Source organism: Magnolia sinica, chromosome 10 (genome assembly GCF_029962835.1).
Source record: "Magnolia sinica isolate HGM2019 chromosome 10, MsV1, whole genome shotgun sequence".
Classification (NCBI taxonomy): Eukaryota; Viridiplantae; Streptophyta; class Magnoliopsida; order Magnoliales; family Magnoliaceae; genus Magnolia; species Magnolia sinica.
Window position 1 is genome coordinate 71477684 of NC_080582.1, and position 288358 is coordinate 71766041.

Here is a 288358-nt window from a genome sequence, read left to right on the forward strand (position 1 = left end):
ACAACAATTTGATGAATAAGACTGAAATCACAATCTAGAACTACAGAGGATGTAAGTCAACATCGTTCAATTCAAACACAATAAACACACTAGTGTATGAAGAGATTGGTAGATAAAACTACACACCTCGTGCTAAATTCCAAAACACCATCCAAATAACTCACACCATTATCCATGATAGCATATGAAAACCATAAAAAGGAAATGAACTTTCAAGCCAACAGTCTCTACATCAACATGTTGTTTGGTGGTGTTGCCTCGCATGCGCCTTAAGACTCTATCCTACCAAAGCATGAGTCCTATAAATCAAAACAAGGATTAAAATTTGATAATGGCGTACTGCAATTTGCTTTTTCAAATCTACACAAGTGGTTGAAGCATATTTACATTAAACTTATTCCATAAAAATAAATACCAAATTCAGTTGATGAATCAAAATAGAAAAGGAAAATGAAAAAGATTGATTCCATGAGTTATTAATGCAAAATAAATAGTTTGAGCTGCATTACATTAATGTCTCTTGCATTTTGTCTTACCTGATCCATGGGTACTCCCTACATCTAGACGTAATTGGCGGAGCCTGGGGAATTTCAGGTATAGATATTATGTAACTCAATTTGAGTAGGATTAGGATAAGGCATACATAAAACTTCATTTAGCAGTGGCTATTTATTGTACAACAGAACTTGCACAAATACACTACATTAATTGTAGAAATAAAAGAGAGATTTATTTAAAACTAAGAAATCCTTTCATAAGCTATAAAATTTGTATTGATAAAATCTCATAAGCAGCTCCAATGCATGCATTTGGGCTGCCTGCCTATTGGTCCATTCTAATTCATGGGTCAGGGCAAATTCACAATGGCTCCACCTGATGGATGGATTTTCTCTTTTTCTTTTTCTTTTTTTGCTACTGAAATCACAATCTACAACTACAGAGGATGTAAGTCATCATTAGTGGATTCAACCACCATAAAACAAATCAGTGTATGAAGAGATTGGTAGATAAAACTACAGATCTCATGCTAATGTTTGAAAACATCATCCAAATAACTCGCACCATTGTCCATGACAGAGTATGAAAACCATAAAAAGAAATGAACTTTCAAGCCAACAGTCCCTACATCAACCAGTTGCTTGGTCATGTCGCCTCGCATACGCCATAAGACTCTCCTGCTTTTGTCAAGATGCTGAATTTGACCTTCCATGTGTTTTCACACAAAACAAGCAACTAAACTCACCCCTTTTATTTCGATGGAGGGTATATGTTGAATCTTATGCCAATCCTCTCCACCGTTTTCCTGCATTCTGGCTTTTAATTAACTGGGCAGGTATAGCACCTCTAATTTCTTGAGGGTAGTCACATGTTGCAGTCCTTCTGGAAGCATCTTTAATTGAGAGCATTCCCAAATCAGCAAATGTAAAAGATTCAGCATTGCTCCTTCCTCCACTTTCCACTCTTCTAATTTAGGTAACCCTAAAACCTGTAAGGATTCAAGTTGAGGACACCCTTGTGCAGATCAGACCATTTCCGCTTTCCACCTGATGGATGGCTTGATCTTGCACATGAGTACCATATTGCACATGAGTACCATATAGGCATGTAGAATCAACCAACCTCCACCGTGACGTCTATCATGATCAAAAGTTAGAATGGATCGCTTGGGCAATACAGTATTTGGTGTGCCAAACTGTTAAAACTATTTGACAGATTTGTATGTTGGGGGGACTGTGGAAGCACACAAAGATGAATCTAGGATAGTAATCCAATTGCACCAATCAAACACAAAAAGAACACAAAGATTTTAACATGGAAAAACCCTTGTGGGAAAAAATCACAGCAAAAAGCGACAAATATCACAAATCTGCGCGAAACAGTTCAATATCATCGAACACCCTTCAATAACTCATAAATATGGGTGTACACGGGATTAGGAGGTATTCCAAGGGTTTTAAATTCATCCAAGGGTTTCAAAGGGTGTAGCAAGGGTGAGATTCGAGGTTGTTCGAATCGGGTAATCACTTTCTCTTTGTAATTTCTGCTTTCATAGTGATATTTGTTGCTTTGTGCCGTGGTTTTTTCCCGCAAGGGTTTTTCCACGTTAAAATCGTTGTGTTCTTTTCGTGTTTGCTTGGTGCAATTAGATTATTATCCTAGATTCATCTCTGTGTGCTTCCGCAGTCCCCCCAATATTGTAGAGGAGTTTTTTTTTTTCCTAGGTACCATTTTCGAGGAGGGTTAAGAGAAAAGGCAGGTTTAGTTCTAAACATTTCTTTCCAGCCCACTTATCTAATGATCGGTCCCAATAGATGAAATATTAGGACATTCGGACTACTGTGTCATTAATACGCATAAACAGTGATAAATGACACAATCGTGTCATTAAAAATAACATGCCTGAAAAAAGCTAACTGTAACATAAAAGGACTTGCAACAAATTTATATGGTATCAAGTAAGCCTGAGAAAACATTAACAACATAACCATCCACAAAATCAAGAAAACTTACAGCAGTTCGTACAACGGCTAAATAACATTCAGAATTCAATAAGCCATTCAAGATATATGAATCTGGAAAAAAAAAATGTTAAACTTCGCTTACTCATGCAACTAGAGTGGCACTTAGATTTTCAAATTAACAGTTTCAATCCATCTATCAAGTAAGATAGTTTTTTTCTTCTTTGAGAAATGACAGTGAAGCCGCCTGACAGAAGTTCTATAAGTGAACTCGGGGTTGCATTTAGTCCATTTGTAGCCATTGATCAGATGGCTAACATAGTCAATTCCCCTGATTTTTGGGCTATAGTGCATCTGTTTGATTATTCAATGAATCAATGGTCTAGATCACCAAACACATGTCCGTCTGAAGTATAGGTTTTATGGCATGCACTCTACGGATTTCATGAAACATGCATCATAGTAGCATTTCTCTTTTTCTTATTAAAAGGTAAAGAGAATTTCCTACACAACAAGGAAAGTAACACGAGTGGGAAATGAAGGATGTGTTTTAGCCAATGAAAATTGGTTTCCTAATGCATCCTACTGTTTCCTGATCCCACCTGTGCATCCACTCATTGGGTGGGCCACTGCACATGGGACAAATTGATGACTGTATACGCTTGTTTTAGCCATTCATTTGTTTTGTACACTGTGCCCCACCTGATAGATCTACTGCTAGACCTGACTGATCACTGAGCTACTCCATTGATAGAGCAGGGTCCGCCTGATGGACAGCTTGCATCTTGCACATGTTTTCTATCTAGGCACATGTGACGGCATGCAAAGTGGTTGGATTGTAAATGATTGAGATTTTCAAATCTCAATACTGTTGGACATAGGCCAGGGACCACTGGTGGGCAATCACTAGTGGGTGGGTCCCATGATGTTTGGCTTCTTTTTTATTAATCATTTTTTCTTCTTCTGTTTGAAGTTGAATTTCAACTTTAAATGAAGATTTAGATGAGGAGATAAGGATAAGATCGGATGTTAAGAGCATTGGAGTCCAATTAGGTGGCTCCTGCTGATGCTATAGATGAATTGAAGTCCATGTGGCTCTATGCTTAGATGATCAAAACCATCGCTCTAGTGGACACAGTCCAAAAATAGCACAGGCAAGCGCATCCTTGCTATTTAAATGATGGCCCCCAAGCGGGGAGCAAAAATGGTAAGACAGTGCTGCCTAGCTAATTGGACATGAGTGGATTGGTTAAGTAGATGGATGGCGATAGAGGTCATCGAATCACACATTCACATGGGCTGATTCATTGATAGTTTAAGTAATGACCTCACAAGATATTCTTGGTTGAGGCATTTCCACCAACAATTAACATGCATGACATACAGGAAATGGTATTACATAGAGCCAAAAGCCAACTGGCCAAGAGATTGTACGGTACAAATTTGGATGGGGAGTTATATGAAACCAGGGGTGCAACTTGGGCAGATCCAAATTCCAGCTCAAGGTGCCCAACCCTAAGTCCTTTATACTCAACCCAACCCAACCTAAATACAAGTGATTATTCCCAACCTGACCTGACCTAACTTGAATTTGCTCAAGCAAAACCAAACTCGAATTCAAATAAGTTTGGCAATTTCCAACCCTAAGCCAACCCAAGGACCTTGACAACCCAACCCAAACTTGGGTTGGGCTCCATTAGTGAAACTGAAAAAATTATCATTTTTTATTATTATTATTTTTTTAAATTTTTTATTACACACGCACTCACACCCCCACACACTCACGCCATAGTGGGATTTCACCACCTATGGATACTCAAACCCTTGACTAGGTGTTAAAACTGCTGAGAGTCTACCACCCAAGCAAGAGTAAGGATCTTTTCAATTGATACTAGTAAAAGCTAGAATGTGTGTGATTCATGTTGTCAATCAAAGCAAGGGAAATCAACCAAAGAAGAAGAAAAGCTCGCCTGCCTTTGTAGAATGTCCTTCCATGCGTTTTCCGTTGGTGGAAGAAACTATCAAGAAAAATCACTTGCCTTTGATAGCCCACCATAGCAGCAACATTATTGTATTTTGAGGGAGGGTATATGTTGAATCTTATGCCAATCGTCTCCTCTGTTTTCCAGCATTCTGGCATTGAATTCACCAGGCATGCGCTGCACCTCCAACTTCTCGAGAGTAGTCACATGTTGCAGTCCTTCTGGAAGCCTCTTCAAAGTCGAGCATTCACAAATCAGCAAATGTAAGAGCCTCAGCATTGCTCCTTCCTCCACTCTCCACTCTACTAATTCAGGTAACCGCTCAACTTGTAAGGATTTGAGTTGAGGAAACCCTTGTGCAGAGCAGATCATTTCCTTTCCCATATATGAATTATAACACAATCTGAGAATCCGAAGGTTCGGTAGTTTCTCCAATGTTGCCATTGGATCTTTCATTAACTGGGAGGATGCCAAGGTAAGCTTGGTGAGGTTAGGTGAGAATTCATACGACTCGGGTAGCTTCTTTAATGTTCCACTCAAAAACATCTTCTTCAGATGCAGGTGATGTGAAAAAGGCATAAACACCGGAATAGTGCGCCACCAATGCAACCTCAAAGACTGGAGGAGGTCCAACTTGGGAAGAGAGTTGGACAATCCCTTTGTCTGCCAACTATTATGCATCTCATATACTCCTAGTTTCTTAAGAGTAGTTAGCTTCCCCAAGCAATCTTCTATCCAATCACCAGCCTCGACACGTTTTAGGGTCTGAAGATTAACTAAACAATCAAGTCCGAGTGATGGACGCCCCACCATTTTAGACCAAACACCTTTATTTATTATCCTTCCATAGGACACATCCACATGCCTTAATTGTTTCATCTTCCAAATAGAATTGGGTATGTAGATTATGGATATACCTTCTTCTACATGGAGTGTTTCTAAATTGTGAAGATTGCTTATGGATGATGGGAGGCTTGTTAAACCACCCACCTTGAAGCCAAGGTATCTCAAGTGGATTAGTGTACCTATTTCATTCGGAAGCTTTCGATTAGATACATCCAAATATAACACCCTAAGCAAATTGAATCCTCTGTAAAGAAAATCCTCTTGCTTTTTTCCAAGCCATCCACTATCTAAAGTGATGCACAACACGGAACGAAGGTGTGGGTTGGCGCGATTTAAAGAAGTGTACTTGCTAGTGGCATGATGAATAGCAAGTCGGCGTGCTTTTGATGGAGAGAGAGGATTTGTATTTCCATGATGAACGTCGAGGAATTTATCTTCCCTGGCTTTTGAAATTGAGAGTTCATGTAAGAGATCATGGATACGGCAGCTTTTGACTCTGCCAATGGAATTTCTTTTCACTACTTGAATCAAACTTCTATGTATTAGCTCCTCCAGGCAATCTTCTGCAGCTTCCTCCATCGTTTCGTCCCCTGTTGGCTCTACAAATCCTTCCGCAACCCACAGCTGAATCAATTTCTTAGCACGGATCTCATGGTCTTCTGGAAAAACACCGAAGTAGAGAAAGTATGGCTTGAGACGGTAGGGTAGATCTTCATAGCTTAAAGCTAATATTCTTGCAATTCGGGATTCATCATCAACGGATTGTGAGCTAATTTTCTGGAGTACTTTCTCCCACTCGTTCGGATCTGTTGATTTTCTTGATAGTAGGCCACCTATGGCTACAATAGCAAGAGGGAGACCACAGCATTTTGCCACAATCTCTTTTCCCAGCTTCTCTAAATTTTGCTGGTAATGAATACCTTGTTCTAAGAATGCTTTCTTACAAAACAACTTCCATACCTCTTCATCTCCTAAAAGCTGCAGCTCGTGGGGAGAACTTCGTGCATCTGCATATGAAGCTACTTCTCTGTTGCGGGTGGTGAGTAGGACTCAACTTCCATTATTCATATCTGGAAAAGCAGCCACCAAAGAATCCCATGCTTCAGTCTTCCATATATCGTCCAACACCACAAGATATCTCATGTCTTTCAAATAATTGAAAAGCTTCTCCCTCAATTAAACTGAGTTCATTTTCTCCGCCATCTCAAGCTCTTCTTTAGTAAGAGTCATGAAGCATTTTATAATGCTTTGCAGAAGATCTCTCTCAACATATTCTTGAGATACAAAAATCCAAGCACAACAATCAAAATGTTTCTTAACAGCGTCGTTGTTATAAACTTTAATGGCAAGCGTGGTCTTACCAAGACCGCCCATTCCAACTACAGAAACGACACAACGTCGTGAATCACCCTTGATCAACCGTCCCACCAATGTCTTTATGTCTTCTTCAAAACCAATGACTTCTGTCTCTCCAAATAGAGGAGAAGTTTGCCTTTGCCGTCGTAAACTTTCACCCTTGAAACTGCTTCCTTCTCCAACATCTATAATTCCAAATGTCAGCCTACTGGCCGAAATCTCCTGAATTTTATTCTTTATCCGTTCGATCTCATTGCCGACCTGACGTCGAGACAATAATTCAATATGAATGCGCATGAACCTTTTGAAGAAACCTGCATACCCACTTCTCCTTTGTTCTATTTTGAGGATAAAGGTGTCAATGACATCTTCTGCATCGTAAGCGACGTCCCTCACATCTGCCACCCAATTCTTCACTCTCTCATCGCCGCTTTGTTTTGCGTCTGCGTCTTTCAAGAGGCACTGCATCCGCTTCAATTCTCTCTCAACCCACTCGACCTGATCACGCACTTCATAGAGATAAACTGCCTCTTGAATCAGGAAATTACTGAGTTTTCGCAAGACCAAGGAAACAGCAGCCTCGACAGCCATCTTCTTTAGCCTCTCCTCTTCTTCTCACAAGACACTTCCATCCCTAGTTCAAAACTCACAGATGCAGAATGATACTTCTAGTAAAGTCCTCTCTGTGTTTAAAAACATTGAAACGGGTCAATCACATCTCTTTCAGAAAATAATAATAATAATAATAATAGAAGAAGAAAAAAATATCCCAACCTTTGTTTCGCACACTGAGGACCACGTGAAGAGTGGACTGACCCAGTTTGTTCCATACAAGTGCGCACCATGGTTAAACAATTGAAACCGTTCATCTGCTGGTTGACATTACAGATGAGGATTCCACATTGAAAAATCATAGCCCATTGAACCTTATCAACGTTTTGGTTGATACTCAAAGTGTTGGTCATAGGCCTGTGGGGCCCACTGGTGGGCAATCACTAGTGGTGGGTCCCATGAGTTTAGGCCTCTTTCGTTAGAAGATGATTTCAAATATAAATTTGAATGATGATAGGAGATAGGGATAAGACCAGATAATCTGGTCTCGACGTGACTTTCTTTCGTGCAAAAATTTAATAAGGAATAACGAGAGTAAAAAGAGGAATAGTGATACATATTAATTTATCCATTTATCTTGTCCTTGGGACAATCTAAGTCATATATTATAATCTGGGGCCATTTATAGCGTAGAATCAGATGGGTGAATAGACCCATCTGCTCCAGTAGTGAATAGGCGGGCCGCTGGATCTGTAGCGTTAATTTTTGACTTCGTAAAGGTTTCATATCGTGTAGACCCTTAGATCTTGAGGGCTTACACTTCCGCACTTCCCAACACAAATGATCAAAAGTTGTAATCGAATTCTAACTAAATTTTACCATCTATAGTAAAAATGAAATTAAACGGGACTTTTAACCATCCATATGATGGAATCTGCCAAATCCACTGTGGGCAACCTAGCGCAGTGGGTTGGTTGGCTTAAGTTCTCCTATCCAAAATCATATATAATATGTCGAAAAACTCATCTCAATTTCCAAGATACGACTAATTTAAAGTTCTGATGATCCAGATCGTTTTGGCCGCCTCCTATCAATCTTTTCTGATATATCTTTGCCATAAATGTGTCCGTGACCCATTCTTCATAAAAAAAAAAAGATAGACCTATCTTTCTTTCAGCCATTCGGGAATGCAAAGAGAAAGAGAGATAAGGGTTGTTTTGAAATGTTTATATTTTCAAAGCCATTGCTTATGCGGCTTCAAAGCCTATCAGTAAAGAATGCGAATCCTTTGTTTGCGTTAAGCAGGAAAATCGTGTTTGTTACAGTCTAATTGGGCGGTATCATTACACACCGTCATTGCTGACTGGCATGGACCAACAACAATACAGGGAAGCAGAAAAGTCATGCTTTTGGCAAACAGAGGATCCAGACTCGTTAATAAAATGCATTAGCACGTTGCTGGCTGCTCATTTTTAAACTAACGACCTGAAAGTATCCCAAGCCCTTTTATTTATATTATTTATACAGCTTTTAAAGACTTTTCTTCTTTCGTACTCTACAGAGTATGATGGATGATACACGGGTGCTTAGAAATTACTTGGAAATGTGGACAAGTAACTCAAACTTAAACAAGCATATATGCTCGTAAGATTTGGGGTAGATAACTATTAAAACCCTAGATTACAAGTGTAATTCAACACTTATTGCCAATCATTGCCGAGAAGACCCCGATGAAGGATTCAGTTGCGACTATATCGTCAATCGGAGGGGAGAAGAATAAGTTCTTCCGATCTCTTCCTCTCTCTCTCTCTCTCTCACTCTCACTCTCTCTCTCACTCTTTTTCCCTTCTCCTTTCTCCTCCCTCTATACCTTATAAATCTAGGGCACAAATTCGTATAGGAAGAGAGGATGTGAAATAAAATGGTTTTTATAGTGTCAGAAGGTGCATAAATGGCCTCAATGGCCCTTTATTTATTATAATAACCCTGGGGCTTATTTCCAACCAACAGGACCCACCACGAGGTGTACGGGTCAATCTAAGCCATGGGATAAGTGTCCCACTAGGAGGTCTATGTTCAGACATAATCCTCCGATGATCCGACGTGTCGATCAGCTGGGAAGGCCCTAACTCAAATCGAAGGTCACCGAGTGTCGATTAGGTCTGCAACTATATGGATGTGAGTAGGGTAATTATCTCGATTAGTGTCTTAAATTTGGTCTTCATCCAACGACCTAAAATCTACAACTTCAACAAAGAGCGAATGATGCTAATTTCACTTAAATTCAAGTTATCACCTAAAGCACTCATGCAATTCATGTATTGGGCTTGCGGGCCAAAGTTGAGGGATCTTAGGCACTATCTCGGTCCAATATCCGTGATGGACATCAAGCCCATCAAGACAAACATTATTTTATAGTTTCGAGTTTAGCAGACCACCAATGTGTGGTCTAGAACCAATCCAACTAATCGAGGCATTTTTGGGATAAGTCAACCCTTGGATTTTTTGTGGGTCCCAATTAGTGTTAGGGCTACCTAAGTTCGTGATGCTACTCATTCATGATTAGCGAAGATGGGCGTCCAACTCTAATTATCCTAAATTTGTCAATTTCGACCAAATTAGGGCATTTAGTTAGACTAGTATGGCTCCCTAACGGTCTCGCTCGTGGACATAACCATGTTTTATTATGGAAATATACCTGACGCTACAGATACTTAGACGCAGATTATGCTAGTTGCGTTAATGCAAAGAAATGCACCTCAGGATACATCTTCACGATGGTTGGTGGGGATATGTCTTGGAAAAGTATGAACAGTCGATGATGGCCTTATCCACCATAGAAGTTGAGTTCATTACTTGTCATGAAACATCAAATAAGGCATTATGATAGCATCGTTTATTTTCAAATTTGTGGGTATTGGAGCATATCCCAAAACCATTAAGAATCTTTTGTGATAACTTAACCGCAGTTTCCTTCTCTAGCAACAAGAACCATTCATCAAGGTCGAAGCATATCGACATCAAGTATCTTGTTGTGAAGAAAAGAGTTTAGAATCATGTAGTGTTTATGGAGTTCATCGGTACTAAGCAGATGATTGCGAATCCGCTCACTAAAGGGCTTCCTATCACGCCATTTCAGGAGCATGTAACATCCATGAAGTCATTGACCCCATAAATGTATTCAGTTAGTGGGGAGTTGAATGTGTTTTATTTTTATTGATATTGAAGAGATCTCATTTATAAAGTTTTAATAATTTTGATATAAAGTTAATTTCTATTTTTAAGTAAGCTAAACAAAAGTCTTATCTCATTGAAGACATTCGAAAGCTCTTAAACCTCTCAAGGATAGGCACATGTGATCACACTGCGTGTATCATCCTTATACCATACTTCTTAGTCCTTGATTTATGTCGTTAAGGCTAATGGTATTCGTAATCATGCTTAGTCTCACTTCATTAAGATTAAATATTGTGATGGCCATCGTGATCCAATACTTATAGCCTTAATGGACCAGATTGTATAAGCGTTGTTTGTGTTATCCAACAAATGCATTGGTTAATCATTCGAATGTTTTCTTCAAAATTAAAACATGTTTCAAAATGTTTTTAAATTAAACCTTGACATTGATTAATGTGCCCCAAGTGGGAGAATGTAAGAAATTTATAAGGTAAGCCTTATTGATTAATGGTCTGAATTTTCCTAAGGATTGGATAATGTGATCCGGGCATACCGGTAGATATCATAAAGTTGTAATTCATCGAAAATCATGTAAGGGGTGGTGTGCTACAACCGTGTCACATACACAATTTTCTAGTTGGATTAGAATTGAAAAACTCATATGGAGCCTAAGGGAAAGGAGTTTCAATGGGTTTCAAACTCTTCAACCATTTAAACTATATATATAGGGTTGAGTCCCAAGCCTACATGTGTTGAAGCCTTCTATTCCCATCTCGATGCTTCTCTAAAGGGCGTAAGGTGCGGAAGATTGCGGCATCAAGCCTAAAATGATAGTATCCCAATAAGGTATATAATTTCACTTTAGATTTTTGGATCCCCATTACAATCCTTTCAATTCTGCAATATACATTTTATACTAAATACGTAAAGCCTGTATCATAGTTCGTAAAGTTCTTAGGATCCCGCGGTCCTCTCAGTTGAATTTCGGTGACCCACGACGCATAGATAACATTTGCATAAGACCCTGAGTCGCACCCTGTCAACTCGAATCAGCTTGACTTGAAACTTGTACCCTAGCGACCGCACCGTTGCCGTGGTTCCAACGTCGTGTCTCGTGCGCCGATGCGATACTTAGGCCAGGAGTTGTGAGCTCGTATTTATTTTAAGAAAAATGTCACGCGTTGCGAATTCCAAGAGAAATTCTACAACCCATCACATCAATCAATCACCTCAAGTCAAGTACACATCTCATCACTCCCCTTACAACACTCATATCTCTCCCATTCCCCAAAGTCAACTCTCTCTCTTCACCCATCCCTTCCTTACACCCATCACCCATCACTCACCCATCCCTTTTTATACCATCACCTCTCTCTCTCTCTCTCTCTCTCTCTCTCTCTCTCTCTCAAATCCATTTCCCAAGCAACCCAAGAGAGCCAACGTCCAAGAGAGCCAAGTATGACCCACTTCCCTACCCCTAAAAAAACTCTCATCTCCACCATCCAAGCCTCATCATCCACCATCAAAGGTTGAGCATAGGAGCTAAGGAAGCCAAGGGACCAAGAAGGAGTGATATAGGTGGGTGATTTTAGGATATCCATCATTGATTTCCATTTAAGGGCCCACTTATGATGGGACCCACTTTGATGTATGTGTTGTGATCTAAGAGGGGCCCATAGTGTCGGGATCCCTCCACTACGCCGATCTCTTTCTCACTCTTTCTCTCTCTGTTCCTTTTTGTATGGTAATGATGATGATGAGGTGTGTCCCACCATGATATGTTATATCCATGCCATCTACCTGTGGGGCCCACCTTGCTGGACTGTCCAGCGGACGGGCTTGCTGCCTGTCCGCCTGAACAGGCCTAGATGAAGGTGAAAATACAAATATCAGCTTGATCTTACAAGACTGGTGGGTCCCACACGTGTGGACCCACCTTACTGTATGTGGTATACCCACACCGTCCATCCATACGGTGAGTCCCTGCAGACGTCAGCAAGTTTTGTGGGGGATCACGAGGTCTGTGTTGTACCAATCGTCCATCCATCAGGCGTGGGACCCACCTTGATGCGTGTATTCTCTATCCACTCCGTCCACTTGTCTTGGACGATGGTGTGGACCCCACTGTACTGTATTTGTTTATACACACTATTCATCCATTTCAACTCGTGTGGAGCCCACCCCACACGTGTTGCACGTTTGGGATGGGACCCACCTTAAGGCATGTATTGTATATCCACACCGTCCATTGCTTGGACGGTGGGCCACTTTAATGTATGTATTTTATCTAGCCGTCCATTTATCTGGATGCTGGATGCTGGTATTCTCAAAATAATAATAATAATAATAATAGTAATAATATTATATTATATTATATATATATATATATATATATAACATGTATATGGTGAGCCCCACATGGGACCCACCTTTTTGGAAGCGGATTGGTTGGATCACCTCACACCAACATGTAGCTGGTACATTGACGCCAGCAAGTTCTATGGGCCCTAGCAGCATGTAGCTGTTGTGATGACACTAGCAAGTTCTGGGGCCCCTGCATGATGTAAGTGTTGTATCCACCGTCCATTGCTTGGATAGTGGGCCACCTTGATGTATGTGTTACATCCAAACCATCCATCCAAACGGTGAGCTCGTCTTAAGGCTTGAGACTAAAAATGAGGCAGATCCGTATATCAGGTGGACCGCACTACAGAAAACAGTGGAGAATTGAACAGGCTACCATTGAAAGCCTTTTGGGACCACAACAGTTTTGAATTATTATGATATTTGTTTTTCCCTCTTAATTCAGGTCTTTGTGACCTTGTGAATAGATTGTATGGAAAATAAATGTCGTGGTGGCCCCAAGAAATTTTAACGACGGAAATCATTATCTCCACTGTTATTTATGGTATGGTCCAAATGATCTTCCAATCATCATCTCCCCCGCTATTTGGAGTATGGTCCAGATGATCCATCGATATGATTCATTTTTATTTTTATTTTTGGGAAATGCTCTAAAATGATCTTTAAAATAGATGAATGGTGTAGTTGGTGCGGCCCATGTGATGTAGCTCACTTGATTTATATGAGGCCCATTGGTGTGGCCCATTGATGCGGCCCACTTGATGTATATGTGGCCCATTGGTGCGGCCCATTGATGTATATGATACCCATTGGTACGGTCCATGTGATGTGGCCCACTTGATGTATATGAGGCTCATTGGTGCGGTTCACGTGATATGGCCCACTTGATGTATATGAGGCCTATTGTGATGTATTTGAGGCCCATGGGTTGAGGCCCAATGTGATGTATATAAGGACCTTAAGTGAGGCTCGATATGGTATATATGTGGCCCATGTGTGAGGCCCGATGTGACATATATGAGGCCCATATGGTGAGACCCAATGTGATGTATATGTGGCCATTGAGTGAGGCCCATTGTGATGTATATTAGGCCCATGGGTTGAGGCCCAATGTGATGTATATAAGGACCTTGAGTGAGACCTGATAAGGTATATATGTGGCCCATGTGTGAGACTCAACGTGATATATATGAGGTCCATATGGTGAGGCCTGATGTGATATATATGTGGCCCTTGAGTGAGGCCCATTGTGATGTATATTAGGCCCTTGTGTGAGGCCGTGGGCCCATTATACGTTTGGCTTTATGTGGGGCTACTCCTTGGGAGCAATGTTGGTTAAATGTCCACATTGATGGGCAATGATGGTTAAATGTCCACATTATGACATTTCTTTAGGCCCTTTGTTAGGCCGATTATCGATGTCAATTATCAAGGCCGATTATCGATGCCGATTATCGATGTAGATTATCGATGCCGATTATCGATACCGATTATGAGTATGTGACAGCATAACATCATATATGCTCATACGCATCATCTTCATGCTTGTGATGAGATGAGGTTGACCATTGCATATGCCTTTTGACAAGTTGTTTATGGGAATCCCTGATAGGTGGTGTTGTCCCTCATGAGCGCACGGTACGCGCAGGATTAATGCATGACTGGATTGTATGACTTATGCCTCTTGTATTGTGTGATATGATTACTATATGCCTTAGCGACATCAGGGCCGAGGCCTCCACAGGCACATCATGGAGAGCCAGATTGGATACCAAAAATACTATTACTAGCATCGGGGCGCCATATATGTCCTTGTGTGAAAATTCCTAAACCCGATGGTACCAGAGGATAACTCCAGCGTCGAGACTGAGTGGATATATGAGCGCACGAGGGCCGTATACCAGTAGGCCGCGTCTCCCACTGTGTCAAGGTTGGTTGGAAAGGGGTGTGACCTTACCCGCCTGAGTGATGAGGTGTCACGCCCCAGACTCGGTAACCGGATTCACAAGGAACCCGATGGCCGGTTCTGGCCGCAACAGCCTCCGTAGTACCCCATTCTCGGCTCCTGAAGCAGGTTCCGATCCTGGGATCCTACAAGGAGGATTTTCATAACAATTTAACCATTTCCAATACGAGCATACCCAAGATCATAACAAGTAAATCTGAGAATAAAAAAGGCACATATCACAAAATCCACTAAGAATTTAAACTTTTACAAGTTTACATAAGGTCCAAAAGGACATACATAAGATAATAGAAGAAAGAAATGAAGGATGCAATACTGGGTCCTCAAGCTCAGCTCTAATCCAAACTCTGCCACTGCGACACCTGCCTAGGATCTCCTGCACGCATCAATCGTGCATAAGCTTATAGAAGCTTAGAGGGTGGTGTAGGTGTGTGATAATAGTGCACAGAAGAATAATAGAAGATACAGGAAGGAGACATGCTCAATGAGAATATCACTAGCCTTACCAAGGCTTATCATAAATATGATGCAATGAGTACTGGACGCCATACCAAGGCAATGCATGAAGGGGCTTACATAACCAATACTAATGCGATGCAAGTAATGCCAGTGCTCATAACCAAACCGTATGTCAAGTATATTTCCAATCATAAGGAAATCACCGGGGTCCATTACACTACTAGATGACTGCCGCTCTACAGACCCCGCACAGTCAAACGAGCATAAGAGACCTCACTACCCGCCCGTGGACAACCAATCACCATCAAGGCCTGACGGTAGCGGACCCATTCACGAGCTGGTCAGACTCAGCCTAACAATGCCCTCTTACATCAGGCGAGTAAGGCCACACCCCTATCCAACCGACTACACGACAGTGGGAGTTGCGGCCTAATGGTATAAGGCCCTCGTGCGCTCATATATTCCACCCGGTCACGGCGTTGGAGCAGATCCTTGATACCATGGAAGTTTTGGAAATTTCACCCATGGGCATCCTATGCACCCAGTATGCTCAAGTAACATTTCTGGTGTCCAAACATGGGCATCCACGATGTATCTGTGGAGGCTACAACCCTGATGAAGCAAGGATGATAATGCTCATATTATGCAATGCCAAATGCATGAATCACACAATCAACTATGCATCAATTCCAAGCATCCAACATGCTCAAGAGGGAATATTACGTCCCTCGGGAAGATAGCATGAAATGCCCAATGGCACAATCATAACCACACACACAGTGTCATCCAAGCATACAATTATGCACATGGGCCATGAAGATGGGTCTAGGCGCATTATGCGGCGATATACAAAGTAAATTACATTCCTCCTATCCAAGAAGAAACCAAGACTAGGTACTTAGACAATATCCATAAGGAATCCCACCTCTCGTGGGGGCCCATTTACCTGGGGTAGCCCACGAGACTAAGCATACAACTACGGGTCTAAGTAATACAGAAATGAGCCTAGCAACTGTCTAAGATAAGTATCCAATCACTCTTAAATACAACCGGACCTAGAGGGGTCCATAATGGGGACATTTAACCACCATTCCCTAAAAAGGCATATCAACCATGAACTATATTGATAAAAGGCCCAAGGCCTACATTCAAGATAAAAATAAAAGTAACCACATACATATATTCCTCATAATAGGCCATAAAAAGATATAATACCACTTTTAACGACATGGGCTCTAAGAGGGGAATTAAGGCCCAAGGCCCAATTCCCAATGACCACAGAATCCATGCATTAAGTTGGACTTGGTGGGCAGCCCGCGTACACAATATACGGCCCAAAAAAATAGGTTTAAGTTTGGATGAAATGGGCCCTACTACATCAGCCCAATAACTAGAAATTTAAGTAGGCAACCGAGGGCCCAATATTATCCTTACATCAGCCCACAAGTCCATCAAAATGGTGGAAGTCGGCCCAATGTATGGTTGGGCCAAGCTGGGATGTCCCTGCCCAATCTGGGCTCACTGGATGTCCCAAAATTCTGACCTTAAGATGGGGTCCTCATAAGATCACTAAAAGTGACCCAAAAGAATGCACTGATTAAGCTCAAAGATTATAAGAAAGCATAAGCATGTAACACGTACACAAGTTCTCAATATGGTGAGCCCCACAGCCAAATAAAGTTGTAACCATAAAATTGTACATCGAAGGCCCTTTGATAAACTTTTGGCCCGTTTGACTTCCTAGGCCTGCTAAGGTCCAGAAATTAGTTGAGTATGTGGAAATAATCTCATAAAGGCCAACTATACTCACTGGGGGACCCCACCAGATGGAGAGTGTGTATATATCATGAAGAGATCAAGTGGGCCCGCTACTGGATTGTGAGTCCAGCAGCAACCCAAGGCGGAGAGTGCTTCCACAATCGGGCGATCCAAGGCTTGGACGGCCTGGACCAAACATGCATTAAGGTAGGTTCCACATACATGCACATTGAGCCTTAAATAAATGACCTAAGGTCTATGGTGGGCCTTTAACCACCCATAGAGAAGCCTATGAGCTTACCTTAGGATCACCCAGGAGGACATCCAACCTCAACTGGTTTCCAAGAGGTAGCTCGCCACTACCCCTATAATGAAAGATCTAAGGCCTAAGCAATGTGTGGACTAGTAGGCCATACACCAAGCCCAACTCATAGGCCATATAGTAGGCCCTCAAGTAAGGTTTGGGCCCAACCATAAAGGTCATAATTCCACATATTGTGGTAGGCTTCATGGGCAGCCCAGTAATTCATTTACATGGGCAAGTTTCACATTTAACACAAGTGAGTTGGGCCTCACTTTTGGCCTAAGTACAAGGTCAGTTTAGTGGGTAGCCAAGGGCCCGACTTCTTGTGTATCATTGCCCCTAAGCCCATCACAATAGATAGGAGAGTATAGGCCCAAAATCAATGGGCCTATCCAAAAGAACTGAGTCCACAAGGCCTACTTGCTAACACAAACATGCATATACTATATCACATAATGGGCCCTAAAGAAATGGCCCAAAACAAAAGTCATCCAATTCATACATTATGGTGGGCTTGAGGGCAGCCCGTAAGCCCAAGAATACACATAGGCAAGGCCTATACTGATAGTGTGGGCCTTGCCACATCAGCCCAAAGACTTAACAAGGCCCTCCACAATATACATTTATATGGGCCCCACAAGTCAGCCCATAATTAAGCATTTCATGAGGGCATCACGGCTAATAAATACACACGGTCAGCCTGTAGACGGCCCGTTGGGCCCGTGAAACAATAAGGTCAGGCCCTGCACGATCTTGGGCTTAAGAAATAGGTTTCCAGCCCATTGGGCCTATAAACTACCAAAAATCTGGTTAAGGCTAACCCCCAACATCACCATAAAGGTGGGCCTTAAGAGGAACTAATTATGCCCAAAAATGTCTAAGAAAAATAAGGCAAGGAGTGTGTGCAATACTCCCTTAAATCTGGTGGGCCACAACAGCTCCAAAACAATCAACTATGGAGCAAATTTGGGCCCCTTACTGGAATTTCAGCCCACCCACTTCCTGGGCCTGCTGGAATCCAGAAATTTATGTAATTCAGATGGGTTACTAGCCCATGGTGACCCACACATATCACAGTGGGTCCCACCGAATGAGAGAGGAATGCACAACACACATTAGAAGTGGGCCATGCCGCTAGAATACAGGCCCAGCAACAGCCCAAGGTAGGGGTGTCCCGTGGTGGGTAGTCCTACGGGCCTGAGTATCTGGCCCAAATCTGACCCAAGTTTGTAGGCCACACCACGGTCAGTACAGGGGCCCGATGGCCATGAAAATTTACAAGATGGTCCTACCATAGGTGGACCACGAATCCTCAAAATTTTGTGATTTTTGGACAGTCAGAAGTATTTTAATTAATTTAAATAAAACAGACCATCAAAAAAATCTGGTGAATCAGGACACCTGAACGTGGAGATCCAGTCCAGCACTTGCCACGGTGTGCACGGGGCTCCATTGGCCCCAAAAATTTGTAGGTGAGTCCCACAATGTGTGGACCACCTCCCTGTAAATTTTCATGATTTTAGGATACTCATAAGTATTTAAATTAATTTAAAGAATACAATCTATCCAGGGTGAAATATTGCTGGAATATAACTGTCCTGAATTTGGGCCATCAAATGGGTGGGTTCTGGGCCTCCAAAATTCCTGAAATTTGGACCCAAGGTCCCTCATCAAGCCTAAAACAAGGTGGGATCCAGAAATATGACCCACCTTCTTAAAAATTATTTTTATGGGACTATGCTGCTGGACTGCACAGCAGAAATTTCTGGCAGTCCAGTATGTTGGCCCACCCTTTTGGATGCCCAAATAGGATTCCTTGGCCCTAAAATTGTGTGGATAGGTCCTACCACGTGTGGGACACCTCCCTACAAAAATTTAGGATTTTTGGGATAGTAAAAATATTTTATTTAACTCATGCAATTTATGGACAGCAAGGTCCAGATTTTTATTTTCCTGCTGCAGCAATGCTGCTATCCCTGACTTTAGCACCCCATTTGAGTGGGCCCAGGTCTATGTAAATTTGGAAAAATGCAAGGCCAACCTTCCTATACAAGTATACAGTAAGGTGGGGTCCATAAAGGTGGCCTACCATTTCAAAATCAGGCTGATATTTATGATTTTCCAGCAAACAGTGTGGCTGGACAGTACCCTCCTTGGCCCACCCTTTTGGGTGATCAAATAGAGACATTTGAAGGTGAGGTTTAGCATACTTTTAGGTGGGGTCCACACCTCAAAGAGAAGTCTAAGAAATCAAGAAAAAGGACACCACAAACAAGGCCTACAATCCGTACATTACAGCATAAAAAAAAATTCTAGCAATCTGGACAGCAACATGTTGCTGTCTAGATCAGCTCAAAAAATTTAATAAATGGGAAATAAATCATAGATTCCACAAGGTGGGGTCCACCCTGATGTGTCACACAACTCCCAAGCCTAGCCCCTCCCCAAGAAAATTCATAAAATCAGGCCCAAAAGCTTTCCAAATCAAGCAGCAAAACTAGGCAGCACAGTTGGGCCTGGGTGTCCAACAACTTGGGCCTGGATGTCCCAAAATTTAAAAATTCTGGTTGCATGGCACATCAGGTGGGCCACATAATCATTACATCAAAACCATAGAAAGTGGAGAAGAGAAGAATAAAGGAAATCTCATCAAGATGGGGTCCATGGAGAATGGCCCCATCAAGATCACATGCATGCAAGTGATGGCTAAAAAAAACTTATCCAAGGAGTGGTGGACCTTCACCATTGATGTGGTGAGTCCTACACTCTCCATATGAAGCAACAAAAGATCTATGAAAATAAGAACCATGCAATCTATCCTACATGCTCACCCACTTGTTGGATCTTCAAGATTCTTCAACCACCATGCTCCTTAAGCTTCAAGGAAGGAGGTTCAATAGTGATGATGGATCTTTGATGGTTAAATCTAGGGGGAAAGAAGAGGAAAGAGGGCTGGAAAAGTTCAGCAATGGAGGACATTGGAGGGCATTTGCAAAGAGGAGAAGAGAGAAATGAAGAAAGAGAGAGGGAGATGAGAGAGTTTCTAAAGTTGAAATGATTACTTTCTTAGAAAAAGATGAGTTTTGAAAAGAGAAAATAATCATTGCTCATGGGATAGGGTGGCTCATCATTGCCTAGAGAAGCTAATCTCATCATGGTTTTCTTGAGAAAAGAAGCCATCATTGCTAGGCTAAAGGTGGCTTACATGGGGAATAGTGCACATGGAGAAATGTGCAATCAGGTGGGTCCCACCAAAAATGCAATCAACGGTCCAAATAATGAGCGGCCCATAACTTTTGATGGACACGCCAGATTTACGCATGAGACGCGACGCTGGAACCGTGGCGACGATGCGGTCGCAATGGCATAGGTCTTGGGTCAATCCGAGTCGGGTCTACGTGACCAAACTCAAGGGTGACCGCAATCACTATCCGAAGGTCGTGGGTTGTCGAAATTTGACCGGTAGGACCGCGAGACCAAAATACACGAGATGCATACTCATACACACACATGCATACATGTGAACTCGGGTCAGGTCTCACATGAGGCATTATCTAGGTTGAGTTTGACTAGCTTGAGGAATGGGTTCGCTATCGACGAGTCGGGCCCAATATTGATAGGCAGATAGTGAAGTCTTTTTCACTTACCCAGTTGTGCCCTCGGATAGGGGCGACAAATTGGCGTAAAGTGTACTAGACCCTGGTGATTATCAAGAGTGAGAACTGTACTGATATTTGATGCTCTAGTGATGAGTTGCATTGATATGTGGATTTAGATGAGGATTGGTATGCTTGAATTGCACCTCGCATCGCATGACCTTGATGTGGCCAATAGCATTCATGTCTTACATTACATAGCCTTGGTACGACTGATAGCATTCATGAACTTACTAGTATATTCTGCATTATCTGATATTGCATTCTGAGCACGCTTATATTGCGCACATACTCTCACCACCTTCTAAGCTTTCTATAAGCTTATGCACGATTGATGCATGCAAGTGACTCTAGGACACCGCAATAGCATTGAGATTGGAGTGTGCAGCGGACTTCTTGAGCTTCCAATTTTGTTATTGTATTTCCCTTTATGCGCATTGTACCTTAAAGTTTTTTATTATAGTGGATTTTGTGATGGTGTTCTTATGATTATTGTTCGTGGGTTATGGTATGATTATGCTTATTACGAAACAAATTCATGTTGTAAATCTTCCTTGTAGGATTCCAAGATTGGAACCTAGCGTATGGGTGTCGGGAGCCGAGAATGGGGTACTACGGAAGCTGTCGGTGCTAGATTCGGCGATTGAGAATTTTATGAGCTCGATTTTCGAGTTTGGAGCATGACAAAATATAACACCCTAAGCAAATTGAATTATTGTAAAGAAACCCATCTTGCTTTTTGACAAGCTGTCCACTTTCTAAAGTGATGTAAGTTGGCGAGATTTAAAGAAGTGTACTTGCTAGTGGCATGATGAATGGCAAACCAGCAATGCTTCCAATGATGAAGTCGAGGAATTTATCTTCCTTGGCTTTGGAAATCAATAGTTCTTATAAGAGGTCATGGATGCAACAACTTTTAACTCTACTACCAGAATGTCCTTCTCACTACTTGAATTAGACTTCAATATATCAACTCCTCCATGCAATCTTCTGCATCTTCCTCCCTTTCATCCTCTATTGGCTCCACAAATCTTTCCACGACTCACAACTTAAACAATTTCTTCCCATGGAACTCATGGTCTTCTAGATAAACATGAAAAGTAGTGAAAGCATATGCTTTGGGACAATAGGGTAGATCTCCAATAGCTTAAACTTAATATTTTTATGATTCAAGATTCATCATCAACTAAGTGCGACCTAATTCTTTGGAGTACTTTCTCAAACTCATTTGAATTCGTTGCTTTCCTTGATCGTAGCCCCCTACGGCAACAATAGCAGGAGGTAGACCATGGCATTGGTTAGGCCGAACTGCTTGGCCCAAAACTTCATCAAATCCCTATTTTCCGTGGTTTTACCTAATTTATCGACCAACCAAGTGCAGTCTAAAACCTCGAAAGCTCATCTCGAATCGATATCTAGCCAACTTAGGTTGACTCAAAGACTTGATATAATTAAATTAAGATTTAATTACACTAATGATAGATACTTAAAATAATATAAATATAAAAGTTCACTGTTGTTTTTCACAACCAATTACTTGGTCATGGTTGAGGTTGTTATTTCAAGTCATTTGTCACTTTCATTTTTTTAGTTAAAAGTTTTTTTAACTCAACTGAGTGGTTCGAATTGAGTCATGTTGAGTTGTCCATTTTTAGAACTATGATCAAGTAGCCCAATAGGCGACATTTAAGATGCATGTGGGGCTGACCTTATGATTGAAACATGACATTTGTAAAATAAAACGTGTGCATATGAAGTCGAGCCAGGTTGGTTTGGGCTAAAATGAATCGAGCCCAAGACCAGTCTAAAAATTGATTGAGCCACACATGGCAGGCCGAAGCCCAGCTAATGGACCGGGCTAATAGTTCCAAGCTCATCCAAAGCTGGGCATGCTATCTGGCCCATTGCCACCGCTACTCACATGGTGCAGCTGAGCCTAGCCCAGGTCCCTACCATTTCGAGCAGAGCTGAATCATGGTGTGGATGGCTCTGAGCCGGGCCTTGGTTTTAATGCTGAATAGTTAGACAGACTGGATTAGTGATGTAGAGTGGGTCGCAGACACTTTCATGGCCAAGATGGATCAGAAAAGGCTCGGTTGACGACAAAAGTGATCTGGACTGTCAGAACTTAAAATGGGCGTATCTAGTAATCTGGAATGAGCTATCGGACGTACCATGTATGATTTTGGGGTAGGACGATTACTTTAGCCACCCAACCCTGCTATGCTGAGTTTCGCATTCCGAATTTGTGAAATACCATCAGATCAATGGTCGAAATCCTGTTGTAATTTCGTTTTTACTATTTATAGTAAGTTTTAGTTTGAGTATAACTCTTCATCCGTTGGGATTTATGAGTTGTGCCCAACATGAAAAGTGTTTAGAATAATTAGGAGAACATCATGGTTCAACCAAATAGGACACTAACTATTTTTGGCCGAAAACCATGTGCACTAGCAGACATCATGACTGTCAAGTAAGTCGTGATTTCTAAGAGTTTTAGTTATAGTTTGATTCCGAAACTTTTTCCATGGCTTGGTATCCCTATTTAAAGGAGTGTAAACTCGTTTATTCATATATCAATCAAATTACGAATTTTTATAGAATTTATTTCTATTTTGCTTGTTTTTTTTTTTTCTCAAGGATTCGAGAAGTCTCTGTGAGGAGTCTGGAAAAGTTCCGTGGATTCGGAACAGTTATCCCCCTGAGGAAGACAGTGCTTGACCTCACATCCTTCCCTGTGTCAGTTTGGTATCACTTTAAAAAGGCCCATAAGGTAAACCCACCTGACCCAACCCAACCCAATGATCATGGGGGAGCTGAATACTTAGCTTTCGTGGGTCCATCCCAGCTTATGGTCAGGTTTTTCCCATACCGTTTTGGTCCATTTTCCATGCTACAAGAAATCTTTCCACCTCACGAGCTAACTCACTAGGGTGCTATACCAACGTTCACTGTACATTTGGATATATGCTTGCCAGTTTGGAAAACCCAAGAATTGTTGGCTGACGTGTATGAAGCTTAACCCAAGGATTTGGGGGGCTACCAGATGGATGGGCCACAATGAAGGAGCAAAGCAATTAGATTGTCCCACTATGGTATCCATCAATTCAGCGGTTGATCAACTACAAAAATAAGGAATAGCCAGCATTCAAAGAGAAAAACTCACAATCAGATGGACAACAGTGTATGAATCCAAAATAAACTGATGGATACTATTGAAATCACAGCCTACAAGTGGATGCAAGTACTCATCATCGTTCGATTCAACCACCATAAAACACACCAGTGTATGAAGAGATTAGTAGATAAAACTACAGATCTTATGCTAAATTCAGAAAACATCATCCAAATAACTCACACTATTATACATGACAGAGTATGAAAACCATAAAAAGGAAATAAACTTTCAAGCTAGCAGTCTCTACATCAACATGTTGTCTGGTCGCCTCGCCTCGCATGCAAGCTCCGCAAAACTCTCCTACCAAAGCAAGAGATACAAATCAAAACTGTGATTAAAATTGATAATGACATACTGATTCGTTTTTCCAAATCTAAACAAGTGGTTGAAGCAAATTTACACAAAACTCATTGCATAAAAATAAATACCAAATTCAGTTGATGAAGCAAAACAGAAATAAAAAAAATGAAAAAGATTAATTCGATTAAAGCAAAATAAATACTTGAATTGCATTGCATTAATGTGTCTTGTATTCTGTTTTATCTGATCCACTGTTGCACGCTACATCTGTATGTGATTGGTGGAGTCTGGGGAATTTCTGGTATAGATAGTAGGATTAGAGTAAAGCATATAAGTGGCTCTTTATTGGACTACAAAACTTGTACTAATAAGCTGTTATTTGTTGAAATAAAAGAGAGATTTTATCTAAACTAAGAAAGAATCCTTTCATAATCTATACAAATTGTGTTAATAAAATCTCATAACCAGCTTCTATCTTCTGGTTCATGGGTAAGGGCTTATTCACAATATCTCCACCTGATGGGTGACTTGATCTTGCACGTGAGTACCACATATGTGTAGCAGTGTTATAGGGACTGGAATCTTTATGCAGGTAAACATGCCTGAGTAAAAGCAAACCATAACATAAAAGGATTTGAAACAAATTAACCTAAGAAAAAATTAACAACATAGCCATTCACAAAATCAAATGAAATTACGACACTGTAACATATAACAGTTAACACTATTATCTTTTATCTTTACATAATGGTCTATACAGCCTTATAACGGCCATTACAACACACCATAACTAATATGCGTAATATATGGGGGGACGGTATTACTTAGCCAAAAGCTAACTGACCAAGGAATTGTATAATGCAAATTTGTATGGGGAGTGAAATGATACTATAGGTGCAACTGGGGCAGATCAACCCAAGCTCTAGAGGACCCAACCCACAGCCAACCTAACCCAAATTTTAACCTGAACATAACCCAAAATCTGATCCAACCCGACCCAAATACATGTGATAATTCCTAACCGGACCTAATCTGACTTGAATTTGCTTAACCAGAACCCAACCCAAATTCAAATCAGGTTTGATAATTTCTAACCTGAACCTAACCCAACCCGAGGACCTTGAGAACCAAATCCAAACTCGTATTGGGCCAGAAAAAATTATAGATTAATATAAAAGTAAAGAATCCGGATCCTCTGCTTGCCATAGGCAGGAAAATCCTACTTCCCTGCATTGTGATTGGTCCATGTCATCACCGACATTGTCAGCACTGATGCATTAACTGCAGTGTGATGATGTTGTCCGATTATATTTCAACAAGCAGGATTTCGCTGCTTGCCACAAGCAGAGGATCCGGATTCAAAAGTAAAAGATAGAATGCTTGTGAGTGGACAATCACGATGTAGGAAAACAGAAATTCCCTGCTTGTGGCAAGTAGATGTCTGGATTGGTGTGGAATCCACTGCTTGCCACAAGCAGGAAAATCCTGCTTATTGCAATATAATTGGGCCACATCATCACACACTTCATTTAATGCAGCAGTGCTGAGTGATGACATGGATTAATCACAATATAGGAAAACAGGATTTTCCTACTTGTGGCAAGCAGAGGATCTGGATTCATTCGTGTGAGTGTAGTTTACGGTGTCAATCAAAAGGACATAAATAAAGCAAAGAAGAAGAAAAACTCAACTCACCTGCCTTTGTAAAGATGCTGAATTTGTCTTTCCAAGCATTTCCCCGTCTTTTATTTCGATGAAGGGTAGATGTCGAATCTTGTGCCAATCCTCTCCACCGGTTTCCCACATTCTGTCTTTGAATTCATTGGGCATGTCCCACACCTCCAATTTCTCGAGAGCAGTCATGTATTGCAATCCTTCTGGAAGCATCTTTAAATTAGAGCATCCAAGAATCAGTAAATGTAAAAGCCTCGGCATCGCTCCTTCCTCCACTCTCCACTCTTCTAATTCAGGTAACCCTACAACATGTAAGGATTCAAGTAGAGGAAACCCTTGTGCAGAGCAGACCATTTCCTTTCCCACATATGAATGATTATCCAATCTGAGTATCCGAAGGTTGGGTAGTTTCTCCAATGTCGCCATCGGATCTTCGATTAAGTGAGACCATTCCAAGGCAAGCTTAGTGAGGTTAGGAGAGAATTCATACGACTCTAGTAGCTTCTCTAACGTTCCCCTCAAACACATCTTCTTCATATGCAGGTGATCTGAAAAAGGCATAAACACTGGAATAGTATCCTCCCATTCCAAACTCAAAGACTGAAGGCTGTTCAATTTGGGAATAGCATTGGACAATCCCTTTCCATGCTTACTCCAAAGGATCTCACATATTGCTAGTTCCTTGAGATTTGTTAGCTTCCCCAAGCAATCTTCTATCCAATCGCCAGCCTCAACATCTTTTAGAGTCTGGAGATTAAGTAAACAATCATGCGATGGACGCCTTACTATTTTAGACCTTACACCTTTGCTTATCATGATTCCATTCGGCACATCCACATGCCTTAATTGTTTCATCTTCCAAATAGAACTGGGTATTTTGATTATGCAAAGATCTTTTTCTACATGCAGTGTTTCTAAATTGCAAAGATTGCTTATGGATGATGGGAGGCTTGTTGTTTTGAATTCAGGCACCTTGAAGCCAAGATATCTCAAGTGGAATAGTGTACCTATTTTATTTGGAAGCTTTTGCATTGATGTATTAGATAAATCTAAATGTAGCACCGTAAGTAAATTGAATCCTCTGTAAATACGCTCTTCTTGCTTCTTTCCAAGCTGTGCACTGCGAATGCACAACACAGAACGAAGGTTTGGGTTGGCATGATTTAAAGAAATGTACTTGCTGGTGGCATGATAAATAGCAAGCCGGCGTGCTTTCGATGGAGAGAGAGGATTGGTATCTCCATGATGAACGTCGAGGAATTTATCTTCCTTCGCTTTTGAAATCGAGAGTTGTCGTAGGATATCATGGATGTGGCAGCTTCTAACTCTGCCACTGGAATATCTTTTCGCTACTTGAATCAGACTTCTATGAATCAGCTCTTCGAGGCAATCTTCTGCAGTTTCTTCTGCCGTTATGTCCCCTGTTGGCTCTGTAAATCCTTCTGCGACCCACAGCTGAATCAATTTCTTAGCAGGGATCTCATGGTCTTCTGGAAAAACACCGAAGTAGAGAAAGTATGGTTTCAGACGGAAGGGTAGATCTTCGTAGCTTAAAGCTAATATTCTTGTGATTTGAGATTCATCGTTGAAGAATTGCGAGCTGATTCTCCTGAGCACTTTCTCCCACTCATTTGAATCTTTTGCTCTTCTTGATAGTAGCCCACCTATAACAACAATAGCAAGAGGCAGACCACAACATCTTGCCAAAATCTCTTTTCCCAGCTTCTCTAAATTTTGCTGGTAATGGAGACCCTGTTCTAAGAACGCTTTCTTGCAAAACAACTTCCATCCCTCTTCATCTCCTAAAAGCTGCAGCATATGGGGAGAGCTCCGTGCATCTGCATATGAAGCTACGTCTCTGTTGCGAGTCGTGAGTAAGACTCGACTTCCGTTATTCATATCTGGAAAGGCCACCACTAAAGAAACCCATGCTTCAATCTTCCATATATCGTCCAAGACCACAAGATATCTCCTATGCTTCAAATAATTGAACAGCTTCTCCTTCAATTGAAGGACGTCTGCCGTCTTAAGTTCTTCTTTAGTAAGAGTCATAAAACATTTTATAATGCTTAGCAAAAGATCTCTCTCAACATATTGTTGAGATACAAAAACCCAAGCACAGCAATCAAAATGTTTCTTAACAGCCTTATTGTTATACACTTTAATTGCAAGAGTAGTCTTACCGAGACCGCCCATTCCGACTACAGAAACCACACAACGACGTGAATCGCCGTCGATCAGCTGTGACACCAATGTCTTTATATCTTCTTCAAAACCAACAACTTCTGTTTCTCCAAATAAAGGAGAAGTTTGCCTTTGCCTTTGTAAACTTTCGCCTCTGAAACTGCTTCCTCCTCCAACATTTTCAATTCCATATGTCTGCGTACTCGAAGAAATCTCCTGGATTTTATTCTTTATCCGTTTGATTTCATCGGCGATTTCATGTCGAGCCAATAAATGGATGGATGTGCGTCTCTTGAAGCATCCAACGATCCTCCTTTTCCTATTTTGTTGTATTTTGAGGTTGAAGGTGTCGATGACGTCTTCCGCATCATAAGCAACATCTCTGACTTCCGCCACCCAATTCTTCACTCTCTCATCACTGCTTTGTTTTGCGTCCGCGTCTTTCAAGAAACACCGCATCCGCTTCAATTCTCTCTCGACCCATTCGACCTGATCACGCACTTCGAAGAGTAAAACTGCCTCTTGAATCAGGAGATCGCTGAGTTTCCCTAAAACCAAGGAAACAACAACCTCAACAGCCATCTTCTTCGTCTCTCTTTTATTCTCACAACGAACTCCAATCACTTGTTCGAAACTCTCTTAAAAATAAAATGTAACTTTGGTAGGAGGGAATCACTGTAACGGGTGATAAACACACCATCGATCGTGACTTAATAGGGTGTTTGAAAGAGATTACCACCATGTTCTCAGAAAGTTTTCAAGACTGTCCACTGCTTGACCGGTCGAGCCGAGGGTCCACTCGACCGGTCGAGGCCTGCTCGACTCAAAGTCCAGCGAGCTCACCTTTTGGTGTCCGAGCCGCTCGACCTCAAAGTCTAGCAAGCTCACCTTTTGGTGTCCGGGCCGCTCGACCGATCGTGAGGATAGCTCGACCGGTTGTAGGGGTCCCTCGACCAGTCGAGGTATTGGCTCAACCAATCGTCGTTAGGCAGATTTGAAGCAGTTTCCAGATTTTTCGGGACTAGGTGCGTAAGTGGAGTTTCCTAAACTATAAATAGGGGTTCCTAGGGCTATTCTAAGTGATTCTAAAGCTTTCTAAAAGTTTTCTAAGGGTTCCTAAAAGGTTCTAAGGTTATCAAAGGGTGTAACAAGGGTGAGATTTGAGGTTGTTCGAATCGGGTAAGTCCTCTCTTTTGTAATTTCTATTTCATAATGGATTTCTATCGCTTAGTGCCGTGGTTTTTTCCCGTAAGGGTTTTCCACGTTAAAACTTTGTGTTCTTCTGTGATTGTTTGTTACTACTAAATTACTATCTTAAATCTAGATATGTGTGATTCCGCAACACAAATCCCTAACAAGTGGTATTAGAGCAATCGTTGGGGCACAGATCTGAATCTGCAGGATTAGTAATAATGGGAAACGACAAGTTTGATATTGAAAAGCACTCGGGCAAAAATAATTTTGAGTTATGGAAGGTTAAGATGATTAGCTTGTTAACTAACCAAGGCGAGATTAAGGTTCTTGAAGAGCGAAAATCTATCATGAAAGATGATGAATTGGAAAACCTTGATAGTAATGCTTTAGCCTCTATCCGTTTATGTCTCATGGATGAGGTTCTCTATAATGTTTTGAGGGAGAAAACTGCGGCTAGTTTGTGGGTGAAGTTAGAGAACATCTATGCAAAGAAGTCCTCTGAAAATCGCATACACTTGAAACTAAAGTGTTATACCTTCAAGATGGCAGAGGGTGGAGATCTAGAAGCCCATATCAATAACTTTAATAAACTGATGAGCAAATTGCTGGATATGGAGGAGGTGGTCAAAGATGAGGAACAAGCATTTATATTGTTGAATTCTCTTTCTTCATCATATGAGTCTTTCAGGGACACGATATGCACCGCAAATAAAACTCTAAGTGTTGACACCATTATCTCAGCTCTTCAAGGGAAGGCTATGAGAAAGTTAAACGACAACATGGGAGCATCTTCTGATGCACTGATTACGAGGGGCAGAGATTCTGAGAAAGGTACAAGATCCTCAAGACCTAAATCTAAATCGAAAGGCAAGGGCAAAGGAAAATTAAAGTATTAGAATTGTGGGTTGTCTAGACACATGAAGAAGGATTGTAGAAATCCTAAAGCGAAGGAAAAAAATTCAGCAGATTCTTCCAAGGATGTCAATGTTGTTACATCTAATGAAGAGACAATTAGTGGTGAAGTTCTATCTGTGTTCATGATCGGACATGTTCACGAAAATCATGCAGATGAGTGGATCCTAGACACAGGAGCGTCATATCACATGACCCCTCATCAGAGTTGGTTCATCAGTTATAAGGAATGCGATGGTGAACAAGTTTTTATGGGCAATGACAATGTCTGTAATATTTTGGCTATTGTCACGGTGAACATCAAGATGTTTAATGGGATGGAGCGTACCTTGATTGACTTCAGGCACGTTCCTGATATGAAGAAAAGTCTGATTTCTCTTGGTGCACTCGAGGCTATAGGATGCAAGTTCACCGATATTGATGGTGTCCTTAAAGTTTCAAAAGGGGCACTCGTGGTTATGAGAGCGCAGAGGCATAGAAACCTTTACAGGTTGATTGAGAGTAATTCAGCAGGTGGAGTGGCAGCAGCTATTGCAAACTCCACGTCTCTACGTATGTGGCATGCTCGTCTAGGCCACATGAGCGAGCGAGGCATGAAAGTACTTTCTGATCGATGTTTGATTCCAACTTTTAAAAATTCTGATTTAAATATATGCGAGCATTGTATATATGGTAAACAATGTAGAATGTCTTTTAAATTTGGAAAACATGTTTGTAAGGGAGTGTTTGATTATGTGCACTTTGACGTATGGGGGCCATCGCTAGAAGTTTCCATTGGGGGTTGTCATGGTTTGTTTCATTCATTGACGACTACTCACGGAAAGTTTGGGTTTACTTCATGAAACGTAAATCTGAAGTTTTTATCATGTTCAAGCAATGGAAGACAATAGTGGAAAAACAGTAAGGGCGAAAAATAAAGGTTTTAAGGACTGACAATGGTGGAGAATTTACTTCCACTGAGTTTAATGACTATTGCAAGGATGAAGGGATCATCAAGCACAACATAGTGCGCCACACGCCCGAGCAAAGTGGTGTGACTAAGCGAATGAATCAGACTCTTCTGAAAAGGCCAAATGCATGTTAAGTAATGTTGTGTTGGGCAAGGACCCATGGACTGAGGCTTTTAACACGGCTTATTATTTGGTGAACCGGTATCCTTCAATGACAATTGAATGTAAAATCTCAGAGGAAGTATGGAGTGGTCAGAAAATCGACTACTCAGATATACGCATATTTGGTTGTGAGGCTTACTCTCATGTACCGTCAGTTGAGAGAGATAAGCTAAACCATATAGCCAAAAAGTATATCTTTGTTGGTTATGGCATTACTGTGAAAGGTTACAGGTTATTCAACAAGGTCACACGTAAGATCATTAGCCGTGACGTCAGATTCGATGAAAGCTCCTTATTTCGTAAGAATGATCAAAAGGAGCAAGAGGAACCAGAAAGGGTGATTGTAGACGTCTAGCTTGACAAAGATGATACTCAGGCAGAGACAAATGCGAATATAGAGGTACATGATCAAGTGGAGCAGCCACCTGTGAGAAGGAACCCACCGCGTGATGCAGGTTACCGGTAAGATACAGAGACGATTTTAATATTGCATATGCCCTTATTACAGATGAGGGGGATCCATCTACTATTCAGGAGGCTCTTGATGAGGTTGATGCAGAAAAGTGGAAGGCGAATTTGGACGATGAAATGGACTCGTTGCACAAAAATCACATATGAGAGTTGGTGAAGCTTCCTGTGGGCCGAAAAGCAATCAGATGCAAGTGGTTATTCAAAAGGAAACAGGATAGATACAAAGCAAGGCTGGTAGCGAAGGGTTATGGTCAGAGAGAAGGAATCGACTTCATAGAGATATTCGTGCCGATGGTAAAGCAGGTATCTATCAGATTCGTGTTGGTGTTGGTTGCCCAATACGATCTTGAGTTGGAATAGATGAATGTGAAGACTGCATTTCTACACGGGGAATTAGAAGAACAGATCTACATGAAGCAACCAGAGGCTTATGAAGTTAAAGGGGCAGAAAAAAAAGTTTGCAGGTTAATGAGGTCGTTGTACGGCCTGAAACAGTCGTATAGGCAGTGGTATAAAAAATTTGATTCGTATGTGGATTCCGACTACGTAAGCAGTATAGATTCCAGAAAGTCTACTTCAAGATACTCATTTGTACTAGTTGGTGGAGCAATCAGTAGGTGTCGAAGCTTTAGTCCGTGGTGGCTCTTTTCACGATGGAAGCTGAATATATAGCAGTGACAGAAGTGTTTAAAGAAGGTATTTGGCTCAGAGGCATGATAAATCAGTTGGGACTTCAACAGGAAGCCGTGCCGGTTAACTATGATAACGAGAGCGCTATCAATTTGGCTAAAAATTCTGTTTATCACTCACTTACTAAACACATTGATGTTCGTCACTACTTTATCTGATAGGTGCTTGAGGAAGGAGGCATAACATTAGAGAAAATTCATACCAGCGTGAATCCAGCAGACATGCTCACCAAGGTTGTTCTTATAGAGAAGTTCAAGTTCTATGTAACTTCTTTAGGCTTGGCGATGGCGTAAAAGAAGGACGGAGTGTGCACGAGAAGCGTTGATTGAAGTTATGATGCGATGAAGAGATAAGAGAAGAGGTCAAGGAGCTACACGGTTGAAGATTGAAGACTTGGTGGAGATTATTGTCAAAAAGTCTTCAAGACTGTCTGCTGCTCGACCAGTTGAGGGTCCACTCGACCGGTCGAGGCCCGCTCGACTCAAAGTCCAGCGAGCTCACCTTTTGGTGTCCGGGCCGCTCGACCGGTCGTGGGGATAGCTCGACCGGTCGTAGGGGTCCCTCGACTAGTCGAGGCCACGGCTCGACCAGTCATGGTTACGCAAATTTGAGGCGGTTTCCGGATTTTTCCGGACTAGGTGCGTAAGTGGAGTTTCCTAAACCATAAATAGGGGTCTCTAGGGCTATTCTAAGTGATTCTAAAGCTTTCTAAAAGTTTTCCAAGGTTTCCTAAAGGGTTTTAGGGTTATCAAATGGTGTAGCAAGGGTGAGATTTGAGGTTGTTCCAATCGGGTAAGTTCTCTCTCTTGTAATTTCTATTTCGTAGTGGATTTCTGTCGCTTTGTGCCGTGGTTTTTTCCCGTAAGGGTTTTCCACGTTAAAACTTTGTGTTCTTCTGTGATTACTTGTTACTATTGAATTGTTATCCTAGATTTAGATCTGTGTGATTCCGCAGCACAAATCCTCAACACGCCATATGTGTACTGATGTCATCATTGATGACATGGCCAGTGAAAATGCAGGTAATGGGAAATTATATTTCGCAGTAACAGAGAGGATCAGGATTCCATCTAAACTAAGTCATGCACATCGGGGTGGCCCCCCATTGCGTGTGGACGCAGTTTGGCTAATAACCTTGCCACTGGCCAAGTGACTTTTGGTCGGCCTCGGTCGGTTCACCGTGATGTATGTGTTTTTATTGGAAACAGATTCGCTACTCCCCCTGCCACCAGCCAATGGCTGATGGTCGGTGCTCTGTGGGCCCCACCATGATGTATGTGTTTCATCCGTTCCATCCATCTATTTTTTTAGATCATTTTATATCACAACACCAAAAATTAGTAATATCCTAATCTCAAGGACCACATTACAAGAAACAGTGTTGAATGAATGTCGACCATTAAAAACTTTTTGGGGGCCATAAAAGTTTTGGATCAAGCTGATCTTTGGTTTTTCCCTTCATCTGGGTATGTATGACCTAATCAAAAGATTGGATGTCAAATAAACAGTACAGTGGGCCTTAGGAGGATTTTAATGGTGGATATCCAATTACTATTGTTTTCGTGTGGTGTGGTCCACTTGATATTTATATCCCTCATATTTTTGGCATCAAGCCCTAAAATGATCTGTAAAAATGGATGAACGGAATGGATGAAACACATATATCATGCTGGGGTCCACAGAGCACCGACCATCAGCCACTCAGCTAGTGGCAGGGGGAGTAGCCAATCCCATTCTCATTTTTATTCATGTCGTCTGTCTATTTTTATATATGGCTTACAGTAGGGCAACCATATCACACAAAAACAATCGTGATCAAATTTCTACATTAAAAACCTTCTAGAGCTTACTATAATGTTTATTTGACATCCAACATGTTGATTAAGTCATATTGGCCATGATTAAGGGCAAAAACAACTTGATCCAAAACTTTTGTAATGTGATGAACTTGAGATTTGGATCTACTTTATTTTTTGAGCTCATGACATAAAATAATATGAAAAATATAGATGAATAGCGTGGATGAAAGGAATACATCATGGTGGGGCCTACATAGCACCAACGCAAGGTCACTAGCCAATCTAAGTTTGATTGCACACCATGAGTGTGTTGACGTCACCAAATTCCTTGGCCCAAGTGTTATATTCAGACATCTATCTATTTGGCAAGACTATATTCAGACATCCATTTATTTGGCGAGACAATTTTAGGTCATGAGCCAAAAATACGGCTAATCCAAAGCTTAAGTAGACCACGATACAAAAAGTAACCGGGACAGTGATTCCCTTGGTTGAAAACTTTTTAAGGCTGTCGTGATGTTTATTTGTGATGTAGAGAGGGTCGTAGACAGTTACATGGCCAAGATGGATCAGAAAAGGCTCGGTCGATGACAGAAGTGATCTGAATCATTGGACCTTAGATCAGGCGTATCTCGCAATCCAGAATAAGTTATCGGACGTAAAATATATGTTTTTGGGGTAGAACGAGCTACTTTAGCCACCTAATTCCGCTACACTGGGTTGCCCAAGCCACATTTGTGAAATACCGCCAGATCAACCTTCTTTTTCCTATTTTAATTTCGTTTTTACGATAAATAGTAAGTTTTAGTTTAATTGTAACTCTTCATCCGTTGGGCTTTAGGAGTTGCGCCCAACATGAAAAGAGCTTAGAAAAATTAAGAGAATAACTTGGTGAAGCCAAATATGACACTTACTAATTTTTTACTAAAAACCTTGCGCATTAGTAGACATCACGACTGTTAGTAAGTCGCGATTTTTAGGAGTTTTAGTCATAGATTGATTCTAATTTCTTTCCCATTGCTTGGTATCCCTATTTAAAGGGTTATGAACGCATTTTTTTTCAGTCATCAATCAATTTCGAATTTATTAGAATTTATTTATATTTTCTTGCTTTCTTTTCTTGTGGATTCAAGAAGTTTCTGTAAGGAGTCTACAGAAGTTCCGTGGATTCATAATAGTTATCCTCTCGAGGAAGATGGTGCTCGACCTCACGTCCTTCCTACGTCAATTTGTTATCCAACTTGTTCATGAGGTCACACATATATGGGTAAAAAGCAAATACCGATCCAAAACTTTGGTGCCCAAGTAGTTTTCAATGGCATACAGTCAATCTTTAATACTTTCTGTGGTGTGTTCCACTTGAGCTTAGGACCCCATTATTTTTGGGGCCATGTCTAAAATGATGTCACAAAATAGATGGATTAGATGGGTTTAAGTGGGATGGAATTACCAAAATATAATAATTACATGGTACCAAGGATGTCGTGTAAGCCATCCCACTTCATGTTTGGAAGAAGCACACCAAATGAATGTGTTTCAACCCTGCCACCACCTATCGGTGCTCTGTGGGCCCCACCATGATGTATGTGTTTCATCCATGCCGTCCACCCATTCTTCTATGTCATTTTATGGTATGAGACAAAAAATGAGTTTGATCCAAATCTCAAGTGGACCGCATGGTGTTGATTGAATGCCCACCATTAAAAACTTCTAAGGGCCCACACTTCTTAGGGGCCACAGAAGTTTTGGATCAAGCTGATATATATTTTTACCCTTCATCCAAGTCTTTATGACCTAATCAACAGGTTAGATGTCAAATAACCATTATAGTTGGCCCCAGGAGGTTCTTAATGGTGGAATTTAATCACTGCTGTTTTCCCATAGTATGATCCACCTAAGATTTACATCTACCTCGTTTTTGGGATCAAGCCCTAGAATTATATTTCAAAATGGATGGAAGGCGTGGATAAAGTACATACAACATGGTGGGGTCCACATGGCACCCCAAAAACCACCTGACACTGGCCAAACCTCGTCCGTTTGCAATTGCCACAAACTAGCGCGACCCTGTAGTGCGTTTATGTCGCCCAGTTATGCGGACCCATTACGATATATGCACCCAGTTATGTGGACCCATTATGATATATGTGTTATATCCACACCATCCATTCGTTTTACAACATCATTTTATGGGGTGGGCCCAAAAATGAGATGAATCCAGAGTTTATACAGACCACACAACAGAAATCAATGGAAATAGTAATGCCACAATCTCAAAACTGGATTGCGGCAATCCCTTGCCCAGGCGCCTATTCCAAGAAAGTGCTTCAAAACCCAACGTGAGTTCCAAACAAAACGTTACAATGATCAATGATCAATGGGATCTTAAAACCCATTTCGACCTAATTCCCTTTAAACCCATGCACCAAAGGCCACTGAGAGTCGGCTTCCCACCTACTTTAGGTGGATCCACCTGGGCTTCGAACATTTTTTCCTTTTATTTCACTCCAGTCAAACAAGCCCTTTTCAGTCAAGTCCAATCTTGTTTCCAAAGAGAACGCGGATTGCGCCTGAGGCTTCCGTCACACGACTGGAAAAAGGGAGTCTTTGGAATGTTCTGATGTGTATGTTTTCCTTTTGTACAAGTTTATACGTAATTAGGAGGTTTGGATGGTAAATCAACATTATAGTGAGCCTTATTAAGTTTTTAACGGTGGGCGTTCAATCACAGCTTTTTTTGTGTGATGTAGTCCACTTGAAATTTAGATCTACGTCATTTTTTGGGATCATATCTAAAATGGAACGATGGCATGGATAAAACACATGATATTGCATTGGATCATATCTAAGAATGTCTCAATATTCCAAACCCTCTGTTTCGCAGACTGAGGACCACTTATAATTGTACTTGTCAGTTTGTTCTGCACAAGTACGGAGCATATTTAAGCAATCGAAACCGTTCATCTGATGGCTGACATTACAGATGGAGATTCCAGCTTCGAAAAGCTTAGCCCCTTCAACCTTAACAAGGTTTCGGATCAACAAACCTTAGCCTCACTTGCATCGAGTTGAAATTTCGCATGAAACATACGTGACAATCACACCCACTATTAAAGCCTTATTAGGCTCACTATTATGTTTGTTTGTCATCCAACCCGTTCATAAGGCCACATAGATGTGGATGAAAGGAAAACTTAAATATCAGCTTTATCAAAAACTTCTATGGCACCTCGCCCAATAAAATTTCAACGGTAAGTGTTTAATCCCCACTATTTCCTGTGGTGAGGTCCATTTGAGCCTTCCATCAGCCTACTTTTTGGGCTTAATTGCTGAAATGATCTGTCAAAATAGACAGACGGCATGGATAAAACACATACATCACATTGGGGCCGACAGAGCCCCTAGACGGGACCGTCCATTTCTAGCCTCGCGGCTATAGAACCGAATCCGCGTCTCTGGAGAAATTTACGACTGTGGACCCCACCTTTTATCCAGCGGTTTTTTTGAAGCAATACAAACTTAGAATACGCAGTTGGACCTCCTCGTACGGAGTCGGAATTTCAGGACGAAAATACCCCTCCTCCTGACGGAAACGGATTCGGTACTCCCCCTGCCACCAGCTAATGGCGGATTGTCGGCGTTCTGTGAGCCCCACCATGATGTATGCTTTTCATCCATGCCGTCCATACATTTTTCCACATCATTTTATGGTATGAGACCAAAAATGAGGTACATCCAAATCTCAAGTGTACCACGTTACAAGAAACAGTGTTGAATGAGCGTCAACCACTAGAAACCATTAGAGGGCCATAAAAATATAGGATGAACTTGATTTTTGTTTTTTCCCTTCATCTATGCCTGTATGAACTAATCAACAGATTAGATGTCAATTAAACAGTTCATTGGGCCTTAGGAGAAATTTAATTGTCAATATCCAATCAATATTATCTTCTTGTTGTGTGGTCCACCTGAGATTTATATCCCTCTCATTTTTTGGACGAAGGATTAAAATGAACTGAAAAAATGGATGAACGGAATGGATGAAACACATACATCATGGTGGGGCTCACAGACCACCGACCACAGCCATTGGGTGGTGGCAGGGTGAGTAGCCAATCCGTTTCCTTTCCTTTAAACCCCTGTTGCTTTCACTCCCTTCTCAAAATAACAATCTTTCACTCCTTTTCAACGATAAACCGACGCACAGAGGTTATTCTTCTCATTTTCCTCGTCGAATCTTAGTGAATCATGTAGATATCATCATTCTACATTTGCCATTTTCTTTCTTGGCTAGGGAAATCCCATGAAGTGGCTGCATTTGCAATCCTTGAGAAGGTTGAAAATATTCCCTCACTCCAAAGCACCTCTCTTCAACCTACATTTGACTTGTACTACGGTAGTCGGTGGTATAAATATTTTTAAAAAATGATCGGCTCGTACAATTGCATTGCATGCGAAGTTCGGTCAATTCCATGTATTAGGCTTACTCAATTTCATGTGTTAGGCTTAGTTAATTTTATGTGTTGATCGGTCCAATCCATGTGGAACTCGCTCAATTCCATTTGAAGCTCACTCAATTCCATGTTAGAGGTCACTTGATCTCATGCTATGCTCGCTGAATTTCATGTTTATCCTGCTCAATTTCATGCTAGCATCGCTCAATTTAATGTTAGCCCAACATAATTTCATGGTAGGTAAGATAAGGTCAATTTAATGTTTGCTTCGATAAATTTCATGCCAGGATCAGTCAATTTAGGGCCCGTTTGGCCGGGCGGATTGGAAGGGATTGAATGGTACTAAGGTGGATGACATGGATTTCTAGGTAATGATGGTGTTGTCAGTGGATTGTCTTGAGATCCATGGGATTCCTCTATCCTTGGATTGCTATATCCAGTTTGTTTGGCACGCCCGACCAATCCCGGGATTAAACCTTCCCATCCCTTCCAATCCCTCCAACCAAACACGTCCCAGGCAAATTTGAACGGACTAGGGTGGATTGGATGGGATTTAAAGGTAATGATGGTGTAGTCAGTGGATTGTCTTAAGATCCATGGGATTGGGATCAGATTACCGACCCTGTTTGGCACGCCCGGCCAATCCCGGGATTTAACTTCCAATCCCTTCCAATCCGACCGGTCAAACAGGCCCTTAATGTTTGCCCAGCTTAATTTCATGCCTAGATAAGATAAGTTCAATTTAATGTTTGCCTCGATAAATTTCATGCTAGTATCGCTCAATTTAATATTTGCCCAGCTCAATTTCATGATAGATAAGGTCAATTTAATGTTTGCCTCGATAAATTTCATGCTGGGATTGCTCAATTTAATGTTTGTCTAGCTCAATATCATGCTATGCTCGCTCGATTTAATTTTTGCCCCGCTCAATATCATGCTATACCAGCTCGATTTAATGTTTGCCCCGCTGAATATGATGTTAAGCTCGCTCGATTCAATCTTTGCCCCACTGAATATCATACTATGCTCACTCGATTCAATGTTTGCCCAGCTCAATATCATGCTATGCTCGCTCGAAATATCATTTGCCCAGCTCAATATCATGCGACGCTCGCTCGATTTAATGTTTGCTTGCATAGCTGAATTTATAGTTTGTCCCGCTCAATTTTCTGTTTGCCCTGATCAATATCTAGTTTGCCCGGCTGATTTTTTGGATTTTCCTGTTGAATTTTGTAGTTTGCCCCCCTCCATTTCTAGTTTGTCCCGCTCAATTTTCATGTTTGCTTTGCTCAATTTTAGTTTGCCCCGCTGATTATCTAGTTTACCCTGCTGAGTTTCATGTTGGCCCCGCTCAATTCCATGTTTCCCCAGCTCAATTTCTAGTTTGCCCCGCTCATATATCCAATGTATGAGCTTTGGTTGTATATTTGATGCTAGCTCAATGAATTTATTGATGATGCTAGCTATGGTCAATTTAATGCAAGTTGATGCGCATGTGTTAGACTTAATCAAATTTATGCGTTAGGCTTATTGAATTTGATGCGTTGATGGGGATTACATACACTCGATTTAATGTTTGCTTGCATAGCTTAATTAATAGTTTGCCCCACATAATTCTATGCTATGCTCGTTGAATTCCATTTCGCTCAATTTCATATTTGCCCTGTTGAATCTCATGCTTACCCCCCCGCTGAATTTCATATTTGCCCTGCTCAATTTGTACGTTGTCTTGCCCATTTTTCCAGTTTACCCCGCTCAATGTCATGTTAGATTGCCTTACTCAATTTAATAAAATACGATACGAAATCATTCGTAGAAGGCCTAATCCATATAAGCTCTGGTTGTTTACATGAAAATTTAACGCGTTGCTTATTCTTTATTTCCTTAAGCTTTGTATCATTCTCATCTATAAGGGAAAGCGAGTTTTCGCTCTTTTATTATTTTATTAAGTTTTGTCTTATGGGAAGCTTCCGTTGTTTAACGATTTATTGATAATTTGTCATTGTATTGAATCTTGCAGATAATAGCTACGAGAATCATCTGTTGCTATGGCGGGGAGTTAGAATATGAAAACAAGCAATGGACGTACACGAGTGGAAGTACGAAAACTATTTCGCTAGATGTTGATACTACGTACGAGGAACTTCTATCCAGAATGTACAGGATTATTAAGAGAACACCAACAGATTGTGATATTCAGATGAAAGTTTTGTATCCCTGCTCCAATAAATCAATCCCTCCAACCGTACTTGAGGACGACGATGATGTCAAAGTGTTCCTGGCAACACAGTTGGAGCATTCGAAAAAGTTCATCCCTTTAGTCATCGAGACAATCGAACACATTAATATGACATCACACGTTGACAGTGTGGCAGAAGAGCATGGCGTGGAATTTGAATATAAGCCAAATCCATTACAAGTAGTAGGAACAAATGATCAACTGTCCGAGCCGCCCCAAACATCAAAATTTGTGAGTACCCAAGCCTGCGGTGCACATGACATTGACCTCATTTGTGATTGCATGACACCGCCTCTAGCAACAACAGCAGATCTGCCGTCATCATCCACAGCCCGAAGATACATCAGTCCTGAAAGCAACATCCCACCTCCAAACCTTCCCGAAACAACAAACTTCAACACCCGTCAAGTTCCTGTGCCGTTTGATGATGCTGCATTCACTAATGCAGCAATGCTGGAATATACGGATTCGTTGAGTGAATCGATCGAGATAGCCGTTGGGCAAACATTTAAGGACAAGAGTCGGTGTCAGCATGTTTTGAGCCAATTTGCCCTTCAAAATAAATTTCAGTACAGGGTACTGTACTCAAATTCTAGGAGATTTACGGTTGTATGCTTCGAAGAAAGATGCGAATGGAGGGTTCATGCATCACGCGTGGGTGATTCAGGAATTTTCAAGATACGGACTTATACGCCAAATCACACATGTGGCATGTCATGGATGAGGAGTGATCACCAGCAAGTAAGCACTAAGTTAGCATGTGATTTGGTTGTTAGCCGCATAGAGCAACGCTTAGGGTTGAGGCCACGTGATATTATCTTCGCCATGCAAGAGAAGTATAATATTGTTATCAGTTATAGGAAGGCATGGGCAGCCAAGGAGCTTGCAATCAATCAGGTGATGGGGTCTTATGAAGACTCCTACAATCAACTCCCCTTGTATTTACATGAATTGAGGACGGTTAACCCAGGGACAGTGACTGCCCTACATGTTAACAAAGAGACTTTCAGGTTCGAAAGATGTTTTGTTGCGCTCGGACAATGCGTTAGAAGTTTTCAGAAATCATTGCGGAGGGTATTAGCCATTGGCGGGACACACTTAAAGGGAAAATACAGGGGTATTTTATTCATCGCCACAGCCTTAGATGGGGACAATCATATATTTCCAATTGCGTTTGGCATCGGGGAATCGGAGAACGGTAGCAGTTGGAATTGGTTCCTTACTTACCTTGGCGATGCGATAGGGTCTCTGGAGGATCTTGTGATTATATCCGATAGACATAAAGGTTTACTGAAAGAGGTACCCCATGTCTTCCCACGTGCAATTCATGGCTACTGCGCATATCATATCTACAGAAACTTGGTGGACACCTTTAAAGACAAGTCATTGGAGATGTACTACTGGCGGGCAGTGAAGACATGTAGGGTGGCTGAATTCGAAAAATTAATGCATGATATCGAAATGGCCAACCCCGCAGTACATGCATGGCTGACAGAAATCGGATACGAGAGATGGGCATCTTCACACTTTTCAGGAAAAAGATTCAACTTGGTTACTACAAACATTTTCGAGTGTGTCAATGCCCTCTTCAAAGAAGCATGCGAATACCCCGTTACGAAATTGATAGAAGGGGTTAGATTGAAGATACAGGAATTGTTTTATAAGAGAAGAGAATCTGCGGCATCGTTTATAGGGCCATTGACACCATGGGCGAAGCAGCAGTTAAAGGATCTTGTGCAGAAAGCGCGAGATGTTCACTGTCATCCTATTTCTCAAGACGAGTACTATGCTGTGGGAGATTATAATGATACAGTCAATCTCAGTAAGTTTTCGTGTACATATCGCGAGTTTAGCGTGAAGGGGTATCCCTGTATGCATGTCTTGTCAGCATGTATAAACTACAATCTCTCTCATTACTCATACTGTTCCCCATTCTACACGGTGCAAAATTACAAAGCCACGTATAGCGAATCGGTGTACCCATACGTGACAAGAGTGAGTGGGAAGAAATTTCGGTGGGCTTCAAGGAGTATTGTGCGCAAATTAAACCCCCAGGGCAAAGGAGGTCAGCTGGCAGACCCAAAAAGCTTAGAATTCCATCGCGTGGAGAAGAATCGAAAACAACAAAGTGTGGGCGATGCAAACAAACTGGGCATAATCGTCGGAGGTGCAAGTTTTCCATATCTGAAAAATAGCAAACTTTGTAAATTCTTTAGTGTTTTGATGTATAACATACTTTGTAAACCTGGTGGATGATGAATGAACTTTCTACTTTGTCCCACTGTATTTTCAATTTGTCCCGCTAAGCTCGTCGAAAAGGAAAATGCACATGAATAGTATATGCAAGGCAATTGCCAAGATACTAGAATGAGCAAAACCAAAAACTGATGGCTGATAGACAAGAACTTCACATGCATAGAAGGGAAACCCCTTGGCCCGCTCATTTTCATGAGAAATTCACTGAATTCCTAGTTTGCCCCCCTCAATTTCATGTTTCCCCCACTGCGTTTCTATTTTGGCCCGCTCAAGTTTAAATGGCTACAAAGTAGGGCTGGACCACAGTTCCAAAGCACGATCGGAGGTGGAAGTGGCACCGGGAATAGAAGGATTATGCAACTAAGGATTGGAGCACATGCAAATAGTCACACCAATGAGGTGAATTACATCCACCTGAGATCTGCTGCAGAATTTGGACTGCAAACCAGCCTCTAGTGGCCACCAACTAGATGGTTAAGATAATCCAATGAGGAGTGACTTTTGATTCTCCATCCAAAATGGGCCACATGACTGCATATGCCTAAATTGACTTAAATTACATGCACGGTGGATGAGTTGCAAACATTTAATAGACGATGGGAGAACACACGTGAGTCCTTGGAAATGACGTGGACAAATGAGACCCGACATCATTAGTGTACCTTCTACATAAACAATCCACACTCAATTATAATTTATAAGTAACTAATATAACAATCGGGTTTGTGTTGGGTCGAGCAACCTGGGACCTCAACCTAAGCCCAGCCTAAGTTTTCTCGGGTTGGTGTTTGTATAGCCCAACCCGAAAATCACCTGGGCAAACTAGGAGATCGGCGGTGCAAACATGAAATTCAGCGGGGCAAACTTAACAGATAATTTTATGGCTTAAGCCGATAAATCTAAACGTATCCAATGTTCAAATGGACCACACTCATTTTCATGTTTGCCCCGCTCATATTTCAGTTTGCCCCGCTGTTTTTTAAGTTTGCCTCGCTCATAATTCAGTTTGCCCCGCTGGTTTTATAGTTTGCCCCGCTCATATTTCAGTTTGCCCCGCTGCTTTTTAAGTTTGCATCGCTCATATTTCAGTTTGCCTCGCTCATATGACAGTTTGCCCCGCTGCTTTTCTAATTTGCCCCGCTCATATTTCAGTTTGCCCCCCTCGGGTGGTAGACTCTTAGGAGTTTCAACACCCAGTCAAGCGTTCGAGTATCCATAGGTGATGAAATTCCACTAGTGTGAGTGTGTGGGGGTATGTGTTCATGTTTCCCCTACTAAATTTCATGTTTCCCCCGATCAAATTTCTAATTTGCCCCACTCAATGTTTTCTCAAAGTGATCATTTTATATATATCGCAATAGAGAATTCCATCGTTTATAGTTGAAAAGAGGAGTCATAAGAGATATTATGGGGTGAATTCCATCGTATATATATCACTGATCAAAAGTGTCCATGTGGGGTGAAGATATTATCACGTGCACTCCACAGATTCCATGAAACATGCATCAAAGCAGCATTCCTCTTCTGCTTATAGTAAGGAGAAGATGATTTCCTAGTAAATAAGGAAACAAAGGAGAAATTTATGACTGTGGACCCCACCTTTTATCCAGCGGTTTTTTTGAAGCAATACAAACTTAGAATACGCAGTTGGACCTCCTCTTACGGAGTTAGAATTTCAGGACGAAAATACCCCTCCTCCTGACGGTAACGGCTCTTCCTCTCCGTTTCCTCTCTTTGCTTTTCCTCTCCCTTTCTGCTGCCACTTTCCCTGCCGTTGCTGTCACCCCCATTTCCCCACTGCATTTCCCGTAGAAAGACCCAAAAAAACACCCTTTTTGTCGGCCCCTTATCAGCATTTCATCTTTTCTTCTTGAAATGGTGGGTCCAGCGAAGAAAGCACACAAGACAGGTATATATATATATTATTTTATTATTATTACACACGGACAGACACACACCGCACACACTCACGCTGCACACACACCGCGCACACTCACGCTGGTGGAATTTCACCACCTATGGCACTCGAACTCCTGACCGGGAGTTGAAACTACTGAGAGGTTACCACCCAAGCAAGAGTAAGGACCCCACCTTTTATATGGAAACGGATTGGCTACTCCCCCTGCCACCAGCCAATTATGATCGGTGCTCTTGGGCCCCATAATAATGTATGTTTTTCATCCATTCCGCCCATCTATTTTTTCAAGATCAATTTATAGTAATGAACAAAAAATGAGATCCCACTCTCAAGGGGACCACATTACAGAAACAATGTTAAATGAACTTAGACCATAAACATTTTCGGGCCATAAAAGTATTGGATCAAGTTGACCTTTGTTTTTTTCCCTTCATCCGGATATTTATGACCTAATCAACATATTGGATGTCAAACAAACGGTGTGGGCCTTAGGAGGACTTAAATGATGGATTTCCAATCACTATTGTTTTCTTGTGGTGTGGTCCACCTGAGATTTATATCCCTCTCATTTTTGGGATTAAAACCTACAATGATATTTAAAAATGGATGAACGGAATGGATGAAATACATACATCATGGTGGGGCCCATAAAGCACCGACCACCAGCTCCGGGGCTGGTGTCAGGGGGAGTAGCCAATCCATTTCCCTTTTATATTTTAAACTCAGTTGGGCCCACATTGAATTTACTATTCATGCTGTCCATCCATTAACAGAAAATTTTAAGGGGTTGAGCCCCATATTGAAGCAGATCAAAAGATCAAATGCATCATACCACGAGAAACAGTGGGCATAATGATTTCCACCGCCGAAACCATAGTCAGCCCAACAGTGATGTTTGTTTGTTATCAAACCTATTCATAAGATCATACATATATGGATTAATAGAAAACACAATTATAAGCTTGATCCAAAACTTCTGTGGCCCCTAAGAAACGATCACCATTAGAAGTTCAATTCAAAATTTCATGTGGTGTGGTCAATTTCAACATTCCATTTCAACATTGGATATGTTTAAAATTATCAGCTCCAACCACGAAATTATTTGTTAAGTTTGCCCCACATTTTCATGTTTGCCGTTGATTTTCAAAAATCTCCCGTTGATTTTTCTCTCCCCCCGATTTTCTAGTTTGCCCCGCTAATTTTTCAATTTGCCCTGCTGATCTTTACCCCGCCGATCTTCTAGTTTGCCCCACTCTCTAGTATCCCCCGCCGATCTTCTAGTTTGCCCCTGATCTTCTAGTTTCCCTCGATCTTCTAGTTTGCCGTGATCTTCTAGTCTCCCCCCGATCTTCTAGTTTGCCGTTCAATTTCATGTTTGTCCCCGCTCAGGTGTCCTCCCTCAATGTCTAGGTTCCCTTCCACATATGGGGCTTTGGTGTATACATATTGCGATGAAAACGGATGGACATTACATAATCTGATGAACATGATGTATTACAAATGAAACACCATCATAGGGCGTAGCAAGCGTAATCGGATTGCGTACTGAGTTAGTAGTACGTTCCCATTGTACTATGTAAACTCAGTTGGGCCCACAATGAATATATGTAATATATCCACACCGTCCATCCATTTTTTCATTTATTTTGAGGGGTCTAGCCCCCAAATCGAAGCATATCAAAAGATCAAGTGGATCATACCATGGGAAACAGTGGGCATAATGATTTCTACCACCGAAACCATAGCCGGCCCAACAGTGATGTTTGTTTGTTATCAAACCTATTCACAAGATCATACATATATGGATTAACAGAAAACACAACTGTAAGCTTGAATGGCCTGGCTGTGGCCCCTAAGAAATGATCAACTTCATGTGGTGTGATCCATTTGAACATTGGATATGTTTAGATTTTTCGGCGCAAGCTACGAAATTATTTGTTAAGTTTGCCCCGCTGATCTTCTAGTTTGCCCCGCTGATCTTCTAGTCTCCCCCGCTGATCTTCTAGTTTGCCCCGCTGATCTTCTAGTCTCCCCCGCCGATCTTCTAGTCTCCCCCGCTGATCTTCTAGTTTGCCCCGCTGATCTTCTAGTTTGCCCCGCTGATTTTCTAAGTTTGCCTCGCTCATATGACAGTTTGCCCCGCTGCTTTTCTAATTTGCCCCCCTCGGGTGGTAGACTCTTAGGAGTTTCAACACCCAGTCAAGCGTTCGAGTATCCATAGGTGATGAAATTCATATTGTGATTCCTTTTTCAAAATTACTTCTTAACCTAAGACATCATTTCATATTGTGATTCCTTTTTACACATCAAACATAACCGATGGCGCTTTCGAATGATATCAATTGTAAAAGTCTTGTTCAATGTACTAGACCACAAAAAAGCCTCGTAAGAGAAATAACAAAGGATCAACCAATGCATAGTTATCCTAAAGGGCATGTTTGGATTTGTTGTAAAAGGGGCATTTGATGCATAAACACCCTTTTGAGCAACCCCCCTTTAGAGCCACCAAGGCATTGATAGCTTTATTCACTTTTCTTGCATATCTGATCTAAACAACTGATGGCATTTTTCCTTCACATACATGGACGGTGCTATGAAGGGTAACATAGATGAGTTGCCACAATGACAATTTCACATCAAAATCTAGCCCATCAAAATGTTAGGGTGCTTTGCCTGGGAAGGGTGGCTACGAATTGTGAGCAAACCTTTTGTTGGGGAGATTTTCAGATATTGCTAGCATACATATTAGCAGAGAACATTAAAAACAAACCATAGATTCAAGAATTCCCAGTAAATATCACCCGAAACATAACTACATCCATACATTCTTCCCCTATATACCTAACCAGTAGAAAAACATAAGGTACCCAACTACAAACTATTAAACTATTAGGTGAAAATTCTCCATTTCTTACAACCCACAAAACACAAAACACATAACCACAACCATGGCTTCACCCGAGACCTAATGGTCCTGTGAATCAGTCGGATGTGGCTCTGCTCCATCCTTTTGGACGCAGCATAACACTTCCTTCAAGGTGCGTAAGATCTTCTTGTTCCATTGCTCTTGTTCAGTCACTTTGGCCTTCATTTCAGTCCTGAAATCAGTTAATTCAGACCGAACCGATGTCAACTCCTCTTCCACCCGATTGAAGCGCTCATGTATAAGCGGGGGGGCCACAAAATCTTCGTCGATGTCTTCATCATCGTCTTCCTCTTCTGCCTCTTCGTCTTCCTCCTCCTCTCCTTCTCCTTCTTCATATCGTTCTCCTCTTTCAACCTCTTGTTCCCTGTTCAATTTCATCCTTTTAATAGAATTAGCGTCAATAAAATTCTGCGGCTCAAGCCTCGTATTGCAGTTGAAACTAAACCCACAGTCCTTCGCCATCTTACAAACCAACCGTCCAAAGGGTAAGGACAGATTGGAATTTGTGGCCGCCATCAATATATGCCGCATTACAATAGATGGGTAGCAAATTTTTTTGCGGGTACCTACTAAGTACAGAACCTCCAACATATACTGTGTTAGTTGTGTATGATTACCCGATCTAGGATACACATTGTACGTGAAAACAAGATGGAGGAACCTGTAAACTGGAAGCATCTTTGTTACCTTCAAACAATTATCATCCTGTATCCAAGGCTTATTTTCACCACAAACATGAACAGTCCTCTCCTCTTTGTACCTGGACCTCTTCGAATCCTTATATGGAACAACCACTGTCCCACGTGGCACCCCAGAAATCCTCTCAATGTCAGTAATACTAAAAGTTCTCAAGGAATTACCGATTAACACGTCGAAGGTCATTGACTGTAGACTTGGATTTTTAATTGAAGCGTAAAAATGTCGCACAGTATCGGCGTCGGCATTGTTGTAGGGTGTGAAGATGGGATTCCACCCAAGTGAGGCAAGCCACTTGCGCTCTTGGGTATCGGCGAACAAGTCCTTATGCACGTACCGCTCAAAGCATATCTTGCGTTTGGCGAATCTTCCAAAATCCACTGCTTGTTCTGCCTCGACTCCCCGGCCGCGAGACGTTGACGGACCCGCCCGAGACATGGATGGACCCTTTTGAGGTCCCGAGGTAACTCTCTTCTCCCCGGTAGCTGCAACCGTTGAGGTTGGCGCTCCAGTGTCCTCCCTTCGCTTGGAGCGACGATTGTATTGTTCTTCTTCTGTTTCCTGTGCACCACGCTTCTTAGCCATAAGGCTCACCATTAATGGGAACAGTAGCCATGAAGAAACGAGTAGAAGGAAAGCCCCCATTGGAAATTATCAATGGGTTTTGTTTGGAATTTTGTAGATTTCGGTGGAATAAGATAGAAAAATGAAGAAAATGAAGGAAATGAAAGTGGGTTATGGGATTTGTATGGGAGTAAAGAAGGGAGCAAAGAAGGATTTGAGAAAATAAGAAGGATTGTGGAAGAAGATTTTAGAGAATGGAATGAAGATGATGATGGGTTTAGGATTGTGGAAGAAGGGAACGTGACTAGAAGATGAGAAGGTGTGTGGAAGAAGAGGAAGTGGGTTTTAGGCAATGGGTTTAGGAGATATAAGTTACATTTCGACCAGGCTTCGGGCCTGTTGTTAGGCATTTTAATGGTCGAAACCGTCGACTGGCTAAAAGAACAGGACAGCGAGATGGGGTCGACCGGGTAACCATATATACAGCAAGATGGGGTCGACCGGTCGACCGGTTCAAAATGTCTACAGGAAGATGGGGTCGATCGGGTCAACCCGGTCGACCGGGTAAAAGTGAATTAGAGCCAGATGGGGTCGACTGGGTCAACCCGGTCGACCGGGTCAAAATATGTACAGCAAGATGGGGTCGACCGGGTAAAAGTGAATTAGAGCCAGATGGGGTCAACCGGGTTAATATAACAGAAATACCCGGTCGACCCGGTAAAGGGCATATTCCGGAAAAAAAAATAAAATAAAATAGATCCAAAACCAAGTTTCTTTTTCTTTTTTCCTTTATTTTAGGGCCTGGCTGATAATCCTTTATTCATTTTTCTTTTTTGTCAACCTCACTCAGCAAAACCAAGATTCAACTCAAATATAACATATGTATAGTATTTTTACGGATATTTGGAAAGAGAAAACCCGATTAAATGCTTCAACCTGGGGTTTGGGTCAAGGGTCGTCAGAACCTATCCAACACACGAAGTTTATAAGGATAGTTGGAAAGAGAAAATCCAATTAACCTATGATTTAGGTCAAGGGTCGGATCTCACCTCTTAGTTGATTCCCCGATTGTATTGTCTTCCGGTTCTCTTTGTGTTAGTTGTGTCAGGACACATGCATGCGGCCATAGCTATGAAAATTGGAAGAGAGCTCGAATTTGTTACCTTTTATCAGCCACACTTCGCATCCACTACGGTAGGACCGAGGTCTCCGGCGAATACACCCACACACACTTCGTCCATGTTGCTGGAATTGTTGTAGGAGTGAGTGAAAGAGAGGGGTTAAAGGGTTTTATACCCTGGTTTTGGGTCAGTTGGCCCCGGCTTTCGCTAATTCACCCAAATGGCCTTGTTGGACTTTATTCCGGTCACCATTTCTCAATCAAGGGTCAGATTTGACTGCCCCACTGCAAGGACATATCTTCAATATTCAGAGCGGAAATTGAGGTGAAATCTGAAGGCCGAAATGCCCCAGTTGACTGTCCTAATTGGCAGGGCCATTTGTTTAAAAAACACAATATTTTATTTCATGGCTATAGCGATATGCACTTTACAAGTGCCCACTGGTCGATGCGATTCCTTCATTTACGGGTGCGGTCCGGATCTATCGTCCGTGATGTACCACAAGCCCAGTGAGCCCAAAGACCTCCCACGCAGTCAGATTTCGTAGGGGCCACAGAAGTTTTGGATCAAGCTTATAATTGTGTTTTCTATTAATCCATATATGTATGATCTTATGAATAGGTTTGATAACAAACAAACATCACTGTTGGGCTGACTATGGTTTCGGCGGTGGAAATCATTATGCCCACTGTTTCCCGTGGTATGATGCATTTGATCTTTTGATCTGCTTCAATATGAGGCTCAACCCCTTAAAATTTTCCGTTAACGGATGGATAGAATGAATAGTAAATTCAATGTGGGCCCAACTGAGTTTAAAATATAAAAGGGAAACGGATTGGCTACTCCCCCCGACACCAGCCCCGGAGTTGGTGGTCGGTGCTCTATGGGCCCCACCATGATGTATGTATTTCATCCATTCCGTTCATCCATTTTTAAATATCATTTTAGGTTTTAATCCCAAAAATGAGAGGGATATAAATCTCAGGTGGACCACACCACAAGAAAACAATAGTGATTGGAAATCCATCATTTAAGTCCTCCTAAGGCCCACTGTACTGTTTGTTTGACATCCAATATGTTGATTAGGTCATAAATATCCAGATGAAGGGAAAAAAACAAAGGTCAACTTGATCCAATACTTTTATGGCCCCAAAAAGTTTTTAATGGTCGAAGTTCATTTAACATTGTTTCCTGTAATGTGGTCCCCTTGAGACTGATATATATCTCATTTTTTGTTTATTACTATAAATTGATCTAGAAAAATAGATGGACAGAATGGATGAAAAACATACATTATTATGGGGCCCACAGAGCACCGACCACCAGCCATTGGCTGGTGGCAGGGGGAGTAGCCAATCCGTTTCCATATAAAAGGTGGGGTCCTTACTCTTGCTTGGGTGGTAACCTCTCAGTAGTTTCAACTCCCGGTCAGGAGTTCGAGTGCCATAGGTGGTGAAATTCCACCAGCGTGAGTGTGCGCGGTGTGTGTGCAGCGTTAGTGTGTGCAGTGTGTGTCTGTCCGTGTGTAATAATAATAAAATGATATATATATATATACCTGTCTTGTGTGCTTTCTTCGCTGGACCCACCATTTCAAGAAGAAAAGATGAAATGCTGATAAGGGGCCGACAAAAAGGGTGTTTTTTTGGGTCTTTCTACGGGAAATGCAGTGGGGAAACGGGGGTGACAGCAACGGCAGGGAAAGTGGCAGCAGAAAGGGAAAGGAAAAGCAAAGAGAGGAAACGGAGAGAAAGAGCCGTTTCCGCAGGAGGAGGGGTATTTTCGTCCTGAAATTCCGACTCCGTACGAAGAGGTCCAACTGCGTATTCTAAGTTTGTATTGCTTCAAAAAAACCGCTGGATAAAAGGTGGGGTCCACAGTCGTAAATTTCTCGCGTCTCTGTTTTAATACGTTTAGGACGCGGTTCAGCTAGTATTGTTGCCACCTGACTACTGGTAAGTGCTCCATGGGCCCACAATGATGTATGTGTTTTATCCACACTATCCATACCTTTTTCCCATTCATTTTAATTCTTAGACCAAAAAATAAGGTAGATCTAAATCTCTGGTAGCCCACGTCATGAGAAAATAATTGTAATTGAATGCTCACCATTAAAAACCTCCTAAGGCTACTACAATGTTTATTTCACATCCAACTTAAGAAGAAAAAAAAAAAATCAGTTTGATTCAAAAGTTTTGTAGCCCTAAAAATTTAAAAGTGGGTGTTCAATCAACACTATTTTCTATGATGTGGTCCACTTGAGATTTGTACCTATTTCATTTTTGGGCTTATGTCATCGAACAATCGGAAGAAAATAAACAAAAAACTAGAAATATATATATATATATATATATATAGAAAGGAAGAGAGATAGAGAGCATGGTCCTTGTTGCGCGCGGGCCGGCGCCTTAACCGGAGCTGGCTAGCTATTGTCAAAAACTCCTTGGGCCCCACTAAGGTGTATGTGTTTTATCCATACCATCCATCCATTTTATTACATCAATTTAGGGTGCAAGCCTAAAAATGACGGAAGTCTAAATTTCAGATGGACCACACCATAAGTAACAGTGATGACTGAACTCTTATTGCCCAAAACTTCATAGGGTCACAGGAGTGTTGGATCAAGCTAATATATATATATATACACACACACACACACACATACATACATACGTACGGAAACACTCACCTGTGAACCAGTTTGTAAGAACTTTTTTGAGAACCCATCATACGTGATGTGGATCCAAAATCTGAACCGTTCATGTGAAGCAGCACCTCCTGAAACCCCCCGAGCCCAAGTTTTACTTTGATCTAAAACTTTGATAGGCCATGAAAAATGAAAACAGTTTCCTCCCTTGATTTGCATTTCTCTTTGCTATGGCCCACCAGAATATTAGATCGGGGTGAAAATTTGTCACACGGGTTTTATGGGATTCCGCATCACATGGACCGTTCAGATTAGACACCATGGCACGTGTGCAAAGGTGCGCAGGGAGCATGACTCTCTCTCTCTCTCTCTCTCTCTCTCTATATATATATATATATATATATATATATATATCACTTCATCCAAGATTCTATTATTTATTTATTTTATTTCTTTTTTTTTTTTTAACACACGACAAACACACCCCGCCCACTCACGCTAGTGGAATTTCACCACCTATGGATACTCGAACCCTTAACTGGGTGTTAAAACTCCTAGGGGTCTACCACCCAAGCAAGAGTAAGGATCCTCATCCAAGGTTCCATGACCTAATTAACAGGTTGGATGGCAAACAAACATTATAATCGGCTCTAGGAAGTTTTTAATGGAGTTCAATCACCACTGTTACTTATGGTGTGGTCCATCTGAAATTTAGACTTCTCTCATTTTTCCCATGTTGAGTCCACCCGAGATTTATATCTGCCACTGTTTTTAGTTCATGCACTAAAATGAGTAGAATGGACGAACTGCTGGATAAAACATATACATCATGGTGGGGCCCACAAAAGCTTTGACACCAACTAGTTGGCAGGTGCTGGGGTGACCTGCCCAAACCTGTCCCATCCTGAGCTGTGCATAGGTTGGGACTCTAAGGGGCCCAACTTGATGTATGGATTCCTCCACACTGTCCATCTATTTTGACATATTATTTTAGAGTATAAACCCAAAAATTAGGTTTATCCTAGGCTAAGGGATCCACACCAAAGTAAGCAATGGTGGTAATGATGCTTATGATTGAAATCTTTTTAAGGCCTAATATAATGTTTATTTTCCATCAAATCTGTTTATAAGGTCACATAAACCTAGATGAGAGGAAAAGACAAACATCAGCTTGATCCAAAGGATCCGTCGCACTAAAAAAGTTTTCAATCATAAGCATTCAGTCTCTACGGAGAGGTCCACTTGAGCGTTAGATTTGCCTTATTTTCAGGCATAATCTCTAAAATAATATTAATAAAGATGGACGGTGTGGATAAACTTGTACATTGGCGTGGGCCATTAGACTCAAGCTTGTGCGGATACTTGCTCTCGCTTGGGTGGTAGACTCTCGGGAGTTTCAACACCTGGTCAAGGGTTCAAGTATCCATAGGTGGTGAAAGCCCTTTACTGCATGAGTGTGTGGGGGTGTGTGTGCGTGTGTAAAAAAAGAAGACTCAAGCTTGTGCTGAGTACGGGGAATCTGCGCCCATCTTTTTTCTCCTTGGGTTCCAACATGATCTACGGGTTTTATCCAGGTCATTTATAATTTTTCAGATCATTAATTTAGTGCACTAGACAAAAAATGAAGCAGATCAAATGTTCATGTAGACCATACCATAGGAAACAACTGTGATAATGATGCCTACAATTGAAACATCCATAAGACCCAACTATAATGATGTTTATCTATTGTACAACCTGATGCTAACTCCATAGAATTGGATGAGGGGAAAACACAAATATCAGCTTGATCAACTTGCTTGACACCTTGGATTTTAAATCCTCTAATTATGTTTAGCACCCTGCATTTAGAATCCCTTATAATTCAAAAGTAGCTATGCACAATATATTTACATGGGTTTGAATTTAATAACCAAATCAACTTTAATATCTCTAATTCATGTATGTATGTAATGTTTGACACAATGGTTATAATAAGTCTGTTGAAATATATACTTTGTTCGAAAATGATGAAATTCCAAGTCTCGACTGAGCCACAAGCACAAGATCACATCCCAGTAGCTAACCAACTATTTTTAATTGTTGATTTACATGGACAATGTTTGGAGCACGCAAATCATCTTATTAGACTAATTTTAGTGATGTAGTTGTTAATCTAATTGTTTTGGAACATCATCAATGAGCCATGTGCCCAGTAGATTAGTATAGTGATACACATATTGCACTTGACTCATGGGAGGATTTTAAATGTATTCCTAGCTTTGACCTTGGATTTCAAACCCTCTCATGGAAGAGATTTAAGATCCCCTGTATTTAAAATGCCCTGTTACTTTAAGGTGCCAAATAATCCCTAAAATTCCTTACATCCATGGTGCCAAATGATTTCCAGGACTCTCGGGAAGTTTTAATGATAAGCATTCAATACCTACTCCTTGGTCCACTTGAGCCCTTTGGGACGTGGATTTAAGCCTTCCATAGGAAGTTCATAAATTGGAGACTTAGGTGGGGCCACCGTGATGTTTGTGAGAAATCCATCCTGTTCATCTGTTTTGTGAGCTCCTTCTAGAATATGAGACCAAAAGTGAGCAGGATCCAAGACTCAAGTCAGCCGTGCTAAAGGAAAAGATGGTTAGGGAAATTCCTAATATCGAAACCTCCTAGGGTCGACAGTGATGTTTACATGCCATCCATACCATTCATATAGTCATTCCTATTGAGATGAGCTGAAAACATAAATATTAGCATGATTCAAAACTTCTATAGCCCACGAACGTTTCAACTGTGTACATTAAATCCTCACATTTTCAGCCTATTGAGTATTGGATTTGACTAATATTTGGCTTCATATCCTAAAATGAACTCACAAAACGGATAAATGAGATAAATTTCTCACAAACATCACGGTGGACCCCACTTATGTTCCCAGCACAGGAACTTCCTTTCATCGCAAGAAATCGATGTCCCATTTTTTTTTTTTGGGTACATGTCTAAAATGATCTTTCAAAATGGACGATGACATGGATAAAACACATATTTTAGGACGAGAGCAGATTGGCCGGTGTACCACACACCACCGACATGGCCAGCGTGTTGAGGCCACTTGTTCCGTGGGTCCCATTATGAGGTATTTGTGATATCCTTTTAGTGAGCCTCGTGATAGGGCTTGAAATACTTCCTGAGGCCACAGAAGTTATATATACATTTTTTTTTTCTCCATCCATGTCCGCGAACAAATTGGATGAAAACTAAACATTATGATGGGTCCTACAAATGTTTTAAAGGTGAGAATAATTATCCGGGTCCACTTGAGCTGTGGATAATACTTATTTTTGGGTTCAGGCTCTAGAATGAAGTTGTGGATATAATAAGTACATCAATAGATAATACTTATTTTTGGGTTCAGGCTCTAGAATGAAGTTGTGGATATAATAAGTACATCAATGGACATGTGCTAAAAAAATGAGCTGAATCTAATACTCAAATGCACCGGAATCCTCGGGAACACAAGGATTGAACGTCCACGGGTGAAACATACACTACAGAAGTTTTGAATCAGCCTAATATTTTGTATTTTCAGTTTATCCCGTAGAAATGACGTTATGGTTTTGAATCAGCCTAAAATTTGTATTTTCAGTTTATTCCGTAAAAATGACGTTATCAACCATACGAATGGCACGTAAGCATCACTGTCGACCCCAGATAGAATTAAACGGTAGAAATTTTCCTACCCACCCTTTCCTTTAGTGCGGCCCACTTGCATCTTAGATCTGCTCACTTTTAGTCTCTATGTCCTAAACTGTGATAATAAAAAATAGATGGACGGTATAGATTTCTTACAAACATCACAGTAACCCCACTTAGGTTCGGGGGGACGCGGATGTCCTGCTAAAGTTCCTGCGCAAGGATGGTGGGTGGGGCCTACTTCCACGTATGTGAGAAATCCATTCCGTCCATCCGTTTTTAGAGATCAATTTAGATCGTGTGATCGAAAATTAGGTGGACACGAAACTCAAGTTAGTCACACGAGAGGGAAAATTGGAGAAAGAAATTCCTACCGTTGAAACCTTCCTAGGTTCCACTTGATGTTTATATGCAATCCAAACCATTTATAAAGTCATTCCTTATGGGATGAAGTGAAAACACAAAAAATATAGCCTGATACAGAAGTTTTATGGCCATGAGAATGCTTCAACGGTTCTTACTGAATGTCCACTGTTTCCTCTCGTGTGGCCTATTAAAGTGTTGGATATACTTAATTTTCGGTCTTAAATCCTAAATTGAGCTCTAAATTAGGATGGACGGGGTGGATTTCTCAAAACCATCTAGGTGGGCCCCACCCGGCATCCTTGCGCAGGAAATCCGCGTCCGGTTCCGGGGGTCAGTAACCTCATGTTAAAGGCTTTGCTGGAAATCGACGTCGGTCAAGCGGACGCAATACGCAATCCGCTTCCGTGTATTAAGATCTATCTTTATTCTCCCTTAGCTTGAATTAATCATTGACTTTCAATAAAAACAATAAAAATCAATGACGGAAAGCTGTCCGGTAAGGAAGTCGACGCAGAAAACAGAGATTGCATGCACACAAACGCGTCACCGGCGTTGGCAAATGGGCGACGATTGCAGGACGGTGAACTCTAGCATGTATTTTATCCACGCCGTCCATCCAATTTCTTGACAAGAACCTAAAAGGGGGAAACGGATTGGGTACTCCCCCTGCCGTGCCACCAGCCCGGTGGCTGGTGGTCGGTGCTCTGTGGGCCCCACCATGATGTATGTGTTTCATCCATTCTGTTCATCCATTTTTACAGATCATTTTAGGCCTTGATCTAAAAAATGAGAGGGATATAAATAACAATTGGACCGCACCCTAGGAAAACAATATTGATTGGATATCCACCATTAAAATCCTCCTAAGGCCTACTGTACTGCTTATTTGACATCCAATATGTTGATTAGGTCATACAGACCCATATGAAGTTAAAAAACAAAGATCGGCTTGATCGAAAACTTTTATGGCCCAAAAGGTTTTTAATGGTCAAAATTCGTTCAACACTGTTTCCTGTAATGTGGTCTGCTTGAGATTGGGATATACTTCATTTTTGGTCTCATACCATAAAATGATCTAGAAAAATAGATGGACGGCATGGATGAAACACATACATCATGGTGGGTCCCACAGAGCACCTACCACCGGCCATTGGCTGGTGGTGGGATAGAATTGTATTTGGTCGTACAATTCCATCAGCATCTGGAAGGGATGGAAAATGTTGGGATTGGGTGGAGCCCGTGGAATTGTATTTGTTCACGTGCAGGATTTCCGTATATTTTGAAAAACACTACACTTGGGCTGATGCATGCGTTTATCCATGCTCTCCATCCATATACACCGTTGTGAATGACTCTAATATTTGTGTTTTCTTCTTGCTTGCTGTGTGACCTGTGTGACCTAATTAACAAGTTAAATTGCAAATAAACATTATACTGAGCCTTTAGAAGTTTTTAACAGTGAACGCTCAATCCTTGCTGTTTTCTAATGGCGTGGTCCACTTGAGATTTGAATGTCTGATATTTTTTTTAGTTCATGCCATAAAATAAAATGACTGGGAGATTTGAATCTGCATCATTTTTTAATTTTGGCCATAAAATGATTTAGGAAATAGATAAATGGAATAAAATGATATAGAAAAATAGATGAATGGTTTGGATAAAACACATATCATAATGAGGCCCACTGAGCACTTTCCAATAGCCAGCCAGTAGGCAATCCACGTTGGCGACCGTTCATCCATTTTTTCAGCTCATTTTAGGGGGTTGAGCCCAAAATTGAAGCATATCTAAAGCTAAGTGGAGCCCAAGGAAACGGGGATGGTGATGTCCGCATCAAAACCTTCGTAAGGCCCACGGTGATGTTTATTTATCATCCAACCTGTTCGTAAGGTCACACAAACATGGATAAAGGTAGAACCCAAATATCAACTTGATTCAAAACCATTGTTGCTTCTGTTAATATTTCAATGGTAGGTGTTCATTTCACACCTCCTGTGGTGTGGTCCACTTGAGCTTTCGTGCTTTGATTTTAGGGTATGACCCTAAAATAAGCTGGTAAAATGGATGGCATCTACCTAAAGGTGCTTTATGAGATTTTTATCCTTCATCCATTTAGTCATCTCATTTTAAGGCATAGCCACTAACCAAGGCATGGGCACAAAATGAGCAGCTCAAAATCTCAAGTGGACCACACCACAGGAAACATGATGTAATTGAAAGCCCACCATTAAAACTCATCCGAGGGTTACAAAAGTTTTGGATCAAGCTGATATTTCCCTTCATCCAGGGGCATTTGGCGCAGAATATAAGATAGGATTAGGTTGGATGGAATTGCATTTGGTCCTATGCAATTCCATCCAGCATTTGGAGAGGATGAAAAAGGTGGGGATTAGGGGGGATGGAATTGCATTTGGTCCCATGCTGGATTTTCATGGACTTTGAAATCCACTACACATGTGGGCCCCACATTGATACATGTGTTTATCCATGCTGTCCATCCATATACGCCCGTTTACACTAACATTCTGGTATATATGTGTACAAGTGAATGATATCTGTTGTGAACTTGGTCCATTGATTACAATTCCATGGTCTACCAAACATGATTTTGCTTAATCCGGTGTTTTCCTGCAGCAAAAATTTTATGCCAAACATAAGATTGGATGGCTACAATACCATGGTATTTCCAAGCCACGCACGCATTGTGCAATAATGATGTTAATCCCATCTAATACAATTCAATACCATTCAATTCCACGGACCAAACATGTGCTTCATCATGCCCTAGGACTTATTCATCCACTTGAAATTTGGATCCACTTTATTTCTGGGCTCATGCCCTAAAATGAGCCAGCAAAATTTATGGACATCATGGATAAAACACATACATCATGGTGGGGCCCATAGAGTTTGTGTTTTAACCACACCATCCATCCATTTTACCAGCTCATGAGGTCCATCCAAATCTCAGGGGTACCACATCATAAGAAACAATGGTGATTGAACATCTAGCATTAAAAAAATTCTTGGGCTACAAAAGTTTTGGATCAAGCTGATACTTGTGCCTTCCCTTGTCTAGGTTTACCAGATTATCAGTAAGTAAGATGGAAAGTATACATTACAGTGGGTAAGTGTATCAAGGTCCAAGCTCTATCTAAACCCCGTACATACTTTTAGGGCCCGTTTGGCCAGTCGGATTGGAAGGGATTGGATGGTATTGGAAGGGATTGGAAGTTAAATCCCAGGATTGGCCGGGCGTGCCAAACAGAGTCAGTGATCTGATTCCAATCCCATGGGTCTTAAGACAATCCACTGACAACACCATCATTACCTTTAAATCCCATCCAATCCACCCTAATCTGTTCAAATTTGCCTGGGACGTGTTTGGTTCGAGGGATTGGAAGGGATGGGAAGGTTTAATCCCAGGATTGCGGGCGTGCCAAACAGACTTGATATGGCAATCCGGTATATAGCAATCCCATGGATTTCAAGACAATCAGCTGGCAAGACCATCATTACCTAGAAATCCATGCCATCCACCCTAATACCATTCAATCCCTTCCAATCCACCCGGCCAAACGGGCCCTTAAGGTAAGTCCAAACCAGGCCCGAACCATGACAGACCAAAATAATCTTATGGTCCGAGCCCCACCTGGGCCCCATACAGGATGGTGCCACCTGAGTTGGCAGGGTTGAGGAAACAATTAGAGTGGATAAACTCATACATCATGATGGGGCCCTCAAAGTTTGTGTATTATCTATACCGGCCATCCATTTTGTTAGCTTATTTTCCGGCATGAGCCCAAAAATGAGGTGGAAACAGTGGTGATTGAACACCTACCATTAAAAGTTTCTTGGAGGCCACAAAAAGTCTTGGAGAAAGCTGATATTTATGTTTTCCCTTCATCCACATCTGTCCGTGAGCATATCAATAAGTTGAAAATAAACATTATAGTGGGTAGGGGTATCAACGGGTCGCGTTAACGCTGGGCCAAGCTCTGTCCAAGCCCTGCCCGCACTAAGAACAAAGCAAGCCTGGGCTATAACGGGCCAAAATAGTCTAGCCAGAGCCGGATTGAATTATACAGGGCGGGCAAGCCTAAGCCCAACGTGAGAGAGAGAGAGAGAGAGAGAGAGAGCTGTAGACTCTCTAAAACTTAGTTAAATTCCCGAAAAATCTTAAAAAAAACCCTGTAAAATTAAGAGTGCATGTTGAGTGGGGGAAAAAAAAAGGTGACTAACTCATTTCTTTTCCGTCACTAGAACTCTTACTCGAAATCTCTTACTACATATCAACCACAGGAGTCGATTTCTCAGCTCACAAGCGATTCTACAATGTTTAATCAATCATAGATTTTGAATTTCATTGGCTAGTGGCGACTCCAACTCATACGCATAATCATACACCCCTTCTCTTTGCAACATGGGAAAATTGCACAATAAAGAGGTGAGCGCACAACAAGCATTCACAGGGACAAAGGCCACCTTACTGATCATTAATGCATGACATGTACATCATGTCCTTTGCTTCTAAGGAACCAATGAACATCATTAGTCATGTCCCTATAATGATCATAGTATGCCTAGTAAAAATTAAGGTGGATATCTCTCTTCCAACTATTTCCTTTTGTGTGGGTAACTTAAATCACGGGTCAGCCTAATTTTTTGGCTTGGACCTAACGAAGGATTACACATCTAATGTTTGGAGTGGATTTTACATGCCCATCACTGTGGGCCCCGTAAAATATCAAGGGCAGGCGTCGTCTTGCCAACTATTCTTTAAAAAAAAAAGAAAAACAACAGAGACATTTTCGCTGAAGGGATTTTTATGGGATACCCACCCTTTATTTTGTACGAGGCCCACCATGATGTGTATGTGAGATCCATTTTGATCATTAGATGTCTTAACCCACATTAGGCCTAATGCCAAAAAATCAACCTTACCTGTTATTCAAGTGGGCCACACTAAAGGAAATAGTTGAGATAGAGATGTCCAAAGTTGATTCTTACATAGCCCACCATGATGATTATATGAAGTCCACTCTAACCATTAGACATACTCCAACATTTTGGCTTGGAACCCAAAAAATAAGGCACATCCATGATTCTTCTGGGCCACAAAAGGGAAACAATTTGAAGGCTGATTTTTGCCCTATAAAATATTTCCGATCATTTGGTCCACTTGAATCATTGATCAGGCTGATTTTTTGGCATGGGCATGCATTGACACCCCAACCAGGTAAGCCAAGCCTAGCCATCACCTTAGCCTTAGTCAAGCCTAGCCATCATCGTAACCTGAGCCAAGCTTGAGACATTACCCAAGCCCGAGCCATCTTTTAAAGCCAAACTCAGCCTAAAGCCAAAACCCTAAAATTTGGCTAAATTTAAGACAAATTCAAACCAAATGTAAGCCAAATGTGGAAAACCTCGAGTAGTAGAAATAAAATCCCATCACTCATCATAAATAACTTCAAACCGAAACCATAGCCCTACAGGGGATAGGAAGACAGGCCGCACCAACTAAATAAATTCAAGGGAAAGCCTGGGGGTGGCAGCACTCGAAGTGCCTCTCCAGTACGTATCAAGGTCAAGCCAACCAACTATTTCACCTCTTAATGAGACAGCTGCATTAGGACATCCAAACGCCTCGAAACTTCCCACTAATTACCTTTTTACAACCCCTTCCAACCAATGAGTGTCATGTGGCACTTCCTCTTCTCTCCACCAATCACAAGCTTTTACATCACTATTTACCCTCCAAGGCCCTAACAATAGCTAAAATGTCATCCAATGAGCTATAAATTCCCCCCCCCCCCCCTTTCTGATCTGATTACATTAGAAACTCGTGGTAGCCTAATCCTTTTGCATATCATCTTAGCACCATCACATTACCACTCAACTCGCTTTTCTAGGCACTCTGGACATATGCTCTGTAGCTCGCCGAAAGTTTCAAAAATGTCGGATCCTACTACATTAGAAATCCGAATTCACCTAGTCTTGTTTTCAATGCCTCTGCATTTTAGTGAAGAACCATCATATCTCGTAAGATTGATTAACCACACAAAGTAGGGACAACATACTCGTGCAAGCAAAGAGGGTGCCTAACACCTTCCCTCTCTATAACTGAAGTCACTAACTCAGAATCTTAAGTCGCAGATCAAGAGTAATTTCAAAGCAAGAGTTTTTGAATTCGCTAGCTTTCATAAATTCTGCATCAACTAGCCGACCGCGGAATTGTTAGCTAATTAGTTAGGGGCAACTCCAAGTTAATCACATTATCTATATAAGTCAACCCACACGCACGAAAGAAAGATTTAAAAAAGAAAAAAAAAACGTGTGGGCACTATCACCAATGTTCATAGCCTAACATGGGGTGACTCACCCAATAGTTGGGGTGAATTTCACAAAAACATAATACTGGAGCCCATCTGTCGTTAATAAATCTAACATAAGGTATTGTAATGATAATTACTTGGATTACTTAGGTAGCTTATGAAAACCCTTTTTAAAATAGGTATTGGAATGTAATTTCAATAATACACACACACATACACACCATTACATTGCGTGCCTACATATATCTAGACCATCTAAACCATGGGCCTCATTGTGGATGGAGCATCAACTGATACTCGTGTTGATCGGATAGATGTTAGCATCTGCTTTCTTCCTTAGCAATTGAGAACTGTCGGTTTGAAGGACACCATCTATACAGTTAAGATTTTAGAAAAACTAAGCATTCGCATTGGAGCCCTTGGGATGAATGTCCATTGATTGGACAATTAAGATCATCTTATTAGTATGAATGTGATTTTCATCATTGGTATAAGGTTTATACACACACACACACACACACACACACACACACACAAGATATCGTGAAAGCATGTAAATAACCTCTTTTTAAATCTTTACATTTCTACAACTCTGATACCTTTCTTAAATTTCTTAAGATGAAAACGCACTCCTCAGTCTTTGTATTTGTATATGTCATTGGACTTTCTTTTATACACCTATACATTCTTTTATCACTACTCTCTAGTTAACTATTCTTTTACCATTATACTTAAACAATCCTTCGTGCTTTTAGACTATTCTTTAGCAATCTTTCGTGCTTTTTTACTACTCTCTCTAGTAAAAACAACTATCCCAAAAAAATGGGTTTAAACCGGTTTGAGAATAAAATGGGAAGAATAAAATATTGTAAAATTTTCACTTTTAAAACATGGGATCTTTCTTCAAAAAAAAAAAAAACAAAAAAAAAAAAAAAAAAAACTGTTCACAAACTAGACTTTAAGTTCAATTTTAATAGATTAAAAGGTATCCAAATGAAATAATCCTAGTCCCATTTAAAAGCTCATCGAATTATCTTTCCAACGAGCCTAATATTGCCCCGATCTGACAAGTAATTGACCATTTTTGTAGGATCATGTGATGCTGAAAACAAGACCGAACAGTTTGCAAACGCTACCATGGACTTTAACACACTTTTCAAAGGTCAAATGGTGTCCAAATGAGATGATTAGTCCCATTTGAATGGTCATCGAATTATCTTTCTAACGAACCAAAGATCACCCCGAAGACATGAAACAAAGGAATTATGGTCGTTTTCATGGGATCACGCGATGCAGGAAATGTGAACGTGAACTGCTACATTCGCTTTCATTACACTACCGCATTCGTTCTAATTTCTACCATCGCGAGATTCCATGAAAACATTTATAACTCCCTCGTTACAGGTTGGATCAAGGCAAACTTGAGCTCATTAGAAAGATAATTTGACAAACTTCAAATTAGATAAGAATCATCTGATTAAGACACCATTTGAAATTTCAAGGTTGGACCCAAAGTCCATGATAACATTTATGATTGCTTCTAGTACCATGCAATCGTATGAAAATGGTCATTACTTCCTCGTTACAGGTCAAATTAGGACAATCTTAAAATCATTGAAAAGATAATTTGATAAGTTTTCAATTGGACCGACATTGTTTGACCTTTCAAAATTGGGCCTAAACCCACCTAACAAATAGTTTGTGTTAACTCTCTGATTTGATCCCAGTTGGAAATGTCGAACAGTGTCTAAATGAAATGATTTCAGTTCTATTTGAAAGTTTGTCGAATTATCTTCCCAATGAGCCCAAGACTGCCCCAATCTAACTTGTAACGAGGGAGTCATGATCGTTTTATGGGATCGTGTGATGCTAGAAACGAATGCAAATGCTATCATGGACTTGTGGTTCAATCTTGAAATTCAAACGGTGTCTAAATGAAATGATTCTTATCCAATTTGAAAGCTCATCAAATTATCTTTCCAATAAGCCCAAGATTGCCCTAAATTGAATTATAATGGGAGAGTTAATGATTGTTTTTATGGGATCACTTTGTGTTGAAACCTAACATGAGTGTGTATTGAATGCAAACATGAGCATGTACTTACATTGTGTACATGCTCGCATTTGCGTTCATTTTCAACATTACGCAATCTCAAGAAAACGTTTATAACTCCCTCGTTACATATCGGATCGGGGTGATCTTGAGTTCGTTGGAAAGATAATTTGACGGCATTTCAAATGAGACTAAAAGAATCTCATTTGAACAACATTTGATCATTTAAAAGTGGGCCCAAAGTTTATGATAATGTTTGCAAACAACTCTGTCTCATTTTCAACATCAGTAGATCCCACAAAAACGATCATAACTCTCTCATCACGGGTCGGATCGAAGCAATCTTAGCCTCGTTGGAAAGATAATTCGACAAGCTTTCGAATTAGACCCGAATCATCTCATTTAGTCATCATTTGACATATCAAAACTGGACCCAAAGACCATGATGACATTTGTACTCGTTTCCAACATCACACAATCACATGAATACGTTCATATCTCCTTTGTTATAAGTCGAATCGAGGCAATCTTGAGCTCATTAGAAAGATAATTTGATGAAAAATTTAAAATGAAACTAGAATCATCTCATTTGGACACCATTTTTATATTTCAAAACTGGACTTAAAGTTTAACTCACAAATATTTTTTTGAAAAAAGAACAACCCATCTTCTAAAAGTGGTTTTTCTATAATATTTTTATCCTCTCATTTTCTTTCCAAACAAACTTGGACTCATTTTTCTGAGGTGGAAATTTCTGTAGAAGAGAGTAGTCAAAAAGCACGAAAGATTGCTAGAAAATACTTGGAAAGCACGAAAGATCATCAGAAAGTAAAGGTAAAAGAAGAGATAGTTGGAAAGTAGTGATAAAAGGTCTTAAGTGTAGAAAAGAAAGTCCAATGACTTTTATAAACACAAGGTTCGATGAAGAGCATTTCCATTGCAATAAATTTGAAAAAGGTAATAGTGTAGAAAAATAAAAATTTAAAAAGGAAGGCTATTTAGATCCTTCCACGATACATGTGACACTTTTCCCAACTATAATAGAATATTAGATCCTTCTAAGGAAGACGACATTGAATTTCACCACTTCAAAATTTAAGCTGATGTAAGAAAACCAAAAATTATCTAACACCCCTAAGAAAATACTCTCACCTTTCTTCATTCCTACTCCGGGCTGGACCCTGCATTAATACACCAACCATCTCTCCACTCAATACCTACATGACGCATAACATAAGGATATTGAAACAGTCAACATTTGAAGGAGGCAGAGCTCACATATATCTACAAAACGCAACCACCTTTGACAAAGTTTATAATCATTCCGACGAAATAAAAATAAATTATAATGTCAATTGCACATGTTGTACCTTCATCCCAAGTCCATGCTGACCCAAAAATAAATTGGTTGGGTTGAGCTCATGTGGGCATAATCATGCATACATAGTTGGGATGTAGGTATACGTATGGGCATAATCATGCATACATAGTTGGGATGTAGGTATATGTATGGGCATAATCATGCATACAAACACCTACAAAGTTAAAGAAGCCGGCGCCCATGTAACAATTCCACCCAAACAGATATTCACAATCATAATAAAAACTTGTAACCAAACCATACCATTCCACCCAAACATCAAATCATCGTATATAAGAACATTCCAACACGTGCTAATCACGAATGTGGTAACCATACACACCAAGCGTTGAATCAGTTTGCAAGACAAAGCATCTTGCATAGTAGGTGCATATTCCCAACCATTTTCTTCTTCACATCCACCAGATGTGGTAGACAGTAACAATTTCACATTGTCACCACCAGTCCATCCTATCAACAGGATATTTTGTGGCACCTACAGGTTACATCTTTCCACTTGGCACAACCAAACCTCGCAACTAAAAAATACCTTCAATATAGTAGAGAACCACGTACGTACACACCACATCATTTGAAAATCCAAAATAGCAACAACAGCAAAAAAAATAAAAAAGTATTTTCAACGGCGGATCACCGTGCCCTTCCACCAGATCATCCGGATCCATGATGCCCTCTTGTGAAGGGGCAATGTTATAAAGAAAGCCGATGAATCCTCATGGCTCGACAGTATATAGCAGATAGGTACTCATGTCAGACAAGCCGTTAATCTCTTCCAACATAGTTACAACATGACATTCGGGTAATGGTCAGACCTTCCGCCATCGATGCTGCTAGTTTCGTCATGTCTTCCACTACACTATCCATCCCTATTTGCATCGTATCACAAGGTCAACCAACCCTGCTCTTCTTCCAAAAGTTCACTGTACTACATGATGCATCTGACGCTTTGATACGAATCATGTACCTCTTTCCTGCTGTTAAATGACCAATGCACTTCTATCCTAGAGTCGGCGTGGTCCTCCATGTCCATCCGAACTGTCTCCACAAACTGTTGTTCCAAGTCAGCTCTCAAAGCACCGGCATCCCATCCACAGCGGTTGCCGACATAGGGTATAATGTATCCAGTGTGCGAACTTCAGCCTGTAGCTTGGTCATTACGTAGATTATCGCTAGGTTGTCATACCTAGGCTCAGGCTTTCCTCTCACTTTCTCCACTCCTAGAAGGAACTGATATGAGACATTACTAAAGTTAATCATCTTCCAACACATTTCATTACTTACCTCTCACCTTCTCCACTCCTAGAAGGAACTGATATGAGACATTACTACAGTTAATCATCTTCCAACACGTATTTCATTATTACTGACTATTTTGAAACTTTAACGCAGACGTATATTTTTGGAAACTAAATTTTACTTGCATATATGCTTCCCAAACTTCATCAGTAGCGAAAACAATCTTCAGATCCAGATCTCATCCGAATCAACTTGCTGCAAGCATGCCTTTCACGTGGTTGTATAACCTCTTCAGCATCCACATTCGATTCTGTATGTTTTCCTTTGTCAAGCTTATTCCTAATTGGCACAACATTTTGTTTATTACAGGGCCATATGTTTATTTACTGAAGTGATTCTGTATGTTTTCCTTCGTCAAGCTTATACCTAATTGGCACAACATTTTGTTTATTACAGGTCCATACACGTAATTACTGAAGCCATTATTGGTCCAGCGTCCCAGCCATACTTGCCCCACTAACCCATCAATCAATATATTATCCATTACTTTCGTCCATTGAATCTTCAAGCGTGACCCGGACCCTTCAGACATTGGTTTGCAGCTAATTAGGCATGGAGACTTCCGAGTCGGTCTCTCTGACTTCCCAATAAAATCATCGCATGTCATCTCCAGGTCAATCATATGAGAAGCCATTTCTAGAGAGAGAGAGAGAGAGAGAGAGAGAGAGAGAGAGAGAGAAAACCTGCCAGAAGCAGGATATATAACTATATAATAGGGAGACAGCGGAATGTAATGCTTGATGCTTCAGAGAAGTCATGCTAATCACATTAGACATAACATCTACCATGCAAATCATAGAAGCAGTAGCATGCATATTATGTCCCATAGTTAATGACATTATGACAAGAGAATAAAAAGTCAAATAAAATATCCATATAAAGTTCAAACACCTTACACAAGTATGAATGTCGTTAGTACCTTACCAATATTACAAACCAATAACTAAAAATCCTTCAGATCATGCCACTCTTCTCCTACATTCTCTCTACTATTTTATCTCTCTTCCTCGATTAAGAGTCCATTGCTGCTTGTGTAACTTCGAGGATCATGTGACCCTCGTCAACTTGATTTACCTCAACAAGTGAAGGATTACATCCTGCTTGACATCTCCGTGCTCCGAGGCGAGCTCATCGAAATCACCATCTTCGTCAAGCCATATGGAATTGTGGAGTACATAATATGCAATGACAATCTTCACTTGTGTCTCAAACTTAAATTGGGATACACTATGGCGTATAAGGAACCAAGCCTTTAGAACTCCAAAGCAGTGTTCTATCACATTTCTTAGCTAAGCATGACAGTAACTCGACAACTCCCTTGTTTTGTAGATTTCGATCTCATACGATATTCTTGGAGATGGTAATGCACTCCTCAGTATGGTGCCATGAAACCTGCTGAATGTGCATAACCATCTTCCGCAATATAATATTTTGCTGACAGTATTAACAAGAACAAAAAATGCAACGGCCTTTTAATAATATTAATTGTTGAAGCCAAATCCTTACACGAGTTATTACCATGAGGTACAAGGAAAGAATCAGTCAAGTCTACAGGTAAGGGCATCGCGAAGAACATGTGCATCCAAAACGGACCCTTCCCATCCAGCCAGCATATATATGAATCTCATGTTGAATGTACATACCGGAAGGACATTCTGTGATGTTACATCCTTCCTATTATGGAAGCTTGCACTCGAGAATTTAGGAAGGTGTGCGGGAATATGAGTCTCATCATTCATCAAGGGCTCCAGTATAATCCTATCAACAACTGTAACTTCTCCATTATGAAGAACTGAAAGCATAAGTGAATAGTAGAGCCTTTATAATCGCAGGCAAATAAAAATGATTACCTAGAAATAATTACTCCAATCTAGGTTGGTTGTGATATTTGTATGTGTATCTAGTCTTGGAAAGTTCATGAATTCCATGGACAGAGATAATATGGTGTTTAGGACTCTGGTGAAGTGACAACTAACAGTCTCACCAAAACAAATAAACCGGTGGCCGATCACCCAATTTTGCACGTTATAGCCCACTGTGTAAAGAAACATTACTACTTGTTCCTCCAAACTCACACTTTTTGTATCACTTGGGACATTCTTCTCCCTGAACAATGCAAACAATCGGAAGAATGTAGCTTTACTTATGCACAGTCGTGCAAGACATTCCGTATCAGTCTTGTTAATGATTTCATTAATGAAGCTGCTCCACCCAAGCTCTCCTTGACGTGATGGCTTTTTAGTCTGTACAGCTGGTAGTATTCCGCAACACTCATCACCATGTATGTATCTGCCATTGCAACACATGCCACAGTCTGTCTCCTCACTTCCTCCATATCATCATCCATCTTCACTTCAACACTATGTTAGATATATACTATCAATAATTAAGTTGAAGCTCATTAAATAGATATATTTAATTGATGCAGATAATTAATAGAAGTATAGGTAATTATCAATATAGGGATATGAGGCTTCAATAGGGAGATATTTTCAGACATTTAACTTGAACTATCACACGGAAATAAATCCCCTAATATCTGTAGTTGAAAATTTTTATCTACTAGAGATTTTCTTGTGAGTATAGGTTATACATTCACGATATTTAGTTGGCCAACAACCCATGGTAATTTTTAGATGATAAATTCACATCAAATTGGTATTTTACACATTTCAACAATGATCGTCTAGCCCATTAACCCGATCTTAGCCCACACACACATTGGCCACACAGTGAATTGAAAAGAAGACTATTGAAGTTATTTGTACATGTCATGCCTCCTGAATATAGTGTACTGTAGGTATAGAAACGAACAAAAATAATTCTCACATTGCATAATCCCTTTTGGGCATGCATGCTTGACATTAAGTAGCTACAATATTTTCTTAACCATGCTGATATGGTTGTGTTTACTTGTGAGATGGTACATAACACAATGTCTCTAACATGACAATCAAGTGGTTGTGTTTGCATGTCAGATAATACATAACACAATGTCTTTAACATGACAATCAACACTTAAATAGAATTGCCAGGTATTAGTGGCTAATCACTAGTTGCAACATATAATCATCACACATTATCAAAAGTTTCAGAAGATAATATAATTATCTTGTTATATCTAATATTTGTCGGCATGGACGGTGCTATTGGTGGAACTATTGACGTAAAAATCAATGTCAAAACAGACATTAGGCAACATTTTTGGAATTCAATTACCAGACATTCATTCAATATCAATCTATGTTGCAGGCATGAAAGGACGGTGGAAAAGCAAATTTTCATGCAAGTGGAGCATGCCGCAAAAGGCAATTGGAGACATAACAGTCTTATTTGAAGCCATGACTCACCTTGATTGTGACTGCTGGGTCAGATTGCCGCTTTGCAAGATAGTTAGAGAGTCCAGCTGGTAGATTTGGCACCTGAATGTCCTATGCAGGTAGGGTTTCCATTCAACCATACACCATGTGAGGAGAATGAACAGGGTAAACTTATTCAGATAAGGAGATAGAAAAACCCATACTTAGACATAATCCTATAGGAAAAAAAATGGCCTTCACAGCAACAGTCCTTCCCCCTAACCTGCATGCAGACCACTGAGAGGTGTGTCAGCTAACTGTAATGTTTGGAGGTCTATGCCATCTTTCCTGTCTTACTTCTTTAACTCCATTCGCTCAAGTATCATAAGACCATTGAGCAATCATAAGAAACAGGCCGAGGGATACTATACAAGTAGAAAGGAATGGATCCCCAGAAGAAGCTACAAATCATAGTTGAGAAAGAATGAAGTGCGAGGAGGGTATGTGCATCTCAAAGATGAACATGCCGCAAGGGATCCACTAAGGTAACAGTAAATGGCAAACGTTGGATCGGAATACTCTCCTATATCCGTCTTGCATGTAAATGGAGTACTCGTACAAGTATTCAAGGCAAAAAGCCTCATGGAACCAACATCAGCATTTTTTGCATGCCGGTGAGGGTGGACTATCGTAAATTGGTCTTTTAATCCTAATGCAAATGTGTAGAGATCGGAGATGAGGAAATGGCTCGGTTGTAGATTCCATGGAGGATGTACATACCTGCAATCATATGGTCAATGGCAGAAGGTTGTAGAGGAGAAGAGTGAGGGATGGCTTAGCAGGAATGTCTCCATCTGTGTGATAGCGAGGAAGAAGAAACAAGTTGGTTTCTTATAACTAGAGTTACTGAAGGTCAACAGCATTCATGTGCACCTTAGAATACCGACACATCAAACAGTCAATTTTCATTACTTCCAAATTCGGGAAGATATCCCCTCTGAAGCACTATGAAATCCAAGCCTTTACCATCATTTATTGGCTCGTTTATTGAGAAAAGAAATGAAGCAGAGGCCACTCATATCCTAGTAGATGTTTTGTGAACTAATACACCCTAATACATCACAAGGCACCGAATACCATTATCCAAACAAGCCCTAATAATAATAATAATAATAAACAATGCCCGTGATTGTAGGCCCACCTTGATGAAAGTTTTATATATCAACAACATTCATCAATTTTGCCAGCTCATTCTAGGGTATGCGCCCAAAAATGAAGAAGATCCAAATCTCAGGGGGGGTCACACCAGAAGAAACAACGGTGATTGAACGCCCGCCAATAAAAACTTCTTGCGGGCCACAAAAGTTTTGGATTAAGCTGATGTTTGTGTTTTCCATTCATCCAAGTCTATGCGAGCTTATCAATAGGTTGGATGGCAAATAAACATTATGGTGGGCTCTAAGAAGCTTTTAATGGTGTGCGTTCAATCAACACTTTCTTATAATATGGCCCACTAGAAATTTCGATCCGCTTCAATTTTTTGGCCTATGCCCTAGAATGAGATGGTAAATCTGATGGACATAATGGATATATAAAACATATGTTATGTGAGCCCCAACTGTCACAGCCTAGCCCAATTAGGGCCCAATTCAAATGCAACAAATGAAAAAAAAAATATTTTTAAAAATAATAAAATTAAAATTAAAAAAATAATAATAAAAATAAAAAATAAAAAATGGAGATGTATTTCCCCCTCTTCTCCACTTTTTCGAACATCAGACTGTTGGCTTGTCAACGAGTTACAAGTGAAACAAAACTTACTGACATGCAACTTTCCTATAAGATATGCGTGTAATTTACTTACAGGTTGAAAGTGACTCACAGATAAGTTTCCTCCCCAATGCACCATATGTAAGTGACGGGGTCGTTTGGATGCCTATAAAGTTTTTAGTTGTAAGCAATTTACACCTGAAAAGAGTTTCAAGTGTAAACGATTTACATGTTATTCTGTTTGGCTTTTAACTGGTAATCTGTTTACAGGTAAACAGATTATGTGTTTGGCTAACTCGTAAAATCTTTACAATAGATAAAGTAGGTATTCATGCCATAGAGCTTGGGCAGTAAAAACCTTCCAAAATCTGCAAATTGCATAGGAAGAACGATCTTTTGTGGAGCCCTCAGAGAGCATTGAAGTATGCACACACTAGACGGATTGGATGTCCTCCACCCCTCACAATGGGCCCCAAATGCAATCTAAAAGTTTTTAATGATGAATATCCCATCCTTCCCTCGTGTGGTCCAATTGATAACCAATGAGTTGCTTTTTTAGGGCTATAGGAGAAGCATCAAAGGAAGCACATGATGGACAGATTGGATATACCATACACATTACGATGGGCCCCACGTATCATGAGTGTGTATATCAACCATTGTATTCTACTATGTATAATGCCTTTTTAGTTGTTAAAACTTCACCTGTAATCTAGAACATGGTTTTTTACTAGTTTTCAGATTACAGGTAAAAGTTGTAATGGCTTTACAGCTTGTAAAGCCTTTACGGGCAAATACACGCAATGTTTTAAATATCAACGATATTAGCTGATATATCCCACAATACATCTTGTATCCCACCTGTGCGATACGAAATACGCATGTAGTGCCGATATATCCCACGATATATCTTGTATCTCACCTGTGCGATATGAAACACATGTAGGGCCGATATATCCAACCTATTCGATCAATGAGCATTTTCGATTTTCGATCCATGTTTTTGTTGTAAATCACATTAAACTAGTGTCAAATGGTTACAAATCTATGATTCTTCATATTTTCCTGAAAAATCATGGATTTGGAACTTTGATTTCGAGATTTAGAGGAGATTAGTCAAGTTACAAAAAATTGAGAAAAATTGACATTTCTCAATTTCTCGCATTCTTTGTATCCAAACACAAAATTAAACATGTATGTAACCTAATCTAATGATTCTTCTTTTGCTTTTGAATGTATTGCTTGTGTTTCCATACATGTCTTTTTACATTTATAAATTATATGAATAGACTTTGAATTGCATTAGTTCAGTTGGAAAGTACATATATTAGGACCCATAAAAAGGAAACTCCTATTATGTGCATTTTTTTTTTTAATGTTTTGATTTCCAAGTATGTATTGATGTATTTTTCAATAATCCCTGAAATTTCATTGAAACATTCGACCAATTTCCCAATGATCCCATGTTTCCCAACAATAGCGATACATTACGTGATACAACCGATATATCTCATGTGATAACCGAATCCGTATCTCAAGGGTGCAATACATTACACGATAACGATATTTAAAACATTGAATACAAGTAACCAAACAGTCCTTACAATCCGATTACCTGCAATCCCTTTGCGACCTAAGGATTTTACAGGCATCCAAACAACCCCTTAAATTTTCAGAAGTTTGGGGCATCCCAACGACCCAAAGTACAAAATAACTATAACTTAAAAGACTCCTTATTGAAAAGTAAATTATAGCTTAAAACTCTACCAGCATTCATTCATATAACCCCTGAAGTTTTCTCAATCACCAATCTTAAATTTATAAATTGCCCCTGAAAGTTTTATATATATATATAATCTGTTTTATTAAAAAGACGTATTTAATTCTATTCGTCCAAAGAAAATGATTTTTTTTTTTTTTGTCAGCTTCATTCAATCATTTATAGATTAAAAAAAGAAAAAAGGAAAATACCTGAGTTAGAAAGGAAGCTTTTGCTAACAGAGGCAACACCAATGAAAGCAAGAATCAAATCCTCTGTTGTACCATTTGTAAGATTTGGCCAAGTTTCTTTCAGCCGTTCCAATGTTTCGCATTGGCCCAATAGGGATCATGGTTTAAGCAATCGAAATCATTCATCTGATGGCTGACATTATGGATGGGGACTCCAGATTGGAAGATCCGATCCACTTTAACCTTCTCTCCAGACATGCGTTTGGATGCACCCTTTGCCATGGCTGCAGGCATTGCTTGCCTGAAATCACAAATAACAAGGCCACCCCTCGGAATATTCATTTCCCCAAATATCTGACCATCAAAAACAAACTGGAGCATCTTCCTGTATAAAAGATATGAGAGGGAGGCTGATTATTTGGGTTTTTTTTTTTTTTTTTTTTTTCATTGTGCTTTCATTGAAATCATCGGTTTGTGTGAAATAGGTATGGAGAGAGAAGGCACAACCCTTGGAAGCCTCTTACCTCTCTCTCAGATAGCCTCATCGTTAGGGCCGTTTGGTTTTTCCGAACAGTTCAGATAGCAACCCGCCTAATTAATTTAGGCTTGCTCAGTCCATCTTATTTCTGAGAAAACCCAGATTCCAAACCCTTCCTCTCTCTCTTCCAAAACTTGAAAAATCTCACTTCCATCCTGCAACAGCTGTAATCGCTTAAACCCCATGACATGTAAAAATAAAACTTAGAGAGAGAGAGAGAGAGATGAAAAGCGTACAAATAAATTTTATTTTATTTTATTTTTAAAAAAAAATGAGGCTCAGATTCGCCTTCTTTCAGACATGAGTTTGGATGCACACTCTGCCATGGCTGCATGTATTGGTTGCCTGAAATCACAAGAAGACAGACCCTCCAAACATGCCCCGCCATGAAATGCTGAGAAAATACATTTCCCCAAATTCCTGACTATCAAAGCCAAAATGGAGCATCATCACTGCCTCGTGTTATTATTATTATTATTATTATCAGAGAAAATTACCACTGTAGACGCCATATGTATGAGAAAAAGAAAGAAGAAAAAGAAAAGAAAGAAGGGCTGCTTTGTCATTTTGTCATGTTATTAGAACAAAAAAAAAAAAAAGGAATCAACGGCTGAGATTGGAGGGAGAGGGGGCACAACCCATGAAGCCATTCCCTCTCTCTCTGATCTCCCGAAGCCTCATGCCTTCAACCTAACGAGCAGGAAATGGCTCTCTTAGATGCCCCAACGCCTATTTATGTATGAAGGAGGAATTATCTGCTCCTCGGGCGATACTCGGGTCTTCAGTTTGTAGAAGGGATGCCGTGTACCTAGTGATCTAGACCATTGGTTTCTTTAGGCCTTCGGTGGATGGACCATGCCTTGCAAATATCCCTGATAAAACCAAACATTTTACTGCCTGCAAATAGACGGTCAAGAAGAGAAGTGCAGTTGTCCCCGCCATAGGCTGAAATCAGGCAAACAAAGGTAGCAAGGATCGTCCTATCTGGGAAATTGTCACAGAATGGTCCATCCAGTGTGGGTCCCACCAACTGAGCGGTGTTACTAAAACAAGCATCAACTGACTGGTGTTGGTAAAACCAGAGTATATTCTGCATATATCCTCAACCCCGTTAGACTGTCTAGATTAATTTCGTCCTTTGGAATTGGAATTTCCAACGGTTCTATTTCAACCGTCCATTTGGATGACATGAAATGTACGGTTGCGATCATCTAATAATTGAGATCTTTGGGCGACACAGCATTCACACTGGATCACTTATAGATGAGAGTCCATTGATTGGACCGTTAGGATCATGTTATTAGTATGATTGTGATTTTTTGCAATATTTAAGGTGTTTTGCCTCGAGCTAGAGGCTAAACCGTGGACCGGTCCCACACTTTTCCTATCTTTGGCTGTGCTTGGCCTTTCGTCGGGACCGGTCCCACACCTTTCCAATCTGTGGCCTGGTCCCACAGATTTCCAATCTTCGGCCTCAGCCTTTATTTAGGACTGATCCCATACCTTTCCCAACCTGTCTGGTAGGCAACCGAGCAAATAATTACGATCCTCTAACCTAGGAGATTTATGGACCATCCCCAACCTACGAGTCTGACAACCAGATCAACGGTCAGGATCAAATTAAAAGAGGCTTCGCTTACCCAGAGGTTTAGATTGCATATAAGGATGCACGTGCATGGCAATAATGCTTCAAAAGCCTTTCCTAGCCACCAAAGATTCTTAGTCGTAATGTCTGAGATATTTCAGCGTTTGGATGCACCATCAAATTGAATTTCTATTATCGATCCAATAAACTGGAAATGACAAATTGGATGCACAAGATGAGAATCTAGGTTCCAGATTGCAACAACTCTCAATCCGCACCCTAAGACTTAAGTAGATGTAATTTGAAGCTACTTCCTCGTTGCAACCGCACCGATCTTTGTCATTCCCTCTGATTAAAACTGGATCCTTGAAATTCGGTTCACTTGCCTGTCCAAACACAGCCCATATTCCAATGCAGACTAGGCCAAAATAAAAAATAAAAACATAAATCTATTGACCACTAACTCCTTATAATAAGCATGAACTGCTCCACAAATCAAAGCAGAGCATTCATTTCAATTACAGCATTTCAGATAACACTGATCCTAACTGAATTTAAGCATACACTGAATACTTATATAAAGAAAGAAGGAAAAAAGGAATTTAAAAAAAAAAAATCAGTGACTCGCCCAACGGAGTATCGGTAGATAGTCGTCCTCTTATTAGTGGTCAATCATCCAAAACAATGACATCAGCCGGATTTTGTACCACTTCAGCATCGCCCACTGCAGCCTCTGTCATTTCCACATCAGCTGGTTGCTCAACATCCATCATTTCCACATCTGCAGATCCCTTTGGTGAACAAGCAGATTCTCCTTGAACCTGACGTGGCTCTTTACTGTTTTCCTTATCGGATTGTATGGATGGAGCAGGCGGGGTTTCTGCATCCCGCATATCTGATACGGTTTTTGGATCCTTGGGTGCAGAATCTGCGTCCACCCCAGGTTTTGGATCACCTCCACCCCTGTAGCTCGATGGCACACTGGCTCCTGCAGCATCACTTGACACTTCAGGTGGTACGGATTGGCTTGCATTCGTGTTTAATTCTTCGACAGTGGAGAACGTCTGCTGTTGCACAGCGAGAATTTTGTGTATATCTCCATAGATACTTTCGAGGGGACGGAGGTTCTTTCTCAACCGGGAACCTGCCGACTTGCTGCCTACATATGCCTTCACGGAGTCTTGGATGTTACCATCTATTAATTTGCACATCTGAACATGGAATAAGGGAAGTTAGCACACGCAGTGTGGGCATGTTTATCTGCATAAACTGAACTGAATATTTATATTTACCTCATTATAAAGCCGGGCTATATCCAGCCTATCTGGTTTGTTATCGCAGGCAGCTGCCGATACTTCTTCTGGAGCTGCAGATGGGATTCCAGTCAGCTTCAAATTCTTATTGATGTGAAGATCTCAAGCTATAAAGATATGAAAATGGTCACCCATGCAACGAAGTATTCAATCTCACAGCATGAGGCTGGGTTGACAGGGTATACTGATCTTGATGATGGAAAAAACAATGTAGCAGTTAGACAGTACATCAGTAAAGATATAAGACTTGAGGGTGTCCATAAGCTTAGGTTAGGGTCCAGTCAGGGACCCAACCCAAGCCGACCCATGACGGACCATGTCCAGAGTTGGTCTGACTTCTTAACACCCTTCAATTAGACTAGATAAATTGTCAGAATTGAAACATTATAAGCCCTCCTTATTTGATTGTTAAGTCCATAAATTGATCCTATAGATGAACTAACATTATTTTCATCACAATCTTGGAGCAATTCTAAAATGTTTCAACAAGACAGTATTTTATGTTCTGTATGAAAGGTCAAAAGTCTCTATTAAACAGGCAGAAACGTCTCTATTAAACAGGCAGGAGGGAGAGAGAGAGAGAGAGAGAGAGAGAGAGAGAGAGAGAGAGAGAGTCGCTAATAGGGGAAAAAATACCATGCACTGGAAAGAATTAGGGGAAAAAATACCATGCACTGGAAAGAATTCAATGAACACAGCAGAAGAAAACATGAATACAATAATTCAAGACCTTTCACTTTTCCATGTAGATAGATGACTGAACACGGCTTCATCACCTGCACTTCATTTGGATGTGGTTTAAAAAAGCTTGTTTGGATTTGTGGAAACCAGAACGTGGATATTGAAAACCAAATGTTCCATCAGAAGAAAAGGAAATGTGTGGAAAGGAATCCACGTTAACCTACTTGTTTTAGCGCACGTGATTTCCATGGATATATTGAAAGGTCAACCAGTCAAAAAGTGAGAGTTCTCTTATAAACATGGAAATCTCCATGTAACAGTAACAATTTTATTTTTATTTTTTTTTCAGACATGGAAATTGCTGCTTTTCGAGGAGAAACATAGAAATGGAATCGATTCTTCCACAGCCAAATATGTTTCCACAAATATGGGAAAACATCACATCTGAGAAGGTTGATTTCATTTCCACAGTTGAAAATAGGATTCCACCAATCCAAACAACCCTAACAGCCCATGGTAGAAATAAAACCTGAGAGAGAGCTGAGAGAGTTGAAGAACGATCATACTTAAAAGGATTTCAGAAACCTTTACACTACATAAACAAGGCAATAGGCTAGCATACTATGACAAACTGGGTAGAGAGAAATGAATACAATTCCTCAATATAAAAACCAAGCCATAATGGAAGTTCGTACTCAAAATAAGGCTTCAGAATAACAATAAAGAATACAGTGGGAAAAATAAATTATTTTCATGTACGACATCTTGAAAATTAGATTTCTAAATCTACATTAGCGCAACTTTGAATCGAATAGCTAAAAGTTGAGATTTACTTACCAATTGCTTCCAGAGGAGGTAACGGATCATACATTTGGAAGTCAGCCTCTGAATTGGGACTTGGTACATCAAGGACCTTTGGCTCCGACGCTGGTTCTTTACGTGCAGGTTCACTTGCTTTCAAGTGACTCTGCAAGGTCAATAAAGCGATCAAAAAAAGTACACAAGTACAAAAACTGACAGGTATAGCCAAATTAATGACACATACAGTTGATGCAACACATATATGGCAAAAAAAATCCACAACACTTGGAACCATGTTCATACAACCATTAATTAGCAAGCAGTTTCAAGAAAATGGTCAATAGAAAACTAAGAAGCAAACATGATATACATGCAATTCATAAGAATAGTCACAGTAGTTATCAACAATACAAAATAATTCAGAATATGTTTGGATGTTTTACATGCCCAAATAATGGATATTAATATCTGAATGCCTATAATGTATCCATGGGATGAAAACCTACCTAGTCAATTCATGCTCATGGGCAGAATAAATCACAACCGTGCTTTGACTAGTGCAGCAAACTGCTTTAACTCAAGAATTCACACTCTATATGATGGGGACATCTCGTGCATATGCACGCCCCCCTTACGCACGTAGGCAAGGAGGGCCCCACTTTCTATCTAGATCGATGACGACATCCATGGAGGGCCTCCTAGTTAGAAGACTGTGTTTTGATTCCTTGGGGTGGATCCCATCATTGGATCTTATGATCGTGGCCCACTACCCTAGGTGACCTAGTACTTTGGGTTTTGCTTATTATTGTTATTAGGAATATCATGGACGGTTTAGATTGTTTTGATTAGTTGTTATTTTTTATTACTTCATCTCCAAGTAATAGGTTGCGCACATGGCGCGAGTTTTGGGGTATAAGGTTTTATTATAAATAGGCACCCCTTGTAGTCTTTTTTTAGAATGAAGATTAATAAAATTGCTGCGTTTTTCTACACCTCTAAATTTCTGAGTTGTGGGGATTCAATTGGGTGTGAAACCCTCCCTTCCTCAAAGGGCTGACTACCGTAGTGCAAAGCCACACCTATCCCGATTCGCCCCCCACCTTCTTCCATTAATATTTCTTTTCTCCTACAATCATCTACGCTTCAAATTCATCCTCTATTGCAGCCGTTTTTCTCTCTATAGCAGATTTTCAAAATATGGGCCTGCAGGAGGGCTGAAACTTCGGTGGAGCACCATGCACAAACCGTGCATCGGATCGAGCTGAGATTTGGGGGGTTTTAGAGTCCATCCCTGGCCGATCAGGGCCAAGGTGGCCTTTTTCTGAATAGTGGGCCCCACACACATGCGGTCGTGATCACACGCACGTGCGTTTGAGTCATTGCTGCTATCCACACGTGCGGTACTTCTCTGGTTCATCTCTCCTCTCTTTCACTCCTCTTTCACCCAAAATCCCTAAACTTAACCCTAAATTACTCGAATCCCCAATTTTGTGCCCTTTCTTCAACTTTAGGGTTCCCCGAATGGAAATTTCTGAATCCCTTGGATTGAGGGAATTATTTTGGTGCATGTGTGGATGAATTTACCCTCCTTTGATTCTTGTTTGGTTTATAATTTTGATTGATCCGGCCCTAGCATGTGTAAGCCTGAATCCGCATAAGATTCCCCTTGATTGAGTGTTTGAACTTTTGTGTGGGATGTGGAATTTTGTGTAATTATTTCTGAACTAGTGTAATCTAAAGCCTGAGAATCTTGCACATCATACTTGAAGTTCATGTCCTGCATCAAATTTGGTATTAGAGCTTAGGGTTCTTGTAGGGGAATGCATTGCATGTTTAGGGTTTAGTTTATTTGTATCCGTTATGCATTAAGTATCATCATATAGAGTTTTTTTGAGGTCCATAATTTCTGATATAGGCTGCTGAATTTTCTGCTATCAGAAAATCCGCATATTTCTTTGTTGGATTTTCTGTTGACAGATTTTTTTGACAGACATGTTGCTGGAAATTTAGTATTGTGTCATTTTCTACATATAGAGTCCTATAGGAGGATTTAGTCTTATCTAGGAGCATATAGTCGTAGTAGAAGGTCCTCAGATTGAGTTAGTAGTTGTATGCCCACATGTACGGGTTGTGGTTTTGGCTTGCACCCTACACTAAATATGGAGCAATTGCAAGAGTCAATGAACAAGCTGACCCGACATTTTGACTCTTTGGGTAGGCACTTGGAACAACGTATGGACCAACGCTTTGAATGGCTTGATGTGCGCATTACCCAACTAGAGACCTTTGCCAAGGCAAACCCCGCCATTGGGGAAGATGCCCAATCTCAGGCAGATGGTCAGGAGGATAGACTAAGGAATGGAGGTGGCCAAGGAATCGATTATGGGTGCGCACCTGTGCACCCACCCCGTGAGGTACATCAAGAGCACTATGACCCCGATATGCAACTTCTCAAAGAAGTTTAAAAGCCCCCACATTTGATGGCCACTTTGATCTAAAGCTTTTCAAGATTGGTTGGCAGACATGGACACCATTTTTGAGTGGTACGACATGTACAGCCTTGCGGCTAGATATAGTACACCAGATGCTAGTGTAGAGTTACCCACAGAGGCCATTCCAGTAGTGAATGAGTTTCTAAATACCTTTCGTAATGATCTACCGAATGAATTTCCCCCTATGAGGGATATACAGCACACCATGACATGGGACACTGTACTACCTATAGCCAAGTTTGCGTTTAATAATTCTGTCGATAGGTCCACAGGTCTAAGTCCTTGTGAAGTCGTTACTGGTTATAAACCTAGAAAATCTATTGATCTTGTCCCTATGTCACTGTCCCATTGGGCGTCAGAGTTTGCAGAGTCTTTTACGCATCACATTCATTCATGGCATCAAGAAATCAGGCAGAAGATCATTACTAGTAATGAACATTACACACTTTCTGCAGACAAACATAAACGTTTCGAGGAATTCAATGTAAGGGACTCTTTGATGATCCGCATCAGGCCAGAGCGGTATCCTCAGGGAGCCATTCGTAAATTACATGCGCGTAATGCTAGACTATTCAAAATTATAAAACGAAACGGTCTCAATGCGTATGTGGTAGATCTTCCACCTTCCATGGGAATTAGTTCCACATTCAATGTGGAAGATCTAGTTGCATTTCAGGGGGCCACTGATACATTGTCCAGCCTATCACCTAACTATCCTAATTCCCCAGACTTTTCCCTTAATCCATGCCCCCCTCCCGACCCATCTTCCCAGCCTCTACCTCACATACCTACCATTCCCATACCCAGAGAGGAGATAGAGGATATTCTAGACCATCAGATAATATCAACGTCAGACGGCGGATTTCAAAAGTTCCTGGTCAAGTGGAAGTCACGCTCAACTTTAGACAGTACGTGGCTCACTGAGGAGGAGCTTTAGAGACTTGATCCTGACATTTTGGGGCGGTTCAGGAGTTTTGTTTCACTAGTGGCGAAATCTTCGTAGCTGGGGAGAATTGATGGGGACATCTCGTGCACATGCACGCCCCCCTTACACACATACGCAAGGAGGGCCCCACCTATCTGGATCGATGACGACATCCATGGAGGACCTCCTAGTTAAAGGACTGTGTTTTGGTTCCTTGGGGTGGACCTGATCATCATGTGGATCCCATCATTGGATCTTATGATTGTGGCCCACTACCCTAGGTGACCTAGTACTTTGGGTTTTACTTATTATTGTTATTAGGAATATTATGAACGGTTTAGATTGCTTTGATTAGTTATTATTTTTTATTACTTCATCTCCAAGTAATAGGTTGCGCACATGGCGCGAGTTTTGGGGTATAAGGTTTTATTATAAATAGGCACCTCTTGTAGTCTTTTTTCTGAATGAAGATTAATAAAATTGATGCGTTTTTCAGCTCTTCTAAATTTCTGAGTTGTGAAGATTCAATTGGGTGTGAAACCCTCCCTTCCTCCAAGGGCTGACTAGCGTAGTGCGAAGCCACACCTATCCCGATTTGCCCCCACCTTCTTCTATCCATATTTCTCTCCTCCTACAATCATCTACGCTACAAATTCATCTTCTATCGCAGCCGTTTTTCTCTCTACAACAGATTTCCAAAATATGGCCCTGCAGGAGGGCTAAAACTTCAGCGGAGCACCACGCACAAACCGTGCATCGGATCAAGCTGAGATTTTGGGGTTTTAGGGTCCATCCTTGGCCGACCAGAACCAAGGTGGCATTTTCCTGAATAGTAGGCCCCACACACGTGCGGCCATGGTCACACGCACGTGCGTCTGGGCCATTGCTGCTGTCTACACATGCGATACTTCTCTGGTTCATCTCTCTCCTCTCTTTCATTCCTCTTTTACTCAAAATCACTAAACCTAACCCTCAATTACTCGAATCCCCAATTTTGTGCCCTTTCTTCAACCTTAGGGTTCCCCGAATTGAAATTTCTAAATCCCTTGGATTGGGGGAATTATTTCTGTGCATGTGTGGATGAATTTACCCTCCTCTGATTCTTGTTTGGTTTATAATTTTGATCGATCCGGCCCTAGCATGTGTAGGCCTGGATCCGCATAAGATTCCCCTTGGTTGAGTGTTTGAACTTTTGTGTGGGATGTGAAATTTTGTTTAATTATTTCTGAAAGCCTTAGAATCTTGCACATCATACCTGAAGTTCATGTCTCACATCACTATATGCAACGGGAACAGCAATAACAATCTTTGGTATGTACATAATGAAATATATAGATTGATTCAAGTACAAAGCAGGACTAACTTAGAAGAATCAATTATTCAGAACCACCACGACAATTGAAACAAGCTAGCAGTCATTTGTCACTAGAAGAAATTAAAAATAAGGGAAGTAGATATGCAGGTAAACATGATTAACTTATAAATGCATTTTCAACAAATCGAGTATCATTGAGAATGTTAACATAAACTTCTTTCTGGTATTCTGCGTTGATCGCTTTCTCCAAGAGGCTCTAGTTGTCTTACATAAACTTCTTTCTGGTATTCTGCGTTGATCGCTTTCTCCAAGAGGAGTACCCTTTTTTTAATATATTCAACTATCCTTCTCTGCACTTCTCTCATATGATACAACATAGAAGCATCTTGATACAACTGGTTTCCTTTCGCTGTATCTGTGGCTCCCTGTGCAGCAGCATCTGGAACAGAACCAGAATCATTTCCATCAGGCATTTGAGAACCACCAGTAACGGAACCATTTAAAGTGGGGAGGTTAAGTTTCTGTTCTTGACGAATGATATCCTGGAACCCAAGATCCTTATCTTCGACAATAGCTTGCCATCTTCCATAGCCATGCCTGATTCAAAGGCAACATTAGATCATTACATTCACAAAATATTGCAGGAAAGCAAACAGCATAAGCCTGAAGGTTAGTTGATGCATCCAAGCCATATATCATGTATGGAGGGTCCATATGGGCCATCCATGTGCAGATTCCACAATAAAATGGAATCTGCATAAGTTGTGTACAAGAAGCATACTGATCATGTATACCCAGCTAACAGCCTTCATATGGCAGCTGATTCATATTTCAGGGATTGTATATCAAACCACACAACTACAACAACATACTCTTACAGTTGCATACAGAGCCCATAAGGCAATGGTTCCAAACATCCATATTAATCCAATACAGGTATTTCGTACTGACTGGTAGGTACTCAATGTGGGGGTGAAACAGCCCACTTCAAACATCAGTAAGGCTTTTGGCCTGTATTGGTACCAATACAACCCTATAAGAGGCCATGTTCTTCTTCTTCTTTTTTTCACTTTTTTCTCACATTGTTTCTAATATTCTCTTCATTTCAGGGGTAAAGGCTAGAAACTCATTTTCAACAAGATCTAGGCCTATTTGGAGATAAAAATGAAAATTTTGAGTGTGATTCAATGACTCTAAGCAAAGAGAAACTAATTTAATAGTGGGATGCACTTCAGTAGTACTGGCACCACCATAAGCTACGGTGGGAACGGGCAGATGTAGGGCCCACATGATGTGTTCACAACATCCAACCCATCAAATGCTTCACCACGAAATAACCCCACGGCCCAAAAAACATGCCGATCCAAGACTCAGGTGGGCTACAACAGAGGGAACAAGCTGGGAGGGGACACCCACCCTTGATTTGCAAAGGGGCTCACAGTGCTGTGTTGTATGGAATCCAGGCAGTATGATCGAAGATAATTTTTTCCTTAGTATATGGGGAATCTTCCTAAATAGATGAAAGATTATTATAATCTTAATGTCAATTGAATTAATGTTACTACATGTGAATTAGAACTTTTTGGTATTTTCTGTTTATCTGTATGGTGGAAACCGTCTGGCCGACGGCAAGCAACAAGGGGTGGAGCATGTCTTATATTTTTTAGAAGAATAACCACAGGCCAAAGTATCACCCCAAGAGGGAGGCACAACCGACCACATAGGCATTGTTGCAAAAGAAAGGCTCGGGGAACCTTTTTTTATAACGTAATCAAACGACGCTAGCCTGAACGAGTTTGATGACTTTCTTTCTTCTTTCTTTCTTTCCTTTTTTTTTTTTCCTTCTTGTGGTTGTGCATGTTCCCATGTTTTCAGATGGTTTCACAACTAAGGTGAGCCCTGGTGAATATCAAGGATGCATACCCGTGTTACCAGGACATGTGGCACAGGCGCCAAGTGTCAAAGGGTATTGAAGTGTCTGACATGTTAAACTCCATGTCACGGGTACACTTCCATACACAGAAATAATATTTTATTTAATACGTAATATAAGTATAGAAGAAAGAAAATGAAAACATTAAAAACAACAGAAATTAGAAAATGATGTTCACGTAGTTCCAATAAAATCCAATACTTGCAAGATAAACTAATAAATAATTAACTAACAAAACATCAAAAATCATGAATAATTATCTCAAGCAAAGTTTTTTGTGTAAAAATCACTCTTAAAATTTTCAAAAACCCCAACAAAAGAGCAAGAACAAACAACAATCATGTGCTTTTTTGTTATGTACAAAGCTTTTGGTTTTTTGTTACACGTGACCCGCCACCTATAATGAAAACGAACTAAAATCTAGAGAGAGGAAGTACTTATGAGTAGTTTATTCAACAATTATATCTGTACATCTCACTTAAAGTATCCCACACAGCATTTTCAGATGACATCACAAGGACACTTCATCCGTACAGTTTTTTAAAATGTCATGTCGTGTCCAAGTGTCCCCGAGTGTTGGCACGGCAAAATCCTAGAAAGTGTCTAGGTAACACTGGTGTCCCTTCCCACCTCGTTCCCCATGCAGTGGGGTGTGTGTGTGGGTGTGTAGGTGGGTGGGTGTGTGTTTTAAATAGTGGTAGCATGTTGCGTCAGCCCTCTATAGCGTGGCGTGTAGTGTAAGCAACACGATACATTTGTTTTTTAGTTTAAAAATAAGAAAAATATGATAAATAGTAAGAAAAAACAAAAAATATCTTTTAAAAAATTATTCATTTTTTCAATTATAAGCATGTTCAAACAAGTTATTAATTATCACTCATCAAAGCCAGTCCACATATATAAAGTAAATCAAAATTATTTTTTTTATTTAATTATTATTATTTTTTTTTTTTACTTTTTTTTGGGTTAGCTTGTTAGTACACACCCATGTCAGTACACACACTCCATGTTAGCCACCCCTGCTAGGGATCGATACCAAGACCTCAAGTGTTGAAACGAGGTATCTCCACTCAGTCTCCCAGTTGAATATAAACTTTCTAAACTTTCTAAGCAGACCACTTTAATTAATAATGTCTAATTGAAATCACAAGTTACAAGTATGAAAAGAGAAAAATCCAATACGTTAAGAGTATAAGTACAAAATAAAAATGTCACATTCCTCAAAATCTCAATTAATAGGCTCTAGACTCAAGACTCTAAATCTCATCTTCGTCATCTACTAGATCGTTAAAAGTGGAAATATTCTACATCTAAAATGGGACCCACTATTTCGATGGTATGGATAGCTTAAAATCCATTGCCACGTGTGAAAAGAATGGGTCACCATCATTTTACATAAAAACTAAAAATTACAGTTTAAGAAAACTATAAAAAAAGAAAAAAGAAAAACGTAGTGTAGCGTACACTACATTCGCTACATGCCAATGTTGTCATGTGCGACCACACATTCGCATATGCGCACAGTAGAGTGGAAATCGCATATGCAACAGTGGTATATCTGATTTCTGCACATATGTGATCGCATATGCCACTCGTGCGACGATATGCGATCGCATATGCGATGTATGTTATTGCATATAGCATATGTGATTACATATTGGCCAACGGTCAGGAATCTGACCGTTTTCTGACCATTGGATTTTTTATTTTTTTTCAAAATTCAGCCTTTTTCCATATAAAAAGGCATTCATACCCTCCTATTTGCATACTACATGCACTCAAACTCTCTCTCTACTCTCATACACTTTCAAAGTCTCAAATCATTCATTTCCTCTTACATAATTATATTCTCCATCTTTCAACTCTAAAATTCGAAGCCTCCAAGGCCCAAGCTCCATATTTCTTTCAAGTTTCAGTCAAGATTCAAGAAAGTAAAGTAATCAAGAATAAATTGAAATTGAATTCCAAGTCAAGTCTAACATTTCATTTTCTACATCTATCTCTTTCTAGTTTCTAGATATCATTTCATTTTCTACATCTCATAATTCTCATTCATTTCATTTTCTACATTCTCTTATTTATTATATTCATTCTCTAGTTACATAATATTCATTCATAATCATATTCATACACACACTCTCTCTTTCTTTACATTCAAGAGTCGAGAGACTCAAAACATATTTATTTATTTATTTATTTATTTTTATTTTTTTAATAGTTTGTCTCAACTTGGAACTTACAAGAAGATTCATAAGAATCAACTATCCAAAATCAAGTAAGAGTTCAAATGTAAGAATTTATGTTCTACAAGAGCAACAAGAGTAGAAGTGAAGAATATATTTTCGAATTTTAGATTGTGTAATTTGTGTTTTTGTAATTGTGTAACTCTCGCTCTCTCTCTTTCTCCTTTTCTTTTCCCTCCCCCTTTCTACTACTACTAGTGTAAGTGTAACACACACTCTCTCTCTCTCTCTCTCTCTCTCTCTCTCTACTACTACTATTTTTAAATGTGATTGCAAGGGCTAGAAGAATCACGGTCTTTATGTACAAACACGCACTTCTTCTCAGTTGAATGAGAAAACACATTGGGGGTAACTTGCTACGTCCAGCAATCACGCGTTTCGCTACAACCTTCTTAACACTACAAAGATTACATGAAAAAAAAATCAGAACTTAGAAGTTTTGTAGTGTTGGCCAATTTTACAAGTGAGCCTTGGTCAAAGAAGGCTGAAGGGAAATAGGTTCAACAAACAATCCCTTCGCAAAGTTTTTGGACTCGATTGATAAAGGCACTAAAGGCATCCGAGCCCTTAGTCATTGTGTTATGATTGGTGGATGAGGATGAGAAGTCTCTAATGGGTTACATATATGATGCGATGTAGAGAGCAAGAAATAATATCATGGACCAATTTAACAATAAAGAGCGTGATTACAAGCCATATATATATATATATATATATATATATATATATATATATATATATATATATATATATATATATATTATAGAAAGAAGATGTCGCAGTCAAATGTCATCTCCATTGTATTTGGTTGTTTACATCCTTAACCCAGCCTGTTTATTCGCTTCTCCTAATCCAACAGAAGCACTTACTATACATATGGTTAGATTTATTGATGTGTTGGAAAGAATGATTTCAGATAGAGAAGAATAAGATAAGATCTAAGCTCTATTAAACTTCTACATAAAGAGTGAGGGCATATTCTCAAGGGATTTCGTTGTCAGGCATCAGACAATGAAATTGTCCAGTAAGTATTATGAATGTCTCAGCTCTCTTACAAATAGTTTTTTTTACAATGTAATCTACAAAGTCTAACCTACTTAAATTGTTTTTCGCAGCTGGTTGGTGGGCTGCCTATGAAGTAGACCCGAACAGGAAGAATCCAGCTCTAAAGAAGCTGGCCATAATGATTCTTGGACTCACGTGTTCTGCCAACGGTTGCGACGCAACTGGAGCACATTCAGAGCAGTAAGTTTAAAATAAAAATGTTAATATGTTAGTATGTAACAGACTAATAATTTAGTAATTATAACTTCAACTTATAAATTATAAGTGTAAATTTACTAAATAACTAATGCCAAATGCATTTTCTTTCATGTAGATTCACACCAAGAAAAGGAATCGCCTTGAGCAAACAAAGCTTAACAACTTAGTCTTCGACCAATACAATCAGAAATTGCAAGAATGATTCCAAACTAGGAAAGAAAAGCCTAATTTCTTTGACCCTATCTGCTTAGATGAGCTGGATGCAAATAACGAGTGACTCGTAGAGACAGAGGACCTGATATTTGTTGGGAAGGACCTGACATGGGCGTAAGTTGAAGATGTTGCATACGGATCAACACTTAGATAAAGTACTTCTACTTCCAATCGAAGGCGAAGGATGGGGGGTAGTAGCAGTCAACCCGTGGAAGAGATTGAGGAGATAGGAGAGATGATAATGATCAAGCTAAAAATCCACTGTTTGATGTTGATGAAGTATTAGTACATACAGATGATGAAAAAATAGAAGAAGCGTATGTGGAAGAAGGAGATGACTCAGATGATAACAGTGATGATGATGATGGTGGTGGTGATCAAATGCCACAATGGCAAATAGATCACTGTATATAGTAGCATTTACCGTTTAGTATTATTTTGTAATAAACTTATAATAGATCAATAATAAATAAATAGCTTATTCATTTTGTTTATTAAGTTTGTTAATTGTTGACTGTTGATTGATATTTGTTAACTATATTGTCAAATGTTGATGATTTAATGTTTAATTAATTTTATTTTACTAAATATATATTGTGAGGGCATATAAAATTATTTATCTATTAACTTAGGAAAATCCCCCCTACTTTCTTATATTTTTTTCATTTTTTTTCTTATTTTCCACCTAATTTTCTATTTTTTAAATTTATATATATGTGTGTGTGTGTGTGTGTGCGCGCACAGGCAAATGCAATCGCACACGATCGCAAATGTGATATGACAACATTGCTACATGCTATGTAGCTGCAACGAATGCCTCGTAGCATATGTTATTCAAAACACTGATATATATATATATATATATATAGAGAGAGAGAGAGAGAGAGAGAGAGAGAGGCCCCATGGCGGTACCGGTACCATTTGAGCATGCCTCTTTGATAGCCTAGTTTATAATGTCAATCTATCAATTGGAATTGTGCATACTAAACAGATAAATTGCAACTTTTACACAGAAAAATAACATATGTTCTATTCTTCTAGACAAACCAACGTTTTCCTACATTGTTTGGCAAAAAAAAAAAAGAAGAGAGAAACTATATGGTCCAATACGCCCCATATCATATCATTTTCAGATGGAGGTTGATATGCCCTTTGAAACCAATTTTCAGAACCTTCCCTACAGGTGATACATAAAGAATCCTAATCAAATATGAGGTCTTTATACAAATCGTAAAGATTAGAAAGGCTACGTACCCAATCATATGGCCCAAAACACTCGTATTAGCTGTATGTAGAGCTCATATGCATAACACATACAGGAAGAGAAGCTTTGGACCCTTTACTCGCTGTTTTAGACGTGTTCTTTAAATCCTATTTAGCAAGTAGAAAAGGTTTAGACCACTTATGTTGATAAACAGGATTAGTTTCTTGGTTTTTCCATTAATTATGTAACCAATAGAATTCTTTTATTCATTTTTTACATTAAATAAGCAATTTATGTTTCTATGACCATAGAAAGCCATGTGCAAGGACCAAAAGAGAATGGATTCTGATTATTTCCAATGAATGTATGTTGTTTATAGGTTCCTGCAAGGGGTTTTGATTTCTAGAGGTGTTATGTCCTAGAAACACCCATGGTGAGATGCCTCGGGCTAGTAAACTTTTTTTTTTAATAGGCAACTATCAGCTTGAACCCAAGACCTCCATGTTGAAAAGCACTCATCTACCACAATAATCATTTAATTGATGTTTTCTTTACCATTGCAGAATGTGGAGGAAATGGATATCATTGGATGTCAACTGTAGCATCTTGGAGAAGACTAGGCTCTAAATTTGTATGCATCTTCATGTTTAATTCAATTTGGTTCTAGTTGTTCAAGTTGTTGCATCCAAGGTATTCCCTAACCATAACGGTGGCCGTAACAGCTGTTACGAACTTTTTTTTTTTTAATTTTAAGAACACCTGTGTCAACCCCATTATGGATCATTTTTTCCGTAATGGCCGTTACAGGTCCCTTTTTTTTTAACGGCCATTGGCCCATTACAACCCCATAACACAACAGTTTAACAACCGTTACAACCCACCATGGTTGCATCATCATTATGTAACTTTGACACATGCATGTGTTGTTATCAGATAAGGACACAAGGGGGTTGGACACAATCTTTTTCAAGGGTCAAATTTGCATATTCATCCATCGAAAAATTAAATAATAAAATATTTTAGTTAAACAGTGTATTATAATTCATCGCCATCATCATCATTTTTGTCGTCATCATCTAGGCCGTATCCAACTAAATGGGGTTGACTACGTGAATCCTGTTCCATCATTCCACTCTATCAAGGATCACATCCTCGATTAAACAATAGGTCATCAAGTCTTTCCTTACTACCTCCACTTGTGTCCTTTTGGGCCTTCCCCTTGCCCTTTTAGAGCCTTCAAGTATAAATAACCAACTCCTAACCAGTGCAATTCTTTGTCTCTGTTTCACATGGCCAAACCATCCAAGTCTACTTCAAAAAAAAAAAAAAAAACCAAAATAGATAATTATAATAATCATTAAATATTAAATTTGATTTTTATATGATTCATGTCAAGAACTGTCAAACACGTGGATATGGATAAGTGTCAACATAGTATAATGGTACCACTTTAGAAAAGCAATTTGGAGAATCCCTGGTGACTACTAATCAATGTATCTGGTAAATACATGAACCTGCCAAATTCAGGGGAGCAAATCCCCCACCCAAAACGGCCACTAAGTGGCTTCCCTTGTTCTCTAATACCATTTCAGCAAAATCAGTAAACCCGTTTTGGTGTTGTTTACAATATCATTCTACATCAATATGGTACAAAAGCAAGTTCGATTCCTTGGTATAGATTTTGATGACAATAAATATTATGGATTCAACGGTTCATCTACTTGGAAACTTTTTCTAAAGGATTTGAAGGGTGATCTATTTAGAACTAGGTGTATGGTACATGAAAGGATTGTTAAGATGGTAATAAAACGGAATATTTGTAAAAAATTCATGTGCAAGGCAGTCTCAAAATTGTCAATTCTGGGTTATCTTCCAAAGTCAAAAGAAAATCCATCCTGATATTACCTTTGCCATATTACTTTGGAGAATACTAATTACAAGATTTGCGAAGTTTGTCAATTCCATGGCTCATCACCACATTCTTCTCAGAAGACCATGGGTATGAGATCAAAATGCCATCATGATGCAGAAAGCACAGAAGGTGGAAAGCAGTTTATCACGGAGTCAATATCTGAGAAGATCACAGCCCCATGAAGCCTCCAAAAGAGGAAACGAAAGAGAAATCAGCAGACTAACTGTAGGAAGCATCAATATATGGATCTGCAAATGAGTCAAGACGTGGATCAACATCCAGATGACGAAAGTAATGATTGATGGGTTGATGGTTCTTTGTTTTTCTTTTTTGAAAGATACTGATGACTTGATGAATGGATCAACAGTTGGATCCACATTCATCAACAGAAGGACAGAAAACAAAACTACTGAAAATTTGAGAAAGCAATTGATGGCTCGACCAGTGGAATCAATTAACATGTCCCGAGCCAAAATGTGGATATATCAAAAATGAGCCGAAGATTGGAGAGAATGTTTCAAGACTGAGGGAAGTAAGGATCCACAAAAGAGTAAGCATACTTGAAACTTCAAAGAGCAAGAAGAAGCAATGTGAACCTCAATAGAGCGCATGGAAATTTGTGCCTATCCGATAAGTAGACCTAATCATCAAACCCTGACGAAGCCTAAAAAGACATCATGCAAGATGGATTGTGAATGAAAGGCAAAGCTCGAGGGTGTTCTTCCCAATCAGGAGGGAATGATGAAGCTCATGGTGGGTCATGATCAAATAAAAATACCATGGTCCCATAAACGTGCTACAGTACCATACAATAGTATCGCACAAACAGTATTGTAATACAATAGCAGCTAATGCAACAAAATAGAGCTAGTTTAGTTCAACTTTTTATTACTTAGCTTCCCATGTTCTTGGAATTCCAATTTATAGAAGGATCTGGAATTACAGTTGTACAAGGCTATATATGTCGTGGGTGCGAACCAAAAGATTAGAATTGGTGAATAAAACAGTTTTTCTTTGAAAACGTGTAACAGGTTTGATATTGGGGGTGTGGCACTCCTTTCTTAGCGGTGCAATTCAACTGGCGGTGTTAGAATTTATGTGACTTCTATTCTAATATCTCATGCGTGTAAACCAAAAGTAATGCAGGACATGGAAATTAAATATGATATGCAAGATTTCAGACTTTAGATCATACTAATTTAGTAACAATCACAAAAATTCCGCATCCCACATAAAGTCAAGCATTCAACAAGGGAAATCTACAAGGGTCCAAGCCTACACATGCTAGGGCTAGATCAATTAAAATTATAGACCAAACAATGATCAAAGGAGAGTAGATTCATCCACACATGCAGAAGATTATTTCCCCAATCTAAGGAATTCACATGTTTCAATTCGGGAAACCCTAGGATTGTAAAAAGGGAATAAAACTTTAGGATAATCTATGGTTAGGGTTAGGGAAATAGGGTGAGAAAGGAGTGAAATAGAGGAAATCTAAGGTGATCCACATGTGTGGACAGTGGCTGGGCCTAGACGCACGTGCATGGGATCCTAGCCGCACGTGTGTGGGGCCCACGAATCTGAAAATCAGCCAACTTGGGTCAGGTTGGCCAGAGGAGGTCCACCTTCACGCCAAACTTCGGGACGATCGAATGTCCAGTTTATGCACGGTGCTCCACTGATGTTTCAGCCCTCCTGTAGAGCCTGATTTTGCAAATCTGCTGTAGATGAAAGATTAGCTGCAAAAAAGGGATGGATTTGGAGATGGGATGGTTGTGGGAGATGATGAATATTAAGGGTAGGAGGTGGAGGTGATTTGAGATGGATGTGAATTCGCACCATGATAGTTAGCCCTTCGAAGAAGGGAGGGTTTCGCACCCAATTGGATTTTCACAACTCACAGAATTAGAGAAGCAGGAAAACGCAGAATTTTATTCATAATCTTCAATGAGAAAAAACCTACAAGGGGTTGCCTATTTATAAGAAAAACCAATACCCCAAAAGTCGCACCATGTGCACACCCTATCACTTGGAGACGAAATAACAAAAATAACAACTAATTAAAGCAATCTAAATTGTCCATGATATTCCTAATAACAATAATAAGTAAAACTCAAAGTACTAGATCATCTAGAGTAGTGGGCCACGAACATGGAATCCAATGGTGGGATCCATATGACGATCGAGTCTACTCTAAGGAACCAAAACACAGTCTTCTAACTAGGAACCCTCCATGGATGTCGTCATCAATCCAGATCGATGGTGGGGCCCTCCTCTTTACGTACATGCATAGGGGGGGCGTACGTGTGCGCAAAATGTCCCCATCAACTCTCCCAAGCTGCAAAGATTTCGCCAATGGCGAAACAGAACTCCTGAACCGCTCCAAAATATCAGGATCAACTCGTTGAAGCTCCTCCTCAGCGAGTCATGTACTATCTGAAGGTGGGCGTGACTTCCACTTAACCAGGTACTTTTGAAACCCGCCGTACGACGTTGATACTATCTAATGGTCCAGAATATCCTCTATCTCCTCTCTGAGTGTGGAAAGGATATGTATGGGAGGTAGAGGCTAGGAAGAAGGGTCGGGAAGAGGCCATGAGTTAAGGGAAAGGTCTGCGGAATTAGGATGGTTCGGTGCGCGGCTGGACAATGTATAAGTGGTCTCTTGAAATGCAACTAGATCCTCCACATTGAATATATAACCAATTCCTATGGAAGGTGGAAGAGCTACCACATACGCATTGAGACCGTTTCGTTTTATAATTTTGAATAGTCCAGCGCTACGCGCTTGTAATTTACGAACGGCTCCCTAAGGGTACCGCTCTGGCCTGATGTAGACCATCACAGTCCCCTACATTGAATTCCTTGAATCGTTTATGTTGGTTTGCAGAAATTTTATAATGTTCATTACTAATATTGATCTTTCGCCTGATTTCTTGATACAATGAATGAATGTGATGTGCAAAGGACTTTGCAAACTCTGATGACCTATGGGACAGGGACATAGGGACAATCAATAGGCTTCCTAGGAACATCACACCAAAGTGTGGCTTTATATGATCCAAACTGAATAGGAATAAGACAACAGTGCGAGACTGGACTGGAAGTTTCATCAACCCAAGACACTCTATAGGGTTGAGGATGGGCTTCAAGCTTCAAGCCCAAACGGCTCACAGTGCCAATTGATGTCACATTGGTACAACTACCACTATCCATGATCATCTTGCAACTCTTATCACCAAATTTTGCGTGAGTATAGAGGGTCATGTTGTCGTGCCAATCGTCAATATTCTTTGCTTGTGCAAAGGCGCGATCCACAACTGCAAGGGTCGCAAACTCTTACGCTCCCTCTTCCTCATCACTAGGGGTTTCTACTGGCTCTTATTCTTCCTCCTCACCATCACTTTCTGGTTGCACTACTTCTACTTGCCCATCAATAATGAACACCTTGGTGCCCTCTCGTGCCACACTGGTGGACAAAGTGACCAAAACCCTGATATCTAAAACACCTAGTCGCGTCACTTTTACACAAGCTAGACTCAACAACTCCTTTACCCTTATCATCCTTGGGCCCAGATTGAACACTACTGGAAGGCTTGTATTGATATCCAGTTCTAGGTTTAGCCCCAGAAGGGTTGGCCTTTGCGCCAGAATCGCAAGGCTCAAACCACTTTTCCACAGGTGTTTTGAGGTATTGCTCGACCTCCAACACTACTTGATACATCTGTTCAAGAGTGTCTATGTCCTTGGCGAGCAACTCTCTCCTAATGTCAGAACGGAGGCCCGTCTTAAATCGAGCAAGAGTGAGTACGTGATCTTCATCAACTTCGCACCGGGTCAAGTACTCTTCGAACTTCTCAATGTATTCAGCAACACCCATGGAACCTTGTCGAAGAGACTGTCATTCCTCAACCAACCTCAAGTGATAAGAGAAAGGGAGGTATTTTTTCATCAAGAGTTTCTTTTATTTCCCCCCAATGGACTATTGGGGGCTCCCTCAACCTTTCTTTCTTTCGCTCTACGGTAGCTCAAAACCTCTTTGCTTGACCCAGAAAGTTTCATCTTGGCGAATCGGACTCGACCAGCATCCGACATGTTATACCACCCAAAATAGTGGTCCATATCCGCCAACCAATCTAGAAAAGCCTTAGGGTCCAAGTAGTCATCAAACGTAAGGGCCTCTACTCTTAACTCCCTTGAAGAGTTGTGCATCTGTGTCATAATGATCATGATGCCCCTTGCGGTGTGGGTGCATGGGTACGCACCCATGACCAATTCCTTGACCACCTCCATTCCTTGGTCTATCCTCCTGAGCACCTGCCTGAAATTGGGCATCTTCCCCAATGATGGGATTTGCCTAGGTGGAAGTCTCTAATTGGGTAACACGGACATTAAGCTGTTCAAAGCGTTGGTCAATACGTTGTTCCAAGTGCCTACCCAAAAACTCAAAACTATTGGGTTATATTGTTCATTGATTCTTGCAGTTGCTCCATGTTTAGTGTAGGGTGCAACCCAAAACCAAGACTAGTATGTGTGGGCATACAACTACTCACTCAACTCAACGACCCTCTAACACAACTATATGCACCTAAATGGGACTAAATGATCCTATTGGACTCCATATGAGGGAAACTACACAATGCTACTAAAATTCCAGCAACCTAACTGCCCAAAGAGTCTGTCAACAAAAAATTTAGCCAAGAAATTTGAGGATTTTCTAACAGCAGAAAATTCAGCAGCCCCTAATGTGAATGATGGGTCCTAAACAGCCCTATATGATAAGAGTTAATGCAAATTAAACGTGAGTAGACTAAACCCTAAACATGCAATACAATCCCCTATGAAAAACCTAAGCTTTGATACCAAATTTGATGTAGGACATGGAAATTAAATATGATATGCAAGATTTCAGACTTTAGATCATACTAATTTATAAACAATCACAAAAATTCCACATCCCACATGAAGTCAAGCATTCAACAAGGGCAATCTACAAGGGTCCAAGCCTACACATGCTAGGGCTAGATCAATTAAAATTATAGACCAAACAATGATCAAAGGAGAGAAGATTCATCCACACATGCAAAGGATTATTTTCCCAATCCAAGGGATTCACATGTTTCAATTCGGGAAACCCTAGGATTGTAAAAGGGGAATAGAACTTGGAATTTAGGATAATCTAGGGTTAGGGTTAGGGAAATAGGGTGAGAAATGAGTGAAATAGAGGAAATAGAGGAACCCGAGGTGATCCACACGTGTGGACAGCAGCTGGGCCCAGAGACACATGCGTGTGATCCTGGCCGCACGTGTGTGGGGCCCACGAATATGAAATCGGCCAACTTGGTTCTAGTCGGCCGGGGGAGGTCCACCTTCACACCAAATTTTGGAACAATCGGATGTCCGATTTGTGGACGGTGCTCCGCCGAAGTTCCAGCCCTCTTATAGGGCCTGATTCTACAAATTTGCTGTAAAGGAAGGATTAACTGCAAAAAGAGATGGATTTGGAGATGGGATGGCTGTGGGAGATGATGAATATTGAGGGTAGGAGGTGAGGACGATTTGAGATGGATGTGGCTTCCCACCATGGTAGTCAGCCCTTCGAAGAAGCGAGGGTTTCGCACCCAATTGGATTTCCACAACTCCGAGAATTAGAGAAGCAGGAAAACGCAGAATTTTATTCATAATCTTCAATGAAAAAAAACCTAAAAGGGGTTGCCTATTTATCAGAAAAACCTATACCTCAAAGCCGCGTCATGTGCGCACCCTATTACTTGGAGACGAAGTAATAAAAATAACAACTAATCAAAGCAATCTAAACCGTCCATGGTATTCCTAATAACAATAATAAGCAAAACTCAAAGTACTATATCATCTAGAATAGTGGGCCACGATCATGAGATCCAATGGTGGGATCCACATGATGATCGGGTCCACTCCAAGGAACCAAAGCACAGTCTTCTAACTAGGAGGCCCTCCATGAATGTCGCCATCGATCCAGATCGATGCTGGGGCCATCCTCCTTGCGTACGTGCGTAGGGGGGGCGTACATGTGGGCAAGATGTCCCCATCAAAAAGCGTAGAAATGTACATGCGACCAAGGTTTTAAATATCAATATCCAGGGGTGAGTCAATCCAGATATTTAAAACCTTGGATGCAACTACAGATTTTTTATACTCTAACTACGTTGCTACTTCCTTACTAATCAGTACTAATTCTTCCCCTATCATCTAATTCAATTTTGGCAAAATCTGTAAACAAGTTGTTTACAATCTCTTTCTACATCAGTTACAAGGTCAACTATCTATTAAAAAAAAATAAAGGAAAAGAACACTGAGGAAGCCACTATTAACACCTGCTGCTTCTGATTGATACACCCTTTGTTTACACTTTTTCTAATATATAGCATAAAGTTGCACCTTGCATTACCAGAAATATTAAAAGGGTATATCCATCAAACAGGGAATAACAATTTCCAAAAACAATTGAAGTTTGTTGTCAAAATTAAACAGCAATGATCCAACTAAAATTCAATGATTGCTTACTTCAATACGGCATTTAATAATGATATATCATGCGCTTCCTTCCAATGTCTCCCACTCCTCAACCCCGGAAAACGTGATAAAATATCTTCCGCAAAAGGGGTAGTTCCTGGCTTTGCAGACAGAAACTTCACCTGCCCATTTAAACAAAATTTGTATTCAACTGGATTGGAGATCAAGAGCATGGATCACCATAAAACATACAATGACAATAAATAACTAAAATAGCAACTGGAATGCTTCAAGGTTTATATCATTCTAAGAACAGGAGTGCTGCCAAAAGTAGCCATCCAAATTAAAAATTGAAATAAGAAACCTTTTCTTCTTCTGTTTTTTTTTTTTTTTTTTGGAAGGATAATGAACTTATTTTATTAAGAAGCTGCTTGACAACAGGCAAGGCAGCAAAGAATACGACAAAAAGAGAAAGAAATTACATGCCATTACAGAAAGAAAACACATTGTATATCCTTGAAAACCTTCAGTTATTGCCATCTGTAAGAAATTTCAAGCCATAAATTCTTGAGAAAACTATGTACATTGACAAGTTGCTTTCATTACCCAGCGGGAACCTGAACGTCAGAAGTTTTATACTTGAATACTTCAGTAAGGCTTTAGCTTCTCTATTTTGTTATTATACCCAAACAGTCCATGGTCATACAAGGTATGCCAATAATTGAAGCACCCGTAACAACCCAAAAGTTGTTCATCTTAAAAACCCAATACTGAACAAATCAAAAACACAAATGGGACAAACTAGTAGAAATCTATGATGAGATATGTGAAACCCTTTTTTCTGACACAAAAACTCAACCGACTTGGCTCGCTTCATCGAGAAAGGTCTGACATAGAAGAAATTTCCTCTGGCAAGGTGGCTTTAATTGTAGGAAGTTCCCCCTGCTCAATTGGAAAGAGGTTTGTACTCCCTATGAGGAAGGAGAAGCGAACATTCAAGATCTCCTTGTGGTTACTGAAGCGCTTTTAGGCAAATGGGTCTGGAGATTTGGGAATGAAGATGAAAGCTTGCGGCATCAAATTATAGCCGCAAAATATGGCACTACCCCTCACGGGTGGTGGACCAGAAATTCCTCCATGTACTGAGCTTTGTACTTGTGGAGAGGCATTGCCAGATCTACCCCTGCTATGTTTGAAAGAATATCTTTCAATCTCGGGAAAGGCTCGAGAATTAGATTTTGGCTGGATCTTTCAAATGGTGATCGTACCCTTGCTGAATCTTATCCTTCTTTGTTTGCCATTACCTCATATCTTGACATCATGGTCACGGACTGTTTCTGTTCTAATGGTGGGGAAGGAATTTGGATCCCTCCATTACGGAGAAGCTTTTCGGACTCAGAGATCAAGGAGTTTACTCCTCTTATCTCATTTGCAAGGGGTATCTCTATCTCTCTCTTCCCCATCAGATGATTCAATGCGTTGGTCATTGACGGGATCGGGGCAGTTTATGGTCTGATCGTTTTACAGATCTCTTTCGGCATCAACTGTTTCCTCATGCTGCCACACCGGATCAGTATGGTTCTATGGAGTGTCACCAAAGGTGGCTGTGTTTGGATGGATGGTGGGGCGGAATAGGGTTCTAATTGTAGATAACCTGAGGAAAAGAGGAATGCAGATCCCGAATGTGTGCCTTATGTATCTACAAGCGGAGGAATCTGTTGATCACCTATTCAATCATTACCTGTTCAACTCGGACATTTGGTGGTGTTCTTAGGCGTGCAGATATTTCATGGGTGGTGCCAAAATCGATGGATGAATTATTTTGTGGCTGGCATGCAAACTCAGGAGCAATGGGAAAAAAGAAATGGAGAATCATTCTTATGGCTGTCCTCTGGGTTGTTTGGACCGAAAGAAATAACTGATGCTTTCGGAATGTTAGTGTGTTAGCTGTAGGGCTTTTTTTCGAAAGTTTGTGTTGTTCAGGGACTGGGCTCCTAAGCCTCGATTCTAGAAGAGGGTTTGATGCTGTTGTGGGGTAGCAACTTGTAATTTTTACTTGTCTATTGTTTTTTTGTTGGTTTTTTGTGTTTTTTGCTTTTCTGTTTCTGTTTCCTTTGTTCTCTACTCCTATCAATAGAATTCTCGTCTTTAAAAAAATAATATCCAAATTAAGTGACAATTAGATAAACATAAATCTGGTCTTTTCCTCTTGAGGATCCCAGGTAGGAATTAGGTATATGAGAAAACTAGCAAGGTTTATAATTGTAGGCATACTCATTTGAATGTGCACCATACCAGATAGGATTTCTCTTAATTTTATTCTCATCTATGATCTATGTAAAGTTTATCTCTTGCAAACATCCTAATCTTTTTGTAATCATCTTTATATTATACATAAATGTGTGAGGAAGAAAGGGAAAGTATCTCATGACTCCCTCATCTCCATTCACTCTTTTTGTGCTCGATCCAAACTACATGGTAGAGCCTTGGAAACTGTTTTCCTTATCTTCTCTTCATCCCTTCTTCCTTCTTCCCCCAGTCTTCTCTTCTCCTTTTCTCCTTTTTGCTTTGGACGTCTATACATGTGTCCCTCCAGGAGTCGTGTGGTGATGAAAGATGAATAGCTCCCATCATCTGATCCTATTGGCCCAATAGGATCAGTTAGGAGTATGTTTTCCACCTATAGACATATCTTCACCAATTAAGTCATAAGGTTCCATTGGACGGGAGATTCTGATTTATAGCCCTCTACTACACCAGTGGAAAATCACAGAGGTTACTCTCACATCCAGTGGAGATTTCTGGTGCCAAAATCTTGATCAGCAGCAGCAGCCATGACTACCCATCCTAAATAATCTCTGTGAACCCACCTGCATCACCAGTACATCCAGAAGAGACCACTGGTCACAATAGTAAAGCTTGCAAGTCTCATTATTGCTGCCAGCAGCCACAAAAAGAACCATTGGCACCAACAGGAGGACCCGCAGACCGCACTGTCATTGTAAGCAGATCCTAAAAGGATCGTCAGCATCTACGATCAACACAGCAGGCTCCACAGTCATTGTCCGCACGCATGGGTAGGGCCATTATACATACCCACAACCCCATCAACAGATTGATATTCTAAGGTCAGATCTAACCATACTTCTTTATTCTTTCCTGTTGGGAAATGATGGAAACCCTGAATGCAGATTAAAAGACCCAGATCATGACTGGATATGATGACCATCCAAGTTATAACAATTACCACTACTAAACTAGATGATACAAATTTCTAGACCAGTCCGAATCAGTGAAAATGTTTACTGGTGCAAGGAAAGAGCTTGGATTCATAACTAGAAACAAGAATGAACCTACAGCAGATGATTCATCCCATAATGATTGGGAAGATGACAATCTGACCATCATTTAATGGCTATTACACTTCACGCAACCCCACAAAAGCAGCAGATTATTGTTTTTAAAAACCACGAAAGAGATTCGGGATACTATAGCAAAGACATTCTCCCAAAGACATGATCTGGCCATTCCTATAAACTCCACACAGAGATTGCCAGTCTTCATCATGGAGAGAATTTTTTTGAGTATTTTGCTGGATTGCGTCAAAAATGTGAGGAACTGGATTGTTGTCAAGCAAGTTCCATAAACTGAGAAGATGTCAAGAGTCAAGACACAAATGAAACAACTAAGGGCTTTCAAATTCTTGGCCAGCCTTCATCCTGATTTCGAATTAAAACAAGTCCTGGTTTTCAGGAGGGATTCTTTAGCGCACCTGTAAAGGGTGGAGGTCTAGAATTATATTCAGCGAAAGGTTTGTCACCGAGCATCAGATATTGGAATCAATCATGTTGTCTCAAAAAGATCTGCTCTGGAAACTGATTCCATGACATTTAAAGGGCAGAGACCTGGAAAAGGAGATACAGAGACAAGGACACAATAAGGTGCACCCGCGGTGGAAAAGAAAACATGTCAGGGAACAGTGTTGGATTTTGAATCCAGATCTTCACCCCAAAGAATTCCATTTAAAACCAACAGCTAATCTGGATTCGCCTGATAAAGTGTAGCACTTCAATCTTCCTCCTAGCAACATGGACCCATAGGACAAAGCCATCAGTGACCTTCAACAACTGTTGGTAACCCTTCAAGCCTCTCTTCTGACTACCACACCAGGGGATCAGCCAGGTATGTCTGCATCTGTCAATTGCACCTCACAATCTTCTTCCTAGATCATTGATTCAAGAGTACTTAATCACATGACCAGTACGAAACTTGGTTATATCTCCTTTTCTTCTATTTCTGATAATATTAAACTTACAGATGGTTCGCTTTTCAAAGCAATTCGAAGAGGGACTTGACACCTTTCATACCCGGTGTCCATAGCATTAGTCGTTCATGTTCACTCTTTTCCTCAAAATTTTTATCTGTTAGTGCCTTGACAAAACAACTAAACTCCTATGTTGTGTTTCACCCTTCCCATTAAGTTATCGAGGACATGGCAATGAAGAAGATAATTGGGGTTGGCCAAGAAGAGGGCAGTCTTTATCTTCTTAGTTCAAGGAGTGCTACCACTGCTTTATTTTTTGAGTTTGCAGTCAACCACAAAGATCAAGTAACTTTATGGCATACTCAATTAGATCTTCGTCATTGAAATCCTTGTGTTTGTTATTTGCAAATAAATTTGGCAGTATTCACAACTTCCAGTGTGTAACTTGTCAAATGGCCAAGCATTGTCTTACATCTTTTCCCATTAGCAGGAATAAAAGCATTCATCCATTTCAACTTATCCATTTTCATGTGGCGGGACCTGCCAATTTTGTCCAACTTTTGGTTTTTGATCATGGTATACAAACACGGTTACGTAACAGCCGTAACGGTAACAGCCATAACCGTTACACATTATAGGGCCGAAACAGCCGTTACAGAAAAAATTGCCCGTAATGGCCCCATAACGGAACAAGTTTTTTCAAAAAATAAAAATAAACAAGGCCGTAACGGCCGTATCATAACAATAACAGTGGTGGTCATTATGGCCACTGTTATCGTTAGGGAACACCTTGTTTCTTATATTTTACTTGGTCCATTGATGACCGTTTCAAATTCACATGGATCTACATTATGAAACATAGGCCCGATGACCACTAAGATGTTTCATAAGATGGTCATCATCATCATCATCCAAGCCTTATCCCAATTAATTAGGGTCAGCCACACAAATCATGTTCCAACATTCTACTCTAGCAAGGGCTATAACTTCAGTTAGACCATAGGTCATCAAATCTTTTCTTACTATCTCCACCCACATCCTTTTGGACCTTCCTCTAGCCCTTTTAGAGCCTTCCAACTTGTATGAAGTCACTCCTAACTGGTGCAGTTCTTGGTCTCCATTGCAGATGAGCAAACCATCTAAGCCTACTTCCCCTCATCTTATTACCTATTGATGTTATTCCTAAGTTACCTCGAATGCATTCATTTACAATTAAATCCTCCGTCGTCTTGCCACGCATCCATTTCAACATCCTCATTTCAGCTACATTCATCCTATGAAATATATTGTTCCTTAACTGCCCAACATTTTGTCGCATTAAGCATGGCTGGTCTTATAACTATCCTATAAAATTTGATGGTTTCAACTCAATTTGATGCCAAAATAAGATCTAGAGAATACCTACAATGTGATTTACAAATTATCTTGCAGAATATTGAATCGAATTTAAGTCATCTTGCCCTTGCACTCCACAAGAAAAGGGTGTTGCAGAGCAAAAAAATCGACATCTCTCAGAGGTGACTCAATCCTCGCTGATTGTCATGTCTGTTCCAAAGTCATGTTGGGATGAAGTAATCTTCATGGCAACTTACATGATCAATAGAACTCCTAATAAAGTTCTTGAGCATAATTATGCTCCGAAAGTTTTGAAACCAAATTACCCTCTCTTCACCCTACAATATTTGGATACATTTGTTTTCAACATATTATAGGATATTCTAATTCTTAGAAGGGTTGCAAGTGCTATTGTCTTGTGAGTAGGAAACAGTATATTTCCAAAGATGTTACATTTTTTTGAAAATGTAACATACCACGGGGCACTTCCATTTCAACCGTATTCTCTTGATGGTCTTACTCTTCCCACCATTGTTGATACTTTAATTGACCCAATTCAAGAAAATGCTCCTGTCTCTAGCAAAGAGTTAAAAGGTATCCACCCAAGGAAAAAAAAAATAACCGAAGACTCGTCCATTCACCACCAATCCTTAGATTCAAATCCAGATCACTTAGATTTACCTATTAATCGTTGCAAACGAACCCATTCATGCATGACTCATCCTATTGGTAATTGTGTCCTATTGATCCTTGTCTCCTCCTTATCCTGCATACCTGTCTTCTGTTTCCATTATTCCTATTCCATCTAACACGGCATATGCCCTGGCCAATCGTAACTGGAAAGCAGCTATGGTAAAGGAAATGCCTACCCCGAGAAGACAACAAACATGGGATAATTGATTTTCTGATGGGGGAGCATGTGAAGGCTGCAAATGGGTTTATACCCTAAAATACAAGTTTGATGGCTTCATTGAGAGATACAAGGCCCCTTAACCTACCAACGGATTCACACAGCAATTTGGAATAGATATTATGAAGACATTTTCATTGTGGCCAAACTAAATTTTGTTCATATTCTATTGTACATTATTGCTCATTTCAACTGCCTGTTACACCAACTAGATGTGAAAAATGAATTTCTTCACAAAGAGCTTTAGGAAGAGATATTTATGGATATGCCACCCGGTTTTCGACCCAAGGGAAAGAAGCGAAAGTCTGCAAAAGGCTATTTATAGTCTAAAGCAATCTCCTCAAGCCTAGTTTGAGAAGTTTGGTAACATAATATCTCAGACTAGGTTTATGAGAAGTTCCTCTGATAATTTTATCTTCATGAAGAGGAATGAAGGCCATACAACTATTCTTGTGGTTTATGTTGATGACATTGTTCTCACAAGAAACAACACTACCAAGATATCTAAAGCTGAAGAACTTTCCAGCGACAATATTCAATATGAAGATCTTGGACCACTAAAATACTTTCTTGGGCTAGAGATGGCTAGGTCAAAACAGCTGATATTCATATCCCAAAGGAAGTACGTTTTGGAATTGCTTTTAGACTCTGGGTTGCTTGGTTCTTGTTGAGCATACACTCCTATGGAGATCAATCATCGGCTATGGGATAGGCAATCCCCAATAGTTGAAAATCCAAGCATGTATTGATGACTTGTAGGCTATGGGATCCATCTCACGATCATATGTGCTGACATTTCTTATGTCGGTGACTTGATCTGTCAATTCACCCATGCTCCATGCAGTTACCATCTAGATGCAGTATATCAAATCTTAAGTTATCTAAAGCAATCTTTAAGAAAGTTCTAAAGCATTCTAGTCATGACCATTTACAGCTAAGTGGATATTTTGATGCTTACTGGGCTGGCTCCTTTACTAGTTGGTGTTCCACTTCTTGTTATTGCACATCTGTTGGTAGTAATCTTGTATTGTGGAAAAGCAAAAAGCAACTTGTAGTTGTCCGTTCATTTTCTTAAGCAAAAGATCATGTGATGGCAAATGCAGCTTGTGAGATTATTTGGATCAGGTTGTGCCTTCAAGAAATGAGATTCATTGCTCCATTATTGACAATCAAGCCACAATCCATATTGCCTCCAACCCAGTTTACATGCGGCAAAAGACATTGAAGTTGATTGTCACTATTTAAGATTAAAAGGTTGCTTGTTGCTACATACTCCATTGTTTACTCAAGACAGCAATACATTGATATTATCAACAACGTTTCTTCTACACCTCATTTGAAATATATTATAGTCAAGCTGGCATGAACGACATCTATGCTCCAGCTTGAGGGTGACTGTTGGGCATATTTGAATTTTCCTAAGGTGTACAATTAGATAGGATTTTTCTTGATTTTATTCTCATTTGGGTGAAGTTTTACCTGTTGTAAACATCCAAATCTCCACGTGCTCACTTTTTTTAAAGGCCTCCACTTATAGATTATAAATGAAGATTTGAGGTAGAGAGGGAGTATCTCACCATCTCACAGATCTCTCTCTTCTTGTGCTCGACCCGAACTCCAATAATAAAATGGTTCGATTACAAGAGAAAAAAACAATCCTTTTTCTTATGACCAGCACAGTTTCTGGTCGTGACAGGTGTATTGGAATCAACAATGAATTGAAAATATGTTGTGCAGGTTCTCTTCTTTCTTTCTTTTTTCCAAATTAAATGACAGTTGGATCTACACAACATGGGGGTTTAGGCATGAACCGACTTTTGTACTCTAACAACCTTTACGGCAGGGTAGGAGTTTGAAGAGCTTATACAGAACACGGAAACTACCGTTCCACATAAATTGTGGAAACAATACACAAATGATCAATACACACTTTATTATTTTACATATACAAACAAACAAAAAGAAAAGAGATTTCAATAATGATGCAAGGTCGAACTTTGTGGAGACGCAGAACTGATACAAAAATAAAGATAATAATAATTGTTTAGGTTCATATACCCAAAACAATTTAATCTGTGCCATTTCCACATAAAGGGTATTTAAGTCTACATTGCATTTGAAAAACTCTGGTATAGTTTTTGAGAAAGAAAATCATAATCCAAAATTGTATGCACATCATGCATATCAAAGCATACCTTGTCTCTCATCAAATGCAAAATCGCAACCCTAACAAGTACATCTTGGATCCTTAGTCCTTCTTTTGGCACACCATCTATAGGAAAAATCATGGAAAAAACAAAAAGAAGACGAAGCTTACAGACAAATCAAAGAAAGCCGATAAATAATACAATATTGCAATGTTCTAAGTAAAATCACCTGAAAAAGATGGTGAGTTTGTTATGTCTTCAGCAATATGAGACAAAAAAAGAATTCCATATCTACAAGGGCAAAGACGATTGTATATCAACAACCTCATATGATAATGATCTTACGAAAGTTACAAGTTTGCTTAATTTCCAAAGCGAGCAAAAATCAAATATTCAAAATCTGCCTACCAAAATAAATAAATAAATAAAAGGACTTCAATAACCTAGAAGGTTGTTTGCAAAACATCAACTAGAAGCCTGCAACCAATTTATATTAACCAATCTAACCATGAAATGAAAATCCATAATCCTAAGAAGCTCGAATGCAATCGTGGATAAACATAGAACCTTACCTTGAATTATTTATATATACATGGAAATTTACAAAAAGAAAGAGTTCAAGCCACACATTTGAATTTTAAATGTCTAACTAGCAAAAGCAAATTCTAATTCAATACTTGCAATTCTTTCTCATAAGAAAAAATCAGTGTCAATACAGTAATATAATAGCACCAATGTTGTCAAAATCCTACGATTTACGATTCACGATTTACAATTTGAGTCGAATCCTAAGCAAAACGATTTGAATCCCACATTTGAATCCCCTCTTATATAAATCCTACGATTTTATGATTTGAATCCCTACGATTTACGATTCAAATCCCGAATTACGATTCAAATTATACTTGTTTTCTTCTATTTTCAGCTTCACTCAGATTTTATTGTATGATTTTAAGTTGGTGGGAGCTTGAAGATTCATTTAGAAAAAAACCCTTTCAGGATTTAAAAAAAATGAATCGTTTAGAAAAAGCAAATAATGTTGTTTTGTTATTTATAAGAGATTAAGGGTTGTTGCTTACCACTTAATACGTCACCGAAATCTTAAAAACATATTTCAGCCACTTAATATGTTATTTTGGGTGTTTGTTTAACACACTTAAAAATAGTCCTTAATTAAAATTAATCACATTATTAATCAAGGGGTGGTGTATGCGCCGAAAGCAATAAGTGATGTAGCCAGAATGCGGTAAATGGCTTTGGAGTTAATTTTTTTCTAAAAATAACAAATTTGCCCCTTCGTACATGATCCGATTCTAGAACCTACTCCATTTTGATGTGGCAAAGTCTTGTGGGCCCCACTATGATGTATTTGTTCTATCCACACTGTCCATCCAATTTTCCAGATCATCGTAGGGCATGACCTGAACAATGAGGCAGATCCAAAACTTAAGTGGACCACACCACAAAAAGCAATGGGGATAATGACGTCCACCATTGAAACCTTCCTCCGGTCCACCATGATGTTTATTTCCCATCCGACATTTTCAAAATGTCACACATACCTGGATGAAGGGAAAACACAAATATCAACTTGATCCAAAATTTTTGTGACCCCAAGGAGTTTCCAATGGTGTTCAATCCCCATAATTTTTTGTCTTGTGGTCCACTTGAGCTTTGGATCTGTCTCATTTTTGGGCCCATGCCCTAAAATGATCTAGCAAAATGGATGGACGGTGTGGATTTAACACATATATCATGGTAAGGCCCACTTAACTTTGTCACATCAACACGGCAACAACCATGGTGTTGTGTTCTAAATTGTCCCATCCAAGTTTGCCAAATCCAGTGGTCGAGGGGTGTTACCCTATTAACACGTTAGTGGATGTTGCCCTGACTGTGGGGCCCAACATGATGTATGTGTTGTATATCTACGCCATCCATCAGTTTTGCAGCTCATTTTAGGCCATGATCCTAAAAATGAAGCAGATCCAAATCTCAAGTGGACCAAACAACAAAGATTGAATGGGGCCACAAAAGTTTTGGATCAAGTAGATATTCAATTTTTTTCCCTTCATCCTAGTCTTTGTGATTATCAACAAGTTTGATGGCAAATAAACATTACATTGGAACTGCACGGGATTCGGGTGAATGACGAGCGTCGTGGGTGTACAACACATACAACAAGGTGGGCCTTACGGTCAGGGCAACACCCACTAACATGTTACTAGTAACCATTAATTTGACACAGACTGACAGCGAAAGCCTTTGCCAGGAATTTCCTAGCACGGGAAGTCAGGCAGGGCCCACTGTGACATTTGTGAGAAATTCACTCGATCCATCTGTTTTTCCAAATCATGTTAGGACATGGGCCCATTGGGTAAATTTCCCAAGTTTCAAACATTTGTACCAAACAAAAAAAAAAATTTAGTACTAAATTTTAGTGTGCATGAATTTTTTCAAACAGTTTACCAAACAAGCATTCCAACATATATCCATCCGTACTTAAAATTTAGTACACAATGCCCGCATGGGGTTTGGGCGAATGGCTACTGTCGTGGGTTTGCTCCCCACAGACGTGAGTTCGATTCCCCTCCCCGTGCTTTACGCGATGCACGTGGTTTGCAGGTGATTGTGTGCATCCGCACGGATTAGTCTCACCTTAAAAAGGACCAGGGACACCTTGTCGTAATAAAAGGAAAAAAATTAAAAAAAAAAAAATCAACACAAAATGGATCCAGAACTCAAATTAATTTCATACTTTTTTCTATTCAGTTTATACCAAATGCACCCTAAATGATATATATTCTCTTTAACGTTAAATCGTAGAGCTTTTTCTTATGATTTCTTACTTCTTAAGTGGCCGAACACCAAATTGATGTATGACTTATTTGGAATGTTTTTATGGATGGTTACAATCATGTTGACTTATATGTATTGTGGAGTGATGGTTAAAAATCAAAATATCTTTTTTCATTGCTCCACGAAATCAAATGCCGCTATTCCTAGTCTGTTTTTAAGGAAATTTTCTTGGAAAAAAAAAAAAAGATAGATAAAGAATCAATTAATTTTTAAGTAATACCATGCGATGATAGTATTGTTTTCATTCTTTTATTTATTTATATTTTTCATTAAAAAATCATTAAAAAAAACTTAACGATTAGTGATTCGATACGATTAAACCCCTAATACGATTTGCAATACAGTAACGATTTTGACAACATTGATTAGCACTACTTCCTTAAGGGTACTTCCATCTACTCAAGCCATAGTTTTCTACATACACTATGGTTTACTAAATCACATACAAAAAAATGTAAAGAATTCAACGAGGATAAATTTATAAATGCAAATTACCTAGAACCTATAGGTAAACCGCCAAGTGCAATATATATATATATATATGGAGAGAGAGAGAGAGAGAGAGAGAGAGAGAGAGGAATGCTCACTTATGCACCTTCTTACGTGAGCACCCTTGCGCACCTTATCGTGGGAAGTTTCAATCCCACATAAGAAACTATCCCTTGGTAGTTAACTTCTTTCTAGGAGGGGGGGAAAAAAGGGAGTAATCCCATACCAGCTGGACCATTGAATGGAGTTTGTCAAAAGTGTTACATTTAATTCATGAATCAATATTCTAGGCAATGTTCGAAATATCAGTATCACGTTACGCATTGCACCATTGGGATATGGATATGTATCAGTTACATATCAGTTGTATCACGTAATGTATTGGTTGTTGTTGGAAACATGGGGAAACATTGGGAAATTGGTAGAATTTTGACAACCATTGGGATATGGATATGTATCAGTTACATATCGGTTGTATCACGTATTGCATGTGATATATCAGTTGTATCACGTAATGTATCGTTGTTGTTGGAAACATGGGGAAACATTGGGAAATTGGTAGAATTTTTCAATGAAACTTCAGTGATCGTTAAAAATTACATCAATACACACTAATAAATCAAAACATTACAAAAATAATAATAATAATAATAATAATAATAATAATAATAATAATAATAATAATAATAATAAAATGCACATAATAGGTTTTCTTTGTATGGGGTCCTAAAATATGCGTTGTCTAGCTAAATTGATGCAAGTATAATCCAAGTCTATTCATATAATTTATGAATGTAAGAAGATGGGTCGAAACACAAGCAATACATTCAAAAGAAAAAGAAGAATCACTAGATTAGGTTACATACATGTTTGGACACAAACATTGTAACCGATTTGCAAGAAATTGGGCAATTTTGATTTTTTTTCAATTTTCAGCAACTTGGCCATCTCCTCCAAATCTCGAAATCAATGCTCCCAATCCATGATTTTTCATGCAAAACATGACAAATCATCGATTTGTAACCAATGTTGTCAAACCACATATGTGGTTCTATACGATCACATATGCTTGTGCGCATATGCGATCACCCAATCGCATATGCGGTCACATTTTTTATTTTATTTTTTAAAAAAAAGGAGAAAATTTGGAAAAAAAAAAAAGTAGAAAAATATAAGAACTTACAAGAAGCTTCCCTAAGTCAATAGATAACTAATATAGTAATTTTACATATATAAAATTAGTTTGTGACTTGTTAGAAAAAATGAATGAAGTACATCAAATTCAACATTCAACAATATAGTTAAGTAATAAAACAATCAATAAGCTATTTATTGTACAAATTCAATTTTGAACTTACATCTTAATGTTTATTATTTATACATTATAACACTAACACTACTTACAAGTTACAATTTACAACTTAGTTACAATAACACTAAGTTACATTCAACAATATACTTACACAACTTATAGTTACAAGTTACACTACTTATGAAAGTTTGATTTTTTGCAAAAATAAAAAATAAACAAATAAAATAATGTGCCAACAATTCGCGGATATGCGATTGCATATGTTGTATGCGATTGCATACATCGCATATGCGATCGCATATCCTCACACATTTGGCATATGCAATCGCATATGCGATGATGGCATATGTGATATGCATATGGGAATTCGCATATGCGAATATGCGGTCGCATTTAACAATACTGTTTGTAACAATTTGACACTAATTTAACATGATTTACAGAAGAAAAAAAAATTGATCGAAAATAAAAAATGCTCATCGGATCCAACATGTGGGATATATCCCACTACTTGTGCGTTTCATATCGCACAAGTGGGATGCAAGATGTATCATGGGATATATCGGCCGATATCATCGATACTTCAAATGTTGATTATAGCGAGGAACTAACTTTTATCTTCATAGAGAAGTAAGCTTTCTCTACAAAAATTGGCATGAAATACACCTAAGAGTACCTTACCTTCTCTTTCAAGGTGCCTCGTGAAATCTGGAAGAAGTGTATAAAAAAGTGCGTGTAGATGATATGCATAAAAATCTATGATTTTTCATGCAAAGCATGACAAATAATGGATTTATAACAATTTGACACTAATTTAACATGATTTACAGAAGAAGAAAAAAGGATCGAAAATCGAAAATGCTCACCGGATCCAAATATCCCACTACTTGTGCATTTCATATCACATAGGTGGAATACAAGATACATCGTGGGATATATCAGCAGATATCGTCGATACTTCAAACATTGATTATAGGGGGGAACTAACTTTTATCTTCATTGAGAAGTAAGCTTTCTCTACTAAAATTGGCACGAAATACCCCCAAGAGAAGTGCCTTACCTTCTCTTTCAAGGTGCTTCATGAAATTTGGAAGATGTGTATAAAAAAGTGAATGTCAATGATATGTATAAAAATCTATGATTTTCATGTAAAACATGACAAATCACGGATTTATAAGAATTTAACACTAATTTACCATGATTTACAGAAGAAATTAAAAAAAGGATTGAAAATGCTCACCGGATCCAACATGTGGGATATATCCCACTACTTGTGCGTTTCGTATCGCACAGGTGGGATACAAGATATGTCATGGGATATATCGGCCGATATCATCAATACTTCAAACGCTGATTATAGGGGGGAACCAACTTTTATCTTCATAGAGAAGTAAGCTTTCTCTACTAAAATTCGCACGAAATACCCTCAAGAGAAGTGCATTACCTTCTCTTTCAAGGTGCTTCATGAAATTTGGAAGATGTGTATAAAAAAGTGCATGTCGATGATATGTATAAAAATCCATGATTTTTCAAGCAAAACATGACAAATCATGGATTTATAACTAATAGACACTAATTTAACATGATTTACAGAAGAAAATAAAAGGATCGGAAATAAAAAAATGCTCACCGAATCCAACATGTGGGATATATCCCACTACTTGTGCGTTTTGTATCGCATAGGTGGGATACAAAATATATTGTGGGATATACCAACAGATATCATCGATACTTCAAGCGTTGATTATAGGGGGGAACTAACTTTTATCTTCATTGAGAAGTAAGCTTTCTCTACTAAAATTAGCACAAAATACCCCCAAGAGAAGTGCATTACCTTCTCTTTCAAGGTGCTTCATGAAATTTGGAAGATGTGTATAAAAAAGTGCATGTCAGCTTTTGAACTCTCCTTGCTAGATGGAGGTTGCACCAAGTTGGCAAGCAGCATGAAACTTTTGCCAGATCTTTTATCATGGATCTTGACAATACGAAATTTCAATCTCATGCTAGGGTGCTCCTTGTAAGCAACTTATTGCATCAGCACCCGGGTGCAATGCAAAAAAGGCAAGGTGGCTAGAGCATTTCCTATAAGCGACACGATGTCAGAACCTGGCTGCAATAAGAAATGGGCAACAGTTGGTTAGGGCATCCCCTGGAAGCAACATGAAGCAACAACTCCCAGTTGCAGTGAGAAGTAGGCAAGGGTTAGTGCGCCATTTTGGGACAAATGCAGGTACGGAAGCTAGTCTAGGAGAATAAGGTTCATCTTGCCATGTGGAATGTAGGAACATTGACATGTAAAAATATGAAGTTAGTAGTTATAAAGAAACGAAGGAGAGTTAACATAGGTTGTTTATAGGAGACCACGTGGAAGGGGGCAAAAATTAGAGAAATTGATGAATATTAACTTTGCTATAAGAGAAAGGACAACAATAGAAAAGGGGTAGGGATAGTGGTAGACAAAGTTGTGGTCATTAAGAGTGCAAGTGATAGGATTTTACTAATAAAGTTTGTCTTGGGAGGAGATAATCAATGTTATTAGTATAAATGGGCCGCGAGTAGGATTACACGATAGAATCAAGAGAATTTTGGGAGAAGATGGACAAACTAATGCAAGAAATTCCAAACAAAGAGAGGGTATTTGTAGGAGTAGCCTTAAATGGTCATGTAGGAAAGAGAGCAGAGCATATGAGAGGATATCCCTTTGCTTAGTGCGTTACGATAGTTTTGAGCGAAGGTGAAAACGAGAGTATACACAATATGAGAGTTTTTAGCAAAGCGAAAAATGAGAGTACACTCGATACGAGAGTTTTGAGCAAAGCAAAAAACGAGAGTACACCTAGTGAATGTAGTGAGCTTATAAGGAGCATAGCGACTTATAAGCAAACAAAGTGAAGCTAAGCTACTTGATTTATTCAATTCATTCATAAATCTTATAAGCACAGGGAACACCCTATCGTTATTCCTTTCAGTGATACCTCCTTCAGTCAGTTCACCAATTGAGAACACATGCCTTGCCACTTGAGAGTACCCGAAAATAGGTTGTTTTAGGAGCAAGGTGTCCCATATTCGTTATGATACGGCCGTATCAGCGGATACGTAACGGTAACGGCCGACACCATTACGCGAAACGGGGTCGAAACGGGTACCCTTACGTCCCCGTAACGGCTGTTACGGGCTAAAGAAAATAAGGAAAAAAAATTTAGGAAAAAAAAAAAAACCATACCTTTTTTTTTCCTTTCTTTTCTTCTTCTCCTCCCTGCTCTCTCTCTCTCTCTCTCTCTCTCTCTCTCTCTCTCTCTCTCTCTCTCTCTCTCTCTCTCTCTTTTCGATTTCCCTCTCTCTCCCTTCTTTTTCATTTCACATCGGAAAAAGAAAATCGGAAGGGGATTTGGCTAGTGTACCACACACCAGCAGCTATATAGCCGTTGTAGATACGTGTCACGCTAAGACGAGCGCTGACACTCCTCGAGCTCCAAGTTGTACGAACGGCTCAAAGGAGATCAAAGTTACATGGGCTCCACAATGATGTATTTTATTATATCTACACCATTAATCTATTTTTAGATGTCATTTTAGAGCATTATCCAAAAAATGAATCATATCCTAAGATCGTCTGGACCACACCAAAAATAGCAGCGGAGATAATGATTTTCACCGTTAAACAATTCGTAGCCCCTCCATAACGTTAATTTTCCATCTGATCTGTTAATAAGGTCAAAAAGACCTGAATGAAGAGGAAAAACAAATTTCATGTTGATCCAAAACTTCTGTGATCCCAAAAAAGGTTTCAATGGTAGACGTTTAATCCCCAACTACTTTTAGCAGTGTGGTCCACTTGATAATTAGATCTGTATTATTTTTCATGTCAAGCCTTAAGGCGAGCTCGTCAAATGAATGAATGGTTTAGATATAACACATACCGCATGATTAGACCCACAGGACTTGCTGACGTCAAATAAATGGACTGCCTACGAGTTACGCAGCACGTCCCAAAAGTTAATAAAATGTACACGTGCCACGTGGGGCCCACCATGATGTATGTATTTTATCCATGTCGTCCATCCATTTTGCCACATCATTTTAGGTTATGATTCAAAAAATTAGTAAGATCCAAATCTCAGGTGGACCACAGCATAGGAAACAGTGGTTATAAAATGCTCACCATTAAAAATTTCTTAGTGTCCAGTTAAATGTTTATTTTCCATCTAACCTATTAATAGGGTCAAACTGACGTGGATGAAGGGAAAACACACATGTCAGCTTGATCTAAAACTTTTGTAGCCCCAATAAATTTTTAATGGTGGTCGTTTAATTATTGTTGTTTCTTATTGTGCGGACCACCTGAGCTTTGGATTTGCCTCATTTTTGGGCTCATGCCCTAAAATTATTTGGCAAAATGGATGGATGGTGTGGATATAACACTTTCATCACGAGTGGGGTCCAAAAAACTTTGACACTCGTGTGCAACACATCACAATCCGAGTCTACCTAATTCCGACCCTTAAAAAATTGTACATGAGACATGTATTAACTTAAAATTTACCAATTAAATTATGGACTGTAATTGCTTACTCAAAATGCCAAAATCAAATTGTTTGAATAGTTTTAATTGTTAATTTGTGGACGCTTATTTTTTAAAATAGGGCCTTTTGATTTTATTTTTTTCATCATTCACTATCCAATAAATGTCCACCAATTCACAAGTGGGATAATGCAAATAAATTGCATGAATTTGAGGCTAATTTGGGGCATGGATTGGTCCTCCAAGTCAGCCCCAAATTGGCAACGCGATCTACGTGAATTTAATTTCATTTTTTAAAAGAACTATTGGGAGAAATTATATCAAATTGTTAAGTATATAAATTAGATATTTAGAAAATTAAATATATGAATTTTGTAGTCAAATTTAGGTTATCTGGTTCATAAATTCATCACACAGTCCGATACAACTTCTCACCAAAGAGTGGACCGTTGCACTACCATAAACATGTTTCAATTTATAAATGAATGCATATTTGGAATGCTTAGAATATTCCGGATTTAATCCATATTTTTTCATATTTTTTTAGCCAAAAAAAAAAGAATTTTGCACCATTACGGGCCGTTACGCCCCCGTATCGCTGTTAGGCTCCCGTATCTGTATCGGTTTTGGAGGTCACCATTACGTCAACCGATACCGATACGGGACACCTTATTTAGGAGTGTCTAAAGAGAAAATCCAATCATATGAGGAAACTTGGTGGTGGAATGATGATGTACAAAAAGCTATCCACAAGAAACGTTCATGTTTCAAAGCTTAGCATGAGACTAGAAACGATGAAAATTTTGAACAATATAGAAATGCCAAAAAGTTTGGTAAGAAAGTAGCAAGTTAGGCTAAACTTAAGGAATAACGACCTTTAAAATAGACCGCGAAAAACAGAAGGTGCAAACGATGTCTTCAAACTCAATAAATAAATAAATAAATGAGAGAGAGGATGAGTAGGGACTTAATCACATTCAAGGTATCCCGTATCGGTATCGGTTGGCGTAATGATGCCCTCCGATAACGATACGAATACGGGGGTGTAATGGCGACACGGGGGCATAACGGCCCGTAACAGAGCAATTTTTGTTTTTACTTTGCTAAAAACATATGAAAAAATATGGATTAAATCCAAAATATTCTAAGCATTCCAAATATGCATTCATTTATAAATTGGAACATGTTTATGGTGGTGTGACGGTCCAATCTTTGGTGAGAAGTTGTATCGGACTATCCGATGAATTTATGAACCGGATTACCCGAATTTGACTACAAAAATCACATATTTAATTTTCTAAATATCTAATTTATATACTAAACAATTTGATATCATTTCTCCCAATAGTTCTTTAAAAAAATGAAATTAAATTCAGGTAGATGGCGTTGCCAATTTCAGGAAGACTTGGAGGACCAATCCATGCCCCAAATCAGCCTCAAATTCATCCAATTTATTGGCATTATCCCACTTATGAATTGGTGGACATTTATTGGATAGTGAATCATGAAAAAAATCAAAAGGCCCTATTTTAAAAAATAAGCGTCCACAAATTAACAATTAAAACTATTCAAACAAATAGATTTTGGCATTGTGAGTTAGCAATTACAGTCCATAATTTAATTGGTAAATTTTAAGTTAATACATGTCTCGTGTACAATTTTTTAAGGGCCCGAATTAGGCGGGACTCAGATTGTGAAGTGTTGCACACGAGTGTCAAAGTTTTTTGGGCCCCACCCGTGATGAATGTGTTATATCCACACCGTCCATCCATTTTGCCAAATAATTTTAGGGCACAGCCCAAAAATGAGGCCGATCCAAAGCTCAGGTGCACCGCACCATAAGAAACAACAATAATTAAACGTCCACCATTAAAAATTTATTGGGGGCTACAAAAGTTTTAGATCAAGCTGACATGTGTGTTTTCCCTTCATCCACGTCAGTGTGACCCAATTAACAGGTTAGATGGAAAATAAACATTACAATGGACCCTAAGAAATTTTTAATGGTGAGCATTCTATAGCCACTGTTTCCTATGGTGTGGTCCACCTGAGATTTGGATCTCACTAATTTTTTGGATCATGACCTAAAATGATATGGCAAAATGGATGGACGGAACGTGGACCTTTTATAACTCATGCGATAAAAGCGTGCTGTGTAACTCATACGCAGTCCGATTTCTTTGGAAGCGGATTGGCCGGTGTACCTCACACCAGCTATATAGCTGTTGTATTGACGTTAGCAAGTCTTGTGGGTCTGATCATGAGGTATGTATTATATCGAAATCATCCATTCATTTGACGAGCTCATCTTAAGGCTTGACACGAAAAATAATACAAGTCTAATTATCAAGTGGACCACACTGCAAAAAGCAATGGGGGATTGAACGTCTACCATTGAAACCCTTTTAGGGATCAGAGAAGTTTTGGATCAATATGAAATTTGTTTTTCCTCTTCATTTAGGTCTTTTTGACCTTATGAACAGATTGGATGGAAAATAATCGTTATGGTGGGCCCTACGAATTGTTTAACGGTAAAAATCATTATCTCCACTGCTATTTTTGGTGTGGTCCAGATGATCTTTGGATATGATTCATTTTTTGGGTAATGCTCTAAAATGACCACTAAAAATAGATGAACAGTATAGATATAATAAATACATCACTGTGGAGCCCATGTAACTTTGATCTCCTTTGAACCGTTCATACAACTCGGAGCTCGAGGAGTGTCGGCGCTCGTCTTAGCATGACGCATACCTACAGCAACTATATAGCTGGTGTGTGGTACACCAGCCAATCCACTTCCGATTTCTTTTTCCGATACCAAATGAAAAAGAAGAGAGAGAGAGAGAGAGAGAGAGAGAGAGAAGAAGAAGAAGAAGAAGAAGAAGAAGGCCCGCAGCAGGGCCGCAGCCGCAGTAGTCCGAGAAGAAGAAGAAGAGGAAGAAGAAGAAGAAGAAGGAGAAGAAGAAGAAGAAGAAGAAGAAGAAAGAAAGAAACAGGTATTTTTCCCCTTTTTTTTCCTATTTTCTTTAGCCTGTAATAGCCGTCACAGAATCGGGGGAGTGCCCGTTTAGACCCCGTATCGCTAACGGTGTCGGCTGTTACCGTTACGTATCGGCCGATACGGCCGTATTGTAACAGATACGGGACACCCTGATCACATTACGTACAGTAAGAGTGATGACCGGAGGGTATTAGATAAGGATGGTGAGATTAATAAGAAATGGAGAAGCTATTTTCGGAACCTATTAAATGACAACCACCCTGAGAACATAAGTATGGAAGGAATAATAAACTCAAATGACTCCGATGATGATAAATACTTCCGTAGCTTTAGGATATCTAAAGTGAAAGAAGCTTTGAGAAAGATGAAGACAAGAAAGGCCCAACAAACATACAATATGCCAGTTGGTAGAGGTTTTAAAGTGCATGGGAGATACTAGTTTAGTTGACAAAGTTATTTAACAATATTGTAAGGTCAAAGAAAATGCCAGACAAATGGAGGAAAAGCACTATGGTACCTATTTACAAGAATAAAGGAGACATATAGAGCAACGCTAACTATCATGGGATAAAACTTAGTAGGCATACTGAAACTTTTGTAGAGAGTGGTCAAGCAAAGGTTTAAGGGGTGAGCCGAATGCATCAAAAAAAATCAATTTGGATTTATGCCATGAAGGTCAACTATTGAGGCTATTTTCCTACTTAGATAACTAATGTAGAAACACGAGGAGAGAAGGGAAGGATTTCCACATGGTCTTTATTAACTTAAAGAAGCATATGATAGTGTCCCTGGAGAGTTGATCTGGTGGGCATTGGGAAAAAGAAGTTTCAAGAGGATATATTGACATATTGGAACCAATAACAAATGTGAGGACCACCAACCAAGAAGCAAGTAATTATAGTAGGGTTACACCAGGGGTTGGCATTGAGCATGTCAATTTATTGTTGGTATGGATGAATTAACGAGGCATCTATATGAAGAGGTCCCATGGTGTATGTTGTTTGTAGATGACAATTTTGATTGACAAGAGGGAGGACATAAACATAAAAGCTAGAATTACGGAAGGATGATTTAGAATCTAAAGCTTTGAAAATTAATCGAGCTACAATAGAGCATATGGAATGCAAGTTTAGCAGCGATAGACTGGAAATGATGAATTAGTTAAGACTGTTGACAAAAAAGTACTCCAAATGACCATGTTTGATATCTTGGTCTAATAATTCATGAGAGCAGAGAGATTGAGAATGATGTTGCTCATAGAATTCAAGCTGGGTGGAAGAAGTTGATATGTTTCTCTAGAGTTTGATGTGATCGCCGCATACCAAACAAACCAAGGGGGAAATTTTATAGGACTGCTATAAGACCAGTAATGCTTTATAGAGAAGAATGTTGGGTAGTTAAGGAGAAACATGCTCGTAGGATGAGCATAGCTAAAATGAGGACAATGAAATGGACATGTGGCAAGACAGGGAAGGACAGAATTAGAAATGAATGCATGAGAGAGATTTTAGGAGTAGCACCAATAGGAAATAAGATAAGGGAAAGTAAATTTAGATTGTTTGGCCATGTGGAACGGAGACCAGGAACTGCATCAGCTAGGAGTAAGCTGGTTCAACTTGAAGGCTCAAAAAAGGAAGGGGGGAGGCCCAAAAGGATGTGGGTGGACGTTGTATGAAAAGACTTGAGTACATATGGTTTAACTAAGGATATGGTCAGAGATAAGAGTGGTATGGCGGAACAGAATTCATATAGCTTGCCCCAGTTACATGGTATAAGGCTCACCTGATGATGATGATGATGATGATATGAAAAGCTGCAAATTTTATGGAACGAGGATGAGAAGAAATATTAGGAATAGAAATTTGGGATTTTTGCAACTTGCCCGCACTTGGGGTCAATGAAGGAATAGTTTTAATAGATGCAAGCACTCAAAGCTTTGTTGCATAAGGTCACGTTCATTAGTAGCCGTTGCTCAGAATTATGGCCGCGTCCTTGTTAAGCATTTTAGAAATGATATAGGGTACATGTAGATTTGGAAAACAAAGATATAAAAAATAAACATAAAAGAGAGACAATAGGAAAGAAACTTTCCAAAGTAAATCAAAATTCTAAGAACACAGCTTCCACAGATTCTTACTTCTTAGAGAAATATTTTGTTCACTCAATCAGAAGTGGCAGAAAATGTACAAGCATCAAAAGCATTGTAAAACACCACTAGCCTTCTACATTTCCTGCATCACATTGGTGCACCATGTGATTAATTATGAAGCTAGGCAACTGAACCACACTCCACAGTGAGTTCTTCCTATAGCTGCACGAAGCGTGAAGTGACAATAGATTCAGGTGTGGGAGAGGGGAAGTGTCTATTTCAAAATGCTACCAAGTATAAAAGGGATAGGAAGTGGGGGTGGGAGCGGGACACAGAACCTAGAAGGATCATACAACTAAGGTTCTCACTAACTCATATGATCATGCTTAATAGAATAAACATGTCTCCTCATTACAAACAAACCAATATCAGACTATAATGTTACTTTAACATCCTTATAACATAAAATTCAACGAAAAAAACATTAAGGTAACAGATGGATCATGTTTAGAATAAAGGTCATTCTACGTACTCCTTAATTTCCTCCAAGGATTTTTGCTTCATTCGAGGAACAAACTCACTCCAGTCAAAATCCCCCAATCCATACCTGTAAAAAGTAAACAAAAACAAATCTCAGAGATGCAAAAATTAAGCAAGAAAAAGAGGTCATCCACTTCCCTCAAAAGAAAGCGATAATACCCAGAATATGGTCCCAAGGGGTGCATGTGTGTGTGAGAGAGATTTCAATGGGATGGTCAGAAAATAGAAAGGACCAAAATACAACTAACAAACCTCATCAATATTTGGACAAATGCAGCCCTTTGATTTTGATTAAATCCAAGAACTTTAAATGACTTCCCTTCACCTTCCATCAGAGGATTTGCTTCTGAAGTATCCATTTGTGAAGTTTTAATTCAAACTAGTGACAATCAGAATATATATATATATACAAAATACTGGAAAATATAGGGTGAAGATATAAAAGGACATGGAAAGATACCGCCGCGAGATTTCTTCTTTGAAGCGTGGGCCTTCTTCTCAGTGTCAAACCAATCAGCTTCATTGCCATCTTCTTCATCATCTGAACTCACATCTTCCAAACCAGCTAGGTCATCGTCCTCGGCAGACGCAATCTGATTTAAAACCAAGACCACAGACAAGCTGAGCAAGGAGTCTAGGACGTATACATTGTAGGCAACCTATGTTTGGAAAAAGTAATTTATTAACAAGAATCTAGAAGAAAACAAACTAAACAAAACTAATCTTCTGTGAGTCCAGCCAGAGGATTTCTAACAAAATGAAATTGATAAAAGAACTAGAAGTAATGCTCTGACTTGATGAGCATACTATAAGAAAATATGGTTCTGCCTTCCATGTTCCACTCTTTGGAGGATCTGAGAACCAAGCCAATTTTGTTATTAGCCAAGGTGATATTGGCATTAAGTTCCACTATGAGGTGAGGTCTCATTTCATAGCAATCATTATCAAGGTGCAATTACAATAGCTCCAGTGTTCTCCCTCCCTCCCTCCCTCCCTCCCTCTCTGATAGGTACCAAAACTTTAATTAGAAAAGCCAACTAAGGACAAACCCAAAGTACAGAACCCAGCATCAAACAGAAACGAAGGGAAAAGATGATGGGGTATCATCTATCCATAAATAACAAGGAATCAACTCTGCTTCTGCTTGCAGAGAGATCCCTGCTACAGTCCCTACAGGGTCCTGCACCACCAGCCCACACAATAACTTTCACCTTTGCCACTTGGGACACATCTTCACCTTGAGTTGCTTTGTTACAGAACATCCTAGTATTCCACTCCTTCCAAATTGTCCAGACCCCAGCTAGCAAGGCCAACCCCCACAGTGATTTCCTTTCAGATCAGACATGTCAATTCCAAGCATCGAAGAAGGCACAAATCAAGCCTGGTATCACCCGGTCCACACCAAACAAATGGAAGAGACTTCTCTAGAAATAGAAGGTTGTAAATTTGCAGTGCATATCACAATTTCTTCATCCTGCAAACGGGGGAAGATAGGACCACCACATCAATGATGTCAGCGCCATCTCTCCCCTGCCTCCTAATACCAAAGGGTAGATCAATTTAACTGAAAACCTACCGAGCAATTGTTCTGTAACAATTGCTTTGTTACAGAACATCCTAGTATTCCACTCCTTCAAAATTGTCCAGACCCCAGCTAGCAAGGCCAACCCCCACAGTGCTTTCCTTTCAGATCAGACATGTCATTTCCAAGCATCGAAGAAGGCACAAATCAAGCCTGGTATCACCCGGTCCACACCAAACAAATGGAAGAGACATCTCTAGAAAATAAAAGGTTGTAAGTTTGCAGTGCATATCACAATTTCTTCATCCTGCAACGGGGGAAGATAGGACCACCACATCAATGATGTCAGGGCCATCTCTCCCCTGCCTCCTAATACCAAAGGGTAGATCAATTTAACTGAAAACCTACATAGGTTCTCCACAATCCACTTCCAAGTATCACCATCCTATAGAAGGATGATATCTATTAAAATGATCCATGGAGATAAAGAATTCCTCAAATTCATCTTTTCATTCAGATCTCTTCTAAAGGTCAGTCCCCACACCACTTGATCTCCTTTAACAGTATAAAGCTGAGAAACCAACCACTGCCTATTTTTCCCAAAAAAAAAATTACAGGCGAACAAAATGATGGCAAAGAATGCTTTCTATATCACTTGCCTTTTAGTTTAACAGATACATTTTATACATTGCAAAAGAGGAATAGGCACTGTTCGAAATATCAGTATTGCGTTACATATCACACCCTTGCGATACGGATACCTATCGGTTATCGCATGGGATATATCTGTTGTATCGTGTAATGTATCGTTGTTGTTGGAAACATGGGAAAACATTGGGAAATTGGTCAAATTTTTCAATGAAACTTTGATGATCGTTAAAAAAGACATCAATTCACACTTATAAATCAAAACATTACAAAAAACAAGTGCACATAATATGTTTTCTTTGTATGGGGTCCTAATCTATGCGTTGTTTAAGTGAATTGATGCAAGTATATTTATATAATTTATAAATGTAAGAAGATGTGTGGAAACACAAGCAACATATTCAAGAGCAAAAGAAGAATCACTAGATAAGTTACATACATGTTTGATTTTTATGTTTGGACACAGATTGCAACTGATTTGCGAGAAATTGGGAAATTTTGATTTTTTTCAATATTTCTGCAACTTGGCCCATCTCCTCCAAATCTCGAAATTGAAGCTCCCAATCCATGATTTTCCCGCAAAACATGAAAAATCATGGATTTGTAACAATTTGACACTGATTTAACATGATTTACAGCAAATAAAAACGATTGAAAATCGAAAATGCCCACTGGATCAGACATGTGGGATATATCCCATTACTTGTGTGTTTCATATCGCACTGGTGGGATACAAGATATATCGTGCGATATATCGGCCGATATTGTCGGTACTAAAACACTGGGAATAGGCATGTCCAACCAATACTGAACTTTCATGGCCCCTGATTTTTATTGCCCAGAAATAAATTGTCAAAATCTTATGAAAATTTCAGTCTATTTTCTACCTAACTATGAATTTATGGTTAAAATTTTCAGTCTCTTTTCTACCTAACTATAAATCTATGGTTAATTTCCTCACCAAGTAAGAATAATCCCATACTTTGCGCGCGCACACACACACACAAAAAAAACAAATATTTAATTTGTCTAGAATTAACTTTTATTCCCTTAGTTATCCATTTTTATCATTTCCCATCAGCTTGATGTCAAGCTTAACGAAATTAAAGACTTTCCGCACCTAGTTTCCGCATTAATTCAACCCAGGTACTTCCATTTATGTTCTCTTTCATAGTAGACTTATAAGCATCATGATTTCATAGTTGTAGCCCAAGTACTCCTAATTTAAGTGCATGGCCAGTTACTCTTTCTTTTTTTTTTTGTGAGGATGAAAATATTATTAAAGAGAACCAAAATAGATAGAAACAAAAGGAAAAAAAAAAAACATAGAAAGCATCTATACAACTCGAAACAAGAGACAGCAAAACGTGGCCAAACTAATTCAAGGTGGAGGTGATGATAGATCTGTCTAAGAGGTTTAGACTAATAGACCATTCCTTAATATCCCCTGAAGATTAGGAGCAAGACCGTGGAAGCAAGGGAGGTGGAGTTCTGAAAGCAGCGCTGATTTCTTTTGCGCCAAATAGCCCAGAAAGAAGCCATTCCAGCTAGACGCCACAGTCCCGAGAAGTGTCAGGCATGTAAGAAGCCACTGATTGTACTCGACATCACCCAAGATATAGAAAACCTCCTACAAATAATGGCCAAACTTCCACCGCAAAAGGACAACAGAGAAAAAGGTGAGAGATGGACTCTGCATCATGAGAGCATAGAAGGCAGATGTTTGGGAGGATGAGACCACGACGATGCAAATTGTCCACCATCAGAATTCTCTCTTTGGCCGGAATCCGAATGAACACAACAACCTTTGGTGGGGACCAGAAAAAAAAAAAAAAAAAAAGGAAGACTAGTCCCTGATTTGAGGAGGATCCTCTCATTGTGTTGTAGAAGGATTTGGATAGAGACTCAGCTTTTTTACTCTGAAAGGGCCCTCCCCGTCTCAGTGGAGGAGAAGTAATTAGAAACTGAAACAGAAAGATTAATGGAGAGTCTGGCAAGATTGGGGTAGACAGATGCGAGTGGCCTATTGGAGATCCATCTAACCAACCAGAATATGATCCTAGAGCCACCTTCGAGACTAAAAGAGATGCCTTCCGAGATGGAGTTCTTAAGACCAACAATGGCTTTCCAAATCAAGGATGCTCTGTACTGGGAGAAGGATTTAGTAAACCAACCACTCTCCTCAGTACCATATTTGGCAACAATGAATTCCCTCCACCAGCTCCCTCTCTCCGAACCGAAGTGCCAAAGCCACTTTCCCCAGGAAGGCAGAATTGACATCAATTAGAGCCCTAATACTAGGGCTCCCTTCCAAGTAAAGTTTACAGATTTCGGACCAGCTAAGCAAATGAAATGTATGATCGATGGAGCTACCCTGCCAAAGAAAATCTCTTCAGAGCTTTTTTATTTAAGAATTATGGATTTGGGGCAGTGGAACAGGGACAAGAAATAAGAGGGGAGATTTAAAAGAGCTTATTTGATTAATGTTAAACGGCACCCAAGGGAGAGGTAACAGCTTTTCCAAGGAGTGAGTTTTCTCTCCAGTCTTTCGAGAACATCATCCCAAAGGTGGTTCGCATATTTGTTGACGCAAAAGGGGAGCCCCAGGTATGTGGAAGGGAAAGAGCCTGCTTTGTATCCAAAGACTACTGCAAGAGAGGAAAGTAGGTCAGCAGAGATATTAAAACACAATAATTCAGTCTTGAACATATTAATTTTAAGACCAGAGATGGCCTTGAAGCATAGAATGACCTTCCTCAAGTTACTAACTGCAGCAGTAGTGGCCTCACAGAATAAGAGTGTATCATTTGCAAATTGGATATGGGATATGGATGGCTGGAAGGGGATATTCTGAAACCCACTGAAAAAGCCATTTGAAACCCCTTTAAACATTATTCCATTGAGGCCATCTATGGCAATGACAAACAGGAAGGGAGAGGGGGGGTTTCCTTGCCTAAGGCCCCTTGAGGAGGAGGAGAAGCCTTTGGGGGATCCATTTACCAGAATTGAAAAGAAGGAAAGAATAAACAAACTTGAATCGAGTTACGCCAATTCAACCCGAAGCCAAACCTAGCTAGACGAATGGACAATCGACTCAATCAGATTATTTCCCCAACCCCAATCGAAGAACATTCTCATAATCTTGGTGATGTGGCTACCGTTGGACTTTTCAAAAGAGAAACAAATAACATTAAAGTCACTGCCAAGGCACCAAGGGAAGCTCCGCTTCAATTTGATTGCATTAAGGTCATCCTAAAGGAGATGCCAAATGGAAGCAGAACAGGGACCATAAATGGAAGTAAATATCCATTTAAAACCCATGGGACACATTAGGACAACAGAGGGAAAGAAGGGCCCTATTAAGGATTCTTCAAGGACCCAAGAACGAGTATCCCAGGCCACCAGGATAACACCCCGACGGGCCTTCGGCGGCACGAAAAGTCCAATCTTTATGATGAATGCTCCAGATAGCATCCAGGTTAAAACGACTTAATGAAAGTAGCTTGGTTTCTCGGATGGAGATTATATTAGCTTTATACTTACAAACAGTGCTTGAAGTATCAGTATCGCTACAAGTTTCCCTGGCCAGGGATATGGAAACAATATCGATATCGCCGATAATATCGCTGATAACCGGAAATGCATGGAAACATAGGAAAATTTGTGGAATTTTCAGCAAAACTTCAAGAGATGTTAAAATGTAGATACTTGTATATTTAGAAATATAAATTTAAAAAAAAAAAAAAAAAAAAAAAAAAAAAAATCCAAAAAGAATGCATACATAACAGGTTTCCATTTAATGGGACCTTAAAAGCATGTGCTGGTGTAAGAAATCAATCCAACCATCCCCTCCGGCCAATTTAACCATCCAACCTTCCATCCAAACATACATCGATATTACAAAATATCAACTACATATGATATTTCACCAAAAAATCATCAACAATTGGAAATGAAACAAAAGATTGTGGTCTCAATATCTCGCATGTAGCGATATCAATAATATCGAGATATTATCAATATTATCAATGACAAATTAAACACTACATACAACCATGTGCCCATGAAAAAAAAATTGAAATAAAAAATTTTCCAATAAACAAATTTTTGATGATATCAATACGTTAGCAATATTATTGAAATATCATCAATACACTTATGATACAAGCATTACCTAGAATTTACATAGTTGAAAATATTGGCGATACATTGGCGATATTGAAGCATTGGCAATGCAAGACACACCTAGAATTTACATAGTTGAAAATATTGACAATTACATTAGTGATATTAATATGTTGGTGATACTTAGCGATACATTGCTAATACCTAGAATTTCTGATACTACCAGAGTTATCGGTATTGCTACTAGTGTTATCGGTATCGTTGAGCCAGAGGTAGAGATAATATCGGAGATATTTCAATAATATCGGAGATAATTCGAACACTGCTTACAAAGGACTTCTTAGACTATAGCTTTCTTCGAGTTACTGCCAAGGACCCCTCATTCCAAGAGATGATCTTTCATTGATCCACATGATAACCCCTACGACCTTTATTAGAGGAACAGGAGCTAGATCCTACCTTGTAGTTGACAAAGGATTCCAGGCTGATCGGCTCCCTCCATCCTCTGGAGGACTTCGCTAGCTTCCTAGCTTCCAGAGATGCATGGGCTCCTTACTCTTCTATGAACTGAAAAAGAGCAACAGTCTTCCTCCTTGCCCCAAATGTCATGCCTACAGACCTTCCGAAGTCCATGAGCCTTCCTTAACACATTGAGGATCCTTACATTTAGATAAGATCGAGTTTGGATCCTGAAGGTTAACAGGGCCCGAGGATGTTTGAATGGTGGTAGCTGGCAAGTTGTCTAAACAAGCTTGAATAGGAGGAATGTCCATGATGAAAGGGGTAGAAACCTTAGTAATAGAGGGTAAAGAGTGGGGTGAAGAGGTTGGTTTGCATGGACCAAGGCCCATTTAGAGGAGTCAAAGGAAAACGAAGCTAGGAGAATGCGGATAGGTTGACATTCTAAGGGATGTCCCTGAGACGAATAGGCTTCCAGGATTAAAGGGAACGGAGAGGCGTCCCAGGTGGAGGACTAGTTGGGGAAAGACACACAGGGGAAAGAATGGGGGAAGGGACGAGGCAGGAGAAGGGGCAAATCGAATGCATAGCTGGAAGCAGTGTTCGAAGTATCGGTATCGCTACAAGTTTCGCTGGCTAGGGATAGGGAAACAAAATCGATATCGCCGATAATATCGTTGATAACCGGAAATGCGAGGAAACATGGGAAAAACGGTGGAATTTTCAGCGAAACTTCAGGAGATATTAAAATGTACATATTTGCATATTTAGAAATTCAAAAAAAAAAAAAAAATGCAAAAAGAATGCATGCATAACAGGTTTCCATTTAATAGGGCCTTAAAAGCATTTGTTGTAAGAAATCAGTCCAACCATCCCATCCAGCCTATTTAACCGTCCAACCTATTTAACCAAACATCCATCGATATTGCAAAATATCAACACAAAATATTTCACCAAGAAATCATCAACAATTGGAAAGGAAACGAAAGATTGTGATCTCAATATCGCACATGTTGCGATATCGATAATATCGATATATTATCAGTATTATCAATGACAAATTGAACACTACATACAACCATGTGCCTATGAAAAAATTTTGAAATCATTTTTTTCTAATAAATAAAATTTTGATGATATCAATACGTTGGCGATATTATTGAAATATTGTCGATACACTTATGATACAAGCATTACCTAGGATTTACATAGTCAAAAATATTGGCAATACATTGGCGATATAGATGCATTGGGAATACAAGCGACACCTAGAATTTACATAGTTGAAAATATTAGCGATTACATTAGCGATATTGATACATTGGCGATACTTAGCAATACATTACTAATACCTAGAATTTCTTATACTATCAACATTATCGGTATCACTGCCATTGTTATCAGTATCACTGCTGAGCTGGAGATAAAGATAACATCAGCGATATTGTGATAATATCAAAGATAATTCGAGCATTGGCTAGAAGAGAGAAAAGGGAGAGGAAGGTGAAGGGATTGACATAGGCTTCTAAGGAGACAGGACACGCATCCGCTAAGCAGTGTGGGGCTCGATGGGGTGTGTTGGAAAAGGAAAAATCCCATCACAGATTCTCGAATGCAGGGTGGAGGAAGGAGAGGATGCAACATCATCCCTCTCATCATTTGAGTTTATGAAGTTGTTTATATCAAAGAGAGAGGTAGTAACAAAGGGCTCCGAGGACAGTAGGGGAGGGTGTGATGCAGGACATGAAATTCAAATATGATGTGCAAGATTTCAGGCTTAAGATCACGTTAGTTCAAAAACAATTACGCAAATTCTATATCCCACATGAAAGTCCAAACATTCAATTAAGGGGAATCTATGTGGGTCCAGGCCTACACATGTTAAGGCTGGATCAATAAAAATTATGAACCAAACGATACTCAAAAGGAAATAGAAATCATCCACACATGCATGACAATCAATCCCTAATCCAAGGAATTCACCAATTTCAAATCAAGGAACCCTATGGTGAGAAAAGGGGCAAATAAATTAAGGATTATGCAATCTAGGGTTAGGGTTTATGAAAAACAGGTATGAGAGGGAAAAATAAGAGAAAACCTGAACCGTAAGACAATTCCCATGTGCAGATAGCGGGCCAGGGCCTGGCGCACGTGCACACTAGCCTGGCCGCACGTGCGAACGGGTCCCACACTCGAAAACCGATTCCTTGGCCCTGGTCAGCTAGGGGTGGGCTCCAAACCCCCAAAGTTTCGGGGCGATCCAAGCTACGGGCTGTGCACGATGCTCCGGCAAAGTTTCAGCCCTCCTGCGAGGCCAGATTTTGGAAACTGGCTGTAGAGAGAAGATCCGCTGCAAAAAACTGATGGATTCGAGGCGAGGATGGTTGTAGAAGGTGAGAGATATGGATGGAAGAGGGTAGGGGCAGATGGGGATAAATGTGGCTTCGCACCACAGTAGTTAGCCCTTCGAAAAGGGAGGGCTTCGCACGCACTTGAATTTTTCCACAACTCAGAAACTCAGAGATTATAAAAAAAAAAAAAAAAACTTACAAAAATTTTTATTAAACTTAAATGAATCAAAAGAACTACAAGGGGTGCCTATTTATAAGAAAAACTTATACCCCAAAACTCGCGCTATGTGCGCAACCTAATACTTGGCAATGAAGTAAATCAAAATAGAAACTAATCAAAGAAATCTAAAGCGTTCATGATATTCTAAATAACAAAAATAATCAAAACCTAAAATATGAACTTAATCCAACTAGTGGGCCCCGATCATGAGATCCCATGATGGGTTTTACTGGATTATCGGGCTCACTCTAAGGACCAAAAACTCCGTCTTCTAGCTAGGGGGCCCTCCCTGGACGTCGTCATCGAGTCAGATGGATGGTGGGGTCCTCCCTCTCCTTGCGTACGTGCGTAGGGGCGACGTGCGTGCGCGTGATGTCCCCATCAGGGTGACACGTCTCCTCCGCTATATTTAAAAATTCATTAATATAAGCGGTAGCATGACCTCTCTCTTGCGAAAGGGGCTAGTCCTCGAGCCCATCAAAGGCCTTTGAGATCGCGTCACATGGAGATAGGTGATGGTGATTGAAGGTCAAGGCATCGTAGCAATCAGTGGGTTGCAATGAGGTGATGACACCTCCGACTCTAGGAAGTTTGAGATTGCCCAACTATGGCCACGCGAGAGACAAATGGATGATGGGTGAGACACGTGTAGACGGCTAAAGAGGTTGAGAGCCATAAACAGCCATGATTTATCCACGGACCAAAGAGGGTAACACTTTTACCACTTCGAGCACACGATCACGAGGGGGCATGTCGGGGCATGTGTTCAAGAAGATGACACGTGAGGGGGGATGGGAGCCACGTGGAGCATAGAGGCACGTGGTCGTCCAACTCTCTCTACAAACATTGTGGAGCTCCGCCAGAGCACCATGGGTCAAGTACTGCAACTGCATCGATGGTGACCGGAGAGAAGCTATCATGGAAGCCAGTCACCTTTGCACCATCTTCCTCACGATGGACAGAGTTTTTTTTTTTTATTGTTATTTCCAACAGCGACGGGAATCGAAGAGAGAGCGTAAGAGAGATTCTTCTTCCTGATGAGGATTCTAGCCGACTGCAACTCCCAGCTCGATTAGGTTGCCGAATTGAATTAGAGAACTTCTCCTAAATAAGAACCCAAAGCTAACAGAAATTCCAAGTTCCATAATTCAACAAGAACACCAGTAAAGTGGCACCTAAAGTCAAACGAACCAAAGAGGGAGCTCTCCCATTTACAGATGGAGGTCACGAGGCCATCTCGATGTTGGATTCCGGCCAAAAGGATATAGTCTAAGCTCGATCCTGGTATTAGGTTAAGGAGGAGATCAAAATCCCCCAGTGGCTTCAGGTCATAGTTCCCCTTGGTCAACAGGCATTGATGTTCCATCCATGACTTATTGTTGTCTTAGAGAGACCCCTCGTTGGCAATGAATCACCAAGTTGTAGGAACAAGCCATCGAGACTTCTGAGATGAGGGACTTGTTGACCCATATTTCGGCCCTTATGTCGCAAATGTTTTCCAAACCTGGCGCGAAGGGGTGGCAGGGAAAGGAGTGTGACTAGGGTTTAAGACAGAGGGCCTCTGCTCGGAAAGGGGAGCAGAGGGGGGCTTGCAATAGCATCCCTATAAGATTTGTCATCACCGAGTGGATTTCATGAGGGGCCAATCGAGAAGAGAGTTGTCGGGTGATTGTCGAGGGAGGGGAGTGGGCCTACTCCTGCAAGGGACCATACCAAGCCTTTTGAACTGAGATACGATGTTCGTTGTAGCCGAATTGGTGTAGCAATGAAATGGATCTAGAGGATGCTTTCGAAGAGCCCAAACGGACATAGGCGAACCTTCTGTATTGAGACGAGCCCTTCCTTCACAGGGGGACAATTTCTTTAACTTCTCCCTCCTTCCTAAAAACTCGAGACAACATTTGGTCGACCCAATCAATAGGGATGTTGGAGACGAAGAGAGTTGGGAATCCAATGAACTTAGATAAAGTGAATTGTTTGTGGGAAGCTTTGGGTCTCCTCTTTGAGACCATCGTCCAACCTTCGTCTAAGGACCTTGGATGGGCAGCATCGACCAGGGCTTTAAACAAGATTCCGTCGTGACCTCTATTGAAATGGAGGGAGCTCCGCCTTAAGGCTTAAGCGTGCTCACCTAGATGAACTTGGGAGCTCCCTTCAATGGAGTTATGGGGTCTCATGGTCATGGATGTAGCTTTCTATCTATTGGTAACTAGGAGAGGCATGTAGTCCATTATGCAAACTCCTCCATTTCCTATCCTACGTTCGGGAACTACGGTCCAGTTACTTTGACGGCCTTCGAGAAGGACTCCATCTCTAGATTGGAGATGGCCTTCGTTCTCCAACCACTTAGCTCGATCCTCACGATTCATAAATGAGGAAGTTTCCAACGGATTAAAGCTAGGTGGATGAAGTGGAGATGTACATCAAGTGTGTTGTGTTAGGATTTCAAATTTCCATTAACCCTTCAAAGATGTTTCGAGTTAGAACTTAGAACTTGCAATCAAAATGGAAGTTGCATGAAACAAGTCCACTTGACTCGTTCATATTGTAAATAATGGCTCAGGGTAGCATCTTACATAAACTGCTTATCATGCACAAGATACGTAAGAAGATTGAGCATATAGCAGGATGGTACCTACCTTCTAACCAAAACAAAAACCCTTAAATTCAGTTTACATGGATGTCACTAGAAGGCAATGTAGCCTTGGTGATTGGAAGTTGTTCTTCGTGGGACAGTAAGAGTAGGTCGGGAAGTAGCAAGTGGAAGAAGATAAGCCATAGGGAATGGAACATATTTAGACCACAAAGGTTCAAGATTAAAGTACTACCAGAGTGGAGGAGCCTTAAGGATGATCATCACAAGTTCTTATGAATGTAAAAAGTCTAAGCTACCAGTCAAGTAGAAAAGATTTCTCAGTATACAACAGTGTTTGAAGTATCGGTGTCACTACGAGTTTCGCTAGCCAGGGATATGGAAACAATATCGATATCACCGATAATTGGAAATGCGGGGAAACACTGGGGAAACATGGGGAAAAGGGTGAAATTTTTCAGTGAAACCTCGGGAGAAAATAAAATACACATTTGCATATTTGGGAACAAAAATTTTGCAAAAAGAATGAATACATAATAAGTTTCTATTTAATGGAAGCCTAAAAGCATGTGCTATCATAAGAAATCAGTCCAACCACCCCATCTATCCATCCAACCATCCCATCAATCCATCCAACCATCCACGTTCCATTCAAACATCCATCAATATTTCAAAATATTGACAACAGACGATATTTTACCGAGAAATTGTCGAAAACTAGAAAGAAAACAAAAGATTGTGGTCTCGATGTCAGTCATGTTGCGATCACAATAATATCACAATATTATCATCAAGAATTTGAACATTGCATACAACCATACGCCCATAAAAAAAAATTGAAATGGAAATGTTTTTAATAAACAATTTTTTTGCGATATCGATATATTGGCAATATTATCGACATATGGTCGATACGCTCGTGATACAAGCAACACCTGGAATTTACACTGCCAAAAATATTGGCGATACATTAGCGATATTGAAACAATGGCAATAAAAGCGACGCCTGGAATTTACGCAATAAAAAATATTGATGATTAGCGATACATTGGTAATACTTAGCGATACCTAGAATTTCTAATACTACCAGTGTTGTCGGTATCACCAAGCTAGAGATACGGATAATATTTCGATAATATCGGGGAAACTTCGAACATTGGTTTAAATTGCTTACACTGCATCGTGTAGCTTAGCTTCCATGCCATGTAGCTCATGTAAATGGTTTAAGTCACGTGTGGCCCATGCTACATGCTAATTAGCATATGCTCCATACTAATATGTAGCCTACATTACATGCGAATTAGAATAAGTTGCATGCTACCATGTAGCCTACATTACAAGCTATGTAGCTTACACTACAAGTTAATTTTCACTAAACATTAAAATTGATTAACATTTTCAATGATTTGTTACATTTCTCTATTTTCAATAAAAATTAGTTAATGTTTTCAATGATTTTAGTTGATGAAATTTCATGATATTTGGAGAGCCCATAATTAAAAGTCTATAAGTAGCATGTAGCTTACACTACACACTATATAGCTTACGCCCCACGATTCAAAGGGGTGAACATGACCCTACATGCTATTCACTATTTACAGTATATCAGTAACGAGCTCTTTTTCATATTCTTCATCTTTTGTATCAAATTCAATTTGGACCACGACAAAGTACTCACAAGGTCTACCATTTGGCATTTCAAGTTTAATACTCTACATTTCACGTGTTAAAAGCAAAACCAAATGAGAATGACATGCATAAGAAAAATAAAAGAAATTGAAAAAGAAACCCTAGCAAGGACATATATCACAAATAAGGAAAAAAAAAAGTATTGTGAGCATAGCACTGAGGCATGTATGCTTGTCCTCACAACTAAACTCATAGAAATGGCATCATGATATGGAAGGATGGACCTATTAAGCTACCGCAATCATAAATTCAATTAATAAAATGTTACCAAAAACAAAAACACAGAATCACCTTATTGAAAATGACCAGTTCCCCAAACAAGAGAATTTTATCACGAACACTTGAGTTATTGTGATATAGATATCTCCTAGTTCCCAAGTAAACTTCAAGCCCAAAGTTTATTTTCATGGCTTTTTCATGGCCTATGCATCATAATATGACAGTTAAATGAGTTAGACTTTAAGGAGCTCTTAGACGTCACCCTCATACATTGGATTCATTAAGCAGATGCGAGCAAGCCTGGAAACAGGAGATTTGAGATAAAATGTTTTATGTAGCCTCAATCCTTCTCATCATCCTCTAAGCCTTATCCCAACTAATTGGGGTCAGCTAGCCTTAATCCTTCTCATCCAGGTTAATAAAGCTTCCAAAAAAAATTTGAAACTCAATGCCACCTTAACGAAACTCTTCCAAAAGTTGAAACCTAAACCTACAGCATGTAGATGGGAATTCTCTGGTTTATTTGGAAAGTACGGAACAGTCGTTTTCAAAACAAGGAAGCTTCAGTCAAAGAGGTTATTTGCTTAGTGAAAATTGTTGTTTCGGAATGGGCCACATATGTAAGAACAACGAAGTCTGCTAATCTTTCTTCTTGGTTTTTGTCCTAGTTTTGGGCTGTATTCTTTCCCTATCTTTTGGTGGGCTTTTCTGATAAATATTCAGCTCTCTCCCAAAAAAAAAAAAAATTCAGCATGTAATCATAGCAGTTTTGACGCTGTCAGTCTTGGCATAAGGAAAATTACCAATTTTTTACAGGAGGTAAATAAAGGAAATCAAACATATTATGGAAGCTACCAGAATTTACTACAGCAAACAAGTAATCAACTCTGCACTTGCAAACGCAAACACAAAAAGCCTAAACCAAGGTTGCACAATATGACCCCTCCAAACGAGACTAGCTACAAGCCTACGGCCACTATAAACACCAAATAACTGAATTGATAAAGCAAACGTTAACACGATGTGTAAGAAATGAGCTTTACAAGAACTTTTAATGGAGCATTGTAACTGAAGAACCATCCTTGCATGACATATGACAGACATGAACAATGCTATGGGTTCCAAGGAAAAGATGAAAAAATAAATCGTAGAAAGATACAACCATGAGATAACCTTAAATTCCACTTAAGGCAACAGGAATAATGCAGTACTAACAAAGAATAGAGCAGTTAGATTAATTGTCTCAAGAACAAGAAGTTGCATCATCAAGGGCTAGGTAAATTTTTCCAAAATAAGAAAGTGCACTATAAAGCAAAAAAGGATGCAATTAGGCAGCTCATTCAACTTATGACCAGAGAATCTCTTAGAAAGTGATGTGGAACACATGGCATTACGTGTTTTTGACTTCTCTTTCGCTTGCCCAAGGAAGATAATTCTTCAACTTGATTCACTTCATATCTGTCCTTCAGCAAATCATCCCAGTAATTTGCTCTGTCTGAATTAGCAGCATTAGGTTTATTTTCTTTGGATTTCCTTGCTTCCTCTGCTGTGACTTCATCTATATATTCAAAATTTGCTACCTACAGGATGTTTCACAAACTTCTAGTTCAGTAAAGTCAAGAAACAACAAAAAGAAAATACAAAATACAAGATGCAAGTGATCATCGGAATAACACAGCAATGAAGGTACAGCAGTTATGAAGATAATCTACAACGGCCACTTGACTTATGGCCACAGATAACTCCCCAACTTATAATACTGAGAAGCAGTTGTCACACCAATGCCAGCTAGTGTCAAGCTTGATGGCATTTGGCTTACGGCCTTTGAATTAGCCACAAGGCATAGATATATTTTGAAAGTCAGTGGATCAATCAGTCTCAACAGATTTCAAAACTTCAAAGTGAAGGACATAGAGAATTTGTCATCGAGTTCCTCCTCTTTGCTCCATTTATAACATATTTGAATTTTTCCTATGTTCTAAATTTTTTCACAACTTTTAAGCTATACAGTCATAAAACAATCTGAGACATACATCTAAATATATGTCGCATGACTATGGAATACACGAGTACCGTCTTGCTTTTCCCCATTAATAAAGTTGGTCAAGTATTAGAAAATAGAGTACTTAATTGGTGTATTCTACTTGCTTGTTAGGAATAATTAATCATTTTGTACAAGTTTCTGCAATTTCTAACCATACCTACCAATCATGATTCATAAACCATTTGCAGTTATTAGCACACTAGTTTAAAATTATAAATATGGTTACCATAGTTGAACGTAGAATGAGCCACTTCAAACCGTAACATGTATAAAAATAGAAGGAAGAATGACCAAAACATCGGACAGAACCTTAAAAGCCTTTAAGAAACTATCGTCCTCCTCCTCGTCTACGGAAGCTTCTTCATTTTCGATCTGATCGCGATCAAGTAATCTATCCAAGATAAACCACATCAGGATGAAATATCAGTGTGTCAACAAAATTCAAACTTTTGAAAACCATACACGTTGGCAGAAGTGCAAAGTTTATACCTATCAATTGCAGCATCATCATAGTGAATTTGGCGGGCCTTTCCAGCTTCATCACCCTCATCGGCAAAGAGCTCCTTGGATCCGTATCTTATGATGTCATCCAACTCTTCCTAGAGATCAGATTCAAATTGTGTTGTTATTGGCCTCATATTGACAAAAAGAATGAGCCACTGAAATAGAGAGTATAGAGAAACAAGTAATGAATCTAAAACAATCATTTCATATTTTTTCTCCTTTTTCCTTTTTTTTTTTTTTTTTGTGAGTTACACATTTCTACAACTCTAAACAACCTAAATTTGATACAATCTGCTACAAGAAAGAAAAATGAGGTGCTTGCATACCAAGGTATCCCAAAATGGTTACGTAACAGTAACGGTGGTTACTGTTACACGTTACAGGGTTGTAACGGCCATAATGGAAAAATTGACCCGTAGCAGCCTGTAAAAGCCCGTAATGGTCTAGTAACAGCCGTAACAGTCCGTTACAGGGCCGAAATAGGTTTAAACAAAAATTAAAAAGCTGCAACGGCTGCCTGTATCGTAACAGTCACAGCAGTGGCCATTGTGGCCACCATCACTGTCATGGAATACCTTGTTCCGAGACAACACCAAAAATAAAAGTGCAACCCAGAAGATCAGCAATTGCCTAAGAATCTATTGAATAGAAACACTAACATCTAAAGAAAATGCATAAAGTATTTCAAAATTAATCATGCACTCTACACATTGTTGAAAATTAAATCCCAAGAAAGGGAATACTCTAGAACTTATCAACTTTTAACAAATCCAAGAAATTTACATGAAACCTTTTTTTTTTCCTGGCAGGTCATAATGGTAACCCAAAACAAACAAAAAAAAAAAAAACAAAACAAAACAAAATCTTTAATAAAATTTCACCAGGCATATCGCATCCCCAATTAGTTGGGAATCGAAGGCTTAACATGATTCATGTAGCCGACCACAATTAGTTGCAATAATGCTTTGGTGAAGATGATAATTATATTGCATCCCCAGCAAATGAAGAGGATTGGCTACTGTAGATATCAAAATTACTATTGAGAAGAAAGATATATACGATTCCAATTTAATCTTTATTAAATACCATGATTCTCATCTTTTCTTTTATTATCAAACCTGCATGAACCTTTTCCAATGGGACATAATAGCAACAAGAATGACCAAAGAGGTTTTAAAAAAAAAAAAAAAAAATCACTGCCCATATTGTTTTTGGTTCTCAAAAGCTTTCTTTTGGTTTTAAGTGGGTTTTTTCGGCTATCTACGGCTCTTATAAAGCCTCCTCAAGGTGCCTCCTCTGGGATGACCTAAATGCAATTAGAAGTAGATGGCCCTTGCCTTGGTGCCTCAAAGGGTACTTTCATGTCATCCGCTTCTCCTTTGAGAAGCCGAACGGCAACTGTCTCACCAAAAGTATGAAGTTATTCTTTGACTGGGTCGGCAACAATGATCTAGTGGATCTCCCCCATTTGGATGTTAAACACATCTGGATCTGGTCAAATGGTCAAAATACCCCTATTCTCTCCCGCCTCAACGGATTTCTCTCGCCACGAGTAGTTGGAAGCCTTTCCTAGGTTTCCCTCAGCGCGGTTTTCCCCACCCTATCTCCGATCATTGCCCGATCATTGTAGACTCCCTAGCAGAGAGTCGAGACCCTTAAGCCCTTCAAATTTGAGATCTCATGGCTGTTACAAGAGGCATCATATTCCATCACAATAACGATTGCCATATCTACCACCACTGTTAACATTATGATACAGGCCGTAACGGCTGTTACAATCTTCTTCTTCTTCTCCTTCTTCAAAAAAAAAAAAAAAAACTGTATCGCTGATGTAATGAGCCATTATAGGGTCGTTATATGGTCATTTTTTCTATAACGGTCGTTACGGCCGTTACGACCCTGTAATGCATAACGATGGACACCGTTACCATTACTTAACCATTTTTCCATACCATGCTAGAGAGCTTTCCTTCCTTGATCAATATTTGGTGGTTCGCCTTCTCCATTTCAAGTGAACCAGGGTTCATCCTTAGGGAAAAGCTTAAGCTCTTAAAAAATAAGTTGGTTAGCCGGAGGAAGAAAACCTTTCACAACCTCAAGGTCGAAGCAAATAAATTCCTATCGGCCGTTCAGCTTTTAGACGCTGAGAAGAATCTGATTTGCCCTCTGACGAGAATAGATCTTCGAAAGCAGCTCTCCTGACCTTACTCGAGCAAAGTCAAGCAAGAAGATATCAAGTGAAGACAGAGATCGTGTGTTGTGGCTCAAAGAGGACAAAGACACTCATTTCTTTCACTACATAGCGACCGCAAGGCCTGCAGCAACTATAGGAAAAGTGAACAGTGGTGTTTTATGTATGTTGGGTCTGTGTGTGTGTGTGCATAGTTTTGTGTACTCATGAGGATTATGCATCTTTTTTCCATTAATAATATAATATAAGGTGTGTTAGGTCTTGTGTGCCCGAACATAACAAGACCATTCTCTTCCAAACTCCTTTCTCTCTCATTTTTCTCTTCTTTCTCCAATCTCCTCTCTTTTCTTTTATTTTCTTCTCCAAATCTACTCAAATCAACTTGGTATTAAAACAAAACAATACACGTTGATCGTTGATACAAGAACTTGTTGACATCAGCAACCTTACGGCGGACGTCAGGAACTATACACTCTGTACAGACTGTTTTCTATCCATAAAAGTATGGTTTGATGAAGCTCAATTTTAAAAGATTTATGACAATTGTTGTGGAATGTTTTGGGCTAATTCGAGTGATGGTTGGACCATTTTTCACATCCATTGGAAAATACCCAAATGGGTGCTTTTCTTAGAATTCTCTCAAATCGGTAACATGTTTCTCAGGGATTTCTTCATAGGTTGGATCGGATTAACCATAGTTGACTATCCATACAATTGTTTCTTATCAGGGGATGTGTTTGATGTGTATTTTGCCCATACAGTGGACTCGCTTCACTGTTTTTGGGTCCTAGGGACCCTGGCCATACACCAAAAGTCTTGGTGTATACATAGCCATACTCCAACCCTCTGTGGAAGTGTTTTTTTGCGTCATTTAGGTCAATTAGTGATGATTATTGATGGATTTGGTCTCTAATGTTGTTTCTAGACCTTGGTGTTGTCGAGGACACACTATATATGTAGTAGTTGATCTAAAACTTGAGTCACAAGTAGTGTCGATAATCCCACATGTTCGATCTGGTGAGCATTTTCAATTTCCGATCCAATTTTTTTTGTTGAAATTATGTTAAATCAGTATCAAATGGTTATAAATCCATTGGTTCATGTTTTGCATGAAAAATCATGGAGTTGGAGCTTTGATTTCGATATCCATTCTCCATTTTATTTTTTTGAAAATTCCCTTCAACCAGTTGTCAATTGAGACTAATTTCGAAGTATTTAAGAGTATTTGATGAAATGATCATCACATACACTCTAATTTCGAAATTGGAGTGTAGGTGGTCCTTATTTGGGGAAAATTGGAGAAATTTAGAAATTTCCCCAATTTTCCCAAATTGCTTGCATAAGGGCTGATCTACTGATTTATTAAGTCCTTGTCAATTTTCAGAAAATAAAAATCATTTTAATAAAAATTTGTTAAAATATTTTTTAAAATTTTGAAATTTCCCTTCAACCAACTATCAATTTGAGACTAATTTCGAAGCATTTAGGAGCGTTTGATGAAATGATCATCACATACACTCTAGATGTTATGCATTCAATTTGAATATAGTTGCATTAGTTCAGTCAGACAACGCATAGCTTGGGACCCTATACAAAGGAGACCTATTATATGCACTTCTTTTTTGAGATGTTATAATTTAAAAGTGTGTATTAAGGTCTTTTTTAACAATCCCTAAAGTTTCATCAAAAAATTCAACCATTTTCCCTATGTTTTTCCCATGTTTCCCAAAAAGTGCGATAAAGTACCCGATACATACGATATATCTCGTGCGATAACCGATACATATCTATGTCGCAAGGATGCGATACGTAACACAATACCGATATTTCGAACATTGCTTGTGTGTAGTATTTTGAGTGTTTTATTTGCTTGGGTTTCATGTTTATGGACCCTTATGGAGGACAAACTTTCTTCCAAATCCGTTGTGGGCCCTTTAAAATCACATCCTTTGTTAATTACAACAGTAAAGTTAAATGGTAACAATAATCTGCAATGGGCTCAATTAGTGAAATTGATGCAAAACAAATGGCCTAGCCTAGAATGACGCAATGAGGTCACCAACGGATTAACTAGAACAATTTAAAGCACAAAATAATGCTAATCAATCACAAGCTTAATGAATTCAAGTATGTAACTATGCTCAGATTCAAGACTAAATCACAACCCATCAGTTAGATCTTATAAAAAACAAATAGATAGAACCTATGGAAGGTAAGACTTCCATCTAGGATAGGAATTGATCTAATTCTAAAGGGAATTTCTTGGTTTGTTAAAGGGTTTAAGAACTAGGATTTTGGGATTTTGAAAAAATTGGGGTTTTTGCGAAATATGGGATTTTGGGGAAATTAGGATTAGGGTTTAGAGGATTTAGATGTGGGGTTTTTAGGGTGAGGGTTGGAAGAAACGGAATTGAGTGAGGGGGAATAAAAGGAAGAAACAAAGAGGGAGGGGTGTCCATACAGACAACCGTACAGCTTTGTCCATACACTCGTACAGACAAACAGGTGCGTCCGTACAAGGATGTGGTCAAGGCTGGGTTGGGTTAAGGCTTGATGATGATGGTTATGATGGATGAAGGGGCGATAGAAAGAAGAATGAAAGTTTAAAAGAAGAAGAATGAACTAGAAAGAAACAGAAAGAGAGAAGATAAGAAATACCTATTGATTGAAGAGAATTGGAGTGAATGATAACTTGGATTCACTCAATGGCATCACACCAAATCGCTCCAAGCAGGAGATTTTTACTTCATCGCAAAGTTAGAGAAAGAGGTACTTTATTTCAAATGCTCAATAATGGGCTAGGGTGTGGATGTCCAAGCCTTATATAGTGTCAAAAAATATTTTTTTTAATAAAAAGAAGCTCTCAAATAAAAAGTTTCACATAAAGATGCTCAATAAAATAAAATACGTTCCTTACTCCCTAATCTCAACAAAAATATGAGCTAAACCCAATAATAATAATAATAATAATAATAATAATAATAATAATAATAATAATAAACAACTAAATAAACTAAACTATTTTGTGGCCCATGATCAAGATATCCAATGACGATGATCCAACGGTCGAAATGGTCCAACTAAATAGCCCACATGCATCTTCCCAGTTAGGGCCTTCAAAGATGCATAACCATGCATGTGGGGTCTTCAACGAGCTAGGCACTCAAATTGGGCCCATGTATGCATCACCTAGCCATAAAGAAATTGGAGCTCTCCTGCTTTGGTATACTCTGACTGCTGCTCGGATGTCCTCCTTAGAAACTGTTTTTAGGAGGTAGAGACGGGCTTACACATATATTAGATATAGCTCTAGACTCTTCATATGGGAATTTCAAAACTTGGACCTAGGAGAACAATATGGATCAACAATAAGGAATTTCAAAACTTGGCCTAGTCACTCAACAATATGGAATGTTCTGTAACAGTAACGGTGGCCATAACGACCACCACCGTTACCTTTACCATACCAGTGTTCGAAATATCGATACTATCGGCCGATATTATCGGTATCGGGCCCTAGTGAGACGAAACTCCTCCGATAACACCCGGAAGATACCGAAAATCCAAAACTTCAGACATCGGCCGATATTATCGTCGATATCGTACCTGGGAGAGCATCATTATTCGAAAAAAATGAAAAAAAAAAAACTTTCAACGGTAGATTTCGGTACCTGTAAAGAAGATCGTCCTGATCGGAAGCTGCATGTGATGGGCCATTCGAATCCAACTCTCTGATTTGGAGAGATTTGGGGGCGAAATCGAGAGAAATCCTCCAAATCCCGACATTTGGGAGAGATTTTAGGGTTCCGACATTCCGGAACCCTCTCTGCTTCGAAAAAAAGGGCCTCAAGCCCTTATTTACAGGAAGCGGATGGGCTGGTGTACTGCACACCACCTACCTGAATGGTGTGTTGACGTCACCAAGTTCTGTGGGTCCCATTGTAAGTTATATGTTATATCCAAACCGTTCGTCCATTTTACGAGCTCGTAACCCAAAAAATAAGACAGATCCAAAGATCATGTGGACCACACTGAAAATAGTTGTGAGACATTAAACGTTTACCATTGAAACCCTTCTAGGGTCACAGAAGTTTTAGATCGATATGGATTTTTTTTACCTCTTCATCAAGGTCTTTATGACCTCGTGAAAAGATTGGATGGAAAATAAACGTTATGGTGGGCCCTACGAATGTTATAACGGTGAGAATCATTGCCGTCACTGCTATTTGTGGTGTGGTCCACCTAAGATTTGGATATGACTCATTTTCGCGCTCATGATCTAAAATGATATCTCCAAATGGATGAACGGTGTGGATATAATAAATACATTATTTTCGAGCCAATGTAACTTTGATCTCCTTTGAACTGTTTGTACAACTCAGCTCGAGGATCCTCAGCGCCATCTTTACAGACGGAAACGGATTGGCTACTACCCTTGCCACCAGTGGCAGGGGCTCTGTGGGCCCCATCTTGATGTATGTGTTTCATCCATTCCGTCCATCTATTTTTCTAGATCAATTTATGTTGTTACACAGAAAATGAGGTATATCCCAGCCTCAAGTGGACCACATTACAGGAAACAGTTCTGAATGAACTTCGACTATTAAAAAATTTTTGGGGACCATATAAGTATTGGATCAAGTTAATCTTTGTTTTTGCCCCTCATCTGGGTCTTTATGACCTAATCAACAGATTGGATGTCAAATAAACAGTACAGCAGGCCTTAGGAGGATTTAAATGATGGATATCCAATCACTGTTGTTTTCGTGTGGTGTGGTCCACCTGAGATTTATATCCCTCTCATTTTTGGGGTAAAGACCTAAAATGATATTTAAAAATGGATGAACGGAATGGACAAAACACATACATCATGGTGGGGCCCACAGAGCACTGACCACCAAGGGAGTAGCCAATCCGTTTCATGGACGCGGATTTCCTGCGAAAGTCTCTGCAGGAAGTTCCTGCACTGGAAACTTAGGTGTGCCCCACCATTGAAAACTTCCTAAGGTCCATTGTGACCATCCAACCCATTGATAAGTTCACACATACTTGGATGAAAGGAAAACACAAATATCAGATTGATCGAGAAAATTTTTTGGCCCACAATTTTTAATGGTTAATAACTACTATTTTGCGTGGAGTAGAACACATCTACCTGAAATTTGTAACTGTCTCATTTTTTAGGCCAACCCTTAAAATCAGGTTGCAAAACCAATGGACGATGTAGATATGTCGTACATGCATCAAGGTGGGCCTTATTGTTTTCGACGGTAGCATCAATTCCAACTATTTTCACTTGCGTGGTCCACATAAGTTTGAATGAAGGGATAAAAAAAAATTATCAGCTTGATCCAAAACTTTTGTGGTCACTAATGGTCAATCACCATTGTTTCTTATGGTATGGTCCCCCTGATTATTGGATGTGCTTCATTTTTTGGATGATGTCCTAAAATGACATGGAAAAACGGATGGACGGGGTGGATATTGAATACACACATCATTGATAGGTATGTTTTCTAATTTCTAATGTATCTTTTGCTTTTAAATGCATTGGTTATGTTTTCATACACATCTTTATACAATTATAAATGTTATGCATCATATTTAAATATATTTACCTTAGTTTAATCAGATAACGCATAACTTAGGACCTTATACAAGGGAAATTTATTATGTGCACTTCTTTCTTGAGATTTTATGATTTAAAAGTTAAGGTCTTTTAAAATAATTCCTGAAGTTTCATAAAAAAAATCAACTGTTTTGCCAATGTTTCCCCATGTTTCCCAAAAAGTGCGATAAATTACGCGATACAAACGATATATCCCGTGCGATAACCGATACGTATCTGTATCCTAAGGTTGCGATACATTGCGCGATACCGATATTTCGAACACTGTACCATACGGGTCGTAACTACTGTTACGGCCCCCATAACGGCCGTTTTGCTCTCTTTTTTAATTGAAAAAAACAAATCCTGAAAAAACTATATCTGCCTCGTAATGTTAATTAAAAAGTATGGAAAACCTGTATATTCCCCATAACAGATAATTACTGGGTTGTTATGGCCTTTATAGAGGACGTAACGTGCCATTACCGGCAATTACAGGTCTTTTTTACTATAACGGTTATTACGGCCATCACGACCCCATAACGTGTAACGGTTGTCACCATCACCTTTACGTAATGACCTTTACGGCACACCATGCTATGGATACCTCGATCAGTAATTTTGTCATGTTTCGGTCTTCCGCCAAAAAGATACGCGACATTCTTCATTACATGTATTCAAAAGCTCAAAATATATTCAAGGTTTTTAAATTGATCTCAGATATCGGTAATTTCGACAGGATTCAAGAACCCTGAGTAGTACTACTCTACTTTTTGGGTATGTGGGATGAGTTAAATCTATATCCTCTTCCCTCTTAACTGTACGAAGGATCTTATATGGAAGCAACATGAAGAAACCCGAATCACACAATTCCTTTCTAGAATTAATTCTTAATATCAAGGTGTTCGCAAGCAAATTATTATCATGGATCATCTTCCTTCCCTATCTACTATCTATGCTTTCGTTCAGAGGGTCACAATCTCATTTCCCACGAGCCTTGAATCGCCCAATTGATCAACATACACAACTAGAGACCGGCCTTCTTATAGTCATGGATCTAGAGCCCCAGGATAGGGTGCGAAGGGAGGGGGACGCAATTTTGGATATGGCATTCAAGGCCGGGGCCGTGATATTAAGTGTGGTGATCGTGGTACTCGTGGCCAAGGTGGACGTGGTCGAGGCCATGATGGATCTCGCGTCTATTCACATTATGGTGGTATGAATAATTATGATGACCAACGCTAAGATATCATCGATCATCTGTCTTGGGCAGGTGCATCTCTAGCTAATAGTACCTGCATTAGTTTCGAGAAGACTTCACAAACATTTTCTGTAGCGCCCCATGACGCGTCTCCCTCAAGTGGATTTTGTTACCTTGTCGCGTGAGGTCAATGATGACTTGATGCGACTTCATGTTCCTGATACTACTACTACTTCCAGAGCCTCTGCTCAGGTATTGTTCTGCATGTGTTTTCCCCTTCTTCTTTCTAGGTCATTGACTCTGGAGCTACTTCTCATATGACTAATAAGCTTTCATCTATTCAACTCTTATCTATCTTCTAGCCAATCACACTTTGTTATTGTTGTTTATGGAAACTAGACCCCTGTATCTAGAACGGGTTCCATCAAAGTGGAGGACAGGCAACAGATTTGCAATCATATTGTTCCATTTTATATCAAGATGTTGTCCTCTGAAGGTTGGATCTAGCCCTAAGATGGATAATCTCAACTTCCCCTAGAATCCTAGATCTCTGCCAAAGAAGCCGAGGCCCTTGTATCCCCTTTCTCCAAGGAAGAAATCAAAAACGCAGTGTTATCCCTCGCCAGAGACAAAGCCCACGGCCCGAATGGGCTTCCTCTAGCCTTCTTCGAAGTCTTCTCGGACGTGGTTTAAAAGATTTAATTAGCTTCATCTTTGAGTTTTTTTTTTCCCTCGATCAAATACCTTGGCCATAGTAGCCTCTATCTTTGCTCTTATTCCAAAAATCGAAGGTGCGAATGACCTAAAGGATTTCCATCCCATCAGTGTCTATTGGGAAGCCCATATAAATTTATAGCCAAAGTCCTAGCCTCTATGCTTCGCCCGACTCTTCCAAAGTTGTCTCTGAAGCTCAAGGAGCCTTTATGGTGAACCGGAAAATCATTTATTGTGCCCTCACCACCCATGAAATTATTGATTCCCGACACCAAGAATGCAAAAGCAAAATTGTTTGTAAGCTTGATATCGAGAAGGCTTCTGACCATATTGACTAGGATTATCTAGACAATATGCCAGGTCGTCTCAACCTCAAGTCGAGATGGTGCAACTGGATCAGGGGGCTTGCATTTCTCCACTAAATTCGTAGTCATAGTCAACGATTCCCCCAAAGGTTTTTTTCAACTCCTGCAGAGGCCTCAGATAGGGTGACCCTCATTCCCCTTTCCTCTTTGTCATCGTCGTTCAAAGTTAAGCAAGATGTTGGGGAAAGGCGAGTCGTCTGGCCTCTTTAGTGGTTTGAAGGGGGTGCATTTGGGCCTTTCAGTTTCCCACATATAATTTGCAGATGATACACCCTTGTGTTTTGATGCCTCCGAGGCTGCCATCAAGAATCTTCAAAAAATCATCTGATATTTCGAAGCCATCTCTAGCCTTAAAGTTAATCTCTATAAAAGCAAGATGTTGGGCATCAATCTTCCTCCCTCAACTCTTTCTCAAGTATCGGTGGTCTTCAATTGTAAGGTTGGCTCCTTTCCTTCATCATACCTTAAGCCTTCCCCTCTGCATTGAGAAGTCGACCAAGCACATGCAGCATGTGATCATTGAGTGTGTTGAGCGGAAGCTGTCCAGAAGGGTCATTGTTCGTCCCATGGGGGGCGCCTAACTCTTATCCAAGTTGTCCTCTCTAACCTCCCCTCTTACTTTCTCTCCTCTGGTGTCATAGTCTGTTTTACTTGTGCTTAAAAGGCTTAGAAGGGATTTCCTACGGAATGGGACCTCTAAGGGGCACGAATTTTGTCTATTAAATTGGTTTGAAGCCTGCAAGCCTCTAAGGGGGGGGGGGGGGGGGGGCCACTCGAGATTTGGCTGTCTTTAGTTTTGCCCACTTGGGCAAATGGATTTGGTGATTCAGTATGAAGGTAGGCAACTGATGGAGAGAAATCATCTCCAGAAAGTATGGCACTGAGGTTGGGGGTCGGTTCTCCAAACCTTCCTCCCTCTACAAAGCCTATGCGGTGTGGACAACCATAGCTCTTCTAAGGCCCCACATGAAGGAGGGTCTCTCTTTCAACCTTGGCAACGAATTGCACATCTGGTTTTCAATGGATTGTTGGATTTTTTAAAGGCCTCTCCTTTCTCTCTTCCCATGCCTGGCCCATGTTGCCTTGAACTGATCTATTTTTGTATCTTCTTGTTTCTCTGATTTGGGGTCTGGGATTCGATGCCCTCCTTGCTGGAGATCTCTATCGAATTTGGAGCTAGAAGAGTTTCTCAGGTTCCTGGAGCTTTTACAGTGAGTTTGTCCTTCTCCACGAGTCGACGACTTGCTTTTCTAGTCTCTGAATGACTCTGGCCAGTTCTTCGTTTGCTCATTGTTCAAGCTCATCAACAGTCTCCCCGTTGTTGCCAAGCATAGCTTTCCTTCTTTCGCGTGGCCTTACGGTGCTCCTCCAGAAGTTGTAGCGTTCGTCTAGCCTCTGGCTAGAAGGAAAATCCTCACTATGGACAATTTGCAAAGAAGAGGAATGATGCTCCCCAACATCTGCTTGTTGTGCCTAAAGGATATAGAAACCATCAATCAACTTTTCATCCATTGTCCCTTCACTCATGGGATGTGATCATCCAACCGTGATTGCCTCCTCAACTCTTAGGTCTGCCTCTCGTTGCTCGTGATCTAACCTATGCTTAGCACGGTGGAGGCGTGAGCAAAGACCTAAAGCTATTTGGCGTCTATCTATCATAGCGGTTTTTTGGGCCATTTGGAGAAAGAGGAATAGTCGTTGCTTCCAAAATTCCTCCTTCTTGGGTGTTGCCCTTGATCCCCAAAGATGGTGAGGATTTGGTCGTCTTACCACCCGATCTTATATCACAGTGTTTTTTGTCTTTTTAGGCTTATAATTGTCTAGGCCTTTGTTTCCCGGACTCGAGTTGTATAGTTGCCTAGGCTTTTCTCTTGTTTGGTTTCGCCTCTGTTTTGTTTATTTCTTATTAGTTTTTCTTTTGTTCCGTTTAATTTGTTTTTTTGTTTGTCTATGTTTGTTTTCTTTTTTGAATATTGAAATTTTATTAAAGGGAGCGGAAGCGACCCAAAGAAAACAAAATAAACACAAAAGGAAAAAAGAAAAAGAACAGAAAACTAACTGTTATACAGATAGAGGCCTAAAAAGGAAAAGAGAAGAAAAAAGAAAAAAAGCAAATAAACCTAACCAAAAACTATACAACTCAAGCGGGAGCCTCAAACGAGGAGATCCCAATCAAAGGTAGGAGCTGAGCCAAACTGCAAAGAAGCATAACCAAACTGCCTCAATCCAAGAGGGGAAGAATGGATGCTCAGTTTGAAATATTGAGCTGAGTAGACCGGTCCTTAACATCCCTAGGAATTTGAGTAGATATTCTTAGAGGAGGCATAGAGATGCTCTAGAAGCAGCGTTTGTTCCTCTCCTTCCAAATTTCCCAAAAAGCATCCATAAGGAGAAGATGCCAGACAGCTCTGAGGTCAGAACTCAAAGCCGGAATTGTGTCACACATACAGTAGGCCAAAGACAGTCTCTAGCATAACCTAAGAGGAATGGAGCCTGGCGAGGATGGAGATCCAGACTTCAGGAGATTACGAGTAGTGCAGGAAGAGATAAGAGATGGATTCTGCCTCATCCATGCAGAGGAGACAAATGCTTGGGAGTAGCATTCCCCTCTGAAGATTATCCATTGTGAGAGTCCTTTGGCCAAGAGCCAGACAAACGCTGACACCTTAGATGGGGCCCCATATGACCAGAACGAGAAGGGAAAGGCCAGAGATGTGGAGGAGCTACGATTCCTGATAAGATGCTCAAAGGACTTGGAGGTTAATGAGCCAGAGGGGGTGAGTTACCAAGATAAGGAGTCGTCATTTCCTAAAGCAGGATGAAACCAAAGCAACAGCTTCAGGAGGTCCAAGAGATTGTCGAACTCGCTTGCGGTGAGAGCCCTCCTACAAGGGGAACACCAGCTACCTAAACCAATAAAAGAAAAGCAATTAGCTACCAAAATGGATAAGTCCAACTAAACCTTGGCCAAATCAGGGAAGTCTGAGGCAAGGGGAGTGTTAGAGACACAACAATCCTGTCTAAGGTCTACAAACCTCACTTCAGCTTAGAAAGTGGGATTTTTTGCTATCAGAGTTATCGTTCCATAAACAAATCACACCTTATCTTATCAATCTTAGCGAGGACGGATTTAGGACAACGGAATAACAAGAGGAAATAAGAAGGGAGATTGGATAAAGCCACTTTGATTAGCGTTGAGTCACCCTCCCACAGAAAGGTAGCAACTTTTTCAGGGGGGCAAATTCTCATTCCATCCCTTCAATGATGACATCCCAGAGGTGAGTGGTTGGCTTGCCTATGCAGAGAGGCAGACCCAGATAGGAGGGAAAAGCCCCAACATTGCACCCAAAGGTCTCTACCAAGATAGAAAGGAGGAGGTGAGATATATTGATGCCAAGCATTTCACTTTTAAGGAGGTTAATCTCGAGGCCAGATATAGCTTCGAAGCAATAAATAACAACCTTTCTGAGATTAACCACAGCAGAGATTCCGACTCATAAAACAAAAGTGTATCGTCCATGAATTGGATATGAGATGCAAGGGGATTGGAGGGAGCAACTTTGAATCCACTGAAGAGACCTATGGACTCCCTCTTCTTGAGCAAGCGGCTAAGGCCATCAGAGGCTATCACGAAAAGAAAGGGAGACAAGGGGTCTCCTTCTCTCAACCCCCAGACTCCATCAATTAGGCATTGTTAAAGAAGTGGACGTTAGAGTTTGCTACAAAGGAAGGTAGACTCTAGAGAGAAGCAATGACTAGCCAATATGGAACTTGTCAGGGGGATGGTGAATCAAGGATTCGTAAAGGTACAAAGCTTCCAGTTTGTAGAGAGTTATTATCTCGATAGTCCCCAAGGTCAAGGAAGGAGTATCCTTTTTTGTGGGAGATGGAAGTTGTATCTGTTTTTTAAAAGATTTGTGGTTAGGCAATTATGCGCTTAGAGCTTTTCATAGATTAGCCATCATTGTGCCGAAAGGGAATATTCTAGTTGCTTGTTGTTATTCTAGGATTGGTAAAGAACTGGAGTGAGTACGTGCCTACTTGCCGAAGAGGCCTTGCAACAAGAAAGTTATTGATTTCATTAGCTTTCTGGAAATTCTAAAGCTTGTGTGCTATGGGAGTCGGTGGAAGATTCGGTGGTGTGTCATGCTCATAGTTCGGGGAGGTTTTCGGTCCAGTCCTTTAACAGGATGCTAAGTCATTTATCTTCGTTTGATTGTCATAACTTTCGATTTTGGAATTATGGGTCCCCCCAAAGGTTGCCACTTTTGTGTGACTAGCGGGGAGGAAAAAGGTGCTTGTTGTGGATAATCTCACTAATAGATCATTGGCACACCCTAATGTATGTATCATGCATATGAGGGATGTTGAATTGGTGGATCATGAATTCTTTCATTGTCCATTTGCGAGAAAGATTTGGAGGTGCCTTTTTTCATCCCTCGATGTCCATTGGGTGATGTCGGGTTCGATGGCAGATTTCTTGGCCATAAAGCATGATGGCAGAGTGGGTTAAGAGGGGAAGGTGGTGTGGCGGTTGGTGGCTATGGCTATTTTATGGGCCATATGGAATGAGAGGAACAATCGTTGTTTTGAGAATAGATCTGGGTCTGTGGGTTTGGTAGTTCTGAAGATTGTTTATTGGGTTGTGAGGGTGGGCATCAGGATCTGCAGATTGAGACAATTTTGTTCTTATCAACCTCTTAGGCTTTGTATTATCTTTCGCCTTGGTTTCTAAGGCGGCTTCTAAATACAATTTGTCACCTTTCAAAAAAAGAAAAAGCTGATATTATCGATATCGCATGTGAGCAATACAAAACTGAGCTTGAGTTCACTCTCTTCCTCGTATCGTGTGATATTTCCAAAAATATCAACAATATACCGATACATTACGATATTTTGAAAATATCATAGTTATAAACTCCTTTATATCATAGTTATAAACTCCTTTATATCATCGATAGCATCAATGGACCCCTTAGCAAAAATTTTGGAAAATTCGCCATAATCTCAAAAAAAAAAAAAAGGAGCTTTGCTTACCTTCCTTAGGTCATTTCGACCACTCATTTTTTATTGTTTAGAGAGAAAAGGGGATCTGGATGTAGAAATCGAGATCGGAGAGCACATAATACCGGAAATAAAATCGTTGAGTTTTTATTTTTCAAATTTGAACGTTTTTTTTTCGTTTAAATTTCTTGGAATCAATATAATGAAGTTTATAATCCATGATTTTGGATGTTGCATGCTCATTCATGGATTTTGGCTACCAATTTTCAAATTTGGGGAAATGGGGAGAATTGGGGAAAATACAACTTTCGAATTTGGCGTCCAATTTTCGACTTCCAATTCCATACCTTTCTATGATTTATAAATTATCAGATAGCCCATAGTTTAGGTCCATATACAAAGAAAACTTATTACGTGTACTTATTTTTTGTGACCTTTTAAGTTATAAGCAATGTTCGAAGTATTGTATCGGAACAAGTTTCGCTGGCCAGGATTACGAAAACAATATTGATATCGTCGATAATATCGCTGATAACTAGAAATGCGGAGAAACATGGGAAAACGGTGGAATTTTCGGTAAAACTTCAGGAGATGTTAAAATGTACATATTTGCATATTTAGAAATTAAAAAATTGCAAAAAGAATGCATACATAACAAGTTTACATTTAATGGGGCCTTAAAAGCATGTGTTGTTGAAAGAAATCAGTCCAACCATCCCATCCAACCTATTTAACCATCCAACCTTCCATCCAAATATCCATCGATATTGCAAAATATCAACAACACATGATATTTCACCAAGAAATCATCGACAATTGGAAAGGAAACGAAAGATTGTGGTCTCAATATCGCAACATAATATTGAGATGTTATCAATATTATCAATGACAAATTGAACACATACAACCATGTGCCATTGAAAAAAAAAATGAAATAAAATTTTTTCTAATAAATAAAATTTTGATGATATCAATACGTTGGCGATATTGTTGAAATATCGTCAATACACTTATGATACAAGCATTACCTAGAATTTATATAGTCGAAAAATATTGGCAGTACATTGGCGATCTTGATGCATTGGCAATACAAGTAACAACAAGAATTTACATAGTTAAAAATATTAACGATTACATTAGCGATATTGATACACTGGTGACACTTAGCGATACATTGCTAATACCTGGAATTTCCGATACTACCAGCGTTATCGGTATCACTACCAGTGTTATCAATATTGCTGAGCTGGAGATAAAGATAATATCAAAGATATTTCGATAATATCGGAGATATTTCGAACACTGCCAATACATGCAATACCCAATATGTTTCCTTATCATGCAGTCCAAAAACAGCGATACATTACACGATACATGCGATATTTCACATGCGATACCCGATATGTTTCCTTATACTGCAATACATGCGTTGATACCAGTACTGAAAACAATGTTCCCAATAAGGCAAGATCCATTGTTTTCAAGTCCCTAATGTTGATACCACCCTCACAGGTAGGCTTGCAAACTTCACCCCAATTCATTGAATGAAATTTGTTGCTACCTTGTGCACCTCTCTAAAGGAAATCCCTCCAAATCTTTTCCAATATATTAAGCACGCTGGCGGGGACATGAAATGTGATAAATTTAACTTCCAAACAGTTATCGAGTGCACTCGACACTCAAATGGAACCCACAAAAGGCTTGTCACTAGGGGTATGTGATGGGATAGCATGAATGCATACAAATACAACTCTTATGCTTAATACCATGTGCTCAACTTATGTTCAAATAGATATAGCACCCATTTTGAAGTGTCTCGGTTTGAAGAATGAGAAGTATTACCTGCTTAAGCATTTCATTCTTCAGCCGCCCTACAACTAGATGTTCTAAAATCATTTTCTTCTTAGTCAGCTGCATCATCCTTTCTTCAATGGTTCCTCGAGTTATGAGCCTAAAAATCATCACCTGAAATATGTGGCAAGGAATCACACAAGACAATCTCCATATAGCATTCCATAATTACCAATTAAGGTTGCCTACACACTGAACTAGGCATAAAATCCAACCTTGTTAGTCTGCCCAAGTCGGTGGGCCCTAGCCATTGCTTGTAAATCAGCATGGGGATTCCAATCACTGCAGAGCACCAGTATAAGTATTGTAGACAATGACAACAGAACTAAAATTAAAAAAAGAAAATGCAATGATAACAGTTGTTGAATTGAGATAAACAATAAAAGGAGAAAAATAACCTGTCATATATGATAACCGTATCTGCAGTTGCAAGGTTTATGCCTAAGCCTCCAGCTCTGGTAGAAAGTAGAAAACAAAATCTGGTGGAATTCTTGGCATTGAACCGATCAATGCGAATTTGCCTCTCAACTCCACTAACCTTGCCATCGATCCGCTCGTAACTCCATTTCTTACAATTAGGTGCAAGAAAACATCAAACCAAGGCTTTCCAGAACTAACAAGAAAGCTAGCTACATTCGATTATAAACTCAAGGTATCCCAAACGGTCAAGTAACGGCCATAACTTTAATGCATTACGGCATCATAACGGCCGTTACGAAAAAATTGACCCATAACAGCCTGTAATGGTCCCGTAATGACTGTAACAGCCCCATAAAGGTACATTACGGGGCCAAAATGGGTTTTTCAAAAAAAAATAAAAAAGGTTGTATAGTAAAGGTAATGACGGTGGCCATAACACCGTCATGGAATACCTTGTATAAACTACTCCCAACAATTAACTACATTTTACCAACATAAAAAAAGATGATAGAACCCACCCATGCATCCATACCTTGTAACTTAGGTAATCTTCCAGTAGGTCCAACATGTGCTGAAATTGTGTATATATTAAAACTCTATGACCTTGCTCCCTCAGCCTCACCATCATTTTGTCCAACAAGTGCAATTTTCCAGAAGAATCAAGAAGATGTCTGCCAATAAATAAACATGATAGGAGCATGAAGAGAAGAAACCTTCAATATGACATCTCACCCATCCAAGAAAACATGAGCATTTTTCAGTCAAAATACTTCTGCAAAAATATAGTGCAGTCTGGTGTCTGGTTGTGAAGGAATGTATGCAAATACCCCACAAGCATAGAACTCACTTAGAGATGACAATGGACCTGGACTGTGCCACAGTCAGAGCAAACCCAACTGGACCTGGTTCCTGGACCAAGCCCAGGCAATGACAGCCATAAAACCCAGACCAACCAAAAATAGGAGTTATAAAACTAGGCCCAGGCCCATTCTCAGCCCAGTCAATGAAAGACAAGGCCAAGAAGCTCAACAGGTCAGCTCTATCTAAAATAAAAGAAACGACTATGAGTATAAAATTAAACTTTTTATGAGCATACTTGAAAGCTTCATTATGATCCTCTATCTCCGGCTCCACACCTTCTAACATGTATGCATGACAACAGAGCTTGCGTAGTTCCATAACCACATTGATAAGTGAAATCTGAAACAGGGAAAAATGCCCCATGGTTATCCACATGCCTAAATAGAAAAGGAGAAGGGAATGACTTAGAACAAGAGTTGTACCATACCTGGGCACCGCCACGGCGAGCTAGTAACTGGTAGTTGCGAGTCAAAATGGCCTTGTAGTATTCTTTCTGCAAGCTGCTAAGTTCAACACGTAAAATAAGTTCCTTCTTGGGCGGAAGATCCTTCATGACATCCTTCTTAACTCCTACAAGTGCACAAAGCAGTTATCAACCATCTTTTCAATCAACATCATTAAACTGGGATTATTAATCTTGCACCAGAACTTCCAACGTTGGTTGATTAACACTTGCCACACAACTACTGCCTATCAGAGTAAAAAGCTATAAAATTATTCTTTTATTATTATCAGCAATTTAGTAGAGAACAGCAAAGCTTTAACCACAAACCAAGGGCGAAGCCCATTACTATTGCCAAAGATATGCCTTGCTTAACAAAAACAAAAATAACCCTGCCCAGTGTTAGCCAAGTTCCAAACAGAGTTGGACTCTCAATTTTCAGTGCAGAGGATCTGATACTATCATTCCTTGAAAAACCAACACACCTACCAAACATGCAAGGATATAGGGATTAGTCCACTAGATACCATTAAGGATCCTCCAATGCTAGGAATTAGTCAAATCCAAGGACAATGATAGCTCCAACCAAAGGCTTCCTCTAGAGCAAAACAAACATGTTTAGTTTGACTCCTGCAACATTCCTAAACCACCAAATCACCCAACCATTGTACTCGGGCGGAAAAAGCCCAAACCAGCAATACAGAGATTATTTTATAGTAGCCATCAAAACTCTTTTGATCGATAATGAAACTTTTTAGCTTGAAGGGCCTGAAAGAAGAATAAAAGGAAGGATAAAAGCACTCAGATAGGTCATGGGAAGGGATATGAAGGGTTTTTGCTTGCTAAAGATAGAATAACAGGCTAACTGCATGTTCCCTTCAGTTTTGTGCTTTATGTTCATAGCATGGATGCCAAGTTTGCCAGATTTAGTGTAAACTGCATACTAAGCACATCCGATCAACATGAATTTTTCTTTTCAAAATGGCTTGCCTCCAATAGCATGAATAAATAAATGCTCCAGATCGATGAATGGTCATGTCATGTGTAACTTAAAAAGTTTTAGGCATTTTACACACACACACACCCATGACCATGGTTTGCCGTAGCAGCCATTATGAAGCCGTAAAGGCCGTTATGTAAAGGTAACGATAGCAACCGTTACATGTTATGGGGTCTTAACGGCCGTAACAGCCATTACAGGAAAAAAAAATGACCCATAAAGGCTGTTACAGCCCCCCATAAAGGGCTATTTAGGTTTTTCGGGGGTTTTTATCAATTAAAAAAAAAAAAAGGGAGACGCAACGGCCATTACAGCCCGTATCGCAAAGCTAACGGTGGTGGCCACAAAATACCTTGCCTATGACCCACCCGCCCACACACACACACACATGCACGCACATGCACACACACACAAACATATATACGAGTGCACATGTAAAGAGGCATACCGGGAAATTAGTAGATGGAGTCGACTCCAACAAAGCCTTTAAAGAGTCAAGCTCTATGTGGAGTGGACAGTGGACCACATGATGTGATGTGTGCATGACAGCCAACCCATCCATCATATGCACCTCATTGCGTTTGACCAAGATCCAAAATTTTGATGGGCCACACCACAGGGAAGTAGTTGGGAGTTGATGCACATCATTGATTGCATTGGGGGCCCACTTTTGTGTTAAAATGACCAGGATTTTTGGGTGTCCCTTCATCCTACAGGGATGCCTCAGATGAATGGATTGGATAGCACATAAACAGTAGGATGGAACCCACACACAATTAATGATGGGCATTTCCCCTCTCAACAATTCCTTGTGGTGTGACCCACCTGAGTTATGGATCAGCCTGATTTGGGGGCTCAAGCCCCAACACAGGAGAGTGCACCTTCTGGAGGGATTGGACGTCATCATGTGGGCCCCATAGAGCTCGACTCCACCAAACCAGAAGCTCTGGTGGAGTCAAGTCCATGTGATCATTTATCATATATATATAAATAGATGTATGGGAAAGATCACATGCAATAGAGTTGGCCATAAGTTACCAGTAGAGTTGACCTCTGTGGGCCCTGCAATGATGTGTTCCGGAAATTCAAGCCATCCGTCATGTACGCCCCAACAATTTCGGCCTAGTGTCACGGACTTGCATAGTCCTTAGCATTCTCACCCGCGTCACACTCTCGTAGCATCCTAACACTATTCGAGTCAACCTCACTCTTACTTCAACACCCAGTACTACACCCCAAGGCTTGGTGAGAATGCAAGAGAGAATAAGAGGGCATCAAAGAGATTGAATGGGAAAGCTATATTGCACTACAATGAATGTTAAAACTCTTGATAAGTGAGTTATTAACAAGGAGAACTCCATATATAGGCACAAGAAAACTCAAGAAGGCTAAGATGGTGCCATTTTGCATTCATCCAGCGATTAGGAATTCTCTAGAAAACTTCTAGATAATTCCACACAGCTCTTGTTAAAAGACCCACTTAGAGAATTCTAGAATGTTCAAGGAATCTCTACACAATATCAATATCACCGGTATTACAGTATCAATATCGCCGATAACCAAAGGAAAGTATGGGTCTTCTACTGGGGATTGGTGGCCTAAAGTCTCCTCCTATTATAAGGCTTCCCATATTTGGAAAGGGATCCTTAAAGTGAAAGACCCAGTTATTCAGAACACTTCTTTCGAATTGGGAAATAGTGCTTCAATTCGATTTTGGGAAGACCCGTGGATTGGGGAGAGGCCCCTTAAGTTCCAATTTCCGCTTATCTACCGGCTATCCCCCAAGAAAGACATCTCCATCAGGAACTGCATCTTCTTCTCTTCTGCCCAAATTGTCCGGGACATCAGAACCTCTAGAAACCTCTCGGACAGCGAAGCTTCCGAGTTCGAAGCCCTCATGGAGTGCATCTAACATCTGCCCCCCACAGTAATCATCCTAATAGGCTTCTAGGCAGCTAGAGAAATGGGGCCTCTTTTCCATTAAGTCCCTCTACGCCACTTCACGTCCAGTGCTTCATCATGTGCAAGAGGCTTCTCCCTTCATTGGGAAGTACCCGATCCCTCCAAAGTTCATATGCTTTGCTTGGCTAGAAGGACGGAACAGAATTCTGACGGTTGATAATCTCACCAAGCGAGGCATGCAGATCGTGAACATTTGTTCGTGCTGCATGAGTGATGCGGAATTGGTTAACCATCTATTGATTCACTGCTCCATGTCTAAAATTCAGGCCGACTTCTGTCAGATTTTTTCAGTGCTCTGGCGTGCTCCCCGATCGACCGCTAGCTTGCTCTCTGCTTGGAATGGGCTTAAATTGGGGAAGGTCAAGTCAGTCATTTGGCGCATGGCCATCATTGCTATCTGGTGGGCCGTCTGGGAGGAAAGGAACGATCGTTGTTTTAATGATGTCTCTTCGTCTATTTCAGTGGTCGATTCTAGGGCTAAAAAGCTAGTGATTGAATGGGCTTCTAATGTACAGGATCTTAGGTCTTTTGACTTTACTTTTCTACGCTTTTAGGGCCTGTCTGCTATCTCAGCAGCAGTGCCCCTCTCCTTTGTTTTGTTGTTTTCCCTTTGTTTCTTTCGTTTCTGTTGGTTCTCCTTTCTTTCTTTTAATGAATTTCCAGTTGCTTTGTGTGTGTGTGTGTGTGTGTGTGTATCGCCGATAACCAGAAATGCAAGCATTGGGGAAATATGGGGAAAATGGTGGAATTTTCTAGTGAAACTTCAATAGATGCTAAAATACACATTTGCATATTTAAGAATCAAAAAAATTGCAAAAAGAATGTGTACATAAGTTTTCATTTAATGGGAGCATAAAAGAATGTGATGCCGTAAGAAACTCGTCCAACCATCCCATCCAACCATCCATCAATATTTCAGAATATCGACAACACAATATTTCACTGAGAAATCTTCAACAACTGGAAACGAAACGAAAGATTGCGGTCTCGATATTATCCATGTTGCGATAATGATAATATTGCAATATGATTGATATTATAGTCAATAATTTGAACACTACATACAACCATGCGCACATAAAAATTTTGAAATGGAAAATTTATTTTTAATCAACACTTTTTTGGCAATATCGATACATTGCCTGATATTATCGAAATATTACCAATACATGGGCGATACAAGTGACACTTGGAATTTATACAGTCAAAAACATCGGCGATATCGATACATTAGCGATACAAGTGACACTTGAATTTACACAGTCGAGAATATTGCCAATACTCAGCAATGCATCGCCGATACCTATAATTTCTGAGACTATCAGTGCTATCAGTATCACTACCAGTGTCATCGATATCACCAAGCTGGAGATACAGATAATATCAAGTATATTTCGATGATATTGAGGATACTCCGAACAATGGGCACAGTGGCACATGTGAGGGATAACTTAAGATGGACAATAGCTCACTTAACACATTGACACATGTGGGACATGTGAGGCGATTGAAGGTGGATGGTGACACATTTGGGTTTAAACCTTGGGAAACCCATTTCCTTCCACCATGAGAAAATACTTTTCTTGAGGGTGGAGGTGGGAAAGTTAATTGTTTACTTTCCAACAAAGAAAGTGGAAAAGAATGCTTCCCACAAATTACCACAAAGGCTTGAAAAATAAACGAAAGTGAGTTTCATAGGAAACAATGTTTCCTTTCATTTCATTTCCATGAATCCAAAACAACCCTAAGGGAAATTTTTATAAGAGAGCTATTTAACGAGTTATGCCATATTGCATAACGTAGGCAATTAGGAAGTTACCTGGCAAGAATTGGGTGTTGCAAAGATGAGGATGTTACAATGGAGGTGTGGGAGACCAAGGATAGAATTAGAAATAAAGTCAACCAAAGTAGTCCCAAAATGAGATAAAATGATGGAGGATATATTGAGATAGTTAGGTCATGTTCAACAAAAACCAAAAATGGCTCTAGCAAGAAAGGAACAACCTTATTATTGTCGCCAAAATAGGATGAGATGAAAACCTAATAGCAAATAATAGGCACAAGCTTATGATTATGATGACAATCACATCACTGTCGTCATCCTAGAATTCACCCAATATTTGGGTTGGTATCATGATTGCTTGGAGAATGGATGGGCCACGCTAACATACACAGTAACCATTGACCAACAAAAAAAGACATGATTACCATGGTTTATACTCTGCATGATGCATCTTTCACCTGTGTCTCAATAAATTTTCCTAAAATATTTTATGAAGTAACAAAAATGTTTGTGCTATAAGAGAAAAGGCAGCACTCATGTACTTGAACTGAAATTAACTTGTCCATTAAACGAGTGGCAACAACTGAGATAGAGCCCATCTTTCAAAAAAAAAAAAAAAAAAACAACTGAGATAGAGCCGAATCAAACTTGCAGCCAAGTTAGTCGGGTACTTGAGTCAACTGAGTCCCCAAGCAATGTAGCACAAAGTGTGGCATGCACTAGAAAATGTTTGTTGTTTTTAAGTTACATCTACTTGGAATGTAGTCAGAAATTGTATGAGTAAATGTTTGATGTAATCAAGAGTTGAGATGGAGAGAGAGTGCAGTTTTGTCCATTGTTGTCATGTGCGACCGCATATGCACAGAGATTATGGCATATGTGATCTAGAAGAAATGCGATCGTGCATGTGGCATATGCAAAAATATGTCATCACATATGCGATGTATGCGATCGCATATTGGCCAACAGTTGGCACATTATTTTTTTCTTGAAAAAAACAACTTTTTGTCTAATAAAGGGCTTCCAAACCTCCCCTATTTGCAATATTCCCACTCCAAAACTCTCTCTCTCTCTCTCTCTCTCTCTCTCTCTCTCTCTCTCTCAAGATTCAAGCACTTGATGTTTAATAGATTTTATTTCTCTCAAATATATTTTAAATATGTAAAATTAGTTATCTATTAACTTAGGAAAGTTACCCGTAATTTCTTATATTTTTTTTACAATTTTTTTGAATTTTTCCATATTTTTCAAAATAAATAAATAAATAAAATATGTGGTCACATATGCAATTGTGCGATCGCATAAGTGCATAGGCATATGCAATCGCACATGATCGCATATGCGATTCGACAACATTGGTTTTGTCTCCTTGTTCTCTTGTTCTTTTCTTCTCCATTATAAATGCATTTCATGTAGGACCTAATTAGGGTTTTTTCCAAACAAGTCAGTAAAATTGCGAACATCTCTAATAAGTAATAAGCAATCATGCCATGTTTAGTATGACAAACATCTGAGCCTTGTACATACCAAGGAAACAATCAAATGTCTTAATCTACCGAGGCATTGACAAGATATGTTGCAAGTCCACTTGCTTAAGTTGGCATGCTTGCAAGCTAACTGAGATTCAAAGAGGCTTAAGACATTACTTTCACCATTAAATAAGAAATATACACCTTTTTGAGATGCTAAAATGATAAAAGTGAAGATAGGAATCACCAAATCAGGGAAAAGAGTTGAATCCATACTTCGAAGAAGATGGGGAGCCAGCATTTTATGGAGCCTTAAAATCTGTTCCTCTTGATTGATATCCTTGAATTCCTCCTGAAACTCCTCTAAACTTGAAAACTACAAGCATTTTAAGCACAAATGCCAAAGTAAGAAAATATTCATTATTACCAAGTCCTTCAGAATATAGTTTGCTTCTTTTTGAGTTGTGTGTGAGAAAAGTTCCAAACACAACTTTGAACCTTGATAAGCAATGCATGTTAATATAACACTTACCTTTCCAGCATCAAGAAAGTGCATAAGCATAAATAGCTCATCCAAGTTGTTCTGGAAAAATACCAAATGAATACCCATGAATATTTTGTACTAGTTTAGCACTGTTATCATGAGAATACAGATTGAAGGGAAAAAGTTGCTAACAAAATTGCATCAAAAAAGAAGTTTATCTAATACAGAGATTTGGAAAGCTATCAGTGGTTCGAATAAGCTCAAGATTTCCAGATGGCAGTAGAGAATGAAGGCATGATCAAAACATGGAAGTTAAATGAAAACTATAAATGAGTAACCAAATCAGGACCTTTGCCAACTTGAATCTGGTAAAGTTGAAAAATCACAATTCATGAGAACAATAGATGACCTAATTGATTAAATCTGGGAACCTTCTTGGCAGTAAATATAATGAGCTTTTGTAATCGATAACACAAAATATCATCATCTTGCCAGTGTAAATCCAATTGTACGGAGAAATAATTCACTGAGAATAATATTGTCAAAGAACATAAGGAGACATAATTGTATTAGGTGGCTTCCAAGACTACTAGAAGAAAGTTTGATCAGTGGGCTGCCTGCCTGACATCAACCCTCCCTTGCTCCGGCTTCAGACTGTTTCATGCCTTGCTACCAGGTGGAGTTCATCAATAGCTGGGATAAGGCTGTGATGACTATTAGTTGTACAAATTAGTAAATGAACTCTTCTCCTTGTGTAATATCTGGTCATGTATGAACATATTCCAGTGGCTGTTTTGGTTTGAAAGTATCAGGCTAGGCATGCCAATGATTTTTCGGTATAATTAGAGTCAATTCAGTTAAGAGCCTGTTTGTTTTTTTCCGAATTCCATGGTAAATTAAAGTAAGTGGGTCATTATTACTCTTTCCCCATGTTTGTATCAACAAGTATTTACGGCACATACATTGAGATTCAAATGCATATGCAAGGGAGACAGGTAAATCCATTTGTAACGATTACAATTTTACACTACAAAATTGCCATCCATACAGTATTTCATTGCTAAAACAAACAATGAAAGTACTGTAATAATTGTGGTCAATTGCAGCTAACATCACTAGACAGCTAAATGCATTTGTAATCATGACTCATTTCCTTTAATTTTACTTAGGTAATTGGAAAAACAAACAGGCCCTAAAAAAATTAGCAAGTATTGGATCTAACTCTGAATTAGTAACCATACATTCAAGAGCAATATAAAAAAAAAAAAAAAAAAAAAAAAAAAATCCTACACGAATGAAATTAGCAAGCATAGAACACAGACCCAATCACCAAATGTTCTTAAAACAACCATTGTTCCAAAGAAAGAAAATATAATACAAAAGAATCGTAATTCTTTTGTTGCCCAGTCTCCTGCTGCACCATCATATCACCGCCATGCCTTCATCAACATTCTATCGAACCTTAAGTTAGTACATTTATTTGTTTAATGAAAACATGTGCTTCCTTTTGTGATTTTAATTATTTGCGCCCTGTACAGTCATCATGATTTTGGTTGTAAGTATAGGCCAATTATTGACCAACTTTACTTTTCTCGCAGAAAACCACCATTTTAGTTGCAATCTAGCAGGTAGATGGAGTGCTAAGGGCACTCCCAAGTTTGGAAATTATCTAATTACAACAAAGGGACCAAGTCCCGAATCTGCATGCAAGGCATCAGAACACCTCCACTTGCAACGGAATCTGCCTCCAAATCAGCTTCCTCTACAATATACGAAAAGCTACAGTGGATGCTCCTACACAACTGATGGGTCACTTCTACCCAATCAGCCAACCACTACAGATAATCAAAAAGAGCTTGCCCACCTTAAAGCAGTGGAGAACCAGCCTCCAGTCATGACATGGCCCATGGAAGCTACAAACGCCCTCTTCAATCAAGTCTAAAGGGCTCAAGTTCCAGTCTCGTTGGAATCAAAAGACCCCAAAGGACACAAGAAAATACTTTGCAAACAACTGGAAGTCCACTTCACTTTTTTATGAAAGACTAAACTAGAGCTGAACGAAGCGTGAAACAAAGTTGCAAAGAATTTGGGTGCAAGAAACCATGTAACAAAACATTAGCAAGTATAGATAGCTAGGAAGTGGGAGCATGAATTCAAAGCAAGATTGGGAGCAGGAGCAAAACTTGGAAAGTAAGGATCGTGTAACTAAGACTAAATAATAAACAATAAGAAACAGCAAGAATTGAGATGAAATCATTTCACATAAAAAGAGAGAATATTTAAAGAAATCAACACCCCTGTAAAACCTATGGGTAACTAGAAAGAAAAATGAGTGAAAATGAACAAATCTTTTTTTTCTTCTTCTTCTTCTTCTTTTTTTAATTTTTTTTGTTTGAGAAATAAGTGAATTTTATTAAAACGCCTGCCAAAAGACAGGAAAAGAACACATCTTTATAACAACAAAAGAAATTTCAAGTTTGAAAGCAAACCAACCTGAAGAGGGGTTCCAGTTAAAAGCACGCGATGTCTAGTGGCATAATCCTTCAATGACAAAAATAGTTTGGAATCTTTGTTCTTCAGGCGATGACCCTCATCAACAATCTACATAAAATCAATTGCACATCAAAGAGGGTAAATCTGCATACTGAGTACTGGAAATATGCTTGATGGGCTAAAGAATATACCATGGACTGCCACCTTATAGATTTCAAGGACGCTGTATCCATGTTAATCATTTCATATGATGTCAGGAGGACATCAAACTTAATTCTCTTTTGCTTGCTTTCTTTAACATGTGAGAGGCCCTTCTTTTTCTTGTGCTTCTTTAATTTGTTAACAGGTAAGAAGAATTCATATTCCTTGATGACAGAACGAGCTTGTGCTGTTCCAACATATAAGACCTACAGAATATTTTCTTTTGTTCAGAACCTCATTCATAGGAAAAGGCACAGAAGAAATGGTTAGCGTGTTTAAATTGAAATTCCTTGTACATACAACATTCATTTGAGGAGCCCAAGTTGCAAATTCACGTTCCCAGTTGCGCAATGTTGAAAGAGGAGCCACAACTAAATGAGGAGTGATGTTGTCTTCAAAAAGCGATGCAACGAAAGCAATACTCTGTATAGTTTTCCCTGCACTCAACCATGAGAATTAGCCTTTGCATACACTAAACATAAGACTGCCTGGCCGAAACGAGATATTTAATATTGGCATCAAAGTTTGTAACTGAACTCACCCAGCCCCATCTCATCTGCAAGGATCACATGGGTGTTCTTCGACCACGCAAAACGTAAAAAATTCAACCCTTCGAGTTGATAGGGGTGTAATGATCCTAAATAACATCAAGTTACAACAATGTAAATGGAAAACATAAGATAGCAAAAGAAAATATTTAATTAGATAAACAAGCATTTGAACAAAATACGAAATGGTGAAGCCAACAATTTGTTTATGCAAAAACTTCCCTAATAAAATACAGATACCTCCAGAAAGAAATCCTGGGCTATGCTCAAACTGTTGAAATTCTTTTTGCTTAAATTTCAGTTCCTTTGGATCACGAAAAGAGATCTTGTTCTTAGTAATAGATTTGTGAGCCTTGGATTGAATTTTATTAAATCTTTCAATTTGAGGCTGAAAGGCAGAAATGTCCGACTCAACCTCCCAGTAACATTCGTCATAAGGAAGCTCCTTCCATTTTACGAGATACTCGCGCTCATCCTCAGTCCTCCTGTAGGGATTTCATGTATAAGTTTATTCAACTAAATCTCAAATAAATATTCCAAGACAAAACAAATAAAAATTCTCCAAGATGATGGTAGAATGCTGATGTATCATAAGTGCCATGCACTGAAAAAACCAAGAAAAAAAAAAAAAAAAAAAATCCTACTAAAAGAAGTTATCAAATGAACGTAACATCCTCCAACCATGCATTCCAAAACTCAGCTGAAAGAAAAGAGACAATACAAGCAATAGGAAAGTAAGACCACGATTTTTTATTTTTATTTTTTTGAAGCAATAATAATTTTAAGACCATGATTATTACAATTCAAGTTCCACAAACGATCAAAACTATAAGACAACAAATAAAATCTGTCATCTTCATGTTTACCAAACATATCTGACTTCTCATATTCCAATTATTTCAAAAATGTCAACATGGAATAGTTAATAGTTCAGTGATGCAAGCCAAAGCCAAACTCAACATTGCACATCCATAAGGCAAAATTTTGACAAAACCTTCCAATAAAATCTGGAGTTGATGGAACCACCCAAGACCCTTGGGTATGGGTGGATAGAGTTGTCCCAGATCTAGTTCGGGATTGGGAATCTGATTCAAAGCATGTGGATTCTATGGAGATGTGCTCGATCCAGCCTATAGGGTATAATGAGTTGTGGATTCTTTTGAGTCTTCTTGTGAATGTGGATTTGTTGTTCATGGCAGAAGCTCTTCACAAAGGAGGCCCTATAATCCGATTTCTAAGGTGGGAAGAGTTCCCCTCTTTCGGCTTCGAGGATGTCTAGTTCCGCTCGAGTTCTGGTCCTTCGATTTCTTCGTCATAGTGGCTTCTTGTTTGGGTGAAATTATAGAGGCTGATCTTAGCACAAAGTTAGGAGAGGAGAAGGAAGTGGCCAGGGTTCGGGTGAGGAAGAAGAAGGATGTGGAAATCCCTACGTCTATCTCTGCGTTCGTTGGATATAGGAGGGTGGTCATGCTCATCCAAAAGGAAGAGGCCACAGGTGTTGCCCCCCAGATGAGGGGGATCATTGGAGATCGAGGGAGGAAGAAACAGTAATGGAAGGCCATGAGCGTAGAGACGATCCTATAGGAGTACCGATTCCCTACTCCCATGGAGCTCCGTCCGTGGGAGAGTCTACGTGTTGAGAATCGAAGGGAGGATTAGAGGAAGGTGGGGTTTTATAAAATTCATATACAATGCATTAATTCCCGTGCGTCGCGGGAGTAGCGTTTGCTATTCTCATCCCTCTGAACCGTCTTCTAGTGCGGGTTTGGTGTCTGATGTGGTTCCGAGCCTGTGCATTAAAGACACGCGTCAGCTTCAGTGCCCGATCCTCGACACGTGTCCCAACGAGTTGTGCTGCTCGGGTTCTTTCAGCGTTGGATCGGTTAAGGAGTTGGATGTGGCTCCAGATGGTAGCACGGGGGAAGAGGCACATGTGGAGACGTACTTAGTTAAGTCGATACGTGTGGATCCAGTCCAAGTTCTCTGTCGTGATCCTTTCGAGCTCACGTGCAACGGATCCCTAACTTTAGTCCTTCAAAAATCGACTCTTTCTTTCTCTAGGTAAGTAAGATGTCCTCTGCTTTTAGAAGAGATGGCTTTCTCTTCGGAGGAGGTTTCATCGATCGTCTCAATGCCGAACTACGATGCTTATGAAGATTCTCTCCAGATACAGCAGGTTGCTTCAGAGTGCAGAAGCGAAGATTTTGATTCTACGAAAGATGACTCTGGTTCGGAGGATGAGGATGGTGGTTTGTTCCTTTACAGAGGGAGAATTGTTTGAAGCAGCTCTAGACGTCACCCCTCTTTGCACAGAGAAAATGCCAAATATTATTACGATAGGAGGTGGAGAGAGGTGTCCAGATTCGGCAATCGAAGTGAAGTAAAACATTACTATTTCAGCAAAACAACACAAGTGGGCCAGAGATGTTCTTGAAAGGGTTGGAGTTCTCGTGGCTATGTCGTATGGAGTCCGAGATGAAGATGTCCATGCCTTCTTTCGTTTTGCACAGGAAAAAGCTGCTCAGTATCTCCAAGATATGCATCAACTGAAATCGAGTGGATCTCCCAAGGGTATGAGGGAGTTGATGAATCTAGAGTGCTCTATAAACTACGATTCTGCAATTACATCTAACGGCAAGAAGAGGGTCAGATCGGGTAAGGAAGTTATCCTATGATCGTTCTTTCCTGAAATGTTTGTGGTTTGGGTGGGAAGAGAAAGAGGGCTCGGGTGAAGAAGATTTGATACAAGGCGAAGCCAAACATCGTAGCTTTTCAAGAAACAAAGCTCCAATCCTTAGATAGAGGTACACTTGACTCTCTGTGGGGTCATAGTTCTAAAGATTGAGTGGTTCAACACTCTAATGGGGTAGCGGGGGGGTATTTGTGTGGCAAGGAAGTTTGACAGATGGAGTCGGGTTGATTCCTTCTCTGGGATTTATCCTCAGGATTCCAATGGATTTTTACCGCAGTGTATGGGCCGTGTAAACCCGGTTTAAGGGGGCACTTCTAAGAGGAGTTGGACAGTGTTAGGCAAAGATGGGTGGCACCCTGGTGTCTTCAGGGGGATCTTAATGTGGTGCGCTTTTCCATTGAGAAATCTAGAGTTGGTAAGATTACGGGTATGGCCTCTTTTTCAGGTTGGGTGTGCCGCCATGATTTGATGGACTTACCTACGGGAAGGGCTCGTTTTACCTAGTCTAATGGTCAAAAGATTCTTGCGATGGCTCGTTTGGACATGTTTCTAGTTTCTTTTGACTGGATTGGCAAATTTCCACTAGTCGACCAATGAGGTCTCCCCAAGGATACTTCATATCACAGGCCCATTGTTTTGGAGGTGTCAGGAGACAATTGGAGCCCTAATGCAGGACAATTAACCACTTACTCTAAAAGTTCAAACTGATAAAGCATGGCGAATTAATCCATTCATCTCATAGCCCAAATCCATGAGTTCCGCGGGCCGCCCACCCCAAGTGTGCCCCTGCATCCCATAGGCCACCCCACTCAAGCCCGGTGTGAAAATGCTCCCACACTAATCATCCCCGGTGAGAAGTCTCGAACACAAGACATCCCACTCAGATACCGATTTGATGCAAGACAATTAACCACTTGCTCCAAAAGCTCGAATAGATAAAACGTGGCGAATTAATCCATTTATCTCATAGCCCAGGCCTCAAATCCATGAGTGAGTTCATCGGCCGAACCCTCCTCGTGGGCCCCAAATCCCTGGGTTCCGCCCCCTCGTGGGCCCCAAATTCATGGGTTCCAACTCACACGAGCCACCCGCCTCACACGGGCCCTAAATCCATGGGTTTTGCGAGCCGCCCACCCCGAGTGTGCCCTGCATCCCACAAGCCATGCCAATTGTGAAAATGCCCCCGCATTACGTCCTAAACCCTTCGGAGCGTGTTTGGCTGGACAGATCCCATGGGATTAGGAGGGATGGGATGGTAAAATCCCGGGATATGCCAAACGAGCCAAACAGACCCGATGAACTTGTCCCGGGATATAGCAAACCCATGGATCTTAAACCAATCCACTGACATCACCATCATTACCTTAAAATTGATCCCATCCCTCCTAATCCCGTTCAATCGTGCCTGGGGCGTGTTTGGTTGGACGGATTGGAAGGTAAAATCCCGAGATATGCCGAGCATGCCAAACAGACTCGATGAACTTGTCCCAAGATATAGCAATCCCATGGATCTTAAACTAATCCACTGACACCACCATCATTATCTTAAAATCCATCCCATCCCTCCTAATCCCATGGGATCCGTATGGCCAAACAGGCCCTCAGATTCGAGAAAGCTTGGTTAGAAGTTGATGGTTTCGACCAGCTCATTGTAGATTGGTGGTCGTCATTTGTGATGGAAGGTTTCACTAGATTTTGTCATCATAAAAAACTTTAGATGCTGAAGGAGAATATCAAAGTTTGGTAAAAAGAATTTATGGGCAAAAGGGAGCAAGAGTTTGATAAAATAGCTGAGGATATTCATTCCTTGGACTGACTAGAAGAGGACAACAGTTTGTGGGAATCAGACAGATTGAAAAAGCTATATCTTTCTCATAAGTATGAGAGCAGGGTTAAGGAAGAAGAGATCAAGTGGAGCTAACGATCTAGAGAGTTATGGCTGAAAGAAGGAGACAGGAACACATGATTCTTTCACAGCGTTGCTAGTGCTCTCACTCGTGTTAATAGGATTTCCAGTTTGCTAATTGACGAGGTCCAGGTTACGAATAATAATCATATTTCTGGAGCGATTGTTGCATTTTACAGGAAGGTATTTGCTGCAGATCTTTGGAGAAGGCCGAGACTTGGTAACCTGGGCTTTTCTCTTCTTTTTGTTAAGGATGCTTCCTTGTTGGAAAGGCCAATTTCGGAAGAGGAAGTTAGGTTCATTCTTACCTTGATGGGTGGAGAGAAGGCACCAGGCCCAAAAGGTTTTCCTATTTTCTTTTTCCAAAGGTTTTGGCATGTTATCAAGAAGGATTTGATGGACTTTCTTAGCTAGTTCTTCGAGAATGGTAGATTATCTTCCGAATTGGGAGCCTCATTTGTAGCCTTAATTACTAAGAAAGATGGGGTCGAGCAAGTGGCAGATTTTAAACCGATAAGTCTGTTGGGTAGCTATTGCAATATTTTGGCAAAAATTATGGCTTCAAGGTTCAAGGAAAGCCTTTCTAAAGTAGTATCGGAATGTCAAGATGCCTTCATGCATGATAGGCAGATTCTGGATATTGCCCTTATCGCCCATGAGTGCATTGATTTCAGATATAAAGAGAAGAAAAGTGGTCCGATATGCAAATTAGACATCGAAAATGCCTACGATCAGGTAGCTAGGGACTTCCTCAATTATATGCTTGGGAGACTGGGTTGCGCCACAAAGTGGAGGGGATGGATGAAGTCTTGTTTTCAGACTACATCCTATTTAATGTTGATTAATGGTTCGCTAAAAGGATACTTTAGAGCATCCCATGGCCTTAGATAGGGCGATCCCCTGTCGCTGTATCTTTTTGTTGTTGTTGTCGAGGCTTTAAGTCGGATGCTTCGTAAGGGCGAGAAGAATGGGCTTTTCAGAGGATTTTTTTATTGCGGGTTGTCAAGATAGTATTAGCCATCTTCAATATGCGGATGACACTCTTCTCTTCTGCGAGGCAAATGAGGAGTTAGTTCAAAACTTAAGGAAGATCACGGTGTGTTTTGAAGCAGCATCCGGTTCAAAAATTAATGTGGAAAAATCAGAGATGCTAGGAGTACATGTGGGGGAAGAGATGTCTCGGTATGCGAAATTTTTTTGTTACAAGGTTGGTTCCTCTGCGTCATCATATCTAGGCTTGCCCCTCTATATCAGGAAGTCAATTAAGCATTTGTGGGATTCTATGATTGAAAGGATAGAGAGGAAACTTATTTCCTGAAAGACTAGATCTCCATCATTGGGTGGGCGTCTGTCTTTAATCAAATCAGTGTTTTCCAACATGCTGATGTACTTTACGTCAATATTCAAATGCCCAAAGTCAGACTTGGAAAGGTTGGAGAAACTCAGGAGGGATCTCCTATGGAAAGGTGACTCGGTGAGGAGGAAGTTCGATTTGCTTAAATGGAGTGAGGTGTGTAAGCCTATTTCAAAAAGGGGGGGCTGGTATTAAACATTTGGAAACTATGAATAGAGCTCTTTTGGGAATATGGATCTAGAGATTTAGTGTTGAAGAATGCAGGCTCTAGAGGTATATAGTGATCGGTAGGTACAGAGTGCAAGAGGGGGGGTTGGTTTGCGAACGAACCAATCTTTCCTATACAAGGCTTTTGCTGCGTGGAGAGCAATGATGGAATTACAGCACATGGTTTCTAGGGGTGGCGCTTTTCAAAATCGGCAAAGGCTCACGTATTAGATTTTGGGTAGACATTTGGCGTGGTAACGTTGCACTTCAGGACTCCTTTCCCTCGATTGCTCGTTTAACACATGATCAATTAGTTAAGGTTGCGGAGTGTTTTTCGATGATGGGTGGGCAAATTGTTTGGTCTCCTCCCTGCCACAGGAATTCATCGGAAGAGTATGCGGAGTGGTTAGCATTGTTGGTCTTACTCGATTCAATCAAGCCGTATTCGCTTCAAGATGACGAAATTTTTTGGTCTGGTCAGAGTCCGCGGAAGTTTTTGATTAAATTGCTCTTTAATCTGCTTTCCAATCATTCTAGTACTTAGGAGACATCCTTCCCTTATTTTCATTGGTTCTATGGAGCCCCGCCAAGAGTTTTAACGTTTCTGTGGTTGGTCGGGAGGAAGAGGAGGATGAGGAGGAAGAGGATTCTTACAATTGATAACCTTCAAAGATGCGCTCTCGTTATTCCAAATGTTTGCCTGATGTGTATGGTTAACGAGGAATCTATTGACCATCTATTTATTCACTGCCCTTTTGTTGCAATGGTTTGGGAGTTCTTCCTCGCTTTGCTTCACATGGATTGGATTGTGTCGAAGACGATGGACGAGCTATTGTGGGTGTGGCACAAAGGTCGAGTTGACAAGGCTGGGAAAGCGGTATGGCGGCTACTCATTATGGCAATCCTTTGGGTTATTTGGAAAGCTAGAAATGGTAGATGTTTCCAGGATGAGGAGGGGCTTAGGGAGGTAATTGGCAAAGTTATTCACTTGGTGACAAAATGGACAGTTTATGTCAAGGCAGTTGTCGGTGCCCTTTTACCTTTGTAGTTTTTCTCTTTCTTTTGGTTGTTTCATTTCCTCATTTTTGAGGTTTTAATAATATTTGTCATCTTTCAAAAAAAAAAAAAAAAAAACAACAACAACAGTGGAAGGTGATTCTTCCAATTCGATCAGATTTTAGGGGTGCAAAAGTGCTTCATCATAATTTTGTCATGTTTTTAAGAGAGTGTGACATGGAGCTGGACTCGTGGGGTGGCGAGACCATGTTCAAAAGACTAGGCCACTCGGACTGTCTCATTCGATCCTGAGTCAACTTGCAAAAGACGAGTCGATGGCGTCTCAACTGAGTCAAGCCGAGTCGCCGCCTATTTCTAATCCTAGGGCCCACTGTGATGTCTAAGTGATGTGCACTCCATCCATCCAGTTTTTTTTAAAGGTAACGATATTATTATTAGAAAAAGTTGAAGAAAGAGATCTAAGGCAAATTACAACAACAAAGCCCAACATGAAAAGGGAAAGATTACATTATGCAAAGGACTCTAAACATGAGGCCCAACCCATAGCATCCAATTTAAACCCTCAAAACACTTCCGACACCGACCCACTTCAATTTCAAAAAATTGATTATACATTCCCCACATAGAGCCCAAACACCCTCCAAAAGAGCTAGCCTCCATATCACCTTCCCTTTTTTTCCCTACTCTGCCCCACGCCACATTAGAAGAAAGCCTTCAATGGATCCCGACATCACCCATATCACTCGAAAGGTATCAAAAAACCTCTCCCACACCTCTAGCAAAGTGGCAATGAATAAAAAGGTGATCAACCGACTCTGTATTCTGCATGCACACCACACAAATGTTAGAAATCACCATCTTCATCTTCTGAAGATTGTCAATTGTTTGCACTTTGTTTCTTCCCTCCAACAAAGTAAATGCCACTACTTTGGGGGTGTCGTAGTGCCAAGCGGAAGAAATGTACTCTTTGTGCTCCCCGAAGAAAGAAACATGCATCAATCTGTACAACGGACGAGTTAAAAACCAATCCAATCTCTTCTTATTCCACATCATATGATTTCTCTCTCCAATAGAATGATGGTATCATTGAAGTCGATCTAAGAGCCGAATGAAGTCAACCACTTCCTCATCTAACAAGTTCCTCCGACATGGAGGGGTCCAAACCACTAGGTTAACATACATAGAGAAACACCAAGCGACAGGAATATTCTCATCCGGAGATAACCTAGCTAACCTCGAAACTCTTCTTTAAGCGCCCCCTCTCCAATCCAAGTATCCTCCCATAAATGAATCCTCTTCTCATCACCCAAAGAGAACCCGATTCCCTCCTTAAACTTAGACCCCAACCTAGCAACCGCCTTCAACAACGCTAAGGCCCTATACAATGGGGAATCTTTTGCCCACTTGTCCACCATCCCCTTCATTAACACCATACTTTTTTGTTGTCACTTCTCTCCATAAGCTATCTTCTTTTATGCCAGATCGTTGCGACCACTTACCAAGCAATGCAGACTTTGTAAAGTCCAGCTTCCTAATACCTGCTCCCCATTTCCCATAAGGGAAACACACCCCTTCCCACTTCAACAAATGGAACTTTTTCTCTTCTACTCCTTACCACAAAAAATCCTGCCTCAGCCTCTCCTATTTGTCCAAAATCGCCTTCCAGCACCTAAAAAGAGAAAAGCGGCAAGTAAGACATAACTTCTTTAATTACCGTTAATCTTCCCCCCAAGGAAAGTTGCCAACTCTTCCACCTTGGTAGTTTCCTTTCAAAACTTTTTCAATTTCTCAGAGATGCTTTATAGGTTTGCCTACGCAAAAGAGTACAAAGTACGAGGAAGGAAAAGATTCGTCCATCCAGTGCATCAATTTATGTTAGGATGTTATCTATCAAAAAAAAAAAAAAAAACTAATGTTATGATGTGATCCCAGAAATGAGGCAGATCTAATACTCAAGTAGGCCACACTACAAGAAACAATGGAGAACTGAGGATTGAATGCATACCATTGGAATCTTCTTGGGGCCACATAAATTTTGGATCGGGTTAATATGTGTTTTCCCTTCAACCTCTTGGGAGTAATCTTATTATGGGTTGGATGGCAAATAAAAATCATGGTGGGCCCCAAGAAGGTTTTAATGATAGTTGCTTCCTCGAATGAAGGGTAAACAAAAATGCAACTTCTTTTTCTCTTCTGCTCCTTGCCAAAAAAACATACCGCCTTAACCTCTCCTATCTAGCCAACATCGCCTTTGGACACGTACAAAGAGATAAAGCAAACTGGCAAGTTTGACATAACCGCTTTAATTAGCATTAATCTTTCCCCCCAAGGAAAGATGTCGACTCTTCCACTTTGATAGTTTCCTTTCTACTTTTTCAATTACCTTATACCAGAGATGCTTTGTAGGTTTGCCTACGCATAAGGGGAGGCCAAGATACGAGGAAGGCAAAGATCCATCCATCCGTTGCAACAACTTATGTTAGGATGTCATCCCAAAAATGAGGTAGATCCAAAAATAAAGTAGGCCTATGAGAAACAATGGAGATTGAACACATACCATTGGAACCTTCCTGGGGCCATGGCAATTTTGGATCAGGCTGATATTTGTGTTTTCCCTTCATCCTGGTAGGAACCACCTTGTAATAGGTTAGATGGCACATAAAAATCACAGTGGGCCCTAGGAAGGTTTCAATGGTAGTTGTTTCCCTCCCTAGTGTGGTGTGGCCCACTTGAGTCATGCATTTGCCTCATTTTGGGCTCACGCCCTAACTAATGAATGGAGTCGATTTGTCACACGTACATTGTAGCAAGCCCCACATAGCTTTTGGTTACACGAGCTTCCTATAACAAACTCACAAGGTTGTAGGAAATTTATCCTGCAGAAGCAACGAAACTCAGCTAGCCCCACCTTTTCTTAGTAAACCAGTTGGCTTCACCTCACTTTTAGTTAACGAGAAAAACAATGATATTCTAGCAGAGTGTGATAGATGATATTCAGGAACTTAGTAATTACTTAGAAATTCTGAATGTAGAATATAAGTAATCCAAACTAAAACGCCCAAATTATGGGTCCAAATTTAGATGGGCCATGAACCAGAAATTGGGCTAATTTGCTTACCGGACTATCAGATTGGGGAACATGTATTTGATGGCTAAAAACTGAAAAATATTTACTGGCCTTATTTCAACAAACAAGTATCCATGAATCAGGGCTTACAATTGTTCAATGGGACCATGACTTAGAGACAAGACGTTCTACAATTTAGTTAATTTTGGTTACTTTGTGCCACATCTACACTTTTCAAGTGCATGTGTATCATGCATCATACATAGACAGATTATGAAATACCTCTGCTTAGCCAGATAATGAAATACCTCTGGTTGTAGTTTTATAGATGATTCGCGTTCCTGGAACATGTGGCAAAGAGACGATTATGTTCCTCGAAGCAAGACACGTAGGGGGAAAGAGAGAGGGAGTAGGGGGAGAGAAGAATTGGACAAGGCCCACTCGGCCAGATTTGGACATATCGCCCGAGTCTCACTCAACACGTCCAACTTGCTCCTAAGTGCTGTGGTTCTTGGTCTCTCTTGGACATGACCAAACCATCTAAGTCTACCTTCCCCCATCTTATTACCTATTGGTGCTACTCCTAAGTCCCATCAAATGCATTCATTTCTAATTCTATCATTCCTCATCTTGTCACTCATCCATCTCAACATCCTCATTTCACCTACACTCATCCTATGAACATGTTCCTAAACAGCCCAACATTCTATCCCGTAAAGCATCAGTGGTAAATAACAATCGCATAAACTCCAGAGGAAACCTATTTTATCCACACAGCTTGATTTCTATGAGCCACATCCTTCTCGATCTCTTCACTCTCATGAATTATTAACCCAAGGTATTGAAAGTGGTCATTTCGGGACACTTCTTGGGCAACAATCTTAACTAATTCCTCGTTTTCACTCCTATTATTACTAAATTGCAATCCATATACTTTGTTTTAGTCCAACTAATTTTAAATCCTTTAGATTCTAAAGCACAACTCCATAAATCTAGGGAGGGAAGGGAGTGGCGATGCATTGCTCAAAGGAGATATGGGAGAGATGGCCCTAGTTACAGACTTATAGTGGCCTAAGAGGGGGAAACCAATCTAGAGGGGAAGAGCGAAGATTTGTCCTTGTGGGAGGCGATCTCTGGCGACAAGCGTTGACAGAGGCGTTGAACATTCCATCGCTACTAGCAGCTATTGGCACCGTGTGAAGAGACTGGGAATGGATGAGGGATATTTGTGTGTGAGAATTGTCCATCAACAAAAGAGGAAGGGCTCCACATGTCTATGGCCCAAGGCATGCGATGGATAAAGGAGGCAATCGATCAAGTTGGCATGACGGTCGGAGTGTCCTTTCGATTGTGAGGATTTCATTGTAATGTTTCAATTCGCAAAAGAGAGCAGAGCTCAGAAATCTCAGGCTGCTCAATAGTGGCAAACTCTGACATCTCCTAACGGGTAAAGAGAGTTGATGAGTCTCAAGTCTTCTATAAATTATCGAGTGGGAGCTTCTTCCAGAGGCGAAAAGAGAAGCGGCTCAGGGGTGCATCAATGAAGTTAATCAGTTTAAAAGTAAGGGGATTGGAGTCATGGTGTGCCATAAAGGTCGTTATGGGGCCGAAAAGGTTGTTACACAAGGGTAATGGTGGCAATCGTTACACGTAACGGGGTGGTAAAGGTCGTAATGTCCATTATGAAAAAAATGACCTGTAAAGGCCATTAAAAGCCCCGTAACCGCCCATTACACCCCCATAAAGGTCATAACGGCCACGTAACAGTTCATTAAGGGGTTGATATGAGTTTTTTGAATTTTTTTCAATAAAAAAAATTGAGACCGTAAAAGCAATTACGGCCCCCGTAACGGCCTTTACGCCCCGTATCGTAAAAGTAACGGTGGCGGCCATTACAACCACTGCTAGTGTTATGAATTATCTTGATTGGAGTATGGGCAAAAGATATCAGAATAAAGACTACTGCAAGCATCATATAGCTCAGTAACTTTTCAGTAAACAAAACTCCAATTGATGGATCAAAAAATTGTAGATTCCTTTTGGGGGAGGAAAGAAGGTTTGGGTGGCCCTAAATGCGAAGGGTGTTGTAGAAGGAATAGTGGTTATTTAGAACACAAAGGTGTGGGAAAATGAGTGGTGGGGATGTACATTTTCAGTTTTAGTGCTCATAAGGGGTGTGGTAACAAGTTTCAAATAGGTGATCGCAGTTGTATAGGCTGAATCAATCAGATCAACGATCCTTGTCTGGGGCAGAGCTCAGTGTTCGTAGTATCGGTATCGTTACATGTATCGCTAGCTAGAGATACGGAAATATGTGCCAATACCCAGAAATATATCGCTAACTAATGGGAACATTTGGGAAACATGAGGAATTTGGTGGAATTTCTTAATAAAACTTCAAGCGATACTAAAATACACATATTTGCATATTTAGGAATTAAATAATTGCAAAAAAAAAACAAAAAAACAAAACAAAAAAAGTGCATACATTATAAGTTTCTCTTCAATGGGACCATAAAAGCATGCCATGCTGACTCAGGAAAACATTAGGGAAACATGAGGAAAATAGTAGAATTTTTCAATGATACTTCAGGAGATGCTAAAATACAGATTTGCATATTTAAAAATCAAATAATAGCAAAAAAGACGCATATTTGCATATTTAGGAATCAAATAATATGTATCCCTTTAATGGGACAGTGGTCGAGACATGGGGAAAATGATCGATCCATCCATCCATGCGCATACATACATGCAAACACACATGCCCGATCCATCCATCCATCCAACCACACACAGATCCATCCATCCATGCATGCACACACACAAACATGCATTTCATCTTACAACCATGCAACGAAAAAAAAAATGTGATGGAAATTTTTTCAATAAACATATTTTTGGCAATATTATCGAAATACCACCGATACATTGGTGATACAAGCAACACTTGGAATTTACATAATCAAAAACATTGGCGACACTTAACGATATATTGTCGATACCTGGAATTTTTTATACTACTAGTGTTATCAGAATCACTAAGCTGGAGATACAGATAATATCGAGGATACTTGGAATAGCCAGAGCTAATCTCTTCTCACAACAGGTGGCGCTTCCATGGTGCGTGGGGGGAGATTTCAAAGTTGTAAGATTCGCCTTTGAGAAACTAGATGGAGGTCGCATTACGAGTAATGTGAGATTTTTCGTATTGGGTTTTCAGAAACAATCTTGTGGACTTGTTGTTGTGGGATGTTAAGTTTAACTTGCACAAATGGGCGATAGAGAGCCGCTAAATCCAAATTATATACGTTCTTTGTATCAGCAAACTAGGTGTAGAGGTTCCCTCTTGTGCAACAAAGGGGACTTTCGAGGCCTATATTCCACCATTGTCCGATAATTTTGGAAGTGGAGGATGATTGGGGACCAAGGCCATTTATATTTAAGTATAGCTAGAAGTGCAGGGTTTCTCTAAGTTGGTGAACTAGAGGTCGAACTCAGTTACAATAAAGGGACATGCAGGCTTCAAGTTATTTTGGAGTTAAGCTCTCCTTGAGAGTATAGGAATCACTTAAGAGAGGGTAATTAGGGGGAGGCAACAGCCTAGAGCAATGTGGCGCAAAGAGGGAGACAAGAACACGAAATTCTTCTACGAAATTGCCAGTGACTGGGGCAAGACTACTAAGATTCATAGCGTGCTGGTAGATGGGGTGAGGGTCAAGGAAAAAGAACAAGTGTGAGACGTTGTAGTCCAATTCTAGAAGTATGTTTTAGCCAGTGATAGTGAGAGGTGGGCGCAGCCACGACTCGACAATCTTTTTTTCTACATCATCGGCTCGACAATGTCTTTCAATAAATCTCGAAGTAGAAGCCAAGTCATTAGAAAAAATGATAACCGAGGAGGAGGTCAAAGCGGCAATGGAAGCTTTGGGCAGAGATAAGGCTTTAGGGTCGAACAGTTTTCTCGTGCCAATCTTTTAGGTTTTTTTGGGAGTTAAAAGGAGATTTGTTAAGCTCTATCGTTGAATTCTTCGAATAAGTTATACTTATTAGCAGAGTTAGGCGCATCTTTATATTATTTCGAAAAAAGGTGTTGAATGTCTTAGTGATTTTAGGCCTATTAGCCTTATTGGGGGCATCCAATTTTTGAGTAGTTCTAGTGACTAGCAAGTATTATATCCAAAGTCCATGGTGCATTTGTAGTTGGAAGAAGACAAATCCTAGATAATGCGTTAATTGTTCACGAATGTGTCAACTCACATCACAGATAAGGAAAGAAGGTTGTTGTTTGCAAGCTAGACATTGAGAAAGCATATGATCATCTAGATTGGGATTTTCTTACTATATGTTGGGACAATTGGGTTAGGGCATAAATGAAGTGGATTCAAGAGTGTATTCGGTTGGCCTAGTTCTCTGTGTTAGTCAATGTGTCTCCCAAAGGCTTCTTCAAGTCTTTAAAAGATCTTCGCTCAAGAAATCCGCTTTCTCCCTTCTTGTTCGTGGTGGTTGTGGAAGCTCTTAGTAAAATATTGGATAGAGGTTTATTAGTTCGCCTCATTAACAAGTTGTATTTGGTTGGCCAAGTTCTCCGTGCTGGTCAATGTGTCTCCCAAAGGCTTCTTCAAGTCTTTGAAAGGTCTTTGGTTGGGAGATCCGCTTTCTCCCTTCTTGTTCGTGGTGGTTGTGGAAGCTCTTGGTAAAATATTGGATAGAGGTTTATCCGTGGGCCTCATTAACAGGTTATATTCGGTTGACCAAGTTCTCCGTGTTAGTCAAAGTGTCTCCCAAAGGCTTCTTCAAGTCTTTGAAAGGTCTTTGGTCAGGAGATCGACTTTTTCCCTTCCTGTTCGTGGTGGTTGTGGAAGCTCTTAGAAAAATATTGGATAGAGGTTTATCAGTGGGCCTCATTAACAGGTTCAAGTGGAGAACACAGAGTTCTAGATTTCCCATCTCCAATTTGCTAATGATACCATTCCATTTGTGACGCAGATGCAGACGCGGATAAGGTGGGTAACCAGAGGAAAATCGTTAGGTGCTTCAAAATGGTGTCGGGATTGATGGTTAACATTCAAAAAGGCAAGATGTTGGGGGTTCGTATCTCTAAGGAGGTGGTGAGGTTAGTGGAAGTGTTCGAGTGTCAAGTTGGACACTTTGCCTCCTCATCTCCTGGCCTTCCTATAGGTCTCCGATAAACCTGTTAAGCATCTTTAGGATAAGGTAATTGAAAAGGAAGAAAGGAAATGATCAAGGTGTAAGAGTCGGCACCTTTCATTGGGCGGAAGATTATTGTTGATAAAGGTGGTTGTGTCGAATTTGGCACTTTACTTTATGTTTCTTTTTAGGTGTCCAAAGACAATTATGGGATAGGTTGGAGAGGTTACCGTGAGAATCTGTGCCAAGAAGCAAAAGATAAATCTAAGTTTCGCTTGTTGAAGTGAGAAGAGGTGTCTATACCTTATTGGCAAGAGGGAGCAAGTATTAGAAAGCTACAGTTTTGAATTATGCATTGTTAGACAAGTGGTTGTGGCGATTTGGCATGGAAAAAAGAAAGATTATAAAGAAAAGTGATACCCAAAAAGTACGATACTAAGGGGGATGGTGGATAAAAGACTCATCCTTGCATAGGCTTCATCGACATGGAAGGCAGCTGCGAGGTTAGTGACTAAGTTAAGAAGGGGATTAGGTTTTCTTTGGGTGATGGAAAGAGTATTAGCTTTAGTGAGGATGTTTGGATTGGAGAGAGGGAGCTTAAAGAAGAGTTTCCGAGGTTAGTGAGGTTATCTCCGAAAGCAAATATTCCCATTTGCTCGATGATTCTCTTTTTCTAGCCACTTAGTGGTTTGGGCCAATATTTTAAATATCAACGATCTCGGCCGATATATCCCACAACATATCTTGTATACCAGCTGTGCGATACGGAACACACAGGTAGTGCCGATATATACCACATGTTCGATCCGGTGAGCATTTTCAATTTCCAATCCCTTTTTTGTTGAAGTTATGTTAAATCGGTGTCAAATGGTTATAAATCCATAGGTTCTTCATGTTTTGCATGAAAAATCATGGAGTTGGAGCTTTGATTTCGATATCCATTGATTCTTTATGTTCTCCATGTTTTTTCAAAATTTTCCTTCAACCAACTATCAATTGAGAGTAATTTCGAAGTATTTAGAAGTATTTTATGAAATGATCATCACATACCCCCTAATTTTGAAATTTGAGTGTAGATATTCCGATTTGGGGAAATTTCAAATTTTCCCCAATTTCTCCCAAATTGCTTGCAATGTTGCACTCCAAACATGAAATCAAGCATGTACGAGGGTTGATCTACTAATTTGTTAAGTCCTTGTCAATTTTTGAAAAATAAAAATTATTTTTAATTAAAAATTATTAAATATTATTTTTTTTTGAAATTTTCCTCCAACGAACTGTCAATTGAGACTATTTTCTATGTATTTAGGAGTGTTTGATGAAATGATCATCACATACACACTAAATGTTATGCATTCAATTTGAATATAGTTACATTAGTTCAGTCAAACAGCACATAGCTTAGGACCCTATACAAAGGAAACCTATTATGTGCACTTCTTTTTTGAGATGTTATGACTTAAAAGTGTGTATTAAGGTCTTTTTTTAACAATCCATGAAATTTCATTGAAAAATTCAACTGTTTCCCAATGTTTCCCCATGTTTTCCAAAAGTGCGATAAATTACCCAATAAAAACGATATATCCCGTGCAATAACCGATACATATGTATATCCCTAGGAGGCAATACGTAGCGCAATACTGATATTTCGAACACTGAGTTTGGACCCCTATGTCGAAGGAACTTGGCAGATGGGAAAGTAGTCGACTTCATTCAGCTCTTGGATTGGCTTCATTATCATCGGCATTCTGTAAGGAAGAGAGACTAGATGGTGTGGAATAAGGAAAAGTCAAGCCGGTTTTCAGTCCATCCATTCTATAAATTGATGCATTACTCATTCTCCGATGAACACAAAGGTCACACTCCTTACGTTGACCCCCAGCTTTTGCTTGGCTAACAGAAAGAAACAATGTGCTTATTATTTTTTTTAACAAAACAATATGCTTATAATTGACAATCTTCAAAAGAGGAAGACAATGATTCCTAATATATGCATGTTATGCAACATGCATGCGGAGTCGACTGATCACTTTTTTCTTTTTTTCCTTCTCTTTTTTGCTTTTTTTTTTTTTTTTTGCCCCTTCGTTAAAGAGGTGTGGGATAAGTTCTTTGATACCATCAAAGTGGGGAAGTGGTGTGGGTGATGTCGAGATCCATTAATGGCCTACTCCTAGCATGTCATGGACGGCGGAGTTGGGTAAAAAGGGGAACACAATTTGGAGGTTGGCTCTTTTGCAGGTATGTGGACTCTATGGGGGGAAAAGGAACAATCGTTGCTTCTAAAATCGAAGTGGGTCATTGTTGGAGGTCTTTCAAATGGCCAAGTTTGATGTAATGGGTTGGACCTCATGTTTAGAAGCTTTTGAAAAATGTAACCTTTCCCCTTTGTATTGGTTTGGGCTTTAATGTTCTAATTCGTCTTAGATCTCCTTCTTAGCTTTTTTTCTAATAAACTATCATTACCTTTTTTAAAAATCTAGCTTTGCGTTTACGCCCTCCCTCATCTTGTCAATCAAAACTATGTCATCTACAAACAACCAATAAACCATCCAGTTCCAATATTTAAAACTTTGGTCACATTTTACTTGGTTGTCCATGACAATATGACCGCAAAATTGTGCATTACGGTGACAAGAAAACCTGTCTTTTGGAAAGATGGCGGGCAAGTAACTTTGCACCCAATTAAGGAAACCCAACAACCCTACATCACTTCAATAGCTTCAAAACCAAGCATCGATATCAGACAAATCATCAACTGCCAAGTTAGCTTCTCCAGGAATAACTGAGAGAAGTGCATCAGACAAAGAGCCTTAAAGCTCTAACTTAAACGATGTTTTGTGCTATCTATCATTGTTCTCACTCTCTATTTTACCCATGAAATGACATTGGTTGAGTCCCATTCCACCACAATTTACCCTCTTCAAGAACACAAGGAGGGATCTAGTTGCTGCCTCGGGTGAATCACTTAATTCCAATTGGCCCAAAAAATTGTATTTTTTGCAGCACAGCCGCCATAAGGACTAACCCAATAAAAATGAGGGGAGACTCACAATTTGTAATTAAATCCAATAGAATATACCACATCAGGTCCAGTTATCAACGGATTAATATGATAGAATTGGAATAAGCAAATCTGGATCCTTACCGTGATAATCACATCAATTGAGAATTTGACATCCTCTTTGTTTTTTTATGGATAACAATAATTTTATCGAAAAAATAGATGGCAAAAAATTACAAAACCAATCATGATAAGGCATTACGGAGCCATATAATACAGAACCGTCACCTAGATTTCCTTTAAATAATTGCACAGAACTATTTGCAAAACCCCCAGAACATCTAATCAATCAACCACCATCCCCTTAGCTTTTAAGAAAACCTCATAGTGGGAGCTCAACTTGCTAATGAAAGATCTTTATTCCTCTGTAACGAAATCAACCAAATCCCAGCAAGGTTAGAGAGCCCACTGTAGGATCACCCTTTTTCTAACACTACATCCAAAATAGCATGCTTGAAGCAGATCGCATATCAAGCATGCATTGCCCAGGCCACCTTAAACAGACCACGTAACAACAAATCTTATATGAGAAGCAACAATGCATGAATAGGTGATCCACATATCATACATGCCGCAAAAATAGGACCCACACATTTGGAATAATCATTTTTCTTCTCAGAAGTATCATTAGCCAGCACCTTTCTTTTTCCCACCAACCATCCAAAAGCCAACACACAAAGAGGACCCAACCATTTCCAAATAAAACAAATTGAATCCAACTCTCTGTCAGACCCATTAAACAGCAAGAAATAGAGCAAATGAACAATCTTATGGATAAGCTACCTGACTTTTCTTTCTTCCAAGGTTGTGTATTCCATTTCCCAACCGTTATGCATCAATTCTAGGGACCATTAGATTTAGGCTCGCAAATTCCTCAAGCTCATTCTTAGAAAAGTCCATGTGAAAGAGAGGAGACCAAACACACTTGATCCCCCACATAAGAGACCCACTGACTCCCTTTCCATAACAACTTCATATAAACAAGGGAAGACCAAGCAAAAGGGTCTAACCCTGCACCATGTATCCTCCCAAAAACAAATGTCGCCACCATCCTCCAGACAAAAGACATCTACCTATTGAAAATGCTTTCCATCTTATACATTGTTTTCCAAAATCCGATGCTCCGAAGTAAACCAGCTCCCAACATCATTGTCACACTCACGCATACATGCTACCTAAGACTACCTTGATCAAAATAATATGCTACCTAATGACAAAAAGCAAGTTAGCAACTCTTTCAACCAGACAACTTTGTTCCATTCTCCCCACTTCCACATCCTAGAGATGTTTGATCGATTTACCAATGTAAAGGAGGCACAAGTACCCAGAAGGCAGCTTACCTTACTAGTAAAGTAAAGCTCTGCCACACTTAGCCTTACATCCAATAATTCCCATTTTGGATATTTACGTTGAGGCCTGAGATTGCCTTAGAACGAAAAAGTATTTGCAAAGACTATCTACTTGAACTTGATCTGCCTCACAAAAAAGATTAGTGACATCAGCAAACTGAAGTTGTAGCATTTTCCACCGAAAAAAGGATAGCGACATCAACAAATTGAAGTTGTAGAATTTCCCACGCGAAAACCATTTACCAAGCCCTCCTCCCTCGTCTTTCCAACATACAACTAAGAGCCTCCTACACCACCAAGAACAGAAGGTGAGAGCCCCTGTCATAAGCCTCGTCCTTAGATATCCTCTCTCTCTCTCTCTCTCTCTCTCTCTCTCTCTCTCTCTCTCAAAGAATTCAATCACAAGGGGCATTACACCCCCTTTGATATCTTCCCCAAAAAAACTGAAAAATGTGAATGTGGTGAGGAAACCATCCGTCTCAGGAGCTTTGTCTCTACCAGGACTAATTAGCTTCAAAAACCTCCTCATCAAAAGATCTTCCGGACACTCTACTTCAAAATCTTAAATTTCATCAAAGGCAAGATTTCCAGCCTAAGGCCGGACCCAACCAGTCTGGTAAGAAGTTAGAATAATAACTCACAATCAACTCACAAATAGCATATTTATTTTCAATTCTCTCCTCATTCACCCCAGACTATGTATTTAGTTTGTCCGTGCATTTGCAACCCCATGAAAGAATTGGGCTTTTTTAAAGTTAGAATTGGGTATATTTTTGTCACCTTTTAAGTAAACTGCTCAATATCTCTGACACCGCTTGATATCTTCTTGTTTCAAATTCTTTTCCAACTCGATCTTCAAGACATGACTCTCTAAATAATCATCATCAAATAAGAGGGATCAAATTCTCCTTCCCTACCAATACACCTTTGATAGCCTCCTATACTTTGGACTTGTCTTCTTCCACTGAGCCATCAGTAGATTTTTGCCTGTCTTTTAACATACCTTTTAAGAAGCTTATAAACAGCTAAAAGAGGCCCATAAATCTACCTATCCATTGTCTTGATGGATATCCCATAATCTAGTCTTTGCTTTTTAACAAAAGATTGTTCCAATCAAAAAAAAAAAAAAAAATTAGAATGGGTTGCCTAATTGATGTTCTACAAAACATGAATGTGCACTTGGGCAGGTAGGTGTTCACTGAAGCCTTCAGAAAACAAATTACCAGCATCCAGAAACTACAAGGTAAAAAAAGATGTATATGTGCATATGCCAAAAGAGCTAGCAAAATTCGCTATTTAAGCGCACAGTACCGTTCAATGTGGCCGTGGGAGAAGAGAATGAATTAAATCTACCATTCCAATTAGATTGCAACATTAACAGATAATTCTATGGTAATCGTGTAAGCTTTGGCAATAAAAAAAGCGTTGATCAATATCAACATGCTATTATTAGTTGAAGCAGCTAAGCCATTTAGAATCTATTCATACACTAGCGTTATAGCTTCAACCAACAGCATAAAGTCCCAATTCAAAATCAGCTGGAGTAGGATAACAAATTAGCAGTTGAACCTGGTAGCAAGAATTCGATCAACAGTTGTCCATTCGGGTCGAATTGCAACCCAGTCATCTTCAGAGTTATTCATTGAGTCCATTTGACGATGGAAGTTGTTTACTTTAGTCCTTAGACGTGGATGTGTCTTGAAAGCTTTTAGAAATTCCTTCTCTGGCACCCTGCAGGTAATAGCAAAAGGCGGGTGAATACCGGAAAACGTCAATATTGAAAAATGATACTCAACGGATTATAGGTCTGTTTCAATTTAATTATTTTTTAAAGATATAGGTCTGTTTCAACTTTCAAGTACAAAAAGAGCAAACAAAACCAAACTGATAAAGAGAGATACACAGCTTCACATGACAGTGAAAAAGAAGATGGGAGGGTGTTAGAAAACTATCGAGTAAACATCTTCGCAAGGAATTTTAATACAAGGAAGAATTATGGGTCACATTAACGTGGTCTTCATACAAAAAACAACCAGGCATATGAGAAACTACTGGGAAAAAGAAATCTAGAATTACCATGTGCAGTGCAAATAGGACAATCCCTTCCACTTCACAAGATACTGTTTAACAAACTTTTGTTTTGAACCCAGCTTTGAGGCCTCACTCTCATCGGCTCCAGTAGGTCTCATTTCACAGTCCAGAATCTTGTCAATATCACTCAACGGGCTCACCTGGAACAGCCAATCATTTCAGTCAAACAAAAACATATTCAGAAAGATCCAATCGGTATCTCAATATGCCAGGATCATACACACTCAGGGCAGCTCCAAATGCCACGAGAAGCAACTTTCAATGGTGGAAGTAGACACTTGGAGTGGTACGAATAATTGCATGTCTCACAGCAAAGAAGATCCCCACTTTCTCCACACGACTGGCATGCGCCATCTTTCTACAACAATGAAAAGGAATTGAAATAGAACATATGAGCACAGGATTCTTCTTCTTTTTTTTCTTTTTTTTCGACGAGCAATCAAGAGAAGAAAATTTACTAAGATGAAAAACAGAATTAACTAGAAAGCAAACACAGGAATGTAGAAGCGGAAAGAAAAGGGCATAAACAACAAATTCGCTTGTCATAAAAGTAAATACCAAAATTGGAACCCACTATATCATTTTGCCCATCATGTATTTTGTTTCCAAAAACAGAGCATGGTCACCAAGGGGATCAATGTCATGTATTTTGTTTCCTACTACAGGATAACCTCACTTGTTCTTGGTAGAACTTCTCTTAAATGGATAAAAAATAGTTTCAAACTAGACAATGCTGAAATAATGTGCTTAGGGGAGCCGCTTATGTACTTCTGTGCACTCTCACAGAATATTACATTGAAAGCTTGGCTAGTGAAGCCAAATTTCAGCAAGTTGTACAAATTGACGTATCTGCAGGGATGTTTAGTGTTAGACTTAGGCTTTAGGGAGAATGACGAAGACAACAGAATGATTACACATGGCAGTTTGGAATTTGAATGCATATGGGCAATTTCGAAGTACCATTCCTGAAAAGTGTGATTTCCGAGTATAATTCGAAAAGGGGATGGTTCCCAAGTTAATGGAGAACATGAGTTTGAATGAGTAAAATTACTAAACCCGCCCTCAATTAAAGAGAGGGATGGGAAAAAAAAGAACCAGAAACAGCCTTCTAGTTTCCATTTTTCATAATTTGGTGAAATTCACGTAAAATGGGAGTGTGGATGGTTTGCTTGACTCCACTGATCTTGTTGAATATCTAGAGAAACCCCACGTTGTTGGTGCTCAATGCTCATATTCCAGCCAAATCTAAACTTCCAAGTATGAGTATCAACGTACATTGTACTAGGGGTAATAATGAAGGCATCATTTACAACGAAAGAAAAACATGCTGCGGCTTGACTCCACCCATTTTTTTTAATGTCTAAAAAGCCCTATACTTTTGGTGCTTATTGCACAGGTCCCAACCAAATTTTATTAACATGACCAAGTTCCAAGTTTGAGGACCAACGTTTGCACATTGCACAAGGAGTAACACTGAACGCAACAAAAGTGGAGAATGCATATACAGTTGTATAGGCCATGCTACAGATAACAAAACTCAAGCATCCCAATTAAGGCAGTTGAAGGATACCATATTACTATGAAAAAGGCAACATAATGTAATGTGCATAAAGCAAAATTACATGCAAGTATTACTTCAATATAGTGAGTTAGTGCCTCCACTATGTTAGTGGCATAATAAGCATGTCTGCATTTAACACCAAAGTTAGAAACTATCCTCAATCAAAGAAGGAAACAAGATATACCGCATCTGGCCTTGTTATCTTTTCAGGCTTTGTCTCCGGAAATCTTCCTCCATCCACAAGAAATAGCTCATCATCTGATTCATCTTCATGATACAGCTTCCTATCTGGCCTATTCCGCAGTCTCTCAACCAAGCTACTCATACCTTCAACATTAGAAAAAGAAAAAGAATCTCAGTCCTTCCTTGGATCTTAGACTCTTCAAATAAAATAAAAAAGGTAGAAGTTAAACAGTAGGAAGAGATACTTAGAGCAATGGTTGTATTAAAGAAAAAGCCAATGTATTGAAATAACTTCAAATTATTGAAATGACTTCAAATGACAAAATAGTACAGCATAAGCATCAGCAAGCAAATGGTTGTTGTCCATAAATGAGAATAAGAACCAAAAGGAAAATTCATACTCATTGATAATTTCAAAAAGTTATAAAGTATCCATTACTTGACCAAATCATGAGTTCATTGAATCTTGGAGAGCGCTAAAAGCCTGAGGATGTGTCTAGAATTTACTATCTACATTGAGCAATGGCCAACAGCTGAAATGACCAAAGGCCTAAACCATCTTCTCTTGCTCCCCCCGTGCACCAGAGCCAAATCAAGAGCAGAAGGATAAACGCAAGCATTGAACAATAACTCAGGGCAAGCATTGCTAGAGCCAAAGAAGATGTAGAAGACACTACGGAAGATTTGGATTGCAAAGGTACACAAGGAATTGGTGAGGCCAACAACACCATTTTGTTGCATCAATGTTTCACAACATCATCATCATATTGGCCTAAAAGGTCCCATAAGCTGTCCAAATGATAGACCAGGCCCATGGATGGCATATCAGAACTATATTGGCTACCTCAAAGGGTCCTGATCAAAGAGTTATCAGTTTCAACCATCCAGATAAATGATCTAGATCACTCAACCGGTCAAATCCAATATCTACACCACATCAAGGGTCCAGATTGCTTTGATGGATCAGGGCCATCCAATGGGCCTTACTAGCATATTGACCAAGTCCAGTGGGCCTTACACCTTACTAACATATTGACAAAGTCCATATTGAAAGATTTTAGGACATCGTCCATCCACATGGGGCCCTACAAACCAATTTCCTAGACCATTGAAACATAAACCCACTTGTTCAAACCAGAAACTTAAGTACATCGTACATGTCGCCCCCCTCAAGTCAAGGTAAGGGTGGGAACAGGCTTGGCCAGGGTTGGCAATAGCCTAGCCCTATTCCCCTGAGCCTTGGCCCTAGCCCTACAAAGCATACCCTATAAGAAGAAGAGTTAAATGATTAAAGGTTTGAAATAGTCCAATCTAAGAATTTTTATGGGATATCCACCATCGAAAATGAATCCCATCATATAAACAGTTTGAATCATTGAAATAGGACCCAGGTTCTGCACATGTACGCTGAATGGAAACTGCTAAAAAATGTCTTTAAACCGCCCTTCTTTCATATAACAGTGGCCCACTTGATGATTGGACCAGGCTGGGCCTGGCCTGACCTGGACACCAGTCCTAGATTTCAAGACAGGGTCCAGCCCTCAGACCAAGTTTACCAGCCCTAGCCCTGGCCATTCAAGACCAGACCACCCGACCCATTGCCACCCTTGGGTGAAAGATCATATAATTCCTCCCTTATTTTTATTACATTCCAGGATCATCATGTCATTTTGTGAAATTAAGAACAACACTAGGCCGATACTGCAATTCAAATTCAAGTATGGGCAGAAAATGCAGAAACGAGCGAGTTGAAGCTCTGTAGGCACGCTTTACTTTTTCCCGCTGCAACCTTGAAAAGTGCGGCAAGAATGTGATTTCAACAATTCCGATAAAACGGAATTGGGCATCTACAAACTACGCAAGAAATCCATATCGACCATCTCAAACTAACGAGAGGCTCTATGTTTCAGGAGTGCAAGTACAGATGGAAGCAGCTGTTTCGATTGCAAATAATTCTATTTCTAGAAGTCTCTAGAATCTTCTCGGTGCCGTTATTTTCGAGATGAGTTATGCCGAAAAAAAAAAACCTAGATTGCAATTTCTCGAAATAAACAAAAGCTAGGGTTTTCTTCAGGTTTTGAGCCTGATGAAATCTAGTTATATAGATTGTATGAAATGAAGAGGAAATTTTTTACATGAAATTCTGAGGGGTTGTAAGGAGAGATCTTACCTTCTTTCTCTTTTTCCTTTTTTCTCGGAGATGAGAGCTTCGCCGCTGAGAGAAAAAAGAGGGGAGAAAACGATGAAAAAGACGGATCGGTTTTACGTCGAGATTATACGATGCTTACGGCCCGAGTTACCGACTCGGGCCAGCTTTTCACGGTGGAGATGCAGCCCACGTGTGATGATCGTGGCTGTTACTTCTGGTGGTCCTCAACGGAGATGGGCCAGAGGAAAGGAGCGAACAGCGCAATCTGACCGGGAGATTGGCTTGCGAATGTCGGAGGTTTGCAGCGAGAAGAGCTTCAGTTTCTGGGTGGCTGGGATGATTCGACGAAGGATCTATTTGGTCTGCTGCGCTCATGGCCAACGAGATGAACGGTCTAGAGTTCTCGACCATTGAAAGGATGAGTGGGCCCCACTTTTAGGGATGCTCGGGATCCAGAGCCGAGCACCGCATCCGGTTGAGGGACGGACGCGGTTTTACTGGGAAAGCCTTTCCGTCCAAAGGTTCCTGCCCTGGGATGCCACGTGGGGCCCAACATGATGTTTCTGTAAAATCCACTCCATCCATCCGTTTTTTCGTATCATTTTAGGGCATAATACAAAATATCAGGTGGATACAAAACTCAAGGCGGCCATATGAGAAGGGAAAACTGGAGAAAGAGTTTTCCACCGTTGAAACCTTCCTGGGCTCCGTTTTGATGTTTATATGCCATCGAAACTGTTTATAAGCTCATTCTCAGTGGTATGAAGTGAAAACACAAAACTATTAGCTTTATGTTAAACTCGTGTGGCCATACAAATGTTTAAATGGTGGTTATTAAATATCTAATGTTTTCTCTCGTGTGGCCTGATTGGGTTTTGGATTCATCTAATTTTTAATCGCAAGCCCTAAAATGATCTAAATCAACAAATGAACGGATAGATTTGTCATGAACAAATTGATTGATCCTACATGAGCACCCAACGAGTAACTTCCTGCCAAAGACTTCAACGGCATACCTGAAAAGCCTCTGCAGGAAGTTGCTACGCTGAGATGCTAGGTGGACCACCGTGATTTTCGTGAGAAATCTACGCTGTTCATCCACTTTAAGAGATCGTTTTAGTGCATGAGACCAAAAATTAGGATGATCCAAAGCTCAAATCGGCCACACTGGATGTAAAAGTGGAGATTTAGTGACCATCATTTGAAACATTCATATGGCCACAACGTTTCATATCAGGTTAATTTTTTTTCGTGTTCTCACTTAATCCTAGTGGGAATGACTTTACGAACGGCTTTGATGTCATATAAAAGTCAAGGTAGATGCCTGTAAGGTTTCAACAGTGGAAAACTCTTTCAACGGTTTTTCTTCTCGTATGGCTTACTTGAGTTTTGGATCCACCTATTTTTTTGGTAGAATGACCTAAAATTATCTCTAAAAAAGGATGTAAGGTGTGGATTTCTTTTAAAAAAAACAAAAAAAAAAAAAAAAAAAAAAACAAGGGTGGCCCCACATAGCATCTCCGCGCAGCAGGAAATCCGCTTCCGCACCGCATCAGCGTTTGAGTTTGTTTGCCTGACGAGAAACTTTGGTGCTCTGTCACGATGTGGCAGATGATATGCAAGCACTTGCCAATTTCCTACGTGGCATATAAGAAATTAAAATTCAACCGTTCAAATTGTGTGTCCCAGTTTAAATGCATCGTGAACCAAAAATTAAAACTATTTGATGATCTGACTAGCAGATTGATAGATATTTATTGGACGGTTAAGAATTAAAAATATATATATCCGAATGCTTCTGTTTCAACAACAGGCGAATCAGAGGGTACAATTGTTCGGAACTATAGCTTAGCGAGACTGGATCCACAATTTATCCGGTTTAATTTCAGTCAATATGTACCACGTGTACAATTTCTTAGTACCTGTATATCAAGGGTCGTACACTTCAAGAGTATAAAATAACTGCCTTTTCTTGAATCTAACTGCAAATAGGACAATGAACATTCTCCGACAGAGTACGCTACTTCTTCATTGTCCATCCATTCTCAAAGATGATTTTAAGGCACAAGTCCGAAAAAAAGGTAGATCAAGTGGTCAAGTGAGTCACACCATAAGCACCGGTGACTAGACGAAGTAGTGGCGACAATAAACTTTATTGCTGAAAACCTCTTAGAGCCCGTTATAATGTTTATTTTTCGTCCAACGTGTTTATATGGTTATATAGACCTGGGCCTGTTTGTTTTTCAATTCACGGGGTAAATGCGGGTGTAAATGGGCAATTATAATTTGCCCATGTATTCCGAATCTGTCCTTTGACAGTAACTTGACCGGGTCAATGGGTTGAAACCAACTAAAGGAGAATATTTTCGTGGAGCCCACTGTTGTGTGTATGCTTGACCCATGCTATTTAATCGTTTTTTCTTCTAATTTTAGAGCATGAGTCAAAAAAAAATGAAGCAAATCCAAAGCTTAAGTGGACCACACCAAAATGAAGCAAATCCAAAGCTTAAGTGGACCACACCATATGAAACAGGGGGAATTAAAAACTTGCCATTCATTTCTTCTATGGGGCCATCAGAGGTTTTGGATCAAACTTCTTTTCTCTTTTTTTTTTAGTTTTCCCTTCATAGATGTTTGTATGATATCACGAACCGTTTGGATGGCAGGTATGCATCCATGTGAGTCCTACTCTCATTTTAACCATTAACGTTGGGATTTCATTTCCACCTGTTTCCTGTGGCTTGGTCCACTTGAACCTTGTATCTGCCTCATTTTTTAGGTTCATGCTCTAAAATGAGCACATAGAATAAATAGACAGTGTGGATCATACACATGCATCACAATGTACCTCATAAAATTTACCACCATAATTTCGGTCAATGAACAGAGTGTTGTGCCAAATTTTTCAAAGCGCATTTCTTCCTTTTCAAGTAAACCTAAAAAGTAACAATTATCAATTTACGGCTCATTTATGTTGTATTTAGAAAAAACAAACGGACCCTGGGATGAAGGGAAAACGTAAATATCAGCTTGATCATTAACTTCGGTGCCCAGGGGATTTTCAGTATTACACATTCTATTGCCACTATTTCATGTGGCATGGCTTCTATCCGTCTCGTTCTAGATTACACCCTAAAATAAGCTTTTAAACAAATCCATTACCGGGCTCCCACTGTCATTGTGTAACCGGCTGCTAGCCCTACCTCACTGCCAAAGGCTTGCGACGTCGGTAGAATGTGCCCGTTCACGGTCACTTAAGGATTTTAGGGGAATAAAGGGCATATATCACGAGGGACTCACAGAGACTCGGACAGGACTATCCGTCTCTAGCTCGGTGCTGCTGGGAGTAGTACTTAGCGGACGCACCAAAAACTTACAATGGCCGTATGATCCCAGCCATCTCATTGTGGGTCGTGAAATGGACGGCTAAACTGTGAAAGGTCCGCGGCCCAATCCCACAAGCGAATTTTACTGATTATGGGTGGCTGTGATTTGTATCACATGACGGCACATGGTAGATTTGTGCCTGCATGGACTATAACTGTTGGATCAGGGTCCATGTGGCGATGATCTAAACCGTTTATGTGATGTGACTCAACGTGGACGGGTGATACTTTTGGAATTTTACCAAAAAAATAATAATAATAAGGAATTTATATACATGTATATTTTTCAAGAAGGTTTTCAAAATGCTACTGTGCTTACATGATAACTATCTTCCTACCATCTTATGTTTGTATTTTAAAGGCCGACTGGATGGCCGTGCGGGGAAATGATCGGCTGTTTGAGTGGACCTCACTCTAATGTTTATGTAAAATCAACCCCAATCATCAGGTGCCTAACCTTATGTTAGGCTAAGGGCTCAAAAATCTCCAATTCAAATAAAAATGCATTATTGAAAACAGTGTACAGGTTAACAGTTGCCCTCCAAAATGTTTTCCTAATTATGGCTTATTGTTGATGTCTTGAATCTGTCAGTAGTAGGGGTCTATCGAAGTCATCAACAAACTACTCGATACCATTGATGGATGCTCGATCTCATCGAGAAAATTTTAAAAATCCATGCTGGTACTGGAACGTTTTAGTGTTACTACTCGATGGCATTGAAGGAAGTTTGATACCATCAACAGATCTTCGATGGGGTGTCGATGTCATCAAAGGTCCAATCGAAGATGTGCATAAGTGGGTAAGTTATTTTTTATTTTGATTGTAACATTATATATATCAAGTGTAATCGAATTTTGGGAGGTGTATTAGGGCATTCTAAATCATTCCTAAATGTTCAAGGGCATAGCTAAGGCTTGTGAAAAGATATTCGACGCTTGTTCGAATATGTAAGCTACTATCTCTTGTAATTTCTATTTTCATAGTGCATTACTCATCGTTTTGTCGCGTGATTTTTTTCCACAGGAGTTTTTCCATGCAAAATTCATATCATTCTTGTTTCGACTTGGTTGTGCAATTATGTATACTTTACTTAAATTGTCTCTGAGTGCTTCCATGGTTTCCAACAAGCGGTATCAGAGATAACATTGGGAAGCCGATCGAATCTGAAAAGCAAGGTATCAATGGCATTTAACCTGAAGTTCAATGAATAAAAATATTCCAATAAAAATAATTTTGAACTGTGAATAGTTAAGATGAACGATATCCTAGTTCCGCAAGGATCAGACGAAGCTCTCCATAAAAAGCGACTAGAATCTATGACGGAATAAGAATGGAACGAGATGAATAAGAAAGCTATAACCTCAATCCAATTGTGTTTAACGGATGAGATCCTCTATAATGTCATGAGAGGGAAAACTATAGCAAGTATATGGGTGAAATTAAAGAATAACTATGCGAAGAAATTTCTTGAAAATCGCTTGTACTTGAAGCTACAGTTGTTCAATCTGAATATGGTAGAGGGGGCTAACAGTGAAGGCCACATTAGTAACTTCAATAGGTTGATTTACAAATTGTTGAATGTGGAAGAAACGATGAAAGATGAGGATCATGCATGTATACTGATGATTTCTCTCCGAGCTTCGTATGAGTCCTTCAAGGATTATTGGTGCACCGTTAGAACGACCATTAGTGTTGAGACCGTTATCTCAGCTCTCCAGTCGAAGGCGATGAGAAAGAAAAATGGTGACATGGGTGCCTTTATATATGCATTGGTTACGAATGAGAGAAATTTTGAGTGGGACGGTGGATCTTCGCGATTGAGGTTCAAATTCAAGGTCAAGGGCAAAGGCAAGTTGAAGTGCTGAAATTATGGCATGTTGGGGCGCATAAAGAGGATTGTTAGAATCCTAAGTTGAGAAATAAGAAACCATATGGTTCTTCAAAAGAGGCCAACACTGCAGAATCTGATGCTAGTACGAGTGGTTGAGATATACTGTCAGTGTCCAAGGTCGAACACTTATACAATGAATGTAAGAATAAGTGGATTTTAGATATGAGGGTTCCGTATCACATGACCCCTCATTGGAGTTAATTCACCAATTACAGTGAGTGCGATGGTGGCCAGGTGTTTATGGGCCATGATAATGCCTATAAAGTGGTAGGCATTGGATCGGTGTGCATCAAGATATTTGATGGCATAGAGTATATCTTGACGAAAGTGAGACACGTTCCTAATTTGAGGAAGATCTTGATATCTCTTAGAGCACTCGAGGCACTTAGGTACAAATTTCATTGGTTTTAATCGTGTCCTTAAAGTTTCAAATGGGGCACTCATAATCATAAATGTACAAATGAATGAAAACCTTTTACAGGTTGATCGGGAGTACTTCATCGAGTGGATCTACAATGTCTACAACAAATTTCATATATGCACGTATGTGGCATGCACGCTTAGGCCACATGAGCGAGTGGGGGCATAAAGGTACGTTCTAACGTTGTTTAATTCTAATTTTAAAAAAGCATTAATTTTAGTATATGCGAGCATTGTATACATGGTAAATAGTCAAAGTTGTCTTTTAAGTCTGGAAAACATGCTTGTAAAGGGTTCTATATTATGTGCATTCTGATATATGGGGCTCATCGCCCATAGTTTTTTATGGAGGGTTACCATAGTTTGTTACATTCATTGACGATTATTCCACAAAAGTGTGGGTTTATTTTATCATAAATAAATCTAATATTTTCACCAACTTCAAACAATGGAAGACAATGGTGAAAAAACAATCATGACGAAAAAAGTGAAAGTATTAAGGACATATAACGGTGAAAAATTCACTTCTTGGGAATTCAATCGGTATTATAAAGATGAAGGGATTGTGAGGCACAACACAATGTGCCACACGCTAGAGTAAAATGATGTGGATCAAAGAATAAATTGGACTCTCTTGGAGAGGACCCGATGCATGATCAGTAATGCCGGGTTGGACAAGTGTAACGCCCCAAAATTCAAGGGCCGAGTAGGAACTCTGCTCCCGAATTCCCGAGTGTCACGTGTGCACTGATGAGTCACAAGTGCATGTAAATATCAGGTATTAGCAGGCAATGGATAATTAAACTAAGCATGCTTAACATTAAACCAATAAAACAAGATCTGAGTGCTACTAAAGTAAATAAATTCTCCAACATAAATTCAATATCCATAAATAAACTCAGCAATCCATAGTATCGTCATCTAGGGATCCTGTCCCATCCACACGTCACTCCCCAAAATGATTTGAGCTCTGACCCAATCCCACCGCCATCCATCGCGCTAGTAGGGTCCGCCAAACATTTGAAAATACACCCGCTCTTTGTCGTCGTCTACACCGACATCGTCCAACGCGTCCCGCTCCAGGGTACCTACATTTATGCCGGATTCTCTTTGGTGTTTTAGAACACCGACCCAGAGTGAGTGAGTAACTAACTCAGTGGTACCGTTAGCAATAGGCCACACATATTATCATGCATAGAATATATTTAATGAACAGCATACATCATAGAATCCTAAATATTGTTGGTTAATGCAGTGCATGTTTTAATGATATGTTGCATGCCCCTCACTAACTCAAGTGACGACATCTAACGTTCGCAATAACCAACACTCCCTCAGTTGCAACATCAACTATCGAATCGCTATAATAATAATGCAATGTCATGAAACATGTTAGCCCAGTTGGTTAATTAGGTTCATTCGTCCAGCAAGTTGGGGAAACCGGAATACCCTTAGTGGAGTTATTGCCCTACTTTGATCACGCGGCTCAAGAGCCGTAGTCATATGACTCTCGCGATCCTTATCCTTATGTGGGGTCGTCAATCCCGAAATCCTTATGCTCAGATGAAGACAATTGGGACTTAAATGTCCTACTCGCGGTCACTATGGGGAGGTCGTCACCCCACCATAGGCCGACAGCACGGGCACAGTATCTCATACCAACATCTCCAACTCACGAGTCTAAGTGCTCACTAGTCACTGCGAGGAGGCTCGTCACTCCAGCATAAGCTGACAGCACGGGCATAGTGTCCCATACCACCATCCCTGACTCATAAGTCTTGTGGGTCATAAATCATAATTAATAGTGGGTGCAGAGGTCTTAGAGTACTTCGGGTTCATATGGCCGTGTTCAAACAATGTTAACATACAAGGATAGTCGATTTGTGAGCTAATATACCCAGAGAAGCTGAACCATAAATTGATCGGCCTGAGAACGGCGTCTCGTGTAGTCCAACTACGGCCAACGACTCACAGTTCAACTAGTCATGCTAGATTTACTCGTGGGCTGATCCAACGGAAGGTCGCCCAAGTAATTCCAGTTAATCGGCCAATCAATAAGGGGCATATGCACTAATAAACATCATGTATCATCAAATTCTGAGATATATCGCACATGATAAGCATAATTTAAGCAAATTAAGTACCTGGAGAACAAACACCAAACTCTACTAAATTTGTAAGGGTCATGTTCATCACATTCCAACCATTTAACAAGATGGACAGCCATACGCTCATTCACAACAATTCAATTTCACATAACATGAATCATACAAATCAGTCATGTAGTGGGAATTATATGCAATTAATTCAGTAATTTAACAATTTTTCAACATTCATTCTTGCAATGCCCAGTATAAATGACATGCGACAAGAGTCAACAGTAAATCAGCAACACTCGGGGAAATTGAAGGCTTACACCCTAATTAGACAAGTAAATTAGCATTCCACGCATTTGGGGATGTTCGGGCCTAAACCCCATCCCTCATTTTTAGGAAATCCTAGACTTATAGTCACAATCATGCATTCCAGAAGAAATTCCAGCAACATGCAATAGCAATGCACCACACACATTCACTAAATCTACTCTAGGCATGATAATCGGCCACTTAAAGGTAATGGTCCGCATCTATTGTTGACCGAAAGTTGTTGAGACCGTCCTAGCTCCATCGGATCTGCAAGCTCGATGTGTCGGGGCCCTGCATTGCATGGGGTAGAAGGTAAATCACATGCATATAGCTAGAATCAAAAGAAACACGACTTGGAGTCTTATCTTACCTTAGATTGGGCGGAATTTCACTCCAACGGCGATTTGAGTCGACGTTTTCCTGCAATAGGGAGGTGTAGGTGCGGGGATTCCTAAATCTTAAGCACCACAACCAATTACACCCCCAAAATCCCCTTTCTCTTTCCTCCCTTGCTCTCTCTCTCACTCTCTGCTGCTGGAGTTTATGGGAGTGAGAGAGAGAGGGCTGGATATTTATATGTCCAGATTTATTTCAGTTGGCCCCACAGTTTGGCGAATTTCCTCCAATGGCCCTATGTGCCCATTTTTTTTATCATTGGGGCTGTCCTGATGGACCCCTGGCCCATCTGATTCATGGAACACGTGCTCCATGGCCCGATGAAGGGCTGAGCAAAGTTTAATCGTAAATGAATGCAGGGTTTTGCCGCAATGGCCCGATTTGCGATCAATGGTTACCGTCCCTCGATCAACGGTCAGATTTTGTGGGCAAGTGTAGGGAATTATTTTTGGCCTTCAGTGTAAATTTAGAAGAGATCCGACTGCTGAAATGCCCATAATCGCTAGCTCAAGTCACAGGGTCAATTGTTTTTTAAAATCAGCTATTTGTGTTTTGAGTGGGGCGACTTGCAGATTGCAAGTGCTGACTGGAAGACATAAATTGACCATTTCTGGGCATCATTTGAGACTGACGTCTGCCATGGACCTCAAGTCCAGTGATGCCCTAGGCCTCCATGAATTTTTGGAATTTCGATCCTACCCCAAGTGGTGCATGGCTCGCATAGGCAGTTACCAAGGCTATTGGGTTGACCGGTTCTACGGCCCGTGCTCAGCCCGCATGTAGTTGGATTAATACCTCATTAGTGGCTTGATCTGGATTAATTTATGTGAAATCCATTCACACGTGGGATTAATTTATACTGTTCTGCGCTAATTTGCATGTGAGCGCCTCGGGACACTGTTAATATTTGGATGGGGTGTTACAGCAAGGAATTATGGACTAAGGTAATTAACACAACTTGTTACTTGCTAAATCAATCCCCTTCTACGATCATTGAATGTAAGATCCCAGAGGAAGTGTGGAGTAGTCAACAAGTAGACCACTCGAGACTACTTGTATTTGGTTACGAGGCTTACTCTCACATACCATCAGTTGAGAGAGATAAGCTAGACCAAAGGGCTAAAAAGTACATCTTTGTCAGCTATGGTAATGGTGTGAATGGGTAGATGTTATACGGCAGGACCACATAGAAAATGATCCTTAGTCGTGACGTCAAATTCGACGAAGGATCCTTGTTCTATAAGGATGAGCACGAAGAAGCCGAAAGTCATTTATGGATGTTCAATTAGACAGAGATGAGACACGCGCTGATACTAATATGTATACATAGATACAAGAGCAAATGGAGTAGACATCTTGGAGAAAAAATCTACCACGGATTGCAAGTTACTGGCGAGATATAAGAATGACTCAAATGTCGCACTTTCCCTCATTATATATGAGGAGGATCCATCTACTTTTCAAGAAGTTCTTGATGAGCCAGATGCTGAAAAGTGAAAATCAGTCATGAATGGTGAGATAGACTCCTTAAACAAGAAGGGACATGGGAGCAAGTAGAGCTTCCCGTCAGCTGAAAAGCAATCGGGTGCAAGTAGATCTTAAAGAAAAAAAGGGATGGATACATGGCAAGGTTGGTAGCAAAGGGATATATTCATAGAGAAGATGTGGACGGCACCGAGATATTCGTGCCGGTAGTAAAGCTGGCACCTATTAAGTTCGTATTGGCATTGTTTGCCTAATACGATCTTAAGCTAGAATAGATGGATGTGAAGACTACCTTCTTAGGAATTGAAAGAGTAGATACTTGATGTCGAATTGACTGAGCTCGACTGCCCATTTTATGAGTCTCCTCGAAACCTCAGGCTTCTGGAGTACTTGACAGAGGGGTTGATTGGTTGAGACGGTGATTGTCTGGGATTAGAAGTAAGGTCGCAAGTGACAAGATGACACGACCAGGCTAGGGCGAGTTTCTCGATATTTGGGTGCCTTGTCTCATCTAGGATCAAGGCCTTACTGATGTAGTACACTTGTTATTGCTTCCCCTCGTGCTCTAAGATGAGGGCCAAGCTAACCGCTACGGTTGAGATTGCCAAGTAGAGCAGTAGTGGCTCTCCCTGCTCGGGCTTGGAAAATAGTGGAGGTGATCCTAAGTATTGTTTGAGCTACTGGAAGGCTAGCTCGCAGTCCTCGATCTGGGTAGAGCAGTAATGGCTTTACCTTCTATTTTCGTTTCAACTACTGGAAGAAAGGGAGGCACTTGCCAGTGGCTCGAGAGATGAAGCGATTGAGGGCAACAACCCTTCTAGTGAAGCACTGAATTTCCTTCGTCGTTCTGGGCAAGCTCATATCCAGCAGAGTTTGAATCTTATCGGGATTTGCCTCAATCCTTCTCTGGCTGACCAGAAAGCTAAGAAACTTTTTCAAGCCGATGTCGAAAGCGCACTTGCTCGGGTTTAGCTTCATTCGATATTTTCACAAGATTACGAATATATCATCGATGTCGGCAGTATGATCTGTAACTTTGATACTTTTGACGAGTATGTAGTCGACGTAAACCTCCATGGAGTTTTCAATCTACTGAGCAAACATTTTATTGACCAGTTGTTGATATGTGTGGCTCAAGCATTCTTCATCCCAAATGGCATAACTCTATAGCAGTAGAGCCACTTGTCGGCGACAAAGGTCATCTTCTACTTGTCATATGGGTGCATTACGATCTGATCGTAGCTGGAGTACGCATCCATAAAACTAAGGAGCTCATGCCTTGTAGTACTATCGACCAGCTGGTAGATCCTCGAAAGGATGAAGCTATCCTTGGGACAGGCTTTGTTCAGGTCTATGTAATCAACACAGACCCACCATTTTCCATTGGATTTCCTCACCAAGACGATGTCGACAATCAAGTCGGAATAGTAGACCTCCTCAATGAATCTGACTTCTAGGAGTTTACCGACCTCCTCCCAATGATGACATATCGTTCTGGTTCGAATGTTCGTCGCTTTAGTCTCACTGGTCGGTGGTTGGTGTCGACGTTCAACTTATACACCATTACTTCCAGACTGATGTCAGGCATGTCCTAGTGGGACTAAGCGAAAACATCGGTGTTGCGAACAAGTCCATGATCTCATCCCTCTATCCTTGAGCTAATGACGAGTCAACATGTACAATGCAGATTGGGTTAGAATTACTAAGGGTGATGGCTACGAGGTCTTTAACTAGAGATCCTCTTTTGAGCAACTCTTCCCAGGGATTAAGAGAAGTGATGGCCATCGTGCGATGCTACATCCTTAAAGCCGTGGAGTAGCATTGGTAAGCTTCTTGCCGATCTCCTCTGATCTGCCTGATATCGTGTTCGGTCGGAAGCTTCATGGTGAGATGGTATGTTGATACTACTGCTCACATGGCGTTGAGGGACAACCGTCTGAGGATGACATTATAGACGAAAGGACAATCAACTACAAGGAAGTTGATCATCGTCGTCGTCTGGTTTTGTCCCTCTTGCAGTGACCGGAAGTTGTATGGATCCTTCAGAGGCAACTCTCTCCCTTGCGAATTCGAGCAGAGGAGTTTTGATAGGTCGGTGTCGGGACCTTCTAACCCCCATTTTATCGAAGGCGTCACCGAAGAGGATGTCAGCCCAGCTGCTGGTGTCCACCAAAATTCGAAACACTTTGCGGTCGGCTATGCTTATGGCTACCACTAAGGCATCGTCATGGGGATGGTGGACTCCTTTGACATCCTCTTCGGTGAAGGTCAGTTCGTAGGAGATCACATTCTGATCCTTTGGAGGTCTTTAGGTGATGTGGACCTAATGTTCCGAACTGCTATGGCTGATGCTTCAAGCATGAGCTTTGCGTGTTCGGTTTGGGTCTCCTCCTCCCACAAACCCACCGAAGATGGTGCGGATTTCTCCTATAGCCTCGTTGTTGTTATCATCGATGGGCTGCTTATTCTTTTGATCGAACCTTTCTTCCCTCCTACTGACATACTCACGCAGATGTTCATTGCAGATGAGGGCTTCGATCTCATCTTTAAGGTCAAAGCAATCGCTGGTGGAATGACCATGGTCGCGGTGAAAGTGGCAGTACTTCCGTTTATCCTGTTTGTCGGCATCAGTCTTCCTCTAATTCGGCCATTTGAGGAGTCGCTTATCCCAAACTTCCAGGAGGACTTGCTCAGACATAGGGTTAAGGGGCGTGTAAGAGTGAAATCTGCTATCAAGTCGTCTACTTGGAGGTTGACCCGTGGTCAGGTCATCTTCCCTTCTACACTTTTTTCTTGGAGCTAATGCTTGCTCTTCCTTAGGTCGTTTCTCCCTAGTTGAGCTTCCTCCATTCCTTGTGGCTTTCCGCAAGCTGATTAGCTCTTCAGCATTTGAGTACTTTTGGACTCGGTTGAGGAGATCAACCAGTGTCGTCAGGGGATTCTTGTCGAGCGAGAAAAGGAACCTCCCCTCTTTCAGGCTGGCCATCATAGCGGCTAGGGCGATATGGTCTGAGTAGCCCTCCACTTGCATTGCTTCCAAGTTGAAGTGCTTGATATAATCATTTAACAGCTTGTTCTCCTCCTGAAGGATAGTGAGGAGGTGAGTTGTTGGCTTTCGCCTTTCTTTTCCTCCAACGAAGTTGGTAATAAAGACCTTGTTGAGCTATGTGAACAAGCTGACAAACTTTGGTTTTAACTGCCAAAACCACTTCCGAGCTGCTCCTGACAAAGTCAGAGAGAGTGCTTGACACATCACTGTAGTCGAGGCATCGTGAAGCTCCATCCACGCCTTGAAAGATTCTAGATGCTCGGCCGGGTCGGTGGACTCGGAATACGGGGTAATTTATGACATCCTGAATCTACACAAGAGCTGAGATTATATGCTATCGTTGGTGAATGACAACTTAGTTTCGTCCGACATAGCCTCTATCAAGGTTGAAGTGCACGCACGATAAGCTTGTCGTATGTCGTTGATCTGATCCCATAGCTCATTGAGTTTGACTTCCCATGGGTCCTCATTCTCAACCACCGCCTCGGGAGCCTTACCATGCATCTTTTTCTCCAATGCTTGACGTAGGTCGGAGGCAGCCATCACGACAGTTCCCAAGGCATGGGAGGGTTTATAGTTCAGCACCTCATGAGCCTGTTTGTTCCTCTGAGAGCCGGCGGGTGCTTGTGGTAGCGCAGAAACTTCAGTAGTTGCCCAAGCATCAGCCTCCTCAGCCCCCTAGTTGGAAGGAGGATTTTGTCACTCTAGCATCTCCCTTATCTGATCAATGTTATTGGTCAATACTTCAACTTGATGCTTCAAAGAAATAAGCCAACCTCCCCGGTTCCAGGACCGTTGTATTGGACCTACGGGTGCAGAATTAGCCTGAAGTTGGGAGGTTAAATCTCGATGGTCTTCAAATTATTCTGTCAACGCAGGATTGGGTGCAACAATAGTGGTTTGGACTTTCGTTTTGCCTTTCACCATTGTTGGAGCGCTGTAGATAAAGGGAATGACTTTCATGTCGTTCCCACAAACAACGCCAAACTATTGATGCATAAATCTGGAATTCCTCCTTAGACCACTTGATACCTGTAAGAGAAGATAAAGATGAGGACCCTAGTTGCAGCAAGGGACCCTCCAATGCTAAAGTCATATAAGCAATTTGGGTTTAGTATAACATAAGGCTTTTAGGTGTGTTCTCTGCGTTTGGTTGTGTGTACCTTTCACCATTGGAGATGCTCTTAGTTGTAGCTGAAAGGTGCAACGACCTAGATAATAATATTCCTATTTAGTATGTGCATATTGTAGAGGGAATCGTATCTTGAGCATGTCACGGATATCTTCTGAGACCTTCGGCCAAAATCTTGGACAAATTCGTGTCACGGTTATCTTCCGAACGTGTCGTGGTTATCTTCTGAGATCTTCGGCTGATATCTAAGATAGATCCCTTCGATAAGATCTTATTAGTTAGAATTAGAGGAAATATGTAGTAGGAGGCCGAGGTCGAGCATCCAAGGTGGCCTACATAGCCATCCCGAGAAGTAGTTTTATTGACTTGGATTCTTTAGAGAATCATGGTCGAGTTTTCCTAACACTTGGTTAAATCTCGCCGAAAAACAGCAGGTCACTTACCAATGCTTGGCCTAAATAAGCCCACAAATGGTCAATTAAAAGCCTTTAATAAGATTCACTTGATCTTTAAAACGAAGTGTTTGGGCTTCTAATTCGACCCATTTCAATTTGTACATAAATGTGGGGTCCATTAAGGTTGTTCATGTACTCATGGTCATGGATACCATAGGATGGTCTCCAAATTTTGGTACAAGGAACATAAATAGATGATATCACTAAAATCATGAAAATGCCACATTGAAGGTTGATGGGCCTAAACTCCTATTTGATTCCTTTTCTTTTTTTTTACAACGTGATGACAACATATTAGAATAATAAATGCTATTAATGAGTAGGGCTCTATGATTCTACAGATTTGTGCTCATTTGTACATAAAAACTCTATTTCAATATCCCCAAATTTAAGCGGGCCCATCTAACCCACATATCAAATAAATTGGCTAAGCCTTAAATCTCTCAATATTTTCCAATTACCTAGGCCAACTGCCCAAAAAATAGGCCCATCTTTCCATGCATAATATCAGGGTAGGCCCTATTGACCCTAATGACAAAGCCCAAAACAAGCCCTTATCCAAGCCCATCCGCAACTCTCTCATCTTCTTCTCTTTCTTCTATTTATAATTAGGGTTTTATCTAAACCCATTTTCAATTCAGAAGGTGGAGATAAAGAGACGAAGGGAGAGATTATAGGGAGAGGATGAGAGCGGCTGCGCGAGTTGCGATGGTGCGGGCATTGAAAAGGGCTGCACAGGGGCCCGACCCTCGAGGTTGCCGCTCTTGCGACTTCTATGGATAACGGCGACATTGGTGGCCACTGCCATGGCTGGTACGAGTGGCGACCGCCCAAAGAGAATGGCTGACAGAGAGAGCGAGAGCGAGATTTAAATAGGGAGAGAAGGCAGCATAGACTACCGTTGCTCATGATGGCAGTTGCGTCCATGGCTGTAACTGCCGATGGGTATCAAAAGAGAGAGAAGTGAGGGGGGAGGGGGAGATACAAAGATGAGAGAGATATGTAGGGGTTTCTAGTCGCAATTGGCGGTTATTATGGCTGTTGTCATTGCCCACGGTAGCGGTGGCCATGGCTATTGCCACTGCAGGCAACAACAATGATGATGACAACAGCAGGCCAGTCCAATAGCTAGGGTTGCTACTGTAGTTTTCAATAGGCAGTTTGAAAACTCTAGCCCCTTTTTATTTTAAAAAATAGGGTTTCAACAAAATCCTCTCATTTATTAATCTTTTAGGCCATTGCCAAATAATTCCTGATACAAAAATCTCTCTGGCTCAAACTCTCAATTCCTCTCTAAGCTTATATATTAATATTAATATTACTCTTTTTTTTTTTTATTAATCTCAATTCCTCTGAAATTTGAAAATTGATTAAAAAAATAATGTAAATTATTAATCTCTATTTTGTTATTCCCCTTTTATACGTTAATTCAGAGGAATTTTGATATACAAAAATGAGATTAATTAAATAAATGATCGATATATTAAAATAAAAGCATCAATAATAAAAAATAAAATTTTATATTTAATTAATAAATGAGTACTTACCTCAATGCAATTTATCTACTTTAATTGGAGATCCACCGATGAGTCGTTATGATACCACTAAAAGTCAACGTGGAAGAATAGGCCCTGTAGGATCCAACAGTCTACACGATTTAGGACCTTCGAAAAAAGAATATGATAAATGGCGCAAGTCCAACTGTCTGCCTGACCACTATAAGAGTAGATGGGTCTGATCACCCCTTTGATTATATGATAAGGATTATCTCAAATTACGATCTACGACTTGGATCGTCTAAGGGATGGGCCAGATGGACATATAAGGGATAAAATAATTATCTCTCTATTTTCTCTCTAAGCTCTTGTGATTTTCAGATAATTTTCACGAGAGAATCCCTTCGCTTCTATAAAGAAGCCTCATAGAGTTTGGATGAGGCTGGATGTTATCCGGTCTCATCCGATCTCCTTATCCAATCTATATTTAAAGTTGAAGTTCCAATTCAACTTCAAACCACCTAGAGAAAACACGAATTAAAAAATCAGAGGAAAATTCTCGTAGGACCCATCCTCTAGTGATTGCTTACAAGTGAGCCCCACAAGTTCATATCCAACAGTTTCTTTATATTATGGAGTGGAAGATGTTGTCATGGAAAGTGCTGGTGGTGATACTCACGTTCAACTGAAGCCACACGAAGAAGCTAACTTGCCTGAAACTCCAAATGCCCCTACAGTGTCAAGTGGCTCGTATCCCTCATCTATGGGAGAATAATGTGATCAGAGAATTGAAGTTAGAAGTGAAATGCATGAGCAAGATAAAGTGGCCAACGAGGTGAAGAGTGCATTGACTCTTAGAAGGTCCAGGAGGAATATTGTGATGCCCACTCGTTATAGGGATGAAAGTTTTGTAAGTATACATTCATGTTTTCTTGCTAGCTTGATTGATGATAGTGAGCCTTCTTGCTTTAATGAAGCGAAAGGTGTTAAAGAATGGGGTTGTGCCATGGATGAAGAAATGAATGCTTTTATTCAAAATCAAACTCGGGATCTTGTGACTAAGCCCAAGGATGTGAAGCTTACCACATGTAAGTGGGTTTATAAAATAGAACACAAAGCAGATAGAAGAGTGACTGATACAAACAAAGACTTGTTACTCTTAAAGGTATGGGGAGGATTATGAAGAGATGTTTATTCTCGTAGAAAAGATGACTTTGATTCGAGTTGTGATTTCGTTGGCGGCTTGTTATGGGTGGAAGTTACGGGGAGGATTATGAGGAGATGTTTAGTTTCGTAGAAAAGATGACTTTGATTCGAGTTGTGATTTCCTTAGTGGCTTGTTATGGGTGGAAGTTATGGCAACTTAAAGTTAAAAATGCTTTTTTGTATGTTAAATTTGATAAAGACATACATGGAGTAATCAATTAACTATATATTTCATGCATATCTGGAATATGTTTGTAGGCTAAAAAAGGCGCTTCTATAAGCTAAAGCAACCCTCTAGAGCATGTTATAGTAAGATTGTCAAGTACTTACAGTTTTATGGTTACTTTGCCTCAAATTCTAACTCTAGTTTGTTTGTTAAGAAGCATGAAAGTTTGCATGTTATTGTTTTATTTTATGTGGACGACATGATAGTTACCGACAATGAGGATGAAGAAATTGCAAGGCTTTGGGCATAACTTTCCATTCGATTTGAGATGAAAGGCTTGGGCAAGTTTAGTCACTTCCTTGGCTTGGAAATGGGGTCCAAGAAGGATGGTATATTTTTATATTAAAAAGGCTATGCGAAAAATGCATTATGTAGGTTTGGTTTGAACCAAGTAAGTGGTGTTCCACCCCTCTCGATGAGAACATAAAGTTAAGGTGTGAAGAAGGAAAGCTTATTCCGAATCCTCCTCCATATTAGGATGTAGTAGGTAGTCTCATATATTTGACTATTACAAGACCTGGTATTACATTATCAGTTGGACTTGTTAGTTGCTACATGCAAGCTCCTTGTAATCCGCATCTGAATGCAAGTAAGCAAATCTTGAAATATGTGAACTCTTGTCATGACATGGGCCTTCTTGTTTAAGAAAGGAGTTAGACTTGATTTGATCAATTTTTAGTATGCCGATTTTGGTGGTGACTTAGATGATCGTAAGTCTATATCTGGCTATGTACTCTCATGTGACTTGGCGTGTATTTCATGGTGTAGGAAGAAGTAAGATTTGATGTCTCTTTCTATAACCAAAACAGAATACGAGGTTGCTTCTCTTGTTACAAAAGAAGCTACGGTGGTTGATCGATGATGTATCTTTACCAAATCACAAACCAGCAATCATTTATGGTGACAATCAAAGTGCTCTCAAGCTTGCAACAAATTCAACTTGTCATGCAAGAATCAAGCACATTGAAATCAAACATCATTTCATCTGTGAAAAGGTGCTCAATTGATTGATCGAAGATTTGGAAGTGCAGAGCAATAACAGAATTACCAACATCTACACCAAGTCATTCTCCAAAGGCCCATTTGAATCTCTTAGAAGTAAGCGTGATATCATTTATAGAAAATCACTTTGAGGGGGAGCATTAAATATAAAAGTGCATTTTCTAAAATTAGTTTACTTAATTTTAATTAGGATGATTTTTTTAAAATAAAAATGTTAGGGACTTATTTGTCTTTTTACATGACGCAGGGGAGGACATGAGGTCAAGCATCATCTTCCTCAAGAGGATAACTATTCCGAATCCACGAAACTTCTCTAGACTCCTCACAGAGACTTCTCGAATCCATGAGGAAAGAAAGCAAGAAAATAGAAATAAATTCTAATAAATTCGAAATTGATTGATCAATGAAAAAAATGAGTTCACAACCCTTTAAATAGGGATACCAAGCAATGGGAAAGAAATCAGAATCAAACTATGACTAAAACTCCTAGAATTTGTGACTTACTATAAATAGTAAACTTACTCTTTATAGACGGTTGTATTGTCTACTAGTGTACAAGGTTTTTGGCCAAAAATAGTAAGTGTCCTATTTGGCTTCACCATGCTGTTCTCCTAATTTTTCTAAGCTCTTTTCGCGTTGGGCGCAACTCCTAAAGCCTAACAGATGAAGAGTTATAATCAAACCAAAACTTACTATTTATAGTAAAAATGGAATTAAAATAGGGAAACGACTGTCGATCTAGCGGTATTTCGTAAATTTGGCTCGTACAACCTGGCATAGCAGGGTTGTTTGGCTAAAGTAGCTCGTTTTACCCTAAAATCATATATTTCATGTCTGATAACTCATTCCGAATTGCGAGATACGCTTGATTTAATGTCCGACGGTCCGGATCACTTCTGCCGTTGACCGGGCCTTTTTTGATCCATCTTGGCCATGTAACTGTCCGCAACCCTCTCTACAACAGTCTCCTCCACTTCAAAAGAACTCGTCCTCGAGTTCTCGTCTTACTTTGGTTCATGATACTCGGTTAAGTCCGCGACATTGAAAGTCCGTGAGATCGCCATGTCATCTTGAAGATCAACAATGTAAGTGTTGTCATTGATCTTTCGGATGATTGGTACCGGTCCAATCTTCTTATTTTTTAACTTGTTGTACATTCTTGTCAAAAAATTTTCTTTGCATAGATGGACCATTACTTGGTCGCCCACCTCGAACATTTTTTATTGACGATGCTTGTCCGCTTACTTCTTATACTTTTCGTTCGAGACATGTAGCTTGGTATGTACCTCCACATGAATGCCCATGATCCTATCTGCCATATGTTCTGCTACAATACTCATGCCTGAGAGCTTGGACAGAGGGACCGAGTCAAGTGTGTGGCGAGGTACTCGTCCGTAAATAACATGGAATGAGGATTTATCTTTTGAGCGGTTCACTATGTTGTTAAATGCAAACTCTGCTTGAGACAAGGCCAAATTCCACTGATTTGGTTTTTCTCCTGAAATACATCGAAAGAGGTTTCCCAACGTGCGATTCACAACCTCGGTATGCCCGTGAGTCTGTGGGTGGTAGGCATTGCTAAAATGAAGTCGTGTATCGATTCGAGTCCACAAAATTCGTCAAAAGTGGCTAATGAACTTTGTGTCATGATCAGAAGTAATAGTTTTAGGAACCTCGTGTAGCCGCACAACTTCTCTAGAGAATAGATTCGTCATGTGTGTTACATCGATAATCTTCTTGCATGAAACAAAGTGCGCTATCTTGGAGAAACAATTTACTACCACGAATACCGAGTCCATACCGTGTTGTATTCGTGGGAGACTAAGCACAAAGTTCATATATAAATCCTTTTAAGGGCCGTCAGGCATAGGTAACGAGGTGTAGAGACCCGTATTTTGAGATTGTCCCTTGGAGGTCTAACAAATATAACAACGTTGGACTGCCTTTCTCACATCACATACCAATTGCAGCTAGTAATACCACTCTTCTACAAGAGCTCGCATCTTATCTTGCCCAAGGTGTCCACTAAGGCCACCTCCATATAGCTCTTGGATTATCTGTTCCCATAACGAGCTTTTGGGGATGCACAGTTGATTCCTCTTGAAAAGGAACCCGTCTTGCATATGTAAGTCGCCAGAGTGACTTTCTTGGCATTTAACCCATGCGTCCTTAAAGTCGTCGTTGTGGGCATATATGTCCTTGAGGCGCTCGAACCCGACAACCTCATTGCTTATAACGACTCATTGCATCGGCTACTTTGATTTGTTGCCCAAACTTGTGTTTTAGCATGAACATGAATTCCTACAAAAACATGATCCATCTAACATGCACACGGTTAATGTTAGTTTGGTTATTAATGAATTTGAGAACTTGATGGTCTGTTTAAAGTATGAATTCCCTTTGAATCAAATAATGTCACCAATGTCGCAGTGCTTGGATCACTGCGTACAACTTGATCTCATATGTAGACCACTTTTTGCATGCATCCCTAAGTTTCTCACTATAGAAGGCTACCAGCTTACCTTCTTAAGACAAAACTCCCCCAATCCTGACATATAAAGCATCACATTTGACTTCAAACAGTTTGTAGAAGTTGGGAAGTACAAGAACTGGGGTCGTGGATAACCTGCGTTTAATTTTGGCAAAGCTCCTGTCGGCTTCGCCAGCCCACTGAAACTGTCATTTCTTCATGCAATCTGTGATTGGTGACACAATGGTACTGAAATTTTTCACAAACCGACGATAGAATGTCGCTGGTCCACAAAAACTTCGCACTTTGTAAATATTTGTGGGAACTATCCATTCTCTGATTGCCTTCACCTTCTTCTCATCCACCCGAATGCCCATGGATGTCACAACAAAACCCAGAAACAAAAGGTTATTAGTCATAAGCTGCACTTTTTAAAATTGAGATACAGTTTATTTTCAGTGAGCACTTGAAGGACCTTCTTGAGGTGTTCCTTATAGGTGGTTTCATCTTGATTATATATCAAAATATCATCGAAATAAACCACAATGAACCGCCCAATGAAAGGTTTCAGAACTTGGTTCATCAATCTCATGAATGTGCTAGGCGTGTTCGAAAGACCGAAGGGCATGACCATCCATTTATACAATCCTTCCTTAGTCTTAAAGGTCGTATTCCACTCATCACCCAGTCGTATTCGAATCTGATGGTAGCCGCTCCTCAGATATAACTTAGAGAATAATTTCATGCCTTCAAGCATGTCCAACATATCATCCAGCCGTGGTATGGGAAACATGTATTTTTTAGTGATTTTGTTAATGGTCAGGCTGTCGACATACATACACCAACTCTCATCTTTCTTAAGAGTTAATAGAGCAAGTACGGCGCATGGGCTCATGCTTTTTCGGATGAGACCTTTACGGATCAGTTCCTCCATTTGTCCTTGTAGAATTTCGCACTCTTTTGGACTCATTCAATAGTGAGGACGATTAGGTAAACTGAACTCAGGGACAAAGTCGATATAGTGATAGATATCCTACATGTGGGGTAACCCATCGGGAAGGTCATCGGGCCAAATTTCTTTGAATTCATGTATTAAGGCTTTAGTCTTTCGGGGATGATAGTAAGCTCGAGTTCTTCCCCTTTTACAATTAGTGCATAAGCTTATCCCGTTTCTTTGGATTCTTCCACGAAGTCCCGTATAGTTAAAAGAAAACGACCCTCCACTTTAGAAGTTTCAGTTGGTCCCTTTGGATCCATAGGGGCCAATATGGTCTTCCGATCATCCTTGACGAAGATATATATGTTATTTCGCCCTTTATGAGCGGCGTCACAGTCAGATTGCCAGGTCAACCGAGTAGTATGTGACATGCTTCCATGTCAACCACATCGCATGCTAATTCATTCTTATAATGTTTGCAAATTGAAAAGGATATGGTGCACCGTTCAGTTACCTTTGTTTCGCTGACTTTCTTGATCCAACCGATTGTATATAGGGAAGGATGACGCTCCGTTTTCAATTGTAAATTTTCCACAATGACCTTAGAGACGATGTTCTCGCTACTACAACTGTCAATGATCACATCACAAACCTTTCGATTCACCGTACATCTAGTTCGGAAGATGTCATGCCGCTGTGGATGCACTTCTTTTCTTGGTGCATATAATAGCCGCCTCACGATGAGCGACTCGCCGCAATCTTGCTGAACCCAACTTGACTCATCTGTCCCGTCCTCGGTGGTGTGTTCTTATTCTTCAACATTCGGATCTTCATATGCGTTATTAGCACTGCCATTATTAATGGCGAGGTTCGCCACTTTTCGTTGGGGACAAGTATTTGATAGGTGGCCTGGTTGGCCATAACGATAGCAATTGTCGGGCCTTGACCGAGCATAGGGGTTTGAGATTCTACTTGGACCAGTAGCAATTGATACGCCCCTTAGGGGTCTAACTGGCCCACTTCCCTGAACTCAGCTCTCAGACATAGGAGGTTGAGTTCGTGATCCTACGGACTCCCTCCCCTTTGCCTATGGAGCTCCCTGGGGAGGACCTGCTACGATGACCCTTGTGGTAGGATAGGTCCATGTATTAGGACATTCAAGTTGCGCTTCCGCCCTGGTAGCCAACTTGATTACATCGTTCATTGTCCAGACGGACTGTATCTGGACCCGATCTTGGATCACCATATGAAATCCACCGTTAAATCGGGCGACTCGCTGCGATTCAGTCTCGACGAAATCGTTACGTGTCTCCAGGCAATAAAATTCTTTTTCATATTCTCTCACCGACTGACTACCCTGTCAACAATTTTGGTATTGTTGGAATAATACCTGATCATAGTTGCTAGGGAGGAATCAAGCACGTAGTAGTTGCTTCATCCGCTGCCATGTGCGGATTGGTACTTTCATCTGCCTGGTTCGTGCGAGTTGCGGTTGTTCCCACCAAGCTGAAGCTCCGCCCTTCAACTTATAGGCCACAAGCTTGACCTTCTTTTCTTCAGGGATGTCCATATAGTCGAAGAATCGCTCAACTTCAGAAAGCAATCGAGAAAATCCTCAATGTGTAGTTGGCCATTGAAGCTAAGAATATCAACCCGCATCTTGAATTTCTGATCTATTCGATATACTCGATCGCTGCCTTATCTGAGGTGTTGGAAGATTATGTCGTTGATCTCCTCCTCGCTGGATCCCTCTTCCTCAGGAATGACTGTTAGATGCACTGTGGGTACTATCCTGCGATCAGGGCGATTATAAGTTTCAACAATTGGTTGTAGAGGATTACCACCAGGAACACAGAGTTGACCTAGGGTTTTCGCCAAGAGATCTGTCATGCGGTCGATGGAAGCCTACGGCCCTTGCATGGCATGCCGATTCTCTCGTTGTGTTGCTTCGAAAGCTGCCGCCGTTAAAAGTAAATTCCCTGGAGCACCGCCCATAAGATTGTTGCCCGATCCGTTGTTAGAAGTCATCGATCCTAGGAAAAACCTCGCTTTGATACCAAACTGACGCAGGAGAGGACATGAGGTCGAGCACTATCTTCTTTAAGAGGATAGCTATTCTGAATCCACGAAACTTCTCTGGACTCCTCATAGAGACTTCTCGAATCCACGAGGAAAGAAAGTAGGAAAATAGAAATAAATTATAATAAATTCAAAATTGATTGATGAATGAAAAATACGAGTTCACATTCCTTTAAATAGGGATACCAAGCAATGGGAAAGAAATCAGAATTAAACTACGACTAAAACTCCTAGAATTCGTGACTTACTATAAATAGTAAACTTACTATTTATAGACGGTCGTGATGTCTACTAGTGCGCAAGGTTTTCGGCCAAAAATAGTAAACTTACTATGATTTCTGTTGTTCTCTGCACCATTGAAATTATTGCACTACATTTCATTTTGAATGAAATGATGCTAAAAGAAACTTTTAATATTCTAGTATGCTTTGAAACTTGAAAATTTATTCAAGATGATAACCAAACTAGTCAAATCTTCACCACCAACTCTGGAAAGGTGTACGTTACTTGGATGGGTACCATATTATCATTATTAGATGTACTATTAGATCCACCTAATTTGCTCCTCGCATATTAATCATTGGTCCAATCTCCTGCATCATTGATCACTAACGATGCCAATTGCTCATATTAGAGGCTCCTAGTAGACACAGTCTCTTTGATCTCCCATGATAGTCCGGAATGTTGTCGCACCTTTTCTTCCAACTTTTTTTACCTTGGCCTCTATTGACTCTATCTATTGAGCCCGTGTCATGAGTTTTTCAAATGATCTGATACTCTATAATATTATCCTTACTCCAAAAGCAAGGGCAAGTGCTTCATCCACTTCGAGGAGGATCTACCTTCTAATACACGAGACACTAGCGGTTTTTAAGAATTAATATCTACTTCATCAATTAATAACAACTAAATATATAAATCTATTCAAAATTGGATACCTAAGATAGAATGTATTCCATATTTGGATATTAAAAAGATAAAATCTATCTCAGATTAAGATATCCTAAAACACAGTACTAAATACAAAATATCATATGATTAAATCTAGTCCTTATCTCAATTATCTCTATCCACATGAGATTTTATTCTTTTATTTATTTACATATTGTTAATAAAGAAAACTTTCTTAATAAATATATTGGAATGTGGAGTATAATTACTCAAAGTAACCTTGCAAGAAATGAGTTTGATGAATTGATCTAAATAAAATTAGAGAAAAATTATAATTAATTTGAGACTAACAACAACACCATTATAATAAGCTACAAACAAAATCACTTTAAAAATTATTGTTTTAAGAATTAAGGAATTTATAAAAAATCAATCTAATATAAATAAATCAATCATTAATAATTGAGCAAAGCACATTCATCTTTTAAACAAGTCTTGTATAAAAATGATTGAACTTTGAATAAATAAGCTAAATCTATTTTAATAAATCTTATATAAAGGTAAATTGAACCTCAAATGAATCATCCAAGTATGTATGTGTTAGATTAATCTAATATAAAGGTAAATTAAACCTCATATGAACCAGTCATGTATCAATTGTAAAATAAAATTAGCTACCCTCTAAATCTTTAGGCTAATTAAATATGTATCATTCCTAAATAATTTAAGACTAATTTGAACCAATAAATAATCGTCTATAAATTTCATGATCTATTAAGAAATTTAGATTTTTCATGTTCTAAATAAATGATAAAGTAGATATTATCATGCCCCTAGATTCTGCCATTAATGTTGAGATGGAGCTTTATGGAGAAGATGATGCCACGCTCGATCTTCCACTCTAATCTCACATTTATTGAGTTCAATCACTGAGGCTTTATTTATCTTGACGCTTTGAGTGAAGAGGGGATCAAGTCATCTTCTTTATAGGATTAATTGATGGTAGAATCCCTCTCATAGTAAAATCGAACCACATCAGTGCTCTCTCCACACCTTCCTCTTCCAGGGAGAAAACCATGCCGTTTATGACTCTAACATAAGAGTTTGTATGATATTCATGTAGCATTTAGAGTAATTGCATACTTCACACTTTCATGGTCCCACCTAAAGCCCGTTGAAGCGATCTAAACTGTCCATTCCATTACTTGTAAGGCTAATGCTAATGTGTGACCCATTAAAATTCTAACATGCTCCCACGTGGGTCATTCATGACATTGGCACATATACAATGGATTATATATTTATAGTATATACTTTACAAGCTTGAAATTTTAACAGATATCTTTAATGGATCATGGATAATATCCTAAGTAATTCGGTCTATTGAGACCACTAATATTGGACTACGTTAATCATTACTTATCGAAGTTGGACAAGACATAATCACATATATGAGTATTCTCAATGACGTGAATCTCGAAAGAATAGTTGCGTAGTATGAAAAGCTTATGCCAAGTGTGGCTATGCATGCAGACTTCCAAGCGATTCTGCCATCTTTATGAAAAGGTGCCTTATGCCTCAATAAAAGTCAAATCGTATTGTTCATTTACTTTATACAAGCATAAATAATTAATGAACATAAATTATGTCAGCATAAAATTCAAACAGTCAACTTAACTATAATAAACTAGAATGCATACTCAACTATTATGTCTGTATATTTCCATTAATCCAAAACATTCTATAAAAGATGGTATCCTGATTACTGGATCTATGTACATCCACATACACTTGAAGATGAATAATCATCTCTTTTAATGATAAGGTATCTAAAGCCTAATTTTTTATTTATATTCTCTTATTGTCGATGAAAAACAGTGTACTATGACACCCAACACTTGACTTTACAGCAGGCGTTAACCTTCGTTTTTAGTAGATGAAGCTATAAGCACATATACTCTACTATTTTGCACAACAACCTTCATATCATGAAAATAAAACCTAAAATTGACTTTACTCTAATCAAGGATTCAGCATAATTCAAATTGCACATCTAATCAATTTCAATGAATGGTGTGTCTGTATGTGAGCATAAACCATATCTTCTTTTCTATCATCCTTTCATGGATCCACATTCAGATTCCCCATATCTTCTCCGTGTTCTTATTGTAGAGATTTTGTCGAGTTGAATATAGGTCTAACCTTTTACAATACTAGAAACTGATCTAATTATTCTTTCATTAATCAATTGAGTGAGGGCAGATTTTTACCACTTACCAATCATGGATTTTATTTTAGTTCTTAATGAGGTTTTTAGATTGCGTTTATCATGGTTTTCTGGAATTTAATGAGGATGTCTCAATGTCCTATGAGGATCATGCCTTTTGGATGGATATCCATTCCTTTTCTTAATTGTCATAATGGAAACAACCATATTTAGAAGTGACGTTACACTTTTCTCTAAACTATAGTTATTTGTGCATTACCTTTGAAAGCTTAGATCCCTTAGTGACATTTTTCTCACTTTTTTTTTTAAAATTTTCTATTTAAATATCGTAATTCACATGCATTATATTAGAACATCGAGGCTTGATTTAACATTTAAACTTAAAAAAATTAAAAGAAATAAGTAACGTAACAAAACTATCAAATAAGTAACTTATATATTTTAAAAGAAACTTTGAATCTTAATTCTCTGCTTTAGTGTTGTCCCATGTGATAACACAACACTCAATATACCATGTCTTTGACTTTTTAGAAACTTCTGTATCAAATTTAGGATATGAATATTAGCCACAAATCAATTCACCTTGAGTACTCACGTGTATCAATTAAATTTTAATATCTGTCAGATAAGAAATTTTACTCTTATCTTTAACTTTTCAAGCCATGCTTTATACTTGGCACTCCTTTTTTAGGTGATCCTTCTAGTTGTAGAAGTAGCATGTTTAATTCTCATGGGTTTTATCTATTGATTCCGAGCCCTCGTCTATTACATTTTGCTTTCTTTTATCCACCATGTTCCATTTCCCTTTCTTAGGTCTACAACCTTAAGAAGAACGCACAATTTGATTATTCTTATGTTGTTCTTGCTTAAGTCTGACTTCTTTTTAATTCTTTTATATAAAATTTAGCAGCTAAGTGTTCTTTAACAGAATCTGAGTAATTGCGTTCAAGTGAGGCATCATAGGAGAACCCATAAACTTGTCATACTCACAGCTTATGATATGCTTGACCTAATATTGTTGGGTAGATAAGTTTTCGACGAATCTTCTATACTTGATCACGAACTATTTTATGATTTGAATTAAGGTGAGATTAAGTTTTTCGCTTTGTTGCACATCTCACATGCACACACGAGCAAGATCTGGGCCAATCATCAGGTGGGGCCGACACTTAGGCCCAAAAAATGCTGCTCCACTCACCAAGTGAGATGTGCACCGGCACCCTATCGACCTGCTCATCATGCTCACAGTACACACAAGTACCCCACCTGATGCATAGCTAACATCTCACCCACCCATGTGCTGCAATACCTGTTTGCATTCCTCTAGCCAACGCAGATAACCAACAGGAGCTTGCTAGCACAGAACGCCCCTTCTTTAGTGCTTAAGCTGTCTCTGGATCCTCCTTGTTTGGACAAGACACCACCAAACTTGCATGAAAACACATGCCGAAGATGCCAACCCTTCAAAGCTGATTATTGTGCTCTTAAGGCCATTCTACCAGCCTGGAACGATCATTGGCTGATCATCAGATCATCCTTCATAATGTAGCTGTAATCTTCTTAGTATGTTGCACATGCAAACGTTAATGAGCAATCAAGAAACAACGAAAGCAAGCATCCTATTTCCAGGATTCCTCCGGAGAGTGGCTGACACAATTGCAATTACAGCACCTTACAAGTTACAACTGTTTCTCTACACTTGAATGGGGATTGAAGATTAAGAAGAACAACAAAAAATCGTATTATTTGTAAACAATCAATAGCTTATTGGGTTTATTCTAGTTCTGAATGTATGTTAATATGCAGGTTGATGGATAATAAGTTCTACGCAGGTCCGTCTTGGAAATATGTCTGGTGATTGGGACTGTTGATCTTGTGGGCCACCATGTGGATGGGCTATAAGCCAAAATTCTTAGAGATGAGACGACTCTTGAGTATTCAGTCGGATATCTAGTCCATTCATCAGGTACTGCATAGGATCCATCATTTCGTGGCTGGTTCTCACAGTTTAAACTAAAGGCTGGCAATGGGCCAGGATCTGGACAAGCACATCAAAATTTTTAAACAAGGTCTGGTCCAATAGGTGCTGCCCCACCCAAGGCCTACCAGTTTAAAATCCGTGTCTGCCTGTTGCCAGACTTTAAATCATGGGTTACCATCAGTCTCCAACCCTCATTAGCTTTTGCTTCCTCCACAACAGCTGTGACCTCTCAAAGCCCACTGGGTGTCCAAGGCAGCTCATGTACATGCCAGACGTGCGTTGGCATGGCATAATGGTTGCTACTAGGTGGGCAACCATCCACGAAAAGAAATATAAAGGCTGAAAATTTCCTGGCTGATGTTTTCTTGACCTTCCAACTGTTTCTAACATCATAGCAGGTGGGAACATCTATATGATCAGACTACCTGATTGACGGCTCAGAAATTACACGCATCGTCTTTGCTGGCTCTTGCAACAGCAAGTACACAGTATTTCTTGTTCATGAGTTTGGACTCAAGAACGCTCCACACGCTAAATACACTTTCTATGCACCAAAATGGCAAAACGCGAAAGAGTGGAAACGACATGTGCAGCAGTGCTACCTTATATTGAGTTACACTTTCGCATCCCTGGGGCAATTGAAAACTAGGGCTGTCAATGGGCTAAACTAACCCGTTGGGTTTTCAGGCTGGGGTACAGGCCCAGGGGCTGGGCTAGATCTTAAAACTCAAACCCATTCTCCAGTCTGGCATGGTGTCTATCGTGGCAAAAACATCAGACGGAGAACACGAGTAGCTGCTCAACCATGCAAACGTATAGGTAGAGCAATACACGAACCAAGTTAGCTCGGTTAACTTGCTCGACTCGAATTGGCTCGAAACTGGGTTCGAGCTGAGTTGAGCTGATTTTTTAGCTCAAAAAAATTTCGAGCCGAGTCCAAGCTAGGCCGAACTCGACTCGGTTTGAATCGATTTGACTCAGATCAGGTTCACTAAGTATAAACATTTTGTATATATTTATATATTTAAATAAATTATATATTATATATTATTTATATTATAATATATATTAAAAACTATAAAACCTAAACTCAAAACTCAGCTTGTAGGCTTGAACTTGAACTTGGCTGGAAAGATTGAGCTCAAGCTCAGCTTAAACTTGGCACGAGCTGGCACAAGCTGCTGACAGAGCCAAGCCGAGCTGCCCAGTTAGGTTCAAGCACCAAGCCGAGCCGAGCCAAGCTGGGCCAAGCTCCAGTCGAACTCATGTACAGCTCTAAGGTCCACACAACTAATGGCCTGGGATTTGATGAAAATTCATCAGTAGATTCTAGAAGCATTGTTTCATCGAATCCTCAAAAGGTAAACAAGAAGAGCAACCAACAGTCGATCTTATTCATCAGTATGAGTCCATATAATTTACATGACACTTCAATGAAACCCAGGTGGGGCTTTTTCTTCAATAACATATCAAAGCAGATAAAGAAGGGAAAAAAAAAAAACAACTAACGGAGAAATCTACTACCCTACACTTACATGCAGCTTAAATGAAAAACCCCAACTGTTCTTTTCCTTTCTTAGTAACAGATCATGCTGGAGGAGTGTCTGAATATAGTATTCTTAACCTAATCTTCACTTTCACTTATAGGTGTAAAAGGTCCATGCCGGGCCATTCCGAGGCACGTCCAAGCCTAATACCTTGGCCCGCCCTAGCCCTGTCCGCCAGCTATCATTAAATAAGCTGGGACAGGCTGGCTATTGTACAAGGAGTCCTGACCAGGTCCTAGCATGGAGGCCTTTTAGCCTTCAGTTCCAATCCACCCCAAAGCAGCTGGGTCTAGGCCACCCCGTCTCACTTTCACCCTACATACACACCAAAGCAGACAACAGGTGAAGATGCTAGCGGAATGCAACAATCACAACAAATAAATACACGGTTCCAGATTCTGGCCACACTACCAAAGGTTCTCATTATATGCTGCTATGGTTCGAACACATTTCTTTGACCTATTATAGAGAAGTACAATTGAGACCAAAGAGCTTCTGAAGCTACACCAGCGTAAAAATTTTCAGGAGGAGAAATTGGAATCTGCAACAAACATTCATTCCGAGCCATGTCTACCATATACCAACCTCAGAAGTAAGATGGAATGACAGGCGTTATTGTTTCAACCTTCTTCCCAGTCTATTTCATCCTCATCTTCTCCAGATGCATCGGCTGGGGCATTCAGATCATGCAATTTGTAAATTTCTTTTGTATTGCCTGGAAAAAATCAGGAAAGCAGCTACCATCACCAATCAAAATAATACAATTTATATCACCATAATCACCGAGAAATTAAAGCCAAACTCAGATTGAGTTAATTTAGACTGTAAAAAAAAAAAAGCACGAGAAAATACTTCGAAATGAATTTTGAATTAAATAATGCAATAATTTTATAAGGATGAGATATGCAAGGTTTACAGTGCACAGATTGACACACATGCATGAAGTTCAATGAATTAGTCCAAATTTCAGTGACAGAAGGTGAAGCAAAATCCAATTTATTAAGTTAGAAGGAGCTATAATATCAATGCAAAAGAGGATAAACCAAATATGTGACATGTTCAGAGCCCGACTGAGAAAATTAATTTGATGGGGGCTGTAAAGAAAATAATGTGAACTAACTATGAGGAGATTCTTCCAAGCATTTAAGAGACTATCACAATAGAATGATCCAACACTTGCTAAAGCATTTCCAGTTCTCTCCTTTCATTGCTTTACAACTCTTGATTTGATAAAATCGGATGCCTGACTAGCCATAAGGATTCAGAAAGACACAGCTGTGTCTTGATCTGGCGTGATCTGCAAAAGCTGCCCAAACCTAGTCATCTTCGAAGAGATAATAGTACACAACAAGCTGAAGGGATTTATTTATTTCTTTCCTTCTAATTATATAGAGCTTAAGGAATCACCATCATGGTTCTGGGTCCCTATTACCTTCTCACCGTTATCTAGTTATCTTTTCTGTTTTGATGAATAAGACAAATCCCGTCTTTTCCATGCCCTACTTGGTCGCATAGTCAGGATCCTTACTTTCAAGAAAATAGCAATGTCAAACAGGTGGTTTGGAAGTGTTCTCCTCCTTGGCCATAAAAATAAGGGCCTATTTGGTAATAGAGAAAGTTCAAGCCCAGATAGCCTGTCCAGGTCGGTCGGGACTGTCCTGGTTTTGTCTGGCTAGGTCAGTGCTGTCCTAGTTTGGAATGTCTGCTGTATGTTGGAACCTGTCTGGTTTGGAAAGAGGAAGCCTGTTTGTTGTTTGTTGAAGCCTATCTAGGTCTTATTTTCTCCTTTCAAAACACCTGAAGCTTTGTGCGGCACATCAGGCTAGCAAAGCGAAATCTACTCCATTCATCAGACTTCTCATATCCACCAGCACAAACAAAACAAAACAAACAAACAAAAAATCAGGTCGATAAAAAAACTCAGTTTTTTTAAGGATTAATGGAAATTTTATTAAACGTTTGCTTGCAAACAAGACGGGAAAAGAATATAATGAGAAAAAACCAAAAGATTACAACCCAAAAACTGACTTAACACAATCAGGATCAACTTTCAAAAGGACTGCCCATTCATAATCACTCGCTTTGACGCACGGCACCAACACATCACTAGAGCCAGAAGAATCCTGAAATCGATGCCTATTCCGCTCGCCCCAAATGGCCCACCATATGGCAGGGAAAATCAGATTCTAAACAGGTCTAACCTTCTTTTACATGCCTCCCCCATGCCAAGCCCAAAGTAAGGGAAGAAACTGAGAGCGACATCACCCACGACATATCAAAATAGGACAGAAAATGCATCCACACCTTGGTGGTGAACAAACAAGAAATGAAGAGATGGTCAATGAATCAGCATCTTCCTTGTACAAGCAACACATGTTTGGGATGGCCATGGCTCACTTTTGAAGGTAATCAATTGTTAGGAGACTCAGGACCTTTTTCTACCCACCAGCCAAGTGAAAGCAGCGACCTTGGGGGCCGCTCCATGGAACAAAAAATGATAGGCGCGGGTCCCAACTAAGCTCGAAGACTCCATAGCAAGCATATTGTAAAAAGATATGATAGAACCGGCCCGAGCTAAGATTGGACCACAACATCGGATCAGCCCCACCCGACGGAGATGTGTAGTGTAAACGGGCCAAAAGGGACATTAGCTCCTTCATCTCACTAGGGATGTACATCGAGTCAAGCTGGCCTCCGCTCGACTCGGCGACCGAGCCACCATGTCCAGCTTGACTCGGCTCGGTCAGCAAATCGGACCAGTTCAAGCTGAGTTCGAGTTTTCGATTTGAGTGCTTATCGACGGGCAGGGCAGATCAAGGCACCGGACTAGCGAGTGGCAGCAGGAGGAGGGCGAGCACCAAGCTGCAAATGGCCATGTAGGGCAAGAGGAGGGCAAGTAGGCGAGCGGCAGACAGCCAAGTAGGGTAGGGACCACCGGACGGCGCAGGGCAATGGCGACTGACTGGTCGAGTAGAGAGAGAGAGAGAGAGAGAGGTTGTAGGGTTGCTGGTCGGGCGGGCTGGGTTGTTTTCAAACAAAAGAAAGAGTAAAGTAGAAGTTTAGGGTTTTTTGTTTTTGTTTTTGTTTTTATACTACCTGATCGAGTCGAGCAGAGTTCAAGCTATATATCGAATTGAGTTGTCGAGCTCGGGCCAGCTCTAACTCGGCTCGAAAAAAATTTCGAGCTCTAAAAACCAGCTCGACTCGGATCGAACTTAGTTTCAAACCGAGCCGAATCGAGCTTTTTCGGGCCGAGTCGAGCGAGTTGGCTGAGCTAGCTCCATTCATGTACACCTCTACATCTTGCTATCCAAGAGGTGTCTCCTACAAGGGGGAACCAACATGCCGATGAACCTCTATAGGAAAAGCAATTTGACAATTTCAGCTCATCCGAGGTTGCAAGACTCGCCAAGCTATAAAAGGATAATGAACATGCAGCAAGCAATCTCCACACCAAGAGTCCTTCTGAAAATTGATTCTAACACCAACTCCTAAGGAGAGAGATACTCCTTCCCAAAACTACCCTTTTAGAGCTGCTATAGATCTCCAAATGTGAGAAGCCCTATAAAGAGAAGACTTCTTGACCTCCCACCCCCGTTCCCTGAGACCATACTTGCAAGCTATAGTACCCCCCTTCCATCCCGAAGCACCACAGCCATTTACCGAGGAGGGCTTGATTCATACCACCATGAGCTAGTGGTATACACACCTCCTCCCATCTCATTAAGGTGGAACTAGTGACCATCATCCAACCCCCTCCATAAGAAATCCCTTCTAAACTCGTCCAACCTTTCCCACACCAATCTAGAACAGTTAAATAAAGACAGTAAATCGGCATGTTGGAGAAGGCTACTTTTATGATACTCAAATGGCCACCCAAGGATAGGCAGCGACTCTTCCACTTAAACAGCTTTCTTTCAACTTTTTCTATCACTTTGTCCCAAAGATGCTTGACGGGCTTCCCTATGCATAAAGGGAGCCCCAAGTGGACGAAAAAGAACCAACTTAGCACCTGAAAGTCATAACCAACCTCTCTAACTCCTCGTTAGCTAGGTGAATGCCCAACATTTCACTTTTCTAAGCCCGAAATCGCCTCAAAACATGCAACGATTTTGCAAAGCCTATCTACCATTGAAGAATCAGCGTCACAGAAAATCATTGTGTCATCCACAAACTGAAGATGAGAAACCTGAAACAATGAGGTGGCCACCTTGTAACCACTAATGAGATAGATCTCTAAGCCTTTGGCAAGCAATCGGTTAAAGACTTCAACTACCACAAGAAAGAGATATGGGGAGAACGGATTCCTTGACAATGACCCCTAGCTGGCTGAAAAAAGACCTTTTGGAGATCCATTCACTAGCACCGAGAAGGAGAACTAACGCAAACTTGGATCTTGTATGGGTTCCCTATGAGACTAATAGGTCTGAAATCTTTTAAGCTTTCGGCCCCTTCCATTTCAAGATAATCACAATGAATGATGCCCCAAGCTTTGGCTAAATATGACCTTATTTAAAAAAAATTCTCCCCATATCTCATAATCCGAAATTGGGCTTTACAAGAGAGCCGCTTGATCAGCCACAAGCCGATGGAAAGAAAGATTGGCAAGCCTCAGACAAATCCAATACTCAATTGACCCATACAATAGGAAAAGGTTATGTAAAATCACAGGTAAAGCCCTTAAAAGAGTGTTGTGGCCCACCTGAGTTTTCAATCATCTAAATGTTTAGCATGTTCCTTCATCCTGGTAGAAGGAACCTGATTAACAGGTTGACTTCAATATTTAGACAATCTCATGGGCCCCACGCACAATGTTTGGTGTCTTCATCCACACTATTGCCTGTCGTGTGACCCACCCAAGCTGTGAATCGGTCTGATATTTGATCTAAGGCCTAAAATCATGATTCAAATGTGATTGATGAATCGGATGTCACCCACATATGCTGATGAAAGGAGGGAAAGAAAGGAAGAGAATGTTGTTTGGGTTTGCTAAAACCTACTCCTTATAGAGACAAGGAGGGGACGGCTAACTTTCAAAAAAGAGATGCGGAGCCAGCCAGCTAACTTTCAAAAAAGAGACATGAAGACGGCCGGCTAACTTTCAAAAAAGAGATGCGGGTCATCCCTGGTTTTCTTGAGATCCTAGCTAGGATATCTCTAGACAAATGCCCATCTTTTACCCTAACCACCATAAGCTTGGACGAGGCATTCCGGGCTTCAATTTTTCTAGCTACCAAACGACCCCTAAATAAATAAGATCCGAATCTCCATTGATAGGCAACCCCAAACCGTTGGGAGAAAGCTTAGATGATGATGATCTGAATCCCCATGAAACTAACAAACCAAATTATGGATTCACCATTGCTTAAAGAATGCTACATTCTTAATTAGGTGTTTGAAAGAGGCCTAATAAAGTTAAAAGTCATTGCTTCCTTTTTCTCCAAGGGTTTCATTTTTTTGGTCAAATTTATTTAATGGCAACGAGAATTTTCTTAAAGAAGAGAAAAGAACAAAGCCATTACAAATAACTCAAAACAATTTGCTCCCTGCCAATGATTTCCAGCTAATTATTCTACTTCTAGCCCTTTGAAAGGTCATATCCTTCACTTCGGATTTATTACGTTCTTTCCAAATCAACCAATCCCACCAAAAGGACAAGTTGCCAAAGCAATTTCTTCTTGTTCCCATCCGAATCCTATGCCATGCCCATAAGAAGTCCTGAATCCGTTCTGGCATCAGCAAATATGTCCCAAAAAGCACTTGGAACCCTGCTACACACACCTCCAAAATGCTCGCAATGCATGAGAAGATGGTCCGCCATCTCTTCGCTACAAAGGCAAAGGGTACATATGTGAGCAGTCACCATCAACATGCTCCATGAGAGGTTTATGGCTAGGATCGGGGGGGGGAGGGTTGTTCTATAATAAACTCCAAACACCTAGATCCCTCTCCCATATGCATATTCTGCTAGATAGCAAACAATAGATCTACATATCAGAAAGAAAAAAAAAATCCCGACTTTCCACTAATAATCCTCCTCCCCCAGATCCTAGCCATAAACCTCTCATGGAGCATGTTGATGGTGACTGCTCACATATGTACCCTTTGCCTTTGTAGCGAAGAGATGGCGGACCATCTTCTCATGCATTGCGAGCATTTTGGAGGTGTGTGTAGCAGGGTTCCAAGTGCTTTTTGGGACATATTTGCTGATGCCAGAACGGATTCAGGACTTCTTATGGGCATGGCATAGGATTCGGATGGGAACAAGAAGAAATTGCTTTGGCAACTTGTCCTTTTGGTGGGATTGGTTGATTTGGAAAGAACGTAATAAATCCGAAGTGAAGGATATGACCTTTCAAAGGGCTAGAAGTAGAATAATTAGCTGGAAATCATTGGCAGGGAGCAAATTGATTTGAAAAGAACAAAGCCATTACAAATAACTCAAAACAATTTGCTCCCTGCCAATGATTTCCAACTAATTATTCTACTTCTAGCCCTTTGAAAGGTCATATCCTTCACTTCGGATTTATTACGTTCTTTCCAAATCAACCAATCCCACCAAAAGGACAAGTTGCCAAAGCAATTTCTTCTTGTTCCCATCCGAATCCTATGCCATGCCCATAAGAAGTCCTGAATCCGTTCTAGCATCAGCAAATATGTCCCAAAAAGCACTTGGAACCCTGCTACACACACCTCCAAAATGCTCACAATGCATGAGAAGATGGTCCGCCATCTCTTCGCTACAAAGGCAAAGGGTACATATGTGAGCAGTCACCATCAACATGCTCCATGAGAGGTTTATGGCTAGGATCGGGGGGAGGAGGGTTGTTCTATAATAAACTCCAAACACCTGGATCCCTCTCCCATATGCATATTCTGCTAGATAGCAAACAATAGATCTACATATCAGAAAAAAAAAAATCCCGACATTCCACTAATAATCGTCCTTTCCCCCCCCCCCCCCCCCCCAGACGACTTATATTCAACCACTACATAAGGCACAGATTCCTCAATCTCCTCATCCAAGAAAACCTTTTTGAATAGTGGAGATCACACCACCTTACCTCCATTGCTTTTAACGACCTAGAAAAGAGTAATATCTCTTGCAAAAGTCTCCTGCTAGATTTTGGAGAACTTTAAGGGCTTTTGCATCACACTAGACATCTCCATCTCCCATTTTGCAAACAAGTGGCTTTGAGAAAACTAGTTCCATTATGAAAAATCCTCTACATAACCCCAAAGCAAGGTACTGATAGGAAGCCTTGGTAAGCCACTCTCCTAAACTAGCCCCATATTTAATGAGAATAACTTGTTTGGACTACCTTCTTCTGTCCCAAATTGCCATAATGACTTGCCAAGAAGCACAATATTCATAGCCATCAATGACCTGGTCCTAGCCTCGCCAAGCTCCTTAGGTTTTGGCAAACTTCACATGCCACAAGGTAATACTTATGTCTCAGCTTTTCGCCTTGCCATGGAAGTCCCTATCAACATTCTCCAATCTCTTAGTAGTAATAAATGGACACTGTAACAAAGACATAAAAGAAACTGGCATGTTTGTTAATGACGAGTTAATAAGAGCAATGAAACCCAAGAAGGATCAGTGTCTTCTTTTCCAACCCAACGGCTTTTTTTCTTATTTTTACAATGCCTTCCACTAAATCATCCTGTTAATGACTTGAGAGCTTGCCAATATGCAAGCGTATATTGAGATACAATGGGGAAAGTTTCTTACCTCACAATCGTATCTAGGGGTGCACATGGAACCGGTAAACCGAACCAGCACCGACCGTACAGTTTGGTCTGGTTCTAAATTGCACCGGTTCCGGTTACAAAAATCAAAGAACCGATTAGTTCGGCTCGGTTCTCGGTTTGAGGGTATGTAGAACCGATCCGTAGAACCAAACCGAAGAACCAAACCATGCATCCGAACCTGGAAGCGGACCATATATTTCAAAAAAAAATAAAACCTAAGTATTCATTCCCTTCAGTCTTCACGCTACCCTTGCTACGGTTGCCCCCATCCATTCTTCTCTCTCTCTCTCTCACCCACCGAACAACCACCTTCCGCCCACTGTCTCCCACCGGCCACCACCCAACGCTCCTCTCTGTTGTGCCTGGTTCTCTCTCTCTCTCTCTCTCTCTCTCTCTCTCTCTCTCTCTGTGGATTATAAAAAGCCCAGAACAGTAGAACCGATCTGAAACCAAATCGGTTTTAACGGTTCGGTTAAGGTTCTAGGGTGCTAACGGTCCGGTTTCAGTTCCAATTTTTCTAAAACCATAACCGACCCGTGTGCACCCCTAATCCTATCTACTAGCAAGAGCGTTGACTTCCTCTTCCCAAAGTTGAATAACCAGAATCACATTCTTTTAGAGATATATCTTTAAGCCTTAAAACCATTCAAAGCAACTAATCAACTTTCAAAGATTATCCACCATCCAGCTTGACTTCTATGGGCAACATCCTTGATCCTTCCCAATCTCTGCACTCATTAATTATTAACCCAAGGTATCGAAAGTGGTCATTTTGGGAAACTTCTTGGTCAACAATCTTTCCTAATTCCTTGTTTTCATTCCTATTGTGGCTAATTCTTTCCCCGTTGGCTTTTGCCTCGGGCCTTTAATAAAATTCTGTTAATCCTCGAAAATAATAATAATAAAAATAAAAATAAAAATAAAAATTGCACTCCATATATTATGTTTTAGTCCGACTAATTTTAAATCTTTTAGATTCTAATGCATCCTCCATAAATCTAGCTTTGCATTTATGCCCTCCCTCGTCTTATTAATCAAAATTGTCAGATACAAGTCACCTGCACCATGAGATCTCTTCCTACAAGTGCCACATTAACTCATCCATGACCAATGCAAAAAGATACAGGCTGAATGATAACCCCTTGTGCAAGCTTATAGTAATTGAGAACTCACTTGTCTCTCCCACTAGGAAAGATATGGGCTGAATGGCGAGCCCTGGTGCAAGCTTATAGTTATTGAGAACTCACTTGTCTCTCCCACTAGGAAAGATACAGGCTAAATGATGACCCCTGGTGCAAGCTTATAGTAATTGAGAACTCACTTGTTTCTCCCCACTAGCGATCACCATATTTGTTACCATTCCCTCATACATATCCTTGATCACATCAATATATCCTCTTGAAACTCCTTTCGCAACACCTGCCAGATTAACTCACTAGGGACCCTATCGTATGCTCTCTAAGTCAATAAAGACCACGTAGAAATCTTCCTCCTCTCACTATATCTCTCCATCAATTGTCTAAGTTGGAAAATAGATTTAATGGTAAATCTCTTAGGCATGAAACCAAACCGATTTTCTGATACATTCATCTCATGTCTTAGTCTTTGCTCAATCACTCTCTCCCAAAGTTTCATAGTATAGCTCATGAGTTTAATCCCATGATAGTTAGTGCAACTATACATGCCTCCTTCATTCTTATAAATTGGTACCACAATACTTCTCCTCCATTCCTTTGGCATCTTCGACAATCTCACAATCTTGTTGAATGACTTTGTCAACCAAAATAACCCAATAACCTTGCACTTTCAAACCTCTTACCCCAAAGCCAAGCCTACGTAGTATATAAGGAAGTTCCAATAGAAATGGTCGTATGCCTTTTCATGTCGATTTTACATATGATTCCTAGCACCCCTTGTATCTAGAGCCAATCCATTCACACACTATAAGTCCACCATCAAGGATTTCCCTACCATGCACAAAATCGGCCTGGAAACTTGCGAACACTTCCCTCAAGACATCTCCACCTTGTCGCGATGGTTCTTATATGGTCCCCATTGAGACTAATGGGTCTACAATCCTTCAAACATTTAGCCCCTTCTTTGGAACCAATATGAAAGATGCCCTAGAATGTTTGGATAACTTTCCCCTTCAGTAAAGTCTAGAATTGTAGGGAAATGTGTGTTATCTTTTTCTATAATCCTTTGGAGTACCATATCTATTTTCATAATAATACAAGTGCTAGCCTTTATGCTCTCTCTCTCTCTCTCTCTCTCTCTCTCTCTCTCTCTCTCTCTCTCCACTTGATATCATAGTCATAACAGATCCTGCACTGAACAAGAGCATCTATAGTGGGGACAATGCTAATGTCATCACGACGTACGGATGACGTAAGCAATGTACAACCTTGCGGTCATTGAAGCATAAAAGTATGGAATTTGGTGGGGGGTGAATTTAGAGGATTTATGGTAATTTTTTCAATGGGTTTTTGGAGGTGTTTCACTCAATATACGAAAAGTTTGAAAAATGGTTGTTTTTTTATTTTTTAGTTGCACCTTTTTTGTGGAGGTTTATCACATGGAATAGATGTGGCTAGACATTTGCCATATCTAGGAACAAGAATCGTGCAATTTCGTTCAGATTTGAGTGATCTATGATGATTTTAGTGGAAAAAAGGTTGTCATACAACCCTGTTTGAAGCATCTTGGAGTTGTGAAATGGTTTGATTTTCACAATCGGAGGTATGTATGAATGTGTAGCTGTGTTTCTTCATATATGTGAGCTATGTTATGCTCCTTGACCCGTGTTTGTGTACCGTCAAGCATTTGGGGGTGTTATTATAGTAGCATGGAGGGTACCTTTTCTCATTCAAGTGACGTTTCGAGTTCCTGTGTGATTCCAAGGGGAGTAATTATGCTTGGAATGGGTGATAATCCAAGTTTTCAGATTACTACTGTTCAACTAGATGGTGGAAACTCTTTGGCATGGTACAAGTATGTTCATATGTTCATTGGAGGTCGTACGACATATTGATGGGTCGCTCCTGGAACTTGAAAAATCTTACCCCATTTATGTATATTGGGAAGGGGGTAACATGGTGATAATGGGATGGTCGCTCCATTCCATGACGGCAGACATTAGTACACGTTCATGTATTGCAAGACTGTTAAAGAAATCTTGGATTGTGGCGACGGCATATTCTTAGAAAAAGAATGTTGCTCTTGTTTTCCAGCTAACCCATGAGGTTGCAAATTTTCGTTGGTAGAGATATCCTTGGAAGACTATTACACGACTCTTAGAGGGATGTGGCTTGAGTCGAGACCCCATAGACCAGCCAGTTCATGTTGTGCTCAGGAGCTTACGGTTGGGATTGAAAAACAACATGTCTTTGATCTTCTTGTTGGGCTAAACTCAAGAGTATGAGACCATTCTTACACAGATTCTCAGTCAACAAGTGATGTTAGATACATTTTCTAGTTCCTATGAACGATCAACATTTTTTTGTTTTATAATCGGTGGTCACAATGGATGGTGACATGGTGACAATGGTAAAGGAAGGACTAATGGAGGTTGGATCAGGTAACTATAACATGGGTCATAGTACTTCTGGCCATGGTCTTGGCCGTAGTGATTCTAGCTACAATTTGGAGATGTAGGTCATGGTCACAATGAGTTTGGGCAGGGCCGAATCAACTTAACCAATGATGAACGTTATAAGTTAGTCTGTAGACATTGCGATCACCCTAGGCATACATGAGATACTTGTTAGGACCATGCTGGTCAACCACCCAAAATGCTTATGTAGCTACCATTGACTCCTCAAACATGACCATGATGAGGCCCGGGGTCTATTGTCTTCAAGTTGCACTCACCTATCTCCAGCTGAAGAACTTGTCGCTCTGCATTGTCATGTGTCTCTTTTAGAAGGGACCACCTCCCCTCATCAATGAAACTCTATCCCATCGGAATTCGGAAATACCAGCATCCACACAATTTGTGCCTGCCTCTTCTGCAAATCCGTCTTGGATCATTGATTCTACTGCATCAGATCATATGACCAGTATGACTTCCCAATTTCACTCTTACTTATTGTTACCTACATCCAAACGTCATGTTCAAATTGAGAATGGATCCTATATTATATTAAAGGTGTGAGTACTATTAATGTCCCCCAATCTCCACCCGTCTTCTATGCTCCATGTTCCACAATTGTCCTCTAATTTATTGTATGTTAGTCATCTTACTCGGTCTCTCAACCGTAGTGTAATTGCCCTCTAATTTATTGTTTGTTAGTCATCTTTCTCAGTCTCTTAACTGTAGTGTAATCTTTTTTCCATCTTACTGGGTCTTTTAGGACCTAACAATTGGACAGAGGATTAGGGGTGGTGTAATAACCTGAGTAAATTTCTAGTGGTCATGAGCAAGACGGACTTTTTATCTCTTCCAACCTACACATGATTGAGGAGTGCCCCTTCACACTCCAAGTCAAGCCACATTTGCCATGGATCGGATTTTGTATTGGCATCATAAGATAAGATGGTTGTCATTTTTTGGATATTTCATAAGATGTTAACTTCCTCCCCTTCACCATTGTTTGGATATTTCATAAGACGGTTGCCAATCAGTTCAAGGCTTACATAAAAGTTTTGCGCTCTGATTATGGTGACGAATACATCTCCTCGGGCCTTCAGAATTATTTGCTTGAACATGGAATTGAGTCTCAGAACACTTGTCCTTATACTTCAGAACAAAATGGGCAGCTGAACGAATAGGCATCAACTTGAAGTTGCCCATGCCCTTCTCCTCGAAATGAATGTTTCCAAGAATCTATGGGCTGATGTTGTTTTTAGCTGCCTACTAAATTAATTTGATACCCACTAGGATTCTTAGGAGGGAGGCACCCATCCAAGTTCTACAACTAGATAAACCTTTGTTCCCTATTTCTCCTCATGTTTGGATGTGTGCGCTTTGATCATGTTCCTGGCATCCATCAAGATAACTAGACACCAAGACCATCAAATGTATTTTCTTAGGTTATTCCTGTAATAAAAAAGGTTATAAATGTTTTTTTCTCCTTGTGCTCTAAGATAAAGCACGCTCCAAGCAAATGTTTTGTTTCGATAGATGTCACATTCTTTGAAGACATGCCCTTCTATTCCTCCCATGAGAAATCTCTTGTTTCTCCTCCTCAAGGGGAAATCTTCAAAGACTTCTTGCTTACCTATCCCCCTTCTTGACACTACCTCTCCATCATCTCATTTTGACTTATCTCCTGGTGTTCCGCCTTCTCAATAAATTGATGATCTCAAAACTTGTGTTCGACAAAAGCGAAGGGATAATGGTCCTCTCCTACTTTCCTCACTCTGCTTCAGAACTAAGTATGAATGCTCAATCGGATTCTTTAGAGCTTCCTATTGCATTGCTAGAAGACAACGGCCATGTAGGACTCATCTTATTGCTAACTTTCTCTCTATGATTCTCTTTTCACCTTCCTATTGTGTCTTTCTTTCCAATCTTTCTTCTGTTACAATTCCTTCTAGTGTTCACCAAGTCCTCACTCATCTTGAGTGGAAACAAGCCATACTTGATGCAAGACATGAAATTAAATATGGAATGCAAAAGATCAAGCTTGTGATTATACCAATTTTAAACAGTCACAAAATTCCACATCCTACATACTATCAAACATTCAAAAAGGGGAATCTATGGAAATCCAAGCCTACGCAACTTTAGGGCTGGATCAAATAAAATTATAGGCCAACCAAGCCCAAAGGAGTGTAAGAATCATCCATTCTTGCAAAGGATTGTTCCTAACTCAAGAGATTCACTAAGTTTCAATTTGAGGGAAAATCTAGGGTTTGAAATTTGGGGATAATTGGGATTTGAGACTCTTTAGGGTTAGGGAGTTGGATCAAGGGATTTTTTTAGTCAAAAGAGAAGGAAATACAGGAAAAAGAGAACCTGGGATGAGCCACACATGCTGGACAACAGATGGGCCTAGACGCACGTGCATGACAAGTCGTCTGCATGTGTGTGGGGCCCACAAAGTCGGAAACCGACTTCTAGACTAGGATCAACCAGGGATGGGCTGCCTCCATACTGAGTTTCACGTCAATCCGTCGCAACGTGTGTGCGTAGTACTTCACCGAAGTTTCAGCCCCTTAGACGGGCCAAAATCTGAAAAATTGTTTGTACATTGCTGTAGGAGAAAACTTGGATGCAAAAGTAGGTAAATTTGAAGGTGGAAGGGGTGTAGAGGGAGATGAATGTGGTGCGTAACGAGATGGAGATGATTTGGAGCGGATGTGACTTCGCACCACGGTAGTTAACCCTTTGAGGAAGGGAGGGCTTCACACCCAATTCGATTCTTCAACCCAAAGAGAGAGAGAGAGAGAAAAACGCAGGAATTTTTATTCATAAAATATCATTGCAATACCCAGTGTTCGAGTTGTCGACGAAATCTCGATATTATCGCCGATAATATCGGTGTCGCTGGCCCAGCGACACCGAAACCCCATTTTTTCGTTTCTCTTCGGATTATCGGCGAAATATCGGAGATATCGGCGAAATATCGGAGATATCAGCAAAAATCTTGGATTACCGCCGACCAAAAATCCAATAAATAGGTAAGAAAACCCCTCTTTCAAAAAATCAGAAAAAATATCGGAACGGGGGAGATCTCTTGTTGATCAGAAATCGGAGCTCCGAAGATCGCCTCGATCAACATTGGAAGAATGCCAATCGACAGCGCCGGATTTACATGTAAGAAAATCCTCCTTTCTTCGGCAACAATCCACCTCTAAAAACCCCCTTTCTTCCGCCACATTTTCTCTTCGGTGAGATTTTAGGTTTTGTTTTTTTAAAAAAAAAAAAAGAAGAAGAAGAAGAAGAAAGGAAGATATGTAGCATGAGTCGCGCGTGATGCGGTTTCACTAGTGACGCGGTCATGATGTTATGTGGGCCCACCATGATCCATGTGTTTTATCAACACCGTCCATTCATTTTTACACGTCATTTTAATTAATTTTCTTATAGATGAGATTGACTAGAATCTCAGGTGGACCACACCATGGGAAAATAGTAATGATTGAACGTCTATCATTAAAAACCTCTTAGGCCCACTGTAACATTTATTTGACATCTAACCTGTGGATTAGGTCACACGGCATGCAGATTAGTTCATACGGACCTGGATTAAGGCAAAAAACAAATATCAGCTTGATCCAAAATTGTTGTAGCTCCAGGAAGTTTTTAATGGTAAGAGTTCAATCAACGTTGTGTAGTCCATTTGAGATTTTGATCCATTTCAGTTTTGGATTCTTACCATAAAATTGTCTCTAAAATGAATTAGACGGCATGGATGATACACATACATCATGTTTGAAGTCCATGGAGCACCGACCATGCTAGTCCTAGGGACTATCCAGTCCGTTTGAGGCAGCGGATTGCGTACGTAAGTCGTACGGGTTGGAACTCAGTAAACACGGTGAGGTCCACCGTGATTTATTTATTTTATCCACTCCGTCCATACATTTTAATAGATAATTAGGCCTTTGGGAAAACAAATGAAGCATATCCAATGTTCAAATGGACCACACCACAAGAAACAATTGTATTGAATGCCTTGAAAAATACTTGGAGGGCCATGGAAGTTTTGGATCAAGCTTATATTTGTGTTTTCCCTTCATCCATGTCTGTATGATCTTACGAACAGATTGGATGAAAAATAAACATCACTGTGGGGCCTAGAAAGGTTTCAACGGTGGAAATCATTATCCCCACTATTTCCAGTGGTATGATCTACTAAATCTTTGGATATGAATCAATTTTGGGCTCAACCCCTTAAATTTGATGGAAAAACGGATGGACGGTGTGGATATACCACATACATTCAATGTGTGCCCAAATGAGTGGTCAATTATGTTTAAACGGTGGTCACTGAATCTCCACTATTTTCTCTCGTGCGGCTGCCCTGAGTTTTGGATACATATGATTTTTTATCTGATGTCCTAAAATGATCTAAAAAAAACGGATGGACGGGGTGGATTTTTTAAAAACATTATGATGGTCAGCATCTCAGTGCAGGAAGGAAATCACCGTCCAGGACGCGGATTAGCTGTTAAGTAGGGAGACTCGCTGGTGACTTCACCTAGTTTTGTAGGCCCCACCATGATGTATGTGTTGTATCCTCACCGTTTATTTAGTTTTTTAGACCATTTTAGGGTATGAGACTAAAAATGAGGTATATCCCAATCTCAAGTGGACCACATTACAGGAAACAATGTTGGGTCCTTGCTCTTACTTTGGTGGTAGACTCGCGGGAGTTTCAACACCTGGTCGAGGGTTCGAGTACACATAGGTGGTGAAATCTCACTGCGGCGTGAGTGTGTGATGGTGTGTGTGCTGTAAAAAAAATAATAATAATAATAAATAAAAAATAAAAAATAAAAAAATAGAAAAAATGAAAAAATGAAAAGAAAAAAAGGAAAAAATGTTGAATGAACGTAGACCATTGAAAACTTTTTGAGCCCATAAAAGTATTGGATCAAGCTAATATTTGATTTTCCCCCTCATCTAGGTCTGTATGACCTAATCATACATATTGGATGTCAAATAAATAGTATAGTGGGCCTTAGTAGGATTTTAATGGTGGATATCCAATCATTATTGTTTTCATGTAGTGTGGTCCATTAGAGATTTGGATCTGACTTATTCTTTATTCTGTAAACTAAAATGATATCTTCGAATGGTTGGACGGTGTGGATATGAATACCGAGTAATTTATGTGGGTCCACTGTGATTTACATATTTTTTCCATTCCGTCCATCCATTTTATCACATAAATTGAGGGCTTTAGCCCAAAAACTGAGTATATCCAAATCTCAAGTGGACCTCACCATGGAAACAGTGTGAATTGAAATTATACCGTATAAAATTCCATGAGGCCAAAGAAGTTCTGGATCAATCTGTTATTTGTGTTTTTCCTTCATCCATGTCTTTGTGATCTTATGAATGGGTTGGATGACAAATAAACAACATTGTAGGCCCTACCAAGGTTTCAACTGTGGAAATCATTAATACTACCGTTTCATATGGTGTGGTCCACTTGATCTTTGGACATGCTTCAAATTTCGAAACAACCATTAAAATGAGCTGAAAAAACGGATGGACGGCGTGGATAACCCACGCACATTGATGGTGGGCCCAACATGTTGGGTAACAGTAGTACTCTCAACTGTCGCGGGATCCGGACAATGATTACGAGCCACCTCGTCATTCTATGTGGGGATGAAATATGGCAAGAAATGTGTATTTTTTTAATTCATTTACTTTTGCATGTCTTCATTGTTATAAGCTTACATTTGTATTATATAAACTCATTTTGGTTACTATTTGAGTGATTTCTTACGACAACGCATGCCTTTTGGCCTCTATTAAATGGAAACTTCTTATTTAATGCAATCTTTTTGCAATTTTTTTATTCCTGAATATGTAAATATGTGTATTTAGGCATGTCCTAAAGTTTCACTGAAAAATTTCACCATTTTCTCCATGTTTCCCCCTTTTTCCCTGCATTTCCGGTTATCGGCGATAACGATATTATATCTTTATCTCCGGCCAGCGAAACTTGTAGCGATACCGACAACTCGAACACTGGCAATACCTACATGGGATTGCTATATTTATAAGAAAACCCTAAACCCAAAAAAGATAAAATTACCCTTGCGCCGTGTGCGAGCACTAGTACCAAAGCTAAAGCAAATAAAATAACTAATCTAAGCAATCAAAGCCGTTCATGAAGTTTCTAATAATAAAAATAGTCAAAAACTCAAAATCCTAAATCATCTAAATCAGTGGGCCACGATCATGAGATCCGATGGTAGAATCTATGTGATGATCGGGTCTACTCCAATGCTCCATAACGCAGCCCCCTAATTATGAGGCCCTCCAAAGATGTTGTCGTCAATCCAAATCGAAAGTGGGGCCCACCTCCTCCTCGAATACGTGCATAGAAGGGGCATGTGCATGATGTCCCCATCAATACTAAAAGAAAAGTAGGCCCTCGAAGAAAAAAAATAAGACTCAAGATATTGTTTCGCTTCTTGTTAGCAAAAAGGCGATTGGTTGTAAGCGGGTGTTCATTGTTAAGCATAAACCCGATGGCAAAATTGAACATGACAAAGTCCATCTCATGGCTAAAACGTCTACTCAGACTCATGGTGTTGATTTTCATGAGCCTTTCACGCCAATCACCAAGTTGAACTATGTTCACGTGTTACTCTCCTCGATAGCCAATTTTTCACAGCCCCTCCAACTTGTTGTAAAGAAAACCTTCCTCCATGGGGGGAACCTACATGAAGAAGTGTATATGACTCCTACTTTTCTTCCCGCAACCAGAAAGGGGTCTGTGCGTAAGCTGCATGAAGCTATTTATGGTCTCGAGCAATCCTCGTATAGATGGTTCAAGCGTTTTTGTTAAGAACTCTTGAAGTTTGGCTACTCTCAAAGTTGTGCATATCATACCCTTTTCTTCAAGTGGGCTATGGTTATCTCCATTTTCATTGTTTATGTGGACAATATCATTGTGATAGGAGATGATCATAGTGCCATCCAGTCACTGAAGGCATTCCTTGGTACAAAATTTGACTTTAAAGATCTTACCTTTAGGTATCCTACATCTGGACTGAATTCTTTATGTTTAAAGAATCTCTTTCTAGTTGCTCTACAACAATTCTACAGGATCAAACCTCTGGAACTTAAGGAATAATGGAAGAGAATAAAAAGAAAAAAAGAGTTTTTGTAGAGTGACAGTAAGGGTGACTTATCTGTCAGCTTTTCCACTATTGACCCCAAAAACCCAAACTCTGCCTTAATTTTCTTTCGACCATATTTCAATTGTTAATACTATATATAAGGACCACTACTGCAAGCAGTACTACACCTCTCCACTTTTCTTTTCTTTTCTTTTCTTTTCTTTTTTTTTTCTTTTTTTCTTTTTTTTTTTTGGGGGGGGGTGCGCATTGAAGTTGCTCACTCTAGACTAACTTCTTGGTGTTGAGCTTATTGACACTCTCATTGAGTAGAATCTCCGATTTCAGTTTGATTGTACCGATCTTTTACCTAATATTAGTTTGTATTAAGGATTAATCGGTAACTCATCTATTTAACAATTACCCATTCAAATATTGCTTATGCCATGAGCGTAGTCGATTAGTTTATGCATGCCCCACGCACTGGTCACTTAGTTGTCGTGTATCGAATCATGAAGTTTCTCAAAGGCTCACCAGGTCGGGGTAAACTCTATTCCAAGCATCATCATCTTCTTCATGTTGAGGCCTATGTGGATTGGGTTGGTTCTACTTCCTATTGCCACTCGACTTCTAGGTTTTATACCTTGGGGGCAATATGATGACATTGGAAAGTAAAAAACAAAAAAGTATGTTGTGGCACACTCTAGTGCAAAAGCTAAATATCGAGAAATTGTTCATGGCAGATGTGAACTTTTGTGTTAAACATCTTATTGACTAAATTGGGCCTTCTAGTTTCTTCTCCAATGACTCTTCACTGTAAGAACCTCACTACCATTCATATCTCCTCTTAACTCATTTTACCATGAGCGTATACCATGAGCGTACCAAGCACATAGGTTGATTGTCATTTTATCTGCGGAAAGGTAGACGCGAAGGATATTCAAATATCATATTAAAAGTCCAATGATCAACTAACTAATTTTATTAACCGAGGGGACCTGCTTTGTCTGTGTTCCAAGTTGGGCATATCCATATCTATGCTCCAGCTTGGGGTGGAGTGTAGGGAAATATTATGCGCTCTCTCTCTCTCTCTCTCTCTCTCTCTCTCTCTCTCTCTCTCTCTCTCTCTCTCATAACTACCTAATTCCAAAACCACCACCTCAACCTCCTCCCTAATCAAACTTTCCAAACAGTTGCCTCCTCTTTGAAAATTCTATTGAATACAGTGTTATCCCTCTCCTACCTTCTTGCACACAACAAACTTGAGAAGAATCTGATAATTGATTCTTCTTAACTTCCTTCCACTCTAACCCCGTCCAGCACCAAACTATCAATCATGTTACTTCTTGCATTAGCAACTTCATGGAATAACTTCGTGTTCTTTTCTTTTTTTCTTTTTTGAATAGCAACGATGAATTAATCAAAACCAAAAAGAAAGCAGAAAGGCTGCAATAGCCAGACAAAACATAGATGATGAGAAATCATCTGGAAATCCAAAATCATGAATTCATGATATACCCACCCAACAATAATTGATTCCTATCACAACTAGAAGATTCTTTTTTGCCCCCACGTCCAGCTCACGATTCTATTCATAGTGATTTGAAATACAACTTCATGAGATTTGGCTTTGTTAAAGGAAGTACTGTGATTGAATTCCTTCCATATCGATCATAATCTAGCAGACAATGAAAGACCCTAAAAGGGTTCTTGATGGGGACATCTTGCACACACGCACACCCCCCCACGCACATATGCAAGGAGGGCCCCACCGTCGATCTAAATCGATGGCAACATCCAGGGAGGGCTCCCTAGTTAGAGGACTGTGTTTTGGTTCCTTGGAGTGGACCCGATCGTCATGTAGATCCCACCATTAGATCTCATGATCGTGACCCACTATTCTAGATGATCTAGTACTTTGAGTTTTACTTATTATTGTTATTAGGAATATCATAGACGGTTTAGATTGCTTTAATTAGTTGTTATTTTTGTTACTTCATCTCTAAATAATAGGGTGTGCACATGGCACGGCTTTTGGGCTATAGGTTTTTCTTATAAATAGGCAACCCCTTGTGGGTTTTTTTCACTGAAGATGATGAATAAAATTCTGCATTTTCTTGCTCTAATTCTTTGAGTTGTGGAAATCCAATTGAGTGCGAAACCCTTCCTTCTTTGAAGGGCTAACTACTGTGGTATGAAGCCACACTCATCTCAAATCGCCCCTATCTCCTACTATCCATATTCATCTTCTCCTACAGTCATCCAACCTTCAAATCCATCGTTATTTTGCAGTCAATCCTTCTCTACAGCAGATTTCCAGAATCAAGCCCTGCAGAAGGGCTGAAATTTCGGCGGAGCACCATACTCAAACCAGTAATCCGTTCAATCTGAAAATTGGTGTGGGTGGCCTATCCCTGGTCGACCAACTCCTTGCTGACCCTTTTTTGGGTTCGTGGGCCCCACACACGTGTGGGACACAATCCACGCACATGTGTCAGATCCGCTTGCTGCCCACACGCGTGGACTGATCCCAAGTTCTCTCTTTCACTCCCCTCTCACCATATTTCCCTAGCCCTAATCCTAAATTATCTTAAATCCCAATTTTTATTCCCCTTTTTCAACCCTAAGGTTTCCCGAATTGAAACATGTGAATCCCTTTGATTGGGGAAATAATCTTTTGCATGTGTGGATGAATCCACTCGCCTTTGATCATTGTTTGGTCTATAATTTTAATTGATCCAGCCCTAACATGTGTAGGCTTGGACCCTTGTAGATTCCCCTTGATTGAATGCACGACTTTATGCAGGATGTGGAAGTTTTGTGAATGTTTCTAAATTAGTATAATCTAAAGTCTGAAATCTTACATCTCATGTTTAATTTCCATGTCCTGCATTAGTTCTTCTCTTTGGCCCTCACAGCTAGGCTTGGATAAGGCCTTGATCCTTCTTGGCGTCACTTGTTCTATTGCAAAGAGGGAGAGAATCCCCCACTAGATTTTCAGAGAGAAGCTGCAATGAAGAAAAGGGTGGTACGCTGTTTCTTCACCCCCAAGCACATGATCCAGACATTCGGAATGGTCATATTTTTACTTCAAAATTTTGTATTCTTGTCACCTTATTTCAAACATGGAGCCCTTAACCTTTGGCGCCATTTAGTTTGCTTCTTTGCCTTCTTGAATTCAAGTTTCAACTCAGTTCTAGCCTCAAATACCCCACCTTCAATATCTTGAATCTTCTCAAGAGTCAAAAATCAGGGCATTTGCTTCCTCGACAGTACCTAAATGCTCCTTGTTCCACTGCTTAATTCTATCTTTAGCTGCTATAGCTCACCTCAAGGAAATACACCATTGATACACAAACAAGAAAAAAGATCCACCACGGAGGTACTATGCACTACAGATAAAAAAAGCATACTATTTTCTTCGGAAGGTGAGTATGGCCTCATTAGGTGGTGACATAGAAGAGAAGACAGATGTCTACCTCTAGAAACAAACAATAACTTCTTTTCATTTTCTATGGAGAAGCATCCTGTATCGAACAACAAGACTAATGGGGATGATACCCGTTAGTCTGCACGGGTGCAAAGAATCAGGTGCACCTAGCGCATAGTGCCAAATGGAACTACAATTAATGCAACAAGAACAAGGTGTATAGGCCATCTCCAAATCTTGGAAGGAATGCCTGCCTTCAACGAGACGTCTGAACCAATTTCTAATGGTAACTTAGCTGTTAACTTTTCCCATGGTGTGCCCATCCCTTTCAAATTGAACAAGATAACAGGAGTGATCTATTTATTCATTGGTGTGTACCTGCAGGTGGTGCCTCCTCCCATTCAACATCATCATCTCCCTCTTCCTCCCGTTTCGCTTTCATGCCAACTCGACGATCAGAAGATGTTTCAGCGAGACCATTAGAAATGTTAGATGTGGTCACATTGTACTTTTCTGCTTCCTGTTGCTTCCTCTTGGAGGCTTCTTCTTGTTCTTGTTGCCTCTTGAGAAAAGCAGCATAATAAGCCTTAAGATATTCATCCTGCCAAAGATTTAGCAAGGAGCAACACGATGAAAATTTGGTCTCAGTAAAAACAAAAGAGATTAGTAGGCCAACTTGTTATGCAGATGCAGAAATATTAAGACAATCTCAAATTTCAACTCCTTCCACTCGACCTGTATTTTCTTTTCATCTTCTTTTTCATCAGGTTTTGACTTCTTGTCATCAGGTAGGTCTGCAGGTGCTGAACTATTAACCTTTGCTTCCTGTTTGACTTCTCCACGTTGTTCTTTTGTAAGATTCATGCCTTGTTTGATCATCCAAGGAGGCAAAACCTTCAATGTAGTTGCAGGGTCAGGCTTGGTATCCTCTTCCTTCACCTCGACACCAGATAGAGCAACTTCAACCTGCAATGACATTCGCCAATAAAGATTGGTTTGAGATTATGAGAAAATAGGTGTTTAAAGAAATTTTTAAAAAAAACTACCACGTAAATTATGTTATCCACTAACAAGTATGATTAATCAGAATAGGCATGAGCGAAGCAACAAGATGGAGAGTAAAGAACCTACTCAAAAGTTAAGCTACGAGCAAATCAAAGTAAATCACATTGTGGGGTCAGCTGCTATACTGAGCAGAGCTTTTAGGTTGAAATTAAGAAAATAGAAGTCAGAAGAGAAGCCATGCATCCCATCATGCGATGAGCTGCAACGCATGTTGATTAGTGACCATGAATGAAACAAACAATTTCAGCACCATAACTGGAATTTTTGCCATAAAGTAGACTAAGAAGAAGAAATTATCCGTCCGAATACCTTCTCCCAGGTACTTCTTGATTTACTGTTATAGAAATCAATCAGAATACACAACCATAAACAGGCAAGATGAATTGCAAATAACCAACCGAAAAGCATTTATGCTGCATGCAATTTAATTTCTATTTATTCAACTTTTTCTTTTTCCTTTTTTTTTTTTTTTTTTTTGAAGAATATTCAAAATTTCATTGTTGACAGTAAGTACACAACGTCATGGACAATGTTGGTACTGGGGTAATTGTTCTCTGACATCTGGAGGAGATATTGACTCTAGGCAGAAGGAATTCATCATTTCCGAGGGAATGTGATGTTGAGTACCTTCTGAAAAGAACATTGTTGCATCCGAATTGTTTCTTGAGTGAATGGAATTAATACAAGGGGATAGAATTTATAGACTTCTCGAATCTACCTAGACAGATTCTGCAAATCTTCTACAGCTTATCTAGATAGATCATGGAGATCTTCTCAAGCCTACCTAAAATATTTACGTAGATTACAAGAAGCTCATTGATGCAGGACAATTAACCACTTGCTCTAAAAGCTCGAACTGTTAGAGTATGGCGAATTAATCCATTTTATCTCATAGCCCAGGCCCCACATCTCATAGGTTTTAAGACCTCGACCGAACCCCCTTCATGGGCCCCAAATCACATGGGCCACCCACCCCGAGTGTGTCCCCGCATCCCACGGGCTACCCCACTCGAGTCCGGTGTGAAATGCGCAATAATCACCCCTGGTGAGGAGTCTCGAACACGAGACCTCCTCCGTGGGCCGCACCCACACCGAATGTGCCCCTGCATCCCACAAGCGACTCCACTCGAGCCCAGTGTGAGAATGCTCCTGCATTAATCACCCCCGGTGAGGAGTCTCGAACCCGAGACCTCCCGCTCTGATACCAATTTGATGCAGGACAATTAATCACTTGCTCTAAAAGCTCGAACTGTTAGAGTATAGCGAATTAATCCATTTATCTCATAGCCCAGGCCCCACATCGCATGGGTTAGGACCTCGGCCAAACCCCCAACGTGGGCCCCAAATCACATGGGCCGCCCACCCCGAGTGTGTCCCCGCATCTCACGGGCTACCCCACTTGAGCCTAGTGTGAAATGCGCATTAATCACCCCCGGTGAGGAGTCTCGAACACGATACCTCCTCCGTAGGCCGCACCCACCCCGAGTGTGCCCCTGCATCCCACAAGCGACCCCACTTGAGCCCGGTGTGAAAATGTCCCTGCATTACTCATAGTACATTGAAATTTAAAAAATGCCCTCATAGGAATTACCCCACTAATTCTTAAAAGTTTCCACTTGGATGTTGGGCTGCAAATCCTTTGAAGTGCATAGAATGTGGGAGCCAATGTTGATGCAGATGAACACTCTTTCAGTTGGAATATGTTTGCAACCAATGTTGTCAATATCATTATCATATCGAAAATCGTAATCGGGGTTGAATTGTATTGTAAATCGTCAGATTTTTTTACAATTTTCTTAAAATTTTGAAAAAATATATATGAAAAATATAAATAAATCAGAACATTTTTTTTTTTTGAACGGTAACTTTAATTTCATTAGAAAAGAAAAAACATATAGACTCGAAACAGATCCGCTAGACCGCTGAGATAGCGGAAAAGCTAGGATCCCAAAAAGGAAAGACTACAACTCTGAAATTAATTCATCAATTTTCCTTTTGTCATCAATGTGCACCAAGTAATACCAAGTCATGATAGTGTTAAAGGATTCTTATTCCTTTATTTTTTTGTCTTTCAAGAAATTTCCCAAAAAGATATACAAGGGTCTTTCAAGAAATTCCTTTCTTGAATGTAGAATCAAGGTGGAAAAGCAGCCTTTGATACTGTAGACAACCGAAAAAAGATATTTTGATTTCTAAACATCATTCCATAATACATAAAAGTTACGATGATCGTAACCATCCATAAAAACATTACAGGTGAGGCATACATCAATTTGGTGTTTAAACCAATTAAGAAGAAAGAAATCACAAAAAACAAAAAACAAAAAAAAACAAAAAACAAAAAAACAAACAAAAAAAAAAAACCTACATGATTTAACATTGAAGAGAATATATACCATTTAATCTATTATCAAGAACAAATAAAATAATTTACCTTTTCTAAATGATTCTTAAAGCACCCGCAAATTTAAAAACATAAAATGAAAGGCAAGCAAAGCTTACAATAGAAGAGAACAAGGATAATTTGAATCGTAAATCGGGATTTGAATCATAAATCGTAGGATTCGTATAAAAGGGGATTCAATGTTGGGATTCAAATTTTTTTGCTTAAGATTCGACTAAAATCGTAAATTGTAACTTGTAGGATTTTGACAACTTTGTTTGCAACAATATATGTAGAGCTCAAAAAGAAACATGCCCCACAAGAGAGCAGGTTGATGAGTATGCCAAAACAGGGTACTTTTTTTTTCAAGGATTCAAAAAACAGGGTACCTAAAGGTGGGTTTTTTTTTTTGTTTTTTTTTGAAAGGTGGGTACTTAAGGGTGGTTGGGACTTGTTAGATGCAAATATACAATGAAATTGGACAAGATGCAAGGCATTTGACCTTAAAACAATAGGAATTAGAATTAAAGGATGGAAATCAAATTCCACAAGGCTCTGATGGGTTGAAGATGGAGAGATATAAGGAAAGGATTACGGTCCACAGTTAAGGGGAAGATTTCCAGTAATGATGGCTTACATTAATATGGAAATTCTGTATGTAGGACTTAAAAGGGAAAGGGAGTGGCAACGAGGAATAGAAGCTTCCAGCTCATAGGTTCTCTATTGGTGCAGGAGTGGCAGATATGAGAGATGATGAAGTGGCTGAAATATCTTGGCCATGGCTAACCCAGTCGAATAACATGTGACACAAGGTTTCCACATGCAGGAATCAAAAGCATGATGTGGAATATAAGAGCCAAATTTAAAAATGATCATATATGTGATGCTGCAAATAAAAAGTAGAAAAATGTGGAGCCACTTATTATGATCCTGATTAGAGAAATATAGAAGGTGGGGGGAAAAAAGAAGGAAAGAAGCATACCCTCGTCTCGCCAAGATATGGCATTGGTGTTCCACCATATCCTTGCCCCTGAGAAGATTTAGAGTTATCATTTGCACTAGAATCACCATTCACTGCCCGGCCAGCAGCATTTGCTCTCGCTTCCCATGCTTGAAGACTACCAAACTCAGGAACAGGCAAATCTTTTACTCTTGTAAGTTGATCAACCAATGGTTTCAGTTGAACCTACAATATCAACAACGTTCTGCATTAAGAAAGAAAAGATGTGGTAGTGTCCATCACCAACATACTGGTTGATAAGAATATCATATGGCATAATTTTGAACGCTAGTGGAAATAATCTAACAAGAATGTGCAAACAACTTAAAGAAGGTACATAACATGTATGCCAGTTTCTATTCATGATAAGGTACATAACATGTCTGGCATCAAACATAGCTTTATTAGAGCTCAAACAATACTGTTTCTCAAGCATGTGTAAGGGGGCAAAACAAGATTCAATATTTCTATGCAGCAGAACAGGCAGATAATCAAAAGCATTTTATTTCATCCAGCCTTCAAAACCAGTAGCAACTGTCAGTTGAATAACTAGTTGCTGACAGTCTAGTGCAACTATAAGCATGCTTACAAATACATGTACAGGAATCAAGTCTCAACTAATAACCTCACCCAGCAGAGTCAACATGACTCTTGATCGAGCCAAATTGACTTGATCAAAACACAATTTGAGTTTCAAGCATGACTTGTTATACACAACCTAAGAATTTGTCCATCAAAGAAAAAGCTTGAATCGAGTTCTCACGAATTGATCAAGTTCACATCATGCAAAAATTTATTCAGATTCTGTATGAGTTGTATGTGTGTGTTTCATAATATAAGGCTTTAAGCTACAGAAAGTTTATATTTACACCCTCCAAACAGTTCTCCACCTGTTTATTGACATATGCTAGACTATACCTACTCTCTTTTTTTCAGAACACCCATTGATATCATGGTTTTCTTTAATGCAAACAAAATTCCATGGGAGCGCTTAGAATTCCGGCGTCAATTTTAACAAGATATTTCTCTGTCCCAGTGGTAGGCTGTAGGTATAAAATTTCTGCAAATGACCAAGTAATACAACATAACTTCAAGATAAGCCACAAAAACATGATAATCACAAAAGAACATGATGATCACAATCAACTGTCTTTTCCAATATGATACAATGCATGAATGGAACTGTTGTGAGCTGCACCATAATGTAAATGCTTGAGCCTCAAACTGAATTCACTTGCACATGGTATGGTGAAATTATCCATCAAAAGAAGAAGAAAAAATGTAGCATGCTACAGATAGGGAAAATGGTTGTGGTGATTCACAACAGAAATAAGACTGAGGTGCTAAATACTACATGTACTTGAAAGAAAACAACCAAGATAAGCAACAGCTACTCATACTGAACCTCTATCTTCTGAAGCATATCCTTTAACTTTTCACGCCTTCTCCTCCTAGCGTTATCATCTCCATCTCCCATTTCTTCAGCAGCTATCTTGTCACTCTCAGCAACAAGTTCACCATTGCAATTTTCACAATGGAAATATTCATCATTTGGGCTTATCAGTTGCAGTGCATCCAAAGCTGAATACCTGAACATATGAATATCACGCATTATTCGCATATGAACTAGCTGCTTCTACCATCCATCCATAAATATATAAACATCACCAGATGTAATTATACCTTCTCGCACAATCAGGGCATATATATTCCTGAATTGTGTTCCTGTTGTCCAATTCATCTTTTAGTTTTTTCTTCATCCTGTGCATTCTGTACCTCACAACATCATATATCTGTAACCAATTCCTCATTAGGGCTTTCACAGATATAGAGTGGTATTAAAAGAGAAGCAACAATGTCATATGTGCTCAGATGGTGAAAAGGAGATCAGAGCATATCATTGCAATATAAATGATTTGACATCCATAATAAATGAAATATGGGCTGCAAGCAACCACTGAAAACACAGCTGCAACAATTACCAATCCATTTCATGAAGCATTATATGGGGAATTGAACAATGATCCTATGCAAGAAACTTCTAGACTCACCTCAAATATCTAGAACTAATTAATTCAAAGGCAAAGATATCTAAGTTCAGATTTGTGAATAAATCATGCATGATGCCATCCTACATGAATCGGTAGGATGTAATCTTGAAAAAGTCACATGCTTTCATGACGCCGCATGATAAGAGTTTAAGATAAAAGTCCTGTGACCACCATAAAAAGTAGTCATGCACATTCAGACAAATACTCAAAACGAAATCCAACAAGCTTTTAAAAAAAAAAAGAAGAAGAAGAAGAAGAAGAAGAAGATGACCAGATCTGCTGGTTAGTATGAAAACGGATTTATTGATAATCAGCACCTTGTAAAAATCCCAAACAATGCAAGCATGTGGTTGGACTTGAACGTACACTGCACGTACTAGAAACTTATGAAAGATGGTCCAGCCGTATCAAGCAAAGCAAGAGACAAGCATACAGGAAAAATCCATACAGACACATGTACAGTAGCAGTAAGCGAGTAAGACTTCTAGTCAAGCTTCTTGGATTCAAACATCAACAAAAGAGAACCACATATATATCAAGACAAACCTGAGCATAATCTAAGCAGCAGTAAGAGTGTGTATGCATTTTCAGCTTTTCTTCACCATCTTTCCCAGTTTGTTGACTATCAGCAGTGGCAGCTACTGCAGCACTAAATATCTTTGCGCCTTTAGCTGTCTGTAACAAAATGAACAATCAAATAAACAAAGTGAAGAATAATAACAAAATTAGGGGGAAAAAAGAAGAAAACATAATGATTACAGCACCCAAATAACAATCTATAGAAGTAAAGCAAGATTACAGCAAGTTTGGTATCCCCATGGAAAGGATATCCCATTTTCTTTTCTTTTTTTTCAATATTTTGAAATGAACTGGAAGTTTTTAATAGCAGCATACCCCATTATTCACCTCTGAAATGGATAATTACTACTCAATATGTCCCTATATGCTTGTCATTTTGCAGGACTTTCCCCTAAAAATGATGAGGACAGAATATTTGAATCAGATTAAAAAGAAAAGAAAATCACATATCATGTTATTTGGTTGGTCAAATGGTTTGCACCCACCACGTTGAAGGGACTTATTGGAGGAGTTGGTTAATATGATGTCTTCTCTGTCTTATTCAGGGCCGTTGTTCCCCTAGTCTTGAGAGGGATTCTTGGGAATAGAAATGGGAGAGATCCGGAAGGATTTCTGTACGGTCCTTTAACAAGGCAATTCGTTCTCCCCAGCTGAGATAATCTGGGGTGCCGATAGAGTTCATTTGGTCATGTGGGGGCCGCCAAGGGTTATTGTGTTTGCTTTGTTGGTAGGAAGGAGCAAAGTCCTCACAGTGCAGAAAAGACGTGTTTATTCCTAATGTGTGTGTCATGTGCTTTGGGAGGCAGAGTCTAGTGATCACTTGTTTATGCACTTTTATCTTCTTCTTTTTTTTCAACAGAAACTTCATTAATAAAGAAGAGAGGAGAAACAACGAAAGGAGAAAGAAACAAAGGAAACAGCAACAAAACAGAAAAGAGGGCTACACCGCTGAGGTAGCAGACAGCCCCTAATAGCCTAGAAAGCTAAAATCAAAAGACCTTAAATCCTTAACATTAGAAGCCCATTCAATCACCAACTTTTTAGCCCTAGATCCGACCACCGAAACAGACAAGGAGACATCATTAAAACAGTGATCATTTCTTTCCTCCCAGACGGCCCACCAGATAGCAATAATGGCCATGCGCCAAATGATAGACTTGACCTTCCCTATTTTAAACCCATTCCAAGAAGAGAGCAGGCGAGCAGCCAATTCAGGAAAACACCAAAACACTGAAAAAACCTGACAGAACTCAGCCCGAATCTTAGACATAAACGAGCAATGAATCAGCAGATGGTTGACCGATTCAGCTTCACACATACAGCAAGAACAAATGTTAACTATCTGCATGCCTTGCTTGATCAGATTATCAATCGTAAGAATTCTGTTGCGACATGCTAGCCAAGCGAAGTAGATAAACTTAGGGGGGATCGGATACTTCCAAATGAACGGAGATGCATCTTGCACGTGATGAAGCACAGGGCGCGAGGCGGCGTAGAGAGACTTAATAGAGAATAGACCCGATTTCTCTAACAGCCAAACAAGCTTATCAGGATGATTACTGTGGGGAGCGGATCTAAGGATGCACTCCATGAGGGCTTCAAACTCCGTAGCTTCGCTATCATCGAGATTTCTGGAGGTTCTGATGTCCCAGACAATTTGGGCAGACGTGGTGGAGTAGCAGTTGATGATGGGAATATCTTTCTTGGGGGACAGCCGGTAGATTTGCAGAAACTGTTATTCGAGTTATGCACTTTTATCTTTGCCAGAGCAGTTTGAGAATGCTACTTTGATATCTTCCTATTTTGTTGGGTGATGCCAGACTGGATCGGATCCTTCCTCTTAGCTTGGCATGGGAGTGGAGTTGATCATAATGGGAGAAAGTGGTTGAAGATTTCTCTTCTTTCAGGCTTGTGGTCCATTTGAGCGGAACAGAATGAGAGATGTTTCCAAAGGCAGCTTTGGTTATGGATGAGGTGTTCAGGAGGGTGAAGCTGTATGTCATGGCTTGGGCCTCGACTCTCTAATCTTTTGCTAATTGTTCTCTAGGTTCCTTGGAATTTTGGCCTTAGCTTGTTGTAGTTTGGGACATAGAGTCCTCATCTATTCCTTCTTTTTTCTCCTTTTTAGTAAAGATCCATTACTCCTCAAGAAAGGAAAAAAAAAAAAATTTCTCTCATACAGTTTCTACCAAAAGACATTCCTGCACATGTGGCTTGTAATTGTTTCGATTGTCATAGGGTGTCTATTACAGGGATATACTTTCCCAAGAGATACCAGACTGGCCCTTAACAATGAAATCCACCAATAAATTGTTTTTTAAGGTAACAGATCCTGTTCAAGGTCGTGATCCACCAGTAAATCAATGGTAATGTTAGTAAAGAACTGGCACACTGTTGAATAAAAACATGCAACAAGCTTCATACAAAATACACTGCACTCAGTTGTGCTAAATATCACTCTTATCCCAAGAGAGACTAACTTTATGGTCGATGATTGGCCAAGGAGGCAGTGGGCCAAATATCTTTTCGCAATCTCTTTCTTTTAATGAAATTTCATTATGTTCCAAAAAAAAGGCAATAGTAGGACACATAATTCACAATGGAACCAACACTAATATTTGCCACGTCTACTTTTATCCATTTTGATTCTCAAACAAGAATTGCCTTTTTTTAAAAAAAATCTCAAACGAGACTTTGCAATATATACCAAGTCCATACATCTTTTTCTTAGTTGCTTTTTTACTATATATTTTGTTGCATTATTTTTTTTGAAGCATATTTTGTTGTAGCATTTAATTTCACTTGATAAGAAATGTCAATTAAATAGTTGATTTTCTTCTAGTAGTACTACATATTTCTACAATAGCTTTAGTGAAGGGCCACTGGCCTTCCTATACGGTATTTAGACCCATGGCCTTCATATATGGTATTTAGACCCATGTGTCAGGTACTTGTTAACTTCTTTAACTCCAACGCCCGTGCAGCACATGTGCAACACTCCAACACTACTCGAGTCGGCCCTCCTACCACTTCCACCACTAGAACTTTGTGAGAATGCAAGAGATTACTAAGGGAATATAAGAGAGTGAAGAGAGATTACTAAGGGAACATGAGAGAGTGAAGGGGAACCCGTAACACACTAAAGGGAACAAGTCTTACAATGCTTGGGTAATTTACAAATGAGGGGATCTCCCCCTTCTATAGGCCTACAAGAAATCTAAAAGTTCTAATCTAAGGCCAAGATTGTACCAAGTGGCACTCATCCAACTGCTAGGAAGACCCTAGAAGGTTTTAGAGCATTCCACATAAATCTAGCTCAAGTCATTCCTAGAGATTTCTAGAACTTTCTACAAATTTCTATATAATTCTACTACCTTCTACCTTAAAGCTCTACTACCTTCTAGAATAATCTACAACTTATGTGTGTCCTAGTGTAGAAGAAAGCCAAAAATCAGCTAAGCCATGGCAAAACCTATACACTTGTGACAATTCTCCCCCACCTAATGTGTTGATGCCCTCGTCGAGCCTTCTTCGATGAACCTCCATAAGTGATCTTTGAACTGCCAGAAAGTATCAACACGCTCCCAGCTTGCTTCACTCCTGGGTAGTCCCTTCTATTTTAGCAAGTACTTCGTATGTGTAGAGACTCCATTTCTACTTGTCTTATGGTAAGCTAGTATGCACTCCACTTCTCCGTTATGGCCAAGCATAATGCACAGTAAGAAACGGAGACACTATTCATTCGAGTGCAATAGATTGCATGAATTTGTGGACATTTGAGTGGCCCCTCAAATCGGCGACACTACTCATTCAAATTTATTTTAAATTTTTTTCTGTAAAATGACTCGCGAGGAATGATGTCAAATGCTTAGGGATGTGCACTACTAGGATTAGCGTCATATATTGCATGAATTTCAGAGCAATTTGGGATCAATCAAGCCTGTTAGGTTAATAAAATTATCAGACAAGTTGAGACGGCATTCTTACCAAAGAGTGGATCATTACACCATCATAAACATGTTCAAAACCACAAAAGAATACACATTTGGAATCCTCTCAATATTTAGGATTTTTCTGATTTTATTTTTTTAAATCGATCATTACATGGGGGATAATGGTTGTTACGCCCCCCATAATGATCATTACGTGTATTAGTAACAGTGAGGACCGTTACACTCACTACTACCATGGCAGCATACCTTGGTGCAAGATCTTTCACATCCTCATGATATAGCTTCAACATTCTAGCATGGAAGGCGGGATGGATCTTCGGCCAAGTGGGAAGCTAAAGTTGATAGGACACCTTGCCTACCTTCTTGGCGACGGGGAAAGGTCCCTTGTAGACCAATCCTTTGTGCAACTTCCTAAACACATTAAACTAGTAGGATAGTACCTTCACTGTCACTTAATCCCTTTCCATATGCTACACAAGTTGCTTCTTCGCATCTTCCCACTTCTTCATGCACTTAGTAGCTTTCTCCAAGCAGTGTTCGAAATATCGGTATCGCGCTATGTATCGCACCCTTGGGATACAGATACATATAGGTTATCACATGGGATATATCGTTTGCATCGCATAATTTATCGCACTTTTTGGGAAACATTGGGAAATTGGTTGAATTTTTCAATAAAATTTCAGAGATTGTGTAAAAAGACCTTAATACACACTTTTAAATCATAGCATCTCAAAAAAAAAAATGTGCACATAATAAATTTCCTTTGTATAGGGTCCTAAGCTATGCGATGTTTAACTGAACTAATGCAACTAAATTTGGATATGCTTTATATGGGGATTTAGTCACTACTATTTCTTGTAGTGTGGCCTACGTAAGATTTGGATCTCCTTTATTTTTGGGATCATATTCTAAAATGATCTTTCAAAACTGTTGGACGATATGGATTTAAGACACATACATCACCCTGAGCCCCACAGTCAGGTCCCACCCACCTCTATGGATCCGAGTCTCACCTAATTCCTATAGTGCAAATTTCCAACGAAAGCCTTTTGCAAGAAGTTCATGTGGAAACTTAGGTGGGGCCTACCGTGATGTTTGTGAGAAATCCACCCTGCCCATCCGTTTTGTGAGCTCATTTTAGGACATAGTACCAAAAATGAGCCGGATCAAATACTCAAGTGGGCCAAAAAAGTGAGGATTGAACGTACACATTTGAAATATTCGTGGGGCCACAGAAGTTTTAAATCAGGGTAAAATTTGTCTTCTCAACTCATCCTTGTAGGAATAACGTTATGAACGGTATGGATGGCATTTAAACATCATTGTCAACCCAGGGAGGTTTTAACAGTAGGAATTCACCTATCCACCTTTTCCTTTAGCACGGCTCACTTGAGTCTTGGAACATGCTCACTTTTGGTCTCAAGTCCTAAAATGAGCTCACAAAACGGATGGACGGGGTAGATTTCTCACAAACATCATGGTGGGCCCAACCTAGGTTTCCAACGCCGGAACTTCCTGTCAAAGGCTTTCGCAGGAAAACCACTGAAGCGAATTGGCTGGTGTACGTGTGTTGGCATCACCAAGTTTTGTGGGTCCCATCATGAGGTATTCGTTATATCCAAACCGACCATCCATTTGGCGAGCTCGTAGTAACGTTTGAGCTAAAAAATAAGGAAGATCCAATTATCAGGTGGATCACACTGCAAAACGTGGTAGGGGATTGAACGTCTACCATTGCAACCATTTTGGGTCACAGAAGTTTTGGATCAATATGACATTTGTTTTTCCTCTTCAAGGTATTTGTGACCTTTATGAACAGATTGGATGGAAAATAAATGTTATGGTGGGCCCTACAAATGTTTTAATGGTAAGAATCATTGTCCCACTGCTATTTGTGGTGTGGTCCACTTGAGAGTTGGATATGACTCATTTTTGGGCTAATGATCTAAAATGATCTCGCCAAATAGATGAACGGGGTGGATATAATAAATACATCATTGTGTGGCCCATGTAACTTTGATCTCCTTTTAACCATTCGTACCAGTCAGAGCTCAAGGGGGGTTTGTGTGGTACACCTGCCAGTCTTGTCACAGGCTTTGTTGGGTCCACCTTGCTATATATATTTTATCCAAGTTGTCCGTCTATTTTTTTTAATATCATTTAAGCATATTATTCCAAAATTTAAGTAGATCCAAATCTCGGGTGGACCGCACCAAAAAAATTAAGTAGATCCATATCATTTAATGGTAAGTTTTCGTTAACATTGCTTGATGTGGTGTGGTCCACCTGAGATTTGAATGTAATTATTTTTTTGCATGACATCATAAAATTGGCTATAAAAATGAATGGATGGAGTGGATCTACCACCTATCATCAAGATGGGCCCCACGGTAAGCGTAACACCCACTGATTTGTTACTCATGTAGCACCCAATCCACGCCCTTAATTAAGGGTTGTATTTAGTAAATTGTGGGGTCCAACGTGATTTATATATTTTATCCGCTCCTTCCATCCATTTTAACATATAATTTTAGTGCTTGAGCCCAAAATTGAAGCATATCCAAAGCTCAAATGGGCCACACCACGGGAAACAATGTGAATTGAACGTATACCATTGAAAAATTCTCGAGGGCCACAGAAGTTTTGGATCAAGCTTATATTTATGTTTTCCCTTCATCCCTGTTTCTTTGATCTTATGAACAAGCTGGATGACAAAAAAACATCACTGTGGGGCCTCGCAAGGTTTCAACGGTTGATATCATTATTTCCACTGTTTCATATGGTGTGGTCCACTGGAGCTTTGGATATGTATCAAATTTTGGGATCAACCCCTTAAATGAGCTGTAGAAACGATTGGACGACATGGATAAACCACATACATTCAGGTGGGCCCCGCAAAGTTTTCTTAATACAATAAAAGCGTGCTGAGTTACTCAGTGCAACCCAATTTCGACGCAGGGAAAAATCCATGTGCAAGCAACCCAATTTTAACGCTAAGGAAAAACCCCAATTTTCGAAAGGAAGAGGTTTCCGGACTTTCCAGAACCCTAAAATTTCGAAACCTTCTCCTCAATCCGACTCGATTTCTCGCCGGAATTTCCGTTGCAAGAAATCCCCAAATCGTCTCCTCAATCAAAATTTCTAGCCGAAATCTTCGTTGTTGCTGTATCGATTCGAAGAAAAAGAAAAGGGGAAATCGAAATTACCGGATGGAATGGCCTACCTCCAATCACGCAATCTTCGTTACAGGTACTGAAATCTCCTCTCCAGTTTTTCTCCTTTTTTTTAAATTCTTTTTTCGATTTTCTAGTAAATACACAACCCCCATCTCGAAGATTATCGTGCGATATCTACGATATATCGTGCCATATCTACGATATATCGCACAATATCTACATTTCTGCTATTTTTTTAACTTCTGAGGGGTTTCATGTGGGTTTCGTCTCGCTGGCAAGCGATAACGATAACATCGGCTGATATTGTCGATATCGCGAACATTGACTCCAAGTACGTCTTGGCAATGTCGGACCTCTCTTGCCAATCCTTAGCAAATGGATTTGTCGTCGGACTCTTCCCTATGTAACTTGTTGTCATAGTGTGTTGTTGCCTCATTGCCAGCGCAAAGGAGCTATGCCTTAACTGCTGACTCCACTGCAAGTTAAAGCAAGACCATACCACGTCCAAAAGTTAGACCCGATCCTTCTGGTTGGCAATGATGAAGTGCCATAGATATTCCTTTAGCAATGCATTTACTCTCCATCTGGCCATTTGTCTGAGGGTGGAAGCTCATAGAGAACTGTAGTTGCGTCCCTAACAACTTGAACACCTTCATCCAAAACCGGCCCACGAACCTGGGATCTATATCGCCCGGAATGTTCTCAGGGATACCCCAATACTTCACTATATTCTTGACAAACAACCATTCGGCCTCCTCTGTCATGTAGTCCACGGGCATCACAATGAACATCGCATACTTGGAGAATCAATCCACCATAATGGATCTAAGATCTCCCACCTTAGGCAACCCGAGATGCAATCCATAGATATGCTCACCCAAGGTCGCTCTAGCACTAGTAATGGCTCCAACAAGCCATCCTACTTCCAGTGCCCCACCTTATCTCGCTAAAATACAACCAACTCCACACATAGCTCTCTACAACATCCCTCATATTTGGCCAATAGTACCTTGCTTCAAAGAGGGCTAAAGTCCAATGTTAGCTCGAGTGACTCGCCCATCACGTGTCATGGCACTCTTTAAAAAACTCTCATTGTCATTCACCCCATTTAGGCACATAGAGTCGATCTCCTTTAGTGACCAAGAGATCATCCTGCGTCTAAAATCTCTTAGTCCTCCCCTCAACCATTTCCATCAAGGTCCTCACTATGGGGACATGCTCCAACCCCTCTCTAATGCAGCTGGGCATGCTTCCTTTTAGTTGACTCATTGTCGCTACCTCTTTTAGCTTGAGTGAGGCCAACTTTGCCTTCTTACTTAGGTGTCCATTTGATAAATTGAAAAATAAGCTCTGAAAATTAATTCAAGTGCTAAAAACTTGTAATTTTAATATAATGTTAGGGATATTTTAGTTAAAAGTGAAAAGAAATTTTAATGCACCACCAATTTCACCATTCAGCCTTCAACATGAAGTGAACAAAGGGGAGTTGGAAAAAGACCCATATTTTCAGTGAAAATTATTTTAAGCACTTTTAGAAGTTAAATTTGCCAAATTATCTAAATAAGTGAAAATCAATGAAAATATCAAATTTCAGTGATAAGTGTTGAACATAAACTTTATCAAATGGCCCCTAAGTGAAGGGAGGGGAGCTGGAAAAAAGACCCATATTTGAAGTGAAAATTATTTTAAGCACTTAATAAGTTGAATTTTCTGAATGATCTAAGTCAACGAAAATCACTAAAAATATTGAAATTCAGTGATAAGTGCCAAAAATGAGTTTTATCAACCGCCCCCTTAGCGCATCGACCACTTGGTTGGTCCTCTTAGGCTAGTACACCAACACCCATGTCGAACTCTGCCAGGAAGTCCGACCATTGCGCTAGCTTCAAGCTCGACTTCTTTTGAGACTAGAAGTAACTCATGGCTACATTATTGTGTCCTCAACACGATCCTTGACCTTATAACAGAATGATTCCAAGTTCTCAAGCAATACGCCATAGCCATAATCTCCTTCTCTTGCACGGTATAGCGCCACCCTGTGTCGTTCCCTACTCTAATAAGCTATGGGGTGTCCCGCCTACATGAGCACTCCCTTAATAGCGAACTCGGATGCATCAATTTCAAATGGCTTAGTGTGATAGGATCATCGAGCGACATCAAGGCTAGTTCCTCCATGACAACTTGCTTTAAGTCGTCGAATGTCGCTGGACATTCATTGCCACACTTATCCTTCTTCAATAGGTCCATGAGTTGAGAGCTCTCCCAGGACAACCCCTAATGGACCGCCGATAGTAGTTGACAAGGCCAAGAAGTGATTGTAACTCATCAACCTTGGTGGGAGTCTCCCGTCTCAAACAAAAAACAAAAACAAACAAAAAATTTTAAAAAAAAAACCCTTAGTGGGAGTCTCCCACTCCTGTATCATCAAACCTTCTCCCATCCATCCATATCCTCCCATCCCCAATCCAATGTCCAAGTACACCTTAGCTTGTACAAAAGGAGCACTTCTCCTTCTTCACTTAAAAAGTCCCTCAACACTCGGAAGATTGTACTTAGATGCTCCACATGATCTGCCAAGGTGTTGCTATAGACAACAATGCCATCCAACCACGATGTGCCGTAAAGGCCGTTTACAGGGTCGTAAAGGCCATTACAGGGCCATAAAGGATGTCACATAAAGGTAACGGTGGCAACCGTTACACGTTACAAGGTTGTAAAGGTCGTAACGACCATTATAGAAAAAATGACATGTGAAGGCCATTACAACCCTTGTAACAGCCCATTACGCCTCCCGTAAAGGCCCCGTAATGGACCATTATGGGGCCAATACATGTTTTTTTGGGTTTTGTTCAATAACAAAGAGAAAGAGGGAGAGAGAGAGAGAGATTGTGACAGCCGTTACCACCTCCGTAATGAGCATTACACCCAGTATCGTAAAGGTAACAGTGGTGGTTGTTACAACCACCGTTACCATTACAAAATACCATGCATCAAACTACACCAAGATGAAACAATCCAAGTAAGGGTAAAAGATTTTGTTCATAAGGGTACAAAACGTCGTTGGAGCACTAGTCAAGCCAAAGAGCATTACTAGGAATTCAAACGCTCCATAGCTCGTGACACAAGTCGTCTTCAATTCATCACCTTCGGCAATCCACAACTAGCAATACTCGGATCTCAAGTCCCAACTTGGATAAGTAGTGCATTCCTCCCGACTAGTCAAACAAGTCTGCTATGAGAGGGATAGGGTACTTGTTCTTGATTGTCGCCTTGTTCAACACCTGGTAGTCGATGCATAGACATAGGCTCCCATCTTGCTTCTTCTAGAACAACATCGAGGTTCCATATGGTGCATTGGATGGTTGGATGAAGCCTGCATCCAACAATTCCTTGAGTTGCTTCCTCAACTCTTCTAACTCGAGTGGTGTCATCCTGCAGGGGCCATTGCAAGTGGCTTCACTCCTGGCTTTGACTCACTCAATATCCACCTCCCTCCATGGAAGTAGTTTCTTTGACAGCTTGCTTGGCATAAGATTCTTTAACTTGCAAGGACCTTCTTGATCTCCTCGAGGAGCCCTTCACCTATTGCACTCCCCTTTTATCAATGATATGATATAGGCGGTCTCTCCCTTCTTTAGACTCTTTGTAAGCTGAAAGGTCGAAATGGTCTCCACTTTGCCTTACCCGGAAGCACGGTCAGGATCATGTAGGAAAGTCCCTCATGCATGGTGCCCACAACACTAAAGAAGCACATAGGTGTTGCCTTTACCATGATTAGCAACTCCATGACAAGATCACCTAGTTGTCCATCAGGATTGCAAAGAAATTCGCCTTACCAACCCATCTACCGACGCAGTTCAACATCCTTTGCAACGCCGTGAATGAGTAGGGCCTCCAAGTTTATTGCCTTCATCCTGCCAGAGTCTAATTGGAAACCCAAGCGCTTCACCTCTTCGCTCGAGACAAAGTTGTGAGTTGCACGGCTTGCGTCGGTATTGACCATGGCACGAGTGGGCTTCCCATTGATGTGGATGTGCATGTACATCAACCGGCCTAAGTGGTCTGATATCATTCACCACTTGGCTCTTCAAGGCATTCAACAACTAGAGTACCCTCATCCTTGGCTCCTCACCATCCTCCTTGGCTTAGACTGCGTTCAATGCCTTGCATTATGGGCACTGCCACTCCCTAGCCCGATCATCTCGATCATAAATGAAGCATCCTAAGTTCTTCAACGGGATTTCAACCTTCCACTTGTCTTGTGGCTTCTTTAAGTCCTTCCCATCATTGGACTGCTTGTCTCCCCCACTTTTTCCGATGTTGGAGTTGTTGGCTTGATTGGACTTTGAAGCTTCATCACCTTGCTGCTGAACTCCACGAGCTGCTTAGCCAGTACAATGGCAGACATAAGGTCTTGTAGTACCCCACACCGTTGCAACTCTTGCTTCCCCAAGGGTTGTAGACCATCCAAAAAGAAGTAAAACATGTCTTTCTTTATCATGTCCATGATGTCCAACAAGAACGTCATGAACTACTTCATGTAGTCCTTAATCAACATGTGTCGAAGTCTCTAACAACTCACTTGTCGAGCACTCCACATTCTCAAGAAGGAATTGTAGCTTCAACTCCTTGAGATCCTCCTAGGTAATGATGGTGCAAAGGCCTCTTTTGATGTCACCATGCCTCCTATGCCACCACAAGATCGCATCGTTGGTGAGGTACATGATCATAGTGTGCACCTTACCTTCCTCATCTTCCAACTTGGAAGTTCTAAAATACTGCACCATCTGCCACAAGACGTTCTCCAACTCCTTGGCATCCTTAGCCACGTTGTAGCACTTAGAGTTAAGGATCCTCAGCCTAGCCACCTCCTTCATATTAGGCCCACTGATGGCCATAGCCTTCTCCAAGATGGCGACCTTGGTCATAGCTCTTCAATCTTCCCCATTTCTTCATGAATGTCGACAACCTAAGGTTTAAGTACCTCCACGTACTCACCATGTTTGTCATCAACCTGCTTGAAAACCTCGTAGTGATCTTGTTGGGTCGCCTCGAAGTTCCCCAACCGCTCCTCTCCTTCGACTCACGCAATCTTCCAGTGCACTCATGTCCATGATCACCCATGATTCAGATTTAGTGGACGGATCCCTCTTTTGTGCTTGGACTAATCGTGCCTCATCTCAACATGCTCGGTTACCTCTGATGACCCCGGGACACCCATAGAACTAACTAGCTTCTTATATCAAATGTCACAGACTTGCTAACTCCATAGCTCCAACGCCCACGTGGCACTCATGCAACACTTCAACGCCACTCGTGTAAGCCCTTCTACCGCTTGCACTACTAGGGACTTAGTGAGAATGAAAGAGATTGCTAAAGGAACACGAGAGAGTGAAGAGGAACTTATAATGCACTAGAGAGAACACAGCCTGCAATGCTTGGGTAATTTACAAATGAGGGGGTCTCCCCCTTATATAAGCCTAAGAGAAATCCAAAAGTTCTAATCTAAGGCCAAGATTGTGCCAAGTGGCACTGATCCAACAGCCAAGAAGGCTCTAGATAGGTACTAGAGAATTCTGCATAAATATAGCTCAAGAAACTCCTAGAGATTTCTAGAAGGTTCTAGAAATCTCTACGTGGCCTAGTGGCACTCATCCAACAGCTAAGAAGACTCTATAAAGGTTTGAAAGAACATAAATCTAGCTCAAGGCACTACTAGAGATTCTAGAACCTTCTAAGAATCTCCACACTCTACTACCTTCTAAAATACTCTAAAACTTATGTACAAGTGTCTTAGTGTACAAAGAAAGCCAAAAATTGGCTATTTCATGACAAACCTCTAGGCCCGTGACAAATGGCTGGCTTTTTTGTTGAGATATACTGCTACTTTTTGGTTCTCACTGCAATAGGACAGATGCATCATCAAATCACAGAGAAATCATTGTGAATCAGCCAATAATGTGCTCAAAAACACATTTTTTTAGATACAACTATTTAATTAAACTGAAGAAGCAAAAAGAACAAAAAGAGAAAAGATAAACAGACCAAAAGTACAGCATGCCAAATTTCCCATGATGCTTCATTTGAAGATTCAATAATAAGTTATACCCAGAAGGACTAAGCAGTCGCACCCATGCCCAGCACAACACTTACTCCAAACAGCAAGCATCCAGTAGCAAACCAAATATGGTTTTAACCACTCAATCAAAATATACATCCAACCATCCGATTGAACGATACATTTAAGGAAATGCCAGTCTTGCATGCTGCCATTTCCAGTGAAGTGATTACTAAAGACCTGACCTCTCTCCGATGATCCCTTGTAACTAGCTTTTCTTCTTCAAAAAATCTTAAAGTGCGGCGAAGTTGTTTTGAATGCAGCTTTAAATCTTTTGCCAGATCTTCCTCTCTGACCCATTGACGCCTGATATGTTAAAATCAACAAGCAATGAGTATTTCTTTCTTTTTTCTTTTTTTTTTAAGGAAAACAGAAGAAAGAAAAGAAGCATGGGAAATAAGCAACAATGGTGTGTGCAGAAGTACATTTTGGAAGTAATCTGCATGTGTAAAGGAAGATGCATGAAGAGCGTAAGAAACTCATCATGAACTTCATCTGAGATGGAAATTTGAACATAATAGTCCAACTAAATGGCACCATAACAATTTAGGTTCCTTAGAAGTTACAAGATACAAGTAGAATCCAGACGATCAACATATGAACATGATTACTCGAAACATGCATGCTTTTACTTCGACCATCCTCACAAATAGAGCATTTCTTCTAACTGGAAACTAAATAAATAAAAGTAAGGGGCATCTTAATGCTTCTAGCACAGTAACAAGCATGTAAACCATTCAGATGTGGGTTATCCCCAAAATGGCACCTGAAAAAACACTGTCATGACCAAAAATTACAAAAATCCCAAACAAATGTGCTGAAAATGACTGTTTAATCAATAACCTTTTTAGGTCAAAATGAGCAACATGCCAGCAAACCATTAGATTTCCCTATGGTGCCCATTCGTATTCCAGTCGTGTTTCAGCAGAAACAAAACAAACATTACTAATGGGATGGTACAAATTGAAATATTTTCTCAACATCCATGCTCAAGTCTTGGGGGGGGGGGGGGGTGTATTTCTTGTCTCTCTTCTTCTGTCCCAAGCCGGTAAAAGCTCGAATCAATAAATTGCATAGAGATTTCTTATTGGGGGGAGGGGGTTACTTCTTGTCTCTCTTCTCCTGTCCCAAGCCAGTAAAAGCTCGAATCGATAAATTGCATAGAGATTTCTTATGGCAGGGGGGGATCCTCTTCCGAAAAATTCCCTCTCCTCAACTGGAAGGTGTATTCCCTTTTCTCGGGGGAATAAGACGATTGGATCTGGTCAACGAGGCTTTGCTAGGGAAGTGGACCTGGAGGTTTGCCTCAAAAAGCTCCAGTCTTTGGAGATCTATTATTGCTACTTCTTGCCTCTCTTCTCCTGTCCCAAGCCGGTAAAAGCTTGAATCAATAAATTGCGTAGAGATTTCTTATGGCAGAGGGGATCCTCTTCCGAAAAATTCCCTCTTCTCAACTGGAAGGTGTATTCCCCTTTCTCGGAGGGTGGGGCTGCTATAAGACGATTGGATCTGGTCAATGAGGCTTTGCTAGGGAAGTGGACCTGGAGGTTTGCCTCGGAAAGCTCCAGTCTTTGGAGATCTATTATTGCTGCTAAATATGGTCTTCGTAGTGGGGGGTGGAGCACCAACCCCTCCACTTTACCGTGCTTCTTTCCTTTGGAAAGGTATAGCAAAGATCTCTCCCCAAGCACTCTCTGCTGTCAAATTTATCCTTGCGAAAGGAGATCGTACTCTGTTTTGGGAAGACCCCTGGTACAGGCACGACCCTCTGAAACACTCCTTTCCCTCTTTAGCTTCTTTGAGCATTGATAAGGACATTCTCGTGTCTAATTGTTTCTCGGGGTCTGGGGAAAGTGGAATGTGGATCCCCCCGCTTGGAAGAAATCTGTTAGATGAGGAATTCCTGAAATTTATGTCTCTCCTTTCGCACCTGCAGGGTCTATATCCCTCTGAAGAAAACGATTTCTATCTTGGAACCTGTCAAGCTCGGGTGTTTTCTCGGTCAAATCCTTCTTTAACCAGTTTGCTTCGGTTGGCGCATCAGGTCCCTCCTGCCACACAGGAAGAATCTGGTCTTATGAAGCCCCTCTTAGGGCCTGTTTGTTTTTTCAAAGCAATGGGAAATACACGGTAAATAGTAATTATTACGATTTCACCGTGTTTGAAAATTTATAGGAATTTGTGCCTTTCAAATTGGTTCAAAAGAGATAATTTTAATTTTTGAGCTGCAAGGTAATGCATATGATATATCCATTCCGTCCATCTATTTTATTATAATATTGTGGAGCATGAGAAAAAAAATAAAGCAGATCCAACACTCAAGTGGCCCACGCCAAAAGAAACAGTGGCCACACGAAGTTTTTAACGGTAAGTATTCGATTCCCTTTTTTGTATGACGTGGTCCACTTGAGTATTGGATATGCCTCAATTTTTTACTTATGCTATGAATTCAACTGGAACAATGGATGAACGGTGTGGGTAAGTGAAATACATCACAGTGGGACCCACATATATTTTGTAATATTCTTGGTTTTCATGTCAAAAAGTAAGCAGTCAAATCAGATATGTTGTAAATGTATGGGGAAATAATTGTTACTATTTTACGCGGTATTTACCACTTCACCGGAAAATCAAACACGCCCTTAAGGTGGCTGCTTTTGGGTGGCTTCTTGGGAGAAACTGAATCCTTATTATTGATAATCTCAGAAAAAAAGGTAATCTCAGAAAAAGGGGCATGGTCCTGCCCAATGCTTGCAGCCTTTTCTTCAGCAAGAGGAATCTGTTAACCACCTCTTCCTCCACTGCAGTTTTCTTCGAAAATCTGGTTCCGCGTGATGCAGTTGACTGGGATCTGTTGGGTTATGCTTGAAGACATCGATTCCCTCTTCTTATCGTGGCATGCTGAAGATGGGGGGCTGTTGGGTAGGAAGAAATGGAGGATCTTGTTTCTTTCAGCCCTCTGGTCTATTTTGGCTGGTAAGGAACAATAGCGTAACACGTCCTTGTCAGAGACCAGGGTCTTTAGCAAACTCCTAATGTTGTTTAGGCACTGGGCTCCTTAGGCTTGGGGTTGTTTTCTTTGGGGGTTTTGCCAGCCTTGGGGGCTGGATTTGTATAGTTTTTTCTTTGGCTTTCTTTGATTTTCCTTTTCTTTTCTTTCCTTGTTATGCTCTCTGCTTTTTCTTCTCTATTAATAAAATTTCGTCTTTCAAAAAAAAAAAAATAATAAATTCCATGCTCATTAAATGATACATGGTTGCCACTTGCATGAGTGAAATTATTTGATAATTTGATATCAATTTTAAAAAAAACTATTCCAGATACAGATATGTAAAAAACATAAACACAATTTATTTTCTTCACAAAATAAACAGATTCTCATGGTATTTGGATTCATGTCATAGATTGAAAAAAAAAAAAATTTGTTTTAATCCATTACAGTTAAAAGAAACCTGTAAAACTCTGAGACTATCTATGACATAAATGGAATAAACTCAACCATGTGATCATTCCACCAAAATCACAATGCTAAATGCCATTGGTTTTCAAGCAAAGCTGATTATTTATATAACAGCAATAAAGCATTGAAACAAACAACTAAATATCGAGAGAGGAAATTTAATTATTTTTTAAATGATTAGCACCTTGTAAGAGAATCAAGGATCACCACAGCCATTCCTCTATTATCACTCCTCCCAGTCTTCGGCTGGTTATCACCCTTCATAGGTATGTCATCATAAAACGCCCGTGCTGCAAGCTTCACCAACCTAATTGAAATCCAACATACAAATTCAATCAATCAACCCAAGAATCTGTAAATGAGGAAATCAAAAGGAATATGAGGGGAAAAGAAAGAGAAACTCCAATATTGAGGGAGTACTTGTTGAAGGGCTCTGCACTCATGATGAAAGATACGAATGTTCAGATGTCAAGGCTCGATGTCACAACACTGTAATGATGAGAACCCCAACTTGCATTCTTGGAATGTGTTAGAGCTTTTCCACTAGGTATTTCCGCCAACAGACTGATAATAAATAGAACTCATTAACCTGATGTTAAAACTTAAAAGGGAAATTAAAAGGGAACCACAATCTACACAATTAATAACAGCAACCATTCTTTTCTACTTTTGGTTATTCAGCAATACAAAATTGAACTATTGAATGACTTGGGGGCCTCTATAAGTCAGAGTGGCTGTAGATAGTAATTCCCTTTACAAATAAGGAAACTCTTTCTAAAATAATCACAACCATGAGGGGGCTTCGTGTGTGTGTGTGTGTGTGTATAAAACCTTTCAAATAAGCTTGAAGATATTGAAATTTTTGAAACTCGTCCATCATACAAGAAACCACGACTAATTGTGGTCGGCCACATGAATCCTTTTCCGCCATGGATCCAGATTCACGATGAAAGTTATGGCACAAGTTTGGCACCGGCTGCCAACCTAACACAATCCTCCTTTATCCGGGCTTGGGACTAGCAATGAGAGCGCAAAACTCCCACAGGTGCTATGTAATAGACTATTACATAAGCTGATTAGAATCAAGCTATCTAATAGTCCGTTACATGGATTGCATACAATATATGAGGTTTTTTCTAACAGTAAAATGTATTTCAAAGTAGACTTTAGATGGTTTGGTCATGTGTAATGGAGACCTAGAAGTCTAGAACTGTGTTACTTAGGAGTAAGTTGGTACCTGTTGAAGACTATTAAAAGGGCACAGGGAAGGGCCAAAAGGACGTGGAGATAGTAAGAAAAGATTTGATGACCTATGGTCTAATGGAAGTTATGGACCTAGATGTAGTAGAATGATAGAAAAGGGTTCATGTAGCCGACCCCAATTAGCTAGATAAGGCTTGGATGATGATGGTGATGAAAATATATTTCAAAAGTTCTTCAAAGGAAAGAAAATGACAAAGAAGTAGGCATCTTATGCCCTCTCTCCTAAACTCCTCAAAGAAAAGTAAGAAGGGAAAAACAAAAACAACAACATTTAAAAGGGAAATTCAATTAGGATTGTTGAATGGGCGAGATTCCATGTTGTACCCCAACCACAGGGGGGGCAATAATTTGGAAGGTTTGGATTCACATGCATGCCACGTGCATGCTAGATAATAAGAACATGAGGATGATCCACTATGCCCTAGCAGAGCATGTTGTCCCTAGAAACTGAAATAGAACTCATTAGCCTGATCATGGTTTTAAAAATCATCTGATACAATTCAGCAACTTCTAAGTCATATCGGTTTCAGTCTGAAAAGCAACAATTCACCATTATCCATGCCAATATGGGACCGAAATGTGCCGATACAGACCAAGGTAAAGCAAGGCGTGGCGGTTTTGGATGCCTGGCAAGTCACATGCCAAAGCAGATGCTTAAATCCACAAGCCAGATGAATTAGAAGGGAATTTTTGAAGGAAAACAGCATACACCCATTCTGAGTAATAGCCACACCCATTCTTTTCTACTTATGATTATTCAGCAGTACAAAATTGTACTATTGAACAAATGAAAGTACAGCTACTGATAAGAGTGGTTGACTGGGTATAGATAGTGATACCCATTAAAAATAAGGAAATTCTTTGTAAAATAACCATAATTAGAAGGGACTTAAAAAACATATTTTAACTTTCAAATAAGCTTGAAGATATTGAAATTTTTGAAGCTCATCTATCTTGCAAGAAACTGAATATCAGAACCTTAAAAGTCCCCAAAGAAAACAGAAAAGAAGAAGGAAAAAAACAAAACAAAACAAAACCAACATTCCAAATTCAAAAGGGAAATTCGATTAGGATCGTCCAGTAGGTGTGATTCTAGGCCGTACCTCATCCACAAAAGGGCCCAAAATCTACAACTGTCTGGATTCACTTACGTGCATGCAACATGCATGGTGAATGCATAAATGAGAATGTCCCAGCATGTCTAGGCCCCATCTAATCTAGTAATGGGTTTTATTTTCATTTAGACCAAAAAAAAATTGCAATATCCCAATATCTACATCCGATTTCTATATTAAAATCCCAGGTTTGCCTGAATTTAGATCCACAGGTGAATCGAATTGCAAACTTTCATTTTAAGGTTGCATTCATTCAAGTCCATTTCAGGTGCGGGGTTAGATAATAATAATAATTTGTGATTTTGCAATTACTAGTTTACTACACTCAATAGAATTTTCAGAAATCACGATCTAAGGGGCTTTTGTGTTGTATGGGAAAGAAAGAGTGCTTTCACATCCAGTCATCCAGACAAGCATTCATCTCATGATTCTGCTGAGAGGGGAATCCCAAAAATCAAAAATTTTCTTTCTCGTGGCATCAGCCAAATGCAGCCTCATCTATAAGAAATGGAAGAAAAAAAATGATAATATTTTGATGCAAGCCCATGGCCCACCTAGCACTCTCTAAATGAATCTTTAATGGGGATTCCCTCAACTGAGAGATTTTTTTCAAATCAATCTAATCTACCTAAGATGGTAAAAGCCTAATAATTGTAAAAGGAAATCTAGGAGATAATCCTCAAAATCTCCAATCATATCTACAATCACATCTTTAAATCAACCCCATATTGTCCACCACATCCCCCCATATCTACCCACAAACAGTAAATTGTAGCTCTTAATATTTAGGCCCAAACTCTATAAATAAACAGTCCAAAATCAGCATATGTTGGACCCTATGTTGGGCTAACGCTTCATACTAGTAGAGTCTCGGATCCAATATCATTCATAATAGGTCTTGTTCTTCCATTTCACCAAGCATTGTTTGTATCAGCCCTGTCAAGTGTCAATAGTCACCATTTTCAACAGTTGTTCAAATTCTTTCTTCTTTTTTTACTTTCTCTTTCTTCTCTTGAACTTCTTTATGCTGGACCATTCAATTGGCAGGAGTTCGGCTTGTTTGGCTAGACTCATTAGATAGTGTGCAAGATTCGGCATATTCAAATCTAGTGCCAAGTCAATATGATGTCGAATGTTCCTCACAAGAGAAAGTCCAATTGGAAGCTCTTCGGGCACCAAGTCTTGGTATTCACGAAAAAGCAATGTGGGAGGCAGAACATCTATTTTGTTTTACTTCTTCTTTAGTAACCAAGACAAAAATGATGCCGATCACCTTACTTTCTTCTTCAAACTTTTATGCATTAAAGGATTTATGGCCTTCCTCTTTATCAAATTTGGACTTTAGAAGAGGTTTCATTGGGTGCAAAGTGATATTAACACCATCCTTGATAAAGGAATAAGTGTTAGCCTGAGTCCACTGCAATAGAATAAAATACGGTGGCATACACTACGGATTCAAAAAAGAATATGTCAATGAAAAGTCATTCGATCGACATACTGTAGTGGAAGAAAACTCCAGAAAACCCAACTCATCCAAAAAATAAAAAGAAAAAGAAAAACAACAAAAGAAATTTCCAAAAATTGAAAAAACAAAAGAAAATATGACAAGCAAGACCCAAAAAAATCGGAAAATGAAAATGGAAGAAAATAGAAGAAGCTTTCTAATAACATAACAAAAAATCTTTAAAAAAAAAAAAATACCACTAAATTTAAAAATATATATATATACTGACAGTTGGATCTCTCTGTGTTCGATGTCGCCGGAAAATGAGAATAATTCTCTGATCTCCCGCCTGCTAGATCTAAAACATGCCCAACATAGCGAGAGAGGGTTGGGATTTGTGAGAGATGGAGAGGGAGAGGGAAAGGGAGACAGCGAGAGAAGGAGAGGGAGCGCGCAAGAGAGAGAGAGAGAGGGAACGCAATCAGCGAGAGAGGGAGAGGGAGCGCGCAAGAGAGAGAGAGAGGGAACGCAATCAGCGATAGAGGGAGAGGGAGCGCGCAAGAGAGAGAGAGAGAGAGAGAGACACAGGTTTTAGGGCTTGGCAATGACGCACGGTCCAGGGGCTCCGTCGGCGTTGTTATAGGCGTGGCTAGAGATGGACGGTCCTGTTAGCAGAAGCGTGGGGCTCACCGTGATGGTTGTGGTTCATCCACGCCGTCCATTAATTTTTAATACTAGATTTAGAGTATGATCCCATGATATATTGACATGGAAGGCCCAAGTTGACCACACCATTCCCGAGATTATTTCAACGACAGGAACTTAATCTCTATTATTTCCTACGGTGTGGTCCCCTTGAGGCTTCAATGTGCATCTTTTTTAAAGAAAAGCGCTAAAATGAGCTTTCAAAATTAATGGACAGCTTAGATAAAACACATGCATTATTCTTGATTTCACGTAGACCTTCACGGGACCGTCATTCATTAGTTCGGTCCTGGTGGGTAATTTTTAGCTACGGATTTAATCCGTAGAAATAGATCAACGGTTTATATTTAAAGCGAATAAGCCTGATAGTCCGTAGCCTTACTCATCTTTTAAGGAGCTTAACTAAGAAAACCGACGAAACTTTCTCCGATCTTCTGAACGATACCTCTCTCGGACAGGGGGTGTTGTTTATATAAGATAGGAAATCGTCGACTAATGGATGGCCGATGAATAATTGGCTATTTTTTTCATACAAAATCTATTAAAAAATCTCCAAGTGAAGATTTGCAGCGCCAAGGTCTCCATAGTGTGGTGTATGCAGTAGGGAATTTAATGAATTAGTTTTGACTTTTAAATTTTAAGTTGTAGTTAAATTATGGCTTAATGGAATTGACGTGGATTAGTTTAAATAATATCAAATAATCTATGCTCAGATTTTAATTCACGCACTAGAACTTAGGATTTGTGTCACTGTACTTGGGTGTTGAATTTCAGGACATACAGTTCATTAGTAACTATGTTTTGGTATTTGGAAAATCATATGCTTTTTTGGATGCACGTTACTTTTTGTACGTTCAATTACATTCTTTTATAAATGTTGACACAAAATGAATCTTCTTCAGCCTGTGGGAGGACAAATAAATGAAACATAGCAATAGATAACATAATGATTAAGGTATTATTATAATATATCAACTAATGATATCGTTGTGATAACGGAACATTTAAATCAACAACATATAATGCAATAATTAGTTCGATCCATGACAAACTGTACATCAAGCTAACTAACAAATGCTGTAAAAGTTGGTTTGGATGGAATGACAACCACCATGCATTATCGAGGAACCAAGGGTATTGCATACCTATATCGAGGCATATTCTTGAAATTAATTTAACATGGTTTTTTAATAAGTATAGTCTGTAAATGTAAAATATATAGTAATTTTTTTATTTTAATGTTCACATAAATACGGTGAAATGATGGACTTTCAATACAGCCCGTTTCCTTATCATGACAACGTGATAAAATTAATTGGGATTGATCATACTACTGGCCTTGGATCATGACAGTATTATAAGTTGCTTAACATTTATCAACATCCCACGTGAGAGGCATTTGATTCAGAACCACATGAAAATACCCATTGGAGAGCTTCATCTGATTCTCCAATGCAGATACACAACCTGAATTAATCCCAGCTACATAATCTGTATTTGGAATAGCAAATACCCTACTAGCTGAACCATCATCATATAGACCATAAGAAGGAAAGGGCCAAGGTCTCTAATGAGGTGGCTGGGGAGATGAAAGATTTAACCTCGAAATTGAGAGACCATGCAAAGATAATAAATTGGATTCAAGATACACTCGATACTTTTGTGCAAACACACAAGTAAATTATGAACAAGAAAAGTAAGTTCGAGTACTACATAATTGAGAGCCTGTTGGGCATGAAAGACATTAAGAGAGGGTACGGGTGGAGAGTACTAAAGTATCCCGTAGCATGTAAGGAACCGGTGAAGATCTTCATTTGAATATATATCAATTTTAGATATGATTTTTTGATAAATATTATGGATGATTGAGGACGTCAAATGTCCCTGTAGTTGCTTTTATTAGCTCATTATATAATTTAGCAGATTGAGGGTGTCAGATTGTCCATGTGCTTACTTTTATCAACATCTCACATAATTTGGCTTGCATAACTACAAACAAATAATATATTATTAGTTTGCATGCTTTATTTAAGTATTATGATCTTTTTATAATACTTTTTATACTTTATAAATTATATTTGCTATATAATTCATGCAATTGTTGTCTAGTGTCATATAGAGTTGTACATAAGTTGAACCGAGTCGAGCTTGACACAACTCGACTTGGCTCGGCCATTAGTTAACCCTAACTCGAACTCGGCTCGACCTGGTCCTCGAGCCTAACTAGCCAGCTCGGCTTGATTCGATCGGCAACTCGGGCTAGTTCGAGCCAGGTTCAAGCCTATGCACCATTTTCTCAAACACGTAGAGTGCACCTTCGTTTTGTCATAGTATGCAAAGCAGTAGCAGGAGTTTACAGTTACAGGTATTTCATCAAACACTCGGCATACAACATCAAACTCAACATACAGGGCAGTTTTATCATGTATTTTTGTTGTAGTGATTTATTTTGTATACATACATTCCCCGCCACTGGCTGATCTTGCGGATAATATATGCACCTGAAACAGCACTTCATTGAGTCATTTCATCAAACACTCGGTGAGCATTGTCAATATCAAAATAACCGAGTCATCAAACTAGTTCAATTCGAGTTGAGGTTTGATCCGAGTTGATTCGAGCTTGGACAAGCTTGAACTTGGCTCGATTTTTTATGTTTTTTTTTTTTTTTTTGCTCCAAAAATCAACTCAACTCAGTTCAAACTCAGTTTCGAACCGAGTTGAACCAAACTTTTTCGAGTCGAGTCGAGCTAGTTAACTGAGTTAACTTGGTTCATGTACAACTCTGATGCCATATACCAGATATTATATATCGTATTTGTCCGCCACTACTCTTATATTTATTTTTCTTGAAAAGAATGGTATGAAGAGGTGAATGAATTTATTTAAAATAAATATAAAACATTTACTTCTTTAACTGAAGTCCAACAAACTTTTTTGACATTCATAAAATGGGAAGAAAGTAAATAATAATCCTTAACTCAATTTGCAAATCGAAAGAAATAATTGCAATAAGTAATCATTTTATAATAATCCATGTACTTTATTTTAATATCGGTGAGCAGTAATGATTTATGTGATTTTAGATTATAGCCAAATATATTGGAATCGGTTGATTTTACTATTTTTTTATGATGTAAAGTGGGTCACGGACAATTTCATGGCGAAGACGGATCAGAAAAGGCTTGGTTCACGACATAAGTGATCTAGACCGTCGAACCTTAAATCGGGCGTATCTCGCAATCCGGAATGAGTTATTGGGCGTAAATATATACTTTCAGGGTAGAACAAACTACTTTAGCCACTCAACCCTACTATGTTAGGTTGTGCAAGCTGGATTTGCGAAATACCATCAGATCGACGGTCATTTCCATTTTTAATTTTGTTTTTACTATAAATATTAAGTTTTTGTTTGATTATAACTCTTCATCTGTCGACCTTTAGGAGCTGTGCCTGACGTTGCTTAGAATAATTAGAAGAACAACTTGGTGAAGCCAAATAGGACACTTACTATGTTTGGCTGAAAACATTGCGCATTAGTAGGCATCATGTCAGTCTATGAATAGTAAGTTTATTATTTATAATAAGTTGCGAATTCTATGGGTTTTAGTTATAATTTGCTTATGATTTATCTCTCACTGCTTGGTATCCCTATTTAAAGGGTTGTGAACTCGTTTATTTCAATCATTAATCATTTTCGAATTTTATAGAATATATTTTCTATTTTATTGTTCGTTTCCTTGTGGATTTGAGGAGTCTTTATGAGGAGTCCAAAGAAGTTTCATAGATTCGAAATAGTTATTCCCACGAGGAAGAGGGTGTTCGACCTCACATCCTCCCTGCATCATTTTACATGTAAGTTTTTGATATATTTGGTTAAATTTGGTGGTCCCACTCCTATATCCTGTTTGAGGCTTGGAATTACTTTAAATTTACCCAATGTGTATGCTTTTATTGGCTTATTAAAGTGACTACGTAAAATATTACACATGTACACCATCTTGAGATATTTTAAATGATTTAACTAATCAAATTCGGGCTTGTGTGAATATATTGCAGGATTCCAATACTTATAGAATACAAGTAACCAAACAAAAACTCTAAATTATTGGGTATTTCAATTATAGAAAGTCAAACATGATCGAGGATTCCAAATGCATTAGATTCCAGTGTATTCAGAATTTAGAATCAATTCATTCCAAATACAAACAACCAAACAAGCCCTCTAGTCTATAGGAATTGGAAACAGACTGTGTGGTGTGCCATTGACCTTAGTGGTGTGTTAACATGAGAAAGTTTTGTTGGCTCCACCATGGTGTGTGTTTTATATCTACATGGTCCTTAGAGTTTCTAAGATCATCTTAGCGCATGAGCTCAAAATTGAGGCAGATCCAAACCTTACCTGACCGCACGATAGAAAGTAATGGTGCTTGAACTTATACCATTGAAAACTTCTTGGTGCCACAAAAATTTTAGATGAAGTTGATATTTGTATTTTCCTTTCATCAATGTCCATGTGACCTCATGAACAAGTTGAATGCCAAATAAACATTATGATGGGCCCTAGGAGGGTAACAACGGTGGGTGTCATTGTTCCCACTTCCCACTCTTAATGTGGTGTGGTCTACCTGAGTTTTGTATCTACCTCATTTTAGGGCTTATGCCCCAAAATGATCTCACAAAATGGATTGACAGTGTGGACATGACACATGCATCACTTTGGGGCCCAAAAAATCATGTCACATCGATACACTGCTAAGGTTGGTGGTGTGGGGCACACCACTGTGCAATATGCACAACCTCTGGCTTTGGGCAATCAGGCTTCGTTGGATCCCTCACTGTGGGCCCCATCTCAGCTTGATCTAGATCTTTTATTGCCCAGGAAGTTTTTAATAGCAATCACCGCTGATTCTATGGTGTGATCCACTTAGAGGGCCCATCTCAGCTTGATCTAGATCTTTTATTGCCCAGGAAGTTTTTAATAGCAATCACCGCTGATTCTATGGTGTGATCCACTTAGAGTTTTGAATCAATTGTACGTGATTTTGCTATTATGCTATAAAATGATTCAGCAAAAGGGATTGGCTACTCCCCTTGCCACCAGCCAATGGCTGATGGTCGGTGCTTTGTGGGCCCCTCTAAGATGTATGCGTTTCATCCACACCGTCCATCTATTTTTCTATATCACTTTATAAGATGTGACCAAAAATGAAATATATCCCAATCTCAAGTGGACCACGTTAGAGGGACAGTCTTGAATGAGTGTCGACCATTAAAAACCTTTTAGGTGCTATAAAAGCTTTGGATCAATCTAATTTTTGTTTCTTCCCCTCATATGGGGCTTTATGATCTAATTGATAGATTGGATGTCAAATAAACAATACAATGGGCCTTAGGAGGATTTAAATGGTAGATATCCAATTACTATTGTTTTCCTATGGTGCGGTCCACCTAAGAATCATATCCATATAATTTTTAACATAAAGACCTAAATTGATCTTTGAAAATGGATGAAGGGAATGGATGAAACACATACACGATGTATATGTTTCATCCATGCCATCTATGATGTATGTGTTTCAACCATGCCATCCATCTATTTTTCCAGATCACTTTATAGCAGGAGACTGGAAACGAGATATATCCCAATCTCAAGTGGGCCACATTACAGGAAACAATGTTGAATAAGTGTTGGCCATTGAAAACCATTCGGGGGCTATAAAAGTTTGGGATCAATCTAATCTTTGTTTTTTCCCTTCATACGGGGTTTTATGATATAGTCAATAGACAGAATGTCAAATAAACAGTACAATGGGCCTTAAGAAGATTAAAATGGTGGATATCCAATCATTATTATTTTCCCGTGGGGTGTGGTCTACCTAAGATTTATATCCTTGTAATTTTTTAGATAAAGACCTACAATGATAGGTAAAAATGAGTGAAGAGAATGGATGAAACACATACATCATGGTGGGGTCTACAAACTACCGACCACCAGCCACGGGCTGGTGGCGGGGAGTGGCCGGTCCCTTTCCAGATTGGCTACTCCCCTGGCCACCGGCCAATGGCTAGTAGTCGGTGCTATGTGGACCCTTTCATGATGTATGTGATTCATCCATGCCGTCTATCAATTTTTCCACATCACTTTACAGTATGAGACCAAAAATGAAATATATTCCAATCTCAAGTGGACCACATTAGGGGAAACAGTGTTGAATGAGCATTGATCATTTAAAACCTTTTGGGGGCCATAAAAGTTTTGGATCCATCTGATGTTTGTTTTTTCCCTTCATCAGGGGCTTTATGATCTAATTAACAGATTGGATGTTAAATAAACAGTATAGTGGGCCTTAGGAGGATTTAAATGGTGGATATCCAATCACTATTTATTTTCCTTGGGTGTGGTCTACCTAAGATTTATATCCCTATAATTTTTTAGCTAAAGACCTAAAATGATCCGTTAAAATGGATGAAGGGAATGGATGAAACACATATATCATGGTGGGGCCCACATAGCACCGACCACCACCCACGGGGCTGGTGGCGGGGTAGCCAATCCATTTCCGCCTAATATTGGGGATTGTATCCTAGAATGAGCCGCCGAAACTGATGGACGGAGTGGATAGAACACATACATCACGGTGGGCCCTAAAAAGCTTAGGTATGCCGTATGCAGGAATCACATCAGTCTCCACGTGTGCAATCTGCGTCTGGCGTGGCATGACCTACACGTGTGCACGTGTACTAGCGTGACATTTCTTTGGAAAAACCTCTCAAAACCCTAAGGCGGAGCCTCTCCTCTCCCTCTCATCACCAGCACGGAAGTTGGAAGAAACAGAGTGCAGAGCTTCTCGTCTTCTCTCCCCAAAGAGAAAATCGAATAACGGAACACCTGGTATGTATATTTCAGCTTGAAGTAAAACCCTAGAAATTTCAGCTTCAGATTCGAAGAAAAAGGAAAAAAAAAAAAGTTTTTTGACAAAGCGTTGGCAGTGTCATCTCCATCGGACGGTTAGAACTTGGCGCTCGGGTGTCTAATCTTGCAACGCGTACCTTTGTTTTCAGTTGATGCAAGTGGGGCCCATGGTTCACCGATTTAGACCGTTGCTTCAAAAAACCTTCTAGATTGAACGATTCTAGCCACCGATCATGGACCCCTTTATTCCCTCTTATTGACGTCTGTTTTCAAGCCACAAATTGAACGGTTGTGGATTTGGATTGTTTTGTTGAGGATATTTTGGGGCATCCATCCATAGTATGGTCTAACAGATCAACCGTCTGTATCATTGAACTCTGGGCCTTGCTTTCACGAAATGAAAACCTGGGTCTGCTGTTCGTCTATGTACTTCTTCCTCAATAGGAGCTTCGTTTTATTGAAGTTATTTCTCGAAGAAATTACTCGGGCGTGATATTGCTTTAGGGAGTTCTAAGTTTAGCTGAAGTTATTATTTTGTAAAATTGAAGTTTTTGTTTTTTTTTTTAAATATATTTTTATTTTTAAACATGATAAATAAACACATTTTATCAAAAACCACCTCTTCGTGCACAGTCCCCTCATCAGCATGATTTGGGGTCACATCCTCTCTGCCTTCGACATGGTCGGGTGCTCTCCCTCCTCTACGGGATCTCTTCTCAAAGCTTGGCACGGTGCTCGTTTGGGATCTCAAAGATCCCCTATTTGGAAAATTGCTTTGTTGGCAGCTTGGTGGACAGTTTGGTCAGAGAGGAACAACAGATGCTTCAGAAATGAGTCTCACTCTTTTTTGTCCCTCCTCCGTAGAGTGAATCAGTTCATTATAGAATGGGCTTCAAATGTAGACAAACTCAGGGGTTGTAATCTTTTGTTCCTACGTGTGTAGCTGGTTCGCTATTTCAGCGTCCCTAGTTTCTGGTTTTTCTGTTTTCTTTTCTGCTGTATCTCTTTCCTTTTTAATGATATTGCATTGCTCTTCAAAAAAAAAAAAAAACAAAAAAAAAACCATTTTATCAAAAACATGTAAAGCATGCAAGGTGAGTGGTGGAGATGTCATCCTTGAGCGGGTTGTTTGTTGTAAGCATATCGGCTGCGCTAGGCATGAGATAGAAAGCTATATCCAAAGCTGCAATGATATCTCTAATTTCATCAATGATGAATGCTTGCCACCAAGGCTATCACTCTCTTGCCCAAAAAACAATGTTTTCCAAGTCTCCTTCCACTGTTGTTTGACCTTCTATATGATCCTTTGCTAATTTTCAAGCTGGTAAGGAGAGCTATGGCTTCAGTTTTGTTTGAGTCCTCGATTGCAATTGGTCTCGAGAGTGCCATCTTTGCCACACCATCACAATATCTTACAATTCCACCAATTTATCTGGCATCCAGGTTATTCAATGAACTACCATCATACTAAACTTGCATTGTCTGGACTTTGGACAGAGAGGCCCCACTTTGCGTCCACGTGTTCCTAGGGGTGGCACTGGGTAGGGTCGGGTTTGAGTTTGGGTCCAACTTAGACCCAACTCATTTATTAAATGGGCTGAAAATTTCAACCCCAGTCCAATGCACCGATAAATGGATAAACCCAAACCCAATCCACCTAACCCATTTAATTACAAAATGTAAAAAATAAATTTTTAATAAAAATATTTTTATTTTGATAAATATATAAAAATAATAACCACATATTTAGGATTATTAATTAATATAAAATCAAACCTTCACTATAATCCAAATTACGTCCATCATATTCAAATTTATGATTTTGCAAGCTTATATTTTATTATATTATTACATGGCATTTGGTGAGGAGGCAGGGAGCAGACCATTTTCATGACTCGTCAGGTTTGGCCCACCAAACCCAAATCCAACCCATTTAATTTCAAGTTGACAAAACACAACCCATATGGGAAATGGGTCGGCCCAAACCCATCTCGAGAATCTCGAAATTAAAAACGCTCCGTAGAGAGGTCGAGACATGTGTTGGTCTAATCCCTTGTCTGTGTCAGAATGGGATGATCTGGAACATCCCCCACATGTGCGAGGAGCCGAGGACCCCAGATGAATGCTATGGGTAGTCAAAGCGCAATATGTGTGGAAAGTAGCACCCCCCTAGTGAAGATATCGACTTTACGATCGACGAGGACGCCATTTTCGCAGAGGATATTGATCTTCTCCCTTGGCATTTGAATGACTCGGAAACTCCAGAATGCTTCTCACCTCGCTCCTCGGCTTCCAGGGAGTCAGAAGCAGGCCAAGCTCTTCTATCCTTATTTCAAGAAGAAATCGATGAATGGGTTATCGAAGCGGAACCTTTGTAGTTCAGGTTGGGAATAGTCTTAGTAGAAGAGCAAAGTGAACATTTGATAAGGGCGGAATTTGAAGAATAGAGGGCTAATGTAATTGAGGTATTATAATAAAATAAATGGATAAGGGACACAATGGGACACGTTGGGAGATCCACAGGCTTATCTTTCGGAGATCATCCCGAAGATTTTATAACCTTATTTCACTGCTTCGAGACCTGTGGCAGACTACTGCTGGGAACGAGATCCCCTAGGAGATCTCACAGTAAGGCGGGCAACAACAAGGAAGCACAAAGTATTTCAATTAGCCTAAAGAAGTTTTTTAGGACTCAGTTTAAGAATGGGTCACAGACTCACAAGGGTCATGGGGTAGCTCTGTTTCTATATGAAGATATTGTCATGGAACGTGAGAGGAGTAGGGTCCAAACACAAGAGAAGTCTAATCAAAGACGTTTGCGGGAGAAGTAAATCAAATATTATATGTCTTCAGGAAACAAAGATACAAAGTTTCTACAACAAGCTGTTAGGGTTTATCTGGACGGAGTCAGACGCGAAATGGGTGACCCTGGATGCAGTAGGAAGTTCAGGAGGAATTTTGGTGGCCTGGAAGTCTTCGGTCTGGTTGCTAAAGGATAGCTGGAAAGGTCTGTACTCAGTATCAGTACTTCTTGAGGAAGTATCTTCTGATCTCTGTTGCCTCATAACTTTGGTCTATGGACTAAATGAAGAAGATAAAAGGAAAGATTTCTGGGAGGAATTGAACGATACAAGACATAAGTTCGGCGGCCCTTGGTGCATAGGAGGAGATTTCAACATAATAAGATATGCGACAGAAATGTCAAACGCCAGAAAAATAACCCCAGGGATTCGCAAGTTCTCTCTATGGATATAGGATTAGGAATTAGTGGTCCCCCCCCCGATTGGAGCTACATTCACGTGGACTAATGGACGCACGAATCCAATCATGTCCAGATTGGATAGATTCTCGGTGTCGACCGACTGGATCAATCTATGTCCCTTGATATCGCAGACCGTTCTTCCGAGACCAACATTAGATCACAGTCTGTTAACTCTCTCAGTAGAAGACAACAATTGGGGCCCGAAACCTTTCAGGTTCGAAACGGCGTGGTTGAAGATAGAAGGATTCCATCAACTCATAAGAGATTGGTGGTCAGAAATGCAGGTGGAAGGATTCGCAGGTTTCAGGCTTTGCAATAAACTGAGGATCCTGAAAGGCAAGTTAAAGATACGGAAAGAGGTGGTCCTTCGGAAAAGAGAATGGGAAACACAAGATATTCTAACTGAGTTGCAAGTTATTGATACGGAAGCAAAAATAGAACCAATGGCAACAAATACGTCAAACAGAAGGATACAGTTAATCCAAAGTTATGTTGCCAAGGTGTCGAAGGATGAATTCTCATGGAAACAAAGAGCGAGGATAAAGTGGATCAAAGGAGACAAACATACAAAATTCTTCCATAATATAGCTAGTGCGAGAGCTAGAAGAAACAGAATCAGTAGCGTGATTGTGGATGGGAAACGGACTGACGACCCACAGATAATTACGGAAGAGGTCGTCCGATACTTCAACAACCTTCTTTGTGGAGAAGAACGGAAAAGACCGACGTTGGATCTGCTCCCAGTGGACAGTCTTACGGCAGAGGTAACCGGCGCCCTAGAAGCTTCATTTTCGATGGAAGAGGTAAAAAGGGCAGTGGAAGCTCTGGGAGGAGATAAGGCCCCGTGGCCAGATGGATTCCCGATCGTTTTCTTCCAAACTTTTTGGGAAACTCTGAAGAAAGATGTTATGGGCTTCATCAATGAATTTTATGCTAGAGGCAGATTATCAAAGGACATTGGAGCAACGTTTGTTATGCTGATATCGAAGATTCCAGGCGCGGACTCATTAAAAGACTTTAGACCAATCAGTCTAATTGGTGGCCCTTATAAGATCTTAGCAAAAGTCTTGGCATCTCTGTTGAAAGATGTGTTAGGAAAGCTCATTTTAGATAATTAGAGTGCATTCATCCCGGGTAGACAAATTATGGATAGCGCCCTCATAGCAAACGGATGCTTAGATTCTTCTCACAAATCAAGAGAACAAGGATTAATATGCAAGTTAGACCTAGAAAAGGCATATGACCATGTAGATTGGGGTTTTTTGCAATACATGCTTCAGCGAATGGGGTTTTGGGGAGAGATGGAGAAGGTGGATAAGTGAATGTGTAGGATCCGCCTTCTTTTCGATCCTTCTGAATGGATCCCCTAAAGGTTTCTTCAAGAGCTCTAGAGGTCTGCGACAGGAATACCTTCTCTCCCCGTTCTTATTCCTAGTGGTGGGGGAAGCCCTATTTAGAATGTTGAACAAAGATCAGGATGAAGGCATTATCTCTGGTGCCAATGTAGAAGGAATGGACAGACCGATATCTCATGTGCAGTTTGCGTATGATACTCTACTATTTTGAGAAGTAGATCAGGAAAAAGTTAGCAATTTGCGAACCATTATCCGGTGTTTCGAGGCAGTTTTGGGTCTTAGACTGAATATGACTAAATCCAAGATGATTGGGGTAAACATGAAGGAAGATGAGGTTACGTCCTTTGCTGAGTTTTTTTAATTGTTCAGTGGGGCGCCTTCCGACCACTTATGTAGGCCTTCCGCTTTGTATAGGGAAGCCCCCAAAATCCTTATGGAATAAGGTCATTATCAGATTCGAGAAGTATCTAGCTTGATGGAAGTGCAGATACTTATCTCTAGGTGGACGAATCACTTTAATCAAGGCAGCTCTTTCAATCTCTCTCTATACGTAATGTCGATGTTCAAATGTCTGGCCTCAACTTTGGCAACTATAGATAAGCTTAGAAGAGACTTCCTATGGCATGGTAAGGAAGAAAGGAAAAAATTTCACTTGGTCGAGTGGAAAGAGGTGTGTAAGCATATGCAAGAACGTGAGGTTGGAATAAAAAACCTAAAGAGCAAGAATCGGGCCATCTCAGGCAAATGGACCTGGAGACTAGGGACGGAGGATGGGACTCTATGGAATACGTTAGTCAAGAAAAAATATGGGAGATCAGAGAATGGTTGGTGGACAAAGGACTCCTCAAATTACAGAGCTTCATCGCTATGGAAAGGGGTGTCATCCATGAAGGAGGAGGTTCTGAAAAGGATAGGAATTGCAATAGGGAAAGGGGATAATACTCGGTTCTAGTATGACAGTTGGGTGGGTGATACTACATTGAAAGATGAATTTCCGCGCATTTTCTGTGTTGCCTCAAATCAGGTCAGTTTGGTCACTGATTGTTATTCCATCCTCGGGGAGGATTTGGTGTGGGGTCCATAATGTAGAAGAAATCTCCATGACTATGAGGTTGAAGAATATGTAGCCCTTCTTAACCGCATCCAGGATGTTAAGTTGGATCAGTGAAGTGCAGACAAAATTGTTTGGAAAAGTGATAAATTTGGAGTATTCTCAGTCAAATCTTTTTATAGGAGTATGGAGGGGGATCTTTCAAGAGGAGAGGAGACCCATGCTAATCATGTTTGGAAATACAAAGACCCCCCCCCCCCCCCCAAGATTCTGGTTGGTTGGTAAAAAGAAAGTCCTAACAGTGGACAACTTGAGAAAAAGAGGCATGATTATCACAAATGTTTGTCTATGCTACATG

At 40.0% G+C, this 288358-nt stretch overlaps 6 protein-coding genes across 25 annotated transcripts in view; 1 reads left to right on the forward strand and 5 right to left on the reverse strand.

Moving 5' to 3' along the window:
* Positions 1-4446: 4446 nt before the first annotated feature.
* Positions 4447-7317, reverse strand: LOC131217587 (probable disease resistance RPP8-like protein 2). Its single transcript, XM_058212523.1, has 2 exons — positions 6466-7317; positions 4447-6336 (listed from the first exon to the last, which is right to left on the reverse strand). The coding sequence occupies exons 1-2, from the start codon at positions 7232-7234 to the stop codon at positions 4526-4528; spliced, it is 2580 nt and encodes an 859-aa protein (XP_058068506.1). The 5' UTR covers positions 7235-7317; the 3' UTR covers positions 4447-4525.
* Positions 7318-24300: 16983 nt separating this feature from the next.
* Positions 24301-28877, reverse strand: LOC131217588 (probable disease resistance RPP8-like protein 2). The gene is made up of 2 exons (XM_058212525.1): positions 26053-28877; positions 24301-24357 (listed from the first exon to the last, which is right to left on the reverse strand). Exons 1-2 carry the CDS (start codon positions 28795-28797, stop codon positions 24301-24303), a joined length of 2802 nt encoding a protein of 933 aa, XP_058068508.1. The 5' UTR covers positions 28798-28877.
* Positions 28878-61484: 32607 nt separating this feature from the next.
* Positions 61485-76123, reverse strand: LOC131216959 (uncharacterized). 19 transcript variants are annotated; one of them, XR_009157122.1, is made up of 5 exons: positions 75870-76122; positions 75367-75730; positions 71677-72479; positions 66796-66866; positions 61485-61673 (listed from the first exon to the last, which is right to left on the reverse strand). XR_009157122.1 is itself a non-coding variant. In XM_058211604.1 (4 exons), the coding sequence occupies exons 1-4, from the start codon at positions 72413-72415 to the stop codon at positions 70470-70472; spliced, it is 381 nt and encodes a 126-aa protein (XP_058067587.1). In that variant the 5' UTR covers positions 72416-73312; the 3' UTR covers positions 70230-70469. The 19 variants fall into 19 exon arrangements, 1 of the variants encoding a protein (XP_058067587.1); XR_009157131.1 differs by lacking the exon at positions 61485-61673 and having other exon boundaries at positions 66684-66866; positions 71677-71757; positions 71850-72479; positions 75870-76123; XR_009157133.1 differs by lacking the exon at positions 61485-61673 and having other exon boundaries at positions 66684-66866; positions 71677-71757; positions 71850-71908; positions 75870-76121.
* Positions 76124-77908: 1785 nt separating this feature from the next.
* Positions 77909-194847, reverse strand: LOC131216958 (CHD3-type chromatin-remodeling factor PICKLE). The gene is made up of 31 exons (XM_058211603.1): positions 194507-194847; positions 192338-192480; positions 190813-190950; positions 190578-190732; positions 190071-190232; positions 168938-169182; positions 168691-168786; positions 168450-168586; positions 168140-168355; positions 167949-168056; positions 165504-165554; positions 165248-165347; positions 158743-158885; positions 158551-158654; positions 157987-158125; positions 157433-157602; positions 157250-157316; positions 157026-157148; positions 140086-140195; positions 139906-139987; positions 138947-139132; positions 124187-124319; positions 123979-124072; positions 123719-123793; positions 109141-109202; positions 108960-109036; positions 100307-100437; positions 85265-85592; positions 80300-80429; positions 78761-78834; positions 77909-78679 (listed from the first exon to the last, which is right to left on the reverse strand). The coding sequence occupies exons 2-31, from the start codon at positions 192476-192478 to the stop codon at positions 78137-78139; spliced, it is 4320 nt and encodes a 1439-aa protein (XP_058067586.1). The 5' UTR covers positions 192479-192480; positions 194507-194847; the 3' UTR covers positions 77909-78136.
* Positions 194848-224935: 30088 nt separating this feature from the next.
* On the reverse strand, positions 224936-275193 carry LOC131216960 (transcription factor efuD). 2 transcript variants are annotated; one of them, XR_009157140.1, is made up of 12 exons: positions 275001-275193; positions 271310-271453; positions 271074-271196; positions 267615-267735; positions 254147-254275; positions 253233-253342; positions 252955-253138; positions 251532-251735; positions 247837-248067; positions 247480-247702; positions 225579-225882; positions 224936-225482 (listed from the first exon to the last, which is right to left on the reverse strand). XR_009157140.1 is itself a non-coding variant. In XM_058211606.1 (12 exons), the coding sequence occupies exons 2-11, from the start codon at positions 271330-271332 to the stop codon at positions 225788-225790; spliced, it is 1443 nt and encodes a 480-aa protein (XP_058067589.1). In that variant the 5' UTR covers positions 271333-271453; positions 275001-275192; the 3' UTR covers positions 224936-225482; positions 225753-225787. The 2 variants fall into 2 exon arrangements, 1 of the variants encoding a protein (XP_058067589.1); XM_058211606.1 differs by having other exon boundaries at positions 225753-225882; positions 275001-275192.
* Positions 275194-282188: 6995 nt separating this feature from the next.
* LOC131216961 (large ribosomal subunit protein uL30y-like) overlaps positions 282189-288358 on the forward strand; it is a 12512-nt gene continuing 6342 nt past the window's right edge. The window contains exon 1 of the mRNA XM_058211608.1: positions 282189-282311. The gene's annotated coding sequence lies outside the window, so the exon portion shown is untranslated. The remainder of the gene's footprint in view (positions 282312-288358) is intronic.

What these genes read in the sequence shown, in the direction of transcription:
- LOC131217587 (XM_058212523.1), bottom strand. Translation starts at nt 7,234, where the DNA reads ATGGCTGTCGAGGCTGCTGTTTCCTTGGTCTTGCGAAAACTCAGTAAT. An exon ending in GGAGAAAATGAACTCAGTTT is followed by an intron (nt 6,337 to 6,465) that starts AATTGAGGGAGA and finishes ATGGAAGTTGAG; the next exon opens with TCCTACTCACCACCCGCAAC.
- LOC131217588 (XM_058212525.1), bottom strand. Translation starts at nt 28,797, where the DNA reads ATGGCTGTTGAGGTTGTTGTTTCCTTGGTTTTAGGGAAACTCAGCGAT. An exon ending in CAGCATCTTTACAAAGGCAG is followed by an intron (nt 24,358 to 26,052) that starts GTGAGTTGAGTT and finishes TTGCTTTGGTAG; the next exon opens with GAGAGTTTTGCGGAGCTTGC.
- LOC131216959 (XM_058211604.1), bottom strand. An exon ending in TCCTATAGGATTATGTCTAA is followed by an intron (nt 71,758 to 71,849) that starts GTATGGGTTTTT and finishes CTACCTGCATAG; the next exon opens with GACATTCAGGTGCCAAATCT. An exon ending in ACCCAGCAGTCACAATCAAG is followed by an intron (nt 70,687 to 71,676) that starts GTGAGTCATGGC and finishes TATCTAACATAG; the next exon opens with TGTTGAAGTGAAGATGGATG.
- LOC131216958 (XM_058211603.1), bottom strand. Translation starts at nt 192,478, where the DNA reads ATGAGTAGCTTGGTTGAGAGACTGCGGAATAGGCCAGATAGGAAGCTG. An exon ending in TAACTGGAACCCCTCTTCAG is followed by an intron (nt 165,555 to 167,948) that starts GTTGGTTTGCTT and finishes GTATTTTTCCAG; the next exon opens with AACAACTTGGATGAGCTATT. An exon ending in GATCATAATGAAGCTTTCAA is followed by an intron (nt 158,126 to 158,550) that starts GTATGCTCATAA and finishes ATTTATTGGCAG; the next exon opens with ACATCTTCTTGATTCTTCTG.
- LOC131216960 (XM_058211606.1), bottom strand. Translation starts at nt 271,332, where the DNA reads ATGAGTGCAGAGCCCTTCAACAA. An exon ending in AAGATGAAAAGAAAATACAG is followed by an intron (nt 247,703 to 247,836) that starts GTCGAGTGGAAG and finishes AATCTTTGGCAG; the next exon opens with GATGAATATCTTAAGGCTTA. An exon ending in GGAGGAGGCACCACCTGCAG is followed by an intron (nt 225,883 to 247,479) that starts GTACACACCAAT and finishes GATTTTTTCCAG; the next exon opens with GCAATACAAAAGAAATTTAC.